The sequence below is a fragment of the Bufo bufo genome, chromosome 2, assembly GCF_905171765.1.
Source record: "Bufo bufo chromosome 2, aBufBuf1.1, whole genome shotgun sequence".
Lineage (NCBI taxonomy): Eukaryota > Metazoa > Chordata > Amphibia > Anura > Bufonidae > Bufo > Bufo bufo.
In genome coordinates, this window is record NC_053390.1 from 765,442,810 (window position 1) to 765,679,862 (window position 237,053).

The following is a 237,053-nucleotide window of genomic DNA, read 5'->3' on the forward strand; positions in this document are numbered from 1 at the left end:
CACTGAGAGCGTGAAAACTCAGATCCGATGGTATATTCTAACCCCCAGGCAAGCGTCCCCGTCACCATGGGAACGCCTGGGGGTTAGAATATGATCGTATCTTCCTTACTCAGTGGCCTGTCTGGAGCCTCCCCAGCCTCTGTGTCGGCCCGGCCCTGCGTGCGCCCTGCTCCAGTCCAGTCCTGACTCCTCCCCAGCCAAGCCTGAGCCGCGGACCGCCCGTGCCCCACCCGCTACACTAGTCCGCGGCTCGGGCCTGGCTGCCTGTTTGTAGTGTGTGTGTGTAAAAAAAAATATTTAAAAAAAATCAACAGAAGGCGGCCCGGACGGGCCCCCAGTGGCGTAGGGCCCCATAGCCACTGCTATGGTTGCTATGGCAATCCCTACACCACTGGCAGGAGGGCTGCATTCCTGGTATATACTGTACATCTTCTACTCCTCAGTAGGGTGGGTTCACATCACGTTTTATGCCTCCATTTGATGTATACGTTAGAAAAAAGAAGATACAAATATGCAGCACACCATGTTCGTGTATTCTGCAGAGTCTGGTAAAAAAGAAGTATACTACTTTTTGCAATGGTTATGCATGGATATAATAAAGGTCTGCAAGCAAAATTTCAAATAGATGTAAATTAGAAAATTGTTCAACATCCTATTCTCTACATAAATAAATGTAATCATGAAAACAGCAATATCCCAAAGGGGTTGTGCACAAATTTCCAGACCTTTCTGACTGGCGGGACCCACATCGCCGAAGATACGGTACTTGATACCTGATACCTGGCGCTGGGTCCCAGCTTTTCCCCTGCCTCCACTTCTTGTCTGGGTCTATTTATGTAAACTTCCTGGTTGACACTGCTGAAGCTAATCACTGGCCGTTGCGGTGATTTGTCCCCCTTGCATCACATGACCATTTGACATGACGCAAGGGGCATAGTGGCCAGTGATTGGCTGTAGCGGTCTCAAGCAAGAATTTTATATGGAGGACCTGAGACAAGCAGCGAAAGCTGGAGATCAACTGAGCTGAGAACCAGTGCTGAGGATCAGGTAAGGTACAGAACCCCTTTAATTAAAGGCCTGAATTTACTGTTTAATAAAGTTTTGCTCAATGTTTTAATCTTTATAATGATACTAACACTATATAAATTAATATGAGATACTTATAATTCCTAAGTGAGAAGCCAGAACTGATGAGTGCCAGCGCTCTAGATTACCTGGGATCAAATTTTACTATTCAAAAGGTTAAGCCTAAAACATAACATTTATTGGTAATACAAATAAATTATATTGTGTCCAAAAGTAATGTGCAAAAACATCAACAATTGGGATAAAGGGTGAATGAACCCCCGATTAATACAACCATGAATATCCCAAATGAAAGTATACAATAAATAAAGTGCACGGCGGCACTAGTAACCAGCACGTCCTATAGGTACCAGATCCTTCTCCAAAAACTAGAGCCATGTCGTACCCATCTGAGGATGATGTCCAATCAACATAAAGATGGCAGTGATGCTCAGCAATGCAGGGTCCCTATTCAGGCCCTATGGCTAGCTAACCACTCAACCCTGATACTAGGTAATATGTAGCAGCCTGACCACAGGGCACTTGTCCTATTATGGACGACCCCGTCCGGAACCTGTCCCTCAGTAATAAAATCTATATGTACACGAAACACTCCCTACACGCATGTTTCACTGCCAGGACAAAAGCAGTTCATCAGGGGAGATGGAAAAAATACTAGGGATCAATACTTAGATAAACTATTGATCCCATGCAGCAAGTTGACGATTATAAGTCTGCTGGTCAAGAGGGGTGCCAGGATGGTGGGACCCTCCAGGGGCAACCTCAAAGTTGGGAGGTAAAGGTGGTGCAGGGTAAAGATAGATATCCCTGCACATGGGACGCCAACTAAACTGGCGCTCCCACCTCATTTAAATAATTACCTGGTTCTGTCTGCCGCCACCTGTGATGCCGCTAGCCAATGAGCGCACCCGCCCGCCTGCACGGCGCATGCGCTCATTACAGATCCAGAACGAGGTATGAAGCGCAAGGAAGTGCCGAAACAAACGAAGCACTCCCGCGCATGCGCGATCTCGCACTAGATGTCGCGAGATCGCGTCAGCCGGCCAAAACGACCAAAGCATTAGAGGTAATCGGCGATACCTATTACTCCTATGTACTCACAGGTGGTGGAGAAATCGGACATTATGCCACCACCAGAACACGTCGGCCCACAATCAGACCTTATTTTAAACATGGTATTAAAGGCAATTTGCCATAATCAGAGCAAAAAAAGAAAACTGGATAATGGCCCAACAACAAAAAACATTGGCCATTGGCAGTAACTAGTAGGTATTGTAGTGGTCTTCCTACAGGAAGTAAAAGTTTAGTGGCATAGTGAATAAGTGAAATAGGCTATAGATGATAGCAAATAAGAGGTAGACAACCATCATTAATGAAAGGGCGAGACCCTCATTAATATGGGGGAAAGATAAAACCCCTAATCAATTTGGTACAGGTAACAGAGTCAACGGCATTGATAATCCACTTATAGGTGCTGAGGTAAAGGAGGGACCAACCTCTTATTTGCTATCATCTATAGCCTATTTAACTTATTTACTATGCCACTAAACTTTTACTTCCTGATTGCGCATGCGCGGGAGTGCTTAGGTTGTTTCTGCACTTCCTTGCGTTTATACCTCGTTCTGGATCTGTGATGAGCGCATGCGCCGTGCTGACGTGTAGGCGGGCTGGTGCGCTCATTGGCTAGCGGCATCACAGGTGGCGGCAGACAGAACCAGGTAATTATTCAAGGTATTGAGGTGGGAGCGCCAGTTTAGTTGGCGTCCCATGTGCAGGGATATCTATCTTTACCCTGCACCACCTTTACCTCCCAACTTTGAAGTTGCCCCTGGAGGGTCCCACCATCCTGGCACCCCTCTTGACCAGCAGACTTATAATCGTCAACTTGCTGCATGGGATCGATAGTTTATCTAAGTATTGATCCCTAGTATTTTTTCCATCTCCCCTGATGAACTGCTCTTGTCCTGGCAGTGAAACATGCGTGTAGGGAGTGTTTCGTGTACATATAGGGACATATAGATTTTATTACTGAGGGACAGGTTCCGGACGGGGTCGTCCTTATTAGGACGAGTGCCCTGTGGTCAGGCTGCTACATATTACCTAGTATCAGGGTTGAGCGGTTAGCTAGCCATAGGGCCTGAATAGGGACCCTGCATAGCTGAGCATCACTGCCATCTTTATGTTGATTGGACATCATCCTCAGATGGGTACGACATGGCTCTAGATTTTGGAGAAGGATCTGGTGACCGTCCCTTGGTACCGGTAGGACGTGCTGGTTACTAGTGCCGCCGTGCACTTTATTTATTGTATACTTTCATTTAGGATATTCATGATTGTATTAATCGGGGGTTCATTCACCCTTTATCCCAATTGTTGATATTGTTTTTGCACATTACTTTTGGACACAATATAATTTATTTGTATTACCAATAAATGTTATGTTTTAGGCTTAACCTTTTGAATAGTATAATATGAGATACTTACCAAATGTATTTTGATCAAAGTCCTTTTTAACCAATCCACCATGGCAAGTTGACCTCTTTTAGATGGGACCTTACTCTATAGGGACTCCCTTTGTGGGTGGTTAGGAGTACACACAGTGAATATTGCATTAGTTAAATTTAGAATCTATACATTCAGTGTTTTCAGAGTGCTGTGTGTTTCGTTATACCTTAATATTTTCAGGCACAGGGACGTGCACCTGCACATTCATTTTGCAGGATGTGCTGACCAGTGGCGACTCTAGGAACAATATATAGGTGGGGGCACATACAGGGGCGTAACTAGAAGTGCCTGGGCCCCACAGCAAATTTTTGTATGGGCCCCCCCAGCCCTCCGCCCAATTTTTGATATACTATTTTTACCCCCACCTGTCCTTCTTATTTTTGATTAAAATCTTTTTTATTTATATGCAAATTACCTTCCTAACGTGCCCAAAGGGCTGTCCCTCCGGCCGTTTGTGCCCAGCTGCGTCCATTATCGCCAAGCCCAGCGCCGTCCCGCTATTAATTATTCACTGCTGTCCTCATCTTTTTTTTTTCTAAGTGTGCCGTAGTCTCGCGCATGCGCCGATGTTACTCACTTGCGGGCCCGCGCGGTGTCCTGGCAGCAGCCTCAAGTAATGTAATCGCGCATGCGCCAGAAAGCAGAGAAAGCTGGCGCATGCGTGATTACACTACTTGAGGCTGCTGCCAGGACACCACATGGGCCCGGACGTGAGTAACATCAGCGCATGCGCGAGACTACGGCGCACTTAGAAAAAAATAAGACGAGGACAGCAGTGAATAATTAACAGCGGGGCGGTGGTGAGCTTGACGATAATGGGCGCGGCTGGGCACAAACGGCCGGAGGGACAACCTTTGGGCACGTTAGGAAGGTAATTTGCATATAAATAAAAAAGATTAAACTTGACTGACACGCTGTCGGGCGCCGGGCCCCTTGTCAGCCCGGGCCCCAAAACACTCGCTTCCCCTGCTTCCCCCGGTAGTTACGCCACTGGGCACATAAGATATCACAGTCAAAAATGGGGGGGGTGCTAATCATTTTCACCACTTAATCATACTACTGAAAAAAACTAAATAAGTATATATAAATAAGATTAAAAATACGAGAGTATTGCGGTATGCAGGGATACTGTTTTATTGTACTAAACTAATACTTAACAGACAAGCTTTCAAGAGTTTTCCTTTCTTCCTCGCTATTGCTTCAGACCTAAGAAAGAAAAAAACAATCTCGAAAACTTTTCTTTATAGTTTAAAGCAGTTTGAGCAAACACCAGGGCTGTGTAAATAATCCCATATGTTAAAAACACATCACTAAAGAAGACCAATGAACAGACGCTCACAGGCTTATTCACAAAAGGGTGAAGAAATTGGAGAAGGGAACAATCTAGGACAACATAACTGGATAGGAAAGTGAGCTGAATTGGAGAATTTTTTTCAAATCAGCTATGTTGTCCTATATTGTTCACTTCTCCTGACTTCTCTAAACTCTTCACCCTTTTGTGAAATAACCCTGTGGGTGTTGTTGGTGTGTGCAACTAATAGTACTTATTCTGCTTGTAACGCAGAATGCGGCGGTCAGGGTGCGTGTAACGCAGAGTGCAGCAGTCAGGGGTGCGTGTAACGCAGAGTGCAGCAGTCAGGGGTGCATGTAACGCAGGGGGCGCTGGTCAGGGGTGCATGTAACGCAGGGGGCGCTGGTCAGGGGTGCATGTAACGCAGGGTGTGCTGGTCAGGGGTGCATGTAACGCAGGGTGTGCTGGTCAGGGGTGCATGTCACGCAGGGTGCGCTGGTCAGGGGTGATTGTAACGCAGGGTGTGCTGGTCAGGGGGGCATGTAACGCAGGGGGTGCTGGTCAGGGGTGCATGTAACGCAGGGTGTGCTGGTCAGGGGTGCATGTAACGCAGGGTGTGCTGGTCAGGGGCGCATGTAACGCAGGGTGTGCTGGTCAGGGGTGCATGTAACGCAGGGTGCGCTGGTCAGGGGTGATTGTAACGCAGGGTGTGCTGGTCAGGGGGGCATGTAACGCAGGGGGCGCTGGTCAGGGGTGCATATAACGCAGGAGGCGCTGATCAGGGATGCATGTAATGCAGGGGGCTCTGGTTATGGGTGCATCGCAGACAGAAAAGGTACTTACAGTTCTGATGTGCTCTGTCCTCATGCCTTCTTTCTCTAGACGTGGAGGCAGAGGGAGCAACGATGTTTCCTGATGTTAAATCCCCAAGCCGCATTCTTTTCTGCCTCTGCAGGCCCTGCTAGGCTGAAATACACAGGCAGCCAATGGCAGTGCTGCCCTCTCCCTTCCAGCCAATAGCAGCTGAGGTGGGCGGGGGAAGATTCACTTGGCTGCCGACTGCCGAGGAGCCTGTAGTGAAGCGGGTGAGCAGCATGGGCAGTACTTTCAGTTTGGCAAAACTGACAGATCCAGGGCCGTCTTTAATATTGATTGGACCCCTGGATCCCGACTTCCCACACCCTAGCATGCAATCACGCCCTCCACCACAACACACACACACAAAAAAATCTACATACCTCGTAAAGTAGTAAACTTTAATAATGATGAGTGGCCACTAGAGGTGTTCCTTATCAGTAATGTAAATACTGCCTTTTTTTCTGAAAAGGCAGTGTTTACATTAAAAAGCTTGCAGAAACATGCTATAGACACTAGAACTACTACGTTGTGGTTCTGGTGACTATAGTGTCCCTTAATAAAGAGAAAAAAAAGAATCAGCACAAAAGTATCAAATAAAATGGTTGTATCATTATTCTAAAAATTAAAAAAGCACAACTTCTGACACAAATATATAGTATTTTGCAGATTACTTTTTTTTTTACAATGTGCAGACAGTACTGTACTACTAACCCCTCCATTCGCCCCTACATACAGGGTAATACAGCGCCACATACCTCTTACATCCAGTGACGTCTCTTTGATGTACAGTAGATCATATACACTGCTCAAAAAAATAATGGGGAACACTTAAAGAGGACCTTTCACTAGTTTAAAAACTAACTATATCAGTGGGCAGAGCGGCGCCCAGGGGTCCCCCTGCACTTACTAGTATGTCTGGGCGCCGCTCCGTTCGCCCGGTATAGGCTCCGGTGTCTGCAGCTCCCTCTGTAAGTGCAGGGGGACCCCTGGGCGCCGCTCTGCCCACTGATATAGTTCGTTTTTAGTTTTTAAACTAGTGAAAGGTCCTCTTTAAACAACACAATGTAACTCCAAGTCAATCACACTTCTGTGAAATCAAACTGTCCACTTAGGAAGCAACACTGAGTGACAATCAATTTCACATGCTGTTGTGCAAATGGGATAGACAACAGGTAGAAATTATAGGCAATTAGCAAGACACCCCCAATAAAGGAGTGGTTCTGCAGGTGGTGACCACAGACCACTTCTCAGTTCCTATGCTTCCTGGCTGATGTTTTGGTCACTTTTGAATGCTGGCGGTGCTTTCACTCTAGTGGTAGCATGAGACGGAGTCTACAACCCACACAAGTGGCTCAGGTAGTGCAGCTTATCCAGAAGCATGTGTCTGCTCAAACGGTCAGAAACAGACTCCATGAGGGTGATATGAGGGCCCGACGTCCACAGGTGGGAGTTGTGCTTACAGCCCAACACCGTGCAGGATGTTTGGCATTTGCCAGAGAACACCAAGATTGGCAAATTCGCCACTAGCGCCCTGTGCTCTTCACAGATGAAAGCAGGTTCACACTGAGCACATGTGACACATGTGACAGACGTGACAGAGTCTTGAGACGCCGTGGAGAACGTTCTGCTGCCTGCAACATCCTCCAGCATGACCGGTTTGGCATTGGGTCAGTAATGGTGTGGGGTGGCATTTCTTTGGAGGGCCGCACAGCCCTCCATGTGCTCGCCAGAGGTAGCCTGACTGCCATTAAGTACCGAGATGAGATCCTCAGACCCCTTGTGAGACCATATGCTGGTGCGGTTGGCCCTGGGTTCCTCCTAATGCAAGACAATGCTAGACCTCATGTGGCTGGAGTGTGTCAGCAGTTCCTGCAAGACGAAGGCATTGATGCTATGGACTGCCCGCCCGTTCCCCAGACCTGAATCCAATTGAGCACATCTGGGACATCATGTCTCGCTCTATCCACCAACGTCTTGTTGCACCACAGACTGTCCAGGAGTTGGCAGATGCTTTACTCCAGGTCTGGGAGGAGATCCCTCAGGAGACCGTCCGCCACCTCATCAGGAGCATGCACAGGCGTTGTAGGGAGGTCATACAGGCACGTGGAGGCCACACACACTACTGAGCCTCATTTTGACTTGTTTTAAGGACATTACATCAAAGTTGGATCAGCCTGTAGTGTGTTTTTCCACTTTAATTTTGAGTGTGACTCCAAATCCAGACCTCCATGGGTTGAAAAATTTCCATTTTTTTATGTGATTTTGTTGTCAGCACATTCAACTATGTAAAGAACAAAGTATTTCAGAAGAATATTTAATTAATTCAGATCTAGGATGTTTTATTTTTGTGTTCCCTTTATTTTTTTGAGCAGTGTAGTTCCATCTCCCAATGATCCTTCTCACTCGTGGTCAATCGTGCATACAATTGTTCCGTTTTATGTTGTGTGTATTATTGTCAATTCTCTACACATTCACGATTTAGACTTGTGTAAGATATTATACACTCATTTTCACAATGTGGGGCATGGATAGTGTGAGTCTCTTCCTAATTATACGCTGTGTAGCTACGTCTGTGGTATATACTGGGTCCGGCATTTATTCAGTTGCTCTATTTACATGCGATCACTGCTGTTCGTAGTGACCAATTAGATCATGTCGGACTCAGTTGTGCCCACAAACTACGTCATGTGAGATTTGGTTACGCCCACAGATCATGTGATGCGAGGCTTAGTTAGGCATACAAACATTGCATGCGAGGCTTGGCTACGCCTGCAAACCATGTCATGTGAGGTTTGGCCACGCCCACAAAAACGTGTGTCATAAGGTTCTACCAATATGAAACTACAAGCCTCCTCACATGATCTGTGTCAGGTGGGGCCTGGCCATACCCACTACCTTATGTCAGAAGGTCTTTGTACTCTGAACTCATATGCTGTTTTTGCACAATTTTTGCAGTGTTCTTGTAGTGTGCCTCCGTTTTTATACCATAGACTATTAACTATTGAGTTTTATTCTATTTGTATCTTGATTGCATATCTGATTGAACAGTATATCTTAACTATTTACGAGTGATTTTCTGGCAACATGGTCTATTGGTCCGCCCATTGTGGGTGTTCCTTTAGCACACCAATCTGTTATCCTCTTATTAAGATCACTATAAAAAGACCAAAGTACCACCTACACACCATTCCCGGAAGAAGCCAGCGTGTCTGGCGAAAGGGCGTTGGGAGGCGGTGGCTGAGGAGCCAGCACACGGCGGGTATTTACTACTTTTATGTTTCTCCACAAGTCACTTGTGCTTTTTTCTTATTCCTTGGTTTTGTCTGGGAGCTTATGCACCTTACTGACAGGTGAATGTGGATGCCTGCTCTGTTCATGCTGTTCGCAGTGTCCCTCATGTGCTGACCCCTCAGCCTCCTCCTTGGTTTTGTGTCCTCCATTTTGTTATGGCTGCTGTCTTAAATAATTATCTATGTATTGAATTGTAATACAATATTTTACATTTAATAAAGGTTGTATTTACCACTTTCTTTTCGAAGTGTGGCGATGATAATTTTTTTGTGGTTTTGTCAAAAATGCAGCAAAGGCCCGAAATGTAGGGTCTTGCAAAAAATGGGTGTTTTTTTAAACCCAGAATATAACTTCAGTATTTACAGCTTGTATTTGACTGTCACAATTTCAGCAAAGGACCCAAAATGTATTATCTTGCGCTAAATGGGTGATTTTTTAAACTCTGAATATAACTGCATTGACACACCCCCAGTGTGTCACTGGCAGCACTGATTGGATAGAGTCAGACTGTGCAGGGACACACCCTCAAGTGGATAACACCCCTCTGTACCCTTACTGCAGACTGATAGCATTTAATTCATAGCTTCTAGCAGGAATAATAAACAAAAACCGACACCAGTGTACTTTAACCCCTTAGTGCTATATGATGTATATACTCATCATGGTGACAGCAGTGAGACCTCTACTCTTACACACAGCCAGGGATCTCAGCTAACCGGCCCAGGACAAATGAGGGCGGTCCCAGGCCGGTGATCGCTCTGATTGGCTAGTCTGTACAGTCTAGACAATCAGAGGATAATAGTGCCGACAAAACGTTCTGATCCCCACAGTCAGTGACTGTTGGGATCAGACCTGTAGCAGATTGCATTTGGCTACAATGGATGTTTCAACTGAACTGTTGATTGGATTTGCAATGTTATGTTTAATTCCCTATGGTTCATTACTTGTAAGACAAAAAGTAACTAGTTACCTGCTGAGCATTCATACGGTTGTGTGGTAGAAACACAATGGCAACAATGCATGTCTCAACTGGACTGTTGATTGAATTACCTCTCAGGCTGAGGGGAGGGGATGTGTGGGCTGTAACCAGTCTGTGATTGAAGAATGGATAATTTTCTGTAGGTGTCTCCCTTGCATGGGAGAGTGGCATAAAAGTAGGGTATGTGGCATTAAACCGTATCCTGCTCCTGATACTGTGTGTCGTCCAGTTATTGGGAAGTGTGATGGGATATTCATGGATGGTTTTATTTACTACTGATGCTGTGCTTCCTGTGCTAATAACCTGATCCTAAAGTAACCCTTGGAATACCGGCGAAGAAAGCCTATGTCGCACTAGCGCTTCGCTACATAACCTTGTTAAATATATATATTTAATTGGTAAATCCTCCACCGCAGCTCCTGATTCCCCCCCCACCCCTCATTTTAAAGATGGCCATAGCGGTTAGCAAAGTGTCAGCTGTAACATACAGCTGACACTCTGCTGTAAAGGCCAACATTGGTGCTGGCAGTCGATAGCCGTTTAACCCTTCCATTCTGTGCTGTGGCAGCTTGAAGAATTAACTGCTGTGGCAGCATCCAGATAGTTACCATGGCAACCGGACGGATGGTATATCTGTAGGAGTCAGATTGGGCCTAGTGTAAAAAAAAAAAGTAAAAAAAAAAAATCTTCTTATAGCCACACATTTATAATTGATTAAAAAATAAAAAATAAAAAAATACACTACACATGTTTGGTATCGACACATCCGTAGTGACTTGATCTATAAAAGGATCATGTTACTTTCCCCTCGTGGTGAAAAAAAAAGAAAAGAAAAACTATAATGGAATTTAAATTTTGCCCACCTCAAATTTTGCCCATTACAAAAAATATTACAAGTGATCAAAAAAGTCATATGTATTCCAAAATAGTACCAATAAAACTGTCACCTCATCCTGCAAAAAATGAGCTCCTACATGAGACAATCACCCAAAAAATGAAAAAAAATATGTCTTTCAGAACATGGAGACACAAAAATATGTTTTTGTCTAAAATGCTTTTATTGTGTAAAATAAAAATAAAAAATAGCCATATTAGGTATTGCTGCATCCATAACGACCTCCTCTATAAAAATATCACATGATACCCTGAGGTGAATGCTGTAAAAAAAAAAAAAAACTGTGCCAAAACAACCAATTTTTTGGTCTACTTGCCCCATAAAGTGTAATATTGAATGATCCAAAAATATCATGACATGAAAATGTCAACTCTTCCCTCAAAAAACGAGCCTCTACACAAGACGATTGGCAGAAAAATAGAAAAAATTTGTATTTCAGAAAATGGAGACACAAAAACATGATTTTTCTTTTCAAGAATACTTTATTATGTAAAACTGAAACAAACAAACAGAAAAAGTTGACATATTTGATATTGTTACATCCAACTTGCTCTATAAAAATATCACATAATCTAACCTGTCAGATGAACACTGTAAAAAACAAAAAATAAAAACTGTGCCAGAAGAGCCATTTTTGGTAACCTTGCCTAACAAAAAGTGTAATATAAAGCAATCAAAAATCTTATTTACCCCAAAATAGTATCAATAAAACTGTCACCTTATTCCGTAGTTTCCAAAATGGGGTCACTTTTTGGTTGTTTCTATGGTAGGGTGCATCAAGGGGGCTTTAAATGGGACATGATGTCTAAAAACCAGTCCAGCAAAATCTGCCCTCCAAAAACCATATGACGCTGATTTCCTTCTGCGCACTGCCATGTGCCCATACAGCAGTTTATGACCACATATGGGGTGTTTCTGTAAATTGCAGAATCAGGGTAGTAATTTTAGAGTTTTGTTTGGCTCTTAACCCTTGATGTGTTACAGGAAAAAATTGATTAAAATGGAAAATCTGCCAAAAATATGAAATTTTGAAATGTTATCTCCATTTCCTTTCATTCATTGTTGTGGAATACATAAAGGGTTAACAAAGTTAGAAAAATCAGTTTTGAATAACTTGAGGGGTGTAGTTTCTAAATTGGGGTCATTTATGGGTTGTTTCTACTATGTAAGCCCCACTAAGTGACTTCGTAATTGAACTGGTCCTTAAAGGGGTTTTCCCATTTCAGACAATGGGGGCATATCGCTAGGATATGCCTCCATTGTCTGATAGGTGCGGATCCCACCGCTGGGACCCGCACCTACAATGAGAATGGAGCCGGGAAATGAACAGAGGGCGCACTGTGCATGCTCAGCCGCTCTCCATTTATTTCTATGGGGCCGTCGAAAATAGCAGAGCGCTGGCTCAGCTATTGCTGTCTGCCCCATAGAAATGAATGGGAGCATGCGCTCCCATTCACTTCTATTGGAGCAGCGCTTGGTGGTGGACGGACCCCGGGAAATCTGGGGTCCTCCAGTCACAGCGCTCCCTGCTTCATTCTTATTGTAGTTGCGGGTCCCAGTGGTGGGACCCGCAACTACAATCAGACAATGGGGGCATATCCTAGCAATCTGCCCCCATTGTCTGAGATGGGAATACCCCTTTAAAAAATGGTTTTGAAAATTTTAAGAATTGCTTCTAAAATTCTAAGCCTTCTAACGTCCCCAAAAAATAAAATTACATCTACAAAATGATACCAACATAAAGGAAATGTAAAGTAATAACTATTTTATGATGTATCACTATCTGCCTTAAAAGCAGAGAAATTCAAATTTCGAAAACTACAAATGTTTCCAAATTTTCAGTAAATTTAGGATTTATTTTATAAATAAAGGTGATTTATATTGACTCAAATTTACCACTGTCATGAAGTACAATGTGTCACGAGAAAACAATCTCAGAATGGTTTGGATAAGTAAAAGTGTTACAAAGTTATTACCACATAAAGTGACACATGTCAGATTTCCAAAAAATGGGCTGGTCCCTTAACTGCTTCCTGACCGCCTAACGCAGGGATGCGTCATGGCGGCGGTCGATTCACAGGCGCGCGCGTTCACAGGATCGGAAGGTAAGCGAGTGGATCTCCAGCCTGCCAGCGGCGATCGTTCGCTGGCAGGCTGGAGATGCGATTTTTTTAACCCCTAACAGGTATATTAGACGCTGTTTTGATAACAGCGTCTAATATACCTGCTACCTGGTCCTCTGGTGGTCCCTTTTGCTTGGATCGACCATCAGAGGACACAGGCAGCTCTGTAATAAGTAGCACCAAGCACCACACTACACTACACCCCCCCTGTCACTTATTAACCCCTGATTACCCCATATAGACTCCCTGATCACCCCCCTGTCATTGATCACCCCCCTGTCATTGATCACCCCCCTGTCATTGATTACCCCCCAGTCATTGATCATGCCCCTGTAAGGCTCCATTCAGACGTCCGGATGCGTTTTACGGATCCACGGATCCATGGATTGGATCCGCAAAACAAATACGGATGTCTGAATGGAGCCTTACAGGGGGGTGATCAATGACAGGGGGGTGATCACCCCATATAGACTCCCTGATCACCCCCCTGTCATTGACCACCCCCCTGTCATTGATCACCCCCCTGTAAGGCTCCATTCAGACGTCCGTATGTGTTTTACGGATCCATGGATCGGATCCGCAAAACACATACGGATGTCTGAATGGAGCCTTACAGGGGGGTGATCAATGACAGGGGGGTGATCACCCCATATAGACTCCCTGATCACCCCCCTGTCATTGATCACCCCCCTGTAAGGCTCCATTCAGACGTCCGTATGTGTTTTACGGATCCATTGATCGGATCCGCAAAACACGTACGGACGTCTGAATAGAGCCTTACATGGGGGTGATCAATGACAGGGGGGTGATCACCCCATATAGACTCCCTGATCACCCCCCTGTCATTGATCACCCCCCTGTAAGGCTCCATTCAGACGTCCATATGTGTTTTGCGGATCCGATCCATGAATCCGTGGATCCGCAGAACACATACGGACCTCTGAATGGAGCCTTACAGGGGGGTGATCAATGACAGGGGGGTGATCAGGGAGTCTATATGGGGTGATCACCCCCCTGTCATTGATCACCCCCCCCGTAAGGCTCCATTCAGACATTTTTTTGGCACAAGTTAGCGGAAATAGATTTTTTTTGTTTGTTTTTTTGTTTTTTCTTACAAAGTCTCATATTCCACTAACTTGTGACAAAAAATAAAATCTCACATGAACTCACCATACCCCTCACGGAATCCAAATGCGTAATTTTTTTTAGACATTTATATTCCAGACTTCTTATATTGAGTCCATGAAAGATTGAAATTTTTGTCCCAAGTTAGCGGAAAGGGAGACTTTGTGAAAGAAAAAAAAAAATAATCAATTTCCGCTAACTTATGCCAAAAAAAAATAATTTCTATGAACTCGCCATGCCCCTCATTAAATACCTTGGGGTGCGTTCTTTCAAAAATGGGGTCACATGTGGGGTATTTATACTGCCCTGGCATTTTAGGGGCCCTAAAGCGTGAGAAGAAGTCTGGGATCCAAATGTCTAAAAATGCCCTCCTAAAAGGAATTTGGGCCCCTTTGCGCATCTAGGCTGCAAAAAAGTGTCACACATGTGGTATCGCCGTACTCAGGAGAAGTTGGGCAATGTGTTTTGGGGGGTCATTTTATATATACCCATGCTGGGTGACATAAATATCTCGGTCAAATGCCAACTTTGTATAAAAAAATGGGAAAAGTTGTCTTTTAGAGAGATATTTCTCTCACCCAGCATGGGTATATGTAAAAAGACACCCCAAAACACATTGCCCAACTTCTCCTGAGTATGGCGATACCACAGGTGTGACACTTTTTTGCAGCCTAGGTGGGCAAAGGGGCCCAAATTCCAAAGAGCACCTTTAGGATTTCACAGGGCATTTTTTACACATTTTGATTTCAAACTACTTCTCACGCATTAGGGCCCCTAAAATGCCAGGGCAGTATAACTACCCCACAAGTGACCCCATTTTGGAAAGAAGACACCCCAAGGTATTCCGTGAGGGGCATGGCAAGTTCCTAGAATATTTTATTTTTTGTAACAAGTTAGTGGAAAATTATGATTTTTTAAATTTTTTATTTTTTTCCTTACAAAGTCTCATATTCCACTAACTTGTGACAAAAAATAAAAACTTCCATGAACTCACTATGCCCATCACGAAATACCTTGGGGTGTCTTCTTTCCAAAATTGGGTCACTTGTGGGGTAGTTATACTGCCCTGGCATTTTAGGGGCCCTAATGCGTGAGAAGTAGTTTGAAATCAAAATGTGTAAAAAATGCCCTGTGAAATCCTAAAGCTGCTCTTTGGAATGTGGGCCCCTTTGCCCACCTAGGCTGCAAAAAAGTGTCACACATGTGGTATCACCGTACTCAGGAGAAGTTGGGCAATGTGTTTTGGGGTGTATTTTTACATATACCCATGCTGGGTGAGAGAAATATCTCGGCCAAAGACAACTTTTCCCATTTTTTTTATACAAAGTTGGCATTTGACCGAGATATTTATCTCACCCAGCATGGGTATATGTAAAATGACACCCCAAAACACATTGCCCAACTTCTCCTGAGTACGGTGATACCACATGTGTGACACTTTTTTGCAGCCTAGGTGGGCAAAGGGGCCAACATTCCAAAGAGCACCTTTAGGATTTCACAGGGCATTTTTTACACATTTTGATTTCAAACTACTTCTTACGCATTAGGGCCCCTAAAATGCCAGGGCAGTATAACTACCCCACAAGTGACCCCATTTTGGAAAGAAGACTCCCCAAGGTATTTCGTGATGGGCATAATGAGTTCATGGAAGTTTTTATTTTTTGTCACAAGTTAGTGGAATATGAGACTTTGTAAGGAAAAAAATATATAAAAAAAAAATCATCATTTTCCGCTAACTTGTGACAAAAAATAAAAAGTTCTTTGAACTCACTATGCCCATCAGCGAATACCTTAGGGTGTCTACTTTCTGAAATGGGGTCATTTGTGGGGGTTTTCTACTATCTGGGCATTGTAGAACCTCAGGAAACATAACAGGTGCTCAGAAAGTCAGAGCTGCTTCAAAAAGCGGAAATTCACATTTTTGGGTCTCTTGAAGGAAAATGATGTCCGAGTGCGCTTTTTTTTGTGTATGTAGTATTTGGCTGCGTTTGATTGCGGAATTAGGACCCCTAACATTAAAGGAGACAGGATTTATGGTGGACATAATAGAGGAAGAGAGGTAAGTGTCAAATCTATATGTAACATTGTATCTATTGTAGGGAATGAATGTAGTGAGCCCTGAAAGACTAAGTAAGGGAAAGAGGTGAGGGGGATTTGAGAATAGATGTGCAAAGTAACATTATGCGAATGTAAGGACTGATAAAAACCACCAGTTAATAAACACATCATAATAAACAGTGTAACTAGCATAAACCGACAGCCTTAAGGGCCCTTTCTCAGCAAATTGTGGGGTGTAGGTGATGAGGAGAGCTGAAGAAATTTTAGTCTGATTGTCAAACAAAGAGTGATGTAATCGCTCCTTGTTGGAGTGGAAGAGATAAGACGGGAATAGTCAGAACGCACTGCCGCTCCCCTAAGATCGGGGGGGGGGGGGGGAGGATTGAAATAAGGATGGAACTGTTAACTGTTAAATACGGAAGCAATGACACTCCATGCGTCACGATTTAACCCGCTATCATTCCAAGGAAAATCACTATTGACTATAAGCAATACTAAACTTAAAACATCTTAACAGTTAGACATAGTGATCTCTGCAAAATCTTATATCACCCTATCTCTGTAATCTTCAAGTAGGATCTACATCAATTCTTCTAGGAGTCATCTTCCCCTGACGTCTTCGGTTGCGGTTGCGCTTCTCGAGCCGACTGTTTCCTAAGGTGTAGGCGGTGGGATCGCCGGCAGTCCCGCCAGATCTTGTATTGGGGACTGATAGGAATCTCTGACTGATAGGAATCTCTGAGTCCCACTTGGTACCCCTGGCACCAAACTTCTAGTATCGGCTTGGTTTGAGTCCTTTCTGACGTCAGGAGAGCGCTTCACTCAGTAAGTAACGAAAGACACAACAGTGATGTACTGAATGAACACTCTGAGGTTTATTTTTAATGCACACAGGTTATATAGAGGGGGCTTTACCCTCTTTATTAGCATATCATCGTATGTTATGTATTTAACCTATCATATTAACACGTTTCATTCTACGCTCAGAGAAATAGAAACAAAAACGGAACTTCCATATTAGGAATATTGTCCGGGAGTAGTGCCAAAGAGATAAGATTCAGGGTTACAGAGAATAGAAACCTTACAGTATATTAGTTTCACAGCAATCAGAGTTAGTACCTAACATAGAAACAAAACTTCAGCAAAAAGCAGAATTCATTTTGACATAATAAAGAACATGGATTCCTTTCAAATCCCCTCTTAAGAACCTTTAGTGGATCACACTACATGGTTCTTTCCTTCCTTGTCCTTTTTCTCTCTATATGATATTAGGTAATTCTTATACCCATCTGGGCTTCGATCCTCCTGGGGTACAGTAGTCTGATATAATGACATATTAGAGAGCCCTTTTTCTAGCATTCGTCTCACACAGGAAATAACACAGATTGCTACTACACCTATTACTACAATTACTATTAGTATGACAATCCCTAGTTGCATGAGACCTTGTTTCCAATTTGTGAACCACCCAAAGTATTGATCCCATGGATCATTTATACCTGAGTTCTTTTCCAGTTCTACTGACAGATCTTCAAGCTTCTTTATAGCTATTGTGACCTTACCAGTGGGACCAGTATTATTTGGTATGTATGTGCAGCAGGAGGTTGGATCAATCAATACTCGGCACACTCCGCCCTTCTCTGCAAGAATCATATCCAACACCATTAGATTCTGGAATGTCATGATTGAGTCTGCTTGTAGTTCTTCTGCTACCCCTAGAAATGCATCTCTGGTATAGTTTACAAACCTTTGCTGATTGTAGTATATGTAATTTATCCAATCAACATTTTTATTCACAGTAATAATGGGAAATATTGATTCAAATCCGGCGGCTACTTGATCTCTAGCTTTGAACTCATCTGGGACCCCTCTTGGAACACCTATTGCATCTATATACACATGGGGGTCAAAACTTGAAAGGGGGCTGCTTCTTTTGTTTATCTTTAGCACCCCTTTGTCTATAATATCTGATTCAGTAAAAATGTGCATGTTTATTATAGCTTTGGCAAGCGCACATTCACCTTTCCAGGCACCTTCCAATCTGGATCTTATCTTTCCATCTCCACAGATCCAGTACACATCTCCTATGGAGTACACTTGGTTCTGGGTGAGGGATATGTTCAGATTGCTGTATTTGTGACAATAACCTTTGGTGAAATTCTGTACATTCCTCCCATGTGTACTCCCTTTGTAACATGTGTAGTTACCTGGATATACCTGGATGCCTGCCCCTGGGCGAGGATTTTTTAACAAAAGAGGGTATTTTGATTTCCATTCTGTACATGCACTGTGGTTATAAGACATATTAACAAAAAGAGTCAAAAAACATTCTTCAACACTTTCTGGTAACACTAGGGGTACGGTACCTAGGTGTGGCTTGGCAGCACTGCATATGTAACAGTTACTTTTATTCACAGAGGCTGCACTATATTTCATCCACTCCAGCCACAAATTAACATCAGAAAAACCCGTCCCCATGGCCAAAGTATCCTCATATGTGGGATTAGATATGGCCCTTAGGTTTTTTAGAGAAACTATATGTGGGGCTAGTGGGTTTTTGGGGACACCTGTGATGGGCTGGTATTCCTTAGACTTATACATATCTCTAAGTTTGAACATTTGTGTTACCTGAGAAGTCTCAGCTCCCCACATGTTATGGAAGTACCATCCTAATACATAATCTCCTTCATCATATTTACCAGGGTTGTCTATTGTCAATACAATCTTCATTTCCGCTGACCTTTTTTTGCAATGATACATTGAAGAGGTGTCCACATAACACGTCCCTCTCTCAAGGAGTGTCATTCTAGTCAAAAGGGACTTAGAATTTTTATCCCTCCTTTTGAGGGCGCTTTCTGGTTTATATCCCCATTTTGTCCCTGTATTCCATCCCACTGATCCCCAGTATCCACAACCTTTTCCCCAGTATGAGTCTGTTACACATATATAGGCCTGTCCTTCTACATAGTCGTTGGAACAATAGTTATAATATGAACATGTTTTCAATATATCACAAAGGCAAAAGGTGTAGGTAGCTACGTGAGTGTTAGATGAATTATACCAAAAGGTGATGACGCCTCCCTTGCTAGTTGCGGCTACTTCTCCCTTACTACTAATTGGTAAAATCAACAGGATTATTGAAGCAATCTTAGTCAGTACATTCAACCATTTCCCAGAAAGGGGTGAGGAGCTCATCATGTTGGAGGTCAGGGCTGTCTGCCCCCGTTAGTACCTCTGGGCCTTGTTGGAGGTCAGGGCTGTCTGCCCCCGTTAGTACCTCTGGGCCTTGTTGGAGGTCAGGGCTGTCTGCCCCCGTTAGTACCTCTTGTCCTTCTTCAAGGCCAAGGCTGTCTGCCTCCGTTCCTGCCTCCTCTCTTGTTCTCACAAGCTTCACTCGGGTGGCGTGGATCCAAGTTGGAGACTGTTCAGTCAGCACGGCTGTTCTGGTTACTGCAACCACGGTAGTGGGTTGGCCATATGCGAAGTCACCTTGGGATTTTCCTTTCTTCAGTGTTTTGATCACTACCTCATCCCCCACCCTGTATGGGTGGGTGGGTTCCTGTGGAAGAGAGGGAGACTTACAAGCAACTTTTTCCTCAGTTTTATTAAGAACCTGTATCAATTTGGTGACATATTCTTCCCTTATTAAATCAAGATCACCTTCCTGCACTATCATTGGGCGTCTTGCCCAGGGGGTGGGGAAAGGCCTTCCCATGAGTATCTGTAAGGATTCTCAATGCTGTTATATCCTACCCCCTCTTTGCAGACTAATCCTGTCTTAGGATTTTTCTGCAATACTGGATAACACCAGTCTTGCTGTTCCTGTTCAGTGGAATATCTTTGAAGATCAGTAAGCATTTGTGACATCTCAGGGGTTGGAGGTGCCAAACATGGCATCTCCCAATGGTTACATGGACCTGTGGGGTTGCATTTGGCCACTCGTTTCGCCACCTTATCTGCCAGCGCATTGCCCTGTGAGACATGATCCTTACCATCTGCTGCCGTGAATCCTCTCCTCAAATCATACCATGGTCCCACACTACCCCATGTGCGTACCTACTACCAGTATAAATGGTGACAGATCTATCAGTATGTAGAATACATGCTCTAGTGAGTGCAATGAGCTCAGCTGCCTGCTGTGTTGAGTGCGGATGTCCTTGAGTAGGCCTACAACATCATGAGTGGTGTGCAAAATGGTGTAACGTCACATTGTGAAAGGAGTTGCCAACTCTACCATCATAGCACAGGCTGCAAGAGAACACAGACATGCCGGCATCCCTTGAACAGGGGTGGGCATTACCTTTGAGAAAAAATACACAAGGACGCAACTTGCCTCCGTGTTCTTGTGTCAGTACACCCGCCATGGTTTTACAATTTTGTCGTGCAAACATGTGGAAGTTTGTAGTCAGGGAGGTCCAATCCTGGACTTGACATTAATGAACATTTCAGATAATCAAATGCATTGTACATTTCTGAAGACCATCTTATTAAATCAGGTTTGTCCTGCAGTGTTGCCTGTCTCAAGATATTATCATGGTAGGAACAGTCTGGGATCCATTGTCTGCAGTAGTTTATCATTCCAAGGAAGGATAGCATTTCCTTCTTGGAGTGCGGGGTGACCAATCCCGCTACAGACTGAACTCTCCCTGGACTGATCCTCCTTTCCCCCTTTTTCAGGACAAACCCCAAGTATTCGACTTGCTGTTTACACCATTGCATTTTCCCTAATGACACTTTGTGTCCACATTCAAACAACCATTGTAACAGTGATATACCATCCTCAATGTTGGCCTCCACTGACATACTGCACAACAGTAAATCATCCACGTATTGCAACAACACGGAACCTTGGGGGGGGTGCCATGGTTTTAACGTGGCTTGGAGGACTATGCTGTACACTACAGGTGAATCAGCACATCCCTAGGGCATTTCTGCCCCAGGTCAGTTGACATCTGTCAAAGGAAAAAGCAAAAATTAGTCTGGTCTTCTTGTCAACTGGGATAGAAAAGAATGCATTTTTCAGATCTATCACACTGAACCAAACAGCGTCTGCTGGAATGGCAGATAATAATTGAGTGATGTCAGGTACAACAGGGGCTATAGGCACAATGATGTTGTTGATGGCCCTTAAATCCTGTACAAAGCGGGCAGCACCATCTGCCTTTGTCACTGGATTCACGGGCGTGCTGTAGGGTGAAATCACCTCTTCCAGGATTCCCTTTTGTAGGAATTCTTTTATCATTGGCCTAAGTCCATCAAGTTTCTCTTTTGGCAGTAGGTATTGTTTCTGGAACACTGAAATGACACCTAGTTTTACAGTAGCTTTGTAAGGTGTGCAATCTATGAATCCTGTGTCATATTCATTTGAAGACCATAATGCAGGGTTAATGTTGTTAAGTTCTGGGTGGTTCTGTATGTTTGCAAGAATCAGTGGCACTGGTGTAGAGACTGGAATGAGATCTGAGTGTACTCTTATGCCCTGATTTTTTGCTGACACTTGTAAGTCAAGCTTAATGAACAAATCTTTACTTAACACACTGAGGTTGCACTGCTATCTACCATGCATCCTACTCTGAGTCATCTAAGTCCACCCCTTTTAGTCGGACGCTGTGGTCCTCCTACTCTCTGTCATTAGTTTCCCAGCTGTCCATGAGGACAGAGCTCTGATGTGAAGCACAACACTTAACATGTAACACGTAACTGCAAACATTGAAACAAACAGATCTGACAATACAGACATGAACACACAAAGGGCCCATTAAAACTTTTCATTGACTTCAATAATAAAAAAAATTTACAGCTTGATCAATGCTGTTGGCACCAATAAAAACCAAAAAATAAAAATAAAATAAAATAAAATTCTCAATGCGCATATTATATGAAAACAAATATCGTACTCCATACACATTCATATACATTTCATGTACTCATCTTCACAAAACAGCTCATAATCATGCCCTTACACATTAAAACTGAATTGCACACACAGCTCCCCTAAAGCATCCATTAGGGCTCTTTCACACTTTCAACTCCACTGCAACTCAGAGCCACACCCATTCACATTCCACTGAATCATTTGTCTTCCATCCTAATCACACAATTGTCTTTGTTTCATCCCAAAACTTGCAGCACAGACAAACACAGCTTTCCACACCACACCCAGAATTGCTGATGGTCTGTCGCTGTAAGACAATATACATGTTATAATCATAAAGTCATTTTGTTAAACCCAAATCATTTTATATGTCAGGTGTTCTTAGTTAATGTTGTACATATATAATAATTCTTGTTAAAAGCTGGATTCTCACATTACACTGCTGGGGAAAGAAAATTATTGAACAATTTTTGTGTTCTATAATAATATTACACATATAACATTACTTACTCTGCAGGATTCTCTACTCCTTTGTATCATGTAATCTATATCCTAGGACGGGTCATGGTCAAAATGTGGCCATGCTTCTTTGTCTCCCAGACAAAGACCCTTTATCATGTCCATGTGGTACGGGCTATTATCGCCGTCCCTGGGAAAAGGGGCTAGCAGCTTGCATGAACTCAGTCCATCCAGCTAAGTTATCCACCCATGGGTTAAATAGGAAGTAATTTGTGGGACTACACCGTGCAACATAAACTTTGCATGTTTCTCCCGTCTCAGGTTTGGGATGATTTGTTTTAGACCCTTGTGACCCCATTCCGTCTGATATTTTAATGATGCTACTTTCCTAGGACTGGCTGTACTGAAGCGTTAAGGATTCGACAAATTAATGCTGTCAACTAGGCAAAGGACTCAGGTCTGATCAGAAAATATCAGAGTGTCTCATCAAACATATAATTTGTTGCTTTGGTCTGCCGCTTGTGTTCACCTATCTGCGGGTTAATGGATTGCTCCCAGCCGGGGGTGGGGCGTATTGCAGACCTCCGCAACACAGTAAAACAACAATGCAATGTCCTTAAAACTCTATGCAAATAGTGAACTTCAGTCCGTACACTTACCACCCGGACATCAGTATCCTTATCTCAACTCTAATAATCTTATACTTTAAAACAACGTTAAAAGAGTCAAACCAAGCTCCATCCTTGTCTCCCTGAGACAATATTATGTAGTGCGCACTATATTTTCTCTGAGTGATCCTCACGGCGGACTCCCGGAGTCCCCGGGTCACTCCCCCAGACTCCCGGAGTCTGTACCCTGTATCCCTGATACAGTAATTATACTAGAAGTTGTAGGTTCTACTTACTAGATCGAGACGTGGTTCTCGGATCGGCTAGAGGACAATAACAGATGCCTTCCTTACCGAACACGAGGAAAACCTTCCCGATCCCGGAAACGAGCCCCCAACTGATAGGAATCTCTGACTGATAGGAATCTCTGAGTCCCACTTGGTACCCCTGGCACCAAACTTCTAGTATCGGCTTGGTTTGAGTCCTTTCTGACGTCAGGAGAGCGCTTCACTCAGTAAGTAACGAAAGACACAACAGTGATGTACTGAATAAACACTCTGAGGTTTATTTTTAATGCACACAGGTTATATAGAGGGGGCTTTACCCTCTTTATTAGCATATCATCGTATGTTATGTATTTAACCTATCATATTAACACGTTTTATTCTACGCTCAGAGAAATAGAAACAAAAACGGAACTTCCATATTAGGAATATTGTCCGGGAGTAGTGCCAAAGAGATAAGATTCAGGGTTACAGAGAATAGAAACCTTACAGTATATTAGTTTCACAGCAATCAGAGTTAGTACCTAACATAGAAACAAAACTTCAGCAAAAAGCAGAATTCATTTTGACATAATAAAGAACATGGATTCCTTTCAGGGACCAATCCGGGATATCTAAGTCCGATATTTGGAGCGACTCTAAGATATCTGGTAGCTCAATATGGTCCCATAAAACATATATTTTCTCTTCTGAGGAGAAGGATAGCCCGAACGGGAATAGCCATTTGTATTGGATGTTTCTTTTCCTCAAAACCTCGGTCAGTGGCCTCAGAATATTTCTCTTGGATAAGGTGACTCTCGCTAAGTCCTGGAATATTGATATTGTCGAACCTTCTAGCTTGGCAGGAGGATTTGTGTGCACAAGACGCAAGATGTCATCTCTCACCCTTGAATGGAAAAGTCGGCATATGACGTCTCTGGGCGGCTCTTTTGCTGAGGGTTTAGTTCTTAGAGACCTGTGGGCTTTTTCAATCATTATCTTAAGATGGTAGTTTTCTCCTAATATTGCAGAGAAGATTTGTTTAGCTGTATCGGGAAGAGCCTCAGGGGTGATGGATTCTGGAATACCTTTGAGGCGCAGATTGTTACGTCTGGCTCGATTCTCCTGGTCCTCCATCCAGTTGACCATCTTGTTCATGTGAGTTTGGCATGAGGCGAAGGTGGAGGATGCGGCTTCTGTATATGAGACAAGCTGCGTCTGCACATTTTCAAGCTGTTCCACTCTACCTCCAATATTCCTCGCATCTTGTTTGATGTCTTGTAGCTCCTTAACCACCTCAGCTCCCCTAGCTTAAACACCCTTAATGACCAGGCCACTTTTTACACTTCTGCACTACACTACTTTCACCGTTTATTGCTCGGTCATGCAACTTACCACCCAAATGAATTTTACCTCCTTTTCTTCTCACTAATAGAGCTTTCATTTGGTGGTATTTCATTGCTGCTGACATTTTAACTTTTTTTGTTATTAATCAAAATTTAACGAAATTTTTGCAAAAAAATGACATTTTTCACTTTCAGTTGTAATTTTTTTTAAAAAAAACGACATCCATATATAAATTTTTCTCAAAATTTATTGTTCTACATGTCTTTGATAAAAAAAAATGTTTGTGTAAAAAAAAAAATGGTTTGGGTAAAAGTTATAGCGTTTACAAACAATGGTACAAAAATGTGAATTTCCGCTTTTTGAAGCAGCTCTGACTTTCTGAGCACCTGTCATGTTTCCTGAGGTTCTACAATGGCCAGACAGTACAAACACCCCACAAATGACCCCATTTCGGAAAGTAGACACCCTAAGGTATTCGCTGATGGGCATAGTGAGTTCATAGAACTTTTTATTTTTTGTCACAAGTTAGCGGAAAATGAATATTTTTTTTATTTTATCTTTTTCCTTACAAAGTCTCATATTCCACTAACTTGTAACAAAAAATAAAAACTTCCATGAACTCACTATGCCCATCACGAAATACCTTGGGGTGTCTTCTTTCCAAAATGGGGTCACTTGTGGGGTAGTTATACTGCTCTGGCATTCTAGGGGCCCTAATGTGTGGTAAGTAGTTTGAAATCAAAATGTGTAAAAAATGACCTGTGAAATCCTAAAGGTGCTCTTTGGAATTTGGGCCCCTTTGCCCACCTAGGCTGAAAAAAAGTGTCACACATCTGGTATCGCCGTACTCAGGAGAAGTTGGGCAATGTGTTTTGGGGTGTCATTTTACATATACCCATGCTGGGTGAGATAAATATCTCGGCAAAAGACAACTTTTCCCATTTTTTTATACAAAGTTGGCATTTGACCGAGATATTTCTCTCACCCAGCATGGGTATATGTAATATGACACCCCAAAACACATTGCCCAACTTCTCCTGAGTACGGCGATACCAGATGTGTGACACTTTTTTGCAGCCTAGGTGGGCAAAGGCGCCCACATTCTAAAGAGCACCTTTAGGATTTCACAGGTCATTTTTTACACATTTTGATTTCAAAATACTTCCCACACATTAGGGCCCCTAAATTGCCAGGGCAGTATAACTACCCCACAAGTGACCCCATTTTGGAAAGAAGACACCCCAAGGTATTCCGTGAGGGGCATGGCGAGTTCCTAGAATTTTTTATTTTTTGTCACAAGTTAGCGGAAAATGATGATTTTTATTTTTTATTTTTTTCCTTACAAAATCTCATATTCCACTAACTTGTGACAAAAAATAAAAACTTCCATGAACTCACTATGCCCATCACGAAATACCTTGGGGTGTCTTCTTTCCAAAATGGGGTCACTTGTGGAGTAGTTATACTGCCCTGGCATTCTAGGGGCCCTAATGTTGGTAAGTAGTTTGAAACAAAATGTGTAAAAAATGACCTGTGAAATCCTAAAGGTGCTCTTTGGAATGTGGGCCCCTTTGCCCACCTAGGCTGCAAAAAAGTGTCACACATCTGGTATCGCCGTACTCAGGAGAAGTTGGGCAATGTGTTTTGGGGTGTCATTTTACATATACCCAGCATGGGTATATGTAAAAAGACACCCCAAAACACATTGCCCAACTTCTTCTGAGTACGGCGATACCAGATGTGTGACACTTTTTTGCAGCCTAGATACGCAAAGGGGCCCAAATTCCTTTTATGAGGGCATTTTTAGACATTTGGATCCCAGACTTCTTCTCACGCTTTAGGGCCCCTAAAATGCCAGGGCAGTATAAATACCCCACATGTGACCCCATTTTGGAAAGAAGACACCCCAAGGTATTCAATGAGTGGCATGGCGAGTTCATAGAAATTAATTTTTTTGGGCATAAGTTAGCGGAAATTGATTTTTTTTTGTTTTTTCTCACAAAGTCTCAGCTAACTAGGGACAAAAATTTCAATCTTTCATGGACTCAATATGTCCCTCAGCGAATACCTTGGGGTGTCTACTTTCCGAAATGGGGTCACATGTGGGGTATTTATACTGCCCTGGCATTTTAGGGGCCCTAAAGCGTGAGAAGAAGTCTGGAATATAAATGTCAAAAAAAATTTACGCATTTGGATTCCGTGAGGGGTATGGTGAGTTCATGTGAGATTTTATTTTTTTGACACAAGTTAGTGGAATATGAGACTTTGTAAGAAAAAAAAAAAAATAATAACTTGGGCCAAAAAAATGTCTGAATGGAGCCTTACAGGGGGGTGATCAACGATAGGGGGGTGATCAGGGAGTGTATATGGGGTTATCACCCCCCTGTCATTGATCACCCCCCTGTAAGGCTCCATTCAGACATCCGTATGTTTTTTGCGGATCCGCGATGTCCGTGTTTTGCGGATCCACGGATCCGCAAAACACATACGGACGTCTGAATGGAGCCTTACAGGGGGGTGATCAATGACAGGGAGGCGATCAATGACAGGGGGGTGATCAGGGAGTCTATATGGGGTGATCATCCCCCTGTCATTGATCACCCCCCTGTAAGGCTCCATTCAGATGTCCGTATGTGTTTTGTAGATCCGATCCATGTATCCGTGGATCTGTAAAAAACATACGGACGTCTGAATGGAGCCTTACGGGGGGGGTGATCAATGACAGGGGGGTGATCAATGACAGGGGGGTGATCAGGGAGTCTATATGGGGTGATCACCCCCCTGTCATTGATCACCCCCCTGTAAGGCTCCATTCAGATGTCCGTATGTGTTTTGCGGATCCGATCCATGTATCCGTGGATCCGTAAAAAACATACGGACGTCTGAATGGAGCCTTACAGGGGGGTGATCAATGACAGGGGGGTGATCAATGACAGGGGGGTGATCAGGGAGTCTATATGGGGTGATCACCCCCCTTTAATTGATCACCCCCCTGTAAGGCTCCATTCAGACGTACGTATGTGTTTTGCGGATCCGATCTATGTATCCGTGGATCTGTAAAAAACATACGGACGTCTGAATGGAGCCTTACAGGGGGGTGATCAATGACAGGGGAGTGATCAGGGAGTCTATATGGGGTTATCACCCCCCTGTCATTGATCACCCCCCTGTAAGGCTCCATTCAGATGTCCGTATGTGTTTTTCGGATCCGATCCATGTATCCGTGGATCCGTAAAAAACATACGGATGTCTGAATGGAGCCTTACAGGGGGGTGATCAATGACATGGGGGTGATCAATAACAGGGGGGTGATCAGGGAGTCTATATGGGGTGGTCACCCCCCTGTAAGGTTCCAGTCAGACTTCTGTATGTGTTTTGCGGATCCGATCCATGTATCCGTGGATCCGTAAAAAACATACGGTCGTCTGAATGGAGCCTTGCAGGGGGGTGATCAATGACAGGGGGGTGATCAATGACAGGGGGGTGATCAGGGAGTTTATATGGGGTGATCACCCCCATCATTGATCACCCCCCTGTAAGGCTCAATTCAGACGTCCGTATGTGTTTTGCGGTTACGATCCATGTATCCGTGGATCCGTAAAAAACATACGGACGTCTGAATGGAGCCTTACAGGGGGTGATCAATGACAGGGGGGTGATAAGGGAGTCTATATGGGGTGATCACCCCCCTGTAAGGCTCCAGTCAGACGTCTGTATGTGTTTTGCGGATCCGATCCATGTATCCGTGGATCCGTAAAAAACATACGGACGTCTGAATGGAGCCTTACAGGGGGGTGATCAATGACAGGGGGGTGATCAATAACAGGGGGGTGATCAGGGAGTCTATATGAGGTGATCACCCCCGTCATTGATCACCCCCCTGTAAGGCTCCATTCAGATGTCCGTATGTGTTTTGCGGATCCGATTCATGTATCCGTGGATCCGTAAAAAACATACGGACGTCTGAATGGAGCCTTACAAGGGGGTGATCAATGACAGGGGGGTGATCAATGACAGGGGGGTGATCAGGGAGTCTATATGGATTGATCAGGGGTTAATAAGGGGTTAATAAGTGACAGGGGGGGGTGTAGTGTAGTGGTGTTTGGTGCTACTTATTACTGAGCTGCCTGTGTCCTCTGGTGGTCGATCCAAGCAAAAGGGACCACCAGAGGACCAGGTAGCAGGTATATTAGATGCTGTTATCAAAACAGCATCTAATATACCTGTTAGGGGTTAAAAAAATCGCATCTCCAGCCTGCCAGTGAACGATCGCCGCTGGCAGGCTGGAGATCCACTCGCTTACCTTCCGATCCTGTGAACGCGCGCGCCTGTGTGTGCGCGTTCACAGGAAATCTCGCGTCTCGCGAGAGGACGCGTATATGCGTCCTGGAGGAATGAATCGACCGCCTCCAGGACGCGTCCCTACGTTCGGCGGTCCGGAGGCAGTTAATTACTGGTTTGAGTGCTTTGGAGAGGGCCTTGCCTAGAAAGCCCCTCGAGATTGGAAGACTACGTTCTTCCTGCGCATCCTCTAGATCACTCTTCATCTCCGGGAGATCGTGAGGTAGAGATTCTTGTTCTATTTCTTCGGTCTGTGAAGATCTGTGTAGTTGATTTAGTTTGACCGGTGATACCATTTGTTTCTTCTGTACATAGGAATCTAAAGAGCCTGCAGTACGTGTGGTAGATGAGAGTCTTGATTTTAACCATAGCTAGAGAGGCAAAGTATTTTCCAAGCACTTACTTTTTTATTTTTTTTATTTTTCCTCCTTAAAGGTAGGAACAGATAAGAGAGTGAGGGTAGTGTAGTTTACCCCTCAGCTTGTGACCCTTGTCGGCTGGAATGGGTGTTTACAGCATCATTACGCCTCCTTTATTTAACACAGTGGAGACTGAAAAATTGGGTCGGTGACCCTGTATATTTTGAGCGAGTCCTTGAGGGTCTGAGAGACGTCACTCAGATCAAAGAAGGATTTAAGGTGGTGCAGGACGATTTTCAACTACACCGGGTAGTGGTTATTTTATGACCGAGTCCAGAGGGTGTCCCAGGAGAACTCTAGAGAAATTGAGGGATATGCTTCAGGTGTATCGTTAGATGGTACTGCCCTTTGGGTTTGTATTGGGGGGTTCAGACCTGGGGTACGGAGGGTTTATGGCCCCCAGTTGCCCTGTGGCCAGTCTGCAAGAGTAATAGGACTACAGGTGGGGGACAATCAGACCCGATGGAACCTCTATTTGCACTGCAGGTTTGCCCACCGTGCAAGGCCGAGCAGGAGCGCTGGGTAGAATTACACGCGCCGGTGTGAGAGTATGCGCGGGACGTATTGTGTGGACCGACCGCTCAGCGCTGATATAGTCCAGGCTATGTCCTTGTGGCGCGGCGCCCGTCTGCACAGCTCAGAGGGCAGAATTCAAGCAATGATGGGATCCGAGGCGCCCCCGAACCCTACACCCGTTGGTCGTCTCACCACCTGCACCTTCACTTAAGAGTGCAGTCGTAGCCCCACGCCCCACTACAGTCCCCGGTAGGTGTCGGCACTTCACTCACCAAGTATCGGGTCTGTCTCCTGCAGCTCCGGATCTATGAAGAGTTGTTGGGGTGACCTGGTAGGTAGCTTCTTGATGAAATGGGATGCCTCGTCCAGGTGTGTTGCCCTGTACTTTGTTACTCGTGGCCCCGACAGGTGCATATATATGGCCGTGGGCAGGTGTCTGGGGTCTAATCCAGGGAGTCACAGGCTTCTTCTGTGTTCTTTTGAAGTGCCGATTCCAGAGGTTTGTACGGTCTTTCTGAGGTATCTCTCGGGGGCCGGTAGGGGAGCGGGGCCTCGATCCTGCAGTCCGGGGTCTCCTTGTAGCTAGGGAGAATAGCCTCTGCACTTGATGAGCCGTGTTAGTTAAATAAGACCTTTCAAGGAGGTATTTGCCAGGTATAAGGCAATTCTGGTTAACCACCGACGCTCCTGAGTGCAATGACCCGGGGAGCCGCTGGGAAACAGCTCCTGGGCTGCGGCTGGATGTCAAAATAAAGTCCAATGCTTTGTACTGTTCAGTAGGCTGCAACGTCCAGCCACCACAGAACCTAACAATGTTGATATCCACTTGTTCCGGGCAGTGTCCTAGATCCGTATTTGCAACTTTTAGGATAGTCAATCCAAATTTGGCTTAGTTATGCTGGGTTTTGATCAAGTTGCTCACAAAGCTCCTCCAAGCTGCTTCCACTCAGCTCTGCAGCTAGCTCCGCCCCCACACTAAACGCTTTCAAAACAAATAACTGTCGAAGTAAACTGAGAATATGCTGCTGCGAAGCAGGTGGTCTACCCCGGGCACGTTTGGCTCCCGACCTCCCACTGCTGCCACCGTGCTGACTCCCAGCCATGCTTTCAACACATATAAGTGCCGACGTGAACTGAGAATATATTATTCTTTTTGTACTGAAATAGGCCAGTAAACGCTTTTGTAACGGTCACGTACACACACACACAGGGGGGAGGATAGTGACCACTGCGCTCCACCCTCACCCCTGGCCCTGCCTACTTGCCTCATGCGTCCTGATGACAGGGGACAACTGGACGGCAGTCCCTAACTTAGGATATGTGCGGGAAGGACAGACAAGACAAATAACGGATAGTGAACGGACCGGGTCAAAACCAAGAGGATAACGCAGTACAGAGGGATAAGCAAAGAAAGGTCAGGAGAAGCCGGGGTCATAAATAGCAGGAGAGTCGAGAAGTACCAAAGGAGTCCGCAAAGAATAGTCAGGTGGAAGCCAAGGTCAATATACCAGGAAGGATGCGCAGTACAGGAGGAGCAGGCAAAGGATCGTCAGGGAACAGGATCAGGTAAGTACACAGGTATCTAACAACTGCAAGGAACCTAAATTAACAGGCAACCTGTGGCCAACAGGCTGCCTGTATTTATAGCAGGGAATGAGGGTCATGTGACGTGGCCAGCGTCACATGACCGACAGACCGACCAGTCGAACACTGAGTGATCAGCTCGGCGCTCAAGGCAGACCTAGGAGCAGGGAGCCTCCCTGCTAGCGAAGCCGTACTGGGAACGAGGTCAAACACAGATCCTCACTCCTGAAGCTAAGCAGCAGGTCTGCGGCTGATGGGAGACCGAGTGCGCCTTCGGCACCCAGTTACAGTACCCCCCCTTTTACGAGGGGCCTCCGAACCCAAGACTTGAGGCGATGGCCTTTCAGGGTGTTCTAAATGAAATTTTCGAACAAGTCTAGGAGCATGAACCTCCCTGGCAGGTACCCAAGATCTCTCTTCAGGTCCATACCCCTTTCAGTGAATCAGGTACTGCAAGGAATTACGCACCTTCCTGACATCCACTATTTTAGACACCACATACTCGACAGCATCATTAACAAGAACCGGCAGAGGCGAGGCTTTCGATGGTACTACCGGTTCAAAATATTTTTTAAGTAGAGATTTATGGAACACATTATGAATGTGGAATGACTGGCAGCTCCAACCTAAATGATACCGGGTTAATCACCTCCGTGATCTTATATAGTCCAATAAAACGAGGAGCAAACTTTTTAGAATCTACCTTAAGAGAGAGATTCTTGGAGGACAACCATACCTTATCCCCAACCTGAAAATTCACCCCCCTTGAACGTCTCCTATCGGCCTTGAGTTTCTGAGAACTTTGAGCCTTTTCTAAGTTCGATTGAACCCGGGCCCAAACTGTGCACAGTTCAGAGGAGAGCCTATCCGCCTCAGGGTTAGAGGAGGAGACGGATGACCCAGAATGAAAACGGGGATGGAAACCATGGTTACAAAAGAAAGGTGAAACCCCAGCAGAAGAATTGACATGGTTATTCAAAGCAAATTCAGCCAATGGAAGAAATTTGACCCATAATTGCTGGTCATCAGCAACATACAACCTCAAGAATTGTTCCACAGACTGATTAAGGCGTTCAGTCTGCCCATTACTCTCAGGGTGGTAGGCAGAGGAAAAAGACAATGAAATTTTACATTTTTGACAGAAGGCCCTCCAGAATTTGGACACAAACTGCACACCCCTGTCAGAAACAATATTTTCTGGGATACCATGCAATCGAACAATTTCTTTCGCAAAAATAGACGCCAGGGTTTTGGCATTCGGGAGTTTAGACAGGGGACTGAAATGGACCATCTTGCTAAATCTATCGACCACTACCCAAACTACAGTCTTACCCTCCGCCGGCGGTAGGTTAGTTATACAGTCCATCGAGATATGGGACCAGGGTCTACTGGGAATGGGTAGGGGTCATAGGTTACCAGCATTGCGAGTCCTAGGTGTCTTGGACCTGGCACAAACCTCACAGGCTGACACGTAGGACTTGACATCCCTAGTTAGAATGGGCCACCAATAAGATCTAGAAACCAGATCCTTAGTGCCCTCAACACCTGGATGTCCACAAAAGGCAGAATCGTGACACTTACCCAACAGCTGGAGACAAAATTGTACGGGAACAAACAACTCATCTGTTGAGGTGGATACTGGTGCCAGATGTTGTTCAGACCTAATGAGAGCCGAGATATCTTGGGTTAGAGCTGCTATGAAGATTTTTGCTGGTAGGATGGATTCAGGTGGTACCTCAATAGGTTGAAAAGCATGGAAGCTCCGAGATAATGCGTCCGCCTTCACATTTTTACTTCCCGGCCTGAACGTAATGGAAAAATCAAAACGAGTAAAAAACAGAGCCCATCTGGTTTGACTGGGATTCATCCTCTTAGCAGACTCGAGAAACATAAGGTTTTTATGGTCAGTGACAACAGTTACACAATGCCTTGCAGCCTCCAGAAAATGCCTCCACTCCTCAAATGCCCATTTAATGGCCAGCAGCTCCCTATTCCCTATGTCGTAGTTTCTCTCCGTGGGAGAGAATTTCCTGGAGAAGAAGGCACATGGTCTCAGGTTAGTGAGGCTAGCAGGACCTTGTGAAAGGACTGCTCCTGCGCCGTCCTCGGATGCATCTACCTCCACAATAAAAGGTCTCTCCTGATCAGGCTGGATCAGAATGGGAGCGCTACTGAATGCCTTTTTTAATTTTTCAAATGAAGAAATGGCCGCAGTAGACCAATTCTCCAAATCCGCCCCTTTCTTAATAAGGTCGGTCAACGGTTTAGCAATTACGGAAAAATTCATAATAAATTTACGATAGTAATTGGCGAAACCTAAGAACCGTTGTAAGGCCTTTAAGGATGAAGGTCTTACCCATTCCTTAATTGCTAGTACCTTACCAGGATCCATCTTGAAGGCGTGAGGAGTCAGAACGTCCTAGAAACAGAATCTCCTGTACACCAAAGACACATTTCTCTTGTTTAGCGGATAGCTGATTCTCCCTCAACACCTCTAATACTTGTTTAACATGAGACACATGGGATTCGAAGTCAGGAGAGAATATCAAAATGTCGTCAAGATAGACAATAACAAATTTACCTAAGAACTCCCTAAGAATGTCATTCATGAAGTTTTGGAACACAGCTGGGGCATCACCTGATATTCAAAGTGTCCTGCCGGAGTATTGAACACCGTCTTCCATTCGTCTCCCTCCTTGATTCGGATTAGATTGTATGCCCCTTTCAGGTCAATCTTGGAAAACCAGGTTGCCCCCAGAACCTGGTTAAATAAATCCGCAATCAATGGGAGGGAGTATCTATTCTGGACAGTGATTTTATTTAATCTCCGGTAATCGATACATGGCCTAAGACCACCATCTTTTTTCTTAACGAAGAAAAACCCCGCCGCCATAGGAGAGACAGAAGGTCTAATATGCCCTTTACCAAGGCTCTCCTTAATATAATCTTCCATGGCCTTGTGTTCGGGCTTAGAAAGATTATAAATTCGCCCCTTAGGAAACTTGGCCCCCTCTACTAGCTCTATAGTACAATCATAAGGTCTATGGGGGGGTAGAACCTCCGGGGTTGGTGATGAGAATACATCAGAATATTCCCTAACAACAGTGGGTAAAGTATCAGACTTTACTGAGACCCCAGCCTGTACCACGGACAAGCACGAGTCACACTTAGGCCCCCATCTCACCAACTCCCCCTTGGACCAATCTATAGTGGGGTTATGTAGTCGGAGCCAAGGCAACCCTAGTACCACCTCAGCCGGTAGGTTCTCCAGGACTAAAAGGAAACATCTCTCTGAGTGGCACACACCCACGGTTAGAGAAATCTCTGAGGTACATGAGCTCACTGTACCACCAATAAGAGGAGTAGCATCAATAGCCATGACATGGATAGGAGTTGGTAAGGCAAACATTGGAATACCCAATCTTACAGCGTACTCAGAGTCAATAAAGCTGGCCGCTGAGCCAGAATCAATAAAGGCCTTACCCGGCCATTTATCTACCCCCAGAGAAATCGTAATGGGTACCAAAAGCTTACATTTAGAAAAATCAGGGTGTACCTGGTCTTTAGGTTGCCTTGCCTTAAGAGACTTGACAGAGAGGACCTTCTTAGGACACTGGTTGATCCAATGGTCAGGAGCTCCACAGTAAAAGCATTCTCCACGTCTGCGGCAAAGATTCCCTCGGGTCATGCTTACCTGCATGGGTTCCTCGGTGGAGACCTCAGCATTGTCTCTGGGATAGGCCTCTGGCTGGACCACCATCTGGGAAGAGAACTGTTGTTCCTGTCGTCTCTCTCTAACCCGTCGGTCAAGTCGGACAACAAGGGTCATCATCTCCTCTAAGGTCTCTGGAAGTTGATAACTGACCAGAAGATCCTTTAAATTATAAGACAGACCTGACCTGAACTGACTCTTCAGGGCTGGTTCATTCCATCCTGAGGGGACACACCACCTTCTGAATTGGGTGCAATAATCCTCTGCAGCTAGATTGCCCTGAACTAGTGCCTTTAGAGCCGTCTCGGCGACTAGAGCCCTGTCTGGTTCATGATAGATGGTACCCAGTGCCTGAAAGAACCCATCCACAGAAGTTAAACAACTGGCGCCAGCAGGTAAAGAGAACGCCCAGTCCTGGGGATCACCCTGTAGTCGGGAAAGGATAATGCCCACACGTTGACTCTAGGGGCCAGAGGACACGGGGCGCAAACGGAAGTAAAGTCTGCAACTCTCCTTAAAAGAGAGAAACTTCTTCCGGTCTCCAGAAAAGGGTTCTGGGAGCTTAATCTGGGGCTCAAAATGCAGACTGAGGCCTGAGGAGTGGAAGAACCTTGCCCTAACTCAAAAGAACTGAGTTTTTCCCCTAGCTCCTGCACCATCTGCGTCAGATTAGACACATGGTCAGTCAGGGTCACCAGAGGATTCATTATACAGTGGTTATTGGGCCTGTTAATCTGTAACGGTCACGTACACACACACACAGGGGGGAGGATAGTGACCACTGCGCTCCACTCTCACCTCTGGCCCTTCCTACTTGCCTCACGAGTCCTGATGACAGGGGACAACTGGACGGCAGTCCCTAACTTAGGATACGTGCAGGAAGGACAGACAAGACAAATAACGGATAGTGAACGGACCGGGTCAAAACCAAGAGGACAACGCAGTACAGAGGGATAAGCAAAGAAAGGTCAGGAGAAGCCGGGGTCATAAATACCAGGAGAGTCGAGAAGTATGCTAACGCATTATTCACTTAAGTTCCAAGAGGACCCTCCTCCCTGATGTGTCATATATGATGTATGCTCTACTGCTGTTAGAGTGAAGCCATTACAATATGGCACTTGAACTTAGATATTTACATAGTTTGCATACCAGAGTTAGTAAAACAATGCACAATGCGCAGATGCCAAGTGTTATATCTTTTCTTATTATTGTATTCTCGCAAATACACGAGCCTCAGGAAAGATGACCCTTCTGATGTCCTTGTAAACTACTTCACTTCCTTGAATAAATGAGAAACTGCTTTGACCCTTGCCTGGTGTCAGTGTGGGTTCTCCCATGCATGTAAAATCCTAGGATCAGAACAATTTGGAGCAGTAGAGCAAACGTAATTAGCTCTGATTGAGGGCATGTTCAGCAGTTGGCGCCCGTACGTGGGGCGCAGGAGAAGCAGCGTCGTTAGCCAAAGTTTGGGGTTCCCAGAGCACGGTGGATGTCACTTGAGGATGGGGACTGCAGCTCCAGAGACCAGGTAAGAAAATGGATTAATTTACCTGCCTCTTGTACCCTGCCGTGCTGTGGTGACCTGTTCTGCTGCAACTTTGGTTGATGTAAAATCCTGAGTTCCTAGAACCTTAGAGCAAAATTTTGAGTTAGTTTTTTTGTGGTTGTGGTTTGTGTCAGACACCTTCACAGTTAATGGTTAAGCAGAGCAAGAGCTTTCCCCTGGCAGGGGGGAGGAGCCACATTAGGGGCTACTAAATTAACTGTCCTGTCCAGACAGAGGGAGTAGCCCCAGGGTGCTCCAGGATGGGGCTTGATTTAGGGGTTACTGATTTATCTGTCTTAGTAACGGAGGGTGTGACCATGGGTAGCTCCGGGTGGGACTAAAATCAAGGGCCACTAAATTATCTGTCTCAGTGATGGAGGGTGTGGCCCCGGGGAGTCCCGAGAGGACTATAAATTATCTGCCTGGAGTGGCGAAGGGTTAGTACTGTACTGGCAGACCAGACGTGGTAGCCAGGGAAAAAATTAATATTCTGCACATAGCTGAGCTCTGCTTGGTGGTAAAAATGGGAAGGTGTCGGTTGTTTTTGTCTTGTTTGTGATCGAGTGGTTAAGGTGGTTAAGCTCATTGATTGTGTGTCTCCCCTGAGAGGAAGGACTGTCCAGAGTTGAGTCCGGTTGGGGTTCTCAGGGAGTGTTGTGTCTGTCTGTCTGTCTGTGTACCATGGAAGGTGCTGTGTCTCTGTTGCCTGGTGAATATATGGCCCTGCAGCTGGTGGCTGGTGTGTATGAACGGAGACAGCGGGGGCCACAGCTGTGAGGGGGAGTGATGTCGCGATATTGGAATGCGTGATAGCGAGTACAATGTCTGCAATACTAACAAACTAACAAGGCAATGTGTATGAGGTACTGAGTGTGCATGTATGAAGCTCCAGAAAATGTTATTTGTTAATAAGTTCAAAGACTTGTGTGTGTTAATGTATGGGGAATGTTTCTTTATGTCTGTTCTACATTGAATGTTATGTCTGTGTGGACCAGGAATGTGACCTTGTGTGTTGCCAAATAGAAAACTGACTAGTAGAGGAAGGTCACACAGCCACGTTTACTGTAAGAGAAATCACCTCTACTGATGTGATGATGAGGCCAAATTAAGAGTTAAATCGAGAAGAAAAAAATAATTGTCAAAGAGATATAGGGAGGTTTGTGCTCTGGCGTTAGGCCAAAAAGGAGTGAAGTTATCACAAAGTTCCTCACAGTAGTGAACACAGGACATTCGACCTTGAATTTAGAACATTCTATTCTTGATATCATAAAAAACAATGCATGCACCAGCATGAAAATAATTAAATATAAAAAATTATGACTGGACAAAAATGTATGATGAACAGATAAGTAATTATTTTTACATGCCGCTGATACTACCCTTCAAGATGGCGCTGAGAGACCCTACCACACCCCCAGCGACCATCTTAGCTAAGGTAACTTCTTCATCAGCGGCCATTTTAACTAATCCAATTTCCGGCCTGGCTGCCATCTTAACTCCTGTAACTTCCGGCCGGCCTAGCGGCCATCTTAACTGAGGGAACTTCCTGCCCGGCAGCCATCTTAGTTACTGGTATTTTTCTGATATGGCTACAAGCACGAGAAAATACACATAGATCTAAGTAGCACTACATAGAGTACTGAACTCAGTAAGTGGAGGATACACATATACCTACAATTAGGTATTACTGGTAGTATTGTTTAATTGTTTAATCAGATTAAATTCTATGTTTTTGTTTTCTTTACTAGGATTAAGTCAGCACTTGGGGGAAACTTCATCTTGATTCATAGCAGTTTGTTGTGGTTGGTGCAGATGTTCAGGACTCCAGGTCAAGTGAGGTACTTGGCCCTGGGGGTCCTGCCCATCTGCTAAAATCACAGAAGGAGGGGATTGGGATGGAAATGGTCTCCAGACAGATTCTGTTCTTTCTGTCTTTCATATGATGTTGCTGAAGAATGCTGCTAACCTTGAGATAAGATGCTGCAGAAGTAGTAAGGAAGAAGGAATGAAGACAAGCAGTAAAGGACATCAGCATGCTAACGAAAGGTGTAGACTTGCCCCCCCGATGGTAAACTGAGAGTAGTAGTGATAAAAAGCATGTAGGGAAATAAAGGGTGGCTGAAAGATAACAAGCTAACAGAACAGAAAGAAGTCTTCCTGCGAGAGGCAAGTGTATAGAGGAGGAGGTGTAGACAGACAGAGAAAGTCGGGTGAATGTTATCATGATAATCTTAAACCACCTCCCAAACAGAGAAAGGAAAAAGTAAGTCTACCACCCTATAATGGTCCTGGGGGATGGACCTGAAGAGTCTGTGGGACCTAGAACCCAGATTGGAGACAGTATTGTGCTGTGTGTTGTACTCCTCGTCCACACCACATGAGAGGATTGTATTCTTTGTTGACCGTGGTCGGATCACACCCATGTTATTAGGGACGGCTGGGGAGGCAGTGAGGATGACACAAAGACAGGTGAGGGGTTAAAGTTAGACCAAGATTAGGTAACAGGCAATCCAGTATTAGCTGTGCCCTTAAACATTTTAGCAGATTCAAGTCCGGCCCCAATGATATCCCTCACTCTGGGTGATAAAGAAGTAGTCCAGCTTTTTATTGATACTGGAGCAACCAAGACAGTTGTGCACAGCAAACATGTCCTCCCCTGACTGGATGGGAAGTGGATGGGAAAGTAGTACAATCCCCTTTTAACAGAACCCATCTGTGTTAGATTTACCCTTACCCAAGAAGTACTTTCCCGGTTGCTGGTCAGTGATAACGCCCCCTGTTGCTTTCTGGGTGCAGACTTGCTTGCAAGGAGGATGGTGCTGTGAAGCTTACAGGTGCCCTCAATGACCAGGAACTTTATTTGTTGGCTGTTAGTGATACAACTCCATGGTCCATGTGTCACTGTACCTTCTGTGACAGGGGTTAGAAGATCAGAGAGACTGACTGCACGTGAGGTTAACTGACAGTCTCTTGATTCTCAGTGTTGTTGTTTGGTAATGACCAAACCTTAACAGGTGCAGCTGGCGGTCATTACTGATTCCCTTTCACTACCTTTAGGGCATATCAGGGCTCCTAGGGTTTAGGTTCCGGCATATATATTTTCCCACCTTCAGGGTCTATACATACTGACAGGAGTCAGGGCCAGATCTAGGGGTTTCATAGGAGGTGACCTTTCCCTTCTACCTAGCCTTGAGTCCTAGTTCTTTGTCCTGTCCCTTCTGTTGTCTTTCTGGTGTCCCTCCTCTCCCCTTTATTCGTGACACCATGTTTGTGTCAGTACTCCCCATAGAAAGAGAAGGAAGCCCTGCTTGCGGGACCCACGAATGTTGGCAATCTCCCAGTTCCTCCTGTGGAAGTGGAGATGAAACCTGGCACCCCACTTAACAGGAAGATACAGTATCTCTTGAGTATGGCACAGTGGTAGATACCTTTTAGCCCTAAACCTGGCAATTTTGTGCTCCTCTGCACTGTATCAGATTATTACATTTAGATTGTATTGTATAGAAGTAAATGGCCATGCCTCAGCTGTCCTCACCCAACTGCATGGCCAGCAACAACGCCCTGTGGCATATTATTCAGCCAGACTTAATCCCATGGCCAGAGGTGCCCATTACTGCATCAGAGCTGTAGCAGTTGTACAAGCCATGCTTGATAAAAGCTCTGAGATAGTCCTGAACCACAAAAGTGACAGTGCTTGCTCCTCACGATATTATGTCTATCCTCATGAAAGTACAACCAAAAAGTATTTTTGTTGTCTGCAATTTAAGGAATGCAGTGTTCCATTTTGTTGCCTGACAATGGTACTGTCCAATATAATACTTTGCATCCAGCCACCCTGTTGCCTCTGGAGCAAGTGGGGAGGGAAGAGTTAGGGCATTTTAAAAACTTTTCTTCCAGATCTAGAGGAAGAGGCTCATGACTGTTTGCAGATTATGTCACGAGAGACAGTGGGATTTGACCAGATAGTAAATCAGTCATTAGATAATCCAGATCATGTGCTCTTTGTGGATGGATCGAGGTATGCTCAGGATGGCAGGTACTACACAGGATGTGCAGTGGTGATCAAACATGACACTAAAAAGCAGAGTCCTTACCACCACTCATGTCAGCCCAAGAAACAGAGCTAAGGGCTCTGGAGATGGCTTGCACATACGCAGAGGAAAAAATCAGCCAACATTTACACTGATTCCAGGTATAGCCCATGACTATAGGCCCAGTTGAAAGTCAGAGACTTCCTGACCGTTTCAGGTAAACCCATTAAAATGGGGAAGCAGTGAGGTCTGTTATGGAAGCCCTCATGTGGCCAACTTGAGTGGCGGTGATAAAACTAAAGGTTACTGTAGGCAGACCCCTGTCTTAGTGGACACAGCTCAGGTCCCTGAAATAACTCCTCCTGTCTCACTGGAAGTTCTTAAGACCTTACAGAACCAGACGGGGAAGGAGGAAAGGGACTAGTGGATGCAAAGGGGACTGAGGAAGGCCTAAAACAGTTCCAAGGGAAACTCTGCCTTCCCAGGTCCATCTAATCCACGATGGCACAGGCAACCCATGGGGTGACACACAAGTAAAAAAAAAAACAACTTTGTGTGATTTAGTACACAGCACATGGTACGTCCCAGGGTACAGCACTGTAGCAGCCAGATATACTCAAGGATGTCTGATTTTTGCCCAGAACAACGTGAGATAAGGTGGTTAAGGTACCCCAGAAACACATATCTTGCCCTTTGTATCTGTAATGACCGGCGTCACGCACAGGGAGGGAAAAGGGAAAGCCCTGCCCAAGGGAGAGGGAAAGGTGGTGACCCCTGACTCACCTTGCGGCTGGCACCTGACTGCCCTGACGTCCCTAGACGGGTTCCTCACCCGTGCGGCGATCACGTGCCTAAACCCTGGCTTTCCCTAAAATGAGCCCTAGATAGTGAACGGGCCGGTGGGATCGCTAGTCCGCACCACTGACACTAAGAGGGAAACACCAGGGAGAGGACAGACAATACAGACAAACACATACACCCAGGTGGGCGACCACAGCAGACCGCAAAGGTCCAACAGGGATCCGGAGGGTAACGTTCTGGACCAACAACCAGAGAACGCAGCAACACAGCTCCAGAGGGTCAGTATAGAAGTCCAGGCAGGAAGCTCTATATCTGGCAACCAGAGAAGTGTGAGAGAGGAATATAAGGAGGTTGGGAGTGCTGGACAAGGAACAGCTGAGGAGAAGGAGCTACGGATCCCTGAGTGAGCCAAAAAGGGTTGCAAAGCAAACCCAGAAAGCTACCATAAGGAAACAGCCCTATCTTACATAGAGAGCGCAGCCAACCGCTGCGACTTCCTGACCCCGGGTATAACGGAGTCAGGCGTGGTTCTTGGCACCCTCGTGACAGTACCCCCCTCTCTACGAGGGGCCTCCGGACACTCAGGACCAGGTCTCTCAGGATGAGAGGCATGAAAAGCCCGAACTAGCCTGTCGGCGTTTACCTCAGACACAGGAACCCACATTCTTTCCTCGGGACCGTAACCTCTCCAATGCACCAGATATTGAAGAGAGCAGCGGACCCGACGAGAATTAACAATTTTGGATATCTGAAACTCTAGATTACCATCCACAAGAACAGGAGGGGGTGGCAGCGGTGACGGTTCTAGAGGTGGAACATATTTTTTGAGTAACGACTTATGAAAAACGTTATGGATTTTAAAAGTCTGAGGTAGCTCCAGGCGAAAAGCCACAGGGTTGATGATGGCTACAATTTTGTAAGGGCCAATGAACCTAGGACCCAGTTTCCAAGAGGGAACCTTTAATTTAATATTCCTAGTAGACAACCACACATAGTCATTCACTCCTAGGTCCGGACCTGGCGACCGTCTCTTATCAGCCATGCATTTGTATTTACCTCCCATATTTTTCAAGTTAGCTTGCACCTTCTGCCATACCAATGAAAGAGATGACGAAAACCGTTCCTCTTCGGGAACCCCAGAAGACCCCCCCTCTTTGAAAGTACAGAATTGGGGATGAAAACCATATGCACCAAGAAATGGTGACTTGCCAGTGGATTCCTGACGACGATTATTTATGGCAAACTCAGCTAACGGTAAATATGATGACCACAACTCTTGGTTTTCAGACACAAAACATCTTAGATATGTCTCCAGGTTTTGGTTGGTACGCTCAGTCTGTCCATTTGACTGAGGATGGAAAGCTGAGGAAAAAGACAAGTGCACCCCCAAACGGGAACAAAAAGCTTTCCAAAATTTAGAAATAAACTGGGTTCCCCGATCCGAAACAACATCGGAAGGGACCCCGTGAAGCTTCACAATTTCACTGACGAATACCTGAGCAAGAGTCTTAGCATTAGGTAGTGCGGGTAACGCAATGAAGTGTACCATTTTGCTAAACCTGTCCACTACTACCAAAATAACTGTTTTACTCGCAGACAAAGGTAAGTCAGTGATAAAATCCATTAACAGATGTGTCCATGGTCTATTGGGAATGACGAGTGGTAATAGAGACCCTGCAGGACGAGTATGCGAAACTTTTGCGAGTGCACAGGTAGAACAAGAAGACACAAAATCCAATACATCCTGACGCAACCTTGGCCACCAAAAACGACGAGACAATAGCTCCAAGGTTGCTTTAATACCCGGGTGCCCAGCAAGTGCCGAATTATGATGTTCCTTTAATAATTCGAAACGCAGGTTCAACGGTACAAACAATTTCTCTGAGGGGCGTCCCCCTGGGCCTCTAACACCTTCCCCTCCAGAGCAGAGTGTACCCCAGAAACAACCACTCCTCTTTGAAGAATGGGTACCGGATCACTCACATTACCCCCTCCAGGGAAACAACGAAATAGTGCATCAGCCTTGGTATTCTTTGCCCCAGGATGATAGGTAATAACAAAGTTAAACCTGGTAAAAAATAGCGACCACCTAGCTTGTCTAGGGGTGAGACGCTTAGCTGATTCGAGGTACAGAAGATTTTTGTGGTCCGTAATCACAGTGACGGGGTGGACTGCCCCCTCTAAAAAGTGACGGCCCGCTGTGATTCTACTCACGCTACTAGCCTGATGAAGGGCATATAATTTGCCCGAAACGTTGTTTTCATTCAGTCCTAAAAGGACCTTTATGTCCGGCAAAAATAAATAAGCATTATCTCATACTGGAGTGCTGTCTACAATTATTCTAAAAAGTGACGCCATTCTTCAAACGCTAGTTTAATAGCTAATAGTTCCCTATTGCCAATATCGTGGTTCTTTTCTGCTGCAGATAGTTTTTTAGAAAAGAAAGCACAAGGACCCTATTTGCCAGGAGACGGACCCTGAGACAGCACCGCCCCCACTCCCACCTCTGACGCATCGACTTCAACAATAAAAGGCTGAGAGACATCAGGTTGGCCTAGGAGAGGTGCCGAGGTAAACCTCTCTTTTAGAGACGAAAAAGCAACTTTAGCGGCGTCAGACCATTTAGAAAAATCAGTCCCCTTCCTAGTCATGTCAGTAAGGGGTTTTACAATAACTGAATAATTTTTAATGAATTTCCTATAGAAATTCGCGAAGCCCAAGAACCGTTGCAGTGCTTTGAGGTTCTCAGGAAGATCCCAATCTAAAATTGCCTGGACCTTCCTAGGATCCATACGGAAACCTGAAGCAGATAAAAAATAACCTAGGAATTGTATCTCCTGAACGGCGAAGACACATTTTTCAATTTTAGCATATAATTTATTCGTCCGTAGGACCTGCAGTACTTGTCTGACATGCACCTCATGTGTTCTCAGATCAGACGAATAAATTTAAATATCATCTAGGTATATTACCACAAACCTGCCGATTAGATGACTAAAAATGTCATTAACGAAATGTTGAAAGACGGCAGGAGCATTGGTCAGACCGAAAGGCATAACTAGATTTTCATAATGCCCCTCAGGGGTGTTAAAAGCTGTCTTCCACTCATCCCCCTCCTTGATTCGAATCAGATTGTAGGCCCCCCTAAAATCAAGTTTGGAGAACCACCTAGCACCCGCAATCTGGTTAAACAGGTCAGGAATGAGAGGAAGAGGGCATGGGTCTTGGATGGTTATCCGATTTAATTCGCGAAAATCTAGGCAAGGACGCAGGCCCCATCTTTCTTTTTAACGAAGAAAAACCCTGCAGCCACGGGTGAAGAAGAGGGTCTGATGTGTCCCTTAGCCAAGCTCTCGGAGATATAATCTTTCATGGCTTGTCTCTCTGGACCCGAAAGATTATATAACCTGGTCTTGGGTAATTTTGCGCCGGGAATAAGGTTAACCGGGCAATCATAAGGACGGTGAGGTGGTAACTTCTGACAACCCTTTTCAGAAAAAACGTCCTCAAAATCCGAAATAAATGTAGGTAGGGTAGTTATGGAGGCGACTAAGCAATTGCTATTTAAGCAATTTTCTCTGCACTGCTCACTCCACTCCGATATCTCCCTGGCCTGCCAATCCACCACTGGATTGTGCGCTACCAACCAGGGAAGGCCCAGCACTACCGGAGTGGGAAGCCCCTCCAGAACATAACATGAAAGCATCTCGTTATGGTGGTCCCCTACCCGAAGGTGTAAATTATGAACAATGTGGGTGAGGTTTCTCTGAGACAGAGGAGCAGAATCAATAGCGAATATGGGAATAGGTCTCTGTAGCGTACAGAGAGACAAACCCATAGTGCCGGCAAAATGGGCATCTATCAAATTTACACCTGCTCCACTGTCTAGAAAGAAAGAAATAGTCTCCGTCTTAACACCAAAAACAATAACCGCTGGCAAGACAAATTGCGATGTACGTATGGAGGAAACATATACCCCCCGGCTGACATCCTCCACACAGCCTGGGGTTAGTAGTTTTCCGACGGTCTTTTGTTTCTGAGGAAAGAAGGACAGATATTAATGAAATGACCCCTCTCCCCACAAAAAAAACAAACCCCACGCCTACGGCGAGCCTCAGGAGGACGGACCTGACGAGTAGTTCCTCCTAGCTGCATAGGCTCGTCTAAGTCCGTACAGACTAACTGCTGCTTGGGAGGGGTTACCAATTGCTCCAGTTTTTTCAACCTGTCCCTAAGGCGTCTATCTATTCGGATAGAAAGGGACATAACCGCATCAAGGGAAAAGGGGGTCTTATATAATGCAAGCGCATCCTTAACCCTTTCGGATAACCCAGAGCAGAACTGACTCCTGAGAGCCGGGTCGTTCCATTGGGTATCCGTAGCCCACCTACGGAAGTCAGAGCAATATTCCTCTACCGGCCGCTCTCCTTGTAGGAGTCTCCGTAATCCTGATTCAGCCAGTGCGACTCGGTCAGGGTCGTCATATATGAGACCCAAGGCCCCGTCCACTGACCGAAGAGCCTGGGAATCAGTGGGTAAAGAGAACGCCCAGGACTGCGGGTCCCCCTGCAGCAGGGAAATAACAACCCCCACCCGCTGTTCTTCATTACCAGAGGAGTAAGGGCGCAGTTTAAAATATAATTTACAGGCCTCACGGAATGTCAAAAACTTGTCCCTTCCCCCAGAAAATCTGTCTGGGAGAGGGACCTTGGGTTCCGCAACAACCTGGTTACCAGTAGCAACCGCTGGGCTTGCGGTCAGTTGTAATTGCTGCTGTTGCTGGAGGACCGACGCCTTCAATCCTGCCACCTCCAAAGACAGGCCATGAAATTGTTTGGACAGAGCAGCAATTGGATCCATACTGGATTCTAAGTAGGTAAAAAAAAAAAAAAATTTTTTACCTACACAAAATAAGGGCCAGATATAATGTAATGACCGGCGTCACGCACAGGGAGGGAAAAGGGAAAGCCCTGCCCAAGGGAGAGGGAAAGGTGGTGACCCCTGACTCACCTTGTGGCTGGCACCTGACTGCCCTGACGTCCCTAGACGGGTTCCTCACCCGTGCGGCGATCACGTGCCTAAACCCTGGCTTTCCCTAAAATGAGCCCTAGATAGTGAACAGGCCGGTGGGATCGCTAGTCCGCACCACTGACACTAAGAGGGAAACACCAGGGAGAGGACAGACAATACAGACAAACACATACACCCAGGTGGGCGACCGAAGCAGACCACAAAGGTCCAACAGGGATCCGGAGGGTAACGTTCTGGACCAACAACCAGAGAACGCAGCAACACAGCTCCAGAGGGTCAGTATAGAAGTCCAGGCAGGAAGCTCTATATCTGGCAACCAGAGAAGTGTGAGAGGGGAATATAAGGAGGTTGGGAGTGCTGGACAAGGAACAGCTGAGGAGAAGGAGCTACGGATCCCTGAGTGAGCCAAAAAGGGTTGCAAAGCAAACCCAGAAAGCTACCATAAGGAAACAGCCCTATCTTACATAGAGTGCGCAGCCAACCGCTGCGACTTCCTGACCCCGGGTATAACGGAGTCAGGCGTGGTTCTTGACACCCTCGTGACAGTATCTGTTTCAACGCTTGCAGACTACATCCAACTACCCAAGGTGGGTGTGTATGAATATGTATTGGTGTTGCAGAGTGCCATTGCATTTGTGTCTTTTTCTTTGTATATGTATTTCGCCATAGCAATGTGCACCTACATATAGGGTTTGAAGAAAAAGTAGAGGGCCACAGCAGCATGTCCAGCAATTCTTCTTTATTTAGTCGATATCTTCACAGCATGGCATAAAAACAATAGCAACGTTTCGGCTAGAAGTAGCCTTTGTCAAGCATATGTTACAACTAAAAGAACCAGCATATAAATCTAAAATACTGGTACCTCCCACCATCATGGTAATCCAATCGACAGAAATGTTATATGACACACCTACCTAACATCAAATCACAGTGCTGTTAAATCACACTAATCAGCTGATTTCAATAAGTATCCATTGTGACAACATATTCACCTGTGTGAAGTGATCGCGTGTAGACATCCGCATGGTGGCTGGCGTCCCAGTGTAGAAGGTGCGCATGCCCATGAGTGTCATCAAAGGGCGGCACATACACATCTCGACGCCACGACCACCTATGACGTAACCACCAGCATGGTGGCTGGCATCCCGATGTTAAAGTTGCGCATGTCCATAGGCGTCATCAGAGGGCGGCCGACTCGCGTCACAATGCCGCGCCTACTTGTGACGTAACAAAATGACGCATAACAAGGGAGGCAACGTGGTTACCAATAGGATATGTCCGCACCGCTGAGGTAAACAAACGGCGTGCAGGACATGTGTTTAAAGAAACACCACCACATAACCAAGATATGTTGTGTAGCGTGATTTCGTTTATAATAGAAAAGCCACCATGTCGATGCATAGGCGCGATCCCCACACTGGCGATCTCAATCAAATCACATCAAAATAAACATGGATACAAAGAATGACATATAGCATCATCCGTGAGAAATCATCATGTTAAATAACCAATCGTTAAAGCAAGTGACCAGATAGGTGTATAACAACTGTCATGCAATTACTCAATGTGGTCTGTTTAAATTATTATAAAGAACATAAAAACAATGTAATATAACAGATGAGAGTCTAGCTGATTCCTGCCACTTTGAACTCAAGATTGAGTCCAAATGGTTGTAAGGACCTCAGCGTATAGATCCATTTGAGTTCCTTTTTTCTCAATATCGCATCCTTGTCCCCCCCCTCTCCGTAAGAAACCCACAATGTCTATCACCCTGAAGCGAAGTTGGTTTACAGAGTGTCCTGCCTCGACGAAGTGTTTCGCAACTGGCTTATCCATGTTCTTCTTGCGTATAGTACTTTTATGCTTATTAATACGTTTGCCATCACACATGAGGGTAAACATGGCCCCGAAGAGGAAGTAACTCCTCCTCAGGACCACCTCCAAGAGACGGAGGACAACCCGACACACCCCCGGGGAGAGTCCCATGTCGACCAGGGCCACATCGACGACACCAAGCCCATAGGCATATACTCCAAAGGGGGTTGCCGGAGATAGAAGAATTCAAGTCCCCGCCGATGATGGCATACAGGAGGAACCCTAGCCTACGAGATAGACTGGTTAAAACTGATGTAGGTGATCAGTCTAAGACTGTACAAAAACTGCTTGCTCCGCGCAAAAATGGTACTTACCCATGTTTATCTTGCTGCAATTGTGGTAATGTCCTTAAAGGAGACCACTTTTTTCACCCCTATAGTGGTAAAAAATATAAAATCAATGGCTATTACACCTGTAGGTCACGTGACGTGATATATGCCATTCAGTGTCCCTGTAGCCTCACCTATGTAGGTGAGACTACTATGGAAGTCCGGGAACGTATTAATAAGCATAAAAGTACTATACGCAAGAAGAACATGGATAAGCCAGTTGCGAAACACTTCGTCGAGGCAGGACACTCTGTAAACCAACTTCGCTTCAGGGTGATAGACAGTGTGGGTTTCTTACGGAGAGGGGGGGACAAGGATGCGATATTGAGAAAAAAGGAACTCAAATGGATCTATACGCTGAGGTCCTTACAACCAGTTGGACTCAATCTTGAGTTCAAAGTGGCAGGAATCAGCTAGACTCTCATCTGTTATATTACATTGTTTTTATGTTCTTTATAATAATTTAAACAGACCACATTGAGTAATTGCATGACAGTTGTTATACACCTATCTGGTCACTTGTTTTAACGATTGGTTATTTAACATGATGATTTCTCACGGATGATGCTATATGTCATTCTTTGTATCCATGTTTATTTTGATGTGATTTGATTGAGATCGCCAGTGTGGGGATCGCGCCTATGCATCGACATGGTGGCTTTTCTATTATAAACAAAATCATGCTACACAACATATCTTGGTTATGTGGTGGTGTTTCTTTAAACACATGTCCTGCACGCCGTTTGTTTACCTCAGCGGTGCGGACATATCCTATTGGTAACCACGTTGCCTCCCTTGTTATGCGTCATTTTGTTACGTCACAAGTAGGCGCGGCATTGTGACGCGAGTCGGCCGCCCTCTGATGACGCCTATGGACATGCGCAACTTTAACATCGGGACGCCAGCCACCATGCTGGTGGTTACGTCATAGGTGGTCGCGGCGTCGCGATGTGTATGTGCCGCCCTTTGATGACACTCATGGGCATGCGCACCTTCTACACTGGGACGCCAGCCACCATGCGGATGTCTACACGCGATCACTTCACACAGGTGAATATGTTGTCACAATGGATACTTATTGAAATCAGCTGATTAGTGTGATTTAACAGCACTGTGATTTGATGTTAGGTAGGTGTGTCATATAACATTTCTGTCGATTGGATTACCATGATGGTGGGAGGTACCAGTATTTTAGATTTATATGCTGGTTCTTTTAGTTGTAACATATGCTTGACAAAGGCTACTTCTAGCCGAAACGTTGCTATTGTTTTTATGCCATGCTGTGAAGATATCGACTAAATAAAGAAGAATTGCTGGACATGCTGCTGTGGCCCTTTACTTTTTCTACATGCTTATGGATCGCATTGGATCTGTGATCTCTTGCCCAGCTGCTGCATGACCTCCATCACTGCTCTACACAAGCTGCATGTTGTGCTGCTCCTGAACAAATTTTCTTCCTACATATAGGGTTGTGCTGATTGAATCCCCCACATTTTTTCTATGTATTGGTGTGTGATGACTTGTTTTCAGGATGGCCAGAAGCATACCCGGTAGCTAAGACCACAGCAAAGAAGATTGTATGCAGGTATGGGGTACTTGAGACCATTAAAAAGTGACAGAGGTGTTCACTTCACAGGTGAAGAGATGCAGGAGATGATGAAGGTTTTGGGTGTAGAACAGGCCTTACATGCTTCGTACCATCCACAAAGCAGCGGTAGGGTAGGAAAAAGGGAACTGAACGGAACACTAAAGTTAACAGAGTGCCTGCTGGTAGCCCTCTTTTCAGTAAGGTATACCCTTAACCGTAAGACTTTAGTCCTATAAGGTCCTTTTCAGCTCCTAGGACAGGATTATATTTCCCACAGAAGCTCCAGATGCAACATGGTTGTCTGACAGATTATGTGATCAGTTTGCACAAGCATTTGACTAAAATACATTCTCGAGTTTTTGCTTCACTTCCAGATCTTGATAAAGTACCAGAAACCCACCCACTTGTGTCTGGAGATTGGGTGGTGGTAAAAAGACACTTTAGGAAAGTCCTCAAACCCTGTTATGATGGTCCATTCCAAGTGTTGTTTACCGCAAACACATCAGTGAAGCTCAAAGGAAAGCCTAATTGGATCTACGCCAGTCATTGCAAGAAAATGTTGAGTCTTGTGTGCTGTTGTTCCCCCTTGTGTGACTGCTGATCCTGACTCAAAGAATATGGATTTTAAATAAGATAGTAAAAATAGGTTTCTGAGCTGTGAAAAAGTTGTGTAAAAGGAAGAACAAAACTGTTACAGCCCGATAGTTCCAGTCCAGTGACCCATGGATAGTATTGCCCAAAGATTCCCAGTATTAATAATTCACAATAATCGAGAAGCCACCACTCAACATCTCCCCCATATATTCTGCATTAGGGATAGGTGAGAATCTGACTTCCCATTGTATAAGTCCATTACGAGGGAGTCTATCAAATAGGGATAGGTTGTCTCCAAAGTGGTGAAACAACCAATAGGTACAATGGGACAGATTGTAGAACCTACTTAGGGACAGTGTTAGGCCATTTGAAATGGCTTCAAAAGAGGGACTGATAGTGATGTGGTTATGCAGCGTACTCAAGTTGTGTGTAGAAATGTGTTCCTGGGTGTAGTAGTGCAATAGACACTAACCTGAGACGGCTGACTCTCTGCATAGGCAGGTGATGGTAGGAAAATGTTCGTGACGCCAGTGCCAATTAAACGCTGGCACGCCGTTTGCTGATAGCAGGAATAAATGAGGAACACCGTGATGTTAAAACAGAACTCCAACTTTAGTAGTTTTCATAGAGACATTAACGGAAGCACAGTTCCTTTGCATACAGTTGATTTTTCAATACGGTCGATGCAGGCAATACAGATTAAGCAAGGTGACTTCAGAGTGTTAAACACACAGGACTTGCAGTACAGGAGCTTGCACTCTATCTCTGACTGATCCTGGAACATAGCAAATCTTCTCCAAGGCCCAATACCTTAACTCTGGCGTATATCCTTGGTTTTAGCTTTATAAAGTACCTCCTCTGTTATCTTGAGTACCTCTTGCTTCTCTGCGCTTTGCCTCTGTCTCCCTCTCAGCTTCCTCAGGCTCTAGAAGTTTCTGAACAATGGTCTTCCTGCTTCTGCATATATATATATTCAGGAGGGGAACCTTCTCCTTGGATTCGGAACCCGGTTACAGGGACTGCAATACCCTCTCCTTGTCCGCAGGCTTCAGGCCTGGACTTGTCTCTGACATAGTCTAAGCTCCAGCTTCAGACTACAGGCTGCAGCTTTAGACAGACACTTAGACTAGACTCCCCTTCACTTCCCTGACTGGGCTCCCTCTAGTGACTAGAAGCTGGAATGACACCCCTAGCAGGCCTGTACATGCAAGTGTCACAGTAACAGGGAAATACATAGCATTGCATTACATGACAATTTATAAAAATGACATATACCAACTTCCCCATAATTAAGGAGGGACGACAGCACACCAAGTGACCCTTTTGTAGTGACAGGCCTTACAGTCCCCGTACACTACATACCCCACTGCTTTAAGCTGAGTACGACCTCGTACTCCATCAGGGCTCGCCCAACTGGAATCTCTACCTGAAACAGAAAAAAGAGACATGCAGGCATACATACATGTAATTCATCTGCATTTACATTCATATCAGGTCCAATTGGCAAAGGTGAAGGGTAGTGACAAGGGGCGTCGTTCTCTTCTCTCAGGATAGTGAATGGAACTGGGGCGCTGACCTGGCACAGCGTAACATTATAACCAGGATAGTCCATGACAATGAATAAGTCCATAATAGAACAGCACAATAGATAAAACATTATAAAAGTTCTTGGAGGCTCAAAGAACAAACATGAGTCCGTACCCAGGTTATTTTCCTAATAAATCACAGAGGCTCTCATGCGGTGGAGTCCATCTCTGGGCACATTTCCTTTTAAAAGAGCAAAAATCTCAGAGGCTCAGGTTCTTTTGAGTCTGTCTCCGGGCACGGTTCCTTAGTATGAAGTTGCACAATAAAATTGTAGAATATAAAACAAGTGCTGTAATACCCCTGATCAACCTGAAAAGGGGGTGAAGGGTAAAAGGTGCAACTAAGGAACAGGCACAACTTGGCGTGGGGGTAGCAAAAGCAGGCAGGAGGTCCTGGAAACAAACTTGGCATTGTTGGCCTTATTACTTCAGTGGTCAACACCCACCACTGAGCCGTGGATAAACTGGCAGCAGCAACAAACGACCAGGAACATAGGACTCCTGTCCTGGAAGGGTTAATACCCTCATTCATTGATGAAATAAATCAAAAGGCCTAGCAGGCTGGTTTACAGAGGCATATCATAATCACTTGACCCTGCTGGCAAATATGGCCTGTAGTAGTCCTCTACAGGAGGATGGGCCCACATAACGGTGTTAGGGGGCAGCTGCAGAGTAAAGGGGCCCCTAATAGGTATTGGCCCCATGGGCCTAGGGGTAAACCCTTGGGTGGACCGTACCGGTCCCGGCATGATAATGGTGGGATGGATTGGAGTGGATACCGCCGCCGCAAGCGGTCCGGTGGGCTCTGTGCAGCAATTCACAGCAACAGGGAGTCTTCTTTGGGGCACTGGCGGAGCGGTGGCAGCAGAAGGTACTCTACGGGTGGTGACAGGCACCCTTACCTCGTCCTCCTTTGGCGGCGTCTGGATCCTGGCGGTCGCGATCTTGCGCAGCTCCCGCAACTTCTCCTCCAGCCGGACAATCTGCTCACCGATGCTCTCCGTGTCAGAGTCGCGGTCATCTGCTGGCGCCGCCGGCGCAGGTACAGTCACCGATGGCGCGGACTCGGCCTCTGCAGGTTCTGGTGATGCTTCGGGTCTCCGACCCCTCCGGATGTTCTCAAAGGTATTTCGAAGTCCCTTTAGATTTTCCATCTCTTGCATGGTCTTCTCCCGACGAGGCAGCTCGGGGGAAGGGTAAGGGCTCACCCATTTTTCCAACACGGTTGGCTGCCAGAAGACGTTAGGCCCAATGAAGGAGCTCCGCTCCTGGAAGGCGTGATGGGCCGGCTCTGGAGAGCGTTCCGGTTCCCGCTCGCAGCCAGAGTAGTCTTCTTCTTCTGCCTCCCAGTCCTCAGGTTCTCGCTTGGGACGGGTCACGGCAGTGGCATAAGGGCCTCTCAGGCTCTCGGCAGGGGTGAACTCCACTTCCTCTCCCTCGCGGAGGCTGTGCTGATAGGAAGGGAGGTAGTCTCTCTTGACAGACCTTCGGTTAACATATAGGTCTCTGCCAGTCAGGTAATCTTGGATGAACCCGTAGCCACGGGTTTTGTCAAAGGACACCACCACTCCCTTTCTCCTTTCCAGGCGGGGTTGGGTGTTGGTGTGTCGTTCATGAATTGTCTTGGTCAACTCTTCATAGTAGATCTTGGTCTTGGTATTTCGCTTTATTGCGGCCTCCCGGATCTCCGCCATGAGTGAGGACCATTTGAAAGAGGGCTGAAAGAAGTCTCTCCACGAGCTATAGCAGGGCTCTGGTTCTTTCTCCCTTGGGCGGCAGGCGGGTTTCTCCGGTCCCGGAGAGTAGGCCGGTGGAACCTCCTCTGGCTCTACACCAATATCACTCATTTTTGAAATCTCAGGTGCGGACGTTGCAGCAACGCTCTGTTCACTTTCCAACATGCTCGATCCTTCTCTGGAGAGTGATAGGGTCGCGTCAATTAACTCAGCCAGCTCCTCCCCTTGCACTGGGAGGCCGCCCCCCAGGTATTCCAGTATATGGAAGGCGGTGTCCATGCTGGCAGACATGCAAATGTCCAGATAAGCAGTGGCGCCTAACCTTGAACTCCTTCCCGCTATTTCCTCAGAAAGGCGCCAATTTTTCCCGCCTTTTCGGGACGAAGATGACGCAGCAGTAAATTCAGTAAGCTCAGCGGCCATCTTTAGCAAGAACGCTGTCTATTCACTGACAGCAAGCAGGATGATGAAAAGTCCACAAAACCACACTCCGATGTGGCGATTTTCTTCCTCTTGGTAGCGCAACACTGCACAGCGCTTTTTGGAGGTTTTAGGCACACTTTGGGTAGGATTTTCAGTCCACAAAGTCCACTTTAATAAAACAGGCAATTTGTCACTTTGGTCACAGGGCAACGGTATAAGGCACAAAGTTCACGCTTCTTGCACTAGAAAGCGTGCGTATCCTGTTCGTGACGCCAAAAGAGAGGTGCAGCGTACTCAAGTTGTGTGTAGAAATGTGTTCCTGGGTGTAGTAGTGCAATAGACACTAACCTGAGACGGCTGACTCTCTGCATAGGCAGGTGATGGTAGGAAAATGTTCGTGACGCCAGTGCCAATTAAACGCTGGCACGCCGTTTGCTGATAGCAGGAATAAATGAGGAACACCGTGATGTTAAAACAGAACTCCAACTTTAGTAGTTTTCATAGAGACATTAACGGAAGCACAGTTCCTTTGCATACAGTTGATTTTTCAATACGGTCGATGCAGGCAATACAGATTAAGCAAGGTGACTTCAGAGTGTTAAACACACAGGACTTGCAGTACAGGAGCTTGCACTCTATCTCTGACTGATCCTGGAACATAGCAAATCTTCTCCAAGGCCCAATACCTTAACTCTGGCGTATATCCTTGGTTTTAGCTTTATAAAGTACCTCCTCTGTTATCTTGAGTACCTCTTGCTTCTCTGCGCTTTGCCTCTGTCTCCCTCTCAGCTTCCTCAGGCTCTAGAAGTTTCTGAACAGTGGTCTTCCTGCTTCTGCATATATATATATTCAGGAGGGGAACCTTCTCCTTGGATTCGGAACCCGGTTACAGGGACTGCAATACCCTCTCCTTGTCCGCAGGCTTCAGGCCTGGACTTGTCTCTGACATAGTCTAAGCTCCAGCTTCAGACTACAGGCTGCAGCTTTAGACAGACACTTAGACTAGACTCCCCTTCACTTCCCTGACTGGGCCTTATATAAACTAGGGCTCTCTAGCTCCCTCTAGTGACTAGAAGCTGGAATGACACCCCTAGCAGGCCTGTACATGCAAGTTTCATAGTAACAGGGAAATACATAGCATTGCATTACATGACAATTTATAAAAATGACATATACCAACTTCCCCATAATTAAGGAGGGACGACAGCACACCAAGTGACACTTTTGTAGTGACGGGCCTTACTGTCCCCGTACACTACAGTTACCATTCTTGATTAAGTAAGATGGCCCCCATATCCTCCAGCTCTCAGCTAACGCCTTAGGCTACTTTCACACTAGCGTTCGGAGCGGATCCGTCTGATGTTTCATCAGACTGATCCGCTCCGATAATGCAGACGTTCGCATCCGTTCAGAACGGATGCGTCTGCATTAAAACTTAGAAAATTTTCTAAGTGTGAAAGTTGTCTGAGCGGATCCGTTCAGACTTTACATTGTAAGTCAATGGGGAACGGATCCGCTTGAAGATTGAGCCATATGGTGTCATCTTCAAGCGGATCCGCCCCCATTGACTTACATTGTAAGTCTGGACGGATCCGCTCGCCTCCGCACGGCCAGGCGGACACCCGAACGCTGCAAGCAGCGTTCAGGTGTCCGCTCACTGAGCGGAGCGGAGGCTGAACGCTGGCAGGCGGATGCATTCTCAGTGGATCCGCCTCCATTGAGAATGCATTGGGGCCAGACGGATGCGTTCGGGACCGCTCGTGAGCCCCTTCAAACGGAGCGCACGAGCGGACACCCGAACGCTAGTGTGAAAGTAGCCTTATTCACTTAAGTTCCAAGAGGACCCTCCTCCCTGATGTGTCATATATCACGTATGCTGTACTGCTTTTAGAGTGAAGCCATTACAATATGGCGCTTGGACTTAGATGTTTACATAGTTTGCATACCAGAGTTAGTAAAACAATGCACAATGCGCAGATGCCAAGTGTTATCTCTTTTCTTATTATTGTATTCTCGCCAATGAAACAATGCCGCGAGCCTCAGGGGGGATGACCCTTCTGATGTCCTTATAAACTGCTTCACTTCATTGAATAAATGAGAAACTGCTTTGACCCTTGCCTGGTGTCAGTGTGGGTTCTTCCATGCATTTAAAATCCTAGGATCAGAACAATTTGGAGCAGTAGAGCAAACGTAATTAGCCCTGATTGAGGGCATCTTCAACAACTGCAGAAGTGAACTGAGAATATATTTTTCTTGTTGGACTGAAATAGTCTTCTATATGCTTTGACCAGAAATAACTGCAACAGTGCATATATATTTTTATTTCTTTACTGAAATACGCCCCTATACGCTTTCACCAGAAATAGCTGCAACAGTGCAGTGCGTATATATTTTTTTTTTTTTACTGTAATACGCCCATATACGCTTCCAATAGAAATAACTGCAGAAATGAACTGAGAATATATTTTTCTTGTTGGACTGAAATAGGCCACTATATGCTTTGACCAGAAAAAAACTTAAAGGGGTTGTCTCACCTCCAATTTGCCTCTGTCACCTCTTATTCCTCTTTACAGTGCTTCAAGTTCCATGCTCGTTTCTAGGGGTTACGTCCACCGATGTAATGTTATCAGCGGTGGCCGCACAGGTGCACAGAAACCGTATCGGCCGGCTGATCTGGTAGCCGGGTTTCACGGGAGCGAGCGCACACATATTATTGTGCATGTGCAGTCACTCCCTGTCCGGCCACCTCGTCTGAGCTTTATTACATGCTCATAGGAATTACAAGGTGCGTGCACACACAAGCAAGGGGCAGAATTGCATCCTACATGTCCTACTCAGTGTGCCTTCAGCTCCGCCCCCAAGCAAGCAGGGAACCGAGAGCCACGAGGGAGCCTGCAAATAAGGGGGTGAGACAACCCCTTTAAAGAGTGAGGTGCGAGGGGCGGAGCTTGCCGATGGCGGAGTGAGCAGCACACTGCCTGAGCTCCTGAGCACCGCCGGCATTTACAGCCCCATATAGCATTCAGAAGCCCGCAGATTTTTCATGGGTCGCAAGAGGGGCACAGCTGGCACCCCTGCACCCGCATCGCGAGAATCGGGGGACATCACAAAGTTCCTGTGCCTGACCAGCCAGCCTGAAAACCTGAGCTCCGGCGCCACTACCTCCAAGATGGCGGAGCAGGCGCTGGAAAGGAGCGCCTCTACTCCTCTGACTAGAGGGAAAACTGCGGCCCTCATCTCCAGGAACCAGGGGGAACATCTCACCGGAGGACCTCCGGTTTCTTATGCAGCAGTGGCAGCAGCGGTGAGTCCTACCTTGGGGTCCGTCCCTTCATCGCCAGCCTCCAGGGGTTCAGAGGCCTATTCAGGCCCACAGCTTTCCCACCACAGCTCCCCTGCCTTGTCGGCTGCCTCCAGTAGATCGCCCACTACCCTCCCCCATGAGGATGACTGGGACTGGAAGCTCCACTTAAAATCCCTTCCCACTACCGCTGAGGTAGATGCTTTGCTCAGCAGGATGGAAGCTTCCCACAAACAAGATATTGCGGCCTTGCATCAGGATATCAGGCATGTGGGGCAGAGGGTAGAGGAGGTGGAGAACAAACAGGAGCAGATCTTTAATACTCTGGACTGTCACCGTGCAGTCATTAATGAGCACGCTGCTCAAATGCAGGACATTCTAACCCACATGGACGATATTGAAAACCGCAATAGGAGAAACAACCTCCGAATAAGGGGGGTCCCTGAATCTGTAGAGGATTTGCCTACCTGGGCGCAACGCCATTTTGCTGCACTTTTGAAAATTAATCCGGACACGATCATTGAGATAGATCGGATCCACCGAGCGCTTGGCCCAAAATCAACGGACCTGAAACGTCCCAGGGACATTATCTGCCGTATTCACTTTTACAAGGAGAAGGAGTCCATCCTCAAAGCTGCCCGGGCTGCGGCTGGCCCTGAATCGGGCCCGAATACAATCCAGATCCTCCCAGACCTAGCACGCCGCACCTTACAACTTAGGAAGGCCCTGAAACCGCTTTTATCCACACTCAGGGACAATGAGATCCTGTATAGTTGGGGGTATCCCTTTCAGCTCTCGGCCAAGAGAAACGGGAAATCTGCCACGTTCAAAACTCTTGAAGACCTCCCCAGATTTCTAGCTACACTAGATCTCCCCGCGGTGGAGCTGCCTGACTGGCCCAGACCCCTCATGGTACCGCCCGTCAGTGATCGTGAAGAATGGCAAGAGGCGATCCCGAAACCGCAGAGACATCCCAGACGCCATTCCAGACCACCTGTTTGAGCCTGATTGGCTTTCGTGGGACTTCACATATTATTCTAATACGCTGGTTCAGTGTATAGTATTCATGTTCTATTGTTTTATGCTATATGTTATATATCTTTGATATTTCTTTTTACATGCCGGGGGTCAGTGGGGCTGCTGCCTTGCCCTTGACCTCTCCTCCCCTCGTTAGGGGTATCGACACCTGGTGTCGAACGTGACTATAGTCACTTACTAGTTTATCTCGGAGCCATAGTTTTTGGCTCTCTCTTATAGGAGGATTTTTTTTTTTCTTTTTATTTGTTGTTTTAACTGCGTGTTGCTTGTTAGTCCTTGTCTCCTTCCTTTTGTTTGGATCCCCGTATTCCCTTCCCCACTTCATCCTATCCAGTTTCCTCTTAGAGGTTGGTAAGATGTCCCCTCTCTCTTTTTGTACGTATAATGCCAGGGGCCTAAATAAACCAGAAAAATGTAGCCAGATTCTATATCGCTTTCACCGGAAGCGGGTCATGTTTATTATGTTTCAGGAGACCCACTTTAAGCTTGCCTCGGTTCCCAGGTGTGACCGTGGGTATTACACGACTTGGTTTCATAGTCCCAACCCCGTCAAAAAAGCAGGAGGTATTTCTATAGCATTCCACAAATCTTTTCGGCCTACGATCTTGGCTACAGACATTGATAGTAGGGGGCGCTATGTATTCCTCAAACTGTCTGATGGTCCACGTGTATACACAGTTGCTAATGTCTATTTTCCCAACCAGGGGCAGATTCCATATGGCTCCAAGATTCTCAGGAAACTGGCTCGCTTTGCAGATGGATCCTCTATCATCCTGGGCGGTGATCTGAATATGGTGATGGACCCGGATCTGGATTCTTCGTCTGGTAGGTCTGCTATCTCTCCGGCATCCCAGCGTTCCTTTAGGGAAATCCTGTCCTCTCTCCGCCTTGTAGATCTCTGGAGGGTGCTGCATCCGGGAGTCAGAGATTTCAGTTTTCATTCTTTGGCCCATAATAGTTATGCCAGACTAGACCATTTATTTATTTCGCAGTCTTTGCTAGAGGAGGACCCACTTAGCTCAATAGATGGCTTCCTTTGGTCTGATCACGCTCCTGTGTATGGCCTGCTGAGGTTTCAACAGACGCCTTCCCATCCTTTCACTTGGAGATTGAATGATAATCTTCTTAATGACCTGGTGTGCATGTCAGACATTCGGAAGGCCATCTCTGAGTTTACAGTTAATCACCAAACAGACTCCTCCCCCCCGCCGATTAAATGGGAAGCCCTTAAGTGTGTGCTCAGGGGGATCTTCATATCCCATGGCGCTAGACTCAAAAAGGAAAAGTCCGCTAAACTCTCCTCCCTACTTTCACAACTCGACGGGAAAGAGACCTCAAATAAATTGACCCCCTCTGATCAGTTGAAAGCTGATATCTCACTGCTCCGCCAGCAAGTAATTCAAATTTTAGACCAAAGATCCCTATGTTTGCGTGATAAGGTCAAATTTGGATTTTTTTAATATGGCGATAAAAGTGGGAAGTGGCTTGCCAGAGCTCTACATCCTAGGTTACTCCAGACCCAGATCTCCTCACTTAACACATCCAACAAGGGAATTGTTTATGCTCCGTCCGAAATCTCATCAGAATTCCGCACCTATTATAGCTCTCTTTATGACTTGAACACAGGGAGGGACCCAGCGTCGGCTTCCTTTTCACAGGATACTAAAGATTATCTAGACCAATTCGGCCCTGAACGGATCCCTAACATAGACTCTCTGGCGCTGGAAGATGACATTTCATCCCCAGAAATTGCGGGAGTTATAAGAGAACTCAAAAATGGGAAAAGCCCAGGCCCAGATGGCCTTACCCCACGCTTTTATAAGCTTCTTATGGAGGAACTATCTCCCTTATTGCTTAAATCCTTTAATTCCATAGCAGTGGGAACCCCCTTCCCTCCCCAAACTTTGCAGGCCCATATAACGGTTATACCTAAACCTGATAAAGATCCCTCTTATTGCTCCAATTATAAGCCTATTTCTCTTTTGAACGTGGACCTAAAAGTGTACGCTAAATTACTAGCCTTACGGCTACACCCCCTCATCCCGAAGTGTATCCATCAGGAACAGGTGGGTTTTGTCCCAGGCAGGGAAGCTGGTGATAGTACCTTGAAGACCTTGGGCATCATAGCTAGAGCTAGGAATACTAGGTCTCCTCTGTGTTTACTTTCAGTGGATGCAGAGAAGGCCTTTGACAGGGTCAATTGGGGCTTCTTAGCCTTAACCCTGGAGCGTATAGGACTTGGTTCTAAAATGATTAAGCGTATTATGGCTCTCTACTCTTCTCCCTCAGCTCAGGTAAGGGCCAATGGCCTTTTATCCACACCTTTTGCTATCAAGAATGGTACACGCCAGGGTTGCCCCTTATCCCCCTTCCTATATATTCTGACCATGGAATCCTTAGCTAATGCGCTGCGCAATAATCAAGCTATAAAGGGGGTGAGAGTTGGAACTAAGGAGCATAAACTGTCCCTTTTTGCCGATGATTTGCTTCTCTACCTGTCGGACCCCAGAATAGGCCTTCCTTCGGTCCTGCGGGAATTTGAGAGATTTGGGAGGCTTAGTAACTTCAAAGTTAATATCCAGAAATCCGAAATCTTGAATATTTCGTTATCACTCAGGGAAATTTCCCATGTTAAAGAAAGCTTCTCGTTTAAAGTAGCCTCTGACTCGATTCGCCATTTAGGCATTAACCTCCCAGCAAACCCCAATCTCCTCTTTCAATTGAACTACAAACCTTTATTTAGGAAGGTAGAGGCTTCTCTCCAGAAGTGGTCCCCCCCTGCAGATTTCTTGGTTTGGTAGAATCAATGCCCTAAAGATGGATATCTTACCCAAATTACTCTACCTGTTCCAGACTGCCCCGTGTATTATACCAAATAGTTTTTTTGCCCAATTGCTGTCATTAGCTTCTAGGTTTATCTGGAATGGCACTAAGGCCAGGGTGAGTTACAGAGTTTTATCCAGAGTAAAGAGTGTGGGGGGAGCTGGCCTACCCGACTTCCAGGCATATTTTAGAGCTTCCATCTCTAATTGTGTTCTGGACCTTGTACACAAACGCAGAGGCGGCTCTAGACTTTGTGAGGCCTTAGGCGAAACTCGAACATGAGGCCCCCACAAAGATTGTTGGGATGCTCGTGATCTCCTGTACGGCGCCCCGCCTCAATCCTCAAGAAATAAGCTGTGTCAACCACCGCACGGAGCGGTGGTGTGGTCAACACTCCCCCCTCCATGTATCTCTATGGAGGACTCGGAGATACACAAGTGTTGTTTCTGCGGCTCTCCCATAGATACATGGAGAGGGAGTGTTGACCACCGCTTTGGGCACAAGGAGATCCGGAGTACCATACAGGAGATCGTGGGGGATCCCAACGGCCAGACCCCCCTGATCAGACACTTGTCTTCTATCCTTTGGATAGGGGATTTATTTTCCTATCCCGGAGTACCCCTTTAATATGCAGTGACATCACAGTAAAGGGTTAATATGCACAGTGACAACACAGTACAGGGCTTATATTCACAGTGCATATTAATACTTTGCATTAACCCTGGCCCAGTTCTCTAAATCGACCCTCCCCCCACACACCGCATTGTGCTGTACTTGCTATACAGCAGCACATACCGGTCACATCCAGGGCCTCCAGGTGACGTCTCCTCCGGTGTAGATCTTCTCTGTCATCATCTTCTCCATTCGGTCCCGGACACTTCTCTCAGCCGCCTCGTCTCTGCAGAGTGTGACACACGGACATCTTAGCTTCCTCACATTTCTATCATCATCCCCCAACCTGGAGCCCCCACAGTGTTATCCTGCTGCTCGCTGTGCCCCCAAATACTATCCTGAAGAAATATTAGTGCCCCCCATAGTAATAGTACTCCTCATAGTCCCACCAATAGTAATTCCCTTCTAGAATGCTCTCATTAGTAATACTGTCCCCCACATTGCCCCATTAAGTAAATTGCCCCCCACACTGCCCACATTAAGTGATTTGCCCCCCACACAGCCCCCATTAAGTGATTTGCCCCCACACAGCCCCCATTAAGTAATTTGTCACCCCACACTGCCCCCATTAAGTAATTTGTCCCCCCACACAGCCCACATTAAGTAATTTGCCCCCCACACAGCCCCCATTAAGTAATTTGTCCCCCCACACTACCCCCATTAAGTAATTTGTCCCCCCACACTGCCTCACAAATTTGCCCACACACTGCTTCATATTATGAAATTTCCCCCCCCCACCTTGTACTTGTCCGCTGATCTGCTAGGCTGCTGCGCGGGCATGAGTTCAACTTCAGTCACTTGACAGCGCAACCCCATCCTGTGGCGCGTAATCCTGCGAGACCTGTGACCTCCCGCCGGTCTCGCGAGATTACGCACGTAACGCACCGCACGACTGGGTCGCCTTGTCAAGTGACTGAATTCATGACCGCGCAGCGCAGCAGCCTAGCATTAGCTATTAGTGGACAGACAAGTACAAGGGGCGTGGGGAATAGCATTCGGGGCCTGGAATGTTTTGACCTAAGGACGCTCCCACCCGACACTGCCGCAAGTACTTGTGGCGGTGTCGGGTGGGAGCCAGAGCGAGGCCCCCACCAGCGCGAGGCCTTAGGCGGTGGCCTAAGTGGCCTAATGGAAGAGCCGCCTCTGCACAAACGATCTCTGAAACTTTGGGTAGACATAGAACACACCCTCGAGCCTCATATGGTACCTGGGATATTTTGGCTCCCTACAGCAACACTAAATAGCCTTATACATACTCTTTGTTCTCCTCTACTTCAGATCCTGATTAAACTATGGAGTAGATTTGCCTTCAAAATCAAGTTAATTTCCGCACATGGTCCTTTGACACACATTGTGGCTCACCCTGGTCTCCCCTCACAGATCAGGAATCTCCCATTCTTCCGCACAGTCCCCCCTCCCCGGATTCTAATTAGGGACATCTTTAACAGCTCGGGGCTCTTACCTCTCGAGGATCTATCACACATATTCCAAAATTCCCCGGGCCGCTGGTTCCACTACTTTCAACTTCGTAGCTTCTTGGGCTCTCTGGCTCCCGGATCGCAGTTGTCTGCCCCTCTGACAAATTTTGAAAAGCTCTGTGTTGCCAACACAGGCCCAGATCATGGTATTTCTTTGATATATGGCCTGCTGGGTGCCGGTGGGGATGGGGACCTATCACTCGTTGAACAGATGAGAGATGTTCGGTTTACCTCTGGTTGGGAGAGTGAACTGACGTTCTCCCTGTCCTCTGAGCAATGGAATCGCTCCCTCTTATTTACGCATAAATCATCCATGTCTTGTCGCTTACAGGAGTTGAATTATAAGATCCTTACTCGTTGGTATAGGACTCCGGTTAAGTTGCACCATTTTTATCCATCGGTCCCCAACACCTGTTGGCGTTGCCATTCAGAGGTTAGTTCCATGCTACACATCTGGTGGAACTGCCCTGGGGTCGCCCCTTTGTGGCGAGATGTTTTTGCTCTGTATAATGCACTTTACCGGTCTACTATATCTCCTTCCCCTTTGATTGCCCTGCTCTCTATATTCCCGGGTAGGATCAAACATGTCAAAAAGGGAGTACTTAAAACATTTGTCCTTTCTATGAGACAGATCATACCACGTCAGTGGAGATCTTCAGACAGTTTGCAGAGAATTACGTGGATACGTGCCCTGGATGCCTTATTCAGGATGGAAGAAATGGAAGCTGAGGCCTTTAATCAAGTCCAAACATTTGCACTAACCTGGGAACCCTGGAAACAATTTAGGAGCTCTTCTCGTTTTCAAACCTGGTTGGTCTCAGGTGACTGTACCTGGGATACGTGATATGCTGTCATGTCCTTTCCCCTATTCCCCCTCCACTTTCCACCCCCCCTCCCTCCCCTGTCTTTTGTTACGTCGTGTTTTGTTCTTGTCTGTCCCCCTGTCTCTACTAGGTTAACGATTTAATCTGTTTCACTTAAGAGTTACATATTAGTAGCCCTTTGTTTAATCCGCCATCATTGAGTATCTCAGGAATGTGTCCTAAGTTCCTTATGCCTTCCCTTTTAGCAGTCAAGGTTCTTCACGTCACACTGTATGTACCTTGTATTGCTGAATCTCTCCTTTAGCATTTATTTGATGGCATTTGTCTTCTCTGGTCCTCATTGTTGCGTACCAGAGAAATATGGTGGTCTCTGAATCCATCTGTGCACTTTATTTTATGTTTCGCATGGTCTTGGAAATGGAATTGGAGATATATTTTTCATACAATGTCTTGGTTGCTATGTATGATTGTTGTGTTCTTTTTTATATCTAATAAAAATAGATTCAACACTAAAGAGTGAGGTGCGTATATACTTTTTTGTAGTACTGAAATTATCCCCTATACGCTTTCACCAGAAATAACTGCAACAGTGCAGTGCATATATATTTTCTTTTTTTACTGAAATACACCCCTATACACTTTCAACAGAAATAACTTCAGAAGTGAACTGAGAATATATTTTTCTTGCTGGACTGAAATTCACCACTATATGCTTTCACCAGAATTAACTGCAGAAATGCACTGAGAATATATTTTTCTTGTTGTACTGAAATACGACCCTATACGCTTTGACCAGGAAAAACTTAAAGAGTGAAGTGCGGATATATATTTTTTGTAGTACTGAAATACGCCCCTATATGCTTTCAACAGAAATAACTGCAACAGTACAGTGCGTATATATTTTCCTTTTTTTACTGAAATAAACCACTATACGCTTTCAACAGAAATAACTGCAGAAGTAAACTAAGAATATATTTTTCTTGTTGGACTGAAATAGGCTACTATACGCTTTGACCAGAAAAAACTTAGAGTGAAGTGCGTATATATTTTTCTTGTGGTACTAAAATACGCCCCTATATGCTTTCACCAGAAATAACTTCAACAGTGCAGTGCGTATATATTTTAATTTTTTTACTGAAATACGCCTTTATACGCTTTCACCAGAAATAACTGCTGCAGTGCGTATATATTTTTCTTGTAGTACTGATATAAGATACTAAAGATACTAAGATATGAGCCACTAAAGGCTTTTCAACATAGCACCTGCAGCCCAAATAGCTGGAATGACAGAGCTGTCTAATGGCTATTTGGATCCCCAAATAATCTTTCCCTGCACTTGTAAATCGCTTTCCTATCAATGTCCCTAGCGCCTTCTGACGTCTCTCCCTGCACTAAGATGCTGTGAAATGATTCCTCCTTATCCTTTCCCTGCATTTATAAATAGTTTTTTCAGTTTTTTTTTCCAATCAGGTTTTTCCAGTTGCTGTCCCTAGCGCCTTCACACGTCTTGCCCTGCACTCTGAACGCTGAAAAATGTCTGACTGTAAGAGGGCCGCCGTACTTATAGGGCTGTGACATCACAGGGCTGGCTGCTGATTGGCTGCATGCAGGCATGTCAATCTGGGTGATCCCGCTTTCCCAGAGTTCCTTGCTCCATGTCCTCAGTCCTCACACGTGTAGCCATCATTTTAGGAAAAATGCGATTCGTTACCACGAAGCGCAAGGAAATTCGCTCTCGTTGTCAGCTCCGATTCACTCATCTCTAATTGTGATGTTGGTTCTCGGCAACCACTTACTTTTAACTTTTAAATGACAGACCGCTGAAATCAACTCACCTACATAGTAACATAGTATATAAGGTCGAAAAAAGACATTTGTCCATCCAGTTCGGCCTGTTATCCTGCAAGTTGATCCAGAGAAAGGCAAAAAAAAAACTGTGAGGTAAAAAACAATTTTCCCCACTTTAGGGAAAAAAAATTCCTTCCCGACTCCAATCAGGCAATCAGAATAACTCCCTGGATCAACGACCCCTCTATAGTAGCTATAGCCTGTAATATTATTCATCCAAGCCCCTCTTGAATTATTTTCTTGTATTCACCTGTCTTTACTTTATGCTGCCGTTAGTATGGGCAGTATACAGTTCATGACAGGTTCCCTTTAAGGTGGCAAGGTGCTGTAGATGTCATTGTTAAGGGGGTGAGCCTCTGTGAAGGTCACTGTTAAGGGGGCGGCATACTTTGGAGGTCACTGTTAAGGGGGCGAGGTGCTGTTGATGTCATTGTTAAGGGGACGGGTCTCTGTGGAATTCACTGTTAAGGGAGTCGGCTGCTGGGGAGGTCACTATTAAGGAGGAGGGGAGTTGTAGAGGTCACTGTTATGGGAAATACTGTGGATACAGGACCGGTGCAAGGATTTTTGCCGCCCTAGGCAAGATAAAAATTGACGCCCCCCCCCCTTATCAGATGATCTGCCCATATCATGTTCCACCCCTTTCTCAGTTTTTAAATTAAAAGAACTGCTATGTTTCCCTTAGGGTTAATCCAGCTTCTTGTAGCTGTCTCTTTTTGCGGAACGGAATTGCGGGCCCATACAACGCGCGGCCCCGATCCGGAACTGCGGACCCGGATCCGCAATTCCGATCCTGAAAAAAATAGAACATGTCCTATTCTTGTCCGCAATAGTGCCGGCAATGTGCGGTCCGCAAAGTGCGGAACGCACATTGCCGCTGTCCGTGTTTTGTGGATCCGCAAAACACACACGGATGTGTGAATGGACCCTAAATGTGAGGTAAATTAGTTTCCAATGTAGTATTAATAACTAAACAATTACATAATAAACATATTGCATTGTCTACTTACCACCAGGACAATAAGATGATCTGGTCTCTGGCTGCAGTCTGGCTCTGGGGACTCCCTTGTCACTCTCATTATCCCCCCCCCCCCCTCTCCCTCCCCACTCATTATTTCCACCCTCCCCTCCCCACTCATTATTTCCACCCCCCCTCCCCACTCATTATTTCCACCCTCCCCACTCATTATTTCCACCCTCCCCACTCATTATTTCCCCCCCATGTCACTCATTATTTCCACCCCCTCCGCCCTTGTCACTCATTATTTCCCCCCCTTGTCACTCATTATTTCCCCCCCCCCTTGTCACTCTCATTATTCCCCCCTCTCCCTTGTCACTCATTATTTCCACCCTCCCCTCCCCACTCATTATTTCCACCCCCCCCTCCCCACTCATTATTTCCACCCCCCCTCCCCACTCATTATTTCCACCCTCCCCTCCCCACTCATTATTTCCACCCCCCTCTCCCCACTCATTATTTCCACCCCCCTCCCCCCTTGTCACTCATTATTTCCCCCCCCTTGTCACTCATTATTTCCACCCCCCTTGTCACTCATTATTTCCCCCCCTTGTCACTCATTATTTCCCCCCCCTTGTCACTCATTATTTCCCCCCCCTTGTCACTCATTATTCCCCCCCCCTTGTCACTCATTATTTCCCCCCCCTTGTCACTCATTATTCTCCCCCCCCTGCCACTCATTATCCTCCCCCCCGCCACTCATTATTCTCCCCCCCGCCACTCATTATTCCCCCCCCGCCACTCATTATTCTCCCCCCCCTAGCCACTCATTATTCTCCCCCCACCTGCCACTCATTATTCTCCCCCCCCCCTTGTCACTCATTCTACCCCCACCTCTAGTGTAGCGTGGCCGAGCTCTGTTCGGTCCGCGGTACAGGAGCATTTGTTTCCTGTACCCGACCGGACTGACAGGAAGTGCACACTAAGTGAACACTTCCTGTCAGTCCGGCCGGGTACAGGAAACAAAAGCTCCTGTACCGCGGACCGAACAGAGCTCGGCCACGCTAAATTAACAGCACAGAGCAGGATTCTTTAGAGCGGCAAGCGCTCAGCCTCAGCCGCTCAAGCGCCGCCGGCCGCCCCCAACTTATATAAGCAATTTTTTATTTATTTTTTTACCGCGACAGGCGCCGGGCGCCCCCTGCTGCATGGCGCCCTAGGCGACTGCCTAAGTCGCCTTACTGGTGGCGCCGGCCCTGTGTGGATATCTTTTAACCTCACACACAAACATTAAATGAAATTGTGGAAATGCACCCGTGCGAAGCCGCATCATCCTGCTAGTCTCTTATACATATAAAAATGAATTTCTGTCTGTTGTCTGTCTGTCTGTGTTTTTATGCACGGCCAAATGACTGGACAGATTTGCACCAAATTTGGCACATAACGTAGGTACATCAGGTGGCTGGGAAGGTCTTAGACTGGGTCTCAGCTCTCTAGGACATACCGTTCCTGAGATAATCCCCAAAAAATGTATTAGCTAATAGGAGCTCGCGGCTTCACTCACATTCTAACTGCCATTCACACAGTCACATGACCCTTATTATCCAATAGAAACTCGCAGGTCCTTCAGTCTTGACTAGGGTTGCCACCTTTACCAACAAAAAATACCGGCCAAGTTAAGCCACACCCCAAAGGGCATGTGGTTGTGGAGCATTGGCTTAAAACAGGGTGGTAAGTCGCGGTCATAATGTGGCTTCCAGTAATATTAAAGAGGACCTTTCACCCATTATGACAATGTGAACTAAGTATACAGACAAGGAGAGCGGCGCCCGGGGATCTCACTGCACTTTTATCCCCGGGCGCCGCTCCATTCTCCCGCTATGCCCTCCGGTATCTTCGTTCACTAAGTTATGGTAGGCGGAGTCTGCCCTTGTTCTTCTGTAGCACTGGCCAATCACATTGCAGAGCTCACAGCCTGGGAGAAAAGAACCTCCCAGGCTGTGAGCTCTGTGCTGCGATTGGCCAGCGCTACAGCAGAACAAGGGCTGACTCCACCTATCATAACTTAGTGACTGAAATCTCCGCCTACTATAACTTAGTGAGCGAAGATACCGGAGGGCATAGCGGGAGAACGGAGCGGCGCCCGGGGATAATAGTAAGTGCAGGGAGATCCCCGGGCGTCGCTCTCCATGTATGTATACTTAGTTCACATTGTCATTATGGGTGAAAGGTCCTCTTTAATGCCTCCATTCGTGCTCCCCAGTATTATTAATGCCTCCATTAGTGCTGCCCCCAAATTAATAATGCCACCATTAGTGCCCCCCAGTATTAATAATGCCCCCATTAGTGCCCTCATTAATAGTAATTCCTGTATTAATGCCCCCAGAATTAATAATGGCTCCATTAGTGCCCCCAGTAATAGTAATGCCTCCATTAGTGCCCCCCAGAATTAATAATGCCCCCATAAGTGCCCCTAGTAATAGTAATGCCTCCATTAGTGCCCCACAGAAGTAATGGTGCCCCTGTTGGTGCCCCTAGTAATAGAAATGCCCCAATAGTGCCCCCTAGTATTAGTAATGCCTCAATTAGTGTCCCGCAGAATTAATAGAGCCCACATTAGTTCCCCCAGTAATAGTAATGCCCCCAATAGTGCACCCCAGAATTTATAATGCCACCCATTAATGCCCCCCCCCCCAGTAAGAGTTATGCCCCCTTTTGAACTCACCTCCATTTGCTCACGTCTCTGTGAACACTTACTGCTCACTGGAAGTTCAGGACAGGACCTGCGCTCCAGCGAGATTACATCTCGCAGGTCCTGTCCTGAGCTTCCAGTCAGTAGCGAGTCTTCACTGGGGAGGTAAAGTCTGTACTAATGAGTGCTCCACAATGGAAGCGCTCATTAGTAACAGTCCGTATAGAAAAATACCCGGAATATTAGAAAAATAATATCGGCACCTGGAGGGGCACTAAAATACCGGCTTGGCCGGTAAGACACCGTCCAGGTGGCAACCCTCGTCTTGACATACACAAGTAGACCAGGTTTCCATTTTTATTCGCTGTTAGAGGTCACTGCTAAGGGGCAAAGTGCTGTGGATGTCACATTTTAAAGGGGACAGGGTGCTGTGGAGGTCTTAAATTAAGGGGGCGTGGTACAGCGGGGGGTCACTCTTAAGGGGGAGGGGCCCTGTTCAGGTCAATGTTAAGGGGGTGGGCCACTGTGGAGGTCACTGTTAAGGGGGTGGGCCTCTGTGGGGGTTCAGTGTTAAGGGGTGAGCTACTATGCTCAATGTTAAGGGGGTGGGGCCCTGTGTTGGCAACTGTTAAGGGGTAGATCGCTGTGGAGGGTCACTGTAAAGGGTGCGGGCAACTGTGGAGGTCAATGTTAAGGGGGTGGGGTTCTGTGGACGTCAATGTTAAAGGGGCGAGATGCTGTGGAAGTCACTAGTAAGGGGTGAGGTGCTGTGGATGTCATTGTTAAGAGGGCAGGCCTCTGTGGAGGTCACTTTTCAGGGGGTTGGCTGCTGTGAAGGTCAGAGTTAAGGGGCAGGGTGCTGTGGATAGTCAGTGTTAGGGGACAGGGTGCTGTGGAGAACACTGTTATGGGGCAGGGGACTGTGGAGGTCACTGTTATGAGGGACACTGTGGATATCTTTTAACAACACACGCAAACATTAAATGAAATAGTACAAATATACCCATGCGAAACCGGGTCATCCTGCTTGTGTGTGTATATATATATATATATATATATATATATACAATGAAAACTGAACTCTGGAACCCGCGCTGCCGTGAAAGGAAGGAGACAATACTGCACTGATTCACACTCAGTAAGAGTGTGTCGCTGCTTGGTCAACGGAGGGATAATTGCCAAACCCCTCTATTATACTTCAAGTCAGAAAAAGGTAAGTGGTTAGACCCACGCTGATTGTGCAGTATTATGTGATGTAGCCTATATATATATAAGTAAATCCCCTCTTTAAAGGACTCATCTCAGGGACATAACTCATCTCAGGTTAATTTGCATATGTATCAAATCGTTTTTTTACACAATAAAAGCACACAGAGCTATGGGGACTGGGTAATGCAGATGTGCTAGCGGCCATCTAGCAACCCATGTCCTCAGCTCTATACCCAAAATCCTGGTGACAGGTCCCCTTTAAGAGCCGGTTGTAGTTATTATTAACTTAATGCAGTTGCTAAACAAGTTTGGAGAGCTCCTACCACGGATGTATACTACATGCCTGTCTCTGTTGCGGGCGGTATTCCTCTTGGATAAGGATGGTGGCGCTGTTTGACTTAGGAGTGCGTGAGTCTTTAGAGTCCACTACCAGCGCGGGTGGTCCCGGCCGGTGACACTCGCCTGCGAGGGAAGCCGCGCTAGTAATCCGATGGAAAAAAGTATTTTGTGTGACATCACACTGGATACGGATGCCTGCTTGGACCAATACACCAACGCGTTTCGAAACTGCCGAGTTCCTTCCGAAACGCGGTCCAAGCAGGCATCCATCAGCCGGGACCACCCGCGCTGGTAGTGGAAGCTGAAGACTCACGCACTCCGAAGTCAAACAGCGCCACCATCCTTATCCAAGAGGAATACCGCCCACAACAGAGACAGGCAAGTAGTATACCTCTGTGGTAGGAACGCTCCAAACTTGTTTAGCAACTGCATTAAGGTAATAATAACTGCAACCGGCTCTTAAAGAGGGGATTTACTTATATATATACAGTAGGCTACATAACATAATACTGCACAATCAGCGCAGGTCTAACCACTTACCTTTTTCTGGCTTGATATATATATACAGTTGTGTTCAAAATAATAGCAGTGTGTTTAAAAAAGTGAATAAAGCTCAAAATCCTTCTAATAGCTTTTTTTTGCATACACACAAATGCAAATAAAAGCTACACATTCTATTCCAAATAAAAACATGAAGAAAAATATATCAAATTTGTGTTGTTCATCTAAAAAAATTTGAAGAAAAGTGGATATTAGACTGTTCAAAAAATTTTTAGTGTTCGTATTCTTCTTTACAAACTCAAACATTCACTATATAAACTGAAAAATGTTTGAAGATTTTGCTTTCACTTAACTAATATTTAGTTGTATAACCGCTGTTTCTGAGAACTGCTATACATCTGTGTTGCATGGAATCAACCAACTTCTTGATCTCATCCCACAAGTTTTCTATTGGATTAAGATCCGGGGATTGGGCTGGCCACTCCATAACGTCAATCTTGTTGGTCTGAACAAGATGTTGCACGTTTACTGGTGTGTTTGGGGTCGTTGTCTTGTTGGAACACCCCTTTCAAGGGCATTTCCTCTTCAGCATAAGGCAGCATGACCTCTTCAAGTATTCTAATGTATTGAAACTGATCCATGATCCCTGGTATGCGATAAATAGGCCCAACACCGTAGTGTGAGAAACATCCCCATATCATGATGCTTGCGCCACCATGCGTCACTGTCTTCACAGTGTACTGTGGCTTAAATTCAGTGTTTGGGGGTCGTCTGACAAACTGTCTCCGGCCAGTAGACCCAAAAAGAAAAATCTTACTTTCACCAGTCCACAAAATGTCTCTTTAGGCCGGTCAATGGGCTCTTTGGCAAATTGTAACCTCTTCAGCACATGTCTTTTTTTCAACAGTGGGACTTTGCGGGAGCTTCTTGCAGATAGCTTGGCTTCACATAGGCATCTTCTAAGGCCTCATGCACACGACTGTGCCGTTTTTTGCGGTCCACAAACCGTGTATCTGCAAAAAACGAAAGCCGTCCGTGTGCCTTCCGCAGTTTGCGGAACGGAATGGGCGGCACAGTGTAGAAATGCCTATTCTTGTCCGCAAAACGGACAAGAATAGGACATGTTCTATTTATTTTGCGGGGCCACGGAACGGAGCAACGGATGAGGACCCAAACACCGGCCGTGTGCATGAGGCCTAATTGTAACAGTCCTCACAGGTAACTTTAGACCTTCTTTGATCTTCCCGGAGCTGATTGTTGGCTGAGTCCTTGCCATTTTGGTTATTCTTCTATCCATTTGAATGGTAGTTTTTCGCTTTCTTCCACGTCTTTCAGGTTTTGGTTGCCATTTTAAAGCATTTGCAATCATTTTAGCTGAGCAGCCTATCATTTTCTGCACTTCTTTATATGTTTTCCCCTCTCCAATCAACTTTTATTGGCACAGGCGCAGTGAAGATGCCGGCGCAGGGAGACAGTCACTGCGCCTGCGCCGAATACAGAAGCACACGGCGCAGGCGCGAGAATTTGGCCGAGATGGAGAGAAGTAGGCTGTCAATCTAGAGTAGAGGGGTGGGCTGGAGCGCGCTGGGCGGCAGACATGGTGAGTAGACGGAGCCTCTAGGTGCTGAAAAGACGCCCCCATAGCACCTAGAGGCTCACTAAGTTTTTTAGGGTAACCGCTGCAGAGAAAGGAATTACAATAGCATGGTTAGGTACATTAGACACTAGCAGATCGCTAGTGTCTGACAGCAAATTAGGTCAAAATGTGGTGGTAGAAACCCTGTAAATAAGGGCAATAATTGCCACCTGTTTTCCATAGAATGATCGACCTCACTCATTGAACTCCACACTGCTATTATTTTGAACATGCCCCTTTCAATAAGTGATTGAATTACAGAGAATCAGCAGCATGCATGTCATGACCGTTGGGTCTGTTGGGTTTCTATTACTCTACTACACCTGCTAGTAAATTATTTGCCATGTAGAAATATAATTTCTACCAAAAACAGTGTTTGATCAGGTTAGTGATGTCTGAATGCTATAATTTTGAACACATAGAAACATAGAAACATAGAATGTGTCGGCAGATAAGAACCATTTGGCCCATCTATATATAAATGTTCTAAAACCATATTAAAGAATATATTCAGGACCCTTAACCATTAACTACAACAGAGAATCGCCATAACATGCATTTCTCCATCTGGAGGTCTCAGCTTGTCCATGAATTATACAGACATGTTAATTTAAATAAGTGTGTAATTCTTCATTTCCCCTTTGGTGATGCTGTAGAGAATCTGGACATTAACTGATGGGTTCTCTGACAGATTACAGCTAATAGCTGCAGGTCCGAGCAGTGGTACTCCATTTAATCAGCTTATTGCAGAGGGACCATTCTTCACTTGCATTAGGATAAGCTGCAATGATATAAATAGCCCAGGACAAGACTGATGCTGTTTCTGGAAAAATAAAATAGTGTAGTTCCTTTTGTGGTTCTGGAAAACCCCTATCTAAACTGGGTTGGGACCCAATGGGGCAGCCACCATGATAGGGGACACTAATAGTGTAGTGGAGAAGATGAATATGCTAAATGAACCTTGCTTTTACTTGTCCTTATCAATATAAGGACTTACTGGAGCTATCTCTATATTGAACCACTCTAGTTCTCGGGTAGCACTGGAGCTGGTCATACTGATATTAACAAAACGGCTCGATCAGTTGAAGTAATTGACCCATTTTGTTGCTTGGGTATCTGTCACCAGTGTATGCTGGCCTCAGGTATGAGGTAATACTGATGGCAGACTCCATTTAAGTAATGAGATGAGGTAGAAGTTGATAATAAGGTAACCATGTGAGAGACCATATAAAGTCATATATGCTGAAGACTTAGCAGCAACGGGACGTTCCTACTAATTGTGAATTAATGTCCCCACCACATGGGCAAAACAGCTTAGGTCGGTAGATGGATATATCTTGGAGAGTTGTGATGGAACCATATACCAGTTGAATGTTGATGGATAGTTTGGATGTCAGATATGCCATGTCCTTCCATAGTCTAAGTCCCATGCCTATCTTTGATTCCCATCTAGTAAGATACAGTAGCTTACCAGAAAGGGTGACAAGTTATGTATGTAAATAGGATATCTTTCTTAAGTGAAAGACAGTTGTGTAGTGTTGAGATATAATTGAAGTTGAGAAGTGTTGGATCTAGTTGTACCTACAGTAAATAGCTTGTAGACCGGTAGAGAATGGGACTCTTAAAGGCGGTCAATGTAATCCAGAAGTAATATTTGGATCGCGACAGACAGGATTGTCGCAAGACGAGTATGAAGGGATTTGACTTGGTATTTTCCCACGAGCGCATTTCACAAAATCACCACTTAGTATAGGATGGGCAATAATAGGAGGACACTTTTGAGGGTCTAGCTATAAAAGAGTTTAGTGCTGGATTGTATACAATGTGGTACTCATTGTACTCACTGAGAGTAGTAAAACTGAGAATACATATCTGTGTTATCTGACTGCTTTATAATAGTGGATCAAGTTAGAAACCCCCAGAACTCCAGCCATCCCAGGAGTAAAAAGTGTTCATTTTTGAATATGAGGACTTCTGTTACCCCATATGACCTTCACTCCGTAGGATTTTAACTTGTAACATTGTGATACCCTTTTTTGGCACCTTAATTGGCAGGGTACAAAATAAATATAGCAATTTGGGCAACATTTTGAGGATATTTGGCCAAACCATGACAGATGGTAGTGGACCAAACAGGGACATCAGACTCTAATAGTTTAAGTAACAGTGGAAGCTGTGAGTCTGATACCCACATATGTGAGTTTTGGGGTTGCTCACTGGAAATGAAATTTTAGTTTAAAGGAGTTGTCCCATTATAAGGACTTGTCACTAGGGATAAGCGAAGCCAAACCTTAGAGGTTCAGGTTCGGCGTTCGGGCAGTGGAGGAATCCTGTAACCCTGTGGTCCAATACCTTTAGTTTTCAGTGTCAAGTTCCGTTTACCTAGTTCATCTGTGTTGTCCATGCTCCTGCCCAGTATCCAGGTTGTTAGTCCTGCCTGAGTCTGCTCCACCACCTTGCCTGCAAGCTTCACCTTTGTCTTCATGTTTCTATACAGCCAGGAGTTACAAAAAAAACTGTCTAAGTACCTGCTTACACATACCTGCAGTTTTGGTGAATTTTCTGCATCCTGACCCTCCAGTGCTTGCATTGGAGTCCCTGACCACAGTTAGTCAGCTGCCAACCATACCGGGACTATCCCGGGAGTAGCAGCTTGGTGAAGCCCAAATCCCTGTCCTTTTTCCCAGAACAGTCTTTGTCTTTGTGATATGCTTAAGCTACTTTTATTTATTGTGCGTATCAAATGGGCACCTCCATGCTTGGTAAGCTGTGAGGAGGCCACATTTCCCACCAGACCTCCAGTGAGCCCCGTGGATTCTTTATACAGCTGATCGGCGGGTGTGCTGAGAGTGGTCATCCTGAGCATAGGTCATCAATCTGTAAGTCCTGGAGAACCCCTTTAAAGAGCAGCCCTTGTCCAATTTTTAATTGTGGCTGTTTGGGAGACGACCTGCTTCCATTGGACACGTGCAGTGCTTGTTACAATTCTCATAGGGATCGCCTTGTATTCCCCAAGAAACAGAATTGGATGTTTTTCTAGAACTCTGAGTTGTTCTTCTGGCATTCTTCTTTCTGAATAGATTCCAACTGGATGTTACCATTCCTCTTGTCACAGATGTGTTTGATACTGTCAACACTGAGGCCCAGAATTACTAATGCTAAAGATGGCGTAATGTAAGCTTAGACCAGCTGCTCAGGCTAGATGATAATCTAGTGCAGGAACAGACACTTTTCTCTGACTCTATACCAACTATTGGTTGGCTTACTTTGATAGAATTGTGCTGAAGTAATGGAGCAGTGTAGGCCCCACCCATTTCACGTGAAGATCCACCCACTACCCACTAAGTCCCACCCCTTCACACATGTTGGGAGGGGGAGAGTAGAAACTCTAGATGCACCAACTGAGCCAATTTGCGCCATTTTGCTATGGGTAGGTTATCAGTATAAAAGTCTTGAAAAACCCCTTTTAAGGCAGCCTATGAAAAAAATTTAGATTGAGGAATTGTTCTTTCAGCAAGTTATCCTTTGCCCTTCAAAGATAAAAACACACACGACATCACAATAGCATCATCAATATGTCAAATGAGATCCGCACAATGATAAATTCAAAAATAAAAGAGGGGGAGCACTGCTGAAGCACTTGGTAAGTTCATTATAGAAAATTGGCAACACGTTCCAACGTGGACATCACATCTTTGGCCATTTGCCTTTTTTTTTTCTACTAAATGCTCCTTTACCTGATGATTTTTTAATTTTGACTCTGTTATTAACCTTCTTAGTGATGGTAAAATGAACATTTTATTGAAACCAGTCTTTTAGAATTTCCATTTTAAAGAGGTTTTCCATCACCAGTATCAGATTGGTGAGGGTCTGACTCCAGGGACTCAGCTCATTTCCATTCAAGTTAAGGGGACTAAGCTGCAATACCAAGCACAGCCTCTATACCATGTACCTCGTGGTGCTAGGTAAGCTGTGAGGAGGCTGTGGTACTCACAGAATTGCCGTGGCCTCCTCGGTGGTGGGCCAATACCTGAGGATAGGTCATCAATATCAGAATTCTGGAAAGCTCTTTGGTTATGCCATGACTGATGTAAAAAATATAAATCAGACATCATATAGTACATGGCAATACCTTTTTAACAAATCTAGAACTGTACGGCATATGGGTTTAGAGATCTCCACATTCACTGCTTCAATTTTCTAGATTATCTACAGCCTGGCAGCTAAGGGTGTGTGTCCTTTATTCTGCAGCTCTCTCCATGTAACTGCCACAGCTTCTAACATAACATATAGCTGGGGACAGTTGAAGATTTAAAAGGGTTTTCAGAAATTTTACTACTGATGACCTATCCTCTGGATAGGTCATCAATACCTGATTGGTAGCGGCTATGATTGGTGTCATGCTCAGCCCCATTCACTTCTATGGGGCTGAGCTGCGCCTAGGCCACGTGACTGACGAACATGTCATCACTGGCCTAGGAAAAGCTGAGAGAAGGCAGCGGCGCTGCTGTGAGCACTGCTGCCCTCTCGAACAGCTGATCAGCAAGCAGGGCTGGTGCAAGGATTTTTGCCACCCTAGGCGAAAGCAAATTTTGCCGCCCCCTTGACTCCACCCATTAACCACGCCCCTTTACCCGCCCCCTTTTTTGGACACTTATTCCATGCAACATTGTGCACTGTCTGTGGGGGCAGTATTACTTAGTGGGACACTGGGGGGCAAATTACGTAATGGGCACTGGCCATTACGTAATTTGCCCCCCAGTGCCCCAACAAAGTAATACTAACTGCCCCCACAGACAGTGCACAACTGCACACTGCCCATTACGTAATTTGCCCCCAGTGCCCCCACTAAGTAATACTGCCCCACAGACAGTGCACAACTGCACACTGCCCATTACGTAATTTGCCCCCCAGTGCCCCCACTAAGTATTACTAACTGCCCCCACAGACAGTGCACAACTCACTGCACACTGCCCATTGCGTAATTTTCTCCCCAGTGCCCCCACTAAGTAATACTGAACTGCCCCCACAGACTGACACTGTGCACAGTCACACTCCAACCAGGCAGCACCCTTTCCCCCCTGAACAAACGCATGCCCGCGCAGGCTCGCAGGGGCAGCACAATCCACCATGATCCGTCCGGCCGGCAAGTACAGGAACAGCCGAACAGGAGGAGTCAGATGGATGACAGCCAGGTAGGGGGCGTGGCACGGGGGCGGCGGCTAGGAATCAGGAGAAGATGTTAGAACTTAGATGGATGGATCACAAGTAGGGGGCGTGGCGCGGGCGGCGGCTAGTCGGGAATCGGGATTTGGACTCCAGAGCGCCGGCTTATGGGTGGCGCCGGCCCTGTCAGCAGGGATCCCAGGTGTTGGACCCCCACCAATCAGATACCGATGACCTTTCCAAAGGAAAACCTCTTTAGAGAGGATCTGTCTCCTGACATGTCGTTTTTATTACTTGCTTTGCCCATCTAATAACAATTCTATTCTTATGATTCTTTGTTGTGCCATTCCTCTATTATTCCAGCAGTCTGCAGTAAAGGCACTGCTGAGTGTTACCAATTTCTGGCGTGTCTCACTCTGTCCAATCAGTGGCAGACTGTGCAGGGACACACCCCCAACTGGTAACACCCATCTGTACCTTTACTGCATACTGCTGGCAATTCATTCATGAACTCCTGGTAGAAATAATAAAGGAATGTCACAACTTACAGTGATGAGAATAGGTGCTCCAGAATTGTTATTACATGGGGGATGTAAGTAGTTAATAAATCAGACATGTCAGGAGTGGTGACAGGTCCCCTTTAAACTAACCATATGCTTCCATCTCAGTAAGGACAGAGAAATTAGAAAAAGAGCAAACAGCAGGTGGCGCTGTGCAGACACATTTCATTGAATAGCTCACTGGCTATACTACATTTTTAATTACATGCAATTACAAAAGTATTCGGATCCAGGTGCAAAATTGTACAATATTCTTTGTGACGCAACCCCTTTACGTGTATCTTTGTAGAATGGAAAAGAAATGTTGCGCACACACACATCCTGAGCTGCGGATATTCACAATAGATTTTAAAATTTCTGTGCAATAAAAATGAAGAAGACACAAGTAAGGCCGGGTTCACATCACCGTTTATTTTTCCATTCTTCTGATCCTGCAGAAGAGCAGAAAAATAAAGCAAAAAAATTTGTTATCCGTTTCAGCCATTTCCGTCTGAGACCCATTATTTTAGACAGAAAAAAAATGCAAATATATAAAAAATATATCAAACCACAAAAAGGAGTGTCCTGAGATAAAATCCAAACCATTATTTGCATAAAACAGGCTTGACAATCATGGAAAGAGCCTCATAAAAATAGCCCTTGTGTGTTGTGTCACTCAATCCGTCAATGGAAGGCGAAAGAGTCGTAGACGCTGAATGCGGTGATAACGCTATATGTGTTTTGGGTGTAGATATTCCTGTGTCTAGCCCTGTACTGGCTTCTGTCTGCTGGTCTCCTGAAATGCATGCTAAAAAGAATTCCTGGCATCTCCCTGTCAGCTTTTAGTCCAATAAGGAAGCCACAGATATACAGCACATGCTGCAGCTTCTGGAGCCTGGCTGCTTTCTGAAGGATCAGGACATCTGCAGTTACAGGAGAAGCGTGCTGGGGGCCTTGGCCGTCTCCTCTCTGCAGCCGCTCTGACTCTATACAAAACCCTCTTCAATGCGTGCCTAGTCCGAAAAGCCACTTGCTGATCTCTGTTAAAAAGGGGCAAGAACAGAAGAATGGCCTCGGGAAAAAATCAGCACGGCATGTATAATGGATCCAAAGCTAGCCTGCCGCTATCACAGGAATACACTCATGAACTGCATGTGAAGATGTGCAAGAAAATCGCTCAACTAACTAAGGTAAGATAACGAGCATCCCATCCGTCATGCCACCTAACGTGACAGAAATCCATTCAGGAGGCGCGATATGCCAGCACGTCGTGTTTTCATGCTTGCGTTTATGACGATCGTTACTTATTATGCTTTACGGATACCCTTGACTACTTTGTCTGATGTCTGTGCATCCGCAAGAATCTTTAATCTACATCTTTTTTAGAATGGTCATTTATATCGTACTAGTACTCCGCCAATGCAACTTGTTTTAACACTGGTTTGTCATTTGTCAGGTTCGGATGCACATTTTTTTAAATTTATTTTTTAAAGAGGTTCTAAAGGTGCCCATACCTTGGATGTAAATTTTTAGGGGTAAAAACTCACTTAGGTCTCCTGTGTTATCCATATTTAAAATGGTGCAGTGGCAGTGCAGTAGAATATACCGTAGGTAATAAAGTAATAGGCTGGCAATCATTATATTTCATTTCTTTCATGGAGAACATGGATGCGTGTGTTATAGGATAGGTGATTCCATCACATTGTGTGTTCAATATGCATTGACAGAAAGCAGAATGCCTAACGACATATAGCACTGTAGTTATATGTGTTATGTATTGTATCATTGAATGGTAATCCGATTGTGACACTAGATCCGGCGCCGAACATCTCTCGTCATTTCTCAATTGATTTAATATCTACAGGAGATTTTTGTATTTTATGTCTAGTTTGTATTTCATAATGTTGAGCAGCATTCAATCCTAATAATATATATAGGACAGTAAATAGATTACCTTCATTATCTATAGTGATTGCACACTCACACTTGCTGGTCGCTAACTTGTGGTCATAGATGGCGGTCGTATAGATGGCAGCTACAATAAGGCAGCATGGTGGTGGTGTTTGAAGGTTGTTTCTGTATCTGAATGTGTAAGAAGACATTTCTTGGCAGTTTGGGATGGTGTGTGGGTCATGGGGCATTTATCTTAAACTGGAATCACCCAAATATTCTACAGGTTTGAGGGTCCAAGTAGAAGATGTAAAAACGATCCATTAAGCACATTTGTGCTTAAGCTATAAAACTTTACTTGGCCTTATCTCAGTCTGCAAAGAATTTTACTTTATAGAGCAATAGTTTGTGCTCCAGAGCTTTACTTTTTTCAGCCATTTTGGATGCTATGAAGGGCAGTCAGTGGTCACCCAGCACACAGACCCCACCTACACCCTGGAAGCTAGGGTTGTAAATTCACCCTCTTAAAGTGGTTATCCGTTCACATTGAAGATGATACGGACATTCAGCTGTTCATTATGGGTTCTGGCATGCCTAACCCTCAACGTTCAGCTGTTATCAGCGTGGACGCTCCACCTGACCAAATGTACAGTAGTATTACATGGCAGCTATGTAGGACATGGAAGGGCCTGGTCAGATTGGTATGGAGGGGCTGTAGAGTGATCACAGGGTCAATTAATCCTTGGAAATGGAAGCATTCTTGCTTATGTTCTCAGCTTTACTGAAGATAGATTTCTGTCTACACTTGTGTTTTTGAGCAATATGGCATTGTTTAAAGGGAATTAAATATTGATTATCTATCCTCATGATAGGTCATCAATATCTGATTGGTGTGGGTGCAGCACCCCACCAATCCTCCCTTTAGAGAGCGCTCAGCCTCCTCACAGTAGACCAAGCACAGCGCAGTACATTGGGTAGTGGCTGTGCTTGGTATTGGAGTGGCAGAAAGTCCGTGTGACAATGAAACTGAGGTCACGTTAAGAGAGAGACCACAGGGCTCACCCAAGCATCACAACCCTTTCTAACATTTGACTGGTGGGGTTGCTGGGATTCAGACCCGCACCAATGTGATCATTTATATGACCTATCCTTAAAAGAGTTGTGCATTAATGGGGGGAGAGGTGTTTGCAACCCCCTCCACTTGGCTGGACCTGTAAAGGAAAGATTAGTTGCTTGTTTCCTGGCGCCAGCTGCTCACCCCTTTATCCTCCAGGCCTGCACTGTTCCACTGGGGTCCCTTGTTATCAACATCTGGTTTGACATTGCCGTAGCCAGTCACTGGCCATGGTGGAGACTAAATCCCTTTACATCAGAAGACCATTAGTCATGATATAAGTAGCCGGTCACTGTCACAGCCAGTGATTGACTGTGGAGATGTAAAACCGGATGTTTACCGCAAGGGAGCCCAGTGGAGTATCGCAGGCCTGGAGCAGAAGGAGTAGGGAGCCGGCGCCGGGAAACAGGTAAGTAATCTTTCCTTTACAGGTCCAATAAAGTGTGTGTGTGAAAGGTGAGGGGTTGCCGAAACCCCCCTTCATTTTTGCACAACCACTTTAAGTCCCAGACAACCCCTTTAAAGAGATGTAGTTTACATAAATTGAAAGAAACTAGGTAATTTACAATTTAAATACTGATTCAGGCACTTGTTCTAGTTCAGCTAAATATGGGTACAATACTCCCATCTGGATGTAAGGAATCTTGCTAGAACTGACTGCGTGCCAAGACTGCACCAGAATTTTGGCCAAAAAAATCTGGCACATAGTAAGTCAACTAATTTATCATCCAACATCAGGTTTCAAATTTACACTGTCTAAGACTGGTTTAGTAAATCTGACCCAAAGTATTTTATGAGGTTTGCTTGGCTTGCCGAAGCCAATTGAAAATGATAACCAATAACTTGTCTCACCTGAGAAAAACCATAGCAGGAAAAAAATATGAACTATATCAAAACCACATTATGGAATGCGGAAATGCAGGGTGTCAATGAGAAAAAAGCTCACTTTCATGATAGGACATCTTTTCCAAAGAGGAAAACCCCTGCAGAAAAAGCACAGTTAGTGATGTAAACGTATGTATACCTCAACTGTATTAGGCTAAATTCACACAACAGTGAAAAATGGCCGTGTGACACAGATGTTTTCATAGCTGATTACAGTCTATGTGGCTAGTCACATGGCAATTTTTTAACAGCCAGTGAATAGCGGCCATGAAAAATATAGGAAAACCAGACGGACCCCATATAGATCAATGGCCCCATTTTTAATGGCCGTATAGACAGTAGTGCAGCCGTCAGGTCCTGCTGCATCCATTGAATAGTGAGGGTTCAAGGAGGAAGTGTCCCTGCGTATTCAAGTGGATGAGATGAGTATTTTACTTTATTTTTTTGTTTTTTTGTTATTTCATCACTGGCGGGGTGGTAGGAACATGGGGGCATTATATATGGGGACACAGCTGAGGTTCCATTACATATATGGGGCACAACTGGGGCTAATATCTATACTAGGGCACACTTTGGGGACTACTAGGAGGCAACAAGGGGGTCTATAACAGAGGGCACAACTGGGGGGCCATGATAACTACAGGGGCATAAAGGGCTGCATTATTTATATTGGGATCTCTATGGATGGGGCCTAATATATTATTATTATTATTTGACTTAATGGAGTATGTCTATCCTCCCTGTACACCAGAAAACTGGCATCAAAAAGTTGCAAATTTTGGTGCACCACCCCGCTTACGGTACTTGAAATTTTACAGCTTTTTGAGGGTTTTCAGCCCTTCTTGCCACTTTTCAAAAAAGTGGGTAGAGTGGGAAGCAGGACTGGGCATAGGCTGCCTGGTATATTTATCATAATCTAGGCCAGGAAACTGGCATAGATAATACCTGAAATCTACACTAGCTCCCCTGCATAGATGTGCCACAACTATTAAGAGGCATGTGGCGCATAATAATTGTGACACATCTTAAGCTAAGGGGAATAGATTAAGACCCATGTGTAAAACGCCAGCCTTAATAAATGTTCCTCAATGTGAGCAAAGTCTAAAATGTAATACTGTGTTTTGGTTATAGCAATGAATGGGAGCTACACACACACAGGGTAGCACAGTAAGCTTCCCTTTTTCTGGTAACTCTGAAGTTATGGAAATAACATAGTTTGTTGTTTTATGCTGTTTGCTTAACTCTCATTCACTGCTATGACAGCGGTGGAAACAGCAGAGCGCAGACCTCTTAGCCATTTTCCGCAATTCCACCTACTCCTGGATGGCACTTCTCAGCCATGAAAGAATGAGAGTAAGGGAATCTTGTCTGAATGTAATATTATCTTCTCCGCTATGCTGGTGGGCATAGCCACTGGAGTACTCACTCTTTTTGCTGCTCCATGCTTCAGGTGACTCGTGGCCTCCCCCACCCATTCCTCCTGGTGCACGATCCTGTAGGGCATTTCATGCTCTTCCCGTCTCTTAAATAGCCAGTATGTGTATGGGCCAATCTGTCCCCGGCAATGGCAGCCATCCCTAGGGTATATAGGGAGCCTTCCCCTTTGGGCAAGGTGCCTGAGCTGTAGGATCCGAGCTTGTTTACTCTGGCCTTTTTACTGTATGGACCTTGTGCCCCCTGCCCTGATCTACTGCCTGTTTACTAATTTACATAAGCACCGCCTGTCTTGACCTCAACCCTCTGACCACGCTTCTCCTTTGGTCCCACCCATCAGTGTTTCTTGACCTGCCTGGATCAGCAACCTCTGAATGGAGAATACTTCTAGAGGTAGTGGCTTAGTGGCCCATGCAGTGAAGTCCAGATCCCTGTTACATAGGTGAAAGGGCAAAACCAGGAGTCCACCTTCACAGGGCCCTCAGAAGTAGCCCCAAGTCAAATTAATTCAGTGGCACATTACCCGTCGCTTTAGATTTCTATTCACATTTGTTTGCACTGTGATGGAAAATACCTCAGTCCAAAATGAATCCCAGTAGACAGGCTGCTCATTTATAGTGTGAGACTATTTCAATGTCACCTGTGAATTGGAAAAGATCTGTAAAATGCAGTCATATTCCCAAATTGTCAGTGTAATGTATATGGAATACTGATGTGAAGATTTTATATGTCATTGTATTAAAAATGAACTTGATTGCAAAACACTGTTTTGACAGAACTATAAATTTATCTCTAAAGATGGAACTGCACAGAATGACAAACAGCTGAGTCACAATGAGCAATTATCCTATTATTCCTCCTCGATGGACAGAGCCCCTTCATGTATTTTTTATATTTCAAATTACTGCAGGATGAGATGGAAAAGAAAACATTTTTCCATTCAGGATAAATATCTGTTTTTACAAATCTAAATTTAAATTGAACCAGGACCCCCGTGGTTTTACTATAAAATATTATGACTACTTACAAAGGTTGTCAACGTTGGACAATGTCTTTATAAAAGAAGTGCTGATCACTGGCGATCACCAGAGATCCTTTGTAAGTTGTATTGAAAGTAAACATTAATTTCCCCTGCGGTGCCACCACAGGTGAAATAAATCATTACATGGGTCCCATTGAAATCAGTGAGCTCTTGGACATGTAGGGCCTTCCAGACCCATTCAAAGAGCTAGTTATGACTACAGAGGCTGGCAGTGTGAGGTGTCGGACACTCACTGATTGGCTATTAATGACCTATCCTGAGAGAAAGTCATCAATATTAGGAGCCTGGAAAATCCCTTTAAATGAGTGTGTTACACTGGTGACCTGTGTCCGCCACTGCTCCACTATCTCGGGCAGGTGTTGCTCCACTGACCCTGTATATATTGGGGCTAGCATTCAGTGAAATTTCAAGGTTAACCTTCCCTCTTGCTTTCTGTTCAGCTGCTGACTATGGTGCTGATCAACCCTCCTATTTATTCCACCCCTTTGCCTGAGTTTAGGTATTCTAGTGTTTGCTAGTCCTAGTGTAGGTGTGCTTTTCTGTATGTCTACCTGTGTAGGAACTCTGCCTGTTTACCGACTCTGAACCTCTGCTGCCTCCTCTGACTTCGGATTTGTTTTACGGATAAGCACTTACTCTGCCTGCCCTGATCTTGGCCGGTCTACTGACTGAGTATTGTCTGCTCCTTTGTTGCTTCACACCAGTGTCCCTGACTGCCATGTGTCAGATGTTAACTACACCGGTACTATTCCAGGAGGTAGCACCCTGGTTGGTTTTCTGCAGCGATGTCCAGATCCCTGTATAGGGGTTTAAGGGTGAATACCAGGGGACCACCAGAAGAATGCCCTTAGGTTTAGCCCAAAGCCAAACTGGTTAGTTGTCACAGTGGTTTCATGCCCACTGCCCATTACATAGTGTTTATGAGCTGTCAGGTGTTTAGAGATAAGACCACAGATCCAGCTGTCACAGCAGCTCCTTGACTTCAGTGTGAAGCAGAGAGCCAGTAAAACTCTTTTAAATTGTTTTTGAGATGGTATAAGACCCCAGTTTTTCTGAAAAAAGCTAACATCTCCCCCGATGAGTGCTGGAGATGGGAAACACAAAGAGAACTCATGTACACGTATGGTTGGAATGCCCACTCATACAATCCATTTTGGCAGACCCTTAAGAACACAAAACAATTTGCAACAGGGAAGTCTCCTTACCACATCAGACCATTCTACTCTGCTTCCCTACTAAAAGTTGTCTCATCACTTGACTTACACCAGATGCCAAGCTGTTAATCCCTCAAGACTGGAGGAACACAGATCCTCCAATGATTGCTCAATGGTTGACGAAAGTATATCAACTCTTTCGCCTGGAGGAGCTTTATGGATGGGAAAGAAGCTCTAGATGAAAGTTCCTGAAAACTTAGGGGTCCCTGGATAGCTTACAATAAGAATTAGTTTCTGTGCTCGCTCATCCACTCTCATAGGCAATTTCCAATTATTGTACTATGTCTCTCTCTACTTTTCTGTATCTTCCTTGGACAGCTCTTCCTGAAACCAGCATTAGTTTTTGACTTTATGTTTTATCTTTCTTTGTGTATCCGTGGATAATGTTGAGATATGGGATTATACTATTGATACCACTGTAATTTCAACATACTGTATAAATACTATGGTGATGTGACTCTGTTTCTTGCCTACATCACTCATTATTTTCTCTATTTGTACTGTTTTTTCACTTGTTAAAACCTTAATAAAAATAGATTTCACAAAAAAAATGCCCCCAAAGTTGTCTATAGCTTTTAAGACGCCAGTAGCAAGATACAAGCGGTAGTACTGACAAAACAATCTGTATTCTGTGTCAGTATTTTAATATGCCCATGGAGGCATACGCCTAACCTGTACTCATTGTCTAATTTTGCAGCAGGAGATTCCATAAGATACCAGGTATTGGGTTCTGAGTGGGATTTTCATCCTCTGCAACCCCTTTTCCTGCTCATCTGGCTTTATGCAAATCTATGTAACGACATACAAATGCCGAGGCGTGGATTAATCCTACCATACAAACTATTTCCAGTGGCATACCTCCAATGGAGGCAGATCAATGCTGAGACCAGTCTGCCTGGAGGCAAACCAGTGCTGACAAGTTATCACCCTCTGAGGCCATGGGTACCTGTGGTTTATGTATATACCATGTTTATATCCCCAGTATTCATTTGCACTCGCAAATGCAGATTTGTGATTTTTTTTTTGTGCCGCCGGTCCTTTCTCCATTCCATACTCCCCCAGTTATGTTCACTTGTTATCCTTCTGATCAAAGAACACATACACATACTGCTTTATGGAATTATCATAACCCAGCACAGTTACATACAGAATGAAATCATCGAAAAATTTAGAGGACAGTGTCGTCTGCTTTAATTCTGCATTTCTGAAAGCACTGCATTCATAATTACTCAATATATTCTATCTCGTAGAATTAATGTCCCCGTTTTAGCCGATTGTCTGTCCCTTTTGAAATATGAGGTGTTCTACGCGTATACAAAGACACAGGAAGGACACTGACAGTACAACATTATCTGTTCTCTCTGCAAAGCCTGATAATAAAATACATCCTTAATATAACAGAATTACCTCTTGAAAGCTTTCAGGCACGGAATCATATATTGATTTTCATTCAGTACACAATAATCTGCCTTTAAGGAAAGGACATTATAATATACAGTGCCCTTGTACTTGGACATTAGTTATAACATCGCAGATGTGGAAGATCTTTCCCGATGCTTTATATGTTATGAACCAGCATTTAGTGATGACTCACCCTACAGTGGTTTCCATGTTGAAGTAAGTAGCTTCTATGCTAACCCGCACAATTAGCAGAGGTAATTTTGACCCTTCCTGTGCTGTACATGACCATGCAGCCCTAGTGTTAAAGCAGTTCTCTCATATTAATATGCAGACAAAATTAAAGGGGTTCTCTGGGACATAGAAATTGATCGACTAACCTAAAAATAGATCATCAGTAGAGATGAGCGAATTTCTTAAAAGTTCAATTCGGCTGATTCGCCGAATTTCACAAAAAAAATTGTTTCGTGGCGAATTACGAAGCGCATATTTTTGTAAGTAGCGGATGTAATGACAGGGAGCAGCGATAGTGCCGCCCCTGTCATTGTACTCCTTAGATGCCGCGTTCATGCATGATTGGGGCATCTGAGTGTAAAATTAACAATAAAAAAAAAAATTATCAAACTTACCGCCTCCATTTTCTCGCGACGGCCCGCGAAGCTCTCGGCCTCATTGATTTAACCTGAAATAGTATAAAAAAAAATAATTCACAGTTACCTCCACCATTTGCTCGCGACAGGCTGCCAGCCTCCATCTTGCTTGAAGATCTCGGCTGAAATCCCGTGCGGCGCGAGATTATGTCATCATGCCTGCTGGCGGGTGACGTATGACGTCATCCCGCCGGTCAGTGGGATGATGTAATCTGGCGCCGCACGGGATTTCGGCCGAGATCTTCAAGCAAGATGGAGGCTGGCAGCCCGTCGCGAGCAAATGGAGGAGGTAAGTCTGAATTTTTTTTTTATATACTTTTTCAAGTTAAATCGATCAGGTTTCAGATTAAATCTATCCTGAAATTCAGATGGAATTCCACTTCGTGGGATTTGATTCGCTCATCTCTAATCATCAGCATCAGATCGGTGGGGGTCTGACATCAGTCCTGGAAACTATTTGGTGGATAGAAGGTTTTGTCCACTGTGTAGTTTCAGGCACCAGTGTACTGCAGTTCAGTTCCCATTCACTTAAAAGGGGTTGTCCCATTAAAAATATTCTACAGTTTTCAAACCAGCACCTGGATCTGAATAGTTTTGCAATTGCATGTAATTAAAAATTTTGCATAGGCACTGAGCATATTCAAAAAAATGTATCTGTATAGCGCCACCTGCTGTTTGTTTTTTTCTTATTTCTTTAACCTGCTCACTGAGAAGGCCACACATGCTCAGATTCATCCATCAACTGCCTCCTGAGCTGTGATAGGCAGAGCATGGACATGCCCCCTGAGCTGTGATAGGCAGAGCTGAGACACGCCTCCTGAGCTGTGATAGGCAGAGCATGGACACGCCCCCTGAGCTGCAGCAGAACAGACACTCCTCTTGATCGGTCAACTTGATAAAAATCTAGCAGAGCAATGAATGTGGAGATCTCTGGATCCATGTCAGGTACAGGGCTGGTTCTAGCTTTATTAGAAAGGTATTGTCGTGTACAATATGATGTCTGATTTTCATTGTTTACATTAGTCGTGGGATAACCCCTTTAAATGGGAGCTGAGTTGCAGTTCCAGAAATGGCCACTACACAGTGTAAGGAGTCATCTGCTCTATGCCCTTTATAGATTACAACTAATTGGTCGGGGGTGTCAGGTGTTGGACCTCCCCTCACTCTGAAATTGATGACCTAATTTGAGGATAGGTCATCAATTTCTAAGTCCCCTTTAGGACAGAATATTATAAATATGTCTGGTGGGCCATATTTTATACATAAAAAGGTTGTCTGGATCCTTACACTGCTGTGGGCTCATACTGTACGTATATGTGCCTTTATTTTTATAGAAATTTTTATGCAGTTTCCCCCCCCCCCACATATTTCCTATCACTGGGTGACCTAATCAGAGATAGCTGATTTAGTGAGAATGAGAGGGGATCAAGGTTGGAGGAAAATAGTAGTTAACAGTGCAGAAGAGGTGAAGGGTTAATTTTTCAGTAGAGAGATAATAACAGCATGTTTAAAAGAGGAGGGAAGGAGACCAGAAGAAATGAGAGGTTATTTTCTAGAAAAAATTATTTGAGAATTTACTATTTTTGTGTATAACTGAATTGTTCGCCTTGCTGTCTGTGATATGGTAGGTTGCCCTCGCCGATTTATTTTTTACAATGCTCCTGACATACACTGGCTTATCCGCAGTTTTATGTAGCCCTGGAGTATTCATTAACAATAACAGTAAATATGTGACAGTGTATCTGCATGAAATCTTGGTTTTAGAAATGAGCCTAGAGGATGAAGCTGCTCGAAGGCAGTTTTGCTGGTAATCTTTGTATAATGATATGAACATGTATATATTGTACCGCACCTCTCACCGACTACAATGTCATTATTTTAAATTGTCCTTAGATGCAAATGATTTTTAATTGGTGGATATATAAATTCAAGCTGGTTTACACATGAGTGAGTACAGCATATAGAAAAATGCAGACAGAGACCAATTTTACACAAGTGTTTGCTCTGTGTCGCATCCATATTTATACAGTCTGCATTGTGATGATAATCTATGGGGCTTGTCACATAATCTTTAAACATATGCACATATTTAAAAAAAATCTGTGTACACTACTGCTATCCATATTACAGTCACATACTTACCATTGAAGTCTGCAGAGAATGTTAAAATAGGGATGACTCTGTCTTGTATTACAAATCCTATGTGGACAAACTTAAAGGGAGTCTGTCACCACATTTTGACATTATAGACCGCTTACATAGCGCTGTAGTATAACTGTAGATGATTCAAATGGTACCTTTAGTGTGTTCTTGTGAAGTTCACCCGAGGCAAAAACTGACTTTTATTTGTATGTAAACGAGGGCTCGCAAGAGAAGAGCGGGCAGAGGCTGGGGCGGGGATATGTCCCCATTGTCTGATAGGTGTGGGTCCCAGAGGTGAACGGAGCCCTGAAAGAGGTGGAGGGTGAACTGTGCATGCGCAGCCGCCCTCCATTCATTTCTATGAGGTCACCGAAAATAACTGAGCACCAACCCGCACCTATATCAAGAACGAAGTGGGAAAAGTTGTGGCTGTAGGACCCCGGGTTTCCCTGGGTCCAGCCACTACCGAGCTCTCTCCCATAGAAGTGAATGTGAGCGCACCGTGCATGTGCGGCCTCCGCTCCCATTCACTTCTCATAGAAATAAATGGCTGCGCATGCACAGTTCACCTTCCACCTCTTTCAGGGCTCCGTTCACCTCTGGGATCCGCATCTATCAGACAATGGGGGCATATGCTACCGATTTGCCTCCATTGTCTAAGATGGGAAACCCCCTTTAAGGGTCCATTCACACGTCTGTTGTTTCTTTCCTGATCTGTTCCGTTTTTTGCGGAACAGATCTGGACCAGATCTGGATCCATTCATTTTCAATGGGTCCTGAAAAAAAATCAGACATTGAGCTGTCTGATTTTTTTCAGGACCCATTGAAAATGAATGGGTCCAGATCTGTTCCGCAAAAAACGGAACAGATCAGGAAAGAAACAACGGACGTGTGAATGGACCCTAAAGGTTATGTGCGCTGATTATCAAACATGTTTTTATTACTCCAGTGCATTTAACAGGAGTGTGTCAGCAGTTTTAACTATGCTAAACTGCTGGCTGCTCTAGCTAGGTGCTGGGGAGAACAGAACAAGCATACATTATCATAAATAGTGTGAATATAAACTTACTTTTATCCCGCCAGATTCTGCTCCAGATTCACTCTATTGTCTGCATTGAGTTGCTTTACAAACCCTCCCATTTGCTTTGAGTGACAGCTGTAGCATCCAAACAGGAGACCACTACCACCGTGACGCAGAGGGGAGGGGGCTCTGAAACCGTTCAATTCAGAGAGCAACTCACAATGAAGCCCTGCCTCCTAGGTAATTGTAGGAGCAGTGCCAGGCAAAATAAAAGTTCAAATTCACACTACCCTTGATAATAAAGTTCCACTTTGCATAGTCAAAACTGCTGACAGATTCCCTTAAAAAATAAAAAAGACACAGCTCAAAAAAATTCTTAATTTTTCTCCAGTTTGTGCACACAAATCTTATCGAGATCTGAGTGGTTCCACGGTAACAGACTACAGACAAACACTATGTAGTCTGATTCTGTAGTGATATTCTATTCCATCTATCTCCTAAGGGTACTTTCACACTAGCGTTTTCCTTTTCCGGCGCTGAGTTCCGTCCTAGGGGCTCAAATCCGGAAAAGAACTGATCAGTTTTAGGCCTCCTGCACACGACCGTTGTGTGCATCCGCGTCCGTGGTTCCGCTTTCCGTTTTTTTTCGCGTACCCTTTGACTTTCAATGGGTCCGTGGAAAAATCGGAAAAGGCACCGTTTGGCAGCCGCATCCGTGATCCGTGTTTCCTGGCCGTGAAAAAAATATGACCTGTCCTATTTTTTTCACGGCCAACGGTTCACGGACCCATTCAAGTCAATGGGTCCGTGAAAATCACGGATGCACACAAGATTGTCATCCTCGTCCGTGATCCGTGTCCGTGATCCGTGTCCGTTTTTTCCTATCATTTCAATGGCAAACTTGACTTAGATTTTTTTTTTCATTTTTCATGTCCGTGGATCCTCCAAAAATCAAGGAAGACCCACAGACGAAAAAACGGACACGGATCACGGACCAACGGAACCCCGTTTTGCGGACCGTGAAAAAATACTGTCGTGTGCAGGAGGCCTTATCCTAATGCATTCTGAATGGAGAGTCAGTCCTTCAGGATGCATCAGGATGTCTTCACTTCAGTCTTTTTGACTGATCAGGCTTTTCAGAAAAACGTAGCATGCTGTATTTTTACCTCCGGCCAAAAATCCTGAACACTTTGACTGAACGCCGGATCCGGTCTTTTTCCCATTGACTTGCATTAACGCCGGATCAGGCGCTGTGTGTTCAGTCAAACCGGATCCGGCTTTTGCATGTTAAACCCGAAAAATGTGAAAAAAAAGTTAAAGTCCATAAATGGCGGATCCGTTTTTTCCAATGCATTTTTTCATTGTAATCAAAATCCTGATCAGGATTCAAATGTAATCCGTTTTCACACGTTTTTCCGGATCCGGCGGGCAGTTCCGGTGTCGGAATTGAACGCCGGATTAAAACAACGCTAGTGTGAAAGTAGCCTTAGTTCTGTGCACATCTTGTTTTTGCTGTATGTTTAAAGTATATGTTAAGATGGAAATTTAAAAAAACAAGCAATTTTGTTTTCTGTTTCTTTGTTTTAACATATACATTTGGTGGACGTTTCAATATATTCATGTCTCCTTTTTTTTTTAAAAAAAAGATATACATTTTTGTGAAACTTTTGAAGGTATCATCAAAAAAAAAAAAGGATACGTTTAACAAATGGAAACATTGTCTCACGTTTCAATTCAATTAGTCTCATTGACTGCAATGTAAAGAAAAGTATATGCTTCTCTAGGTTTTTGGTAGGACAGAAGGTGGGGTATGCTATTCTGTCTTTCAAAAAAACCTTCAGAAACAAACATTGACAAAGAGTCAAAAGTATGCCCTTTTGAACAAGTTTGCCCGACTATAGCTCATGAGGACGTTGAACTATACGTTTTTTCTGTTTACAAATAGTATACGCTTGACGTACGGTGAAAATGAGATGTGGACAGCCCTTTAGCTACCTACTGAATTTATGCTAGTAACAAGTAGGGGACCTATGACAGTTTGACTACAGAATCAGACTACACAGGGATTGTTTGTAGTCTGTTATCATGGGGACACATACTGTAGGTCTGCACATGAATCAGGGACACAAATACAGATGCAGAAAGAAAACTACAAATAAGACTTGAAGCGAAGCAGGATATAATGGTGTCCATAAAGCCATAATAGCTACAATGTACCCTAATATTTCAGCTTGGAGAGGCAAACAATGGAATGAATAGAACGAAATATGAATTGCTGGAAACAATTTCATAAGAAAGAATGCTAAGCATGTTTTAATGATAGATGCGGTTGAAGCAAAGTGTCTTTTACATTCTGGTATGCGCAACATAATTTAAAGGTGTATTGTTGATTTATTTCAAGCTGTGAATGCAGAAATGTACAGCCCTTTGAAGTACAGCCTTGACTTTACTTTATATCCTTTTATAAAGCAATTACAGAAACAAATGAGTCTGTATTTCTTGTATTTTACAGAAAGATGCATATTTTATGCAGAAATACAAACCATGTAAAAAAGGATTTTTGTTTCTTAATATGTCCTGTTTTTCTTCATATTAAAATATAATTTGGAACAGAATGTCCAACTTAAGGGATGGGGGTTAATTTTTTCATCTGTTATTTTTCTTATGCAGAAACCGGGAGTGGATCTGAAACACAGAAAAATATAATGGAAACATTTAAGGGGTTGGCCCGGGTTCCTCTATTGATGACCTATCATCAGGATAGGTCATCAACATCAGATCGGCGGGCATCCCCCGCCGATCAGCTGTATGAAGAAAACACAACGCTCATTGGAGCACTGCGCTCTCTTCGCTGTTTACTTGCTCGCCGTCGACATCACAATGGTGAGTAGTGTAAATGCAGCTCCTCTGTCCCATTCACTTCAGTGGGTAGGAGCAGATGGAGTAGAACTGCTCCTTCTCACTGTAGTGAAGGGACGGAGGAGTTGTAATTACACTGCTTGCCGCTGCGATGTCAGCGGAGAGCAGGTAAACAGTGGAGATAATGCAGAGCTCGCATGATAGATCAAATAGCTGATCGGAGGGGATGCTGGGAATTGGACTCCACCTATCTGATTTTGCTGACCTATCCTGAGGATAGGTCATCAATATAGCTTTAAGGCCTCATGCACACAAACGTACCTTTCATCTGTGTGATATCTGCGTTTTTGCATACAGCACACTAACCAATTAATTTCTATATTGCCATGCACACATTCGTATCTTTTGTAGATCCATGTGGCTGTTGCACAAATTATAGAGCAGGTGTCACCGCCAGTGAGAAGGTCTGACAGACGTTCTTCTCTACCTCTTGTATGACGTTCTTTGTTTTGGTTTCACTTTGTCATCTCCTTTCCTTTTGCCAGGTGTCACTTATTTAGACTAATTGTCTTCCTTTATATTCCCTCCCATACTGCCTCACTTTACGGTTTATACTACTTCCTGGATGAAGTGTTCACTGCTGGAGGCTGCTGCTGCTGTTTGCTCAGATAAGTCTTTTCCTTTATTGTGTTTCCTTGCTGGCTTGATTCTAGGTGACCCTGACTACGTCCGTATTAAGTGCAGGGAGCCGGTGGTCGTGTCCCCTCACTATTATAGGGTTTTCAGGTGTCACACAGTCTTAGGTACGTGGGCATGCAATCGTCTAACATTGAGACCCTTGCATGTGCTTAGCAGTGAGGGAGAGCTCTTAGGGTTTTAAAGGGCTCACCTATATGGTCCTTAGTTTTGGATCAAGCCAGTCGGTCGTTTATTTATAAGTTCCAGCTATCTGCAACTTCACCCGTGACATTATAAACAGCCTAAACCGTCTTAAGCATGGATCCGGTTTCAGCCTTGATTGACCGCATGCAAGGTCTTTCGCTGGAGGTAGCAGATCTCCGTAAAACTGTGTCTCTGTCACGACCCATGGTCATGGTCGTGACTCTTTGAGTCCGCTTGCAGTTGTCAGCGGTCGTTTGGTTGTTCACCGCAGCTGTGAGTGTTTTGCCTCACGTGCAGTTGCCGCTGGCAACATGGTGTTCTTGGCAGTGTAGCAGCCTGAGCTTGTTGCTGGGCTGCTCACTGTCTATGCATTCGGTTGCCTATGGCAATTTGTGTTTATATGTTGCCTCACGTGTGGTTGTCGCTGGCAACATGGTTGGTACTTGGCAGTATAGCAGCCTGAGCTGTTGCTAGGCAGCTTGCTGTCAAGTGCATGCGGTTACACCTGGTTGGGTGTGTGTGTACGTATTCACTTTGTATGTCTGTTTGTTGTGCACGAGGTTATGTTTGTATGCACTGTGACACCTCCCTTCACTTGTGGTTGTCCGCGGCAACGTCTGGTGTTGTGTGCATGTGGTGGCAGTATCTCGGCCTGCTGGCTGTTCCTCTGGACATGGTTGCCACGCATGCCGTTGCCGGCGGTAACAGGTGAGTGTGTTTGTGTACGTTTCCCTTTAAGTGGCTGTCTTCCCTTCCCTGGTGTTAGAAGGGTTAACTCCCTTCTTTGTGTGAACACTGGGTGTGTCTGTGTGGGTGTGGCTACTTGGGCTATAAAGCCTCAGTTGAGACCTGAAGTCTGAGGGGTACTCCAGCCTTGTTTGTAAGCTGGAGGCACCCTCCTGGTCCCTTATACCATCTGCCAGTGAGGGCCACCCTTGTGGTCATAAACTCTTGTTTGATGTTATGAAGATGTGTCTGTGGTATGCTTATTTATTGCAGTATGGTTTCCTGGGTTCCTGTGTGGTGTGTGCTCTGTCTCTTGTGTTGTTGTGGACAGCAGCACTTATACTTGGGTTCCAGGCTCTGTGTCTGTGGCAGGTAGGTGTGGTACTAGTTGCCCTTACCTGCCATTGCCATATGTCTGTTTATGTTCCCCTTGTAGCTTGGCCACTTTAGACTCCTGTTTCTCCGTGTCTAGGAGGAACGGGCTGTCTACCTAGCTCCTAGCGCAGGGATCGGCGGAGGGTCAGTAGGGATCCGAGGTTCCTGAGCATGAGCCCTCCTACCTTCAAGGGCGGCTCATGCAGCTAGGAGTCAGGGTCAGATTAGGGAAGCTCTAGGAGGTGACTTGCTCCCTAATTCTGTCATCCTGGTCAAGCAGCGACCACCATCTTCCGTCATCGCACGGCTGAGGGTTTTCCCCATCCTCAGCCGTGACAGTCTCAGTTTCAGGTGACCGGTTCTGCTGGCGTTCATGGAGTTTGTTCCGAGCCTAAGATCTCGCTTCCGGATACGTTCTCCGGGGGTAGTGATAATTTTGTTCGTTTTAGAGAGGCTTGCAAACTCCATTTTTGCCTACTTCCCCATTCCTCTGGTGATGAGGAGCAGAGGGTGGGGATCATCATCTCGCTGCTCAGGGATAATGCTCAGTCTTGGGCCTTTTCGCTGCCGGTGGGAGCACGACCCTGCGATCGGTTGATTAATTTTCTGTAGCCGTGGGGCAGATATATGATGACCCGGATCGTATTGCTCTGGCTGAATCTTAACTGCATCTTTTATGCAAGGGTAAACATTCCACAGAGATATATTGTTCAGAATTTCGGAGATGGGCAGCTGATACTGGTTGGAATGATGCTGCACTCCGAAGTCAATTTTGCCATGGTCTTTCGGAAAGATTGAAAGATGCATTTGATTTTCATGAGAGACCAGCGTCGTTAGAGTCTGCCATGTCTCTAGCTTTTCGTATTGACAGGCGTCTTAGAGAGAGAGAGGAGACAACTCTTTCTTGTCATATTCAGCCTAAGAACAGTGGGGCTGTCTCATTCAGTGCGCAGGGGTCTCAGTCTGTCTCAATCCCCTCTGAGGAGGAGGCCATGCAGCTGGGTTTTCTTGCCTCTGATAGTAGATGATTCAGCTCTCAGAAGAGGGTTTGTTTCTGTTGTGGGGGTATAAATCATTTGGCTAATGTTTGCCCCTCTAGAAGATTCATGGAGTTTTCTGAAGGTAATAAAAAAATAAAAATAAAAGAAACCCTCTAAAGACTTTCCATTTGCTACTATTGGCAAGGTTGATGCGGAAATTGAAAGTTTGCCGTTTGCTTATAGTTCCCTTTTTCTCCTACCTGCCAGGGTGGCGCTAGACAGCAAGAACATTGTTTGTGAGATTTTTGTAGATAGTGGAGCAGCTGTCAATCTCACTGATAATCAATTTGCAACAACGCATGGTTTCCAGGTGTGAACTTTGGAAAAGGATATACAGTACAGACCAAAAGTTTGGACACACCTTCTCATTCAAAGAGTTTTCTTTATTTTCATGACTATGAAGGCATCAAAACTATGAATTAACACATGTGGAATTATATACATAACAAACAAGTGTGAAACAACTGAAAATATGTCATATTCTAGGTTCTTCAAAGTAGCCACCTTTTGCTTTGATTACTGCTTTACACACTCTTGGCATTCTCTTGATGAGCTTCAAGAGGTAGTCCCCTGAAATGGTCTTCCAACAGTCTTGAAGGAGTTCCCAGAGATGCTTAGCACTTGTTGGCCCTTTTGCCTTCACTCTGCGGTCCAGCTCACCCCAAACCATCTCGATTGGGTTCAGGTCCGGTGACTGTGAAGGCCAAGTCATCTGGCGCAGCACCCCATCACTCTCCTTCATGGTCAAATAGCCCTTACTTTCAAAGTTTTCCCAATTTTTCGGCTGACTGACTGACCTTCATTTCTTAAAGTAATGATGGCCACTCGTTTTTCTTTACTTAGCTGCTTTTTTCTTGCCATAATACAAATTCTAACAGTCCTACTGAATAGACTATCAGCTGTGTATCCACCTGACTTCTCCTGAACGCAACTGATGGTCCCAACCCCATTTATAAGGCAAGAAATCCCACTTATTAAACCTGACAGGGCACACCTGTGAAGTGAAAACCATTTCAGGGGACTACCGCTTGAAGCTCATCAAGAGAATGCCAAGAGTGTGCAAAGCAGTAATCAAAGCAAAAGGTGGCTACTTTGAAGAACCTAGAATATGACATATTTTCAGTTGTTTCACACTTGTTTGTTATGTATATAATTGCACATGTATTAAGGAGGACCTTTCACCAGAATAAAGTATGTAAACTGACTATACAGACGTGTAGAGCGGCGCCCAGGGATCCCCCTGCACTTACTATTATCCCCGGGCGCCGCTCCGTTCTCCGGTTATAGCCTCCGGTATAGTCATAGTTAGGCTCCACCCAGTGGAACCTGCCGCGGTGTCCTTCTCCTATGCTGTAGCGCTGGGCAATCGCAGAGCTCAGCTCATAGCCTGGCTATGAGCTGAGCGCTGCGATTGGCCAGCGCTACAGCATAGGAGAAAGAGACGCCGGCAGGTTCCCTTGGGTGGAGCCTAACTATGACTATACCGGAGGCTATAACCGGAGAACGGAGCGGCGCCCGGGGATAATAGTAAGTGCAGGGTGATCCCTGGGCGCCGCTCTACACGTCTGTATAGTCAGTTTACATACTTTATTCTGGTGAAAGGTCTTCTTTAATTCATAGTTTTGATGCCTTCAGTGTGAATCTACAATTTTCATAGTCATGAAAATAAAGAAAACTCTTTGAATGAGAAGGTGTGTCCAAACTTTTGGTCTGTACTGTACCTGTTTTTGCTATCGATTCCGCTCCACTTTCTCAAAGATCGTTAAAGGGCATAGTTCACAATATCCGTTTGACTGTGGGTGACGCTCATGTTGAGGATATGTCATGTTTCGTCTTAAGCGGATTACCTACTCCTCTAGTGTTGGGGCTACCCTGGCTCACTAAACATAACCCCACCATTGATTGGCAAGCAAGGCAAATAAATGGTTGGGGTGAGTTTTGCAGAGAGAATTGCCTCACGGCATCTCTTTCAGAGGTTTCTACCAAGACTGTGCCATCTTTTCTCTCTAAATTTTCTGATGTGTTTTCTGAGAGTGGTGTCCAGGAGTTGCCCCCTCACCGTGAGTACGATTGCCCTTCTAATCTCATCCCAGGCGCCAAGCTGCCAAAATCACGATGATACAATCTCTCCCAACCTGAAAGAGTCGCTATGCGCACTTATATCTCTGAGAGCCTGAGAAAGGGACACATCCGACCCTCGAAGTCACCTGTTGCCGCTGTTTTTTTTTTGTTAAGAAAAAAGATGCTTCTTTAAGACCTTGTCTGGATTTCAGGGAGCTTAACCGTATCACGATTCGTGACCCATATCCGCTTCCTCTGATCCCGGACCTGTTTAACCAGATTGTTGGGGCTAAAGTTTTTTCTAAGTTGGATTTAAGAGGGGCATACAACCTAGTCAGGGTCAGGGAAGGGGACGAATGGAAGACGGCCTTCAATACCCCTGAGGGACATTTCGAGAATTTGGTTATGCCCTTTGGTTTGATGAATGCTCCGGCCGTCTTCCAACATTTTGTGAACAGCATTTTTTATCATTTAATGGGGAAATTTGTACTGGTGTATCTAGATGACATTTAGATTTTTTCTCCTGATTTCAAGACTCATCGGGACCACCTATGTCAGGTCTTGCTGATTCTGCGGGAGAATAAATTGTACGCCAAACTGGAAAAATGTGTGTTTGCGGTTCCGGAGATTCAATTTCTTGGTTTTCTTCTCTCCGCTTCTGGTTTTCGGATGGACCCTCAGAAGGTCCGCGCTGTGCTTGATTGGGAGCTTCCTGAGAATCAGAAGGCACTGATGCAGTTTTTGGGTTTTGCCAATTATTACAGAAAGTTAATTTTGAATTATTCCTCTGTTGTTAAGCCACATTGTTAAATTGCATGGCATTCCTTCAGACATCGTTTCTGATAGGGGCACGCAATTTGTTTCCAGATTCTGGAAGGCCTTCTGTTTTCGCTTGGGGGTTCGGTTGTCGTTCTCTTCTGCTTTTCACCCGCAGTCGAATGGTCAGACCGAAAGCGTCAATCAGAATCTGGAGACATATCTGCGCTGTTTTGTGGCGGAGAATCAGGAGGATTGGTATTCCTTTTTGTCCCTTGCTGAGTTTGCTTTAAATAACCGTCGCCAGGAGTCCTCTAAGTCACAATTTTTTGGTGCATATGGGTTTCATCCGCAGTTTGGGACATTCTCTGGAGAGGGGTCTTCTGGTTTACCTGATGAGGAGAGATTTTCCTCGTCTTTTTCATTTATTTGGCAAAAGATTCAGGGTAATCTGAAGAGGATGAGTGAGAGATATAAGCGTGTGGCGGATAAGAGACGTGTGCCTGGTCCGGACCTGAATGTGGGAGATCTGGTGTGGTTGTCTTCAAAGAATATCAAACTGAAGGTTCCCTCCTGAAAGTTGGGTCCTAAGTTTATTGGGCCTTACAAGATCTTGTCCGTCATCAATCCTGTTGCCTTCCGTCTTGATCTTCCTCAGACTATTAAAACCTTATGTCCAACCCATTGTACCCTCCTTTTTGCCTCCTCCTCCAATTTTTGTTGATGGTAATCTTGAATTTCAGGTCTCTAGGATTGTGGATTCTCGCATTATCCATGGTTCTCTTCAGTACCTCGTTCATTGGGAGGGTTATGGTCCTGAGAAGAGGATGTGGGTCCCAGTGGCGGACATTAAGGCCACTCGTCTCATCAGGGCTTTCCATAGGTCTCATCCTGAGAAGGTGGGCTCTGAGTGTCTGGAGTCCACCCGTAGAGGGAGGGGTACTGTCACAGCCAGTTCTGTGAAAAGGTCTGACAGACATTCTGTTACGAGGGTGTCAAGAGCCACGTCTGACTCCGATATACCCGGGGTCAGGAAGTCGCAGCGGGTGGCTGCGCGTTCGATGTACAAAGACAGTGCTGTTTCGTAATGGTAGATTTCTGGGTTTGCCTTGCAATCCTTTTTGGCTCACTCAGGGATCCGTAGCTTCTCCTCCTCAGCTGTTTCTTGTCCAGCAATCCCAACCTCCTTATATTCCCATCTCCCACTTCTCTGGTTGCCAGATATAGAGCTTCCTGCCTGGACTTCTATACTGACCCACTGGAGCTGAGTAGCTGAGATCCCTGGTTGTTGTTCCAGAGTGTTACCCTCCGGATCCCTGTTGGGCCTTGGTGGTCTGCTGTTGTCGCCCACCTGGGATTATATGTTTGTCTGTATTGTCTGTCCTCTTCTTGGTGTTTTCCTCTTAGTGTCAGTGGTGCGGACTAGTGATCCCACCGCACTGTTCACTACACAGGGCTCATCTTAGGGAAAGCCAGGGTTTAGGCACATGATCGGCGTACGGGTGAGGAACCCGTCTAGGGACGTCAGGGCAGTCAGGTGCCAGCCGCAAGGTGAGTCAGGGGTCACCACCTTTCCCTCTCCCTTGGACAGGGCCTTCCCATTTCCCTCCCTTTGCGTGACGCCGATCATTACACATTCTTCTCTACCTCTTGTATGATGTTCTTTGTTTTGGTTTCACTTTGTCATCTCCTTTCCTTCTGCCAGGTGTCACTTATTTAGATTAATTGTCTTCCTTTATATTCCCTCCCATACTGCCTCATTTTGCGGTTTATACTACTTCCTGGATGAAGTGTTCACTCCTGGAGGTTGCTGCTTGCTAAGATAAGTATTTTCCTTTATTGTGTTTCCTTGCTGGCTTGATTCTAGGTGACTCTGACTCCGTCCATATTAAGTGCAGGGAGCCGGTGGTCATGTCCCCTGACTATTATAGGGTTTTCAGGTGTCACACAGTCTTAGGTACGTGGGCATGCAATCGTCTACCATTGAGACCCTTGCATGTGCTTAGCAGTCAGGGAGAGCTTTTAGGGTTTTAAAGGGCTCACCTATATGCTCCTTAGTTTGGGATCAAGCCAGTCGGTCGTTTATTTATAAGTTCCAGCTATCTGCAACTTAAACCGTGACAACAGGTCCTATTCTTGTTAAATGGTCCTAGCAAAATTGCAGGTGTTTTTTCCTGTAATTTATAGATAGAGGCGCAGTAAAACGGCCCTCCCCTTCTACAAACACACTGCACACTGGTATTGACAATTTACAACGGTAATACTATATGTCTAATAAAACTGGTATATAAATGCTGCTATTACAATCCAGCATGTTCACTAATAATGTGTACAGTCTTGGGGCATAGCTACTCCAAGGAGAACTCGCCTTTCCACCCAACTTGTGCTGTTACTGCCACTGCTTTTGCCCCCCACGTCACCACTCTGTGACTGGGCCACTGTGTTAACTCCTCATGCTGTTGCCACCTCCTACTCTGTCACTGGGCCACTCTGTTGACTCCTCATACTGTTGCCACCTCCCCCCTCTGTGACTGGGCCACTGTGTTGACTCCTCATGCTGTTGCCACCCTCGCAACTCTGTCACTGCGCCTCTGTGTTGACTCCTCATGCTTTAACCATCCACACCACTCTGTGACTGGGCCACCGTGTTGACTCCTCATTAGTGTTGAGCACAAATATTCGAATAGCGAATTTTTATTTCGAATATCGCAACTTTGAGAATTCGCGAATATTTTGAATATAGTGCTATATATTTGTTATAGCGAATATTCGTCATTTTTTCCCATCTTAACACATGATTTCTCCCTGCTTCTTGCTTTTGGGCCAATGAGTCATTGGCCCACAAGCAACTTAAGCAGGGAGGAATTATGACTTTAGATGGAAAAAATACTGAATATTCTAAAAAACAAATATAGCACTATATTCTATAGTGCTATATATTCGTTTTTGACCCACACCTGTATTGATTGCCTAATATTCGCATATTACACGATTATTACCTTATTCTTCTAAATATTTGTGAAATATCGCGAATTCGAATATGACCTCTGCCGCTCATCACTACTCCTCATGCTGTTGCCACCCTCACCACTCTGTGACTGGGTCACTCTGTTGACTCCTCATGCTGTTGCCACCCCAGCACTCTGTCACTGGGCCACTGTGTCGACTCCTCATACTGTTGCCACCCTCACCACTCTGTGATTGTGCTACTATGTTGACTCCTCAGGCTGTTGCCACCCTCACCACTCTGTGACTGGGTCACTCTGTTGACTCCTCATGCTGTTGCCACCCTAGCACTCTGTCACTGGGCCACTGTGTTGACTGCTCATGCGGTTTCCACCTCACCACTCTATGACTGGGCCATTGTGTTAAATCCTCATGCAGTTGCCACCCTCCCCACACTATTACGGGGCCGCTATTGTCCCTGTTTGGCCTTGTTGACATCACCATTTATTTTACCGTTCTTCTGATCTGTCAGAAGGATGCTGTCTGATCTGTCAGATGGATCCTGTCCTTGGAGCAGCAACAAGGCCTGTATCACACGGTCCCTATTTTTTTTATCAGGATTAGCTCATCATTTGGAAGCCAAAAGCAGGAGTGGGTACCAAACACAGAAAACATGCAAATATTTCATTCACATGTCATCTCTCTTTTGGATCCACTCCTGTTTTTTTTGGGCCTTAGGAATACTAATGGATTACTGACCAAATGCTGACCATGTGAAGGAGGATGCTCAAAAGACAGGATGCGTTTTTTGGGGGTTGTTCTTATGATGGATGAGAAGAAGGTCAAAATAATAAAAAAAACACACATTTACGCTTTGTTATTGACAAGGAGGAATCCCTCCTAGCATCTAAATCCAGCAGCACTTACCCTTTCTACTAGTTAATTTCTTGTTGTCTTGCTGGTAAGCATTTCCCATCAGTGTCGGTATATGTCAGTGTCATTCATTTCTGTTCTGTTCATTCATCTGCTCTTAGGGTCCATTCACACGTCCGCAAAATGGGTCCGCATCCGTTCCGCAATTTTGCGGAACAGGTGCACACCCATTCATTTTCAATGGGACCGGAATGTGCTGTCCGCATCCACATTTGTTGATCCGCACTTCCGGATCCGCACTTCCGTTCCGCAATTGCGGACAAGAAAAGGCATTTTCTATGAGAGTGCCGGCGATGTGCGGTACCATGCAGATAGTGCCCTTCAATAATTATTGGCACACAGTATCCTAAAATAACTGCGTCCAGCAAATAGTGCCCCTGACACTAACAGTGTAAACATAAAGTCCCCAAAAAATAATTGTGGTAAGCTGATACTGTGCCAAGGTGCCCCCACAGTAATAGTGCTCCCAAAAGTCCCACCAATAGTAATAATTCTCTGCTAGAGCACACATGGTAGTAATAGTGCTCCTACAGTGCACCCAACATGTCTCCACTGTGCCCCAGAAGTAATAATGCTCCCATAGTGCCCATACTAGTAATCATGTTCCCCATAGACCCCCAATAGTAATAAAGCCCACCAAAAGGCCCCCAGTAGTAATAATTCCTTATAATGTGACAGTACAAAAAATGCCCCCTTATAATGTGTGCCAGTGCAGAAAATACCCCCTTTTAATGCCCCCAGTTGAACTAATGTCCCCCTAGTGCTCCTATAATGTGCCAGTATAAAATACCCCTATATAGTGCCCCCAGTAAGTGCCCCCAGAGTGCTCCTCTCCCCCCTTCCTCCTAGTGCCCCCCATAATGTACCAGTATAAAATGCCTCTATACAGAGCCCCCCCATATAAAATACCCCTTCTTTGTGGCCTCAGTAGATGCCCCCATAGTGCCCCCCAATAATGTGCCAGTAAAAAGTGCCCCCAATAATGTGCCAGTAAGAAACGCCCCCATAGATGCCCCCCAATCATGTGCCAGTAACAATTGCCCCCCATAAATGCCCCCCAATCATGTGCCTATCAGAGGAACGGGGAAGGGAGACGCCTTTCCCCTGCCCTACAGCATCCATCTGTATCGCTGTCCCGAGGACGGCAATACAGATGACTATGGAGATGAGCGCTTCCACAGTGATAAGTGTATTATGATGTCATAATTATTGATGCTGTCAATGGTATTTTATGAGGACGTTTTTAAAGAATTGTTCTGTCATGGTGCCATGTGATGTCATAAAGCATTAGGATGTCATAATTGTGTTCTTTTGATTTTATAATTAATATTGTGATGTCATAAAAATGTCATGTCATAATGCATTGTATTGTCAGAATGGTGTCATATGATATAGTAATGCAATATGGGATATCATGATTATGATGTGATAACGTATTATATCATAATGATATCATAATCATAATCATTATCATAATGAATATAAAGTGATGTCATAATGATGTATGATGTCATAATTCATTATAGTGTCATAATTATATGCTTTGCTGTCATAATTATTGCATTATGATGTCACTCTGGTGTCCTATGCTGTCATAATTAATTCATTGTGATGGTGTATTATGATCTCATAATTGTATCTTACTATAACTCATATCAGAAAATAAAATAAATGATATATTGCCGTCAAGCTATAAAAAAAAAAAAAAGACTACAGTTGTCACAGCAGAGACAAAATTGGCACCAATAAGTGTACCTGTTCATACAGACTGGCAGAATTGTCATATATATGGTGTAGTAATAAGTCTGCTATGTATAAGTAAGGCAGGTCAAAAGGACTAAATCCAACCCATTTCAGAGAAAACTAGAATTGATCTCAATTCATGCTTCATCCTACGTATCAAATAATATAAGCGTAGTGGACAGTACAAGGAAGTCTGTGTTAACTAGGTAATAATGAAAAGCTCACCTTTCCGAAATACGAAAGATGGAAGGTGATAACTAGGGATGAGCGAACTTCTATTTTCACGTTGGGCGTACAAGGTTCAGGTTATATATGAATTCCGTTATGGATTCCGCTACCATGAACCATAAAACTTATGGTCCGTGATAGCAGAATCCATAACGGAATTCTTAGATAATCCAAACCTTGTACATCGAACTTGAAAACACTAGTTCGCTCAACCCTAGTGATAACTAGTGTTGAGCAAATCGAAGCCAAATGAATTGACTTTGATCCGAATTTCATGAAAAATTTGATTTGCTGCAAAGCCAAATTTCCTCGCACTTTGTGGTAACAAATCTATTTTTCCTGAAATTATGCTAAAAAAAATACATACTCACCTCATCCATTTGCACGTGAAGAGGCCGTCGCGGCCATTTTGATTGCAGAAACTGTGCAGAATCTTACGCGGGGTGACATATGATGTCACCACGCCCAGCCAGCGTAATGACGTCTTCACGTCACTGCAGGAGATTTTGCAAGGTGCCTCTACGTGAGCAAATGGCTAAGTTGGGTATTTATTTATTTTTTAACCCTGATTAACCCCTGAAAGGCCAAAATTTTAGCCACAGATGCTGCGATCAGCGATGAAAATGGCATCTGAGGGGTTCAATGATGGGGGAGAGGGGTGTAATCTCCATTCCTCGTCATTGTGCCCGCTACATACAGATGAATGTGCTTTGTGGCTAAGTAATTAGTCGCAAATCAAATTTGGCCAAATTCCACAACTTTGCCCATCTCTAGTGATAACCATAGAAAGACCTTATAATTGGCGTTAGAGTGATTGTTTTTATGAGAAAGAACATTAAACATCCCATCACCAAACAAACTTTTGGTCACTTGTCTAATCAGTGGTAGGTTTCTTCAGGTCGATGACTCGCTGAACAAATGTTCCTACAAACATTCTTTCCCATTCATCGCGCCATGTAAAAGGTCCTTATTTTAGTCTTAGAAAGACAGAAAATAGGTTCCTAACCCTCCATATTTTATAACTTTCCTTATTTATTTACATGAGTTATCACATGAGGGGCGATCCATTCAGTATATGTTGCTGTGACATTTCTATTATCACTCTTGTTCCTGAGACCCTGAGTGAGCATCTGATTTTGCTAGCGGAAGGTGTGGCCCGCTTTACATCTTCTCTGATGTGTCCATTGCAGAAGAAATATGGTGTTACATGCAAACATTGAAATTAATGGCTGGCTATGTAATACATGGGGCTGGGTATTCCAGAGTGCTTGTTGGAGGTTCTCCACTGGTTTATAGTGGGGCTGACAATATAATGACTGTTGGTCTCTAGGAAGTTAGTTAACATGGCTGCACTTCATGTTATTACATCCAAAGTACATAAGTAGTACATTTCATAGTAGAACTTCACTTAGGCATGAAAAGCTCCTTCCTCAATGTCTAAACTTGCAAGGTTCAACACCATGAGCCAAATTCTATTTAAAAGCTCCATGGTGTATTAGGAGAGCAGCTGTTAGCAGCATTCAGGCAGCCAAAAAACACACAGAACTCAGTTGGAAACTTATTGGAAGATTATCCTGCAAACAATAACTAGCTACTAAGTTATGACATGTCTAAGGCAAATACTCAAGAAAGTCCCTGCTTCAATGAATAATGCTGTCTGCATGTCTGACATGGCCCAGTATGTGAAAGTGTAGATTCAATTTTAACCATAATTCAGTATACAGGATTTTTCACAGCAAAACTCAATTAATCTGGAAATTCAAAAAGCATTTTGTGTCATGGAGACATCTTAAAGGGGTTGTACCATCTAGGATATTAATGGCATGTCCACAGCATATACCATAAATGTCCAGTAGATGTGACTTCCACCTTTGGGATCCACTGCTACTGTATCTCCAGAATGGGAGTGGAGAGGTGGCAGTGCATGAGAATCTCTCCAATTATGTCATTAAAGGGGTTCTGCACTTTGTTTAAACTGATGATCTATCCTCTAGATAGATCATCAGCTTCTGATCGGCGGGGGTCCGACACCCGGGACCGCCGATCAGCTGTTTGAGAAGGCAGCGGTGCTGGCAGTAGCGCCGCGGCCTTCTCACTGTTTACCGCTGGCCGAGTGACGTCACGACTTGTATCAACTCACCTGAGCGGGGCTAAGCTCCATTCAAGGGAACGGGGCTTGACCGCGCCCAGGCCAGTGATACTAGTCGTGACGTCACTGGGTCTGCGGTAAACAGTGAGAAGGCCGTAGCGCTACTGCCAGCACCGCTGCCTTCTCAAACAGCTGATCGGCGGGGGTCCTGGGTGTCGGACCCCCGCCGATCAGAAGCTGATGATTTATTCAGAGGATAGATCATCAGTTTAAACAAAGTGCAGAACCCCTTTAAGACTTCCAAAAATAGCCGATTCATGCACACTCAAGACCATCTCTCCGGTTCTGGACATTCTTCAGGTGAGAGCAAGTCCCAGAGGTGGGATCCACACCTGTCAGACAATTATAGCATATCCTGTGTACAATCCATGGATAATCCAGCTAACATTTTTATGGAAGAACTAAGATAGATTGTTCACGGAGGTCTCAAAAATGGAGTGATTAGTAAGACTGAGTTTGACTTGGAATTCCCCACCAGGGCTACGTTTTGTACATTACTGAAGATACATAAAGGTTTCAATCCTCTGAGAGGTAGGCCGATTGTATCAGGTGTAGGAAGTTTAATCCAAAATATAGGAATTTACATTGATTCAGTACTCAGATCTTTTGTTTCTCCACTTCCCTCAGACACAAAAGATACCTCAGACCTGCTATCCCGCATTGAGGGTATTCAATTGAATGATCAAATGTTTCTAGCATCCATAGATGTAGAATCACCATATACATCTATACATCATAACCTGGCACTCCAAGCAGTTGCATACTTTCTATGGGCCTACGACTAAAGGCCCATAATGATTTAATCTTGCAGCTGCTATTTCCCATCTTTTCCCATTTCATCTTGCAGCTGCTATTTTTGAAAACCAATATTTCCACCAGCTCAGGGGTGTGATCATGGGAAGTCCATGCACACCGACTTATGGAAATCTATTCCTGGGCTGGTGGAAAACTTAATTTATATTCTCAGAAAGGATGAGCAGATGGTGGGATAAAATATACCTCTGGCTCAGGTACATTAATTATGTATATTCCTAGTGTGGGGCGGGCCAAGAGGAGGAGCTCCATGAGTTTTTACGGGAGATCAATGGGAATGAACTGGCTGTGAGATTTATCTCTGAGATACAGAAACAATAGCCTGATGTGATGAGAATGGCCTGATGTGCTATTACAAACGGAAATGTTCAGGAAGGGCACGGGCACAAATAGTTTGCTCAAATGGAAGCGCGCCCACCCATATAGTCTGAAAAAGGGCATCCCCAAAGGGCAATATCTGAGAATTAGGTCAAATTGCTCAGATTTTAAAACTTATAGGAACCAAGCAAAAGACCTACAGTACAGACCAAAAGTTTGGACACACCTTCTCATTCAAAGAGTTTTCTTTATTTTAATGACTATGAAGGCATCAAAACTATGAATTAACACATGTGGAATTATATACATAACAAACAAGTGTGAAACAACTGAAAATATGTCATATTCTAGGTTCTTCAAAGTAGCCACCTTTTGCTTTGATTACTGCTTTGCACACTCTTGGCATTCTCTTGATGAGCTTCAAGAGGTAGTCACCTGAAATGGTCTTCCAACAGTCTTGCAGGAGTTCCCAGAGATGCTTAGCACTTGTTGGCCCTTTTGCCTTCACTCTGTGGCCCAGCTCAGCCCAAACCATCTCGATTGGGTTCAGGTCCGGTGACTGTGAAGGCCAAGTCATCTGGCGCAGCACCCCATCACTCTCCTTCATGGTCAAATAGCCCTTACTTTCAAAGTTTTCCCAAATTTTCGGCTGACTGACTGACCTTCATTTCTTAAAGTAATGATGGCCACTCGTTTTTCTTTACTTAGCTGCTTTTTTCTTGCCATAATACAAATTCTAACAGTCCTACTGAATAGACTATCAGCTGTGTATCCACCTGACTTCTCCTCAACGCAACTGATGGTCCCAACCCCATTTATAAGGCAAAAAATCCCACTTATTAAACCTGACAGGGCACACCTGTGAAGTGAAAACCATTTCAGGTGACTACCTCTTGAAGCTCATCAAGAGAATGCCAAGAGTGTGCAAAGCAGTAATCAAAGCAAAAGGTGGCTACTTTGAAGAACCTAGAATATGACATATTTTCAGTTGTTTCACAATTTTTTGTTATGTATATAATTCATAGTGTGTTAATTAATAGTTTTGATGCCTTCAGTGTGAATCTACAATTTTCATAGTCATGAAAATAAAGAAAACTCTTTGAATGAGAAGGTGTGTCCAAACTTTTGGTCTGTACTGTATATATTCGGTTTTGGGCTAGAGTAGACACAGACAGGGTACTAAGGTACGTGTTTATTATAGCGACAGAAACCCAAAGAAGACCCCAGCAAAAAAGAGAAGATAAAGAAGGGAGACCCTGTAAGAATTATTGGCACATTTGATACTGCACATCAGAAAGTCCGACAAGTACTAGAAAAACAATGGGGTATCCTAATCTGACTCCCACCTAAGGAAAATAGTGGGTGAAAGACCCATGATCACATTCAGAAGGAGCCCTAACTTGAAAGACCTTTTAATTTGGAGTCACTTCATCCCCATACCTAATAAAGAGTCCTGGTTAGGATGACAACCTCTTGGCACCTTTAGATGCGGTATGTGTGTAGCCTGCAGCCAAGTCACCCAGTCTAAACAATTTAGTAGTAGCACCACAGAAGATGTTTTCACAAACAAAGAAGTCATCACTTGTAAATTAGAGGGAGTCATATACTTGCTATATTTGATCCAAGAAGGTGATCGATGTTATAATAATGGATACTCATTATTATTCACAATGTTTTTCAGTCTTTATTAAAAAGGATTTTTCCTAAAAATGTAAAAATGGTAATGGTGTAGTATTAGTAAATAAGAAGTTAGAGTGATTACCAACATGTGGCTGCTATGTGTAAGTTACATAGATACAACATTTTTCTCTTCTGTTTTGGCAGCCATATCTGCAAAAGTGACTACATGAAGTTGTGACATTGTTTGTCACTTATGAATTATCATCTCAGAAACAGATGGGTAACCCATTATCAATTCACTTCACAATGATCAGTATTGTGGCAGTACCTGTTGTCACTTTTAAAAAAAAAAGTTTTCCATAACTTGTTAGAAAAATAGCAGTATCTCTGTAAGCAAAGGAAATACAATTACCAAACACTTGGCCATCACCTCAAAGATTAAGTGTTCCTTTTGGGGGCAATTTTTTTAATCATTTTATCATTTTATCATTTTATCATTTTGGGATAAAAATTGTTTTCTCTTTCACTCCCAGTGGATCTGCAGACTATTGCTTTCTGCTTCACAATGAATCCATCAGAGAGCAGATCTGATGCTGGATCTGTAGCCCTTATCTCTAAACTCATGACAGCTCTTAAAGGAGTTGTCCTGCCATAAATATATTGATAGAGATAATTCAGGATCACGATGTGGCGCAAGAACACCGGCCTGGACACTCACATGAATAATAGTATAGTTCTTCTTCTTTATTGAGTTTTTTTTTTTTGTAAAAAAAACAACACTTTTTGGGGTTACTCAAGCCCCCTTCATCAGGTTAAAAAGACTCAATGCTTAGTGTTGCACATATTACACATATTTATAGTCAGAGATAACCATAAAAAACGCCAAAAAGGAGCATCTGTGGACAGCGCAGGGGGAGGAGTGCTTCCACAAGTGCTCTCTAATTTGCATATACTTTATTTTGTCACAAAACTGTAGTCAGACCCAAGGCCATTGTTTAGGCTCGTATGGAGCCATTATTCCGCCAAATTGCGGTCAAAAACAAGCATTTATATCATCATAGAACTCATAGAACTAATTTATTGGGAGCGGGTCACGTTATTGCATTAACTACAGCCACATGGTGCATTTCCATGGTGCTCAGACGCTAGGCAGAGTACTGAGTGCAGCCGACCTGTGTCTGCGGGTTCCGTGCCCCATGATCGCATTAGCAGCAATCACATGGTGCGTATCCATGGTGTTTAGACGCTGGTTACCGCACTAAGTGCCGCCAGCCTGTATGTGCCGTGTTTCCGCATCATGTGACCCGCATACCACGTGACCGCCATGTAATGCGGTCACGTGATTGCAGATGGCATGGGTTCACGGCTTGGTTGCCTAGCAATTTAGGATACAGAGAGGACTCGCTGCGAGCGAACTATAAAGGAATTGATGTTTGTGTTTTAAAGATATATTGCTTCTATTCGAATAAATGCTTCCATTCAAATAAATGCTATTACAGTCCCATATTAAAGGTCTAATGCCATTTAATTAGATGGGATGTCTGCACAGGGTGACCTTATTTGTTATTACACATGTGATGGTTAAATAATAATATAAGAAAAAGGATAAGGGTATATATAAACTTGGAAGACTCAAATATGGGCATAAACAACACAGAACTTTATCCAATCGCAGGCGCGTCTACCTCTCTTTCTTTTTTAGCCCTTCCCCCGCTGATAAACCCCACTGCAATATATCCAATCATGGAAGGCCCCAATACCATGACCATTCCAAACTACTTCCAACCACTGGGACGGAAACCGGTAAAAATAAAAAATACAGAAGAGGCTGTAGAGGTGGTCGAAACAAAAACAAAAAGAAAACAATAGAGACAAACAGGATGGATTCTCATAAACCTCATAGTTCTGGTATCTTCAACTATCGTCACACCAACGTATTAGGAACAAATTTCTCTTCTCATTCTGTCCAACATCTAAAATCAACGAGTTTGATCTTTTTTTGGATCTAAATAAATTCATAAAAAGTTAACTATAAAAAGACACTTCAAGATCATAGAACAGTCCGAGAAAGATACACATAAAACAAAGACGAAGGACAAGGATCAACACCCTATAATGGGCCTCCCTTCAGGCCTTAAGCCACCTTCTAACTTTTACCCCATACATCATAAAGGGAACTTCATCGATACATTCTATTCCATCGTATCAGATAAATCACGGAAAATAAACACTGAACCTACTACAAAACATAACCTAAAACCTTATGAAAAGTCAGCTTTAAAATATCTCCAAGAAAAAAAAAACATAGTCATCCGAAACACAGATAAGGGGGGTGGTATTGTTATGCAAAATAAAGAAGATTATGTAAAAGAGGCGTTAAGAATCTTATCAGATACTGATTATTATATTTATCTCAAAAATTACCCCTCCAAACAAGACTTAGAGGCGTTCCAGCTACTGATGAAGTCAGCGGATCAATTCATGGACAAAAAAGAAATGGAATATATAATGGTTGCAGATTCTACTCTGGCCACCTTTTACCACCATCCGAAGATCCATAAGAATCTGAAAAATCCACCAGGAAGGCCCATCATATCAGGAGTATGTTCTTTGACTCATAATCAATCACATTACATAGATTTATTTCTACAGAAACATGTAGTGAACCTGAAATCATACATCAAAGATTCTACATCCTTGAAAAAGAACTACAAAATATAAAATGGGATGACTCGTACAACTGGTTCACTCTGGATGTATCATCTCTTTACTCTAACATTACACATGAATTAGGAGTAAAATGCGTATCAGATTATTTAAGTCAAGACCAGTCCATGCCTACACAACAAAAAAAGTTTTTCATTGAGGGCATCAATTTTATTCTAACACACAATGCGTTCGACTTCCAGGATCAGGTATACAAACAGATATGGGGTACCGCGATGGGCACTCGATTTGCGCCAAGTTTTGCCAACCTGTTTATGGGTGCATTCAAGGAGACACATCTACCAAATCAACTACTGGTCTGTCAACATAATATTCTTTAAACGATACATAGACAACCTCATTTTTATCTGGAAAGGGGAAAGTACAAGTATGGAACAATTCATTGCACATTTGAACAACAATCAATGGGGAGTGTCCTTTTACAGGGACTCACCACAACATCAGAACTGAATACATAGACCTTGAGATATTTATACAGGACAAAGAAATAATGACTCAAACTTTCTTCAAAAAAGTCAATAGCAATAGCTATCTTGACTTCAAAAGCACCCACTTTAAAAAATGAAAGAATTACATTCCATTCAATTAATTCCAAAGAATCATACGAAACTGTACTCTAGAAGAAGATTTTGAACACCAGAGCGAAATCCTTTCAGCAAGATTCATGGAAAAGGGATATCCCAATCAGATTGTGAACAAGGCGAAAAAACGAGCATCAGAACAGACACAAGTGGAATGCCTACTGCAAAAATCCAAGCCAAAGGAAGAATAAACCACTTATCATATGAACTTTATTGCCAACTACAATCAAAACCACAATCGGATTAAATTTATCCTAACCAAAAATTGGTATCTCCTGAGAAAAGATCCAGTTCTGAACCAGATTATTCCAAGAGCGCCTCGCCTTACGTACAGAAGGGCCCAAACTTTGAAGAACATCCTAGCCCCCAGTAAGCTGAAGAATCCCGCCACTACAGATGAACATACCATCACCACACAAAAAGCTGGAAGCAAAAAATGCGGCCAAACTAGATGCCTATGCTGCAATACCATTTGCCAGGAAACTTCTTAAGAATAAGAGAGATGGGGAATATTTCCAAATACAGGGCGCGCTAGATTGTAATTCTACACATGTAATCTATATCCTAGAGTGCCCATGCGGGCTACAATATGTGGGACACACAATACAAAGCCTGCGGAATAGACTAAATAAACACAGGTCTAATGTAAAAAAAACAATTTCAGAAACATAGCGTATCTAGCCACTTTCCATTAAGGGATCTTTTTCCGGTTTCAAAATCACCCCAATAGAACAAATACCTATTCATCAACGCAAGAATCCACAATGCATAAAAAGGCGTGAAATGTACTGGATATATAAACTTAATACACTGAATCCATTTGTCACATCTGTGACAGGTCTCAGAAGGTCTGAAAGATTATCTACGCATTAGTGATCTGACAGCCTCTTTTGGTTTCACTTTGTCTGTGTGTTGCTGATATGTCCACACCTCCTGTTCAGGTGTGGATCATGTGACCTTTACCTCACCCTATTTAGTCTGACTTTACCCATCACTCTTTGCTTGGGATAGCTTCATTTGGTCTTGGAAGAGCTGGAGTGTGGTTCGTGTTGAAGTCCTGTTCATCCATCATCCTCTGAAGTTAAGTGTTCCGCTTGTTGTGTTTTGCATCCCCCCCCCCCCCCCCCGGTTGTTTACTAGGCCTCAGTGAGACGCTAGTTCCTTTACCAGGGAAGGAACGGGTGGTCTCTGCCCTGTCATTATCTTTAGGGCATCTGAGGGTCACCAGGATTTTCTAGGTTCCTGTGTATGGGTATCTCTACAATGGAGAGGTGCCCATAAGGATAGGAGTTAGAGCCAGGAGCAGGGTTTTATAGGTGGTGACCCTTTTCCTTCCCCAGCGGTGAGGCCTAGTGTCTTTCCCCTTCCTTCTTGTTGTCTTTTAGTGTTCTCCCCTACTACATCCGTGGCACCATTTCGCCTAAATGAGGCCTTCAAAATGAATCTCTGACAAATTCCTACTATCAATCTCTCACTAATACCTATGATTAACCACATTGTATCTTAAACACAGAACATCACCGACATGATAAAAATAAATAGCTTTTCTTCACTAGTATTCGGATTAACCCCAGTACACATGAAACACAGAGCAACACCTACATTAACAAAGGTAAAAGCCACAACATACCCCCCCCCCCCCTTTTTTATCCTGTGGTGATGATGTTGGTTAGAAATAATCTATATATTGTAGGGATTTGCACTGGTAGGCAGGGTAAGCAGTCGCAGTACAGAGGCAAGAACACAGTAGTAAAGCAAAAAGTTCAGTGTTTATTCACACCAAAGGAAAAAAGTAACACAAACACTTTGCAGAGTCCTGGTGTTAATTCACACCGCACAAAGTCCACAGAACAAAGATGTCACCTGGCAGGCTGATTTGTCAACGGCAGTCCACAGCCGTCCACAGCAGGCTTTAGGGCGCCTGATTCCCAGCAGTGTCACTCCAGCACGGTACCAAATGTTTAGGTCTCAAAACAGAGCCTGACCGAGCTCCACTGTCAGATGGAGGATACATTCCACATCCAGCTGAGCTGCTGGCTGGGTTTTTAAACCCAGCCCAAAACCTGGCCTGGAAGTGGGGAACAGCCACCCACCCTGCTCTTTGGCTGCTCCCAATAAGAACTGGCCTGGATTGGCTTTACAGCCACACTAAGTAAAACAGTGTCAGCGAGCACTAGCTGCCGCTGACACACAAAATTACCGGTTCTTATCTCACCGAGGCCAGGAACCTCGGTGACACGTACCTTCCGTCAATGACGGACCCTTGCGCCTTCCTACAATATACACTGCTCAAAAAAATAAAGGGAACACTTAAACAACACAATGTAACTCCAAGTCAATCACACTTCTGTGAAATCAAACTGTCCACTTAGGAAGCAACACTGAGTGACAATCAATTTCACATGCTGTTGTGCAAATGGGATAGACAACAGGTGGAAATTATAGGCAATTAGCAAGACACCCCCAATAAAGGAGTGGTTCTGCAGGTGGTGAACACAGACCACTTCTCAGTTCTTATGCTTCCTGGCTGATGTTTTGGTCAATTTTAAAATGCTGGCGGTGCTCTTTCACTCTAGTGGTAGCATGAGACGGAGTCTACAACCCACAGAAATGGCTCAGGTAGTGCAGCTTATCCAGGATGGCACATCAATGCGAGCTGTGGCAAGAAGGTTTGCTGTGTCTGTCCGCGTAGTGTCCAGAGCATGGAGGCGCTACCAGGAGACAGGCCAGTACATCAGGAGACCTGGAGGAGGCCGTAGGAGGGCAACAACCCAGCAGCAGGACCGCTACCTCCGCCTTTGTGCAAGGAGGAACAGGAGGAGCACTGCCAGAGCCCTGCAAAATGACCTCCAGCAGGCCACAAATGTGCATGTGTCTGCTCAAACGGTCAGAAACAGACTCCATGAGGGTGATATGAGGGCCCGACGTCCACAGGTGGGGGTTGTGCTTACAGCCCAACACCGTGCAGGACGTTTGGCATTTGCCAGAGAACACCAAGATTGGCAAATTCGCCACTGGCACCCTGTGCTCTTCACAGATGAAAGCAGGTTCACACTGGGCACATGTGACAGACGTGACAGAGTCTGGAGACGCCGTGGAGAACGTTCTGCTGCCTGCAACATCCTCCAGGATGACCGGTTTGGCATTGGGTCAGTAATGGTGTTGGGTGGCATTTCTTTGGAGGGCCGCACAGCCCTCCATGTGCTCGCCAGAGGTAGCCTGACTGCCATTAGGTACCGAGATAAGATCCTCAGACCCCTTGTGAGACCATATGCTGGTGCGGTTGACCCTGGGTTCCTCCTAATGCAAAACAATGCCAGACCTCATGTGGCTGGAGTGTGTCAGCAGTTCCTGCAAGACGAAGGCATTGATGCTATGGACTGGCCCACCCGTTCCCCAGACCTGAATCCAATTTAGCACATCTGGGACATCATGTCTCGCTCTATCCACCAACGTCACGTTGCACCACAGACTGTCCAGGAGTTGGCAGATGCTTTAGGGCTCTTTCACACCTGCGTTCTTTTCTTCCGGCATAGAGTTCCGTCGTCGGGGCTCTATGCCGGAAGAATCCTGATCAGTTTTATCCTAATGCATTCTGAATGGAGTGAAATCCGTTCAGGATGCATCAGGATGTCTTCAGTTCCGAAACGGAACGTTTTTTGGCCGGAGAAAATACCGCAGCATGCTGCGCTTTTTGCTCCGGCCAAAAATCCTGAAGACTTGCCGCAAGGCCGGATCCGGAATTAATGCCCATTGAAAGGCATTGATCCGGATCCGGCCTTAAGCTAAACGTCGTTTCGGCGCATTGCCGGACCCGACTTTTAGCTTTTTCTGAATGGTTACCATGGCTGCCGGGACGCTAAAGTCCTGGCAGCCATGGTAAAGTGTAGCGGGGAGCGGGGGAGCAGCATACTTACCGTCCGTGCGGCTCCTGGGGCGCTTCAGAGTGACATCAGGGCGCCCCAAGCGCATGGATCACGTGATCGCATGGATCACGTCATCCATGCGCATGGGGCGCTCTGACGTCATTCTGGAGCGCCCCGGGAGCCACACGGACGGTAAGTATACTGCTCCCCCGCTCCCCACTACTACTATGGCAACCAGGACTTTAATAGCGTCCTGGCTGCCATAGTAACACTGAACGCATTTTGAAGACGGCTCCGTCTTCAAATGCTTTCAGTACACTTGCGTTTTTCCGGATCCGGCGTGTAATTCCGGCAAGTGGAGTACACGCCGGATCCGGACAACGCAAGTGTGAAAGAGGCCTAAGTCCATGTCTGGGAGGAGATCCCTCAGGAGACTGTCCGCCACCTCATCAGGAGCATGCACAGGCGTTGTAGGGAGGTCATACAGGCACAGGGAGGCCACACACACTACTGAGCCTCATTTTGACTTGTTTTAAGGACATTACATCAAAGTTGGATCAGCCTGTAGTGTGTTTTTCCACTTTAATTTTGAGTGTGACTCCAAATCCAGACCTCCATGGGTTGAAAAATTTGATTTCCATTTTTTTATTTTTGTGTGATTTTGTTGTCAGCACATTCAACTATGTAAAGAACAAAGTATTTCAGAAGAATATTTAATTAACTCAGATCTAAGATGTGTTATTTTTGTGTTCCCTTTATTTTTTTGAGCAGTGTATATATATATACATACTTTTTAATATGTACCCCTATATGTTCTTATATTATTATTTAACCATTACATGTATACTAACAAAGAAGGTCACCCTGTGCAGACATCCCATCTTGAAGTGTCTTTTTATAGTTAACTTTTTTACAAATTTATTTAGATCCAAAAAAAGATCAAACTCGTTGATTTTAGATGTTGGACAGAAAGATAGGCCTTTTTTGAGAAGAGAAATTTCATTCCTAGTAAGTTGGTGGGAGGATAGGTCGAAGATACCTGAACTATGAGGTTTATGAGAATCCATCCTGTTTGTTTTCTTTTTGTTTTTGTTTTGACCACCTCTACAGCCTCTTCTGTATTTTTTCTTTTTACCGGTTTCCGTCCCAGTGGTTGGAAGTAGTTTGGAATGGTCATGGTATTGGGGCCTTCCATGATTGGATATATTGCAGTGGGGTTTATCAGCGAGGGAAGGGCTAAAAAAGAAAGAGAGGTAGACGCGCCTGTGATTGGATAAAGTTCTGTGTTGTTTATGCCCATATTTGAGTCTTCCAGGTTTATATATACCCTTATCCTTGTTCTTATATTATTATTTAACCATTACATGTATACTAACAAATAAGGTCACCCTGTGCAGACATCCCATCTAATTAAATGGCATTAGACCTTTAATGTGGGACTTTAATAGCATTTATTCTAATGGAAGCATTTATTTGAATAGAAGCAATATATCTTTAAAACACAAACATCAATTCCTTATAGTTCGCTCGCAGCGAGTCCTCTCTGTATCCTAAATTGCCAAGCATCCAAGCCATGAACCCACGCCATCTGCAATCACGTGACCGCATTACATGGCGGTCGAGTGGTATGCGGGTCACATAATGCGGCACATACAGGCCAGCCACACATAGTGCGGTAACCAGCACACCACGTGATCGCTGCTAATGTGATAACATGGCAAGGAACCCGGCAGACACAGGCCGTCTGCACTCAGTACTCTGCCTAGTGTCTGAGCACCATGGAAACGCACCATGTGGCCATAGTTAATGCGATCACGTGACCCGCTGCCAATAAATTAGTTCTGTGAGTTTTATGATGATATAAATGCTAGTTTTTCACTGCAATTTGTACGTACGAGCCTAAACAATGGCCTTGGGTCTGACTACAGTTTTGTGACAAAATAAAGTACAGTATATGCAAATCAGAGAGCACTTGTGGCAGCACCCCTCCCCCTGGGCTGTCCACAGATGCTCCTTTTTGGCGGGTTTTTATGCTTATCTCTGACTATAAATAAGTGTAATATGTGCAACACTAAGCATTGAGTCTTTTTAACCTGATGGAGGGGGCTTGAGTACCCTGAAACGCATTGTTTTATTGACAAAAAAGAAAAACTCAATAAAGAAGAAGAACTTTACTAATCCTCATGTGAGTGTCCAGGCCGGTGTTTTTGCGCCACATCATGATCCTGATATATCTCTACTACATTGCCTTTGGGGAAGACTGGGCATCTCCTCCAGAAGCTTTGGATACTACGGCAGCATAAACCGACAAGTGGACACACGAGTTCTACAAACCTACAGTAGAGTTGTGCCTATTATAGCACAACCCTTTAAGGTGAGCCTCTATTTTTTCGTTCTATCAACCAGTCTGACTAAACAGGAACATACTACCCTATGGTGCACTTTCTTTGTGCTATTCTAGCTACTATACGCCTGTACGTGTATATACAGTCAGGTCCATAAATATTGGGACATCGACACAATTCTAACATTTTTGTCTCTATACACTACCACAATGGATTTTAAATGAAACAAACAAGATGTGCTTTAACTGCAGACTGTCATCTTTAATTTGAGGGTATTTACATCCAAATCAGGTGAACGGTGTAGGAATTACAACAGTTTGCATATGTGCCTCCCACTTGTTAAGGGACCAAAAGTAATGGGACAATTGGCTTCTCGGCTGTTCCATGGCAAGGTGTGTGTTATTCCCTCATTACTGTTTGGATCATTCTTAAAAAGAAGGAACGCACCGGTGAGCTCAGCAACACCAAAAGACCCGGAAGACCACAGAAAACAACTGTGGTGGATGACTGAAAAATTCTTTCCCTGGTGAAGAAAACACCCTTTACAACAGTTGGCCAGATCAAGAACACTCTCCAGGAGGTAGGTGTGTGTGTGTCAAAGTCAATAATCAAGAGAAGACTTCACCAGAGTGAATACAGAGGGTTCACTACAAGATGTAAACCATTGGTGAGCCTCAAAAACAGGAAGGCCAGATTAGAGTTTGCCAAACGACATCTAAAAAAGCCTTCACAGTTCTGAAACAACATCCTATGGACAGATGAGACCAAGATCAACTTGTACCAGAGTGATGGGAAGAGAAGAGTATGGAGAAGGAAAGGAACTGCTCATGATCCTAAGCATACCACCTCAGCAGTGAAGCATGGTGGTGGTAGTGTCATGGCGTGGGCATGTATGGCTACCAATGGAACTGGGTCTCGTATTTATTGATGATGTGACTGCTGACAAAAGTATCAGGATGAATTCTGAAGTGTTTCGGGCAATATTATCTGCTCATATTCAGCCAAATGCTTTAGAACTCATTGGACGGCGCTTCACAGTGCAGATGGACAATGACCCAAAGCATACTGCAAAAGAAACCAAAGAGTTTTTTAAGGGAAAGAAGTGGAATGTTATGCAATGGCCAAGTCAATCACCTGACCTGAATCCGATTGAGCATGCATTTCACTTGCTGAAGACAAAACTGAAGGGAAAATGCCCCAAGAACAAGCAGGAACTGAAGACAGTTGCAGTAGAGGCCTGGCAGAGCATCACCAGGGATGAAACCCAGCGTCTGGTGATGTCTATGCGTTCCAGACTTTAGGCTGTAATTGACTGCAAAAGATTTGCAACCAAGTATTAAAAAGTGAAAGTTTGATTTATGATTATTATTATGTCCCATTACTTTTGGTTCCTTAACAAGTGGGAGGCACATATGCAAACTGTTGTAATTCCTACACCGTTCGCCTGATTTGGATGTAAATACCCTCAAATTAAAGCTGACAGTCTGCAGTTAAAGCACATATTGTTCGTTTCATTTCAAATCCATTGTGGTGGTGTATAGAGCCAAAAATGTTAGAATTGTGTTGATGTCCCAATATTTATGGACCTGACTGTATATATTGATGACCTATCTTCAGGATAGGTAATCAATATCTGATCGGTGGGGGTCCTACACCCGGCACCCCTGCTGATCAGCTGTTTGAAAAATAAAATGGCGTTCCATGTGAGCGCTGCTTCCTGTTCATTACAGTGGAAGATTCGGCGGTGCAGTGTAATGACAAGTGAATGGAGCGAGTACGTGTAATTATGCTACGCTGCCGCTCCACAGGAGATAATACATAGTGTAATGAAGATGAATCAGCTTTTGCAAGGAGCGCCGCCCCTTTTTCAAAAAGCTGATCTGTGAGGTAGCCTGATGTCAGACCCCTGCCAATCAGATATTGATGACCTACCCTGACGATAGGTCATCAATAGATATGGTAGGGCAACACCTTTAATCACTCATCATAACCAAACTTATCAAACGGCAAAGAATTTAGCTATAATGAGTGTTTATGACCTGTTAGGATACTACAGATAAAGGATAGAGATTGAGCCATCAGAGCAGCTCTCTGACGGATTGACAGTAACGAAGAAAGCAACAGTCTGCAGATACACTGAAAGTGAAAGCTGGAAAAAAACGTTGAATATTTTTTTTAAAAGCCATTTTAAGGAATGATTTTTACCCAAAATTAATAGAATGCAAAAATAAAAAAATATTGACCCCAAAGATGTCTTTAGCTTTAGTTTTGTTTTCTGTACTCTATATGGCAATTTTTATACTTTAGATAGATGCCCACATTTAATATGAAAAATTAACTGATCAGTTATTTGAAATGGGGCAGTTTTGCACTAATGCAGGACTAATGCATGCCCCCATTGTTTCATTTACAGGTTGTATATATAGTATACACTGTAAGCATGGTGAAATCTGCTGGGCAGCTATTAGCTGGAATGATTCACATGATTAAACAGACTACAAATAAAAGACCAGACAAGTCGTCTCCTGTGAAATAAATACATGTTCTAACTTTATACCCAGAATGTACACACAAACGTTATGTGCCAGGGATTTCAGTATATTTAGAAGACAGAATGTAATGTCAGCACAGTGCATGTATGGGAATTACACCAATTGCAATTAAAGCTTTCCACAAATTAGTGCAGCCACAGAGAATTTCAATAGCACTATTTGGCAACTTGGCCACTATTAATTTTTGTAAAATGTCTATAGCTGGCATAAAGGGGTGTAACAGCCATTAAAAAGGGCTTGTCTCATGGCAAAAACACTGTTCATATGCGGTATTATTACATATGGACACAACATGGGGGTCCGCCATCTTATGGCCTCCATATAGACAACCCCTTTAACAGTTATCATCTGTCCATGGGATTGGTACTGCCCACAGAGTTGTCTAGAACAGCAGGGCACATGCTTGGCCACCACACCTTAGAACACCTCCTCCCTAAAAATGTGTTGGATAGAAGTGATTGAGGACTGGAGTATAATTGTCACGGTCTCTAACGTGACAGGTGTCAGAAGATCTAAGAGACTGGCTGCACGTGATTTGATCTGACAGCCTCTTTTGGTTTCACTTGTTTTCAGTGTTGTTGCTGGTAATGACCACACCTCTTGTCTCAGGTGTAGCTTAGTGGTCATTACAACTCCTCTAATTAGTCTGGCTTCACCCATCATGCTATGCGGTTGATAGCTTCAGTTTGGTATTGGAAGTGCTGGTGTGTTGTCCTCTTCTGAGTTCCTGCTCGTCCATTTACTGCAGAAGTTAAGTGTTACTTCCCTTTCATATTTTGTTGTTTCCCCTCTGTCTTTTGTTACTAGCCCTCAGGGAGACGCTGGTTCTTTCATATTGGAAGGAACAGGCCTCTCAAGCCCAGACACTACTCCAGGGCAATTGAGGGTTTCCAGGGTCTTAGGTTCCAGTGTATGAACATTCCTACCCTCAAGGTCCGTTCATACGGATAGGAGTCAGGGCTAGGATGAGGGTTTCCATAGGTGTTGTCCGTTTCCCTTTCCCTACCTTTGAGGCCTAGTTCCTTTTTCCTTCCCTCCTGTTGTCAGTGTGGTGTTCTCTCCCACATCACTACGTGACAATAATGGCTTTGGATAGGGGGAATGCTCTTTAAAGAGATCTTAGCTGCTGACTTTGTAAACACAGGGATCCTCTAATACAGTGTTTCTCAACACCAGTCCTCAGGACCCACCTACCAGTCATGTGTTCAGGATTTCCTTAGTATTGAGCAGTTGATATAATTAGTGTCCATGCATCAGGACTTACCACAGGTATTCATTCTGCGGGATACTCTCAAATCATGACAGGTAGGTGGGTCCTGAGGACTGGAATTGAGAAACACTGCTCTAATACAATGAATGTAATGTAGTGATCCTTTAAAGGGGTTCTCCTGGTTCAGAGCTGAAACCAGACATATCACCATTTTCCCCCCGGCAGCCCCCCTGACTTGAGCATCGGAGCAGTTCATGCTCCGATGCTCCCCTTTGCCCTGCGCTGAATCACACAGGGCAAAGGCATTTTCTGGAGTTCATCAGAGCCCATCAGAGCCGGTGACGTCACCGAACACACTGCTGGCCGGAAGCCTCCGCCCGGCAGTGTGTTATTGTAAAAAAAAGAGCCCTTGCCCTGCGCTATCCAGCGCAGGGCAAGGGAGAGTATTGGAGCATGAAATGCTCCGATGCTTTTGTCAGGGGGGCTGCCTGGGTGAAATTATGGGTATGTCCGGGTTCAGCTCTAAACCCGGACAACCCCTTTAAGGCACTGCTGTAGTATGGCAGTGATTGAAAAGTCCTTGGTAGGTCTCTGTTCACACATTGTTTAGGGCGTACTCTTTGTATGTAAAAAAAAAAAAACAATCAACCTGGCAAAAATGTGCAAAAAAAGACTCAAAGTATGTCACTCCTCTGGTTCTATGCTCAGACTTTGCACATGAGTGATTGCAATCCAGTTACAAAATTATTTTAGTGAAGGTGCAAGAACAGATAGAGTTGGGGCAGAATAGACAAAAAATAAAGTATGGCCACTGGCCAGGAATAATTTTTGCATATTTGGTAGACAATATTAAATGCCCGGACAACCCCTTTAACAGAATTAGAGGTTTGTATGTTATTAGGATGAGCCCAGTAGCATATTTATTTACATTGGGAGGGGAAGGACTTAAAGGATATGCATACATGTATGATCTTTATTTTATTGCACTAATACAGCTAAAGCAAAAAATCCAGTTCAATCCAGTATGTATACAGTTCCTATGCAGACCCATGTCTCTCTATTGTTGCATTCTGCAAGCAAACCCATTGCACAGTGAGTACTGTCCAGTACGATGTTGTGATCTTCTTGACACAAACGTATTAAAAGGCTGACAACATCTTTGACATATCATATGTCTGAGTCCATAAACATGGCTCGTACTGAATACATTCCGAGATGAATGCTAAAAGGAGATTACATGAAATGTGATGTAACTGGAGATGTTCTGCTTAATACAAAACCAGCATTCGACAGTCAGTGCTAAGGCACCGAGACAGAAGCTACTTAGTCTGGCTATTTATTTCATGGATGTGTTTTTTACAAGGCAAACAATATACAAGACATTCAAATAGCCACATGGACCTAGGGTCCTTTTACAGGAACAGAATGGCTGCACTGATATAAAAATAGTTGGCTGCTGCAAAAACAAATACTTCTCAGAATATATGTGATTAAAAAATGTTAAATGGTAACTGTCACCAATCTTCAAGCCGCATGTTATAGAGCAGAAGGATCTGAGCAGATTGATATATAGTTTTATGGGAAATATTTTGGTAACTTGAAAGAAAAGGAGTGGATCCAGCAAATAAAATCATATCTTCTTTATTGACATCATGGTGTGCGTCTTTTAATGTGAACAGTAATCAATAAAGAAGATATGATTTTACTCGCTGGATCCACCTCCACACATATTTGTTCCAGATTTCTCCAGAGTATGAACACACCTTAGCTGGACATCCACCACATGTGAAATATTTTAGTAAACTTTGTAATGTATTCATTAAATGGACAGTGGATGTGGACCCACTGTGCTAACCAACCGGTTTGACTTTAGGCTTTTTCTGAGGACGTTATCCTGGCTGTCCCCTGATATTTACCCTTTAATCCCTATACAGGGATCTGACCTTCACTGCAGGGGAGCCACCAAACTGCTACCTCTTGAAATAGTCACGGTGTGTTTGGCTGCTGACCCATGGGGTTCAGAGATGCCTATACGGGGCACTGAGAAGAAGGCAGCCAGTAACAGGCTGATCTCAGGGCTGGTAGAGTTCATGCAAATCCGTGAAACAGTCCAAAGGTCTGGCAGCACAGGATGAGTTCAGTGAACAGGCACATGTTATGTGACAGGGGGTCCTAATCCAGGAAACAGGAAAAAGTCGGTACACAGACAATAGATTATAGCTCTTTACAAGCTTTAGCAAGCTGTAGAGACCTATCAAGATCTGTAGAGACCAATTGCTCAGGCTAGGAATTGAGGTCAGTAGCACAGCTTTATAGGAGAGTTATTTAAACATTAGTCAAGCAGCTGAACACAGGATCAGAAATGGAATTAACCCCAGCAGTGCTGCAGGGAAAGCCTTTGTAATACACACACAGGGAAAGGCTGTGCAGCCAAGCTGCAGCCTGCAATGTGGGACACAGGAGTCTGGCTTCTGGGCAGAAGCTAGAAGAGTGATGCGGCACCCGTGCCCACCTTGGATAGTGAGATGGTGGTGGGCATGGAGTGCCACCATAACAATTAGGAGTCATCTGGGTGGTAGTACTGAATGATTGACAGCCTTTCCTGTATGCTAAGTCATGCAGCATTAGCTGTCAGTCACTGAATGGCACCGCCGACATTTTTCCTCAGCATAAAAAGATCAGAGGTTTAAATAAATGAATTACAGGTTTTTCAGAATTTTTTCCCACAAAACTATATATCAATCTGCTCAGCTCATCTTTCTCTGTAACAGATTGTACTACGTTTTAATAGTAAAAGCTTCCCTTTAAACAAAACCTTTTTACTGAGCTCGCCTATTGTGCAAATAGGCCAGTCTCCTCTGGAGTTAGCACATGCACAGTTTCATACTTGTGATGTCCCATTTATGTACTTTATGGTGGAAGCTTAGCTTAGACTGAAATTTCTTGTAAGTTATCATGAGATTTTGTGGTTGAATCTAAAGAAGCAAAGTTAAATTTGAATAATTATGCCATAGTTTATAATGCAATAATGCTATGATTCGAACTATAGTATAATTGATCAAATTTAAAGGGGTACATTGGGCAAAAAAAAAAAAAACATTTTCAGCTAACCTGTACTGAGAAGACAATTTGATCAGCACTTACTCCTCCATCACTCAGCCGATTCTGAAATCCCTCTGGGATCGCTTGACCACCCGACTGGCTGCGGCTCTTCCTTTGTTACCAGATGTACTCTGCTCTGCCGACGAACAGGAAGAAAGAAGAGCACATCCGGTTACTGCATCAGAAGAATAGCCCGCAGCCAGTCTGGTGGTCACGTGATCCTAGCCAGGTAAATATCATTTTGTTTGTCTAGGTCATATAAAAAATGCTCCTGTTTCTAGATATTGCTGTTACATTCTGCAGCGTCTAAGAGAGACAGAGAGACACACAGAGATGCTGCCGTTATCTCTAGTAATGTCCTCTATGCTGCTCCTTCTGATAGTAATAGAGATAGGGGAGCAAGATCTCCTTTTGTCTGTGTGTTGTGTATTGGAGATATCATAGCAGCTTTTCTCCTGCTCTCCCCCTCCTCTCTCATCCTTCCATAGACCTCTGTGGGCAGCAACTGTAAACTGATCACTTAGTGTAAATTTTGTGTGAGTGATCAGTTCAGGAGGCAAAGGTGGGAGATGGAGTAGGGTCAGATAAGTGATAAAAGAGTATTTTTCTGTAACAAGATATGTGACTAAGTTTCGTATCTTCACTTGTCTTGATTTATGAAAAGTTGTTTATAATTTGAGGTACTCTTTAATTAGGGACAACTCCTTTTATAGGAATTGGGAAAACACATAGGATATATTGTTCATAAATGCATATGGAAGTTTTGGTCTAGCCAGTAAGGCAGCAATTACAACTAAGTCTAAGTGGTGAGAAGGAAGGGGAGGCCTAGGTCACCATACCACATAAGAAAAGTCACTCGAGAAAGAGAAGAGTAGGATACAGAATTATGTATTGAAGCCTATTAATGTTATTGAATTAATTTATTGTCTTGTATTCTTATTGTAGGTAATTTATTCTTTGAATCTCAAGATTGATGAATATGAAGTGAATATACTCACTCTAAAAGAAGCCCAACAAAATGAAATTGACCTAATTTCGCATGACACAAAAAAAAAAGTTCTCCAATACGAGAACATGTTAGAGGAGGAGAAGAACCTAAGACTGCAGATACAGAATCTTGAGGAGGCTCTGGAGAAAAATAATGTGATAAAAGAACAAAGTTTAGCCGATTTTGCCACTTACAAAAAACAGTCAGAAGAAAGGGAACTGAAGACCCAGTGTGAGCAAGCTGAAAGGATAGCTTCCATGTCGAAAGAAATGCTCTCTATGAAGACTGATTATGAAAACAGTCTGCAGCAACTCACAGAGGAGGCCGATGCTCTAAGAAAAGAACGCTCCTCGAGTGACCAGGAGAAGTCTGTTGAAAAACTAAATGAGAAACTTAAAAAAGAAATCCAGGTGTTAAGCAAAGAAGTAGAAAATCTGAAAACACAGAACGGAAAATTAACAGAGGAATACACACTTAAGACAAGCAAACTTCACAGCGGCTATGTCAAAGAGAAGGAAAACTTAAGAAAAGCTCTGCAGCAGTCCGTCACAGAAATGATAAAACAGCTTCAAAATAAGGAGCAGGAGCAGAGGAAGGGCAGCCAGGCTAAGGAGGCCGCTACACTACAAGAACTCCAACTGCTGAAAGATGATCTGGAGGCAAAGGAGCTGGAAATACTGGAAGTCAAACAACATTCTCATAAAATGAAGGACATGGTACAGGTAAACAGTGGGGTGATCAGTGAAACTGTCCAACCGTCCCTCCCTGCTGACTATATTCCCTGCCACCGTCAGGTAATCCTTTAGATATGGACATCAATTAGAAGTCTGTAATGGGTCAAACCAGTGAGCACATTATAAAGTACATCCACAGTGTCAGAAAAAAGGCTTGAGGATAACTTGAGGATAGGGAGTTATTGTATATTTCACCATTCCCCTTTTCAATTGTATGTGTTTTTGCATAGCCTGACAATGTTTAGGTAGTGTCGACAGTGTCATGTTGTGTAAAGACTTCAACTATTGACAAGGGAAATGGTATACCCAATTGTCTAGTCATACATTTCCAGAAGGGATACGAGAAGAATAAGACAATGCAGAGTTCTAAGAAAAGATGCTCCAGAATTATTTCAAGTCACAGAAGCTAACACAAAAACACAGGGGCTAATACACAAAATACAGTACTTTGGCATGAGAATTCAACATATAAAAGAACATTGAGGCCTCCTTCAAGCAGGATTATTTTTGTTCATTACAATACACAAAAAATCTGATAAATTTGCATAAAAATATATAAAAAATGCGGTTGCATATTTTAATGTGGTTGTGGCTCCCATTTAGGTTTATGGGAGCAAAATATTAGAAAATTCTTACTGACAAAACCATGCTGCCATAAACCTTACCAAAGGTATTTGTGGTAGTTTGCGCCATTGTGTAGAAATGTCGCAAATCATGGAGCATGCCAAATTTGCACTATAATTTGTTACTTTTCTCTCCAGTCGCCAGTTTTAAAAAGTGCTAAGAAAAGTGAGTAGGGTTAATTGGAAGGGGGCATGTCCAACACATTTCAGACAGAATTATTGTTCCTAAAGACAGAACGCAATACAGAAATGAAATGAACGCCATTCATAGCTGGCGTACAGTTCATGTTCCATCTTCAGAACAACTTAAATGGACCAATTTTGTAAAGAGGCGTGGATCTTTTATGAAATTTGGTCCTTTTTTAATCTAATGAGATTCTGTTTTAGGCCCCATACACATAACCGTAATTTTGGTCCACATCACATTTTTTGGAGATCTGATGAGGACCCATCCACCTCAATGTGGCCTAAAAAAATGTGGACAACATACCATGTGCTGTCCACGTACATATGTCCATTTCACAGTCCCACAAAGATAGAACATGTCCCATTCTTGTTCATTTGGCAGGCAAAAATAAAAATTTTTAACAAAGTGCAGAATGGGAACATGTGGAATGCACATGTCACGGGGCGCCAAAGGCGCACTCGGTCTCCCATCAGCCGCAGACCTGCTGCTTAGCTTCGGGAGCGAGGACCTGTGTTTGGCCTCGTTCCCAGGGCGGCTTTGCTAGCTGGGAGGCTCCCTGCTCCTAGGTCTGCCTTAAGCGCCGAGCTGATCACTCGGTGCTCGACTTGTCTGTCTGTCGGTCATGGGACGCTGGCCACGTCAGATGACCCTCAGACCCCACTATAAATACAGGCAGCCTGCTGGCCACAGGTTGCCTGTTAATTCTAGGTTCCTGGCTATTTGTTGGACTACTGAATACTCACCTGATCCTGTTCCCTGACGATCCTTTGCCTGCTCCTCCTGTACTGCGCATCCCTCCTGGTATTGTGACCTCGGCTCCCACCTGACTACTCTTTGCGGACTCCTCTGGTACTTCTCTACTCTCCTGGTATTTGACCCCGGCTTCTCCTGACCATTCTTTGCTTAACCCTTTGTACTGCGTAGCTCTCTTGGTTTTGACCCGGTCTGTTCACGTTCCATATTTTGTCTTGTCTGTCTTCCCTGCACATATCCTAAGTAAGGGACTGTCGTCCAGTTGTCCCCTGTCAACAGGACTCGTGAGGCAAGTAGGCAGGGCCAGGGGTGAGGGTGGAGCGCAGTGGTCACTATCCTTCCCCCTGTGTGTGTGTGGAGGTGACCGTTACAGCACATAGCCGGCATGCATGTTTTGCAGATCCGCAATTTGCGGACCACAAAACTGACACGGTCGCGTGCATGGGGCCTTAGACTAGCTTCTAAAATGTCCATCTTAATAAATGTGTCCAGATTTTGACTCTGTCCATTTAGTTTTGGCTTCATGTCTCCCAATGTAATTAACATTATTTTGCATGGTCAACTGTATAGAAAAGTACAGACTATGCTTTCCTTTGCAGTAAAAGGAAAACTGTGTTCCTGCCCAGTGTCTATGGACCCAGTAGCTACAGTTGAAACCTGAAGTTTACATACACTATATAAAAAGACACATATGCATGTTTTTTTTCAATATTTGACATGGAATCAGAATAAACCTTTCCTGGTTGTTTTGGTCAATTAGGATTACCATAATTATTATTATTTGCCAAATGCCAGAATAATGAGAGAGAGAATGAATTTTATCACTTTCTGCAATGTCAAAAGTTTACTTACACTAAGATGACTATGCCTTTAAACAATTCTGGACTGCCCATATGATGGTGTCATGTGTTTGGAAGCTTCTGTTTCAGGTTTTTTGGCAACATCTGAGAGATACACCCGTGGATGTATGTAAATGCACACTTGAAACACATTGCTTCTTTGTGTAGTATCATAGGAAAGTGTAAAGAAATCAGCCAAGATATCAGGAAGAGAATTGTGGACTTGCACAAGTCTGGCTCAACCTTGGGTGCAATTTCAAGAAACCTGAAGTTCATCTGTACAAACAATTATATGTACAAACAAGATGGGAATGTCCAGCCATCATAACGCTCAGGAAGGAGATTGGTTCTGTGTCCCAGAGATGAACGTGCTTTGGTCCGACATGTGCGTATCAACCCAAGAACAAAAGGAAAAGACCTTGTGAAGATGATAGCGGAAGCTGGTAAGATTGTGTCAATATCCACAGTGAAACGAGTACTGTATCAACAAGGGCTGAAAGGCCACTCTGCCAAGAAGAAGCCATTACTCCAAAAGAAACATAAAAAAAACAGATTAATGTTTGCAAATGCACACAGGAACAAAGACCTACCGTATTTTTGCCCTATAAGATGCACTTTTCCCCCCCTCCCAAAAGTGGGGGGAAAATGGCAGTGCGTCTTATGGGGGGAATGCTGCCATTTTTACTTTGCACTGATACATCACCGGCCGCGATGCTGCACAGCGCGGCCTGCGATGTATCAGCGGGGAGGGGAGAGGGGCTGGAGGCCAGCAAATTGTGTTGGAATCGCAGCGGGGCCCGGTGCAGTCACTGTTCTCTATTACACCGGGCCCCGCTCACAGCAGTATTAAGTGAAGTCATGGGTAAAGCTTTGTTAAGGTATAGCAATCCTCTGCAGCAGTAGTGCGCGTAGTACTCACTACGAAACTCCCATAGCAGGCAGGCTGGCCGGTCACTCACTTCCTCACGCACATGCTCCTCCCACTTTATGAATGAAGCAGGCGGAGCAGGGCGTGATGGAGTGAGTGACGTTACTCTGCCGGCCGCCCTGCCTGCTACGTGAGTTTCATAGTGAGTACTACGTGCGCTACTGCTGCAGAGGATTGCTATACCTTAACAAAGCTATACCCATGACTTCCCTTAATAAATTCTGCTGTGAGCGGGGCAGAACAGTGACTGCAACAGGCCTCGCCGCGATTCCAACACAGGTTGCCGGCCTCCACCCCCTGTATTTGGGGGTCACTATTTACACAAGGACAGTGTTATGGGGGGGATCTGTGGATGACACATATATAGCATAAGGTGCTATATATGTGTCATCCACCTATCCCCCCATAGCAGTGTCATCCACAGATCCCCCATAGCAGTGTCATCCACAGATCCCCCCATAACAGTGTTATCCACAGATCCCCCCATAACAGTGTTATCCACAGATCCCCCCATAACAGTGCGTCATCCACAGATCCCCTCCATAACAGTGCCATCCACAGATACCCCATAATAGTGTCATCCACAGACCACTATTAGTTTAAAACCCACCAAAAGCACACCTTTTGGTTCAAAACATTTTTTTTCTTATTTTCCTCCTCAAAAACCTAGGTGCGTCTTATGGGCAGGTGCATCTTATAGGGCGAAAAATATGATACATTTTTGGAGACATGTCTTGTGGTTTAAACTAAAATTGAACTTTTTGGCCATAATGACCATCAGGGCCGGCTCCAGGTTCATGTGGGCCTTTGGGCGATAAATCCCAGTGGGCCCCCCTTGAGGCATTTTTTTACATTTACATGTCCCCCTGTGGCTCCCACACGGTATAATGACCCCCAGTGGCCCCTATACAGTATAATTACCACTAGTGGCCCTTCACGCAGTATAATGACCCTCCAATCCCCCCCCCCCCACACTGTATAATGACCCCCAGTGGCCCCACACACAGTATAATTACCCCACAGTGGCCCTCTATTCAGGTTAATAATCCCCAGTCGCCCCCCATTCAGAATAATGACCCCCAGTAGCCCCTACACTGGGGGAATACTGTATGGAGGGGGCACTGGGGGTCATTATACTGTATGGTGGTTACTGGGGGTCATTATATTGAATGGAGGCTCTGCGGGTCATTATACTGAATGGAGGGTCATTGGGGATCATTATACTAAATGGGGGACACTGGGGGTCATTATACTCTGTAAAGGGCCCTCACAGTATAATGACCCCACAGTGGCCCTCCATTCAGAATAATAACCCCCAGTTGTCCCCACACTGGGGGTTATACTGTATGGAGGGAGCACTGGTGGTCATTATATTGAATGGGGGCTCTGGTGGTCATTATACTAAATGGGGGCACTGGGGGTCATTATATTGTATAAGGGGCACTCACAGTGTAATCACCCCCCCAGCGGCCCCCTGACATACCTATCATTGCTGGAGCGCAGGGGAGCCTGCGCTCCTTATCACCTCAGGCTGCAGCAGTGAGACACACGTCATGACGTCACCCCTGGGCCGGGCCTAGAGGAGAGAAAGAGATGTGCAGTGATGTAGCTAAATTTTAGTACGCCCCCCAGTGGGTTGACATCACGTTTTTCCTATCGGTTTGATGTATACAAATGTGCAGCACTCCACGTTTTTGTATCCTACAGTGTCCAGTAAAAAATGCATACATTAACGTATATGTTTTTTTACAATGGAACTGTATGGTGAACGGACGCCACTGTACGGCATCAGTCTGAGGCATCTGTTAATGTATACATTTTTGGTATACATTAAATAGATGGCACAAATGGGATGTGAACCCAGTCCTAGTGTCAGAATAAGCACCAGTACACATCGGAGCAGCGTGACGGAGAGGGGAGCCCGCCATGTACTGACAGAGCGCTACCTGGGCCTTGTGGTCAGGGATGAGGACTGTGTTTCCCAAGGATCATTTATCTATTGGGAAATGCAGGGCACAGTATAATACCCTAGAATCTATATTAGATATTAGCCCTACCCCCGAATAATAATACAATTAGGGTGTCCTTTATTATATAGAAATACGTCTATGTTAGGTGTATTTCTGACACAGATGTGGCGCAAAGGTCCTTAGCACCGCAATCTGTATCTTTTCCTGCTCATGCCAGGTCTAAAAAAAGTGGTGTGGGCAGGGGATACAGTTATGGCCATACAGTTATTGGATACCACCGCCATACAGTGACAACACTGCCATACAATAATAAAACCACCATACAGTGACCGGATAAAAGGGTATAAGAGGGCACTGTACAGGGTGTGGTAAGAGGGCACAATGCAAGGTATAAAGGGGGCACAGTACGGGGTGAGAGGCACAGTACTGGGTGGGGGGCACAGTACAGGATGGGGGGAACAGTTACATGACCCTGTGACGTTAGAAGGTCCTTATGGTGAATGCGGTTCAGATGCCACCATAATGAGAGGCAGAGGAGTGAGACAGGGGCCCTGGATGGACAGGAGGGATGGACACAGCAAGTAGGTGCAAGGGGCTCTGAGGGGGATTCATACAACAAGTAGGTGCAGGAGGTCTGTGCAGGGCAGCAATAGGAGATAGGAGTGTGGAACAGGAGCTCTGGATACATGAGGGAGGAAAGGAGAGAGAAGGGGATCCATAAAGATGAGATAGGACAGGATATGGGGGGTAAGGGCAGGTGTCATGGAGGCAAACTGCTTAATGAAACAGTAAAACAACTAAATAGAATGTAGCAGCATCCAGCAGCAGATCAAAGAGTCCCCCCTCCTGTCCCACAGAGAAGAGACAGTCACAGTGCAGACTCACTGACAACCTGTGTTCACACTTCTGCTCCATCCCTGCCGGTCTCTCTCCTCAGGCAGCATGTCCTGTGTAGAAGGGGCGTGTCCTGAGTCCCTGCAGCAGCTGGCCTCATGGGACTCAGAGGGCCCACCAAAGGGGTACTGTGTAAGTGAAATGACAGCAATGAGAGCTTCCATCTGTATTGATGGAAGTGCTCATAGCAGCTCAGTGGGCCCCACTCAGTGCCCACCCCAGGAGCATTGGGCCCCGGCACTTGCCCGGGTTTGCCGGGTTATGACGCCGGCCCTGATGACCATCGTTATGTTTGGAGGAAAAAGGGAGAAACTTGGAAGCCTAAAAACACCACCCCAACTGTGAAACACGGGGGTGTCAGCATCATGTTGTGGGATGTTTTGCTGCAGGAGGGACTGGTGCACGTCACAAAATAGATGGCATCATGAGTAAAGACGATTATGTGGAAATACTGAAGCAACATCTGAAGACATCAGCCAGGAAGTTAAAGCTTGGGCGGAAATAGGTCTTCCAAATGGACAATGACCCGAAGCATACTCCCAAACTGGTTACAAAGTAGCTTAAGGATAACAAAGTCAATGTTTTGGAGTGGCCAACACAAAGCCCTGATCTCAATCCTATTAAAAATTATGGGCAAAGCTGAATAGGCAGGTGCGAGCAAGGCGACCAACAAACATGGCTCAGTTACACCAGTTTTGTCAGGAGGAATGAGCTCAAATACTGACCAACTATTGTGAGAAGCTTGTGGAAGGATATCCAAAATGTTTGACCCAAGTCATACAGCTTAATGGCAATGGTACCAAATATTAATGAAATGTATGTAAACGTTTGACTTTGCAAAAAGTACCGTATTTTTCGCCCCGTAAGACGCACTTTTTCCCTTCCAAAAATGGGGGGAAAATGCCCCTGCGTCTTATGGGGCGAATGCTGACAGTTTAATATCGCAGTTTGCGATGTACGAGCGAGCGGGGGAGGGACTGGGAGGAGGAGCTGGGGGCCGGCAATTGCGGCGGTGTGGTGCAGTCACTGTACTATAGCCCCGCCCCGCCGCTCCCGTGCTGCACAAATATAAAATGTCTTATTCAATTTGAAAGTTATTAAACATGCCCCCCAACTCCTAATAGTACCGTACATCCTAATAGCTTCTGTAGAATGCCGGGCGGGCGGCAGCGTAACTCCCTGATGTCACGTGCCTGCGCCGCCTACTTTATGAATGAAGCAGGCGGCGCAGGCCAGTGACGTCAGTGAGTGACGCACCGGCCGCCCGGCCTGCCTGCCTGCCGGCATTGTACAGAAGCTATTAGGACGTACAGTACTATTAGGAGTGAGGGGGGCATGTTTAATAATTTTTAATTGAAAAAGACATTTTATATTTGTATACTGGGGGGGGCGGGGGGGATCTGTGGATAACATCCGTGGATGGCACAGTTAAGGGGTGGGGATCTGTGGATGGCACTGTTATGGGCTGGGGGGGTCTGTGGATGGCACTGTTATGGGGTGGGGGGTCTGTGGATGGCACTGTTACAGGGGGGATCTGTGGATGGCACTGTTATATAACAGTGCCATCCACAGATCCCCCCTGTAACAGTGCCAGCCACAGATCCCCCCTGTAACAGTGCCAGCCACAGATCCCCCCCTGTAACAGTGTCCGTCATCCACAGATCCCCCCATAACAGTGTCCGTCATCCAAAGATCCCTCCATAACAGTGTCCGTCATCCACAGATCCCCCCCATAACAGTGTCCGTCATCCACAGATCCCCCCCATAACAGTGTCCGTCATCCACAGATCCCCCCATAACAGTGTCCGTCATCCACAGATCCCCCCATAACAGTGTCCGTCATCCACAGATCCCCCATAACAGTGTCCGTCATCCACAGACCCTCCCATAACAGTGTCCGTCATCCACAGATCCCCCCCATAACAGTGTCCGTCATCCACAAATCCCCCCCATAACAGTGTCCGTCATCCACAGACCCTCCCATAACAGTGTCCGTCATCCACAGATCCCCCCCATAACAGTGTCCGTCATCCACAGATCCCCCCCATAACAGTGTCTGTCATCCACAGATCCCCCCCATAACAGTGTCCGTCATCCACAGATCCCCCCATAACAGTGTCCGTCATCCACAGATCCCCCCATAACAGTGTCCGTCATCCACAGATCCCCCCATAACAGTGTCTGTCATCCACAGATCCCCCATAACAGTGTCCGTCATCCACAGATCCCCCCATAACAGTGTCCGTCATCCACAGATCCCCAGCAATAGTGCCAGTCACAGACCACCATTAGTTCCAAACCCACCAAAAGCACACCTTTTGGTTAAAAAATTTTTTTTTCTTAGTTTCCTCCCCAAAAACCTAGGTGAGTCTTATGAGCCGGTGCGTCTTATAGGGCGAAAAATACGGTAATAAAAATGCCTTAAAACGTTCTCTCTCTCATTATTCTGGCATTTGGCAAATAATAATAATTATGGTAATCCTAATTGACAAAAACCAGGAAAGGTTTATTCTGATTTCATGTCAGATATTGAGAAAAACATGCATATGTGTCTTTTCATATAATGTATGTAAACTTCTAGTGTTAACTGTACATACTGTAGGTGTCCAAAAATGGTGGATTGTCCGCACATAAATCCTGAACGTGTGCATTTACCCTAAGATTCTTGCCTTACACCATCAATGATGAATGATGAGAGAGCATAGAGCAGTCACTATTGGCACAGTAAACTCGGCGGGAACACAACCCTCTGTTTTAATAGACCTTGTTGGGCTTATGTTCTGTTTAGTACTCACACAATATGCTAAGTGAAATATGCTCAAAGTTTTTAAATGTTGCACACACATACGGGAACATTGGTTGAGCTTTGGCTCACACAATGATTTATACTCACTGAGTTATTGTCTGGAGGGAGCAGTGACTGTGGGGGTACGGCCACATGGTCAGGTTTCTGCATGCAGATTTGTAAGCCAAAACCATGAGTATATTCAACAAAGAGTAGATGTCTTAATTGTCCTTTGTCCTATATTTCTCCTTTTATGATCATCTCCTGATTTTGGCTTCCAAAACTGCATGAAGAAACCTGACTGTGCGGCTGCAATACAGTAGTGCATTTAGAAACAGCATATGCATTTAGAAACACCTTTGAATATCTGCACTGATAATAATAATAATAATAATAATAATAATAATAATAATAATAATAATACGAAAACACACCAGCCATTAAAATGCCAGTAGCTACTTCTGTCAGCCCTATGGGGCAAAAAATACGTGGTTTCCCAATTAGTTTGTAAAGTTTCTGAATGTGTCCATCAAATGTTTCTGGCCTCCCTATAGTTTTATAGTGGCAGCATATTTTTTTTTTAAATATACCATGCAACTTTAATAGTGTTTTTATGTAGTGTACATTTCTGAATTTTTCAAGGTATTTTTCCACCAAAACGCTTTGTATGCATTTAATTTTATACTTGAATGTACCATCTTTTTAGAAGAAAACTGTGTGATAATAGTGTTAAAGATCTTTTTCCACACTACAAATTTATGACTTATCCACAGGATAGGGAAAAAGTATCTGATCACTAGGACCATCACTAATTGCGAGAATGAGGGTCCCGTGTCCCTATATGATTGGGGTGGTGGATCCATCATGCACTCTGCTGCTCGGTTCACTTTCTAGAGGAGTGTCAGAGATAGCCTAGTGACAGGAAAAGCCCCCTCAGCCAATCATCACTGTGGCCAGTGACTGCTAAGTGGGCATTTCATGGCCTTTGTTGTGTGTCGAGACAAGAACTGGAAGCATAAATCAGGTGGGGGCTAGTAAGCTTGTAGACAGGCACAATAGGGGAATCTGTAAGGTGAGTATAGTTTTTTTTATTTTTAATCAATATATAATCACCTCTCAAGGCCTAAAGTGACAATTTTAAATGTATTTAAAGGGTAACTGTCATTTTTTTTATTTGCTAGTTTATTAGAGCTAGGCATGTATACCCGAGTTAGTCTGTCAATGACTGCCAAAAGATCTGTAATCACCTTATAATAACAGATTTCATTAATGTCCCCTGTCCCTTTCCACTGCTCCCTTAAAAGACAGTCGCTATGGCTTGTCTGTCTCTAGCTGAGAAGACAGGAGGATGGAGCGGCGGTCCTCCACACTGTATGCCTGCATTAGGCTTCAGAGTGAGCAGGCATGTCTCTCAGTAATCCAATCTGATTGGCTGGCAGGGAGCTGCTGGCTACAGCAAGTGTGTATGGGAAGTGAGGGAAAGCAGTTTTGGCCTCAGAGAACTGGCAGAGGAGCCATCTTGAGAAGGTCCTCATATTGTAAATGTTTAAACAGCTGTAACTAAGGGAAAAACTCAAGGAAAACTGTGGTATGTGAAGAAACTAAAGATTGCTTTATGCATAATGCTGCTGCAGCAGTAACATATGCTAAAATAGATTTTTTTATGAAAACATAAGTTACCCTTTAATATGAACAAAATAAACACAATTTACAACATAATATACATAGTAACATAGTAACATAGTTTTTAAGGCTGAAAAAAGACATCTGTCCATCCAGCTCAGCCTGTTATCCTGCAAGTTGATCCAGAGGAGGAAAAAAAAAGGTAGAAGCCAATCCAATTTTCCTTACTTTAGGGGGAAAAAATTCCTTCCTGAATCCAATCAGGCAATCAGATAACTCCCTGGATTAACGATCCATCTGTAGTAACCATAACCTGTAATATTAATACACTCCAGAAATCCATCCAGGCCCCTAGTGAACTCACCATCACCACCTCCTCAGGCAGAGAGTTCCATAGTCTCACAGCTCTTACTGTAAAGAATCCTCTTCTATGTTTGTGTACAAACCTTCTTTCCTCCAGACGCAGAGGATGTCCCCTCGTCACAGTCACAGTCCTGGGGATAAATAGATGATGGGAGAGATCTCTGTACTGACCTCTGATATATTTATACATAGTTATTAGATCTCCCCTCGGTCGTCTTTTTTCCAAAGTGAATAACCCTAATTTTGATAATCTTTGTGGGTGCTGTAGTCCACCCATTCCAGTTATTACTTTAGCTGCCCTTCTCTGAACCCTCTCCAGCTCTGCTATGTTAGCCTGATTCACAGGAGACTAGAACTGTGCACAGTACTCGAACATAAATATAAACAATATAAAATGTTATAACACATACAGTACAGACCAAAAGTTTGGACACACCTTCTCATTCAAAGAGTTTTCTTTATTTTCATGACTATGAAAATTGTAGATTCACACTGAAGGCATCAAAACTATGAATTAACACATGTGGAATTATATACATAACAAACAAGTGTGAAACAACTTAAAATATGTCATATTCTAGGTTCTTCAAAGTAGCCACCTTTTGCTTTGATTACTGCTTTGCACACTCTTGGCATTCTCTTGATGAGCTTCAAGAGGTATACCCCTGAAATGGTTTTCACTTCATAGGTGTGCCCTGTCAGGTTTAACCACTTCAGCCCCCAGTGCTTAAACACCCTGAAAGACCAGGCCACTTTTTACACTTCTGACCTACACTACTTTCACCATTTATTGCTCGGTCATGCAACTTACCACCCAAATGAATTTTACCTCCTTTTCTTCTCACTAATAGAGCTTTCATTTGGTGGTATTTCTTTGCTGCTGACATTTTTACTTTTTTTGTTATTAATCGAAATTTAACGATTTTTTTGCAAAAAAATGAAATTTTTCACTTTCAGTTGTCAAATTTTGCAAAAAAAACTACATCCATGTATAAATTTTGCTCTAAATTTATTGTTCTACATGTCTTTGATAAAAAAAAAATGTTTGGGTAAAAAAAAAATGGTTTGGGTAAAAGTTATAGCGTTTACAAACTATGGTACAAAAATGTGAATTTCCGCTTTTTGAAGCAGCTCTGACTTTCTGAGCACCTGTCATGTTTCCTGAGGTTCTACAATGCCCAGACAGTACAAACACCCCACAAATGACCCCATTTCGGAAAGTACACACCCTAAGGTATTCGCTGATGGGCATAGTGAGTTCATAGAACTTTTTATTTTTTGTCACAAGTTAGCGGAAAATGATGATTTTATTTTTTTTTCTTACAAAGTCTCATATTCCACTAACTTGTGACAAAAAATAAAAACTTCCATGAACTCACTATGCCCATCAGCGAATACCTTGGGGTCTCTTCTTTCCAAAATAGGGTCACTTGTGGGGTAGTTATACTGCCCTGGCATTCTAGGGGCCCAAATGTGTGGTAAGGAGTTTGAAATCAAATTCAGTAAAAAATGACCTGTGAAATCCGAAAGGTGCTCTTTGGAATGTGGGCCCCTTTGCCCACCTAGGCTGCAAAAAAGTGTCACACATCTGGTATCCCCGTACTCAGGAGAAGTTGAGGAATGTGTTTTGGGGTGTCTTTTTACATATACCCATGCTGGGTGAGATAAATATCTTGGTCAAATGCCAACTTTGTATAAAAAAATGGGAAAAGTTGTCTTTTGCCAAGATATTTCTCTCACCCAGTATGGGTATATATAAAATGACACCCCAAAACACATTCCCCACCTTCTCCTGAGTACGGAGATACCAGATGTGTGACACTTTTTTGCAGCCTAGGTGGGCAAAGGGGCCCATATTCCAAAGAGCACCTTTCGGATTTCACAGGTCATTTTTTACAGAATTTGATTTCAAACTCCTTACCACACATTTGGGCCCCTAGAATGCCAGGGCAGTAGAACTACCCCACAAGTGACCCCATTTTGGAAAGAAGACACCCCAAGGTATTCCGTGAGGGGCATGGCGAGTTCCTCGAATTTTTTATTTTTTGTCACAAGTTAGTGGAAAATGATGTTTTTTTTTTTTTGTTTTTTTTTTCATACAAAGTCTCATATTCCACTAACTTGTGACAAAAAATAAAAACTTCCATGAACTCACTATGCCCATCAGCGAATACCTTGGGGTCTCTTCTTTCCAAAATGGGGTCACTTGTGGGGTAGTTATACTGCCCTGGCATTCTAGGGGCCCAAATGTGTGGTAAGGAGTTTGAAATCAAATTCAGTAAAAAATGACCTGTGAAATCCGAAAGGTGCTCTTTGGAATGTGGGCCCCTTTGCCCACCTAGGCTGCAAAAAAGTGTCACACATCTGGTATCCCCGTACTCAGGAGAAGTTGAGGAATGTGTTTTGGGGTGTCTTTTTACATATACCCATGCTGGGTGAGAGAAATATCTTGGTCAAATGCCAACTTTGTATAAAAAAATTGGAAAAGTTGTCTTTTGCCAAGATATTTCTCTCACCCAGCATGGGTATATGTAAAATGACACCCCAAAACACATTCCCCACCTTCTCCTGAGTACGGAGATACCAGATGTGTGACACTTTTTTGCAGCCTAGGTGGGCAAAGGGGCCCATATTCCAAAGAGCACCTTTCGGATTTCACAGGTCATTTTTTACAGAATTTGATTTCAAACTCCTTACCACACATTTGGGCCCCTAGAATGCCAGGGCAGTATAACTACCCCACAAGTGACCCCATTTTGGAAAGAAGAGACCCCAAGGTATTCGCTGATGGGCATAGTGAGTTCATGGAAATTTTTATTTTTTGTCACAAGTTAGTGGAATATGAGACTTTGTATGAAAAAAAAAAAAAAAAAAATCATAATTTTCCACTAACTTGTGACAAAAAATAAAAAATTCGAGGAACTCGCCATGCCCCTCACGGAATACCTTGGGGTGTCTTCTTTCCAAAATGGGGTCACTTGTGGGGTAGTTATACTGCCCTGGCATTTTCCAGGGGCCCTAATGTCTAATAAGTAGGTAAATGACCTGTGAAATCCGAAAGGTGCTCTTTGGAATGTGGGCCCCTTTGCCCACCTAGGCTGCAAAAAAGTGTCACACATCTGGTATCTCCGTACTCAGGAGAAGGTGGGGAATGTGTTTTGGGGTGTCATTTTACATATACCCATGCTGGGTGAGAGAAATATCTTGGCAAAAGACAACTTTTCCCATTTTTTTTATACTAAGTTGGCATTTGACCAAGATATTTATCTCACCCAGCATGGGTATATGTAAAATGACACCCCAAAACATATTCCCCAACTTCTGCTGAATACGGAGATACCACATGTGTGACACTTTTTTGCAGCCTAGGTGGGCAAAGGTGCCCAAATTCCTTTTAGGAGGGCATTTTTAGACATTTGGATACCAGACTTCTTCTCACGCTTTGGGGCCCCTAAAATGCCAGGGCAGTATAAATACCCCACATGTGACCCCATTTTGGAAATAAGACACCCCAAGGTATTCAATGAGGGGCATGGCGAGTTCATTGAAAAAAAAAATTTTTGGCACAAGTTAGCGGAAATTGATTTTTTTGATTTTGTTCTCACAAAGTCTCCCTTTCCGCTAACTTGGGGCAAAAATTTCAATCTTTCATGGACTCAATATGCCCCTCAGCGAATACCTTGGGGTGTCTTCTTTCCAAAATGGTGTTATTTGTGGGGTGTTTGTACTGCCCTGGCATTTGAGGGTCTCCGCAATCATTACATGTATGCCCAGCATTAGGAGTTTCTGCTATTCTCCTTATATTGAGCATACGGGTAATGAGATTTTTTTTTTCCGTTGAGCCTCTGGGCTGAAAGAAAAAAATGAACGGCACAGATTTCTTCATTCGCATCGATCAATGTGGATGAAAAAATCTCTGCCAAAAAAAGAAAAAGGAGGGGAAAGGCGTCTGCCAGGACATAGGAGCTCCGCCCAACATCCATACCCACTTCAGCTCGTATGCCCTGGCAAACCAGATTTCTCCATTCACATCAATCGATGTGGATGAATAAATCATTGCCGGGATTTTTTTTTTTATATATACAAAGTGTTTGCCAAAGTATATGAACACCGCCACCTCCTCAGCTCATATGCCTCGGCAAACGTATCTTTTACCGCAGAGGAGAAATCTCGTCTTGCAGCGCCGCATACACCGACTTGCGTGTAATCTGACAGCAGCGCAATGCTTCTGTCCGAATGCACATCAGTGCTGCAGCTAGTCGATCGGTTGGTCCACCTGAAAGGTAAAAAAAACAAAACAAAAAAGAAAAAACCAGGCCGCAAAGCAATAACTTTATTAACTGTTGAACAGAACATAGAAACTTTTTTTAAACTTTTTTAACTGAACGTTTAACTTTTTTACTTACCGGTATTTTTTTTTTTGTTTAGTTTTTTTTACCTTTATAGAACAAACCTCTCCTTCCCCATGGGACAATGTGCAAAGCGCAAATCGCCCAAAGATGTGGCGAAGTACGTTATGCACTTTATCCCAGGTGAAAGGAGAGGTTTGCAGCAGCTGTGAGTGAATGGGCCATAATAGCCCTGTGTGCCTGTCCTGGTGAGATGTGATCCCTATGCTAGGTGTACCTGTGTGTGGTACTTCCGGAAACACTCTCCATAGCATAGGGCAGGGTGGTCAGCACAGTCAGGACAGAAATAGCGGGTGTCACGCCTTATTCCACTCCTGCTACAGACACGACATCTTTTTCGGGGTGACGGTTGGGTTGAGGTACCAGGAACGACACTGGGGAAATGTCGCTCGTGTAGACGGCTAACTACACTGGTGGATGGGGCCACGGAACCTCCTGGGTAAAGGAGGTTCTCGATGATCTCTTCCTGGAATTTGAGGAAGGATCCTGTTCTCCCAGCCTTACTGTAGAGAACAAAACTATTGTAGAGCGCCAATTGAATTAAATATACAGACACCTTCTTATACCAGCGTTTGGTTCTGCGGGAAACTAAATACGGAGACAACATCTGGTCATTGAAGTCCACCCCTCCCATGAGCGCATTATAGTCGTGGACACAGAGGGGCTTTTCAATGACACGGGTTGCTCGCTCAATTTGGATTGTCGTGTCTGCGTGAATGGAGGAGAGCATGTAAACGTCACGCTTGTCTCTCCATTTCACCGCGAGCAGTTCTTCGTTACACAAGGCAGCCCTCTGCCCCCTTGCAAGACGGGTGGTTACAAGCCGTTGGGGGAAGCCCACGCGACTAGTTCGCGCGGTGCCACAGGCGCAAATCCGTTCTAGAAACAAATGCCTAAAGAGGGCCACACTTGTGTAGAAATTGTCCACATAAAGATGGTACCCCTTGCCGAATAAGGGTGACACCAAGTCCCAGACTGTCTTCCCACTGCTCCCCAGGTAGTCAGGGCAACCGACCGGCTCCAGGGTCTGATCTTTTCCCTCATAGATCCGAAATTTGTGGGTATAGCCTGTGGCCCTTTCACAGAGCTTATACAATTTGACCCCATACCGGGCACGCTTGCTTGGGATGTATTGTTTGAAGCCAAGGCGCCCGGTAAAATGTATTAGGGACTCGTCTACGCAGATGTTTTGCTCAGGGGTATACAAATCTGCAAATTTCAGGTTGAAATGGTCTATGAGGGGCCGAATTTTGTGGAGCCGGTCAAAAGCAGGGTGGCCTCTGGGATGGGAGGTGGTGTTGTCGCTAAAGTGCAGGAAACGCAGGATGGTCTCAAATCGTGTCCTGGACATAGCAGCAGAGACCATGGGCATGTGATGAATTGGGTGCGTTGACCAATATGACCGCAATTCATGCTTTTTTGTCAGGCCCATGTTGAGGAGAAGGCCCAAAAAAATTTTAAGTTCGGAAACTTGGACTGGTTTCCACCGGAAAGGCTGGGCATAATAGCTTCCCGGGTTAGCGGTTATAAATTGTGTGGCATACTGGTTGGTCTCTGCCACGACTAAGTCCAAGAGCTCCGCAGTCAAGAACAGCTCAAAAAATCCCAGGGCCGAACCGATTTGAGCCGTCTCAACCCGAACTCCAGACTGGGCGGTGAAAGGGGGAACTACTGGTGCGGCTGAAGTTGGTGACTGCCAATCAGGATTTGCCAGCACCTCAGGGACTCTAGGGGCTCTACGGGCCTGTCTGTGCGGTGGCTGCGACGGGGTAACTATTGCACGTGCCACCGTACCAGCTTCAACTGCCCTTCTGGTGCTCGCTACTTCACCAGGTTGTACGGCAGTGCTGGTACTAGGTCCAGGAAGGGCTGCGCTGCTGGTGTATGCCTCACCACGTGATCCGGCAGCGACAGCCCCACTCTGCTGCTCTTGAAGCGGATCCTGCGTAACCTGTGGTCTAGCGACATGGGGCCGGGTACGCCTGGTGCTGCCAGGGACCTCCACCTCCTCGTCCGAACTTTGGGTCAGAGAGCCACTGCTTTCCACAGGTTCATATTCTGACCCGCTAGATTCGTCAGATGAGGGTTCCCACTCCTCATCCGACTGGGTCAGAATCCTGTAGGCCTCTTCAGAAGAATACCCCCTGTTTGACATTTTGGACTACTAAATTTAGGGGTATTCCCTGAGACTACCCAAGAAAAAAAGCAAACCTGTCTTACAAAGGGGAGGCTAGCGAAGTACCGGAGGCCGCTGCGGTTGATAAAAAATATCAAAACTGATTTTTTTATCGCCGCAGTGCGTGTAAAATGAATGTGCAGTGATCAAAAAATATATATTTTTTGTCACTGCGGTGGGGCGGGCGTGGGTGAACGCACGTGTGGGCGACCGATCAGGCCTGATCGGGCAAACACTGCGTTTTGGGTGGAGGGCGAACTAAAGTGACACTAATACTATTATAGATCTGACCGTGATCAGTTTTGATCACTTACAGATACTATAAAAGTACAAATGCTGATTAGCGATACGCTAAACAGCGAATAAAAGTGACTGCGGTGCGGTGGGGTGGGCGCTAACTGACGCTAACTACCTAACCAAGGGGCCTAAACTATCCCTAAAACCTAACAGCCAATGCCAGTGAAAAAAAAAAAGTGACAGTTTACACTGATCACTTTTTTTCCTTTCATTTGATTGACAGGGGCGATCAAAGGGGTGATCAAAGGGTTAATTGGGGTGCAGGTGGGTGATCTGGGGCTAAGGTGTAGTGTTGGTGCTACTCACAGTTCAGTCTGCTCCTGTGCTGGATCCAACCGACGAAAAGGACCAGCACAGGAGCAGACAAGCCATATAACAGATCATATTTACTAATATGATCTGTTATATGACTTTGGATTGGATTTTTTGAAAATCGCCAGCCTGCCAGCCAATGATCGTTGCTGGCAGGCTGGTGACGAAATACTTCTTTTAATTTTGCCGGCCCGCGATGCGCATGCGCGGGCCGGCTTTGAGCGAAATCTCGCGTCTCGCGAGATGACGCGTATATGCGTGACTCTGCGCAGCGCTGCCACCTCCGGAACGCAATCCTGCGTTAGGCGGTCCGGAGGTGGTTAATAAGTGGGATTTCTTGCCTTATAAATGGGGTTGGGACCATCAGTTGCGTTGAGGAGAAGTCAGGTGGATACACAGCCGATAGTCCTACTGAATAGACTGTTAGAATTTGTATTATAGCAAGAAAAAAGCAGCTAAGTAAAGAAAAACGAGTGCCCATCATTACTTTAAGAAATGAAGGTCAGTCAGCCGAAAAATTGGGAAAACTTTGAAAGTAAGGGCTGTTTGACCATGAAGGAGAGTGATGGGGTGCTGCGCCAGATGACCTGGCCTCCACAGTCACCGGACCTGAACCCAATCGAGATGGTTTGGGGTGAGCTGGACCGCAGAGTGAAGGCAAAAGGGCCAACAAGTGCTAAGCATCTCTGGGAACTCCTTCAAGACTGTTGGAAGACCATTTAAGGGGACTACCTCTTGAAGCTCATCAAGAGAATGCCAAGAGTGTGCAAAGCAGTAATCAAAGCAAAAGGTGGCTACTTTGAAGAACCTAGAATATGACATATTTTCAGTTGTTTCACACTTGTTTGTTATGTATATAATTCCACATGTGTTAATTCATAGTTTTGATGCCTTCATAGTCATGAAAATAAAGAAAACTCTTTGAATGAGAAGGTGTGTCCAAACTTTTTGGTCTGTACTGTATATAGAAAAGTAGACTATGTATTTGCCTTCTGGGCTAAATGTAAACATGGATCAAATATAGTTTTAATTAGTTGGTAATAAAATATAAAGTTCGAAAACTATTAGCTTGCAATGTGCACTTTATATATCAAATGGTTGTTTCCAGCTGTATACCTTTGTGGCTATATATATATATATATATATATATATATATATTATATAAAGCTGAGTGTATGTATGTGTGTGTGTGTGTGTGTGTATGTATGTCCGCTAAAGGAATCTGGCCACCCTAGGGGAAGGCTACTGTGGAGGTCACAGTTAAGGGTACAGTCCGCTATGGAGGTCAGTGTTAAGGGGCGGACTGCTGTAGAGGCCACTGTTAAGGGAATGGGGTGTAATGGAAATCACTGTTAAGGAGATGGGGTACTGTGGAGGTCACTAAAAAAGGGGCAGCCGCTGTGGAGGTCACTGTTAAGGAGACGGGATGCTGTGGAGGTCACTTTTAAAGGGGCAGGCACTGTGGAGGTCCATGTTAAGGGCGCAGTGAACGGTAGAGGTCACAGTTAGAGGAACGGTCCGCTATGAAGGTCAGTGTTAAGGGACAGGGTACTGTAGAGGTCACTGTTAAGGGGGTGGCGTGTTATGGAAGTCACATTTTAAGAGAACGGAGCTCTGTGGAGGTCACTTTTAAAGGGGTGGGGTACAGTGGCGGTCACAGTTAAGGGAGCGGGATTCTGTGGCAGTCACTGTTGAAGGGGCAGTCGCTGTGGAGGTCTCTGTTAAGGGGGACGGGAATGGTGGAGGTCAGTTAAGGGGACTGTAACCTATGGTCAGTGTTAAGTGGCGGGAACTGTAGAGGTCACTGTTAAGGGGCGGGCCCCTGTGGTGGCTTTTTTATTTGCAACAATACAATGCTGGGCGGAAGCTTCTGCCCAGCAGTGTGTTTGGTGACGTCACCGGCTCTGATGGCTAAACTTTAGCGCTTCCCTAAGCCATGCTCACGGCCCGGTTAAGCCATTCCCCCTTCCACTCCACAGCCGATGGGGATTGAAAAAATGAAGGTAAAAATCAAGTGCTGCTGTCTTAGAGTGAGCTGTTCAAAAGGACATCCCTGTGTCAGTCCAGGCCCTGCTGAGGACAGGGAGTATGAAAGCTGTACTGTCCGGCCTTAAACCGGACTTCTGGCCACCCTAGGGGAAGGCTACTGTGGAGGTCACGGTTAAGGGGACGGTCCGCTATGGAGGTCAGTGTTAAGGGGCGGACTGCTGTAGAGGCCACTGGTAAGGGGGTGGGGTGTTATGGAAATCACTGTTAAGGAGATGGGGTACTGTGGAGGTCACTAATAAAGGGGCAGCCGCTGTGGAGGTCACTTTTAAGGGGACAGAATGCTGTGGAGGTCACTGTTAAAGGGGTGGGCACTGTGGAGGTCCCTGTCAAGGGGGTGGGGTGCTGTGGAACTCACTGCTGTAAAGGTCAAAGTTAAGATGATGGGCTGCTGTGGAGATTCCATTTTAAGGAGGCGGGGCACTTTGGGGGTGAGGGGGCAGTGTTAAGGGGGAAGGGTGCTGTGGATGTCACTGTTATAGTGTATACTGTCAATATCTTTTAACGACACACACAAACATTAAATTAAATAGATTAAATATACCCGTTCAAAGACTGGTCCTTCAGCTAGTATATATATACAGTACAGACCAAAAGTTTGGACACACCTTCTCATTCAAAGAGTTTTCTTTATTTTCATGACTATGAAGGCATCAAAACTATGAAGTAACACATGTGGAATTATATACATAACAAACAAGTGTGAAACAACTGAAAATATGTCATATTCTAGGTTCTTCAAAGTAGCCACCTTTTGCTTTGATTACTGCTTTGCACACTCTTGGCATTCTCTTGATGAGCTTCAAGAGGTAGTCCCCTGAAATGGTCTTCCAACAGTCTTGAAGGAGTTTCCAGAGATGCTTAGCACTTGTTGGCCCTTTTGCCTTCACAATGCGGTCCAGCTCACCCCAAACCATCTCGATTGAGTTCAGGTCCGGTGACTGTGGAGGCCAGGTCATCTGGTGCAGCACCCCATCACTCTCCTTCATGGTCAAATAGCCCTTACTTTCAAAGTTTTCCCAATTTTTCGGCTGACTGATGGGCACTCGTTTTTCTTTACTTAGCTGCTTTTTTCTTGCCATAATACAATTCTAACAGTCTATTTTAGTCTAGGAATAATACAAATTCTAACAGTCTAGGAATTTTAATGGATCTAGGAATTTTAATAAACAGCAAACTAAGCTGCAAAAAACAGTGTCAGGCAGCTGCTGCCAAGGCCAATAAGATAATGGGTTGCATCAAAAGGGGCATAGATGCCCGTGATGAGAACATATTCCTACTACTTTACAAATCATTAGTCAGACCACACATGGAGTACTGTGTACAGTTCTGGGCTCCAGTGAACAAGGCAGACATAGCAGAGCTGGAAAGGGTCCAGAGGAAGGCAACTAAAGTAATAACTGCAATGGGGCAACTACAGTACCCTGAAAGATTATCAAAATTAGGGTTATTCACATTAGAAAAAAGACGACTGAGGGGAGATCTAATTACTATGTATAAATATATCAGGGGTCAGTACAGAGATCTATCCAATCATCTATTTATCCCCAGGACTGTGACTGTGACGAGGGGACATCCTCTGCATTTGGAGGAAAGAAGGTTTGTACACAAACATTCTTTACGGTAAGAGCAGTGAGACTATGGAACTCTCTGCCTGAGGAGGTGGTGATGGTGAGTACAAAAAAGGAATTCAAGAGGGGCCTGGATGTATTTCTGGACTGTAATAATATTACAGGCTATAGCTACTAGAGAGGGGTCGTTGATCCAGGGAGATATTCTGATTGCCTGATTGGAGTCGGGAAGGAATTTTTTATTCCCGTAAAGTGAGGAAAATTGGCTTCTACCTCACAGGTTTTTTTTGCCTTCCTCTGGATCAACTTTCAGGATGACAGGCCGAACTGGATTGACAAATGTCTTTTTTCGGCCTTATGTACTATGTTACTATGTTACTATGTTACTATGTTACTATTCAGTAGGACTATCAGCTGTGTATCCACCTGACTTCTCCTCAACGCAACTGATGGTCCCAACCCCATATATAAGGCAAGAAATCACACTTATTAAACCTGACAGGGCACACCTGTGAAGTGAAAACCATTTCAGGGGACTACCTCTTGAAGCTCATCAAGAGAATGCCAAGAGTGTGCAAAGCAGTAATCAAAGCAAAAGGTGGCTACTTTGAAGAACCTAGAATATGACATATTTTCAGTTGTTTCACACTTATTTGTTATGTATATAATTCCACACGTGTTAATTCATAGTTTTGATGCCTTCAGTGTGAATCTACAATTTTCATAGTCATGAAAATAAAGAAAACCCTTAGAATGAGAAGGTGTGTCCAAACTTTTGGTCTGTACTGTATATATATATATATATATACACTGCTCAAAAAAATAAAGGGAACACAAGAATAACACATCCTAGATCTGAATTAATTAAATATTCTTCTGAAATACTTTGTTCTTTACATAGTTGAATGTGCTGACAACAAAATCACACAAAAATTAAAAATGGGAATCAAAATTTTCAACCCATGGAGGTCTGGATTTGGAATCACACTCAAAATTAAAGTGGAAAAACACACTACAGGCTGATCCAACTTTGATGTAATGTCCTTAAAACAAGTCAAAATGAGGCTCAGTAGTGTGTGTGGCCTCCACGTGCCTGTATGACCTCCCTACAACGCCTGTGCATGCTCCTGATGAGGTGGCGGAAGGTCTCCTGAGGGATCTCCTCCCAGACCTGGACTAAAGCATCTGCCAACTCCTGGACAGTCTGTGGTGCAACGTGACGTTGGTGGATAGAGCGAGACATGATGTCCCAGATGTGCTCAATTGGATTCAGGTCTGGGGAACGGGCAGGCCAGTCCATAGCATCAATGCCTTCATCTTGCAGGAACTGCTGACACACTCCAGCCACATGAGGTCTAGCATTGTCTTGCATTAGGAGGAACCCAGGGCCAACCGCACCAGCATATGGTCTCACAAGGGGTCTGAGGATCTCATCTCGGTACCTAATGGCAGTCAGGCTACCTCTGGCGAGCACATGGAGGGTTGTGCGGCCCTCCAAAGAAATACCACCCCACACCATTACTGACCCAATGCCAAACCGGTCATTCTGGAGGATGTTGCAGGCAGCAGAACATTCTCCACGGCTTCTGAAGATTCTGTCACGTCTGTCACATGTGCTCAGTGTGAACCTGCTTTCATCTGTGAAGAGCACAGGGCGCCAGTGGCGAATTTGCCAATCTTGGTGTTCTCTGGCAAATGCCAAACGTCCTGCACGGTGTTGGGCTGTAAGCACAACCCCCACCTGTGGACGTCGGGCCCTCATATCACCCTCATGGAGTCTGTTTCTCACCATTTGAGCAGACACATGAACATTTGTGGCCTGCTGGAGGTCATTTTGCAGGGCTCTGGCAGTGCTCCTCCTGTTGCTCCTTGCACAAAGGCGGAGGTAGCGGTCCTGCTGCTGGGTTGTTGCCCTCCTACGGCCTCCTCCACGTCTCCTGATGTACTGGCCTGTCTCCTGGTAGCGCCTCCATGCTCTGGACACTACGCTGACAGACACAGCAAACCTTCTCGCCACAGCTCGCATTGATGTGCCATCCTGGATAAGCTGCACTACCTGAGCCACTTGTGTGGGTTGTAGACTCCGTCTCATGCTACCACTAGAGTGAAAGCACCGCCAGCATTCAAAAGTTACCAAAACATCAGCCAGGAAGCATAGGAACTGAGAAGTGATCTGTGGTCACCACCTGTAGAACCACTTCTTTATTGGGGGTGTCTTGCTAATTGCCTATAATTTCCCCCTGTTGTCTATCCCATTTGCACAACAGCATGTGAAATTGATTGTCACTCAGTGTTGCTTCCTAAGTGGACAGTTTGATTTCACAGAAGTGTGATTGACTTGGAGTTACATTGTGTTGTTTAAGTGTTCCCTTTATTTTTTTGAGCAGTGTATATACACTCACCTAAAGAATTATTAGGAACACCATACTAATATGGTGTTGGACCCCCTTTTGCCTTCAGAACTGCCTTAATTCTACGTGGCATTGATTCAACAAGGTGCTGATAGCATTCTTTAGAAATGTTGGCCCATATTGATAGGATAGCATCTTGCAGTTGATAGAGATTTGAGGGATGCACATCCAGGGCACGAAGCTCCCGTTCCACCACATCCCAAAGATGCTCTATTGGGTTGAGATCTGGTGACTGTGGGGGCCATTTTAGTACAGTGAACTCATTGTCATGTTCAAGAAACCAATTTGAAATGATTCGAGCTTTGTGACATGGTGCATTATCCTGCTGGAAGTAGCCATCAGAGGATGGATACATGTTCTCATTCTGTTTACGCCAAATTCGGACTCTACCATTTGAATGTCTCAACAGAAATCGAGACTCATCAGATTAGGCAACATTTTTACAGTCTTCAACAGTCCAATTTTGGTGAGCTCGTGCAAATTGTAGCCTCTTTTCCTATTTGTAGTGGAGATGAGTGGTACCCGGTGGGGTCTTCTGCTGTTGTAGCCCATCCGCCTCAAGGTTGTGCGTGTTGTGGCTTCACAAATGCTTTGCTGCCTACCTCGGTTGTAACGAGTGGTTATTTCAGTCAACGTTGCTCTTCTATCAGCTTGAATCAATCAGCCCATTCTCCTCTGACCTCTAGCATGCACAAGGCATTTTTGCCCACAGGACTGCCGCATACTGGATGTTTTTCCCTTTTCACACCATTCTTTGTAAACCCTAGAAATGGTTGTGCGTGAAAATCCCAGTAACTGAGCAGATTGTGAAATACTCAGACCGGCCCGTCTGGCACCAACAACCATGCCACGCTCAAAAGTGCTTAAATCACCTTTCTTTCCCATTCTGACATTCAGTTTGGAGTTCAGGAGATTGTCTTGACCAGGACCACACCCCTAAATGCATTGAAGCAACTGCCATGTGATTGGTTGACTAGATAATTGCATTAATGAGAAATAGAACAGGTGTTCCTAATAATTCTTTAGGTGAGTGTATATATATATATATATATATATATATATATACACACACACACACACAATATATCCACTTAAGTAGTTGTTTCCAGTTATATGCCTTTATAGCAATATATATACAGTTGCAAGAAAAAGTATGTGAACCCTTTGGAATTATATGGATTTCTGCACAAATTGGTCATAAAATGTGATCTGATCTTCATCTAAGTCACAACAATAGACAATCACAGTCTGCTTAAACTAATAACACACAAAGAATTAAATGTTACCATTTTTTTATAGAACACACCATGTAAACATTCAAAGTGCAGGTGGAAAAAGTATGTGAACCTCTAGACTAATGACATCTCCAAGAGCTAATTGGAGTGAGGTGTCAGCCAACTGGAGTTCAATCAATGAGATAAGATTGGAGGTGTTGGTTACAGTTGCCCTGCCCTATGAAAAACACACACCAGTTCTGGGTTTGCTTTTCACAAGAAGCATTGCCTAATGTGAATGATGCCTCGCACAAAAGAGCTCTCAGAAGACCTACGATTAAGAATTGTTGACTTGCATAAAGCTGGAAAGGGTTATAAAAGTATCTCCAAAAGCCTTGCTGTTCATCAGTCCAAGGTAAGACAAATTGTCTATAAATGGAGAAAGTTCAGCACTGCTGCTACTCTCCCTAGGAGTGGCCGTCCTGTAAAGATGACTGCAAGAGCACAGCGCAGACTGCTCAATGAGGTAAAGAAGAATCCTAGAGTGTCAGCTAAAGACTTACAAAAGTCTCTGGCATATGCTAACATCCCTGTTAGCAAATCTACGATACGTAAAACACTAAACAAGAATGGATTTCATGGGAGGCTTCCACAGAAGAAGCCACTACTGTCCCAAAAAAACATTGCTGCTTGTTTACAGTTTGCACAAGAGCACCTGGATGTTCCACAGCAGTACTGGCAAAATATTCTGTGGACAGATGAAACCAAAGTTGAGTTGTTTGAAAGAAACACACAACACTATATGTGGAGAAAAAGATTCACAGCACACCAACATCAAAACCTCATCCCAACTGTGAAATATGGTGGTGGGGGCATCATGGTTTGGGGCTGCTTTGCTGCACCAGGGCCTGGACGGATTGCTATCATCAAAGGAAAAATGAATTCCCAAGTTTATCAAGACATTTTGCAGGAGAACTTAAGGACACCTGTCCACCAGCTGAAGCTCAACAGAAGATGGGTGTTGCAACAGGACAATGACCCAAAGCATAGAAGTAAATCAACAACAGAATGGCTTAAACAGAAGAAAATACGCCTTCTGGAGTGGCCCAGTCAGAGTCCTGACCTCAACCTGATTGAGATGCTGCGGCATGACCTCAAGAAAGAGATTCACACCAGATATCCCAAGAATATTGCTGAACTGAAACAGTTCTGTAAAGAGGAATGGTCAAGAATTACTCCTGACCGTTGTGCACGTCTGATTTGCAACTACAGGAAACGTTTGGTTGAAGTTATTGCTGCCAAAGGAGGTTCCACCAGTTAATAAATCCAAGCGTTCACATACTTTTTCCACCTGCACTGTGAATGATTACATGGTGTGTTCAATAAAAACATGGTAACATTTAATTCTTTGTGTGTTATTAGTTTAAGCAGACTGTGATTGTCTATTGTTGTGACTTAGATGAAGATCAGATCACATTTTATGACCAATTTGTGCAGAAATCCATATATTTCCAAAGGGTTCACATACTTTTTCTTGCAACTGTATGTGTATATATATATATATATATATATATATATATACACACACATATGTATCCACATTTGTTTTGTTGGCCGCAGGAGTGGGGGTTGCACAGTAGGAGGGGGTGGCTGGGGAGAGACCCCATTCAAAAATTTGCTGTACTTCCCAGCCAGTTCTAGTTACGCCACTGCTAGGGAAAGTTTGGTCATCCAGCCATATCCTATTAATAGACAGGGTTCAAGTCAACCAGGATAGGAAAGGGTGTTTCTGAGGATGGGAGAGTTCACAGAGGGCGATTCTTAGTGGGCGACCGCCCTCTATTGTGTCCATATGTCTTAATAGGCGATATATTTAAGACAACCACTTTAATATGTTTGCACTTTTATAGATTTAAACCCAAATTTGCCCAGTGATTTAACTAAAGTAAGCTGAAAGCCAAGGCCATGGAGCGCAGCAAGTGTAAAATTCCCTCTAATGGAACATTAAATGTGCCCCCTCTAGAGAAAATTCAATTAACGGAAAAAAACAAAAATGCGATTGTAACAGACTAAAGCCTTCACTTTTGCTAGGATTTGGAAGCCCAGCTGAGACAGAAAGAAGAGGAGCTAGCCGAGTCCAGAAATATTCAGAGAAATGCAGCAGAGGAGCTTTCCGTGGCAAAGCAGAGATTATTACAGCAAGAGAACGAGATCCAGAAGCAGACAGGTAGTGCGCGTTAACCCTTCGTGCAGGGCTCTGTATTCTGCTCCGTCTGCAATATGGTAAAACATTAATACATTGCTTTGTTCTGACAGAACAGATGAAGAGCAGCTCATGTGCACATAAGGCAGCTCTCGCTGAACTCGCTGAATTTAAAAGTCAAATGGATCAACAGCAGCAGAAACCAGCCCGAAAAACGACTGCGAGTAAGAGAGACAGCGGGGACGTTGTGAATGCTAAGCAGGTACTGTATTGTAGTAGCAGACAAACAGTGTGAAGGAGAAACAATAGGAAATCCAGGAACTTTCTGTTAGAGCATGAAGAACATAATGATGAGACATCTGTATTCATCAGAGATGGTGGAATATAATGTTTAGATTCGAGATCGATAATGAATCAGACTCTGGGGCATCTTTAGAATTAGTGGAAATTTATTTAGCTCATCACTATAGGATGCACATAAAAACTACTATATAAAAGACAAATCCACTTTAGAGATGACAGTGCCATTAATTTTGGCTAATTATTTTCTTATTTTTTTCATTTATAGTTTTAAAATCAATTTTTTCGAATTTACAGGCCCAAATCCTCTGCATAGACTTAGATAAATTATGGAAATTTGGCTTCCTGCAACCACCACTAGAGGGCGCTTAGGAGCTTGCTTCATACAGTTTATTTTTTTTTAGTTCAATGTACAAATGTTATGCAATAAGCTCATCAGCTATCTGTACTGGTGCAGGCAGCGAGCAATTTATTATTGAACTATGTAAATGCAGGTTTTTTTTAGAGCTTTATATCAGAAAAACAGAAGATTTTATTGCAAAATTAAACAGCACAGTGTTGGGCCAATATAGATATGATATTTTACTTCTTTTAAAAAAATCCTAATTTACCTTGTGTCTCCTTACTTACTCTGGCACCCATAATTTTATTTTTCCATCGATGGTGCTATATCCATGGTTTGTTTTCCTGCAAGACAAGTTGCTGTTTATATTTGTAATATTTTAGGTTGCCTTTTTTTTATTATTGATTTCTTTCATGCGCTAGGTGACCAGAAAACAACAATTCTGGCAATGGGAATCCCTTTTCCTTTACAATGTACACTGCACTTGTTAAATAACATGATATTTTAATAGTTCAGATATTTACCAATGTGGCAATACCAATAATTTTTTTAATGATTTTTTTATGTCATAAATGGAAAAGGCAGTGCTTTGAATATTTTATGTTTTTTTTACAGATTTTTTTCCTTTTTGTCTCTTTTAAGAGGTTGTCTCACTTCAGCAAATTACATTTATCCTGTAGACACAGTTAAAGCGGCTCTATCACCAGGATCAACCCTATTAAACCAGACATACTGCCTGGTAGGGCTCATCATGCTAATTAAAACTATACTTTTCTTTTGTCTATATGATAAACACTTGCAGAGAAATATGCACTTTTATTCCTATGAGCAACTGGAGAACTAGGCGGCGGGGATGAATCATTTAAGCACTGCTATGTAACACCCCCTGTGCTCTACACACGCCCCATCCCCCCCTTGATTGATAGGGCTAGGCATCAGGCTGAGGGCAGAGCTGTGTCCTAGCATCTACATATTATATACACTATGTACTATAGCTTTACCACACTGAGATCTGCTCAGAAAGCTAATATACATGTTACTGCTTTATTGGCAAGTGCAATGAGATTATAAAGACACCATTAATATGTATTAGCTTATAAGCATAAAAAAATTGTAGACATGCCTATTCTTGTCCGCAAAACGTGTATAGTGTATGGAATATATGATATTGCTAACACACAGCTCTTAGACAGGGCTCTGCCCTCAGCCTGATGTCTAGCCCTGTCAATCAAGGGGAGGAGGGCATGTGCAGTGCATAGGGGGTGTTACATTCAGTGCTCTGATGAATTAGCCCCACCTCTGAGTGCTTTGCATATGAATTAAAACGCAGATATCTCTGCAGCTGTTTATCGTACAAACAAAAGAAAGGTGTAGTTGTAATCAGCGTGATGAGCCCTACCAGCCAGTATGTCTGATTTAATAGGGTTGATCCTGGTGACAGAGCCTCTTTAATACAAGGCACTTGCTAATGTATTGTGATTGTCCATATTGCCTCCTTTACCATTTGCTCAAGTGAGACAACCCCTTTAAGCAGGCAACTAGTAGTCTTAGACTAAATGTAAATATATAACCCCTTTAAGCGACTCAAGTTTGTGATCAATAATTACTTGTACTATACACTGTAATTCTTTTGTCTTTTCATATTCTAGTACTCGAGAGAACATTCTGTTCCAAAACAACATAAAGAGGACATCAGTAAAACAAAACGGCAGAAAGAGGCAGAGACAAAGCATTTAAAAGAGCAGCATGTGAAGAGTCGCGAAGACTTGGCAAAAAGTCATGCAGCCGAGATAAAATCCATCCAGACATCTATGGAGCAAGAGAAGAGGCGACTGCAGAAAGTACTGTAGGATCTTCATCCATGTTCTGCCTCCACCAAGAATGATGATTCGTTTTCTTTAGTAACAGTACCATTTTCTGTTGAATGTAATCTGCTACATTTTAAAGGTGTTGTCCCACAATTAAAATCTGTCTGTCAGCTGCAAAATAGCTTCAGACTAAGGCCTCTTTCACACGGGCGTTGCGGGAAAATGTGCGGGTGCGTTGCGGGAACACCCACGATTTTTCCTCGCGAGTGCAAAACATTGTAATGCGTTTTGCACTGGCGTGAGAAAAATCGCACGTGTTTGGTCCCCAATCCCGAACTTCTTCACAGAAGTTCGGGCTTGGGATCGGTGTTCTGTAAATAGTATTATTTTCCCTTATAACATGGTTATAAGGGAAAATAATAGCATTCTGAATACAGAATGCATAGTAAAACATCGCTGGAGGGGTTAAAAAAAAAATAAGAAAAAATTTAACTCACCTTAGTTCACTTGTTCGCGGCCCGGCATCTCCTTCTGGCTTCATCTGATCTCTGTGCAGCAACAGGACCTGTGGTGACGTCATTCCGGTCATCACATGGTACGTCATATGATCTTTTACCATGGTGATTCACCATGGTAAAAGATCATGTGACGTACCATGTGATGACCGGGGTGACGTCATCAAAGGTCCTTGACTTATAATTAATGCTCACCACAGGTCCTATTCAGTAAAGGGGACAGAAGGAGATGCCGACATCGCGATCAAGTGGATTAAGGTGAGTTAAATGATTTTTAATTTTTTTTAACCCCTCCAGCGCTGTTTTACTTTGCATTCTATATTCAGAATGCTATTATTTTCCCTTATAACCATGTTATAAGGGAAAATAATAATGATCGGGTCTCCATCCCGATCGTCTCCTAGCAACCATGCGTGAAAATCGCACCTCATCCGCACTTGCTTGCGGATGCTTGCGATTTTCACGCAAACCCATTCATTTCTATAGGGCTTGCGTTACGTGAAAAACGCACAAAGAGGAGCATGCTGCGATTTTCACGCAACGCACAAGTGATGTGTGAAAATCACCGCTCATGTGAACAGCCCCATAGAAATGAATGGGTCAGGATTCCGTGCGGATGCAATGTGTTCACCTCCCGCAACGCATCCGCGTGGAAAACTCGCTTGTGTGAAAGGGGCCTAAGTACAACAATGCCTGGGAACCGGTGTCAGACTGAGCCCGCCAGAGGAAATTATTTTCCCAAGGCGCCACTCCTGTATATCATCAATACATTTTAATAGGTTTTGAATCAAATGAACAGACTAGTGGGAAGTGATCAGCTGTAAAGGCAGCCAAATGGATTTTTCCTCCTGGATCTTTGGCGCCCAATATGGTACCAGAGCCTGTGTATTCTGGTGGCCCAGTCCAACCCTGCCAGTACCGTTGCCTTCCCATATTGTACATATACATATTGCTGCTAATTGCCAAATCCATATTTCCTGTTTAATTCCATATGCAAATGAGGAATCAAGTTCATTTTTCAATGGGGCCGCAAAAAATGCGGACAGCACACCAATGGCCCCGCAAAAAATATAGAGCATGTTCTATTCTTGTTCCTTTTGCGGACAAGGATAGGACATTTCTATTGGAGTGAAAAAAAAACTGGCAGCAGGCCGGGATCCCTGTTTTGGGGATCCGTGATATGATGACAGTCGTGTGGATCGGCCCTAAATCAGTATTTATTGGTGGGACAATTAAACACAATTTAAGGGCTCGTTCACACGACCGTTGGTGTCCCGTGCCCGTGCTGTGAATCGCAAATTGTGGTCCGCAATGCACGGACACCTTCCGTGGGGCAGGCGCATGGGGATCGCAGACCCATTCACTTGAATGGGTCCGCGATCCCTCCGTTCCGCAAAAAGATAGAGCATGTTCTATCTTTTTGCGGTGCAGAGGCACGGAACGGAACCTCAGAAAGCACTCGATAGTGTTTCCGTAGTGTTCCGTTCCTTGCTTCCTTTCCGCATCTCCGGATTTGCGGACCCATTGGAATGAATGGGTCCGCTTCCGTGATGCGGAATGACAACGGAACGGTGCCTGTGTATTGCGGATCCGCAAATGCGGTCCGAAATACGGAAATGGGACACCAACGGTCGTGTGAACCCTAAGGCAATACAAAAAGTGAATACATATAATTCAATTAGAATTGCAAAACAGATGTATATTTCTCATTTTGGTCTGTGTGACCACTATTGGAGTACATTTGGTTACATGTCGGGATGAGCAAATCGACTTCGGATGCTTGATCCGAAGTCAATTCGCATAAAACTCCATTGTAATACTGTACGGAGTGGGAGCTCCGTACAATATTAGAATGTTATGGCTCTGACGAGACTTTGTGTAATAACTTTGTGAATTAATTTTATGTAAATTTGAAGTTGATTCGCTTATCCCTAGTTACATGGTCTGAGGTAGTCAGTGATATTTTTTTCTCCATGCTAGAATTAGACATATTTTTGGTCTTTCTGACTGGATGGGGCAACAAGAAATATGGGAAAAATTAGTCACGTGTGCTAATCTCAAAATACAGCACTACTGTCATTTTAACAGTTCTGTGATTTTTTTTTTACTTAAAATTTAATTTATTCTTATATCTAAATGTACCTACTGTAGGTCGTAACTTCAGTTTTTTTTTGTTACAGGATCATGAAATGCACATAGAAGAGTTGAAAAAGACGAGTGAATATGAGATAAAACAGTTGTTAGAAGAAAGAGATGCACTCTATGTCCAACTTCAGGATTCCATATATAAGGTGGGTAATTGGCTGTTCATGTATGTAGCCAGCTTTACAGCAGATTTGTAAGGTCTGTGACTTAAGGCTCATGCAAACGACCATATCTATTTTGCAGTCCTCAAAACCCAGATCTGCAAAAAAAAACGGATGACGTCCATGTACGTTCTGTATTTTGCGGAAACGGAACAGCTGGCCTCTAATAGAACAGTACTATCCTTGTCCGTAATGCAGACAATAATATGATTTTAACATGATTTTTTTTGTTTAAAAAATGATATCATTGTGTAAAACTTACATAAATAAAAAAAAGTATACATATTAGGTATTGCCACGTCTGTAATGACCTGCTCTATAAAAATATCACATGACCTAACCCCTCAGAAAAACCCCTCACCGTAAAAAAAAAGGTGTAAAAAAACCCACAAAAAGTGTAATAGTAAGCGATCAAAAAGTCATATGCACCCCAAAATAGTGCCAATCAAACCGTCATCTCATCCCGCAAAAATCATACCCTACCCAAGATAATCGCCCAAAAAATGAAAAAAATATGGATCTCAGACTATGGAGTCACTAAAACATGATTTTATTTTTGTTTAAAAAAATGAAATCATTGTGTAAAACTTACATAAATAAAAAAAACTATACATTTTTGGTATTGCCACGTCTGTAACAACCTGCTCTATAAAAATACCACATGATCTAACCTGTAAGATGAACATTGTAAATAACAAAAAATAAAAAACGGTGCAAAAACAGCTATTATTTGTTGTCTTTCCTCACAAAAAGTAATATATAGCAACCAAAAATCATATGTACCCTAAAACAGTACCAACAAAACTGCAACCTTATCCTGTAGTTTCCAAAATTGGGTCTTTTTTTTGTAGTTTCTCTAGGGGTGCATCAGGGGGTCTTCAAATGTGACATGGCAGCTTAAAATTATCCCAGTGAAATCTGCCTTCCAAAAACCATATGGCGTTCCTTTCCTTCTGCGCCCTGCCTTGTGCCCGTACAGCAGTTTACAACTTCATCAGGGCAATAAATATTGAGTTTTGTTTGGCTGTTAACCCTTGCTTTGTTAGTGGAAAAAAAATTATTAAAATGGAAATTCTGCCAAAAAAGTGAAATTCTGAAATTTCATCTCCATTTTCCATTAATTCTTGCGGAACACCTAAAGGGTTAACAAAGTTTGTAAAATCAGTTTTGAATACCTTGAGGGTGTAGTTTTTAAAATGGGGTCACTTTTTTGGAGTTTCTACTCTATGGGTCAATTTTGGGTGGTTTCTATTATGTAAGCCTCACAAAGTGACTTCAGACCTGAACTAGTCCTCAAAAAGTGGGTTTTGGAAATTTTCTGAAAAATTTCAAGATTTGCTTCTAAACTTCTAACGTCCCCCAAAAATAAGGCATTCACAAAATGATCCAAACATTAAGTAGACATATGGGGAATGTAAAGTAATAACTATATTTGGAGTTATTACTACCTATTATAAAATTAGAGAAATTGAAATTTAGAAATTTGCTAATTTTTCAAAATATTTGGTAAATTTGGTATTTTTTAATAAATAAAAATGAAAGTTTTGGACTCAATTTTACCACTGTCATGAAGTGAAATATGTGACGAGAAAACAATCTCAGAATGGCCTGGATAAGTAAAAGCGCTTTAAAGTTATTACCACATAAATTGACACGTCAGATTTGCTAAAAATGGCCTGAGCAGAAAGGTGAAAAATGGCTTGGTCCTAAAAGGGTTAATTGGTGAATTAGTGAAAAACAATGCATTTGTGCATTGTTTTTTTTTTTATGGCATTCACTGTGCAGTAAAAAAGGTCACCTATGTTCTGTGGGCCAGTACAATTACAGAGATACAAAATGTATATATATTTTTTATGTTTTAATACTTAAATTTTTTATTTTTTTTGGCCATCGTCATATTCTGATATCCATAACGTTTTATATTTCCATCTACAGAGCTGTGTAAGGGCTCTTTATTTGTTGGGTATGCTGTATATATGACTTTTTGATCACCTTCATTCAGTTTTTTGTGAGGCAAAGCAAACTAACAATGGAGATTCTGGTATTTTAATTTATTTCTGTTGCGTTTACTGTACAACATGTGCGGCAATCATTATTATCAAGGCTAAACCTGCTTTCATCACTGAATACTATTGTTTGCCATTGAGTTTGCAGGAGGGCTGGAGAGTGCCTTCTGCTATCATGCATAATGTGGAGACACATAGGACCAACATCAGGTGTCATGGTGTGGGACACTGTTAGCTTCTATGCCCATTCCCTTCTAAAATTTATGGATGGAACATTGACCAGCCTTTGGTATGTCCAGGACATTGTGAAACCAGTCCTACGTTTTTTTTTTTTTTGGTTCCTGCCTACCCACTGCCCATGCTACACAATGTGCTCTTCATGGTATCCAGCAGCTCCCCTGGCCAGCTCAATCACCAGATTTCTCCCCCATCGACATTTTCTGGTACTGGATGGGGCGACAGATAACCCATGCACACCATCAAACAACCAGCTGAACTAAGGCACGAATCTGAAAGAGCTTGGAATGACATACCACAGGAGGATATAATTTGGCCTATAAAGAAAAGATGACTTACCTGCTTTGGCTCGCTGCTCCTTCTCCTGCAGGCCTGCAATGTTCCACTGGGCTCCCTCGATGTCAACATCTGGTTTGACATCGCCGCAGTTAATCACTGGCTGTGGCGGAGAATGTCTCCCCTTACGTCATGACTAGGGATGAGCGAATCGACTTCGGAGGAAACATGCTAAGTCGATTCGTATAATACTTCGTTGAATACTGTACGGAGCGAGCGCTCCGTACAGTATTAGAATGTACTGGCTTCGATGAGCCGAAGTTATTAATAACTTCATAAATTAATTTCTACTATAAAAAAACAATTTCCCGAACTCGGTTTCGGTTCCGAGGTACCACTCATGACAAATGGTACCATCATGACAAATGGTCACATGCCACAGGGGGATCCGGTCTCCACTGCAGCCAGCGATTGGTTGCAGCAATGTCATTTCAGATGTTTACAGCGAGTGAGCCCAGCGGAGCATTGCAGTCCTGGAGGAGAAGGTGTGGGGAGCGGGTGCCAGGAAACAGTTAAGTCATCTTTCCTTTACAGGTCTGGGCATACCCTTACCCCTTCTCCCCATTCTTGCATAACTTGCGGGCACCTTTTTTTACAGACCCCTCTAGCATGGCCAGACATACAGTGGTAATGATACTTACTTTATCACCTCCACTGTGTTCCAGCTTCATTGCTGACCCACTGACTTGGCCGGTGCTAGGTCACATGACTGCCGCAGCCAATGACTGGCCACAGACCCAGAGATGTAACACATGGTGACACATGAGTGCTATGGCTAGTTATTGGCTGCAGCGGTCACATGACCCATGTTAAACAGGATGTTGATTCAGGGACACCTGGGACCTTTGGCACCTGACTGGGAGCGATGGAACCAGAACCCAGTGGCTGGAATCAATTAACTATGATTACCGCTATAGGTCCACCATGCTTGGGGTCTGTAGAATAGGTCCCCAGGGGTTGACAACCCCTTTAACTTCAATGTTCTGAACTTTAATGCAAAATCAGTACCAGGGCCTCCACCCACCATGTGCCATTTATAATGCTGGTGTCCTCTTATGTGATATAGCACCCCCTATAGCTTTGTCTATGGTGAGTTTATACTCAATATCATACATTTAAATAAGCATTGATCAGCAGGTAAATCATATTTACTGTATATGTTTCCAGCAGAATAAAGCTATTCTTCAGCAATGTGAGTCCTCCAGTAGTGAAAGTAAAGAAAACGTGAGCCTGACCTCTGAATCTAGAAGCAAAGAAAAGAAGAGGTAGATCACATAATGTATTTGTGACCTTCCAATAGCTTGTGTGAGCAAATCCCTCATGAAATGTTTAATAACATTATGGATCTGTATTTGCTGTGAGTGCATGAAACCTTCTTTGTTACGTTCAGACGCTCACAGCCTGTACAGACGTAAGGTGGCTATACGCAGTAGAATCATGTCTGCTGAACCCCCTGATCTTGGTTGGACTGGCCAACTATCTAACATTCAACATCTTAGGCTACTTTCACTTTAGCGTTTTTTGCGGATCCGTCATGGATCTGCAAAAACGCTTCCATTACAATAATACAGCCGCATGCATCCGCCATGACCGTCATGAACACCATTGAAAGTCAATGGGGGACGGATCCGTTTTCTATTGTGTCAGAGAAAACAGATCCGTCCCCATTGACTTACATTGTGTGTCTTGCTCCGCACCACATCGCGGACAGAAAAACGCTGCTTGCAGCGTTTTTCTGTCCGTGATGTGGACGCAACCAAACGGAACGGAATGCATTTTGGTACATTCCGTTTAGTTCAGTTCAGTTTTGTCCCCATTGACAATGAATGGGGACAAAACTGAAGCATTTTCTTCCGATATTGAGATCCTATGACGGCTCTCAATAGCGGAATTGAAAACGCTAGTGTGAAAGTAGCCTTAGATGTTTGGCCAGCGTTTGTTTGACAGATATCAGGGAAATATAGATTAGACATGTTACATTTTAACATCATCCCGTATTGCTGCAGTGTTTAGCCCAAAGACTATTGTTTATCTGGTACAGTGTATCACATTGCTGCTTTGAGAAGTACTGGGTCTTCATGCATTTTCAGGGTTCTGATTAAAAATCTTTATGCATTATACTTGTGCTGGCCGTTGAGACCCTACCGATTTGAATGGGGGTCCCATGTTCTTCATTACTTTTCTAAACTTAGGGTAAAAGGATTTTCCAGGGGACCATGTATGGCCTATAAGTCTCCTGACGCTGATTAAGGCGATCTCTCCTCAAGGAGAGATAGTACCTCCAAATCCTGACTAAGGCCTCTCACCCAGTTAAGCCAGCTCTGTACTGATGAGGGGCAATCATCCTGAAACAGCTGTCTGCAGATGAGGTGCTGGCTTGTTTAATATCCAAGTCATGTCCAAGGCCTATTTAAAGGGTCAAACACTGACTTATAGGATAGCTGCCTGACATCTGCTGGCATCAGAGGCAGAGCTTGTTAAGAGCTCATTTGCATCCCTTTCTTCCCAGAAACACACAGACCTGAAAGTAGTGGAGGGTTTAGAATAATGTACAGCAAAAGACTGAGCATTGCACCTGTAAAACATGCTATGTGATATTCTATTTATCAGGAAAGTCTCTATGTATTCCTATGTGTGAGGGTAGCCTCCCTCCCCACATAGTCATCTTTATAATATATTTCCTCAGTAAGAAGCTCTAAAAACTTTCCTGCCTCATGGTGGTCCTGATTTTTCAGTGACTGCAGAGATTTTGAACAATTAAGGTCCCTTTACACAGGATGATATAGCAGCAGATTGTCGTTCCTTCCCGTCAATCGCCTGCTCGCTGGTTGGAGGAAACCACTGTATTTACATGCAGCGATCTCCTCCACAGTATGGGGAGGAGCGATCGCTAATGCCATCATTCTTCCCCGTACTGACTCGTTTGCCGGCTGCAGATGCTGTTTACACGGCACAATCTGCTGCCGGCAAATGCAAATTTTTGTGACTGCGCAAATGAGTGTTTCGCTCGTTCATCGGGTAATCAGCAGTACATTTACACTGCCAGATAATCGCTAACGAGCATTTTTATGAATGATTATTTGCAGGATTCTCGGCCTGTGTGAAGGGCCATTTACAGAAGATGCAGTAGTGAAGAACGAGGAGCCTGCATTTGTATTCACTAAGATATAATAAAAAGTTTATTATTTTGGCATACACTACTGATTAATAGAAAAAATTTGTTACCAAAATCCTACTGTATATAGAGGGACATAATATGGTGTTATGTAGATTGTGGTTATAAATACAGATTTCAAATTTTACTTCTTCTCAGATGTGAATGTGATTGTCATTCCTGCCAAGCTGCAGAAGCATCACAGGAGTTCTCAGAAAATACATCTGGACAACAGGTAGTGTTCTCCTTTTTTTTTTTACAGTAAAGTAATAGAGCTACAGAGTATGAGAGTTTTAGTAGTATGTATGTTATTAGCTTTACTATCCTCACCAAAAGTGAAGCAAATATAGAAATGTGATCATATTTTTGGCTTGAAGAACGAAATCCATCATCCCACGTTTTCTTCTCATAGGTTTAGCTGATCCAGAGAAGGTTAAAAGCGTTATCCAAACCATTCAGTTTACCTTACAGGGCTATTCTCATCTTATAGCTAACATATGCCATCCATTTATGACTGTGAGGGTCTGACCTCTGGAACAGCTGTACATTTAAAAGAGTTAAATCAGCTCCATGGTCCTTTCACTCTCAGGATCTGTAGTGGTCCCAGAGGTTGGATCCTCACCAGTCATATAGTCATGGCATACGCTAGCCTCTCTCTCTTTTATTGATTTAAGTCAGTTTTAAGCCTAAACCTATTGCAATGTACAGCGGTATGCAGTGAAATATTAAGCTCCCGCACATGATGGCTATAGTCAGATAGAAAGTTATCTATGCTTATGCCGGAAAATTGGAGCAATATAGCAGAAAAAAAACAGAGCACCAACTGCTAGAAAGATAGAACAATATTAATCAGCACTGCAGTGAAAGTAGACCTCCCACAAGTTCAATATACTTTTAGGGGCACATTTATCAAGACCGGCGTCAGCCTCTCTATAATTTCCACCTATTATAAAACGTAGCCTTTAATAAATTTAGTATGAAAAACAACCCCACAAATAACACAAAAAGAAAAAAAGAGAAGAACAACAATGCATATAGAGAGTTAGCATTAGATACGATGTGGACCGGGTGTTCCTGAATCCTCCAAGATGCTAGAGGAGACTGTTCTCTGGGTAGGGTTGTGGCATTCGATTTGGGACCTGTCCCTAATGCTGACCCTTTTCTTGATAGTCCTGCCTAAAGAATGGAATGGCCGCCCCGATAGGGGCGATCCCGTATTCAGGAACCTCCTGTATGCCCTAGGATGGCCCTGAAGAAAGGTGACACAGGCAGAGCCATATGGTATGCCTAATATTGTGGCCAATTCTAGGTACAGAAAAATAATAAATGCTCAGTACACATAGTTGTTAAGTAGATATTAAATAAATGCTGAGTACATAATAGTAGATATCAAATAAATGCTGAGTACACAATGTTGTTCTTCTAGATACAAAAATAATGATGCTCAGTACACACGGTTATCTTTATAGATATCAAGTAAATGCTGAGTACATAGTATCATTTATGCGATAGAAAATATAGCTATCGACAACTAGATGCCAAGTACACGCTTTGCCAGTTTATAATACAATGATATAGGTGCCTAAGTTATTGCAGTAGGCAACACCACGCTTTAGGCCCCTAAATTCCAACGCGTTTCGCCCACAACAATAACCTGGGCTCTTCAGGGGACACCTGTAACGGTCACGTCCACACACACACAGGGGTAAGGGTAGTGACCACTGCGCTCCACCCTCACCCCTGGCCCTGCCTACTTGCCTCACGAGTCCTGATGGCAGGGGACAACTGGACGGCAGTCCCTAACTTAGGATATGTGCAGGGAAGACAGACAAGACAAAATACGGAACATGAACGGACCGGGTCAGAACCAAGAGAGCTACGCAGTACAACGGATGGTCAGGAGAAGCCGGGGTCAAATACCAAGAGAGTAGCGAAGTACAAGAGGAGTCCTAAGAGAGTAGTACAGGAGGAGCAGGCAGAGGATCGTCAGGGAACAGGATCAGGTAGGTATTCAGTAGTCCAAAAAATAGCCAGGAACCTAGAAATTAACAGGCAACCTGTGGCCAGCAGGCTGCCTGTATTTATAGTGGGGAGTGAGGGTCATGTGACGTGGCCAGCGTCACATGACCGACAGACCAACCAGTCGAGCACCGAGTGATCAGCTCGGTGCTCAAGGCAGACTAGGAGCAGGGAGCCACCCAGCCAGCAAAGCCGCCCTGGGAATGAGGTCAAGCACAAATCCTCATTCCCAAAGCTAAGCAACAGGTCTGCGGGAAATGGGGGACCGTGTGCGCCTTCGGAACCCCGTGACAGTACCCCCCCTTTTGCGAGGGGCCACCGGACCCAAGACTTCAGGCGATGGCTTTTCAGGGTGTTCTAAATGAAATTTACGAACAAGTCTAGGAGCATGAACCTCCCTAGCAGGTACCCAAGATCTCTCTTCAGGTCCATACCCCTCCTGGTGAATCAGGTACTGCAAGGTATTACGCACCTTCCTGACATCCACTATTTTAGACACCACATACTCGACAGCATCATTAACAAGAACTGGCTGAGGCGAGGCTTTTGATGGTACTACCGGTTCAAAATATTTTTTAAGCAGAGATTTATGGAACACATTATGAATGTGGAATGACTCGGGCAGCTCCAACCTAAAAGATACTGGGTTAATCACTTCCGTGAACTTATATGGTCCAATAAAATGAGGAGCTAATTTTTTTGAAGTTACCTTGGGAGATAGATTCTTGGAGGACAACCATACTTTATCCCCAACCTGAAAGTTCACCCCCCTTGAACGTCTCCTATCGGCCTTGAGTTTTTGAGAACTCTGAGCCTTTTCTAGGTTCGATTGAACCCGGGCCCAAACTGTGCACAGTTCGGAGGAGAGTTTATCTGCTTCAGGGTTAGAGGAGGAGACGGACGACCCAGAATGAAAACGGGGATGAAAACCATGGTTACAGAAGAAAGGGGAGACCCCAGCAGAAGAATTGACATGGTTATTCAAAGCAAATTCAGCCAACGGAAGGAATTTGACCCATAATTGCTGGTCATCAGCAACATACAACCTCAAGAATTGTTCCACAGACTGATTAAGGTGTTCAGTCTGCCCATTACTCTCAGGATGGTAGGCAGAAGAAAAAGACAATTAAATTTTACATCTTTGACAGAAGGCCCTCCAGAATTTGGACACAAACTGCACACCCCTGTCAGAAACAATATTTTCCGGGATGCCATGTAAGCGAACAATCTCTCTCACAAAAATAGACGCCAGGGTTTTAGCATTCGGAAGTTTAGACAGGGGAATGAAATGAACCATTTTGCTAAACCTATCGACCACTACCCAAACTACAGTCTTACCCTCTGCCAGCGGTAGGTCAGTTATAAAGTCCATCGAGATATGGGACCAGGGTCTACTGGGAATGGGTAGGGGTCGTAGGTTACCAGCAGAATTGAATACTAGGCCCCTGTCAGACTAGGTACATCGATGTTATGCATCTTGTTACTATACCAGGTAAATGTGGTAAAGAGAAAGAGAGAAAGTGGGAAATCAAGTGTTGGGGGTGGCCACAGTACCCCCCTACCTACGTGTAGAATCATGGTCAGATATCCACTGTCTCGTTAGTAGAGTAATCTAATGGCCGGCTATAAAAAGCATGAGAAATCAATGTTCTCATTCAATCCTGATGGTGATATGGTATTCAACATAAACATCAACTTCTAAATGTAAGACAGCTTCCTAACTGTCTTACATATAGACCTTTTGATACGCCTGTAACAGGCGTACAAAATGGTAAATGAAAAAGGCCACCAGCCCATCCCCTTCCCTGCCCACACCATGCCCATATTTTTAGATCTGGCTTGAGCAGGGAAAAAGTTGCAGAGTATGGCGCAACTAACCGTTGCGCACAATAAATACACCTAGTGTAGGCGGAATTCAGCTTCATAAATGCCATTTACGTATAATAGGATCCATCTGGGTTTCTGCCAATTTGACAGCAAAAATAATGTACCTGTATGCATTGTAATAAAGTTGGGCTATTTTGGCCGACAAAAGTGATGGAACTGCCAACGGCGGCTTAATACAGACCCCCAAATGGCTTTGCGATCACAACTAGAGTTGAACAAACCTGCCTTTTGGCAGGTTCGAGTTTGGGTACGGGGTTTAAGAGAATTATGTAATGGATTCCGTTCTCACAGAATCCATCACGTAATTCAATGCTGGCATGCCGCATAATACAAGTGTATGGCCAGCTCCGATGGCTTAGTTCTGCCGGCTGTACACTTGTATTATGACAAGGCACTCTAAAGGCATTCCGTTTGGCATGGCGGCATTGAAGTAAATTAGGGATTCCTTAAGAACGGAATCAATTACGTAATTCACTTAAATCCCGAACTCGAACCTTCCAAAAGGCAGGTTCGCTGAACTCTAATCATAACCAAAGCCCTTCTTTGGTAGAACGTTACACTTTCGAAGAAGTATGGGTAGATTTAGACTCTTTTTGTAAAGTATAAGTGAGACAATATTCTAACAATGTAACTATACGTATTCATAGTTTAGTACTCAAGGCTAGAAGTGATCGGCGGTCTCTTAGATATTTTTTTTTCCATAGGAAAAATGAAAGTTGCGACATAGTCTAGGTAATTCAGTGATTTACTGTGGCTCGCAGGTGACGCTGTGTTGCCGTGGAGCTCTAGGCCAAAAATGACTGGTACAAAAATGAGCCATACACATAGCACAACGCAGAGAGTTGAGGAGCTAATTGACAGCCATAACTGGAGTAATTGAAAAGGTTAAGAACTCCTGCTGTCGCCAAGCACACTGTGCCATTCTGTGAACATTATGACATTAAATTGTAATTGCCAATCATTTTTAATTTGCACAGATTTGCCGAGGTATTTACACTAGATCCCTGGAACATTTTGTGCTCGTAATGGAACAGTTTTCCACAATGTTAAATAACAAGCTGTCATGGGAACGGCGGGATGACGTGAGTGTACGTCGCGTCTCGATCTCCCCCACTGCTGGCCTTCCCCTTCCAGGCCGATGTCGAACAGCTGATGCTGATGCCGAAACAGCCGAGATGGAACAGCTGATGCCCTGAGTTGTGAGCCGCGACGCGCCACTATACTCCACCTGGTCTTGTCGCCGGATCGTCTCTGCCGATTGTGGGGAGTTGTCTGGCTGCTGCCGTTGCTGGCTACCGCTCCGGCACTGCTCCTGTCCCTCGACTGGGCTCCATCGCTGCCCCGCTTCTGGTTCCTCCATTTGCCGTCCTCGCTTGTTGCCACTCTGCCTGCTCTGTCTGCGTGCTGTCGTTCGGCTCTGTCTCCCCTCCGGCTCCGATCGATTGGTCTTGCCTGGCTGCTGGCTCCATCTGCTGCCTCCTGCTCTTCTTGCCACTGGACCGCCGGATTCCACCTTGCCGCTCCTGCTTCTGCCTGCTACCGGACTGCCGCCCTGTTGGATACCTCGACTGTTGGATACCTCGGCTGTCTCCTCTTTACCTCGCCACTGCACAGTCACGGCGTACTTCGGGATTAGGCCTCCGGACACGTGAGAATAGCAATTCCATTCAGTTATTCTATACCTGCCGTACTGTTGATTTTTCTGCTATATTGCTGCAAGAGGGATAGCAGTGTATATTGCTGTGAAGAGGGCATAGTTTTGTTTATGTTGAAATCTTGTGCCGTCTGGGGAAAAGGGGGTAAGGAGGAGACAGGGTGAGAAAGGAAAAGTGGGAAAAGAGGGCACAAAGGGAAGAAAAAAAAAAAAAAAAAAAGGGAAAGAAGAGACAGAAAAAAGGGTTAATAGGTGAAAGAAAATATATATAAAAAATAAAATAAAAATGAAAACCTGGTAGGGGGAGAAGGGAAAGGAAGACCAAAGTAGAAACTTAAGCAGAAGGTGAGGGGGGGGGGGAATTGGGGAGAATGCCCCCAAAGCGACGCTCAGTTGATTCCTCCTCAATTAAGTCTGGGACTAAGACCCCAGAGAACAAAATCGACAAGTTTCTGAAATCGCCCTTTTCAAATGAAAAGAACCTAGCCAAAACTAAACCCCCTGCCAAACTGAAAAAATTCGCTAAAACTTCCCAAAATGATGAACTTTCTGAGGATGGACTGGAGGGGGCAGACCAGGAGGCAGGCGAGGACTGTCTCTCTGCACAAATGCGAACTGAATACGACCCATCTGTCTTGGACAAAATCCTATGCGCTGTGGAAAATAATGGCACTTTAGTGCAAGAAATGTCCACCCAATTGGGGTCAGTGCAGAGCGATATTTCATTAATAAGAGAAGACCTAGTAAAGATCCGGGACCGAGTCCTTAGTGTGGAAAAAACTGTCGACTTTTTGCAAACGGACATGGATACGTTAAAATCTAAAACTTTGCTTCTAGCCTCAGAAAATCAAGCACTTCAAAATAAACTAGAGGACTTAGAAAATAGGTCAAGGCGCAACAATGTCCGCATAATTGGTTTCCCAGAAGGAGTGGAAGGCCGACAGCTGGAGGAACAACTTAAAGATGTGATTATGCATAGTCTCGGCAGCGATAATTTCTCTTCTATGTTTCAAATAGAAAGAGCCCACCGAATTCCAGGAGGGAAATTGATTCCGGGGAGACCGCCGCGTGCAGTGTTAATCAAATTACTACTATCCGCGGATAGAGATATGATCCTGAAAAGAGCAAGAGAATGTATACCTATTGAATATCAGGGCACTAATCTGCTCTTCTTTCCTGACTTTGCGCGGCAGACCCAGGAAAAAAGGAAAAGCTTTATAGAGATAAAGAAACGCTTGGCGGCTAAGGAGATTAAATATTCCCTACAGTATCCTGTGAAATTAAGAGTAATTCACAATGGGACTTCTCTTTTTTTTGAGACACCACAACAGGCATCAGACTGGATGGATCAAATAGGCATTTGAAATTGTGTACTACTATGATCGGAGGGATGGAGGGGGGGGGGCCAGGATGGGGGAGAACGGCCGGTGGTTAGAGGTTCGCTGAGTAGTTCGGGCGGATCAATGGATAGGGGGGGGAGGGGTACCCACCTTGCAGGAATGTTTTTCTTTTTTTTTTTTTTTTTTTTTTTTTTTTTTTTTTTTTTTTTCTTCTCGGTGAGCGATGTCCACTAGAATAGTAGCTTGGAATGTCAGAGGACTTGGGGAAAGAGTTAAAAGGCAAGCGATCATGGATGCATTAAAAAGATATCTTCCAGCAATTATTTGTATAGTAGAAACCCATCTAACTAAAGAAACCTTGTTCCGTCTGACAACGGGATGGCAGTCCCAATCGTATCACTCCACCTTTACTGGCTCCTCTAGGGGTATTTCGGTTCTTATTCATAACTCCATAGATTTCACCCTTATAAAATCCTACATAGATGCTCAGGGTAGATTTATCTTCTTGCATGGTAAGCTGCATGGCGACAGCTATATTCTTGCCTTTTTTTATATACCTCCGCCATTCTCAATGTACCCACTGCTTCAACTAATGCTATTTTTTGAAAAAAGACCAGAATGCCGCTTAATCCTGATGGGGGATTTCAATGCGGTCCTTGACCCTAATAAAGATAGATTTTCAATAGATGCAGAAAGGGGGAGGAATTTCTGTAATTCCCCGCTGTCTCAATTTTGTTTAGAGGTTGGAGTGGTGGATATATGGGAATATCTTGGCGGTGGAAAGAGAGTATATTCTTGTGTCAGCAGGGGGGGTAGAGCAATGTCTAGGATCGATTTAGCACTCACCAATGAGAGCAACTTGAGTAATATCTGCAAGATGCGATACGGAATAAGAACAGTTTCGGACCACTCACCCGTACTGATTGAGGTTTCCAGCGGGGAGAATAAGGATATTAGGGGGCTAGGATTTAAGTTGAATCCATACTGGCTCACTATTATGGACAATCTGCAGTCGATTAAACTATTGATGTCCTCCTTTTGGGAGGTCAATCTTCCCTCCGCCAGTATCAATACAGTATGGGATGCCTCGAAAGCATATTTGAGGGGGGTTTTTATAAGTGAGATTGTCGCAGCAAAGAGAATATTTAGGAAGAAAGAGGAGGAATTGGTTCAGATTGCTGTACTTACAACTGAGAGATATGCTAGCCATCCAACTGAACACAACAGGGAAGAGATGCAGAAGGCTAGCTGCTCTCTGGAGAAATATGTAACAGAGAAAGCAAACCACAGGGTATTTTTTAAGGGGCTTAATTACTTCATCGAGTCTGGACGCCCGGGGAAACTTTTAGCTAGAATAATTTCACAACAAGATAAGAAAAAACTATCCATTACTTCGATCCGTAATGTAGAGGGCAAAACCATAACAGATTTAGAGGGAATTGAGAATACTTTTTTACAATACTTTGCCCAGACATATAGATCCTCCCCTGGTCTGTCAGCTGAACTGGCGATGCGTTTCCTGGAGAAAATTCCATTTTCTACTTTAAATGAAGTTCAGAGGGAATATCTCGAGGAGGAGATGTCTCTTATGGAGCTGCAGGAGGCCCTTGGGTCTGTCTCGGGGAACTCATCGCCAGGAGTGGATGGCCTTCCATATGAGGTCTATCGCAAGTATAGTGATGTCATCCTCCCTCAGTTGCTAGAGGTTTTCTCCCAGGCAACACAGGGAGGGAGACTACCACACTCTATGATGGAGGCTCTTATTGTTTTAATTCTAAAAAAGGACAAAGACCCGGCAGAATTGAGCTCCTACAGACCAATATCATTATTAAATACCGATGTTAAGTTACTATCAAAAGTTCTGGCTAGGAGGCTTTCGCGGGTTATGCCCACGATTATTCACCCAGATCAAAATGGCTTTATGCCAAATAGGGGTACTCATCACAATCTGCATAGGCTATTTATGAATATTCAGTCCCCAGGGCGTGGTGCCCGCTCCATCCTGTCGTTGGACGCTACTAAAGCCTTCGACAGGGTGGAGTGGATTTTTCTCTGGGAGGTAATGAAAAGAATGGGCTTTGGCCCAAGATTTATGGCGATGGTCCAGCTACTTTACAATTCCCCAGTTGCCAGGATCAGGATCAATGATTCGACGACAGAGAGTTTCACCTTGGGAAGAGGTACCCGTCAAGGCTGTCCCCTTTCCCCCTTTTTATTTAATATTTATATTGAACCTTTAGCGGCTTTGATAAGACAGGACTCGGAGGTGGTTGGTTTTGGCATAATGGGGCAGCATGACCGCGTATCTCTTTACGCAGATGATATCTTGGTTTTCATCCATCAAACAGATACGACTCTTCCTCGTATAATGGACTTGGTTGGCCACTTCTCCGAGTTATCTGGACTTGAGATCAACTGGGATAAGACCGTCCTTCTTCCTATAGATGAGTTGCGAGGCGAATTTAATAATCAGGTAACGATCTCTGATTCAGTAAAGTACCTGGGGATAACAGTTTCTGCTAAACCTCAAGAATATTTACAACTTAACCTAATTCCTTTGTTAGTAAAGCTAAGAGCAAAAATTAAGATATGGCAAAAAATTCTTCTAGCAAGAGCGGATAGAATTTCAATAATAAAAATGGTAGTGCTTCCCCAGGTTCTTTATGTCTTGCGCAACTCGCCTATATGGATTACAGATAAACACTTTAGATTGATAGAGCGGGTGCTCAATGATTTATTATGGGGGAGGAAGCGCGTGAGATTGAAGGCACTCTATTTTTCTATGCCCTACAATCGGGGAGGTCTTAACCTCCCCTATTTTAGGGGCTACTTTGTGGCCTCCCAACTCTGCCTTTTTAATGATTGGGAAAATAGCCCCTTCTGCAGTAAAGTGGTGAAAGATGCAGGTTTTTCCGATTTTTTTACCGTACTGGAATCTGATTATTTGTCAAATTCAATTAGAGGGTTTACACTGTTCTGCAGAATGGCTATAAAGACTTGGTCGGCCATAAGGAGCTGGTGTGGAGTTAAGGCATCGCTTATTTGCACCCCATTATGGCATAACCAAAAACTTCTTAATTTAAAAGATTTAAGTTGCCGCCAGTACTGGAGGACCAAAAATGTGCAATACTTACATCAAGTAGTTAGTGGAGGACAAATTTTGCCCCTTATGGAACTAAGGGCAAATTTAGGTGAGGTGGCTTGGTATGCATATTTCCAATTGAGGTCAGCACTTTCTAATACTTTGAATAGTCACCTTTTTATTATAGATACTTCTGTATTTTTACAGGACTTAATTTGTAAGAAAATTGTCACGAGAATTAAACTATCTCACTGTTACAGACACTTAATGGATAATTTTTTTTTGGATGTTTTCTCTCCGGGACAGAGAGCCTGGTCTTCTCTCCTTTCAGAGGCAGGCCCTCCTAACTGGGAGAATATAGGGGAAAGTTTAAAATTGGTTTCACATAATTTTAACCACACTGTTGTACAATTTAATATTTTGCACAAAATTTATGTAACACCCATATGGTTATATAGAAGAGGACTCAGGGCTTCCTCTGACTGCCCCCGTTGTGGCGAGCCCGAGGCAGATCATTTACATCTGTTCTGGGACTGCCCAATGGTGAGTAGTTATTGGAGCCTGGTCCAAAAGAATCTGGCGCGTAAACTTAAAATTGTGGTTCCCTTGTCTCCCAGGATATGGGTCCTGGGAGATTTATCTGAGGTTAATTATCAACCCATAAAAAGCCATTTGTTGACTAAGGTGATGTTCTTAGCTAGGCTCCTGATTTCTAGATCCTGGTTTTGTTCTTCCGCCCCAGACTGTAATAACTGGCTGGGCTTGGTAGAGAAAGTGAAAAGTTACGAGAAGATCCTGTACAAAAAAAGAGGATCCTATTTAAAGTGGAATAGCTTATGGAAAGATTGGGATACGACTAATTAATTATGATCCCTTTTTCTATTTTTTTTTTTTTTTTTTTTTTCCTGCAAGGGGGGGGGGGGGGGGGGTTTATGGGGTGAGCTGGGGAAAATTCTAGCTGTCCGGCTTTTCTGTATGTATTATATTGATTAAGAATGTGGAGGTATATTGGAAGCATGGGAGGGTCTCCAGGACTGAAGGAGGGGGGACTTCCCGGTATTAAATAATGGTGGAAATTTTTTTATCCAGGTATAATATCGAGCGGTACATGGGTAGGGGACCGTGGCTCGGGGTCTGGAGGTGCCCGGGTATCGGGCGCAGCTCGGGATACGGCTCTTCCCGTCAGACATGAGGCTCGATTGCGGGCAGGGAGGTGACACACGCGGTGGGCGCGCTACTATGTGCTCATTTAAAGAGACAGAGCAGGTATCTGGCTCTGTTTTTTGCTTATATCCTTTTTAATTGCTGAGTGACACTCGTTTCGAGTTCTCTGCCGCATGAAATATCAATGCGAATAAACGCAAAGTATGGCGAACCATGCAACTGATAGCTGACTTAATCACATGGGGATGAGGCAGTAAAATATACGAGTGGGTTTCTACCACTGTGGTAAAAGACTGCTGGACCCCCCTCTCTGGTTTTTGCTTTATCAAATGCCTGCGATTAAAGATCGCTGCAAGCTCGCCTTTAGGCAGCATGTGAGCATAAAGCGATCGGCCACATGAGTGCCAGTCCTTCCGCTCGTACTTGCCCGTGTCTGGGGGAGGGCGTGCGCGAGCGGCGCTCGCTGCCGGGCGGCTGTCTGGATTTCGGGCCCCTATCCCTGTAGCGAATGGAGAACCTGGGCTAAGTGGGTTGCTTTTTCCATTTGCATTATCAAGCCTAGGATGTCGGGTGAGCCCTGTCACCCTCCCCAGTAGGAGACCTCCCTTTGATTTTCAAATACTGACATTATTATGGATATCTGCATGAAATTAGTGTCAATTATGTTTATAGATTAGAATTGGCGGATCTATGGAATTTATAATATCAAGTATGTAATATGGATTTAAATTTTTGTATTATAACAATAAAATATTTAAAAAAAAAAAAAAAAAAAAAAAATAACAAGCTGTAATGTGAATATTTTAAAAAATGTCATGTGTTTTCTTTGCTTTCATTAAACTGTGTACTAATTTCCATATACATACCTTAACCACCCCTAGCTTAAACCCCCTTAATGACCAGACCACTTTTTACAATTCTGCACTACACTACTTTCACGGTTTATTGTGCGGTCATACAACTTACCACCCAAATGAATTTTACCTCCTTTTCTTCTCACTAATAGAGCTTTCATTTGGTGGTATTTCATTGCTGCTGACATTTTTACTTTTTTTGCTATTAATCGAAATTTACCGAAATTTTTGCAAAAAAATGTAATTTTTCACTTTCAGTTGTAATTTTTTTTAAAAAAAAACTACATTTCTATATAAATTTTTCTCTAAATTTATTGTTCTACATGTCTTTGATTAAAAAAAATGCAATAAGTGTATATTTATTGGTTTGGGTAAAAGTTATAGTGTTTACAAACTATGGTACAAAAATGTGAATTTCTGCATTTTGAAGCAGCTCTGACTTTCTGAGCACCTGTCATGTTTCCTGAGGTTCTACAATGCCCAGACAGTAGAAAAAACCCACAAATGACCCCATTTCGGAAAGTAGACACCCTAAAGTATTCGCTGATGGGCATAGTGAGTTCATAGAACTTTCTATTTTTTGTCACAAGTTAGCGTAATATGATGATTTTTCTTTTCTTACAAAGTCTCATATTCCACTAACTTGTGACAAAAAATAAAAACTTCCATGAACTCACTATGCCCATCACGAAATACCTTGGGGTGTTCTCTTTCCAAAACAGGGTCACTTGTGGGCTAGTTATACTGCCCTGGCATTTAAGGGGCCCTAATGCGTGAGAAGTAGTTTGAAATCCAAATGTGTTAAAAATGCCCTGTGAAATCCTAAAGGTGCTCTTTAAAATTTGGGCCCCTTTGCCCACCTAGGCTGCAAAAAAAGTGTCACACATGTGTTATCTCCGTACTCAGAAGAAGTAGGGCAATGTGTTTTTGGGTGTCTTTTTACATATACCCATGCTGGGTGAGAGAAATATCTCTCTAAAAGTCAACTTTTCCCATTTTTTTATACAAAGTTGTCATTTTAGAGAGATATTTCTCTCACCCAGCATGGGTATATGTAAAAAGACACCCCAAAACACATTGCCCTACTTCTCCTTAGTACGGCGATACCACATGTGTGACACTTTTTTGCAGCCTAGGTGCGCAAAGGGGCCCAAATTCCTTTTAGGAGGGCATTTTTAGACATTTGGATTCCAGACTTCTTCTCACGCTTTAGGGCCCCTAAAATGCCAGGGCAGTATAAATACCCCACATGTGACCCCATTTTGGAAAGAAGACACCCCAAGGTATTCCATGAGGGGCATGTCGAGTTCATAGAAGATTTTTTTTTGGCACAAGTTAGCGGAAATTGATTTCTTTTTGTTTTTTCTCACAAAGTCTCCCTTTCCGCTAACTTGGGACAAAAATTTCAATCTTTCATGGACTCAATATGCCCCTCAGCGAATACCTTGGGGTGTCTTCTTTCCAAAATGGGGTCATTTGTGGGGTGTTTGTACTGCCCTGGCATTTGAGGGTCTCCGCAATCATTACATGTATGGCCAGCATTAGGAGTTTCTACTATTCTCCTTATATTGAGCATACGGGTAATGAGATTTTTTTTCCGTTCAGCCTCTGGGCTGAAAGAAAAAATGAACGGCACAGATTTCTTCATTCGCATCGATCAATGTGGATGAAAAAATCTCTGCCAAAAAAAAAAAAGGAGGTGTAAGGCGTCTGCCAGGACATAGGAGCTCCGCCCAACATCCAAACCCACTTAGCTCGTATGCCCTGGCAAACCCGATTTCTCCATTCACATCAATCGATGTGGATGAATAAATCATTGCCGGGATTTTTATTTTTTTATTTTTTTATATACAAAGTGTTTGCCAAAGCATATGAACACCGCCCCTCAGCTCATAAGCCTCGGCAAACATATCTTTTTTACTGCAGAGGAGAAATCTCGTCTTGCAGCGCCGCATACACCGACTTTTGTGTAATCTGACAGCAGCGCAATGCTTCTGTCAGAATGCACATCAGTGCTGCAGCTCGTTCATCGGTTGGTCCACCTAGAAGGTAAAAAAAAAAAAAAAAAAAGAAAAAACCAGGCCCCAACGCAATAAATTTATTAACATTAAGTTTATATAACATTTGAACATTAACTTTTATAAACTTTATTTAACTTTTTGAACAGAACATTAACTTTTTTGCTTACCGGTGATTTTTTAAAAATTTTTTTTAACCTTTATAGGACAAACCTCTCCTTCCCCATGGAACAATGTGCAAAGCGTAAATCGCCCAGAGATGTGGCGAAGTACATTATGCACTTTGTCCCAGGTGAAAGGAGAGGTTTGCAGAAGCTGTGAGTGAAAGGGCCCTAATAGCCCTGTGTGCCTGTCCTGTGTAACGCAATCCCTATGCTAAGTGTACCTGTGTGTGGTACTTCCGGAAACACTCCCCTAAGCATAGGGCAGGGTGGTCAGGGCAGTCAGAAAATAAATAGCGGGTGTCATGCCTTATTCCACTCCTGCTACAGACGCAACATCTTTTTCGGGGTGGCGCTTGGGTTGAGGTACCAGAAACGACACTGGGGAAATGTCGCTCGTGTAGACGGCTCACTACACTGGTGGATGGGGCCACGGAACCTCCTGGATACAGGAGGTTCTCGATGATCTCTTCCTGAAATTTGAGGAAGGATCCTGTTCTCCCAGCCTTACTGTAGAGAACAAAACTATTATATGCAGCCAATTGAATCAAATATACAGACACCTTCTTATACCAGCGTCTGGTGCGTCGGGAAACTAAATAAGGAGCCAACATCTGGTCATCGAAGTCCACCCCTCCCATGAGCAAATTATAGTCGTGGACTGAGAGGGGCTTTTTAATGACACTGGTTGCCTGTTCTATTTGTATTGTCGTGTCTGCGTGAATGGAGGAGAGCATGTAAACGTCACGCTTGTCTCTCCATTTCACCGCGAGCAGTTCTTCATTACATAAGGCAGCCCTCTCCTCCCTTGCAAGACGGGTGGTAACGAGCCGTTGGAGGAAGCCCCGGCGACTAGGTCGCGTGGTGCCACAGCAGCCAATCTGTTCTAGGAACAAATGCCTGAAGAGGGGCACACTTGTGTAAAAATTGTCCACATAAAGATGGTACCCCCTGCCAAATAAGGGTGACACCAAGTCCCATACTGTCTTCCCACTGCTCCCCAGGTAGTCAGGGCAACCAACCGGCTCCAGGGTCTGATCTTTACCCTCATAGACACAAAATTTGTGCGTATAGCCTGTGGCCCTTTCACAGAGCTTATACAATTTGACCCCATACTGGGCGCGCTTGCTTGGGATGTATTGTTTGAAGCCAAGGCGCCCGGTAAAATGTATAATGGACTCGTCTATGCAGATGTTTTGCTCAGGGGTATACAAATCTGCAAATTTGGTGTTAAGGTGGTCTATGAGGGGCAGAAATTTTGTGGAGCCGGTCAAAAGCTGGGTGGCCTCTGGGACGAGAGGTGCTGTTGTCGCTAAAGTGCAGGAAACGCAGGATGGTCTCAAATCGTGTCCTGGACATGGCAGCAGAGAACATGGGCATGTGATGAATTGGGTTCGTGGACCAATATGACCGCAATTCATGTTTTTTTGTCAGGCCCATGTTGAGGAGAAGGCCTAGAAAAATTTAAAATTCGGAAACTTGGACGGGTTTCCACCGGAAAGACTGGGCATAAAAGCTTCCCGGGTTGGCGGCTAAAAATTGAGTGGCATACCGATTTGTTTCTGCCACGACTAAGTCCAAGAGCTCCGCAGTCAAGAACAGCTCAAAAAATCCCAGTGCCGATCCGATCTGAGCTGTCTCCACACGAACTCCAGACTGGGCGGTGAAAGGGGGAACTACAGGTGCGGCTGAAGTTGGGGGCTGCCAATCAGGGTTTGCCAGCACCTCAGGGACTCTAGGGGCTCTACGGGCCTGTCTGTGCGGTGGCTGCAACGGGGGAACTAATGCACGTGCCACCGTACCAGCTTCAACTGCCCTTCTGGTGCTCGCCACTTCACCATGTTGTACGGCAGTGCTGGTACTAGGTCCAGGATGGGCTGCGCTGCTGGTGTATGCCTCACCACATAATCCGACACCGCCAGACCCACTCTGCTGCCCTTGAAGCGGATCCTGCGCAACCTGTGGTCTAGCAACACGGGGCCGGGTACGCCTGGTGGTATCAGGGACCTCAACCTCCTCGTCCGAACTTTGGGTCAGACTGCCACTGCTTTCTACAGGTTCGTATTCTGACCCGCTGGATTCGTCAGATGAGGGTTCCTATTCCTCATCCGACTGGGTCAGAATCCTGTAGGCCTCCTCAGAAGAATACCCCTTATTTGCCATTTGGTCAACTAAATTTAGCGGGTATTCCCTGAGACTACCCAAGAAAAAAAGCAAGCCTGTCTTACAAATGGGAGGCTAGCGAAGTACCGGAAGCCGCTGCGATTGATAAAAAATATCAAAACTGATTTTTTTATCGCCGCAGCGCTTGTAAAGTGATTGTGCAGTGATAAAAAAATAATAATTTTTTGTCACTGCGGTGGGGCGGGTGTGGGTGAACGCACGTGTGGGCGACTGATCAGGCCTGATCGGGCAAACACTGCGTTTTGGGTGGAGGGCGAACTAAGGTGACACTAATACTATTATAGATCTGACTGTGATCAGTTTTGATCACTTACAGATACTATAAAAGTACCAATGCTGATTAGCGATACGCTAATCAGCAAATCAGTGACTGCGGTGCGGTGGGCTGGGCGCTAACCGACGCTAACTACCTAACCAAGGGACCTAAACTATCCTAAAACCTAACCGTCAATACTAGTGAAAAAAATCACTTTTTACCTTTCACTAGGTGATTGACAGGGGCGATCAAGGGGTGATCAAGGGGTTAATTGGGGTGATAGGGGGTGATCTGGGGCTAAGTGTACTGTTTGGTGTACTCACTGTGATGTTTGCTCCTCTGCTGGGACCAACCGACGAAAAGGACCAGCAGAGGAGCACAGAAGCCATTTAACACCTTATATTTATAAATATAATGTGTTAACTGGCTTGGGATTTGTTTTTTTGAAAATCATCAGCCTGCCAGCGACGATCATTGGCTGGCAGGCTGATGACGAACTTGTCCTCTAACTTTTGCCAGCCCGCGATGCGCATGCGCGGGCCGGCTGTGAGCGTAATCTCGCATCTCGCGAGATGACGCGCCGGCGCGTCCAGGAGGAATAGATCGACCGCTTCCGGAACGCAATACTGCGTTAGGCAGTCCGGAGGCGGTTAAACAGCTTCAGGGTTCTTCCACGCATGAATTTATCGCTGCCATTTTTTACTAGTAAAAATAATAACCTCAAACTTTTTCTTTGGTCCATCAGTTTTTTGGGCAGTTTTTCCGGTGTGTTTTGCACACAGTATGGGTCATTTCCAAACATTTTTACTTCATTTTTTTGCATAAAAATGTTGCAAGACCCCCTTTTAAAGATCCGTGTGAAGATATTTTGTCACAAAGGTGTTTTTAAGCCATCCGCACAATTTGGGATTGGCGTAAAAGAGAGGAGTGAAAACGACTCCAGCCAGGTGCACAGACTGCTGGAGGGGCACCTAATCTATGATGTGGTCTGCTCCTCATAATAAATTAGGCAAATGCACCAGCAGCCCAGGGGGCAAACAAAGACCTGCGTGAGAAGCAAGTGTTTTTAAATGACCCCCAGTTTTGTCTTACCACTAACATTTTTCCCCTATAGAGAAGTTGTCATAGTGCCTGAAAAATAAGGTAAATGCTCCAAATGCTGCATTTGTGAAAGGAAGCCAAAAAGACAAAAAACACCACCTAATGAACAAAAACACCAGGAGCAAAAACTTCTTGTATGTCTTGCGTTTCCTACATATTTCCCATAAATCTTCAGCTAACATGTGGATCAGCTAACACCACAAAAGAAAACCCCAAATTGCTGAAAAATCCCACTAAAACTACATGTGAGAGCACCCTAAAAGCAATTATGTATGATGTAGCGGTAACCCTGACATTTATTTGAAAAAATTGAAAAAAAAAAACCTGAATATGGATATTCTAATGATATGCAATATATGTAGAACCATGCAGAAGTAGCCAGTATATTTTTTATAGAGTTAAATACCAGTGACAGCCACCAAGTGGCGCTCATGAACTTTCTGTGTAAGTTAGCTAGGTTCATATTGGCATTTTACTTCTTTCTTATGTACATGTGACCAAAGATAATTTGTGGACTGTGTTAAAATCATAATTGTATTTGCTATAAATTAATATAAATATTCTTTTGCATCAGTTTGCAAATACACCTAAAAAGATGAAATCCCAGCCTTAACTGTCATATTTTAACGCCTGATCTAATTGGGTAAATATACGGTACCCTTAATATATTTAAATAATTATACCCTTAGTATATTGTGTATATATGGTATACATTGTATTAAATGAACTAAAAAATGTTTATGCAGGCTAAAAAAAAAAGAAAATAAAAGTGAGCAAAGAAGAAAAATGCAAAAGCAAGAAATGCAATACTACCAAACACCACAAGGTGTCACACTTGAGTTTTCTGTGCAAATTATATTTTCAGGCTGGATGCAGTATACATGTATAGACCGCCACTGCATGATATCGTACAGTATATATACAGTATATAGGATGTTAGATGGGTGAACCATTTGAAGGAAATGGTGGAATGGCACTTGTATAAATAAGTTTCTCGTCGTCCAGTCCCTTTCTTTTTTTCACCTTTGAAATGGTGTTCTTCACACAAACTAGCACACCGACTTTTATTAGTGCTGAACTTATGTCCCAAGTGCACGGTGAACAGAGTCTGAGGTGATAAGCAAATCGGCCTAAATATATATTAGTTTTTATCACTAGGTATGTTGCATTCATACAGTCAGTAATCTGATATTTGACTATCATTACATAAAGCTTAAGAGTTAGATACATATCTGTGTAACTTGGCTAAAATATTATCAGCTAGTTTTATCACATGAGCAATTGGTCAATTGTGGACATGACTATTGATGAAATGACTCATTAGACATAAGACTATGAATGACCTGTTATTACACCTGCCCCAAGAACTGACCACGGAAACCAGCGGCGTCCTGAGGGGTGAGATCCTATAAGGCGAAAATGTTGCACGTTTATTACAAGCAAGTTTATTACTTTTAAATTTTTTCGTTTTGTCTGCAAATAAATTAAAGGGAACCTGTTACCAGCAAACTCCCCTTCCATCTGTTTGCAGACACATAGCTGTGGTTCTTTTGTTGATCTGAGGCTCCGCTCCTGAGTTATGTTTTTTCTTAATGTAAAAATTAGGTGCATGAGGTGTCACCATTGCTCTTGTTGCACCCATCTCCACTCCTTTCCAGGGCCAGATTAAGGGTTCTAGGAGTATGGAGCACTCCAATCATTGGAGATCCCCCTGCTAACACAAATGCTAACACATACTGGACAACATTAAGTAAGAGTTGTATACTGCTTTGGAGTAAACCTTACAGTAGCATCATCCAGTAGCTTATTTGCCAATGCTAACAAGTTGACTTGCAGGAGCCTGGAGTGTGTATCTTGCGAAGTGCAACACCAATTTTTTTCCAGGTGTGGACATGCCCCCTTTCCTCAGACTCCTCCCCCTTCCATTTATGCCCTACACTCTTTTCATGACATGTCACCCATGTGCTGTGCGAGGGGTTTTCCAACTCTACTGGGAGTTCAGGAGGTCTCCCCTTTTTCCAAGAGCTTCTCAGATGTTCCAAGAAAGTTGGCAAGTTTGTGCTATAGGTATAGTAACTTCTACATACATGCCTACTCATAAACACGTTCTACATGTACAACTTAATTGTAGACCTATATGTGGAAAGCGCAATCATTATGCACTAAGAGAAGGGGAAGGATGTGCAGCGCGCACAGCACTTTTTTGTTACATCCCCTGAACACAGGTTTTACTGCAGCTGGATTCATACGAGCGTTCACACTTTCCATTGTTCTCCTCTGTTACAAGAAGACAACTAAGACAAACAGAGGTGAACAGACTCCATTCACTATAATGGGGTCTGCTCAGGATGCTGCTTCTTTACTGGACAAAAAAATCATGCATGCAGAACTTTTTTGTCCAGTCTTTTGGACAGAATCTGTGACAGAGGCCCCGACAGCACAGATATGAGTAGGTAGTATCGGATCAAAGTATAGCATCGGATCTGAGTTTAACACACAAATACAGTGCCAGGACCAACATCATTACATAAATACAACACTGGAACATAGCATATTACATAAATACAGCACCAGACCAAGCTCATATCACAAATACAGCCCCAGAAACAAGCAAACTACATAAATACAGCCCCAGAACCAAGCGTATAAGTCAAATACAGCACCAGAACCAAGCTCACTACATAAATACAGAACCAGAACCAAGCTCATCACACAAATACAGCACCAGAAACAAGCCCATAAGCCAAATACAGCCCCAGAACCAAGCTCATATCACAAATACAGCACCAGACCCAAGCAAACTACATAAATACAGCCCCAGAACCATGCTCACTACACAAATACAGCTCCAGAACCAAGCGTATAAGTCAAATACAGCACCAGAACCAAGCTCATTTAATAAATACAGCACCTGAACCAAGCTCATTTAATAAATACAGCACCAGAACCAAGCTCATTTAATAAATACAGCACCAGAACCAAGCTCATCACACAAATACAGCACCAGAACCAAGCTCATTTAATAAATACAGCACCAGAACCAAGCTCATCACACAAATACAGCACCAGAACCAAGCTCATCACACAAATACAGCACCAGAACCAAGCTCATTTAATAAATACAGCACCAGAACCAAGCTCATTTAATAAATACAGCACGAGAATCAAGTTTATTACATAAATACAGCACCAGAACCAAGATCATTACATAAATGCAGCACCAGAACCAAGCCTATTACAAAAATATATCACCATATGCAACTTATTACATAAATACAGCACCAGACCCAAGCTCATCACATAAATTTATCACCAGAGGCAATTCATTACATGAATACAGCACCAGAACCAAGCTCACACTGTACCCCTGATATAATCATGGCATCATACTATGCAAAAATAAAGTGCCACACACAGTGCCCCTAAAGGTAGTGCCACACAATCTATGCCGTCTGTATATAGTGCCACACACAGTGCCCCTAATGGTAGTGCCACATGCTCTGTGCCCCCTGTACATAGTGCCACATGCTTGGTTCCCCCCATTTAAATAGTGCCATACCCTCTGTGAATCCCATATATAATGCCTTATACTCTGTGCCCCCTTTATATGGTGCCTAATATTCTGTGCTCCATATATATATATATATATATATATATATATACACTCACCTAAAGAATTATTAGGAACACCATACTAATACGGTGTTGGACCCCCTTTTGCCTTCAGAACTGCCTTAATTCTACGTGGCATTGATTCAACAAGGTGCTGATAGCATTCTTTAGAAATGTTGGCCCATATTGATAGGATAGCATCTTGCAGTTGATGGAGATTTGAGGGATGCACATCCAGGGCACGAAGCTCCCGTTCCACCACATCCCAAAGATGCTCTATTGGGTTGAGATCTGGTGACTGTGGGGGCTATTTTAGTACAGTGAACTCATTGTCATGTTCAAGAAACAAATTTGAAATGATTCGAGCTTTGTGACATGGTGCATTATCCTGCTGGAAGTAGCCATCAGAGGATGGATACATGTTCTCATTCTGTTTACGCCAAATTCGGACTCTACCATTTGAATGTCTCAACAGAAATCGAGACTCATCAGACCAGGCAACATTTTTCCAGTCTTCAACAGTCCAATTTTGGTGAGCTCATGCAAATTGTAGCCTCTTTTTCCTATTTCTAGTGGAGATGAGTGGTTCCCGGTGGGGTCTTCTGCTGTTGTAGCCCATCCGCCTCAAGGTTGTGCGTGTTGTGGCTTCACAAATGCTTTGCTGCATACCTCGGTTGTAACGAGTGGTTATTTCAGTCAACGTTGCTCTTCTATCAGCTTGAATCAGCCGGCCCATTCTCCTCTGACCTCTAGCATCCACAAGGCATTTTTGCCCACAGGACTGCCGCATACTGGATGTTTTTCCCTTTTCACACCATTCTTTGTAAACCCTAGAAATGGTTGTGCGTGAAAATACCAGTAACTGAGCAGATTGTGAAATACTCAGACCGGCCCGTCCGGCACCAACAACCATGCCACGCTCAAAATTGCTTAAATCACCCTTCTTTCCCATTCTGACATTCAGTTTGGAGTTCAGGAGATTGTCTTGACCAGGACCACACCCCTAAATGCATTGAAGCAACTGCCATGTGATTGGTACCGTTGACTAGAAATTGCATTAATGAGAAATAGAACAGGTGTTCCTAATAATTTTTCAGGTGAGTGTATACACTGCTCAAAAAAATAAAGGGAACACAAAAATAACACATCTTAGATCTGAGTTAATTAAATATTCTTCTGAAATACTTTGTTCTTTACATAGTTGAATGTGCTGACAACAAAATCACACAAAAAAAAAAATGGAAATCAAATTTTTCAACCCATGGAGGTCTGGATTTGGAGTCACACTCAAAATTAAAGTGGAAAAACACACTACAGGCTGATCCAACTTTAATGTAATGTCCTTAAAACAAGTCAAAATGAGGCTCAGTAGTGTGTGTGGCCTCCACGTGCCTGTATGACCTCCCTACAACGCCTGTGCATGCTCCTGATGAGGTGGCGGACGGTCTCCTGAGGGATCTCCTCCCAGACCTGGACTAAAGCATCTGCCAACTCCTGGACAGTCTGTGGTGCAACGTGACGTTGGTGGATAGAGCGAGACATGATGTCCCAGATGTGCTCAATTGGATTCAGGTCTGGGGAACGGGCGGGCCAGTCCATAGCATCAATGCCTTCGTCTTGCAGGAACTGCCGACACACTCAAACCACATGAGGTCTAGCATTGTCTTGCATTAGGAGGAACCCAGGGCCAACCGCACCAGCATATGGTCTCACAAGGGGTCTGAGGATCTCATCTCGGTACCTAATGGCAGTCAGGCTACCGCTGGCGAGCACATGGAGGGCTGTGCGGCCCTCCAAAGAAATGCCACCCCACAACATTACTGACCCAATGCCAAACCGGTCATGCTGGAGGATGTTGCAGGCAGCAGAACGTTCTCCACGGCGTCTCCAGACTCTGTCACGTCTGTCACATGTGCTCAGTGTGAACCTGCTTTCATCTGTGAAGAGCACAGGGCGCCAGTGGCGAATTTGCCAATCTTGGTGTTCTCTGGCAAATGCCAAACATCCTGCACGGTGTTGGGCTGTGGACTGTGGACGTCGGGCCCTCATATCACCCTCATGGAGTCTGTTTCTGACCGCTTGAGCAGACACATGCACATTTGTGGCCTGCTGGAGGTCATTTTGCAGGGCTCTGGCAGTGCTCCTCCTGTTCCTCCTTGCACAAAGGCGGAGGTAGCGGTCCTGCTGCTGGGTTGTTGCCCTCCTACGGCCTCCTCCACGTCTCCTGATGTACTGGCCTGTCTCCTGGTAGCGCCTCCATGCTCTGGACACTATGCTGACAGACACAGCAAACCTTCTTGCCACAGCTCGCATTGATGTGCCATCCTGGATAAGCTGCACTACCTGAGCCACTTGTGTGGGTTGTAGACTCCGTCTCATGCTACCACTAGAGTAAAAGCACCGCCAGCATTCAAAAGCATAGGAACTGAGAAGTGGTCTGTGGTCACCACCTGCAGAACCACTCCTTTATTGGGGGTGTCTTGCTAATTGCCTATAATTTCCACCTGTTGTCTATCCTATTTGCACAACAGCATGTGAAATTGATTGTCACTCAGTGTTGCTTCCTAAGTGGACAGTTTGATTTCACAGAAGTGTGATTGACTTGGAGTTACATTGTGTTGTTTAAGTGTTCCCTTTATTTTTTTGAGCAGTGTATATATATATTCCTCCTTCGTGCCTGTTATCTATGCCTCCTTTATATATATAGTGCCTTTTATCTGCATATAGCACTTCTTGTCTGTGCCCCCTGTGTATATAGCGCCTTTTATGTTCCCTCTTTATATATAGTGCCTCTTAACTGAGCCCCCGTTATATAGTGTCTAGTATCTGTGCCAGCTTTATTGTAGTGCGTCTTATTTGTGCCCTGGTGTATATAATGCCTCTTTATCTATGCCCCATGTATATAGCACCTCTTATCTGTTCCCCTCTATAAAGTCCCTACTTTATGTCCCCTTTATATATAGTGCCTCTTGTCTGTGCCCCTTTATATATAGTGCCTCTTGTCTATGCCCCTTTATATATAGTTCCACTTGTCTGTGCCCCTTTATATATAGTGCCTCTTGTCTGTGCCCCTTTATATATAGTCCCTCCTGTCTGTGCCCCTTTATATACAGTTCTACTTCTCTGTTCCCCCTTTATATATAGTGCCTCTTGTCAGTGCCCCTTTATATATAGTGCCTCTTGTCTATGCCCCTTTATATATAGTTCCACTTGTCTGTGCCCCTTTATATATAGTGCCTCTTGTCTGTGCCCCTTTATATATAGTGCCTCTTGTCTGTGCCCCTTTATATATAGTCCCTCCTGTCTGTGCCCCTTTATATACAGTTCTACTTCTCTATTCCCCTTTATATATAGTGCCTCTTGTCAGTGCCCCTTTATATATAGTGCCTCTTGTCAGTGCCCCTTTATATATAGTGCCTCCTATATGTCCCCTTTATATATAGTGCCTCTTGTCAGTGCCCCTTTATATATAGTGCCTCTTGTCAGTGCCCCTTTATATATAGTGCCTCTTGTCAGTGCCCCTTTATATATAGTGCCTCTTGTCAGTGCCCCTTTATATATAGTGCCTCCTATATGTCCCCTTTATATATAGTGCCTCTTGTCAGTGCCCCTTTATATATAGTGCCTCTTGTCAGTGCTCCTTTATATATAGTGCCTCTTGTCAGTGCCCCTTTATATATAGTGCCTCTTGTATGTGGCATTTTCTGTATCTGCATTATCTGTGGCATTTTAATTAGGTGAACCACAGCTATCTGTCCATGTAAACAGTTGAATATGAAGGTCGCTGGTGACAGATTGTCTTTAAAGGGAACCTGTCACCATAAAAATGAAAAAGAAGTTATATACTGTATATATATATATATATATATATATATATATATATTTATTTATTTTTACATGTTTTGTATTTACATTCTTATTTATAGGAAGAAAATTCACATAATCATTTAAAAAAGTTAAGTACTAAACTGGAAAAATTTGAAACTGAGATATCCAGACTGGAGCAGGAGAATGCAGTCTTAAGGGGTACAGTAGAACTTCTCAGCAAGGAGGTTACCATTTCCCAACAAGAGGCTTTAGAGCTGAATCAAGATCAAACCAGGTACAGTAAAAACTGGACAGACCCTTTTAACTAGTGTAATTTGTAGAAAATTGACTTCCAATGTGTGAAAGTGTTCATTGGGAGAGAGGTTGCATTATTTGGTGGAGGAAACATTTTTGGATGCCATTTTGAAATTAAATATGCCATATTTAATTCATCTCAGGTTTTTCCTATGGGAGAGAGGTCATGTCATATCAATCTTAGCTACAATTTACTGAGAAACACACTGGAAGTGTCCAGTTTCTGTCTGTCATCTTAATTGTAGAAATCACTACTTGCAGCAGCAACTCATAGGGATGTTCAGTCAGATTACATAGTGCATACAAGGTATATTTAAATAGATGAGCACAATAGGGGAGTCCCGCCATGCCCTGTATAGCAGCATGCAGCATGGCACAGGCAGTGTACAGACTCTAGCCAACTGCAAGGAGGGGGAGGGATGATTTTTGCAGCTAATTTTGAGTCCAATCTTCTCTGTTACCAGTAACAATTATAGAGACAAGTTGGATGGCTGCAATTTATCACTTAGGTCGTACTGGCCTAGGAATGTTCTGGGTGATGTGTGTTTTAGCCATAGTCCTTCACCTTACAGCAGTGTCTTCAATTGCTGGATTCAGCTGTTCTGTCTTTTCAAGGATTCACTTGAGGCTGACTTTTGCGGTTATCCTCTTTGGAGAATCCTTCTTAGGAGCAGAAGCTCAGTAGTGTTCTTCCTTTCTCTTCTGTAGCTCAACAGGAACTCCCCCTCCTGAGAGGAAGCAGGACCAGCCCACTCCTACCAAGAGGGGAGGAACAGGGTGGTTAGCCCTGTTCCTTACCAACCTGTTGTCCTCCATAATCTTCCTGGAACATATTGCCATAGCATACAAAATTACACAACAATATACAGCGAGGAACAGAAGTATTTGAACACCCTGAGATTTTGCAAGTTCTCCCACTTAGAAATCATGGAGGGGTCTGAAATTCACATTGTAGGTGCATTCCCACTCTGAGAGACAGAATAAAAAAAAAAAATCAGGAAATCACATGGTATGATTTTTAAAGAATGTATTTGTCTTGTTCTTGACCAGGGATTTTGGCCCACTCCTCTACACAGATAGATCTCCATTAGATCTGTCAGGTTTCGGGGCTGTCGCTGAGCAACACAGAGTTTCAGCTCCCTCTAAAGATGTTCTATTGGATTTAGGTCTGGAGACTGGCTAGGCCACTCCAGAACCTTGATATGCTTCTTACGGAGCCACTCCTTGGTTATCCTGGCTGTGTGCTTCGGGTTGTTGTCATGTTGGAAGACCCAGCCACGACCCATCTTCAATGCTCTGACTGAGGGAAGGAGGTTGTTGCTCAAAATCTCACAATAAATGGTCCCATTCTTCCTCTCCTTAATACAGTGCAGTCGTCATGTCCCCTTCACAGAAAAGCACCCCCAAAGCATGTTGTTACCACCCCCATGCTTCACAGTAGGGATGGTGTTCTTGGGATGCAACTCATCCTTCTTTTTCCTCCAAACACGATGAGTGAGGTTTAGACCAAAAAGTTCTACTTTGGTCTCATCTGACCACATGACTTTCTCCCATGCCTCCTCTGGATCATCCAGATGGTCATTGGCAAACTTCAGACGGGTCTGGACATGTGATGACTTGAGCAGGGAAACCTTCCGTGCAATGCATGATTTGAAACCATGACGGCGTAGTGTTCTACCGACAGTGACCTTTGAAACTGTGGTCCCAGCTCTCTTCATCTCCTCCCTTGTAGTTCTGGGCTGATTCCTCACCTTTCTTATCATCAGTGATACCCCACGAGGTGAGACCTTGCATGGAGCCCCAGTCCGTGGGAGACTGACAGTCGTCTTTAGCCTCTTCCATTTTCTAACAATTGCTCCAACAGTTGATCTATTTTCACCAAGCTGCTTGGCAATTGCCCTGTAGCCCTTTCCAGCCTTGTGGAGGTCCACAATTTTGTCTCTGGTGTCTTTTGACAGCTCTTTGGTCTTGCCCATGGTAGTAGTTGGCGTCTGACTGACAGGTGCTACTAAGTTAGATTAATGAGTTGAGTAGAGGTGGACTTTTTAAAGGCACAGTAACAGGTCTTTGAGAGCCAGAATTCTTGCTGTTTCTCAGGTGTTCAAATACTTATATTCAGCAGTGCAAGACAAATCAATTCTGTAAAAATCATACAATGTGATTTCCTGAATTTTTTATTTTTTTTATTCTGTCTCTCAGAGTGGGAATGCACCTAGAACTTTTTGGTCTAAACTTCACTCGTCGTGTTTGGAGGAAAAAGAAGGATGAGTTGCATCCCAAGAACACCATCCCTACTGTGAAGCATGGGGGTGGTAACATCATGCTTTGGGGGTGCTTTTCTGCGAAGGGGACAGGACGACTGCACTGTATTAAGGAGAGGATGAATGGGGCCATTTATTGTGAGATTTTGAGCAACAACCTCCTTCCCTCAGTCAGAGCATTGAAGATGGGTCGTGGCTGGGTCTTCCAACATGACAACAACCCGAAGCACACGGCCAGGATAACCAAGGAGTGGCTCCGTATGAAGCATATCAAGGTTCTGGAGTGGCCTAGCCAGTCTCCAGACCTAAATCCAATAGAACATCTTTGGAGGGAGATAAAACTCTGTGTTGCTCAGCGACAGCCCCCAAACCTGACAAATCGAATGGAGATCTATCTGTGTGGAGGAGTGGGCCAAAATCCCTGGTCAAGAACTACAGGAAACGTTAAACCTCTGTAATTGCAAACAAAGGCTTCTGTACCAAATATTAACACTGATTTTCTCAGGTGTTCAAATACTTATGTTCAGCAGTGCAAGACAAATACATTCTTTAAAAATTATATAATGTGATTTCCTTAAATTTATTTTTTTCATTCTGTCTCTCAGAGTGGGAATGCACCTACAATGTGAATTTCAGACCCCTCTATGATTTCTAAGTGGGAGAACTTGCAAAATCGCAGGGTGTTCAAATACTTCTGTTCCTCACTGTATAACACAATACAATACATAATACAAAACTATAAACAATGGTAGTACCCCCAGGGCTGGGGTACTACACTGCCATAATCACCCGTTCACTTGAAGGCCACCTTGTAATACTAACTTTTACTTGCTGTAGAAATGATAACAGCTGCATGACAGGGATTCAAAAGATCCCCTGATTAGCTGATTGCTACCGGGTACACTGAGAAAAAAAGGTTGTAATCGCTGCATAGCCTCTTTAAATTATTTGGGTTGTGTCAGCAATTCCCTGTGCATAGAGCAAAAGTGTTACTCCAAAGCAGATTTAATGTAAGATTTAAAAAAAATATATTTTATGTCATCTTGTGACTTTTTTTTCCAATACTCTGTTTTTTGCAAAGGCATCAGGAAGAAATTAAACTGAAGCAAAAAATGGAACTGGAAGTTCTGAGACAAAGTCACCAAAAAGAAATGCAAGCCATGGTGTCCAAGTTCAGTAATGCCCAGTCTTTTCTTCAGGCGAAGGTTGTTGCATTGGAAGCTGAGTGAGTTTAATAGTCCCCAAAAGCCCTGTTGCTTTTCAAGTTTTGTGAGCCTGGCATGTATGTTACAAACATCAAATCCTGCAAAACAAAATGTGGGAAGGGGGCCTTGACCATCTGATGCCTGGTAATTTCTGAAGGTGACGCTACTTGCTGTCTCCCCTCAAACTGTGTAGTCCAGCTCAATGGGGACCTCCAGGGTCAGGAGATATACTTGCCTTTGCTGTAAGAGAACGTTATAAAGGGCAGTACATAAAGTAGACAGGAATGGCCCATTTTATGAAATATTATGCCTTTGTCTCATTGGAAAATACGCAAAAATGAGTATTTTATTATATAAGGTGCATCCTAATTATTTTTATCTTGTTCCTCTATGTAGTATAATATATTTATAATTAGACTGAAAGTGAGATTCTGATCACAAGCTGACTCCATTTTTGTAAAACACAGACTCAAAGATATAGAAAATAAGGGAAAGAAGCTTCCCCGTCCAGAGGATCTGCATCTGATAAACTGCTTGCAGGATAAACTGACTGATAAGGATCAGATTATTAAGCATTTACTGGTAAGAAGACTTTTATTCCAAGATGTCAGGTGTGTATTCGAAGCCTTAACAGTGGGGCTCCCAATCTAATTCCTTATCTCAGATTCACACAAAGGCCAATTCATCTTTAGGTATGATTTTGGAGTATGAGAAAGGGGAAACTGGAGTACCCAGAGGAAACCCAGGCAAGCATACAAACCCCGTGCAGAAGTTGTCCCTGGTTGCTTTCAAACCCAAGACCTCAAGACAATGTTAACCACTGAGCCACTATGCTGCCTTATTATTATAGGCATGCATTTGGGAATTCTGTAATAAATATATGTATTTTATATTCTTTTTCAGAAGCTCATCCTGAATATATAGCAGGGCCAGGACGAGGTATTTCGGCACCCTAGGTGGAGCAGGAAAATTGCGCCCCCCCCCCCCCCCGCCCCCCGCACATCAATTTAAAGTTACATTACTTCCTAATCAATATATTTAAACACATTTAAAAGAAAAAAGAAGCAGTGAAGGGCAGATTCACTGATTTACAGGTGATGTCTCATTTGGTCCAGACCTTTACAAACAGGAGTCTTTGGTCAGGGGTGTACAGCTCCCTCTGCCACATAAGAGTAAGAAGACACCAGTGTTACTATATGGTAGATGGGGGACTATTACAGATTTTGCAAATCAGCCCCCAGATTTATACAGACCACAGAAAAGCCCCCATTTTTATACAGGTCACAGTCATTCTGCTGCTACCCCCAATACTGTGCCCACTGTGCTCCCACAAACACTGTCATAAATAATAGTGCCATACAGATCCCCCATAGTAATAGTGCTCCCAGACTGTCCTGATTAGTAATAGTGCCCAAAATAGTGATAATACTCCCCAAGAGTTCCCCGATTATAATGTGACCAATATTAATAATGCCTCTACAGTACCTCCAGTAGTAATAATGCCACCAGTGTCCCCAATATTTATATTGCCCCTACTGCAGTGCCTCCTGTAGCTCCTGTAGCCCCTACTGCAGTGCCTCCTGCCCCCTTGCAGTTATAACTCCCCTGTAGTGCTCTCTGAATTATAATGCCACATGTATATATATATCTATTGCTCCCCCTGATAGTTTCAGTATATATAATGCTCCTCAGCCCCGTCCCATTTAGTTAGTGCCAGTATATATATATAATGTCCCCTCATAGTACCAGTATATAATGCTCCTCCACCCCCCTATAGTGCCAGTATATAATTCTCCCCCTTCCCTGTACAGCCAGTATTTAATGCCCCCCTTGTAGAGCCAGTATACAATGCTTCCCCTCGCACAGCCGGAATATAATGCTTTCCGCAGTGCCAGCATATAATGCTCCACCCAGTGTTAGTATATAATGCTCCCCCCCAGTGGCAGTACCTTGGTGCCCCCAGTGCCAGTATATAATGCCCCCCAGTGCTAGTGCCATCTGCGCTGCAAGCCACAGACCTCTTCTGATCTGTGTCCTGTGTTGCCGCATCCGTGGCCTGTGTTGCCGCTTCCCAGCACAGGAGGTCGATATGACATTCCTGCTCATGTGCGCCTGGTCTCGCTCGATGACGTGATCACATGAGACCCGGTGCAGGAGTTCATGGTGACGTCATTGCGGTCCCTTGCGCCGCTTTACAGCCTGAAGCTTATAAGATTGAAGGGCTGCAGATGCTGCCCTGATAGCACCCCCTCTTATGGGTAGCGAGGTGGCGCCCGTCTTCCTGGATATATTGTATATGCAGCCTAATTTTAAACTCCCAATGTAATAGAAAAAGAAGATGGTCGCTTGTCCCCAGGATGTTAGCTTTATTTTAATATTGTCTTCATATCCTTAAGGTCCTAAAAATCGTTACTGAGCAGCAGATTGTCCTGCATAAACAGGGATCTGCTACCAAGAAAAAAATTAAACTGTATAAAGAACATACAACAGAGGTGAGTGTGGCATGTAAGATCAAGCAATTATCATGAACATTTGGTTTGTTCCCCATAATTGCCTGAATCATCAGTCCATATAAAAGAGCTATTATTCAGACTGGGTAAAAATTTAGCAAGCTACTTCAGCTTTTACAGATTATCTCTAACTAAAATGGTATGTGGTGATAAGATTTTACCCTGCATCAAATCTATCCTCCTGCATATTACTGATTAAGTGTTCTTGCATGGCAAGACCACTTACTGTTATCTCACATATATATTCTTATTATTATAGCCAAATTTACCACCCTAACTCCTCCCACAGTTCTTACACTACATAGACAGTAATTAACCGAAATGTGCGGATTGTTCCCGATTGGTGTGCTATTACTTTGTGGAACGTTTCACCGAATGGTTCACAAAATATCAGCGTTTTTGTGTTGAAATTGGACCTATAGGAATGAATGGCGGAATGTTCAAAACTAGAGTGGGAGCTAACAAAAGCTAGAGTGTGAGCTAAAAAATCAGGACATGATTTCTAAACTGCCACCACTCCCTCATTTTCAAGCCCACCTACACAAATCTTATATCAAAATGTTCAGCTATCTCTGCTGCCACAATATAAAGCTCTTCGCTGTAGGATTTATAATTTTTAAACTACAACTGTTTGAAGATGGCAACCGCCAGTGAAGTGAGCAAGTTAGAGCAGTTTGTTTTTAACCGCTCTTCTCTGCCTTTGCTGTAGAGTGAGTTGCCATAGGAACTCAGGTGTGTGAGCAGCCAGCAGAATGACAAAAGCTAGAGTGTGAGCTAAAAAATCAGGACATGATTTCTAAACTGCCACCACTCCCTCATTTTCAAGCCCACCTACTCAAATCTGCTGCTAATGTTTTTATAAATGTATGTTTTAATGTAACTGTGGAGCACGTTGGGCAACAACATTGCAATTAAATTTGCTATATAAATAAATAAAAGTTGAAATGCATTTCTCACTCTATCAAGCTTGCCATGTGCACTTTTTAAATTTGATCAATCAATTGGTTAGTATAATGTTTACTATCTTTACTAACTCCAAACACTCCACACAGTTACTCTGCCCACTCCATAAAGTTACTCTGCCCAGTCCAACCTTTCCACAGTTACTCCAGCCACTCTAACCACACAACAGTTACTCAAGCCACTCCACCCAGTTAATCCGCCCACTCCAGTTGTAGACTACTGGTGGAGGAAAGAACACTTCACACAATTTCCCCAGAAATTGGAGCTTTTCTAGTTCTACTATAAAATTACATCAATGTGGAAGGATTTCTGTGTCCTTGTAGATCATAGATTAAAAAGCAGCATACAATGTTAATCAGCTGCTTCTAAGGCCACCAGGATATTGTCATGCATTAAACGAGGCATGGACTCGCGAGAAAGGGATGTAATATTACCACTTTACAAAGCGTTGGTGTGGCCTCATCTGGAATATGCAGTTCAGTTCTTGGCACCAGTCCATAGAAAGGATGCTCTGCAGCTGGAGAGAGTACAAAGGAGAGCAACTAAACTGATAATGGACATGGAGGGTCTTAGTTATGAGGAAAGATTAAAATAATTAAATTTATTTAGTCTTGAGAAGATACGTCTAAGGGGGGATATGATTAACCTATACAAATATATAAATGGACCATACAAAAAATATGGTGAAAAGCTGTTCCATGTAAAATGCCCTCAAAAGACAAGGGGGCACTGCCTCCAACTGGAGAAGAAAAAGTTCAGTCTCCAGAAGCGTCAAAGCTTCTTTACTGTGAATCTGTGGAATAAAATTACTCAGGGCGTAGTCACAGCAGGAACAGTGGACAATTTAAAAAAAGGTTTAGATCAATTCTTAAAAATAAATTACATTAATGCTTATGAAAATGTGTAGAAACCTGAGTCTCACTTCCTTTCTGGGATATGTGTTCGCACCTATCCCTTGGTTGAACTTGATGGAAGACCTTCTTTGTAGCTGTTCTTCTCCTCCCTTCACTTCTCACAAACTCAGACTTTTCTAGAAGTTATACAAAAGTAGACAACCCTTTCGAAGGAATTGTCACACGATTTTCTAATTGTTGGCTGTTCCAATAAAAATCTATGGGCACTTCAGATGTGCACTCTGCATGTAGTGCTTGAATGTGACATGAACAGATGTCAGGGTACATTTTTTTTATTTATTACGGTTTTCATTGTTAACAAATAATTTTCATTAATTTCCTAGTTTTTTCCACATTTTTGTTTTATGGTGGAGTTTTAATTAACTGGGTCCCTATGTCACAAATTTACACTTTTATGCTTATAATTGGTACAAAGAAAAAGTAGAGCAGTTGTTCATGGAAACCAGATTCCAGCTCCTATTAAAGTGAGAGAAGCTATCTAATTGGTTGTCATGGTAACTACTCCACTTTTTTCAAGGCAATTATAATAGATCTTCTCCATTGTCTGTTAATACATTTCTCGGGCAGAAAGAAAATATTCAGAAGGTTTATTGTCTTACAGGAAATACAAAACTTTAATGATGATATGATGCCAATTACTCAAGAAACTCATAGGAGTCAATCCTTCTCCTGCAACCCAAATGCTGGAAGCCTAACACCCACACTAAAGGTAACACTCCACCAAAACGTTAAAATGTCCGTATGTTTGTAAATTAGAAGTAACAATTATATGTCCTTAAATTTATTTTGTTATTTAGTTTCAGAAGTCTTGACATTTTTCTATTCTTGTTTGTGCCCAAGTCAAACTAATACTGGTTGAATCCCTTCATAGGGTTTATGAGACCCCCTGTCGACTCTATATAATGGGCAGATCGGCCTCGGCAGAATGCTGAGATACCTATTAACTACTGGTACCTTTCTATACATACTGTAAGTCTATCTAGGCAACCCAAGAATAGGCTCCTTAAAATTTGGGGATATTTGATAGATGACTTCAGGGTCTACAGATCTTTAAAAGGGCTGTCCCATCTTACCATTTCCACAATGAGTAAGGACTAAGCGTGGTGGATGATTCTACGGAAACTACCAAGCAGGTTAGCCCTCCACTGTTTCCGTAACTTCCATTGCAGTGAATGGGAGCAACGTAGAAAATGTAGAAGAATATGCGTAGCTTGTTGTGCTAGGTGATTTGGATGCTACAAGCTACACTGCAAAGGGAGCTGTGGAAACAGCAGCGCATCGGCCTGCTCGTCGGTTTCCATAAGATCGGCCACCTGAGGCTGGCACTTAGCCCCATCTCACCATGGACAGCCCCTTTAACTTGTTGAGGACACATGACGTACCGGTACATCATGATGTCCTAGTACTTGAGGACACATGACGTACCGGTACGTCATGTGTATTTCCGATCACCTGCGCACGGCGGGAGGTGATCGGAACTGGGCGTATCGGCGATCGCGGCAAACCGCAGGTCAATTCAGACCTGCAGTTTGCTGCGTTTCCGGGTTATTCGGGTCTCTGGTGACCCGATAACCCGGAACAGGATGGTGATCGTGGTGTGATAGCACCATCCTGTGTCCAGGAGCGAGGAGAGAGGAGCCTGCATCGGATCTCCTGACCCAGCACCCCCATCTGTTCCCAGCACCCCCCTTCTGACCCTCCACAGTGCCATCTGGCACTAAAAGGTACTTTGATTGTTGTATCACCCTAAAAAAAAACTGCTTGCGCCCCTTGCACACCCCACCACTGATCAGCTTCGGACGGCTGATCAGCGAGTTTGAATCATTCTTTTATTTTATTTTTCACATTTGTTGGGCTTTTTTTTTAATTTAGTTTTTTTTTTCTGTTAGTTTTAGGGATAAGTACGCAAACACCTGTGCCCCCACACACATGCACACTAAATAAAGATTTCCACACACTCCCCTATGGCCCGCCGGATGTTCTCGGCCAAGGAGGCATACGCCCAGCTTGCCTCCGAGTCCGAGAGCCCCAGTGAGGACAAGGATGACCCCGCTTTCCTTTTGTCATCCGCGTCCTCCTCCTCATCTAGCGATGATGATGAGCCCCCAAGGCGGCGGAGACCCCGCCAGGCGGAGCAAGGGGACCGCCATGCCAGGGACCCTGTGGCCCACACTAGTGCGAGCAGCTCTGGGGCTCGTACTAGTTTTCGGGCCAACCAGTTAAGTCCACCGAAGCCCCCTACCGGTGAACTTGCATGGTGTACCCCAGAGGATTTTGAGCCTGTGATTCCTGATTTTGTTGGCCAACCAGGAATCCAGGTTCCCACAGTGGGCTTCACTGAATATGACTATTTTAGTCTTTTTTTCAGTGACCACTTTGTGAATCTGATGGTAAAGCCAACCTCTTATGGGACCGTGGGGAAAAATCAACACTGCCTCCCTTCCCACCCCCTCCAGGTACCTATCCCCAGGGGTGAGATCCGTGCCTTTACCAGTGGAAACCTGTTGCTGGTCAGATATAAGGACAAGAGGGATGTCCTTGTACTGTCCACAATTCATGGTAACGGCATCACCCCTGTCCCTGTGCGAGGTACTGCGGCAACCGTCCTCAACGCCCGATTGTATCGTCGACTACAATCGGTATATGGGAGGAGTTGATCTCTCTGATCAAGTCCTCAAGCCATATAATGCCATGCGCAAAACCCGGGCATGGTACAAAAAAGTTGCGGTCTACTTGGTACAGGTTGCCTTGTACAACTCTTTTGTGTTGTCCTGGAGCGCTGGCAACACAGGGAAATTCCTCCAGTTCTATGAAGCAGTCCTCAAGGCCCTGATCTTTTCTGACCGGGAAATAGCAGGCTGGAGTACCTCGGGAACTGGAGGCGCCCGAATCGTCCCTGGCCAACACTTTCCAGATGTGGTCCCTTATACTGGAAAGAAGGGACGGACCCAAAAAAGGTGCAGAGTGTGTCACAGGAGGGGAATACAAAAGGACAACACCACTCAGTGTGACACGTGTCCCGATCATCCAGGCCTCTGCATTATTGGTTGCTTCAGGGAGTACCACACTTCCATGGAGTACTAAATTTATAATACCCTTCCCCAATTTTAATTCCATTTAGCCACTTACAATAAAAAAAAACTATGGTTCTCAGACTTAAGACACTAAAACAAAAAATGTTTTTTTTTAAATATTATTTTGTAAAACTAAAATAAATAAAAAAAGTACAGTTGTGTTCATAATTATTCAACCCCCAATGCTGTAAAGGGTTTTAGGGAATTTAGTGTACATTTGTAATTGTGTTCAGAATGAAATCTTACAAGGACTTTTTAAAGAACCAAATGCAACTAAAATGACATCAATTGTTTTTGTAATACAGTATTAAATGTTTTTTTTGTGATTTCTTCATTGACACAATTATTCAACCCCTTAAAGACTACCACTCTTAAGAACAGAGGTTCATTCAAGTGTTTTCGATCAGGTATTGAAAACACCTGTGGATGTCAAGGAGCAGCAATCAAGCATAATAAGCACCAATTAGGCAGATTTAAAAGGACTGTGATACTCAGCTCCTTCTAGACATTTACTGGTGTGTTTACAAACATGGTGAAGTCAAGAGAATGGTCCAGGAAGACAAGAGAAGAGGTGATTTCTCTTCACATGAAGGGCAATGGCTATAAGAAGATTGCAAAGATGTTAAACATACCAAGAGACACCATAGGAAGCATCATTCGCAAATTCAAGGCAAAGGGCACTGTTGAAACGCTACCTGGTCGTGGCAGAAAGAAGATGCTGACTTCGACTGCTGTGCGCTGCCTTAAGCGCAAAGTGGAGAAAAGTCCCCGTGTGACTGCTGGGGAACTGAAAAAAGATTTGTCAGATGTGGGTACTGAAGTTTCAGCTCAGACAATAAGGCGCACACTGCGTAATGAAGGCCTCCATGCCAGAACTCCCAGGCGCACCCCATTGCTGTCTCCAAAGAATAAGAAGAGTCGACTGCAGTATGCCAAATGTCATGTGGACAAACCACAAAAGTGTTCTGTGGACTGATGAAACAAAATTAGAACTGTTTGGGCCCATGGATCAACGCTATGTTTGGAGAAGGAAGAACAAGGCCTATGAAGAAAAGAACACCTTGCCTACTGTGAAGCATGGTGGGGGGTCAATCATGCTTTGGGGCTGTTTTGCTTTTACAGGTACAGGGAAGCTTCAGCGTGTGCAAGGTACCATGAATTCTCTTCAGTACCAGGAGATATTGGATGAAAATGTGATGCAGTCCGTCACAAACCTGAGGCTTGGGAGACGTTGGATCTTTCAACAGGACAATGATCCCAAGCATACCTCCAAGTCCACTAGAGCATGGTTGCAGATTAAAGGCTGGAACACTTTTAAGTGGCCATCGCAGTCACCAGACTTAAATCCGATTGAGAACCTCTGGTGGGACTTAAAGAAAGCAGTTGCAGCGCGCAAGCCTAAGAATGTGACTGAACTGGAGGTAGCGAATGAATGGGCGAAGATACCCGTAGATCGCTGCAAGACACTTGTGTCAAGCTATGCTTCACGTTTAAAAGCTGTTATAACTGGAAAAGGATGTTGTACTAAGTACTAAGATTGAATGTCACTTGGGGGTTGAATAAAACTGATAATGATGTGAGCACAGAAAAGACATTTGTGGTTATTTCATTATAAATGTTATGTTATATTTGTCTGACTTACAAGTGCCTCTTTGATTTAATTGTAAACAAGATGACTGAAATGATCAAAATCAATGTCAAACTGGCCAAAACACTCAATTTCAGTGGGGGTTGAATAATTTTGAACACAACTGTAGACATATTAGGTATCGCTGCTTACGTAAGAATCTGCTCTATAAAAATACCCCATGACCAAACTCCTCAGATGAACACGGTCAAAAAAAAAAAACAGCGATCAAAATGTCATATTCCCCCAAAATAGTGCCAATAAAACAGTCCTCTCATCCCGCAAAAAATGAGCCCCTACCTAAGATAATTGGCTAAAAACTAAAAAAACTGGACTCTTAGACTACGGAGATACTAAAATGTTTTTTTTTTTGTTTATAAAAGGAGTGTAAAAGGAGTGTAAAACCTAAATAAATTTAAAAAAAAGTACCCCATTACCCAACCCCTCAGATGAACACGGTCCAAAAAATTAAATAAAAACGGTGCAAAAAAAGGTATTTATTTTTCACATTACATCACAAAAAGTGTAATAGCAAGCAATCAAAAAGTCATATGCCCACCAAAATAGTGCCAATAAAACTGTCCGCTCAACCCGCAAAAAATTAGCCCCTGCCTAAGATAATCGGCTAAAGACTAAAAAAAAAACTGACTCTTAGACTATGTAGATACTAAAATGTTTTTTTTTTTGTTTATAAAAGGATCATATAGTGTAAAACCTAATTACACTCAGATGAACACGGTCAAAAAAATAAAATAAAAACAGTGCCAAAACAAAAAATTTGGGGCAAATTTTCCATTTCAATTCGTTTTTTTCCAGTAACAAAGCAAGGGTTAACAGCCAAACAAAACTTAATATTTATTACCCTGATTCTGCAGTTTACAGAAACACCCCATATGTGGTCGTAAACTGCTGTATGACCAAACGGCAGGGCGCAGAAGGAAAGGAACGCCGTATGGTTTCTGGAAGGCAGATTTTGATGTGCTTTTTATTTGGCACCATGTCCCATTTGAAGAACCCCTGATGCACCCCTAGAGTAGAAACTTCATAAAAGTGACCCCATCTAAGAAACTACACCCCTCAAGGTATTCAATACTTATTTTAAAAACTTTATTAACCCTTTAGGTGTTGCTCAACAGTTTATGGCAAATGGAGATGAAATTTCTGATTTTCTATTTTTGGCAACCTTGCCTCACAAAAATTTAATATAGAGCAACCAAAAATCATATGTACCCTAAAAATTGTCCGAACAAAACTGCCACCTTATCCCGTAGTTTCCAAAATGGGTTCACTTTTATGGAGTTTCTACTCTAGGGGTGCATCAGGGGGGCTTCAAATGGGACATGGTGTAAATAAACCAGTCCAACAAAATATGCCTTCCAAAAACCACACGGCGCTCCTTTCTCTCTACGCCCTACTGTGTGCCTGTACAGTAGTTTACGGCCACATATGGGGTGTTTCTGCAAACTACAGAATCAGGGCAATAAATATTGAGTTTTCTTTGGCTGTTAACCCTTGCTTTGTTACTGGAAAAAATGGATTAAAATGAATAATTTGCCAAAAAATCAAAATTCAGAAATTTTATCTCCATTTGCCATTAAATCTTGTGGAACAGCTAAAGGGTTAACAACGTTTGTAAAATCAGTTTTGAATACCTTGAGGGGTGTAGTTTCTAGAATGGGGTCATTTTTGGGTGGTTTCTATTATGTAAGCCTCACAAAGTGACTTCGGACCTGAATTGATCCTTAAAGGGAACCTGTCACCGGGATTTTGTATATAGAGCTGAGGACATGGGTTGCTAGATGGCCGCTAGTACATCCGCAATACCCAGTCCCCATAGCTCTGTGTGCTTTTATTGTGGAAAAAAAAGATTTGATACATATGCAAATGAACCTGAGATGAGTCCTGTCCCTGAGATGAGATTTTTCCACAATAAAAGCACACAGAGCTATGGGGACTGGGTATTGCGGATGTGCTAGCGGCCATCTAGCAACCCATGTCCTCAGCTCTATACACAAAATCCCGGTGACAGGTTCCCTTAAAAAAGTGGGGTTTTGAACATTTCTGAAAAATTTCAAGATTTGCTTCTAAACTTCTAAGCCTTGTTACGTCCCCAAAAAATAAAATGTCACTCCCAAAATGACCCTAACAAGAAGTAGACATGTATGGGGAATGTAAAGTAATAACTATTTTTGGAGGTATTACTATGTATTATAGAAGTAGAAAAATTGAAACTTGGAAATTTGCTAATTTGCTAATTTTGGGTATATTTGTTTTTTTTTATAAATAAAAAATTATTATTTTTTTTACTTCATTTTACCAGTGTCATGAAGTACAATATGTGACGAAAAAACAATCTCAGAATGGCCTGGATAAGTAAAAGCGTTTTAAAGTTATTCACACTGTCAGATTTGCAAAAAAATGGCCTGGTCCTTAAGGTGAAAATGAGCCCGGTCCTTAAGGGGTTAATCTCTGTTACTACCTGATACTACGTTGTTTTATCAGTTCACTTCTTCTTCTCACAGTTTTCTCTATTGATTCTTTACTCTCGGTATTAACTTTTGGAATTATTCTCTTAAAGGTGATACTACTATAATTAGTTTTTTTCATTTTTTTGTATGGTACCTTAGTGCAGCAGGTTTCTGTAGTCTAGTGGCTATCACGTTCGCCTCACACGCGAAAGGTTCCAGGTTTGAAACCGGGCAGAAACATGTAGTATGGTATCTTACTATGTATAAATGTCACTGACAATCTACCGTACTTGTATATTTGCGTTATTACATTCATTCATTTACTGATACAAAGTTTATATTCATTTACCATGCTGAATAGATGTTCTTTTATAAAATTATCATGAATGTACCTGTCAAAGTGTCCTGTTTTGCAGAAAAAGAAAATTGGTGAGACACCAACCCGTGTTATCAGCGTTCCTAATTTAGCAGCTTATGAAAAAAGCTTTAGTAATAATGCTACCACCAAAAATACAGTCAATCCAATGAGAAATTCCCCTAGTTTGGACCACAAGCCTGGTTACCCTTTCAGACCACCGGCACAGCTCCTAGATATCATACGTCCTAACAGGTAATGACACGAGCCTAGAATCTATTATTATATTTGCTTTAAACAGTTTCTCCAGTTTATTTTTTGTAATTTTGCTAAATTTCCACTCCAGCCTGCTGTACCTGTTGGAAAATCCATACTCACCTGCTCCTAACTGCTCGATTCCAGAAACCTGGCTCTTGTCATTGGTCTTTAGATCCCCGCCCTGTCAACTTCTGGATGGATAGGATCACATGTGCTGCTGCAAACAGTGAATGGTTTAGTGGTAACTTTTCCCAAGCAGCAGGTCACTGCTGGGTCATGTGGCACTTGGCGACACGTTACTGCTGATATCAATTATTGGCTGCAGCAGTACAGGTGACCGACCCCATCAATCCGGAACTTGACAAACGGGAACTAGAAGACCAGTGGAGAGAGGCAGTAAGCTGTAACTGAGCAGTGGTGAGTAGGTGAGTATAGCTTTTTCTACAGGTACAGCAGGCTGGGGTGGAAATAAAATTAAAAAAAGAATAAAAAGCTGGACAATCTTTTTGAAACATAGTATTTGTTTTATCCATTAGAAATTAGATTGTGATGCATATGGAATGTACTTATCATCCCACATCACATATACACCAAGATTTTTCACCTCAACTCAAGTCACCATACCATATCATACAACATTCTGAAATAAAAGATGTAGGTACCCACCCATATGACATTAACACAATTAATTCTGTACTGTGCTATATGGAGTTCTCTAGAGACCACTGTGTCTCCTTTGTTTTGCTGGTCACTGGGTGTCCCAAGCACTGGAAGCTCACTGGTCACCTATTTATGGCCTATACTAAGAATGGGGAACCTATATATTCCCAGAAAATATTTCTAAGCTCAGATGAGTGGCTGAAAGTGGTAAAAAAATGTGTCTGAAAATGGTAAAAAAATTTACCACTAAATGTGAGAGGTATATAGCAAAATAGGTACTGTACCACCCAGATAGGTACACTTGGTGGGTCTACCATAGTAAATTCCATTCCAGGAAGAAACAGGTCAATGTGTATCACATAATTGTATTTATTCAGTTTTCTTTTGAAAAAGTTTTTCAGCATTCTAGAGTGTAACATTTATAGAACATTTGTTAGGCCTCCTGCACACGACCGTTGTGTGCACCCGTGGCCGTTGTGCCGTTTTACGTTTTTTTTCGCGGACCCATTGACTTTCAATGGGTCCGTGGAAAAATCGGAAAATGCACCGTTTTGCAGCCGCATCCGTGATCCGTGTTTCCTGGCCGTGAAAAAAATAGGACCTGTCCTATTTTTTTCACGGCCAACGGTTCACGGACCCATTCAAGTCAATGGGTCCGTGAAAAATCACGGATGCATACAAGATTGTCTTCCGCGTCCGTGATCCGTGTCCGTGATCCGTGTCCGTTTTTTCCTATCATTTCAATGGCAAATTTGACTTTTTTCATTTTTCATGTCTGTGGATCCTCCAAAAATCCCGGAAGACCCACGGAAGAAAAAACGGGCACGGATCACGGTACAGCGGAACCACGTTTTGCGGGACGTTAAAAAATACTGTCGTGTGCAGGAGGCCTTAGTGTATGTCGCTTTCTAAATCTGTACTCGTATAGCCTCCCCGCATCTGTTTAGTTGATTTCAGCTGACTATGCACTGCCAGCTGACTGTTCTTTCGCCATCAGCTGTTCCAGTCTGACCTTCGCATACACATACACCCTCAACTTGGCCGAGTCTGTATTCTTAATAGGTTGACATGGATGATTCGCCTCGGCGGTGTCTTATCTCTTTTGAGAAAAAAAGGACTGCCAGATGAGGTACAGACTGCCGGAGTTCACTGTATCCAGCATAGCCGGATACCACCGTGCACCGCCGGATCCCCATTCACTGTAAAGGGATCCGGTGCTTTCCAGAATATATGATGGCTTTTGGTCAGACAAAAAATGCTGTGTGTAGTATTCATTGTCCGGAATGTATTCAGGATACAGTAAATTCTGGAAGTCTGTTCCTCCATCGGACCAGACTGCCAGAGTTTATATTGCATATGTGAATGCTGCCTAAGGGTTCATGTACACGACCGCGCCTTGTTTTGTAGTCTGCAAATTGCGCATCCGCAAACCACGGATGCCGGCCATGTGTGTTCCGCAATCTGTGGAACGAAATGGGCGACCCATGATAGAAATGCCTATTCTTGTCCGCAAAACGGTCAAGAATAGGACATATTCTTTTTTTCTTGCAGGGCCACGGAACGGAGCAATAGATGCAGACAGCACACGGAGTAAAGTTCCCATCTTTTGCGGCCCTATTGAAGTTAATGGGTCTGTATCCGAGCCGCAAAAAATGCAGCTCGGATACGGACACTAACAACGGTTGTGTACAGGAGCCTTAAGATGGTTGGCTGGCCTGGCTAAAATTGGTAGGATGTTGGCTGGACATTAGTCTAATATGTATGGCCACCTTGAAACAGTATTCCAATCTGGGACATTTATGGGAAATAGTTAGGATATGCCATAAATATTTCACGGGTGTGGAATCCCACCTCTGGAACCTGCTTCTATCTCCAGAACAGGTCTGCAAAGTGAAGGGAGAGCAAACCATATGCCCACCCTCCATTCACCACTATGGGGATTCCAAAAAGTCTGAAGGCTGTCCAGCTATTTTTGGAAGCTATTTTCACCATACATGCATGATGTGCTCTCCAGTGACTTTGGGGCCCCTTTCTGGAGAGAGTAAGTCCCTAGGATGAGATCAACACCTACCTGACATTTATAACATATCCTAGGGATATAATATATCATAGGGATTACCCCTTTAAAGGGAATCTGTCACCAGTGTTATCCTGCTGAAACTCTGAAATCCTAACATCACAATTAGAGATGAGCGAATTTCTCAAAAATTCGATTCGGCCAGTTCGCCCAATTTTCTGCAAAGATTTGGTTCGTTCCAAATTTATTTGTGGCGAATCGCGTTAAAAAACTGCTATTTCTTGGCTGCAGAGAGCCTTTATTTGTAGAACACTGTGCCTTGCAGTAACACGCAGGGAGTCTGCTATGGTAATTAAACAATACTGTGAGTCAGTATGACATGAAGATGACAGGCTTCGCTCTTAGAATCACTGCACACTTTACTTATTTGGGCAGTTGCGGGGCCAAAACTGACCAAATAACTCAAGTGGGAACTCAGCCTTACAGGTCAATGTTAGTGCCAGGTATAAAGAACCGTGCAGAGGCCCAAGATCCTACTAAAGCATGAAAGAGCGCACTCCTTTTAACCAATTCACTGATTCCACATTTCTACAGAACCTGTTCTATAAAACGCCTATCCAAGTAGAGCCCCCCCAACAGAGTGCAGTGGGTGTCAGCAGTAAGTTTGTGTAGACGTCACTGATTATTTTGCCCTTCCTCTGATCTGTCAGAACAATAACCCCCAAAAAACAGATCCTGTCTGTGGAGCATCCACCTTCACTCGGTCAGCATTTGGTCAGTAATCCATCAGTATTGCTAAAGCCAGTGGATCCTAAACAGAGATGACACGTGAATGGAATATTTGCATGTCTTCTGTGTTTTGTACCCACTCCTGCTTTTGGCTACCAAATCATAAGCCAATTCTGATGCAGAATAGGGACCATGTCATGCAGGCCTTAGAGCTGTTACATAGACAGGATCTGTTGTGTGTCTCACTTTTCCTTCCTTCTGACAGATCAGAAGATGGGTCAAATAAATGATGATATCAGCCAGGTCGAAATGCAAAATGACAGTGTGGAGGTGGCGGCAGCATCAGCATCAGGAGGAGGCAACAGAGTAACACAATGACAGTATGGAGGTGGCAGCAGCATCATCAGGAGGAGGCCACAGAGTGGCACAATGACAGTGTGGAGTTGGCGGAAGCAGCAGCATCAGGAGGAGTCATATAGAAGAAACCGCAGCACTCTCCTGTCTTCAAGTCAGTGGAATTTATTTCACCAGCAAAACAAATGCGACGTTTCGACTGTAAAGGTCTTTCTCTTGAGAAAGACCTTTACGGTCGAAACGTCGCATTTGTTTTGCTGGTGAAATAAATTCCACTGAATTGAAGACAGGAGAGTGCTGCGGTTTCTTCTATATGACGCATCCAAGGGGTAACTTCTGACTGGCTCCCAACACGGCTGGCACCACCACAAGATAAGACTTTAATTTTTCGTTGTGCTGCTATAAGCATTTTTTCCTAGCATCAGGAGGAGGCCACAAGGTGGCACAATGACAGCGTGGAGGTGGCGGCAGCAGCAGCATCAGGAGGAGGCCACAGAATGGCACAATGACCGTGTGGAGGTGGCAGCAGCAGCATCAGGAGGCCAGAGAGTGGCACAATGACAGATTGTGGAGGTGGCAACAGCATCAGCATCAGGAGGAGGCCAAAGGGTGTTACAATGACAGTGTGGAGGTGGCAGCAGCATCAGGAGGCCACAGAGAGGCACAATGACAGAGCGTGAAGGTGGTGGCAGCAGCAGCATCAGGAGGAGGCCACAGGGTGGCACAATGACAGTGTGGAGGTTGCAGCAGCATCATCAGGAGTCCAGAGAGTGGCACAATGACAGAGTGTGGAGGTGGTGGCAGCAGCAGCATCAGGAGGAGGCCACAGGGTGGCACAATGACAGTGTGGAGTTGGCAGCAGCATCAAGAGGCCACAGAGTGGCACAATGACAGAGTGTGGAGGTGGCAGCAGCAACATCAGGAGGAGGCCACAGGGTGGCACAATGACAGTGTGGAGGGGCAGCAGCAGAATCAGGAGACCTGAGTGGTGAGGTAGCAGCAGCAGCATCAGGAGACCACAGAGTGACCCGTTGACAGAGTGGGGAGGTGGGTGGCAATACAATTACCAGCTGAAGATGGTGGGTAAAAGAAGGAGCACTTGGCATCAGATGTGTGGCATCAGGTGGGTGGCAGGAATAGAATAGTAGCTGAGGCAGGTAGCCAGAAGAAACCGGTCTCTTTTGTTAAAGTGTTGGTGTGGCACCATGGATGATCTAGTCTGATGCATCAGGTATTGGTGGGTGGAAATCCTGGCTGATCCACGTCTGATTCATCTTGACAAAGGTCAGTCTCTCCACATTTTGGGTGGACAGGTGAGTTCTTCTTGGGGTAACTATGGTCCCTGCCGCACTAAACACCCGCTCAGATGCCACACTACTGACCAGGCAGAACAGATTTTCCAGGGCAAACTCTGCCAGTTGTGGCCACAAATCCAGTTTGGCTACTCAGTAGTCCAGCGGATCTTCAATGTGGGGTGCACCACTCCAAGTATGCCACCACCTGCTGGTTCAGGTCATGCTCCAGGTCGTCTAGCTGCTGCTGCTGGTGAGTAGTGTTGATCACGAATATTCGAACTTTGAATTTTTATCGCGAATATAGGTACTTCGAAAATTCGCGAATATTTCTAATATAGTGATATATATTCGTAATTTCGAATATTCGATTTTTTTTTTTATCAGTACACATGATCCCTCCCTGCTTCTAGCTTGTGGGCCAATGAGAAGACTGCAGTATATTTGACTTTAGGAGTAGTGTTGTTTGCGAATTTTTGTAATGCAAATTTTTATTGCAAATTTTTCAACTTACAACTATTAGACAAAGAAGATTATAGCACTATATTAGCTAAATAGCTCTATATTCGTTTTTTTTCGAATATTCGCTATATTGCTATATATTCTTGTTTTAGAATATTACGAATATTCGAAAAAACTAAGTTATAGCAATATAGCGAATATTTGAAAAAAAAAACACGAATCTAGAGCAATTTAGCTAATATAGTGCTATAATCTTCTTTGTCTAATAGCTGTAAGTTTAAAAATTCTCATTACGAAAATTTGCATATTACACGATTACCTTGCCGATTTTTTGAGTAAAAAATCGTAGAATATAACGAATATTCAAATTTGCGAATATTAGACGAATATTCTACAAAATATCCTACCCCCTACTATATAAGGACCTCCCCTAGCAGCTATTTTCTAAAGTTTATTGCAGTTATGAAAGAGACAGCAGTGTCATTGCTGTGCTCTGTGCTTTGTTGTATTACATTGAACAGTTAACTTATATATATAATTCAGATAGTTAAGGGGAGATAGTCAGTATAGGTTAGATTGATCTATAGTGTAGCTGATAGGTTCTGCTGTCCATATATACTTGCTACAGACATAGTGCTGTGATGTCACCAGTTGCACGTATTGCAAAAAAATATGCGCATCACTAATTGATGAAGATTCACAAGTTCAAATATATTGGAGCACTCTATCTGTATATAAAGCTATTCTAATGTTCTGCCATACCAACCATTTTCTCCAGTCTCAGGAAATTTTATAACAGCTTGAAAAATTTTGCATAAGTGACCCACGACGGTTTTTCACTTGCATTACGTGAATAATACATTTTACCGATTTTCGCAATCAAGAATATAATCTCGAATTCGTGAATTCGCGAATATATGACAAATAATCTGCTAAATATTTGCGAAATATCGCAAATTCGAATATTGCCCCTGCCGCTCACCACTAGTAGCCACAGCTCCATACGTCGGCGCTGCCATGCATTTTGTCAGACATAGACATGCTCAAGGACTGGCCCACCTTTTGTTCTACAAATGTGTACAGAGCTGGTATTGCCTTTGTCGAATATCTTCTATATAAAAATAATCTTCATTTAAAAGAGAGGATACATTTTTTTTAATAAAAATTATATGATCCTTCAGGCGGACATAATCGCCTCTAAGTTCTTTTATCGAGTATCTTAATTTGATTTGTGCAAGCAGTGAAAAAAAGGGACAATTGTCTATGCAAAAATATATATGTAATTTATTATACACAATACAAACCAAGAATATAAAATCAATACGATTGCAAAGACAAACAATGAAGCTGTAAAATAATACCCAAAATATGCCAAACAGTGGTGCTAACACACCACTATCTCACCAGCACAGTACAACTTAAATTTACCTATTATAAAATACAAATGCTATACTTTTAACAAACAGACCAATGATTTATATACCAGGAGAAACTTAGGATCTTCTGTTTACCAAACAGGCTATAACAATAAAACACGGATTAATATAAATGTTATCCCTTGACTCTGTTTCCCTATGACCAATCAAAAATATATGATATTAATGTGATAAAATATCCAGCTCGGCAACCAGACTATGGAAGATAACTTTCCAAGAGTTTAGTCCTCTTTTCAAATAATGTCAGATCTTCCATTAGCAATATGCATCTTTGCTTAGAGAATAATCGGCATTATGGAGGCGCCTAACACTATATATTCCCACAGTATGGGGACTTTTGACTATATACCGAGAGAAATATCTTATTAATATCACGAGCAGTAAGCACAGTATACGTTACTGGGTCAGAGGTAGACAGAATTTAAGATAGGACCAGTGCTCAAGAACTTTCCTAGTAGTCAAAAAATAATCCAAGTTTCTTTTAGTATATTTTTCTTGTAGTCAGTTTCCTTTGTGAGTTTTTCTTTTTGTTTGTGTAAGTGAGAGCCCCTGATGCTCTGCACACGAGTAATTATTCCCCACCTTATTTAAGAATCATACCCTTCTGGATTAGGGATTTCCAATCAGGTAAGGTAGGTGTATTCATATGCTAATAACACAATGATGTCATATTAACCATTAATATGCTAGATGGGATGCTGCCCATCTGCCCCCAGATGGCACTGTTGTACTGCAGATGAATATCATAACCTTAAACACTAATTCTAAATACCTAATAATACGTTCACATGACCTTCTTAACCTTTCCAATATACATCAGTAAGGAAGGTCCCTTCCTGGCACTTTTAATTACCCATAACCTAGTCTTGTTGGAGTCACTGTCTTCTCCTATCTTTTTGAATATATGTTAACGGATAACGGTACAATGGCCTTGTTACTCGGCCTCGGGACTTGCATACTTTACTTGTCCACATGGATGAATAACTACCGTCTGAAATAACATTTAACTCTTCTCAGAAATCCAATTATCAGAAACTTACTTCAGTGTTTCTGTATCTTCTACAGGATACAATCTAAATAAAACATATATGGTACAATATATATATAAATCGATACATTGTTACACATAAATAACACATTATATGAATCATTGGTTAAAATCTAAATATACCATACAGAAATATATAGAATATAATTATGAATATATGAATTGGACCTCACACAGCAGATGTGTCTTAAGGATATAAATTCTTATCTTGTCATGGCTTAGCCATTAAACAAACATTGTTCTCTTCAGACAGACATGTCTGGAGAAACCCGTATACTCCCCATAGATAAACACATATCTTTTAGCAATAACTTTTAAAATACTATGTCCTTTGTATTCACCATAACTCTTTTAAAAACTGAACTTGCCATGAACTCATCTTGGCCTCTTCAGCCACATAACAGAACTTTGGTTCAAGCTGATTTCATTCTTAAAGGCAATGAGAATTCATTTTGGCTATAATATCATTAGATAATACTGTACACTTATGAAAATGCACAACAAATCCCCCTTCATTACAATATATTCCATGCGATAAATGTGAATGTATTGGAATGTCTAAAAGGCTTTTCATACGTCTTCTTCAATGCGTAGACTTGGTTTATAATGTTCCAACCAGAGCTTGGCTAAAGTCTTTCTGGAGAACCTTATCCAACGCATGACTTGGATGGTCAAGATACCATCCCATAGATCCTGCATGACAGAATATAGGTTCAATAAATTTTTAGTGAACAGATCTCAAGTTCCAATGTTTTTATAGAGATGGAATTGGCAACTGTTACACCTGTGGCAATGACAGCGCCTACTACGCTAAAGATTATAGCGGCTACGATGGCAGAAATAAACCGCTTCGGTCTTTGATTCGTAGAAAACTGCTCTCTGGTCAAGGTCTTTCTCGCTTGTTCCAGGATCTGCGTAATCCGTTCTTGGGAATATCCGATATGCGTCTGGTACTGGGCTTTGATTCCGTGGGACAGGATCTCGGACACGTTGAATTGTCTTTCGCCGAACATGCGTCGATCCAGGCTGATGTAAACCTTCTGGGATAGAATCCTCTTATTCGTCAGTATGAATCCCGCGGTGTCCTGTAGCATAATTCCGGATGAAGGACCTGGCACAGCAATCGGCTCAGTGTGGAACTCCTTCCCCAAGATTAGGATGACATAAACAATGGCAATCATCTTAGTTGGCATCTTGCACTTATAAAATTGTGTGACACATATGAGTGCATACATCTTTCACTTTTTATCCTGCAAGAAAAGAGTTAATGCTATCATATACCTTCGATTGGCATAGGTTCTTTTTTTGAACAGAGCAAGTTCTTTGTTTTAGAGGTAAGTTAAGAGATGTTTAGTTACGGAGGAAACACACTTTAGGTCGGGTTAGTACACATGTATGTTCATACAATACCAATCCTTGTTTCCGTCTTTAGCTGAAACCATAAAATCTCTTCACCTGTCTTCATCCAGCTCGTTCTATCTCGCGAAGTCGTGAGCTAGGATGACAAACACGTAATTGGTTAATGTGCACCCATTTTTCTACAAATTCATCCCCCTTAGGGATTTTTATCTTGTAGACCACAGGTGACAACTTGTCAGTGATGACATAAGGTCTTTTCCAGGAAGGTAAGAACTTTTTCTCCTTCACTTGATCCCGAGCTAAGTTATAGAGATAAACCTGATCGGAAATTTGATACTCCTTCTAAGTAGTTTTCAGATCGTAGTACGTTTTAGCACTCACTGCGGCCTTCTCAATATTCTTCTGGGCAAATGCAAAAGCATGTTGAAGGTGCTTGAGTAGATTTTCCACATATTGATGAGATGTTGTAGCATTTATTAAATTGTGGTCTGTCGTCCGGTAGAGTAAATGCTGGGGCAACACCATCTTCCTGCCTGTGATCATTTTGAAGGGAGAAAGTTTGGTTGCTGCGCTCGGGGTGGTTCTGATGACCATAAGAACCAAAGGCAACTTGACATCCCAGTCCGTACCGGATTTATTGACAAACTTTTTTTAAATGTTCATAATGGATTGGTTGTAGCGTTCCACTCCACCACTAGCGGCTGGCCGATAAGCTATATGCAGCTTCCTATTTACCCCCAGTATCTCCCACATCTTTTTGATCACCTGACTAGTGAAATGACTTCCACGATCAGACTCGATGCGTTAGGGAACCATGTTATGGATCATCATGTGCAATGGATCCTGATGGATGTTAATTATAGGAGTGGGTTTTACCTTCAGGCCGAGTTGCTGCATCCGGTTGGACAAACAGATCAAAGCATCTGCGTTCTTCAAATTTTGTCCCTTCTTCACTTGAATGGGAAGAAGAAATGGTTTGCATCTTTCAGGGATTTAAACCTCATCAGCAACCATGATACTCACGGCATAGGGCATCTGTTGTCCCCATCTTAAGGCTTGCGCCACATCCTGGAACCCCTCTGGGTCTCCCGGTAATCTGGACCATAGATTATTATTGACCAGATCAATTTGCATTGCAAATCGATGCAGATGGTCGTTACCTATATACAGTACATCTGATGCCGTGGTTCATTCAACACGACGAAAACGTGTTCTGTAGTCTTACTTCCTATGGAGATAGACAAAAGACAACTTGCAACCACATTATGATTCTGGGAATCTTCATCCAGATCATTAACCCAATGGTCCTGTGGAGAGGAACTTTTAATCATTTTAGGATTGGTGACCTGTTTTAAGAGTCCTAAGCTTACATAGCTGGCTTTGGATTTCAGATCCAACTTGGCATATTTCACCCGGGCTATATTGTTCACCTGTATGGGAATCAATAAATTGTCATTGACCTTTTTAATCCATACCATGGATTGAGTATACTTGGCCAGGTCCGCGACTTCGTGATTTCCCCCTTCAAGAGAAATAGTCAATACATCCTCATCCAAGATTACCTTTTCGATTCTGTCATTCTGGATGGTAATGATATGAGCGGCACCGTTGATAGCTTCCTCGGGCTTACCATTTTTCAGGATCGTGACATCCGGCGTTTGACTGTTCCTAAAATGAACTTCAACAGAGTTAGCCCTCTATTCAATCACATGACAACCACGTTGGGTTTGTGCATTGCAAGAGTATCTATAGGCAATGAGTGCCTTCACCTGAGTCCAAACTGCTTGATTAATGAAGTCTATTATGGAACTCAACCTTTTCAGAAGGTCAATTCCTATTATCAGCCGATCATATGGAAGGTCCACAATCAGTGTGGGGTGTCTAATTGTCTTCTTGCCAGTTTTAAATTTCATCCATGCTGTACCTTTTGTGGCGAAACCAACCTCGCCACTGGGTGCTGGAGAAGCCTGGTTGCCAGCCTCTTGCCCCAGGATTATGGGCCCTCTCATCAGCCCATGCTAAACTTAAACTCCATGGCGATTTGACTGTGTTTGTGGCATCTGAGCGCTATTTGGATATATTGAGTGCTCAGATCAAAGCCATCTGGGGATAAGTTGAATGTAGGGGTTCTGTTCAGTTTGATAGGAGTTATGTATTTTTGTGTAGTTTTGCTGTTGTGAATAGAGGTATTTTCTGTACCTAGTTGGCTTACCACACCCAGTTAAGCCAATTATCTCACACAGCCTAACTCTGTAAAAACTGGTTTTGGGCAGAAAAGCCATGCTTCCTTTGGCCACAAAGGACTTTTACTAACTTTTGAACCCCTGGTCTAATTCGTGCCATTTTTGGATATGTTAAATGTCTGTGTTTACTGTAATGGTTTTGACATTGTATATTTGAATAGTGATTTCTGTCCTGTTGTCCCCACATGTAGAATGGCGATGCCCTTTTGTCCTGAGAGATAATTAAATTACTCCTCGGTTGTCTCCAGAGCAGAGAGGAGGAAACCAGGATGCATTGTGGGGATGTATTGTGTCTGTCTATCCTGAATTGCTGCCTCTGTCCTTGGAGATAAATTGGATTACTTCCCAATAATCTCCAGGACAGAAGACTCTGTAAAACTGTGTATTTTCTTGCCTGTGATGATTACATTAACCCATTGTGTAAGGTAATTGTATCACAGGCAGAGGGGAGGATTTTGTGTGGGAGGGTCTGAGTGTATTGTACGTGTTTACTGGTTGTTTTACAAAACCCTGTGGGTGGTACTAATGTGTAACAATGTTATATAAGAACAATAAACCCACAGCTCTGGGTGCCCACTGCTTTACCCTCAACACAGAGCTTGGTCTCGTTCTTGGGGGGATTCACTGTATGCTGTTAGAAACTGATTGCTAGGAGTGTAAGCCGCTTGGGTGCGTTTCCTATTCGTCTGCTAGCAGCTATTCGTGAGGTTCCGTTTGGAGCATTTTCTTGTATGCCGTAACATCTTTTACCTGCAAAGTGTCTCCACCTACACTTATCAAAGAGCCATCGAATGATTTCAATCTCGGTCTTTTTGCTGTTAAATCCAGAACCTGTTGGAAATAACTGTATGATAAGATAGTGGCCTGTGATCCCGTATCAATTAAAACCCTGATCGGCCAAATATGTTCTTCTTGGATATAGGAATTCACAAAATATCGGCCTTCAACTTGAAATAAATCACATAGAAAGTTAGGGTGTCTATTCATTTCATGCTTTCCGAGAGCGTGACCTCTCTGCAGCGTCGCGACCTCTGGTAAATCCTTGACATTCCTGCTGCAGGGAACAGGAGTAGTAGCCCCCACCTTTAGGTAAAAATGGACTATGTCACAGTTTATAGACGGTTCACAGCCTGACGCTGATTCGATAGAATCACTTGTTGGAGAAGACACAGGATTGCAGGGATCGACAAGATTAGTCTGCAAAATAGATAACATATTGGACACCTCCTCCCTGGCCACAATTTTAGGGTCAGGAATGCTGCAAGGCATAGGATTAGAAATCAATTTAGATTCTTCCTCAACCACCTTGATAACCTTTCAGTGGCTTGGGCTCTGACCCTCCCCTATGCCTTTATGGGGCTGAGCTGGGACCTGGAGTTGCCCCTAAAAAAGGTTCAGGTTGGTTTTCTGGGGACCCCTGGGACAACTTACTTACAATGTCACTCAGCTGGGCCACTTGTTCTGCCAGTTGATCAAACCTGTTTGGTTTGCGCATATTTAAATTTTGTCGGGTGCCCTAATACTTGCGTCAACGGATCTAAGGCAAGGAGAGTCATGAGGCAAGGAGAATCCCCACTCCTGAGGGTCACCCTGGAGGAGGGAGATAATTATTCCAACCCTCTGTTGGTCAGAACCAGACGAATGAGGCCGCAAGCGAAAATATAGCTTACAACTTTCCTTGAAAGCCAAAAAGCACTTGCGGTCTCCTGAAAACCGATCCGGCAGCTTGACATGAGGTTCTGCCTGCAGAGCGGCAGAAGAAGGTATTGGGAGCGTCCGGGCGGATTCTTGGGCCTGTATCCTCTCCCCCAGTTCCTGAACAATTTGCGCCAGGTTTTGTACATGGTCGGTGAGACTCTGTAAAGGGTCCATGATGATGTATGGGCCTGTGATTCTGTCACGCCGCCGGATAGGAAGGGAGTAAGTGCACCCCCTGTCTGCCACCCATGCCTCTGTCCCTACCTACTTGCACTTTCCCGTCCTAGGTAACGGAGCACAACTGGGCGGTGGTCCCTGACCTCAATAAGTGCGGAAAGACAGAGAGGACAGAGACAGAATAGCGGGCGGAGCGGTGACACAGTAATAGACCAAGCTAGGCCAAGATGGTAAGGGCGGCTGGCAAGTAGAGGTTCCAACACTGAGGTTGAGTCCAAACGGAGGAACAACAAGACAAGTCCGTATACAAGCCAAAGGGTAAAAAACGGGGAGGTAGCGTCAGTACACAGGAATGGACAAGAAAAGGTCAGGTCACAAGCCGAAGGTCAAGCCAAGAGGTCACGTCAGGAACAAGGAGCAAGCAGTAGCGGGTCAAAAAACAGGCACGGGTCAATATCCAGATATCGCAGAGAACACACTAGCAAATAGCCTAGGACAATTAATTGCAGGCAACCTGTGGCCAGCAGTTTGTCTGTTTATATACTGAAGGGCAGGCGTCATGTTACGTGGCCAGTGCCACATGACCTCCCACCATGTCTGTAGCCGAGCGCCGAGTGCCCAGGTCGGCGCTCAGCCCCTTGACCATCACTATGGGAATGGGGGACGTCGGCTGATGTCTCTGCCTGCACTAAGTACACTGGAAAATGGCTGAATCCAAGATGGCTGAGGCTATTTATAAGACTGTGACATCACAGGGCTGGCTGGCTACTTATTGGCTGCATGCATGGCATTGTGGGTGATCCCTCGTTCCCAGAGTTCCTTGCTCCATGTCCTAACACGAGCAGTAGCCATTTCACCACGAAGCGTGAGGAAATTTGGAGCGAATTGAAGTTTTCCTGAAATTCGGATCTAATTCCTCTTCATCAACTTCGATAAGCTCATCTCTTTTTTTTATATTAAATTTGTTTATTGGGTTTTTTCTTACAATACTGGAATAAAATTTAACAGTGCTGAGTCCGAGTACAACAATGCGCAATCTGCCAACATTACAAATATAAAGAGTTATAACACATTGAACAGACAAAAACATACAAATCTAGTGCATAGTCTACACTATTTTAAGGGGTTTCACAAACTCCCTAATCACTTCCATATTACTTTTAACTCGGATCATCTTCTGTCTATCCAACCTTATCGCCCATCTCCCTCCCCCCCTGATGGTCATCTCGGTGAACTTCGCCGGTAGCTGCTCCGGTCCCCACCCCGCCCCATTCCGGGACAAAGATAAATACTCATTCAGGACATACCACATATTCCACATATCTCTCAATCAATGCAAGAAGATTTTTCCATTGCCTAATATTCAATACTCTTTTTGATCCCCTTTCTCTTGCGATAATCACTTTTGCCGCCATAAGGCCTCTTGTCCAGACTCTTTTCTTCTCTCTTTCCCTAATTGGTGACGGGAAACAACCTAGGAGAGCCACATCCGGTTTATATGAAAGGGATATTAAAGACTCTGCTTAAAGCTCCAAAAACCTCTCGCCAATACGATTGCATACTTGAACAGGTCCATATCATGTGAATATAATTGGCATACTCTTCACTACATCTCCAGCATTTTGGTTCTCGTTCCTTATAAATCTTACTTAGCAATATTGGGGTCAAGTATATTCTATCAATAATATTGAAACAAATAATCAAAAAATTACTAGAAATCGTCTTTTTTATATTTTTGTATATATTCCCCCATTCAATTGTGTGCAATCCAATATCCTTTACCCATTTTCCCTCACTTTTAAATTTTAGTATTTTCCCCATTCCCTTTCTTATTATCCTGTAAACTTGAGAAATGGTCACCCGTGTTGTCGTGTTTTGGTGACAGAAATTTATAAATTCTTGTTTTATTGTGGTAAAATTCGCTCATCTCTAATCACAATGTATTCTGATAAGTCCTGATATTCATGAGCTCCTGCTTCTCCCCAGGCCACTGATTGACATTTTTTTTTCAAACTGAAATCAGCAGTAGGGGGCAGGGAGAGCAGGAGCTCATGAATATGAGGACTTACCAGCAAGCACTAGAGATGTTCTGTACAAGATTTTAGCAAAACAGCTGGAAAAAGTGACCCAGCATTTTGCTAAGGGGATCTGTCACTAGATTAACCTTCTCCCGACCGCCTAACGCAGGGATGCGTCCTGCGGGCGGTCGGTTTGTTCCTCCTTGATGCTTCGGCGCGTCATCTCACGAGACGCGAGATTTCCTGTGAACGCGCGCACACAGGAGTGCGCGTTCACAGGATCGGAAGGTAAACGAACTGATCTACAGCCTGCCAGCGACGATCATTCGCTGGCAGGCTGCAGATGCGATTTTTTTAACCCCTGAAGGGTATATCAGATGCTGTTTTGTTAACAGCGTCTGATATACCTGCTACCTGGTCCTCTGGTGGGCCCTTTTGCTTGGATCGACCACCAGAGGACACAGGCAGCTCTGTAAGTAGCACCAATCACCACACTACACTACACCCCCCTCCTGTCACTTATTAACCCCTTATTAACCCCTGATCACCACCCTGTCATTGATCACCCCCCTGTAAGGCTCCATTCAGACGTCCGTATGTGTTTTGCGGATCCGCAAAACACAGACACCGCGGATCCGCAAAACACGGACACCGGCAATGTGCTTTCCGCATTTTGCGGATCCGCACATTGCCAGAACTATATAAAAAATGCCTTTTCTTGCCCGCAATTGCGGACAAGAATAGGACATGTTCTATAAGCTCTACAAAAAATGCAGTGTTCGCCCTGATCAGGCCTGATCTTGCGTGCACACTTGCGTTCAGTCCGCCCCACCACAGTGACAGAATTATCTATTTTTCTGATAACTGCAAAAACACCGTAAAATTGCTGCGCCGCTATAAAGATCACTTTTGAGGGGCATGGCGAGTTCATAGAAGATTTTATTTTTTGGCACAAGTTAGCGGAAATTGATTTTTTTTTTTTTTTTTCTTACAAAGTCTCATATTCCACTAACTTGTGACAAAAAATAAAATCTCACATGAACTTACCATACCCCTCACGGAATCCAAATGCGTAAATTTTTTTTGACATTTATATTCCAGACTTCTTCTCACGCTTTAGGGCCCCTAAAATGCCAGGGCAGTATAAATAGCCCACATGTAACCCCATTTTGGAAAGAAGACACCCCAAGGTATTTCGTGAGGGGCATGGCGAGTTCATGTAAAATTTTATTTTTTGTCACAAGTTAGTGGAATATGAGACTTTGTTAGAGAAAAATAAATAAAATCATTTTCCGCTAACTTGTGCCAAAAAAAAAAAATACTGCCCTGGCATTTTAGGGGACCTAAAGCGTGAGAAGTAGTTTGGAATCCAAATGCGTAAAAAATGCCCTGTGAAATCGTAAAGATTCTCATTGGAATTTGGGCCCCTTTGCGTACCTAGGCTGCAAAAAAGTGTCACATATGTGGTATCGCCGTACTCAGGAGAAGTAGGGCAATGTGTTTTGGGGTGTATTTTTACATATACCCATACTGTGTGAGATAAATATCTCTGTAAAAGACAACTTTTCCTATTTTGTTATACAAAGTTGTCATTTTACAGAGATATTTCTCTCACCCAGCATGGGTATATGTAAAAATACACCCCAAAACACATTGCCCTACTTCTCATGAGTACGGCCATACCACATGTGTGACACTTTTTTGCAGTCTAGGTGCGTAAAGGGGCCAAAAGTCCAATGAGTACCTTTAGGCTTTACAGGGTTGCTCACAATTTAGCCCCGCCCAAAATGCCAGAACAGTAAACACACCCCACAAATGACCCTATTTCGGAAAGTAGACACCCCAAGGTATTCGCTGAGGGGCATATTGAGTCCATGAAAGATTGAACTTTTTGTCACAAGTTAGCGGAAAGGGAGACTTTGTGAGAAAAAACAAAAAAAAATCAATTTCCGCTAACTTGTGGCAAAAAAAAAAACTTCGATGAACTCGCCATGCCCCTCACAGAATACCTTGGGGTGTCTTCTTTCCAAAATGGGGTCACATGTGGGGTATTTATACTGCCCTGGAATTTTAGGGGCCCTAAAGCATGAGAAGAAGTCTGGAATCCAAATGCCTAAAAATGCCCTCCTAAAAGATGCTCATTGGAATGTGGGCCCCTTTGCGCACCTAGGCTGCAAAAAAGTGTCACACATGTGGTATCGCCGTACTCAGGAGAAGTAGGGCAATGTGTTTTGGGGTGTATTTTTACATATACCCATGCTGGGTGAGAGAAATATCTCTGTAAAATGACAACTTTGTATAAAAAAATGTAAAAAGTTGTCTTTTACAGAGATATTTATCTCACACAGTATGGGTATATGTAAAAATACACCCCAAAACACATTGCCCTACTTCTTCTGAGTACGGCGATACCACATGTGTGACACTTTTTTGCAGCCTAGGTGCGCAAAGGGGCCCAAATTCCAATGAGAATCTTTACGATTTCACAGGGCATTTTTTACGCATTTGGATTCCAAACTACTTCTCATGCTTTAGGTCCCCTAAAATGCCAGGGCAGTATAAATACCCCACAAGTGACCCCATTTTGGAAAGAAGACACCCCAAAGTATTTTGTGAGGGGTATGGTGAGTTCATGTAAAATTTTATTTTTTGTCACAAGTTAGAGGAATATGAGACTTTGTAATAAAAAATAAAATAAAAATAAATCATTTTCCGCTAACTTGTGACAAAAAATAAAAACTTCCATGAACTCACTATGCCCATCAGCGAATACCTTAGGGTGTCTACTTTCCGAAATGGGGTCATTTGTGGGGTGTTTCTACTGTCTGGGCATTGTAGAACCTCAGGAAACGTGACAGGTGCTCAGAAAGTCAAAGTGCGTAAATTCACATTTTTGCACCACAGTTTGTAAACGCTATAACTTTTACCCAAACCAATAAATATACACTTATTGCATTTTTTTTTATCAAAGACATGTAGAACAATAAATTTAGAGGAAAATTTATATAGAAATGTAGTTATATTTGAAACATTTTACAACAGAAAGTGAAAAATGTCATTGTTCTGCAAAAATTCCGGTCAATTTCGATTAATATAAAAAAAAGTAAAAATGTCAGCAGCAATGAAATACCACCAAATGAAAGCTCTATTAGTGAGAAGAAAAGGAGGTAAATTCATTTGGGTGGTAAGTTGTATGACCGAGCAATAAACCGTGAAAGTAGTGTAGTGCAGAATTGTAAAAAGTGGTCTGGTCATTAAGGGGGTTTAAGCTAGGGGAGCTGAGGTGGTTAAAGGGAACCTGTCATCAACATTATGGTGACCTCACTGAGGGCAGCATAAATTAGTGACAGAAATGATGATTTCAGAGGTGTGTCACTCTTGTAAGTGGTTGCTGAGAACCAGCATCATAATTAGGGATGAGCGAATCGACTTCGCATAACAAACATCCAAAGTCGATTCGCATAGAACTTAGTTTTTCTGTACTGTATTAGAATGTATTGGCTCCTTCTCGCAAAACTTCTCATAATAACTTCATAAATCAATTTCTACTGTAAAAAAATATTTCCCTTACATGGGTTCCAAGGTTCCACTTGGAACCGAAACCGAGTTCGAGAAATGTTTTTATACATTAGAAATTGATTTATGAAGTTATTATGTCAAGTCTCGCGAGACTTCGCGAAGTAATAACTTTGGCTCATAGGAGCTAATACATTCTAATACTGTACGGAGCTCCTGCTCCGTACAGTATTAGAATGAAGTTTTATGTGAATCGACTTCGGATGTTTCATTCGAAGTCGATTCGCTCATCCCTAATCATAATCATTGCAGCATAGACCTTGAAAAGAGTCAAATCTACTTGAGAAGAGTCATGGTTATTCATAATCTGCTCTCCCCGCCCATCTGCTGATGATTGGCAGTTCCCTACTAGAGAAAAAGGGAGAAAACTAAGTAGAAGCCTGTCAATCGTCAGCAGGTGGGCGGGAGAGCAAGAATTCATGAATAACCATGACTCTTCTCAGGTGGCTGTGACTCTTTTCACGGCCTGTGCTGCAATGATTATGATGCTGTCTTTTTCAGGCCCAGTCTGCAATGATTGTGATGTTGGTTCTCGGCAACAACATATAAATGATGGACCGCTGAAATCAACTCACCTGTCTCTACTTTATTCTACCGTTAGTATGGGCAGCATAAAGTTGATGACAGGTTCCCTTTAAGCCGCCCATAGTTAGTTAGGACACCATAAAACTGGTGATAGATTGCCTTTAAGACTTACAGTATACATTTATGGCGTATTCATGGGATAAATTATAAATGTCTGATAGGTGAATATCTTCTGAATCAAATAGAGTTCTTCAACTGCGAGGGGCTGTATCCACTGCTAAAGAAGCTTCCCCTTGCTGCTTGTTTACCAGAGCTGGACATCTCGCGCCTGTACCACAGCTCTGAGTAGTGACGCAAACACTGAGGTTGTACTACCAATGTCAGAGCAGTGACTGTGCGTGCGCCGCTACGCTTCTGTTAAAAGAAGTTCCAAATTCACTCCACTAGTGGGATGGGGTAGAAAACTGGAGTAGCATTTCTAGACATGTTTTAGATGGTCCATATTAAACAAGCCATGTGTGATGTTTGATAAATTTGGCGTAAAGTACCAGACTCAAGGAAAACTGACTTTATTACCCTTATGATAAGTTCCCCACTTAAAGTTATGTTATTCTTCTGTTATTCCTCCTAGAATTATTTGAATTCATTGAAAGGTGGATGTTACTGTTCCCCCTGTTCCCTGTGCAGGTCCCAACGTTGACATCTCTTTTCATATATTTTGTGTAGATATTGACATTCTGTTTGTAATTTTAAGGCGCAATCCCTGCAATGTGCCATCGAAGACAGAATTAAAGGATCAAGAGACCAAGCGCCCGGAATGGTTCACCAAATATTTTTCATTTTGAACAAAGATGACCAATCAACCGGATAATGCACCCCCTGACTCTGATATGTAACACCATCATGACTGCACTCCATTCACCGCCATAAAAGCTTTGCTGTAAAATTTAATTTTATTAATAAAATATCCTTTGAACTTTTTTTATTATATAAAGATAAATTATTTATTCCTGACAAAATAATAAAAATATGTTAAAATAAAAGATAAGCATCCAATGTGCAGTGTTAAAATTATCTATCTATATTTTATCAGCGAGTTTATCCTGAGTAAAAAAAAACAACTGACACATTCAGCAATGCTATACTGGCACACGGGCATCAGTTGAGAGAGAATGGCCCATCACATCACAGGTCCACCCGTTTCCCACCTATCCCCACCCCACTCTGTATGATGTGCTGTATGTGTCCAATGTGTCAGTGGGGTGTGTTGATTGTGCCCAGTGTGTCGGGGGGGGGGGGGTGTTGTATGTGTGCAGTGTGTCGGTGGGGTGTGTTGTATGTGTCCAGTGTGTCAGTGGGATGTGTTGTATGTGCTTACTGTGTCGGTGGGGTGTGTTGTATGTGTCCAGTGTGTCAGTGGGATGTGTTGTATGTGTCCAGTGTGTCAGTGGGATGTGTTGTATGTGCCCACTGTGTCAGTGGGGTGTGTTGTATGTGCCCAGTGTGTCAGTGGGATATGTTGTATGTGCCTAGTGTGTTAGTGGGGTTAGTTGTATGTGCTCACAGTGTCAGTGGGATGTGTTGTATGTGCTTACTGTGTCGGTGGGGTGTGTTGTATGTGTCCAGTGTGTCAGTGGGGTGTGTTGTATGTGTCCAGTGTGTCAGTGGGGTGTGTTGTATGTGTCCAGTGTGTCAGTGGGGTGTGTTGTATGTGTCCAGTGTGTCAGTGGGGTGTGTGGTTTATGTGTCCAGTGTGTCAGGGGTGTGTGGTTTATGTGTCCAGTGTGTCAGTGGGGTGTGTTGTATGTGTCCAGTGTGTCAGTGGGGTGTGTGGTTTATGTGTCCAGTGTGTCAGGGGTGTGTGGTTTATGTGTCCAGTGTGTCAGTGGGGTGTGTTGTATGTGTCAAGTGTGTCAGTGGGGTGTGTTGTATGTGTCCAGTGTGTCAGTGGGGTGTGTTGTATGTGTCCAGTGTGTCAGTGGGGTGTGTTGTATGTGTCCAGTGTGTCAGTGGGGTGTGTTGTATGTGTCCAGTGTGTCAGTGGGGTGTGTTGTATGTGTCCAGTGTGTCAGTGGGGTGTGTTGTATGTGCTCACTGTGTCAGTGGGGCGTGTTGTATGTGCCCAGTGTGTCAGTGGGGCGTGTTGTATGTGTGCAGCGTGTCAGTGGGATGTGTTGTATGTGCCCACTGTGTCAGTGGTGTGTTGTATGTGTCCACTGTGTCAGTGGTATGTTGTATGTGTCCAGTGTGTCAGTGGGGTGTGTTGTATATATCCAATGTGTCAGTGCGGTGTGTTTCACTGAATCCGGACCCATTCATTTCTATGGGGCTGTGCACATGAGCTGTGATTTTCACGCATCACTTGTGCATTGCGTGAAAATCGCAGCATGCTCTATTTTGTGCGTTTTTCACGCAACGCAGGTCCCATAGAAATGAATGGAGCTGCGTGAAAATTACAAGCATCCGCAAGCAAGTGCGAATACGGTGCGATTTTCACGTATGGTTGCTAGGTGACGATCGGGATGGGGACCCGATCATTATTACTTTCCCTTATAACATTGTTATAAGGGAAAATAATAGCATTCTCAATACAGAAAGCTTAGTAAAATGTGGATTGAGGGAGTAAAAAAATAATAATAATTAACTCGCCTCCTCCTCTTGATCGCGTAGTTGCCGATCTCTTATTACTTCTTTAATCATGAGCTGTCGGCTAAAGGACCTGTGGTGACATCACATCACATGGTCCATCACTGTGGTGATGGACCATGTGATTGGACCATGTGATGAGCTCAGTGACGTCACCACAGATCCTGAAGAAAGAGCAGAGACCGGCAGCTATGAAGGAGGTGAGTTAATTTTATTTATTTTTTTAACCCTCAATTGACTTTCTTCTAAGCATTCTGTATTAAAGAATGCTATTATTTTCCCTTATAACCATGTTATAAGGGAAAATAATAAAATCTACACTATAACTAACCCAAACCTGAACTTCAGTTTGTGCAAATCGCATTGCACTCGCGCGGAAAAAACTGAACCACGCAACTCATTCGCAGTCAAAACTGACTGAAATTGTGTGCTCACTCGCATGATTTCCCCCCCACGCACCCGCATCCGTAACGCCCGTGTGAAAGAGGCCTAAGTGTCTCAGATTTTATCATATCAGAGTGAAGACTTTGTCCATATATAATGCTTGCATCTACTTTACTAAGTGCATTATTATCTTATTTCTGTGATTTTCTGTAAAAGAGCTTCCACTAATTACATGAAATGCCCTGTGAACCCCTTATACGTAATACAGTCTAAAAAAAAAACACATAGTGAGTGGCCAGAAGGTTTTCCTCATGTAATTATCCCTCAGTATGAACACCCAGCCCCATGCAAAGGATTTGTCACTCTTGTCATGCTCATGTCATGTTTGTTAGGCCACTTTCACATGGTCAGTGTTTGGTCAGTATTTTTCGGCAGTGGCGTAGTGTGTGTGTGGGAGGGGGCCATTGCCCCGAGCGCAAAAGTGCAGGGGGCGCCAGGCAGCAATCACTTCAATGAGGGCCACAGGAGCCTATGGCTCCCGTCCCCTCCGTTCTTCCCAGGATATGGCCTGAAGCCTATGAGGCAATAGAGCGTCCGTAGTGACTAGAATGGAGTTTCTCCTGGGAGGTATGATGTCAGGGGAAGAGGCGGGGTCCCATCATACAGGGGGCGGGGCCTAAAGATGTGCAGGAGATTCTACAGAGCACGATGTTGGAGAGAGGAGCAGAGGCTGCAGGTCAGTATGTGGAGGAGAATAGTGACAGTTATTTTTACTTGGGGGGCTTTTTGCAGGGGCTGAAGAGAGGAGGAATAATCCTTGTACTGGAGACTGCATGTCAGAGGGGTCTGAAGAGAGGGGTCGAGTGATATTATTTACATGGGACTGTATGCTGGAGTGGCTGACTGCAGGGGGGTGATAATATTTTAAATGGGACTGTATGGTGGTGGGGCTGAAGGCAGGAAGAGTGATGAATTTTACATGGGACTGTTTGCAAGAAGGGCTAGAAGGCAGGGGGAGTGATGTATCTTACATTGGACTGTATGCTGGAGGGTCTGAAGGCAAGGGGAGTGATGTATTTTACATGGGGCTGTATGCTGGAGGGTCTGAAGGCAGGAAAGTGATTTGTCTTACATGGGATTGAAGGCTTGAGTGGCTGAAGTCAGCGGGGGATTGTATCTTACATGGGGCTGTATGCTGGAGGGGCTGAAGGTGGCGGGGGGTTGTATCTTACATGGGACTATATGCTGGAGGGGCTGAAGGCAGGAGAGTGATGTATCTTACATGGGACTGTATGCTGGAGGGGCTGAAGGGGGCCATAATTATTACTATAAGGGTCCATTCACACGTCCGTAGTGTATTGTGAATCCGCAATACACATGGCCGGCACCCCTATAGAAATGCCTATTCTTACCCATAGAGATTGAATGGGTCCGCACCCATTCCGCACAATTGCGGAATGGATGTGGACCCATTCTGCGGATGTGTGAATGTTGCCTAATACAGATGGGGCCATAATTATTACAATAACACTACAGAGGGGCCATTATAATATTATTATTAATTATACAGAGGGGGCCATTATATATCATAATTATACAGAGGGCATTATACTTATAGGCACTACGGGGAGGTCTGTTATCTGTGGATGATAGTAAAGAGAGGAATCTAAAAAAAAATCTGTGAAACTCTGCAGAGACGCGGCTGAAAGAAGGTGTCATTGCGGCCTTATCTCCGAATAAAGACTCTGAGGAAAGTCTAGATCACAGGAGAGGTCACTGGATGTAACAGGTATGGTGCTGTATTCTCCTGTATATTTCATAGCAACGTAGGTTATGTCCATCCAAATATCTTTTTTTTTTCCGGTGGATATAGAATTTGGCCCACACTGCCTCAGCCCGGCCCCAGACTTCAGGTCACACTGTGCGTCTTCTGAATTCTGGGGCCTCACATCCATCTACTACATTATCTGTTCTCAGAGAGTTATCACTGTGTTATATGTGGTGTTACATAGGACTGCAGGTGACATCTACCTGCTTGGCTTGCCCCGGGTGCTGGCAACCCACGCTATGACACTGTTTGGCACTATTTGTAAGCCAAAACCAGGAGCTGGTCCCAAAGACAGGAGAGGACACAAATAGTTCCACGATATTTTCCCTCTGAAAGTTCTAATCCTGCCTTCAGTTTACAAATACGGACCATGTGAATGTAGACTAAAATTGTGTTCACATGATGTTAATGGCCTCTGCCTAAAGTATTTGCCAAGAAACGTTCCCGACCTATATGTTTAATAGAGGTCATGATGGAGATGTCCTCTGTCAATCACAGTTACCCAGATGTGTTCCTCCGGTTGGTCCAGTTGATGAAGTCATAATGGGCCACAAAAATCCAAGAGAAAAATTGCATATGGAGTTGCATTTGGAGGTGTAGGTAGATCTATGGCACACCCAAAAAAGTTTTCAATGCTGTTTTAATCAGTATTCATATTCACATAATTTTGTAAATTTTTTGTCTAGATTATATAGTAATCTTAACAGGCCATACAAGGTCTCAACGTTTCGGTCAATGGACGACCTTTCTCAAGGGATCTGTAAGAAATAGTAAATATGTGGGGTTGAGATTTACAAAATGATCAATTCATACACTTGTAAAAAAAATGCCAGCATGTATAATCAATGCTACCGTACAGATTCCTACAGATTCCCTCCCAAAAATGGAAAGTACGAGCCTGCACCTGAGATCTTCGTCACCTGACCTCCTTGAAATTACACTGTAGTACTCTTACTGAGTATCATAAGAGTAACCATATACCTAGAGGACTACGTTCCCATTTACGACCAACACTCTTTAAAGATGATACAGATTTCTGTGACCATTTTGAAAGTATACTTAACAAATGTTCATTTGATTTAATGCTTCTCACGATTGATAAAGCACATCAAACTATCAACGATCTCACCAAGCAAATTGAAGCCACTGAGAATCAACTCACCACCATTTTACCACAAGACGAGTGAATCACCCTCCAAGAGAAGACATCTAAACAGATTACAGAATACCAAAGACAAACTGAATCGACTAAACGATCTAAGTTCATCAGAGATGCAGCGGATTATAGATTAAACCGTGTTTATAGATGGCGTGACCCCAATTTCCAACCCTCGTGGGATAACCATCATCATCAACATTCATCAAGATTGAGTTCTTCTGGCTCTGATAGTGAAAGATTCTACGACCAATATCGATCACAGCATTTTTTATCAAGAGGACGGGCACGCCACAGACACGACAGAAACGGACACGGAGGAGCAAGAGGAACCGACACAGAAAACCGCATCCTAACCCGCTCTCAGGTAATGTGGATAACCTGGTAATGAATATATCTTCTGTCAATTCCCCTGCCAAAATTTCCGTATTACGAAAAGGTCTCTCTTTTTGCCCTACAACACCCCTAGACACTTTCCTCCTTGAACAAGAACTAAAACGGTTTTACCGGACCATCAGAGTAAAGACCCATTTTGGTCAACCTGATAATCAAAATACACTGAGGCATATGACACCAAAAGACGCTTTAACACTACACACCCTCGGCTTGAGGAACAAGGGCTCCTTTATGCCCCCTAAGACTTACCATCCGGTAGAAACTTACATCTCCTTTACTCAGCAATCTATACAACAGATTTTAGGGTCCCACTCAAGGGGTGAATTTAAACATTCACAAAACCTGTCTGTCATAGAACATAGAGCTATTTCTGAATTACGGCAACACAAGGATATCATAATAAAACCAGCGGACAAATCCATGTACATTAGGGAGATTACAAATCAATTAAACGATACGGTCGCTTACAAACCACTCATGACAGACCCTACCACCAAAATCAGCAATAAGATCAGGACTATACTTGGACATTACCGCACACTTGGAGTCATAGACGATAACACGATGACATTTCTGACTAAACAACACCCTATAACAACAGTTTTTTACATTCTCCCAAAAATTCATAAAAATCTACAAAACCCGCCAGGTAGACCCGTAGTGGCCTCTACAGAATCTATATCAGCTCCTCTCTCCATTTACCTTGATGGAATTCTCACACCCTTAATCAAAACATCACGTTCCTTTCTCCTTGACACTAGTGATTTCATCAACAAACTCAAATAGTGCCAACCAGAACCTAACTCTCTACTGATCACTATGGACGTCAATAGCCTCTTCATGTCCATAGAACACAAATAAAGGTATAGAGGCCACTGCTCAACTCCTCTCGACACGCTCCACCCTCAATGACAAACAACAGGAATTCTGTTTAGCATTACTATCCATGGTCTTACTTGAATATTTTTTTTTTTCTATTTGTGGATCAATATTACGCCCAGAGACGGGGGGACAGCCATGGGGGCCAATGTGGCCCTGCCTTACGCTAATGCGTATATGATACATTTTGAGGAAAACTTTGTATATCCCCATCCATTCTTTAAACAGC

The 237,053-nt window shown here is 43.9% G+C and overlaps 1 protein-coding gene across 2 annotated transcripts; it reads left to right on the forward strand.

Moving 5' to 3' along the window:
• The first annotated feature begins 80,604 nt into the window (after positions 1-80,604).
• Positions 80,605-230,532, forward strand: FAM184B (family with sequence similarity 184 member B). 2 transcript variants are annotated; one of them, XM_040419043.1, is made up of 14 exons: positions 80,605-81,089; positions 129,467-130,231; positions 157,736-157,871; positions 157,961-158,109; positions 160,140-160,331; positions 162,994-163,104; positions 166,866-166,963; positions 169,012-169,087; positions 194,111-194,286; positions 197,649-197,792; positions 198,240-198,354; positions 202,761-202,868; positions 209,745-209,938; positions 230,290-230,532. In XM_040419043.1, the coding sequence occupies exons 1-14, from the start codon at positions 80,967-80,969 to the stop codon at positions 230,378-230,380; spliced, it is 2,478 nt and encodes an 825-aa protein (XP_040274977.1). In that variant the 5' UTR covers positions 80,605-80,966; the 3' UTR covers positions 230,381-230,532. The 2 variants fall into 2 exon arrangements, with proteins under 2 accessions (XP_040274977.1, XP_040274978.1); XM_040419044.1 differs by having other exon boundaries at positions 166,869-166,963.
• Positions 230,533-237,053: the final 6,521 nt, after the last annotated feature.

Bases quoted from the DNA above. Each gene is read 5' to 3' on its own strand.
- FAM184B (XM_040419043.1), top strand. From the start codon at position 80,967: ATGGCCTCGGGAAAAAATCAGCACGGCATGTATAATGGATCCAAAGCT. The intron at 130,232-157,735 runs GTAAACAGTGGG...CACTTTTGCTAG, and splicing joins AAATGAAGGACATGGTACAG to GATTTGGAAGCCCAGCTGAG. The intron at 198,355-202,760 runs GTAAGAAGACTT...ATTGTCTTACAG, and splicing joins AGATTATTAAGCATTTACTG to GAAATACAAAACTTTAATGA.